We start from the raw sequence: 262,336 nt of genomic DNA on the forward strand, positions 1-262,336 counted from the left end.
GGATCCGCTTTGTCCCATATGTTTGAGACTCAATTCAGTGCAAATCTATGGGAGATAAATATTCCAGGTTAGACTGTTAAAACAGGGCGATTTGTAAGAGACAGAAGGAAACCCTCCTGTTTTCCCTCAGCCTGTCATGTTATGTTGTTGGTTAGGGCTCACGACCCTATATTTATGTGTATGTGCTGCAAATAATCACAACACAAGCAGACACACAAACGGGCATAAACACATAGTATATGTAACTTCTGCTGCAAGGGGTCTCTCAACCAAAATACTAGCAAAAAAAAACAGCGGTGGGTGACGTCAAGAAATAGTGTTGTCTTCAGCACCATTACTGTAAACTTCTCCCGGTTGGGATTCCTTCAGTGCCAGTCACTCAGGAAATCAAACAGCCACGGTGATTATACCGGTGGAACCGATGGAAACACCCATAAAGCAGTTTCACTTTAAACATCAGTAATTTGCCAAAGCTCTCTGGTGGACAGGGAGAAAATGGAAACTGAAACTGGTTACCTTTGTTTCTTTAATAACGTGTGTTGGTGTGAATAATTGAGTCTGAAAACTAGTTTGAAAGTTTGAACATGGAGAGAGAGAGGGAATAAAAACAAACGTGGAGTTAGAGAAAGGTGAACTTACCAGACCTCTGTGGCTCGCTCCTCATCTCTGCTTGAGGCTAGTAGCTTGATCCTTCATTGGCTGCCGCGGCTACTACCATAACACACCTGAACTGTTGGAACTGAGTGACTGTCGGCAGTCGCTTTGCATTGTGGGTAATGGCGTCAGGTTTTGATAAGGGAGAACCGTGTATGGAACAAAACAGAAAGGTTCTGCTGCGTTAATTTTGATCCTTTAAAACTGCCCACCTCGAGTCTGACTATGTTTTAGAAGAACGTCTTTCTCCCTATATATAATGTGTGTGTATACAGTGAATTACGTCTTTTTGGACCTTATTGTAGCCTGTTGGGCAAGAAAAATACATTAATATTCATTTTTTATTTCATTCTTTTATTGTACAGTAAGTGGCGTTGGCAGTTGGTCTGTGTTCATATAAGAATTAATATGAAAAATAAATAATTAGGAGGTTGGAATTCATCTTTAGGTTTGTGGTATGTTTTATGAAGACAAACAACATGTTATTCAGTTTTCTAATGATAGTGTTCATGTTTAGACACTAGACAATAGACAATAGAGAGGCCTCAAATGTAAGACACCAGCCACATTTAATTGTAATCATAGGGTGTTTTATTTCCTTTTTGCAGTAACTCACAATCAGTGAACCATGTGTAAGTGCTGTGAATGGACAAATGCTGCCATGTCAGGCAGACCACATTTGAATAACAAATCTGAACTTACAGTAAAAAGCAAGTTAACCTTCAAGCTACAGTGTACGTTGAGTCAGTATTAAATATGCATTCAGAAGATTTATTGTCCTGCATTGATGGGTCTGTGAAGCTGGACAAACACCACCAAATGATGGTTTATCCTGCTTCTTCACCCACTCTGTCTTGTCAGTGTTTGGATCTACAATCAGGACAATCCATCATTGTGGCACATAATGCAAAAAAGATATTAAACTCACTGTGAGAAATGAAATGAGTGTAAAATGCTGCTTAAGCATTTACAAGGAGTGAAGGTTAAAAAAGTAGAAGACTGGAGGTGACGCACCTTCAAACCTGACAATCAGAATAAATATTCATTCATATTCTGATGGACTAACTATATTAGAACCAGATAAGATGCACTTTATATTTACTGTATGTTGTCTGAAAAGATGGCATGTTGCAATGGAGAATGACATGCATATCATTATTAGTCATAAAGCAGGGCAATGTTAAACGTATAATGATACATGACACAGATCAATACAACATGCACACAGCAATCACTATATATCCCAATCTGCATCCTGGCATGAAAATCGACCCTGAGCACTCCTGAACTCCTGAATATAAATAATAATGAGATAATATGGTCTGCAAAGTTCAAAGCTGCTAAAACAAGTCATTATGAGCAACAGGAGCGCACTGAGGGAACAGATGGAAAAGTAGGAAAGGAAGAGTTCAAACAAGAAGGAATGACGAGGCAAGGTCGGACACAGAATGAGAATGTCTTCACAGCACATGTACGAAACGCTGGTGAGTGTGTTTGCAGTCTCAGGCAACATGTGTAGAGTATAGAGCTGGACTGAGATGTTTTTTTAGACTGGTACAAATCATTTTCAGACAGATGTTATGCCAACATTGGACAATTTTTACTATAATCTGATCATTTAAAAAAAAAAAATTGTCCTCAGAGTTTTTCCTCAGCAGGATGTAAGAGCCTCTGAAGCAGGATTTGAACCATCACATCACACTAAAACGTTTTATATAATTTGTATTAATTAAATCCTTTTATGTGAGTTAGCAGGGTGGCAAAGCCAGCAACAGGAGAATTATCTTACCTAAGAGTTTCTATAAAGATTTAATTTACATAAAACACACATTCAAATGGTTAGATAAATCAATGAAATGCGCAAAGAAAAAAAAATCTTGCATTTAATTAATTGTTTTTAGTAACAGTGGTTACAGGGGAACCATGATAGTGACTATGAACCACATGCATAGTTTGTTTAATTAAAGGCCAACATTAGACTGATGTACTGCATAGATAGATAGATAGATAGATAGATAGATGGATAGATAGATCAATAGATCGTGTGACAACTCTCCTCATTTATCAAATGTATGTGCAGATGCCAAGGCCTGCTCTGAAGCCTGTTGCTAAGGGCAACCCGTTCAGTCCCTCTGTCTGCTGAACAGATGCCCCTTTGCTCGTCCCAGAGGCTCAGATGTCGCCATGCCAACAAGCAGGTGTCCTATGTGCCAATGGGCAAGCAACTAGCATGACATCTTCTGCTGAGCATGGAGGGGCAAGGGAGTGACTGGACCATGGCTACACACAGACTAATACAAACAGACACACAAGCGGATACAAACAGAGCAGCAAAGTAACTAAGTATGTTTAACACCCTGTAGAGTCTGACCTCATTTTTGTTGTTTTTCTTTATATAGTTGCCAGAGTTGCAGACTGGCTGTTGATTGGTGTCAGCCGGTCTAGCTTTTGATTGAATCTTATTGTAATTTTTGTTAAATGTATTTTCGGGAACAAGAATTCCTTTTCCATCTCTGCACACAGGTATGCAGTGATGGTAGGACACAACACTCACACACACACACACACACACACACACACACACACACATACACATAAACCAGGGTGTCTTTGGGTCAGCCTTTGAGCACCACTTTGAGGTGGTGTACGGGTGAAGTCTTACAAACAGCCATCAATAGTGGCACAAAACAACATATAATTTACTTTCCACTCTTGCCTGAGAATGACTTAATGAGGATGCAGGGCTGCCTTCATTTGCTGACAGTTAGTACAAGAACTTGCAACAGGACTTGTCTGTTGTTGCTTCTGTACATTTTGGCAGGGATGAAGGCAGGACTGGGCTGGTACGTCACTCCAGAGGGAAAAATGTAATGTAGACTTTCTATAGACTTTTACTGCTGCTGTCAGAAACAGCAGCATTATTATTCATTTGAAGCCATGTTTGTGTCCAGTGTGTAAGTCCAATATTCACTCTCCTGTTTACTCTGTTTTGGGTCTCCACCAACTCCAGAGAGAAATACCTGGCTTTTTAGATGATAAGTGCTCCGCTATGTTCACCAGCTAGTTGCTAACTGTCTGTCTTCTGTCTGGCGCTGAGCAGGTAATGCTGAAAACAGCTGTCCTCTGCAACCCGAAAATGACGCTACGAGAGTGAACCAGAACAGTAGAGATGTGGGTGTAAAGTCAAAAACAGTGAATTTAAAAGATGCAAAATATTCCACTGAGATGAACTACAGAGTCAGATTTGTCACTACAGATAATCCCTTACACATACATGCATCATGTGATTCTAGCAGCTTCAGATACATACAGGCAATTAGAGAGCTTACTTTTTTGTGTCAATTGTGCCATAAAATATTTCTCTTTAAAATATTTCTATCAGTATAAATGTATTATTGATAAAAATTTAATTCTTTAGAGTGAATGGCAAGTCAATAGAATGAGCGCATGAGGTTGAGTATGCAAATCTACTTGAGGATACACATGTTCTCTTTAAAGTTAATTTCCTTTTGTTCTCTTTTGTATTGCACCTTTTACAATGTTGTGAAGCCTTTCTAGCTGTTGTGGATATTATGTTTATGACAGAAAAGTAGTAAAATCAGAAATTATAATGTCTATGCCTGAACAATAAGTGTTCTGATGCTTTCTACAGATTGTCATTCAGAAACAGCATGTAACATTTAAACTTCATATTGTATGTAAATCTTAAACATCAGCGCACGAGTCATTGTCAGTGTCTGTGCTTGTGGCTTCCAGAAAATGGTATCTGTGATTATTCATGTCATTCAGAGGAGTGATTAAATATTCCTTATACCCTCAGAGCAGTGAAACAAATGAACCACGGCTACGTTCTAACAAGAGCTGACAGATCTTTTAAATAATGTTTATTTATCAACGGTAACATTTACCAGCTCTCGTATGGTCCCTCTGGCGTGTGACTTGAACTGCCTGAAGCCCAGCAGTGACTCTTCAGCTGGCATTTCCTTTTTACTTTGTGAAACTTTGCAAAACTTTGTGGTCTGTTTATTGGGGCTTCTTTCCTCTTCTGTTCTTCTTCAGATATGCGCAAGAAAGAAAAAGATACAAAGGAAGAAGACTCAGCAAAGGAATTGTGCAGAAGGTTGTACACACACAAACAGGAAAAAAGTAAAGGTCTTGTCTTGTCTGAGGAAAGAGGAGATCTTATCTCAAAGGGAATTATCACAAGAATAAATAAGTGTATTGTATTGTATGTATTGCAGAGAGTGGCTTTAATGATAGACTAAAACAGATATGTCTTAAGTAATGAAAAAGAATAAATGCAAGCAAAATTGCAATTCAAATGTATAAATTAATAAATGAATATATGAACATATTCATTTAACATCTGCATGGAGATACATTATTCACTGCTTTCCGCTTTCCCCAGCATCCACGCTAGGGATATCATTATACTTCAATTAATACAAAGTCTACTTTTACCATTGCAAAACTAAACACCACACTCTCTTCAAACAGGATTTTACTTTCAAGGAATGTCAGCCCTACTCGGGGTCAAAGGTATAATTTTGCGAGTTGAAACCAGTATAAAAGCACAGAAGCAGCCACAGGATGAGGACACACGTGAAGCTTGTTGGTTGCATGGCTGAATGAAAAGGACTGTAACATTACTCTAGCTTACGTTAAAAAAAGGATTGTTTGTCATCTAAGCTACTGTAAAACTTCAAAGGAAGTCAGCAGGTAAGGCACTCAGTCTGTGTGAGAACAAACTGTTTTGTTTAGCCTTTTATTGTGTCTCTTAATTTGACATTCGCTGTCTGTTTCTGTTCAGATTTGCTGCATTCCTCTTAACTGTGCAACACACTTCAAATTTACAATTAAATTTCACGTCTTCAGTGATTGTTCTTAAACTTACTGCAGCTAGAACACTGTAAATTTAACCTCTTGTAGTTCAAGCTTCTTTTTTCACTTGATTCTCCACTTTCTCTCCTAATCAGAGCCATATCACAGCAGTGTACCTACATTACCTCGAGCAACTGAGAGATTTCCTGTTCTTGTGCTTCAGTGCTGTTGTGATTTTTTTTTTTCTTTTTTTTTTTTTTCTTTGTACAAATCCGAGCACAAGTCTGGTTGTGCTCTCGTAACTTTGGCAAGACGTCCCCTTTGTTAATATTGAGGCGATGTGACTCTAATGTCTGTACAGATGTAGTTCAAGTGTTAATAATAGGTTTGTATTTGCTTTGCTGTAATTTCAATACATAATACATAATTTTCATAAATGTTACTCTAATGAAGTGAGGTTGCATATTAAGCAACTCTTATGAATTCACATGAAGAGTGAAACAAAGACAGTAGAAATCATTTGAATAGCTACATTAGAATTGTATATTCGTTTCTATTAAATATGGTAAACAGTGCTTGTGCCTGTTTATCTTTTTTTTACATGTTGACATATTTAAGGCAAACAAATATGACAATGCCCTCTTGTAAAATGGCATTAATAAACATGTGAGGGATTGTGGTTCAGCAGAACGGAACAACAAATATTTCTATTGTTCTGTTCAGATATGCTGAATGAAGAAGGAGAGGTTTAAAGCAGCATTAAGTGAAACTGTATTAAGTTATTAGTTTCTGGTCACACTATGAAATTTCTGTACTATAAGTTAGTGAATATGGATGTATGAATTGTTAAAAAATTATGTTGAGGGGGGAAATGATGCATGAATACATTTAGTAAAAGATGTTAATCTTTTTTTTTTTGCGTCACTTTTGTGAAACAAAAAAAAGGGAATAAACCTCAGATGGTACCAGTAACCACCCTGTTTTGCAAAACGATTAAAGCTCCAAATTATGGTTTTAAATATGTTAAACAATTGTTGGTGCTTATGCAGATAAATACTGGCTATTTATTGAATTGACTGTTTGTCACTTTGCTTCCTTTTAATTGTGTATTTTATAGCTTGGTAATTATGAAAGACAGTTTAAGACGTTTGCACCACAGATGTGTTATCAATAATAATGATGTTTGTTTTTTTGTTTTTTTTAAAGATACAAAATAAATAATGTAAACAACAAAATTAATGAATTTAAAACTATAACATTTCAAAACAAGACAATGAAGTAAAGAAATTAGAACATGTCAAAATAATTTAGAAGTACATCATGTCACATTTCACCATGACACCTTGTTAAGTCTCACTCTATCAAACAAAGGTTGGGACAGACCTGCTGTTCAGGTCGGGACAGTCGATACAGAAAACCTCAAATGGCTTTGAACCCCTGACGCTCACCTTACCAACGTCCTGTGTTACAACACTGCATAAGAAATGATATGCAAGCTGTATATTTGAATATTCATGAAAATCAAATCCAACGGCTGTTTGTACTGTAGCATTAATTAGTTGCTCGAGGGGGAGCTAAACCCAAATAAGAAGCTGAAGTGCTGGGTGCTGAAACACGGCAATCCCAAAGAAAGAATTAAAAAGTGAGAAATATGTGATTAGTGGGTGCTACCACAGTGTGGGTCTTTAAAATAGCATGAGATATCAGCATTGAAAGTTTTTACTCATGTATTTAACAATTAACAACAAAGTTTTAAATTTAAAAAAAAAAAAAAAGGCAATAAAGCAAATGAAACCCTCTTAATTGAAATAATCTCTGATGGGTAACGCACTCTTGAACGAAACTTCTTTGTTTAGGATATGTATATATATATATATATATATATATATATATATATATATACGTGTGTGTGCCATTAGAAATGTGTGAATATTCAAGAGGCGAGATGGTTGAAGAGTCCCAATCATCTCCTACACAGTTGCCCTGGCAGTTAAAAGAGGGCCGCTGAGAGGAGTTTCACTGTGAAAGACATTAGCATGCCTTTGAAACAAGAGACCTTGAGTATGAACGAGGGCTATCCATACACACTTTGGTATGTCATTTATATGCACAAACTGAGGTGTGAGGCCAGAGGATGTTAGAGGGGCAGAAAGGATCCACTCAGTACAGGTGTAGTTTTCACTGGCCAACAATGTAATAACCATTTTTCTTTTTTTTTTTTTTACTGCCAGTGCCTCTTTACACATCAGCGAGTTCCTCTGAACTTACAGACTCCACTGAAACAATCTCCCTGCTCAAAAGAGAATATACGAGCTGTATAGATAATTGGATGCCCTGCTTGTACGTCTTTATATCTCCTCAATGATCTTGAAGGAATATGTTGCCTCATCAAAGACACGTTTCAAGCTGAGCCACAGTTAAAAAAAAAAAAAAAAAGTGTTGATTTTCAGCTGTTTGTTTGAAGACCTGAGTTACTTTTTGTGCCACTGCCACCGGTGACCTATGCGCTCAACTCTCTGAATTATGCATGGTGATTATACGACGTAGTCCTCTGAATTGTAAATTCTCACAATTATACAGCCCATTGTCTATTCATTATTTCAAAACGAATGGGAAATTATGTAAAACTATCTCTAAAGAGGAAAGCAGCGTGTAATATGACTTGCCATATTGTTCATGCAATTCAAATACTTTGCTTTTTCTGAGAGTTGAAAGTAATCAGATTTAAATGAAATCTGACTTGCATGTCATGTGGGATTATGATACATTTGGAAGATAAGCTATGATAACTACACTACGTGCCATGAGGTGAGAGCACTCAGGCAAAGAGTGTCTTCCAATTAACTTAAACCTCCCTCAAGGTTAAATATACAAGTGTTGACTGAGAGTCGAACTTATCTTCTTTTCTCGACCAGACGAGTGAAGGACCTCAACATGTCCCACAGAGTCTCTCTGCTTCTCTGTTGGACTTTTCTTTTCTGAATCTTTCACACAAGCAACACATACACAGACACTGTATACTGACCAAAGATGACAAAGTTATATACTTTTAATTTTCTATTTCGAAATAGCCAAAAATAGATTTGTTTCCACTTCGAGGCAAATGGCATACACGCCATTAGTTCCAACACACATCTGGGCCTCGATACGTCGATACGTAACCACGCTGAATAATCTAACTCTGCTAGCACTCACCCAGTCTTGCCTTAAAAGTACATTATGCATCCTATGCTGTTAGGGATATCAAGCTCTGGAACAACCCTCCTGCTGAACTTTTTGCTTCCTCTGTGACTTCCTTTGAATCGCTACTTTAACTCATTATATTTTACTTGTATTTTCTGCACCCTGTCACTTTTAAAGTCACCCTCAACTCAAAAATGTGTTTTGCTTCTTGTTTCTTCATTTGGATCTTTGACCTTCACTGCGCAGAACGATGTATGTGCAGAGTTTGACACTAGATGACACATTCATTTGCTGAGGGTGGAAACTTTCTCCGTACACACACATGATTTTGTGACATCATAAACCAGTTTAGAGGAGCCAGTTGTGGTTCAGTGTGTAGAGAATGGAGTTTTCTGTGTAGTAGGAAACATCTTGTGTCAAATAGTTAAACTTCCGGGGGAAAAAATAAATATCTGCATTTTTAGAGATTTGGGATTTTTCAATAAGGGATAGGGAGTAGATATATAATTATATAACTCAATTAAATGGAAAAATCATATCAAACACTAGTTGTTATTCAAAGCAGAACACCTACAGTCCTCAGACATTTCTGGAGGTAAATCTTCAACTTCATGATTTCTGTTATTTTATTGTTTTGATATTTTTCTTGTTGCTCCATAAACCATTGTGTAACTTTGTTTTGAAAAGCGAACTACAGATTAAGATTATTTATACTTTCTAGTATTAGAGCCAGTATTACAGTTCTCTTTTTTTAACATTTTCTTTCATGATTTTATTGTATTTCATTGTATTGCATTTCTTTTTTTGCTTTGGACAAGAGGAATGTGTTGTTGTTAATGACAGATCCCTGGCATCAGTATTATATATTGATTATTTGATTGATTGTTCTTTTCTATTCAATTCTATTGTGTTCTGCTCTGCTCTGCTCTGCTCTGCTCTACTTAATTGTGTTCTGTTCTGTTCTATTCTATTTTTTCTACTTGTTTTTCTGTTCTGTTCTGTGAGGACAGTCTTTTTAGTGCAGAGATTTTCCTTTTTATTTTTTTTAAGTGCAGTATCTTGCAGGGCCTTGCCTTGTTTGCATTATGTGCAGATTGTAAGGACCTGCAGTGAGACCGCTGCTTCCTGACCCTCCTCCTCCTCCTCCTCCTCCTCCTCCTCCTCCTGCTCTAGAAGTGTTACCCTCTCATCCTCTATCTCCCCTCATCCGCTATTCTCCTCCTCACCTCCTGCTGCACTCCATCCCTCTGCTGAGCACAGGTATTTGTTTAGGAATCTCTCGGTGGAAATTATACTCCATCTCCGGCGCTCCCTATCAACACACAATTATCATGGGCAATCATGCAGAACAGTGCTGAATTCAGCTGGGACTCCCACTCTGATGACATTACTGACTGCAAGGCCCGGGCTTCTTCTGGAGGTAGCTTGCTCCTTACTTGCATTAAACATCGCTCTCTCCCTCTTCCTCTCACTTTCTCACACACACTCTCACTTGGATACGGCAAGAGAAATGATTGAACATTTTTTTTATTTTATTAGGATTTCATTTAAACCAGGACGTCCACCAGATAAGAAGTATCTCATAGGGTAGACTTGGCTGAAAGGACTGCTCCAACCTGAAACAGGACAAATCCTGATCTTATCTTACAATTTATTAACATCTGACAACCTCTGTGGCCTCTTCTCGTGCCATGCAGTGGTTTACTCCAGTGTGGCTTCTCATATGGCTCAACTGAAGTCTGGTGTGGCCACTCTCACTTGGACAGCAATAAAAATTTGGAAGCATGAATCTCCATCATAAGAGTCTACTGTGAAGGCAAAGTCAATCTCACAAAGTAATCAATGCCTTACATTGTGTCACTCTCTCCTGCATTCGAAGGCAAACCGCAGATGCATTTCCTTATGTATGATAAGTATATTATAAAGCTCAAAAGGCACAGAGTTTATACAGACACATGAGAATTGACACAGGAGTCCATTCAGATCCTGATCAAATGCTCCATTCATGAGTGAAATTACCATCCGTCTGTCAGCCAAGGTGTGAATTCTTTCATCTACAGATCCTACCTCTGAAGTTGTGATTAAATGCATAACACCACATACACTCCACACAGACTCCAGATAAGCAAAATGGGATTTCTGCCTCTCAGGGTGAGAGCTGATGTGTAAATCAAGTGAGACAACAGTGCCATCTTGTGGTAGTTTGCTTCAATCTTTTGTATTTGTCCAGAACTCTGATCCCATTTCTTAGAAAAGTGCCCTCATACGTGCACACACACACACACACACACACAAAAAAGAGCATTTAAGGTGTAAAAGAATAAATTTACTCCATGTGTCTGTTAGTTGTAATGAAGATGGTACTTTGACCAAAAATGTTTTGTCTGTGAAATTTGCCTGCTGATTTTAGCTCCATACATCCACCACTATCTGTCAAAAACCCTGTATTCAAGGGAGCTTGAAAATGATTTATTTTAGACATCAAAAGCTCATCTTAACCTATTTGCTAACAGATCACAGAAAAAATGTTTAATTTATTTAGACAGATATTATGTTATGTCAGAATCTCACAACACACTTAACTCACAGAGAAAATGGACCAATAGTAAAACAACAAACCCGTAACAACATGAACATAAAACAGTTACATAAAAGCACCATTAAAAAAAAAATAAAAAAAAAAAAAGTGCCGAACCAATAAACTGGTCAAACTAGAACAATATGACCAAAAGACAGCACAGTTTCAGGATATGTACAGAATTAGTTAAACAATACTGCAGAAAAAGCAGAAAATATTAAGCATGATACACTCAGTGAAATGTGAATATTAGATGATATTGCAGGATAAGTCTGATGATATTCCATATTTTTCTTTGGGTTAAAAAATTCTCATGAAAAGACAAAACTAAACGATCAGAAGACAACTCTAAGTATTGTCTGTGCAGCCAGACCCTGATACAGTTTATTCCTCTGTGTGCCTTAGAGCTCCGCTATTAAAACTATCAAAAACATATGGGTAAGCCACGCTGTTGCCTTTGGTGTCATGTTCCTTTATCATGATGATCATGAGCCCCGTAGTCGTGCTGGATTTTTGCACATATGCTGTTCTGCTGTTATAAACACTCACCACAGCACCAAATGTGTTTTACTCCACAGCTAAAAATAGTCCCCAACAAATGTACTCTTCTACTCCTGTTTGAGTTCAGGGACTTAATCAGTAGATACATGTATTTGTGATCTGTTGTTAAAGATTTACATTTTCAGTCTAAATGGATGAACATGGAGGTGAATGCTGTAGACAAAGAAGGGAAGTTGGAAAATATTGAAAGACTAAGGCAAAGTTGGTTTTGGTCTTTTTATGGAATTTGTTAACAACAGCAAAAGTATAGGACATCATCAGCCTTATCCTTTAAACTGAATACAGACAAGGCTGCTGGGCCTGTGTTCTTTCCAAAAACACTGACTGTATATACAGAATATAAAAATGATCATGCTACCAGCTTTTCATTATGCACAAAAAAAATGCTTCAATGAACAAAAGTTTTCCTCATCAACATTCAATTTCTGGTAATTTTACAAAAAAAAAAATACACTCATAAGCCCCTTAACCATCAACACTGCACAAGGTTTAAACAACAATGTTATATACCACAGGTATTTATACTGTATGTGAGCAGGTTTGTTGACATCCTTATATAATCTTCTACCTACAGAGAGCACAGAGCTGTAATGAAGCTCAGCTGACCGTGGCTCAGGGCGGAGTGATCATGATGACATTTCTGAGCTCAACAATGGCTGCAATTTTTTTATCCTGGATCAAAGTGTCCAAGCCTGTCAGATCATTTAAACCACAATCTTGCACATAATATCTAGACTTCGCTTTTATAATGCAAAATATCAAAGACCTGATGGTTAAAAAAAAAAGAAGAAAAGAAAAGAAAAAAAACACCGGTGTTCCTCTAACCTGCTGCTGGTTAAAATCAGTGGTAGTGAATCTGGATGGTTCGGCCGATGAGGAGGAAAAGAAGGCCTGCCAGAAGGCAGAAGAAGATGCCAATGGGGGCAAACATGAAGGACAGACCGTAGCTGAGGGACAGCTGGAAGTCTGCACACACCGCTGAGCGCTGGTGGTTTACGTAAACATCCACCACATCCAACACCTGCACCCACAGTACGTACATCACCACCACACACAGCAGGAAAATACCTGGTGCAGAGAAGAGCGACACAAGCAGAGACAGAGTCATTGCAGTGAGACTGTAATGACTGAAACTCACTCACATACTTTTTATATAGTCCAGTAGATCCACAACAGGGGATCAACGGTGGGAGAGGAAATCTAGAACCTTTACTTGAGTAAGAGTACAAACACAACACTGTAACATTACACCATTACAAGCTTAATGTACTTAAAGTTACAAAATTAAAATGACTCATTCTGCATAAAATTGTGACTGATGTATTATAATATATGATATTATTAGATTGTTAATACTGATGCATCAATGTGTAAATAGAGTTTGACTGTTGCTGGTTTTTACGACTTGATATACAGTCAGAGTAGTTCAGTCCAGTAATGTTCCCAACCTAGGGCTCTCACCATCTCTGAAGGGTCACAAGATAAATCTGAGGGATCATGAGATGATTATAGGAAATTAAACAAAACAAGTCTTTTTTTTGGGCCATTCTCTAAGTTTTGCTCCTTGGTGAAATATTGAGCAGTTTCACCTCTTTGGGCCTCATGGACAGTCATTTGAGTGAAACCATCTGAGGAGTTTAGAGGGGAAATGTCTGTTTTGTGGTACTGCTAACAAGTCATTGACATCTGAAATGTGCCAAGGGGCCCCAGTGAGTTTTTTTGGTCAGGGGTCACAAGCCAAAAAGGTTTGGAACCACTGGCTTAATCTTTAACAATGCAATGCACTGTATTTCATAGACTTATAATATATTTTTAATGTAAAATCATAGAGCTGTCAAATAAATGTAGTGGAGAACATATTTCCCTCTGAAAATTTAGTTGTGTAGAGGTGTAAAGAAGCATAAACCAGATTGGATTTAACCATTTCAAAGTCTCACCAGATGCCAGTAGGAGGCCGCCCCCTGCTTTGTAGAGGCGGTGGCTGGCGAATGGAGCAGCACAGATGATGACGAACCCACCAAGCACCACAGCCGCCACACCAATCAGCATAAAGATGCTCCAGAAGCCTCTGTAGACTGGATGACAGGAATATTAGCCAGCTGTACAAAGAGCCGTTAAATTGCAGAGGAATGCAACTTCACTTTGTGCAAAGAGATACTCACTTATAGCAGAATCATACTCTGTGGCATTGTGGGTCTGATGAGATATAGGGAATGGGAAGAGGTAGGCGTGCATGCACACTTTTGAGTGTGGCTGATTTGCTGGAGAGAGAAAGAATAAATCAACACAGACAAGAAATGAAAAATGTAATTTTACAAGGAAACAAACACAAATTGGCAATTAGAGGAGATCACACACAAATACAACATCATTATGTGGCAAACAATTCAGAAACACCCCTGCACTTTTACGCTGAAGAAAGATATATGCATCAGCTGTTTTAAGAAAGAAACAGATTATTTTTGATTTATTTTGTAAATTTTCACATAATTTGTAACTCAATTGTTTTTTCAGATGTAGACTTTGACTGCAATCCCTTTTTATTTTGCATCATATAGCTAAATTTGACAAAGCAGAAACAAAAAGATATGATTATTGTGCACTTTTTCATCTATGCTTTTATATTCCTTCCCAACTCTCTTCACTCTTTTCTTCCACCATGTGAAATTCCACAGACCCTCACAAGGTCTTCTCAGTGCTGGAGGCTGTTTTCTGACAATGAACCACCATTCAAAGGCCCCATCAGAAAATAGACGACGCACAATCATCTGACAAACGACCAGAATAACATCACATGGCATTTCCTCTAAAAAGTCAAAGGAGAAGGTTTGTACTGTTATGTCATCAAGCAGTTTTCATGAACAGCAAATCAGAAAGTGATATTTATTCTGCAGCGGAGTCGTGGCGCTGTCATGTGACTCTGTGGAAGCATGACATTGGAGGAGAACGGTTTCCTGCACTCACCAATCATCAGCTTTAAAAAACTCTCTTCCCTTTTATTTGTGTCTCAGTGGATTGTTTCAATAATTGGGGCTATAGTTTAACCCTGATGTATCTCTGACAGCTCAAAAACCTACTGAACTTTGTTCTATCAGCCAGACACTGCATACACTTTCCTAATTTTATGAGAACTGCTTATAAACAGGATTTGAACTGATGACATATTTCAGAAGTCTGCTACAGAAAATGATTTACGTCTGTCTCAGAGATATCGCCTGTAAAATGTGCTGAAATACGATGGATTTTCATATGCTGTAATCATAGTTGACAGTAACGCTTCCATGTCCCAAATTCCTGTTACTGTATAACAGTTCAGAAGATGGTCTAACAATGGGATATTATATTTCTTTGTCTGTGAATGACCTTATGTCAAATAAGTTAATATATATTTGCCCATGCATAGCCCATATGATAGAGAATATTTATATATTCAGTATTCTTTTCATTCTCATGTCTCATGTTGGGTTTTGATAAGGTTTGAAGACAAGAAGCAAACTTTTCAAAGAAAAAAACAGCTGATTTGAAATTATTCTTGTCATTTTTAAATATAAATCTGTGGAAACAATGAGAAAATAAACTAATAAAGCTAATGTCAATACAGCACAAGCATCGACTACTGGAACATCCCGTGTCTCACTTACTGAACCAGAGCTTCCACAGCAAGTTGCTATCATCCATGTTGGCTCCAAAGGAACATCTCCAGAAAAACCCCTCGTGGTACAGAGTAATATCATGACTGTCCTCATGCACCACCACATCTCCACTCTGGAAAGGAGAGGAAAAGACGGAATAATGACTTGTTACCAAATATAAATGGGGTACACAAAGGCTGCACTACAGGGTTTACACAGCGTAAACATAGTCGGGGATGCATTCCATGTGTTGGTCTGTTGAGGCAATTAAAGTCTGCGTGAGCAGTCTCAAGAGGCAGGTGTACAGTGTATTGCCACAGTGGGACAGAGCAGCTGCTAAGCAAGGTCAAGGGTTGAGCTGAGCAAGCACCTCTGACCCCATTCAGGTTTGATTTAGGCGCGGGTCGAGGATGTTCCCATTCAGGAAACACTCATCATTGGTGGTCACTATTTTTGCACATCAGCAAAAAACACAACCTAAATTGCCTGTTACATCAACCATTAAAAACACCTCTCAGAGAAATTATAACAGGGGGTGTGTATAAGTTCTTTAAGTCATAAAGTTTGTAAAATCAAGGTTAATCCAATCAAGGTGGGTTTTATTTTGAAATCAGCATTTCAAGACCTTGTTGAACAATTGTAGTGTTAGTTTGTTTTAAAATTCATATAGAGAGGATTCCTATCTGGGTCAGTGTCTCCTGGGGGTCAAGAGTTACCCCAGAAATAACAACATAATATTCTCTAATATTTCATCTTTTTTCATGTGAAATATTAAGTGGTTTTAGCTTAGTGGAACTCAAAAAATGCATAAAAGAAAACAATTTGTGATGAAGGGTCATACACTGCAATTGGAGTGTAGTTTTCAAGGGACACAAGCAACAAGTTGAGAGCAAGTGCTTTAGGATGCAAACAATCCTACAGAACTGTCCAAAGAATGAAAACAACTGTATTCTTAATAGATCCTGCACATGCTCTAAAAAATAATACTTTATAATTGATTGGATTGAGATCACATTGCATGACTATGTAGTGTATACACCCAGTACCAGTTTGGTTTTATTGTGCTGATATCATTTCATGATACCAGTATCAGCGCGTACTATGTAAAGCTAAGTATGTTCTAGTCAGTGATATTTAATACAGTGCCATACCACTGGGACTACTGGTATTTGTATTTCTATCATAGGGGCACATGGTACAAGCGATGTCTCAATCACTGCATAGCTGCACACATGCTACATTAAACAGTGTCTGATTACACGACGAGGTCCTGCAGGGATGCCTCTCTGCCCTGCAATTTATCTACTGAGAGAATGACTGGAGCAACTGATCATAGTTTCCGAAATAGAAGAAGCATGATTCTAGTTTAAGCGTCAACCATTAGACCTGCAAAGTATTTAATCATGAGGGTGTGAGTGAAACTTGAAAACGGACCATTTAAAGCTCAAATACCAAAATAAAACAATGGAGTTACTTGGTGTATTTTGTCCCTGGCCTACAGCAACAACAGCTGACCTCACTTCAGTTCCAGCAGTTACAAATATTAACATTTTTCAACCTAACAGCACATGATAACTAATATTAAGTGTAGCAAATGATATGTAACTATATTCTGAGCCTCCTTGAGCTGCTGCTGTTTGAAGTCCAACACCCACCTCTATAGTCACACCACCAGGGCCAACAGATCCGTCAGGATTTGCGCGGCAGCTCTCTGAGGCCAGCAGCCAGTAATCAGTTCCAAAAGAGAGGAGGATGAACACAGCTGCCAAAGCCCCAAAGAGCCCGGCAAAAAACAACGCCACACTTAGCTTCATGGTCCAGGATTGACCAGCCGCTCAGCTACTGGATGCCCACACTCGATCTGACTTTCCCCTCCAACTACAGTAAGTGCATGTGACAAGCAGAGGCAGAAACAGTCACTCCTCTTGCACTGTAGTACATCCACTGAGTGAGATGGCTTTTTACTCTGTACAGCTGGTTTATGTTGGGTTAATGGATCTTGACTCCTCTCCTGTCCTGTCCTCTCTGTCTGTGTTATGGGAGGACAAGGTTGTGCACATGACTCCTTTGGACCCTCCACTGGGGTCTGCAGCCAGCCCCCACCGCCCAGCCCCACAACCCCCTGAGCTATTTTTGGGGTCTGACTGAAGGCGGCTGCTTCACTCCACTGTGGGCTGAGTGTGTGGAGCAGTTGGAGAGTGTGAAGGGAGGGGATCATCGCAGAAATAACCGGTGGCAACTGGACACCCAGTGTCTGCACGGGAATGTCAAGGCAGGGTGAGACCGAAAGGACAGAAGAGAGGTAAAGTACCCTACAACACCCTGCCTAAAGCTTCTGGCCCACCGAGACAACATACACAGAAACGGACACACACACCAGTATCATTTCCTGTAAATGGGGGTGATGTAAATTACCATAAATGCACCCTTTCACAGGAGTTCTGGTTGTATCAGACACAACAAAGACAACGTGACAGTGTCTCAAAAAGTTCACAAAACAAAACAATACTGAGAATTTAGTATTTAGTATGTTTTTGATACAGATCACAAAAAACGTACTTACTGTATCTGAATAACCATGTCAGTGCAAAAGGTCCCTATTGTTCTTAATGTTTCTGTGGTCCTGATCAAAAAAGCCATTGAGTCAAGTCAATTTTATTTGCACAGCACTTTTCATATACAATGACAATTCAAGGTGCTTAACATTAGCATAAGCACACTGATCAATATTATTAAATGATCCCAAAATAAAGAATGGACATTAAGTGAATATAACAAAAGGCTGAGAAACAGAAAAGGTTGAAGCTTTCTCTTAAATGTGGAAACAGTAGTGACCTGGATCTTATTTTGGGTTCAGGATTAAAAACTTGTTTTGTGGTTATTGCTAGTCAGTGAGAGTCAGGAGGAACCACTGGTTTATTAGCATCTAAGGGGAACATTTAGCAGTGAACCTTTATGTAGACACCAACTAATTTACACACTGATGTGACCCAGGCCCCCCTCAGCCAGAAGCTCTCCACCCACATCCACTCCTCTGTAGGGCATGTGTGTGTGTGTGTGTGTGTGTGTGTGTGTGTGTGTGTGTGTGGGTGAGTGTGTGTGTGTGATAAAAGATAAAAAATTCAGATCAGCACTTTATCAAATATCACTTTCAGTTACATTTTGATGGATTTTGGAGGCAAGTGAGCAACGTTAACAATCTCATACCATGAACTGGATGTAGTTGCAGCTGCTTATATGTTTAGAATCTTTACTGATGTTTCATTTAAATGGTTTTTTGTTTGTTTGTTTGTTTTTTGGTTTCAACAGCAAATAGGCCGTTTGATCACATAAAATTCAATAACCGAAAAATCTTTCTTTTTTAAAAAAAATTAATCAAATAAATAAATCTCCTTAAAGTCTTTGGTGTGCTGTTTGAAATGTTTTGGATTCCCCAGTTTGCCCAGCAGGTGGTGACAGAGAAACCTGTCTCAGCTGCTCCACACAACTAAAAGCCAATAGAAAATTAAAAAAAAAAAATACATCATGGGAACTTGTTATTAATAGTCTATCTAAACTCAATATGTAAAATGTTGCTATAAATAGTAATTACTTGGTTAATGGAAGCAAGTCAAAAAGAAGCATGGATGGTGTGATTAAACGTTTATTGTGCATTTATTTGTTTAGATCTTTGACCTTTGTCATGGCAGTGATTAGTCTGTCATACTCTCAAGTTTCAAAAATTAGCCTGATGTTTTTGCTTTCTTGTTTGTTTTAATTTGGATTTTTTTATTCAACCATTGTTATTAATAGTCAACAGTGTCAGGTAAAGGTGAATAAGTGCTGATAACATATTTTGTATATAAATACATTCATACAAAAATATAAAAACGAAATGAAGGAAAAAAAATCTGTGCTTGTTTATGAATAGGAATTTCCTCAATTCAGATCTGTGACGTCAGAGGACGAAACCATCTGTCTGAGCAGCCGCGGGGGAGTCAGGCCAGATAACACGAGAATACAACACAACAATATCTCGTACAGCGAGTATTATCGCCGCGCGTTGTATTAGCGTCTGCTTTTAATATCCGCCACTACCAACACCTGCCGTATCAGTGCAGACGGTCAGAACCTGGCAGTTCGTCTGCACGGCCGCCCCCTGCCTGTGAGACCCTCGCCGGGACGGAGACATTTTTCTGTTTGGATCATTCACGGTGAAAGCGGATGAGCTCTTCCGCTTTGGCTGCAGCCAGTGCCGTCACAGCGGGAGGATGAACAACCAGAAATGTAGCACTTTATTTCAGAAACCAAGAGGACGGACGAGGATTATTCAGTGTATCTATGTGGTGGGCTTCATGGTGAGTAGCTCGTTTAAGCGATGTGAATGACCTGTGAGGTGTCTTGAAGTCATGCTTTCAGAACTCAAAGGTATGTTGTAAAAAAAAAAAAAAAAAACATTTCACAACTGCTTGGGTGTGCGTCATGTTTACACCATAATTACAAGGTGTTTGCATTAAAATTGAAAAAATGTAGCTAAAGTAGGAGTCAAATTAATATACTAAATGAATAGAATTAAATAAACCTGAGAACAAGTTTTAAAATATGCAAGTAATAGGCACAATTCTTCCTCAGGGTCTTTAAAATGATTTTAAGGTAATCTTCTAAACATTTTCATAGTTTGTAAAAGGTCTAAATTTCCATTGTTTAATCCTAAAACATACACATTGAGCAGTAATACCTGTCATACTCACCTGCAAAGAGATGCTAAACCTTCAAGTATGTTTGTAAATTCTGTACATGTGTGACTTAAAAGGTGTCAGATTTATCTCCTGCAGAGCTGCTATATTCTAAAATTGTTTGGCGGTCATAAAATTTTCACTGGATATTAGTAAGATGTTGACAATAGGACATGTACATATCAAGTATAAGGGCAGTATGGACTCGAATAGAGGATTACTGACTCAGACTGTCAGACTATCTGCAGGTACATCAAAAATATTAATGCGTATTTTGGAATATGTCAATTGATCAGGTGTGTAGCTACTAGATAAGGAAGACGTTACAGATCATGGCAGGTTGTTTTGACACCTCTGAGTGTTGAGGGTCGCCTCTTCAAAGCATCACTGTCAGTAAAATGTGTTGCAAAGATGACTGGTGCTGACTTGAATTTAACGACTTGCTTGAACCTCATATAAAAGCTGTCACATTTAAACTAAAAGCAATTCTGCATATTTCTGAAGACAGTGAGAATCCCAATATTCGTGCTCTTTTCCAGAGATGATTTGCAGTCATTTTCCAGAGAATTAACTTTACATTTCAGCCTGCATAGCTGGCTTAATCAGCATCTAATTAAAGGTGACTCACAAGGTCAGATTTTTGGCACATGGAGAGGACAGACATTGCTGGGACAGTAATGCTACTGAAAGTTAAACAATTAGTATAATGGGTAGTGGTGGAACACTGTATGAATTGCTGTGTGACTTCAATCAAGAGTTTGGCAAGAGCTTCTCTGATCTCAGCAATGTAGATAAACAGGATGAGCAGTGACTCTTCTGTGGCTTCTGCAACTATCAGCCGACTCTCTGTGACTCTGTGTCTCAGTCCGGCTCCTCATTCTTCTCTCCTTCACCTCTTTGCTTTCTTTAGGATTTGTTTGGGGTGAGCATGATCATCCCGCTGCTGAGCCATCACGTGAAAGCTCTAGGAGCCAGTCCCACTGTGGCTGGTATAGTAGGTAAGGTGTGTCCATTACATAGAGTAATTAATTAACATAGCCTACATAATGGCAGATGCGGGGTCCTGAGAGCGATATCATAATTGATGTATAATTAGTCTTATAACTAAATAATTATGTACTGGCCAGAGTTAAGACAGATAGAGATGCAAATAACCATCATTTTTTAAGGGGATGTCATGAAAACACATAATTGCTAACAAAACTTTTGCAATAACAAAGCATCACACACGGTCTTAATTTTTCCATCAGTAAATATAAAAAGTCATGAATCAATTAACCAACCAAATACAAAAACCCCAAGCAAATATAGAAACACTGCAAGTTGTGCAGAACAAAACAGAACTGAGTTCTGTCTGTATGAAGATTGTTGTTGGGTTTTCTTAATTTGCTTGTGTTTTTGTCTGTTTGGACGTGTTTTTCTCGAGCTCTCCCCCATACGTATACCACCACGTATTGTATACTTTGTGTATGTGTGTAATAAGCAATGATTATGATTATTTTTTGGATCATGTTCAGATTTGACAGTTAAGTCTTAACGGTATATCAGCGTTTGTACTGTAAAAAGATTGAAGTAGCATAGTCACTTTAAGCACGTGATGTCTGCTCTGTGATTTACAGTATATTACACATATGAATTAAAACAAATGCACTTTGCAAACAAACTGTTGCAGGATCTACATATGGGATCTTACAGCTCTTCTCAAGCACAATAGTTGTAAGTATTGACTTGGCTTCTCTCTGAAAAATCCTCGAGCTCCGTCTCTGTCTCTAACCCTCTATTCAGCCTCTGCTGCTCGACAAGGCGTGCTCACAGTTAGTGGCCAAAATGGTTGCATTCCATGTCATCTCTGGTATTTCATGAGAACAATAAACACTGGCTGTTTTAAGTTGATTGTGGTCATACAATACATGCAGTCTTTGCATATTCACACACACAAGCTACTCCCAGTTAGCTGCAGATCCACAAATATCACTCTTCTCACACAGAAATAAATGATTCACTCTTTGACATCTCTGAGCATTGGGCAGACTTAACAGTAAGGATGGCGTGATGAAATATCAAAGCCTTAATGATTCAAACTGTATACAAACTGTTAAGAAATTACTCAAAAGTAGTCCGTGATGAGCATTGGCATCTGACATAAGATTCTCAGCTTTCCACGTCTCTCGTCTGCCGCGCACAGCTCCTGCAATTGGTTTAATTTTCAGGGGTCATGCGACAAATTAAACAGATAAGGAGTCATCTGTTGATTCCCGTGAGCAGACCGGTTGAATCCTGATAAACGTAGGGATACGTGAACAGCTGGGTCTCTATGATAATCCCACCCGGCTACATCCAGAACACAGCAAACTCAATTGGTCCTAATTTCATTATTTCATCAGGGTGTGTGTGTGTGTGTGTGTGTGTGTGTGTGTGTTGAAGAGAGAGAGAGGGCAAGAATCTAAAAAAGACTTGTGTAACAGCCTGAGCTGCTTGGTTAAAAGGAAATGCACGTTTTTTTTTTTTTTGGATTTCTGGTTTTAGTCACCTGATCTTTCACACGGATTTACCCAAAGTCAGACTCATAAAAACGATTTTGTATTTCTTGCATCAACGGCCAGGCTTCTACTTTTATTGATTTGTCTCGTTTGTAGGGATGTTTGATGATGTTTCACAGAGACTTCTAGAGAATGAAAACTTGGGTTAAATTTCTGTTTGTGGTTGTGTTTCATTTCCTGTGTGTTTAAATTGGCAGGGCAGCTGGAGTGACGTGGTGGGACGGAGGTACTCTCTGCTGACCTGTCTGCTGCTGAGTGCGCTAGGCTACGGCCTGCTGGGGATGTCCACTAGCATCGCTTTGTTTGTCCTCGCACGGATACCTGTGGGTGAGTTGGACCGCTGTCCAAAAGTATGTGGCAGCCTTAAAGCCAATAAAAAAAATTTAAAAATCAGGAAATGAGTTGGATACTTATTCCCCATGTGTTCTCTGTCTCAGGGCTGTTCAAGCACTCCCTGTCAATCTGCAGAGCCCTGCTGTCTGACCTGGTGTCTGAGTCAGAGCGCCCTCTGGTGATGGGACACTTTAATGCCGCCTCTAGTGTTGGCTTCATCTTGGGCCCTGTGGTGGGTGGCTACCTCACAGAGCATGAAGGAGGCTTTTATACCTCCTCCTTTACTTGTGCAGCCATCTTCCTCATTAATGCAGGTGGGTTGAAAATGGAGAGAAATATGACATATTTCAATATTAACATATTGAAATATTTATCTAACGTGTTGCGTTTATCATTCCAGGACTGGTGTGGATGCTACCGTGGAGCGAGACACTAGTTCACCGCAATGATACTAACTCCAGCAACAACACTAGTAAACGCTGTCATGACAACCACTGTAGTACGTCTGTACAGAATGGTTCTCATACAAATAAAAACCACGTATTGCTGGCAGCAGACGCTGAACCGGGCTCCAGAGCTCCAGGGAAGCTTCCAGGTGATCTCAGGTGGAGGGAGGTGCCTCTGCTCCAGCCTGCCTGGAGACAGCTGTCGTCAGTGGGCTCCAAGATCCACATGGTGGCTTCTTCCGACATGTGGGACCTCTTTCTGGTGCGTCTTTTGATGGCCATAGCAATCATGCTTTACTACAGTAACTTCTCTCTGGCCATGGAGGAGCGTTTCTCACTTAAACCAAAGGTGACAGGTTATCTGATCAGCTACAGCAGCACCTTAGGGGCCCTGGCTGGGTTCCTGGTGGGGCCAGTCACGCAGCTCTATAAGAATAACATGCCTGCTCTGCTGCTGCACTCCACAGTGCTCACCTGTTCACTTATTTTCCTCTACGCTGCTGCGCCCAGCGTCTGGCAGGTGCTTCTCACCTCCACCTTCTTTGCCATTTCCACCACCATTGGACGGACATGTATCACAGACCTAGAACTGCAGAGGGGAGGGGTCCAGGCCAGCGGGACTCTGATCGGTGCCGGACAGTCCGTTACAGCTGTAGGTCGCGTCCTGGCTCCTCTTCTTTCCGGTCTGGCTCAGGAGTTCAGCCCTTGCGGTCCCCCTAGTCTGGGAGTGGTCCTGGCTCTAGCAGCTGTGGGTTTACTACTCATCAGGATCCCCAAATGGGACGGGAGAGGAATGACAAAAACAGACAAAAAACTCTGAAACTCAGAGCAACTCAATTAATTTAAAATTATGATAAATAATGTACATCCACCACTCAGAGAAGTGCTCTTATTTTGTAGGTGGCCGCCGGTGAAGGACTCACAGTGGGAGCAATGTGTCTCACTCGAGCTTGTTTCTTGACAAGATGCCCTTTACCAATACATTTGTGGGTCAAAGTGGCTCTTCACCACCAGCACTCCGGCCCTTCTTTGGGAGAAAGGATTCAAAATTCAAGAGCAGCACTGAGAGTGAAGTCAGGGCTGAAACGTTTAATCAGCTTCCCCCCCTGTGCTGAAGCATGATCAGACAAACATGTGGGGCATGTACTGGCACATATTACTTGTGACAGCTTGATTGGAAACAAGGTACACTTTGATTTTTAATATAACCCTGTAACCACTACATTGTCCAAAATGCCCTCAAGTGCACCCACTGCGGAAGAGGAAGGTGCAGGCAGTGATACTTCAGACATTCATAAATAAGATGAACCTCTGGGGAAACTGGACTGCCTGAACACAACATTGTTCTACTTTGGGGTAGCCAAGTTGGTCTACACATTTTTACCTCAGTACCAGATGTTTTTTTTTTGTTTTTTTTTGTTTTTTTTTTAAACACACTGCATCAGAAATGGTTCCTATGGTGGTATATGAGCGAACTTTTGCTCTAGTTTTTGACACTTGAATTTTACAGTTTTGTCAGATTTGAGATGTGTTAATTTATCTTAGGGTATGCTTAAATGGACATTTAAAGAAGTGATTTGTTGTTTTGTTTTTTTTAAGTTAAGTTTCAAGTGAATTGTGGGCACTACTGTTTTTAAAAAACCCAAATAGATGGAAAGATGGAAATTGGTGGAAATGAATATTAAGAAGTCACTGAATATGTGAATAACAGGCCAGATTCATGCCAGAAAGTCACAAGGAATAAACCATGTTTTGTATGTTTGAGTCTATGGTGTTATCAATTGTATATGAAACATTAAAGTCAATGCTGCGGTGTGCATGTTAACATTCAACTACGTCGTACATACTGTACACATCTGCCGTCTTCTCCTCCTCTTAGAAAACTGTGACACTAAAGGCACTGTTCAAAGTTATCTTCGAGGTTTAACCAGAATACTTGAAACCTGTTTTATACAACTTAGAAAATTTATTACAGTAACAGAAAACAATAAAGTGGGTCCAGATTTGTGGGATCCATGAACGTAACAGACATACAAAATCCAGTCACTCCCAAGAGTACAGCAATAGTTCCTCACGTTCAACTAAAATGGCCGATTTACAAAACGTGTATTCAATCACACAGCTGTTACACACAACAGGCAATAAAAATACAAAAAAATATAATATTTACATGTAATGAGCAAAAAATAATAATAATTAGTCACAATAAAACAGTTTAACTTAAATCACATTTAAAAAAAAAAAAAAACCTACAGGAAGATAAAATCATTAAAATCACATTTATGTGACTTGTTGAAATAAAAACACAGACGAAGCCTGGACTCTCAGTTCATACACAGTTCCTCCATCATCGTGCGCTGTGATGTGCCTGCGACCTCTGACCTCTGTCCATTTGGGCTCATTTTGAAGGGGTGGTTAAGCTCTTCTATGAAAGGATCTCCACTGGTAATCTACTAGTCCTTTACGTGATATGAATACAGTTATATGTAGAGGCCCTGGAGCTGCTTTAGAACCTGAGACTCCGTGTGTGGCAGTCCAGCTGCTGCTGAAAGCCCAGGAACGCATTTTACATCTTGGGGTTCCACTGTGGCCGCCTGAGCAGAGGGTTTCGTGTCACATTGTCCCTGGGTTCAGCAGCCCAGGCTGGAGATGGAGACGAAGGCGGCTGCTGCTGCTGCTCCTCTCCTGCTTCATGATGCACGTTTCTGAAGTTATCAGCTGAGCCGCTCTCATTGTCAGCGGAGGAGCTGAAGTGACGGCGAGGGGCATGCACACGGGAATCGCTGTAGGAGGAGTTTGTTCTGGACATGCCACGCCCCGTCCTTCTACTCTCATCCCTGCCTTCATCCAGAACATCAACGGACGGTGCTTCTTTCAGGGTATCTAGCCTTCGTAGGGGCATCATGGCTCTGGAGGAGGAGCGTGTCGGCTGGCCAAACCGAGAGCGTCTGGAGGGGTAGGCCACCTCTGACATGGTTTCTTGACCATCTGTGACAGGTGAAGACGCCATCACATCATATCATATTTTATACAGCTGCATAAAACACACTTCGTATGTGGGCAGAGAGTTTAACCTTAAACCTGCCAGCGGCCCAGTCGATATGGGGGGGGGGGGGGGACCAGGGAAGAACTTGAACTACTTTGGGGCAGATCCGGGGCATTCACCATGAATTAGATTTTTTTTTTTTCCTGAAGTGTGGTTTATATTATTTGACATTGGCCTTGGCGGAGGTCTGCGTTCTCTGAGTGCCCTTCTGTTTAACACATCTATCATCATAGTTTAGCATGTTATGATGCTAACATTTGCTAATTAGCACTAATCACAGTACAGCTGAGGATTGTGGGAATGTGATTAGCTTTGCAGATACTTTAGTTATAAACCAAAGTATTGGACAAATTAAAATTTTGCACTGATGGTGCCATTACAGGAAATCAAGGGTTTGAATATTTTACTCCGTCTTAAAAAGATAAACTATAGCTTCAGTGAAGAACAATATGGCAAATAAATACCAGAGCAATATCCACTCACTGAAAAGGGCCATGAGGTACGGTTAAAGCTGGTTAAAGCTGGTTAAAGCTGGTTAAAGCTGGTTAAAGCTGGTTAAAGCTGGTTAAAAGTGGTTAAAAGTGGTTAAAAGTGGAAAAAGCTAACAAGTGAAGTGCTGTACAGTGTGGAATAAGGGGTTTAAAGTTAAGGGTTTAAAGTTGGGTTAAGAACCTTACCTGCATAGCTCAGCCTCTCAGGGGGGAAAAAGTTTGAGTCCAGACTCTTCCCAGCAGGAAGAGAGAAGTACTTATGAGATCTGGGCTCCACCTGGGAATAAGATGAGAGGGGAGAGGAGAATGGCAAGAGAGGAAAAAAAGAGAATAATGAACAAGACATGGGATGAAGACCGTGAGCCTCAGGCATGTTTTACAATACTTTCATCTCAGTGTAAAAAGAGCTGATTAACCTTCCCTTTTATGAGATTCACTTCTACTCTCACTGAGCTGCTTTTAACCTGAGAGGCTGAGAACATAATGTCGCAAGACCTCAGGTCAATATCAGTCATAGTTACACAACTTATTACTGACCGATGTCTGGAAGCTTCCAGGTCGGAGGCTGCGGCGGATGCTGGGGTGGCGTCTGATCAGTATCTCTTTGGTGTGGCTGTCATTGGGCAGGGCGTGCTTGCCTGTGAATGCCACCGTCTGAATAAAGAAAAAGCACAGAAGGTAGAAGATACAGCATTACATACACGACATCAAATGGCAGGTGCAGACTGCTGATGAACATATCAAGTGAGGCTGAATAATATACAAAAAAAATCATATTGCGATTATTTTGGCAGATATGGCGTTTGAGATAAGAGTCACGGTTTCAGTTGAAATGGTCATTTTTGCTTTTCATTTTCACTGGAAAAAAATATAAAAATGATGATGATGGGATTTTTGTTGGAGCTTGTATGAAACAAATGTGATTCCTTTACATCTGGAGAATATGGTTTGTAGGCCGGGGCGTCTCTGTAGCTCCACGATGCTTCACTTATGGTATGTTGTGACACGTCTGACCTTAATCAAAAAAAAAAATTGCAACTCCTACAATTTGGAATTTACACTTTCCCATACTGCAAATTATTTTTCAATTAACTCTTCAGCCCTAATATCAAGTATTCCACCATTTTTCATATGAGCCTACAAGTGGCCACAATGATTTAACTGTAAGTTCAGTAACACCCCCCCCCCCCCCATAAAGGCTGAGACAAATACACAGTTGAGATGCTTTGAGAGGAGACAGCATTCTTTACGGCTCGGATTACTCAACCAAAACTGGCCACACCCAGGGGTGAATGTCTCTGTTTGGACTTTGCGAGCTCCAACACTAACTTCTTCTACACAGCGTACCCATCACTGTCAACACGGCTCTTTCTGTCCCACAGCTATTAGTTCGACCTAAAACAAACATAACCGCCTTTCAAGCGCTCTGAGGTGGCCTTTGTTCTTTAAGGAAAGGTCTCATGCCAACAAAATGCTGCCGTCTATCTCAGGAGAGGTCAAAACGGTCAGAGAACAGGAAACAATTGAAAATACAGTTTGTTTTTTAACGTCACAATTTTGCATTTTCAACGAATAAAGCGGCTCACGTTAAAACACGTAACACCACAGACAGAAGTGAGGGAGAGTTCATGGGAGAGACGCGACTGTAAATATGTGAAGAGCAGAGGGGCGAGGGATTTGTAAAGAGGGGCTATTAAGACAATCAGACAATTTGTCTACCACCTAGAACAGAAGCACATGCTCTCTATTTGCCTGAACATCAAAGCGTCTCTCAGAGCCTTTTTAAAGGGTGATGTCATGTCACTAATGGAAAAGTACTGCCGGCCACAGTGTGGCTATGCAAAACAGCACCAAGTTTCAGTGTTTGGAGGACTCACACCGGAGTGAGGGAAGCGTCACCAAACAATCTATGATGAGGATGAAAATGATGCTTTGCTGGCGAACACAGACAACAGGATTTTATGTTAAAAAAAAATTAAAAAATTAAAAATCCTGTGCTGAAACTCCTAATTTCTTTTCGAGCTGCATGTGACATTATGTGGCTACTACTGTATGTACTGTCAGCAGCCGAACAGCTAAAATGAAAACGTATTAAGAGTGGTGGTAGCTTTCTGCCTTCACTCAATCTTACAGTCTTACTACTTACTGTAGTTTCTGTGTATTGTTGTTTGTGGTGTAGCGATCAGAGGAGGAAGAAATATTCAGATCCACCACTTACCAATATATTGATGTAAAAACACTCAATTACAAGCATTCAAAATCCTACCAGAGTAAAAGTACCATAGAACAATGACCCATGACTGATATATTACTATAAATAATTTTACTAGATAATTAAAGCTGATGCATTTTTTCATAGCTGGTCGAGGTGGAACTGATCTGATCTAGTGGCAGCACTTGAGTGAATGCGCTTAGTCACTTTCCACCACCGTGCTGCATGAAAATAAATTAAAAAGGGGAAATAAAGCAGACTGCACACTGCTGCTATCCTCCTGCCAGACTTTTTCATCTCACCCGTTGTCTGATCTTGTACATGTTCTTGGACAGGATGTCGTGCATGTTCCTCAGGTCTGCAGCCATGAACTTCCTCTTAGGTCTAGCAGAGCTCTTCTTTTCCTCACTAAAAAAAAAAAAAAAAATCAGACAAAAAACAGGATATTAAGAGAAAATGCTTGTTCTTCTGTTGATCTCAACAGACAATAAGGAGGAGGTGTGACAGTCAGAGTAGCACAGAGACATGATGAGGGTTTCGTACTAGAGAGAGACGATGGACGGAGCGGCACTGATGTCTCCCGACACCTTGTCCAGGATCTCCATGGCGTTCTGCAGCTCTAGCTTCTTGTACAACGCCACAATACTGGACTCGGCCCGGCTGTCGCGGATCAGGATCCTGCGCAGGATTCGATTGTTGAATTTCATGAACCTGAAATTGAGATTAAAAATGATTGCACTGATTAGGTTTGTGTGAAACAGAGGTAGGCGTGAAGGAAGTTGCTTTTCTTCCTCAAGTATCGGTTCTTGCAATTGTAATTCTGGGATCAGTTCATTTTATATTATATTTTTGTAGCACAGTACAGACCCAAAACAAACATTTCACTGTCATAATACTTTCTGACTCCTCTGTGTGTCGTACTCATGCTCACTGCATGTATTTACTATTTAACTCAAACTTAAAATCTAGAGTCTGAGGCTTGAGGAACGTGTCTCACAAGATGAAGAGTGAGTCAACAAAGCCAAGAGGAGGAGGAGGAGGAGGAGGAGGAGGAGGAGGACTGAAGAGAGAGAAGAGGCATGGGGATAAAAGGAGAAGGGAAAGCAGTATAATACAGAAGGAAGTCGTCTGCTGCTGTCTAATAATGTTTGTAAATTTCAGTAACATTTAGTAGATGGTTATCATATAATATAACCTACTATATCCACTGTATGTTCACAAGAAAAACTAAATGTATAATATCTCTGATATATTTTAGGGGTATTAAGGAAGCTACTTTGAAGTTACAATACTGCAAACTATTATTGCTTCTAATCAATTTCATTTGAAACAAATGTTGTGTTTATAAAACCCACAGAAACAAGATTCAATCCTAATAAGTCCCACAAATGCAAATTAATGGCTGAACAAGCACATAAAAGGGTTCATTGCATTCACTTTCAATTGTGTTTTGCTGCAGTTAACTATGCATCAAAACACAAAGGTTGTACATTAATGCAGCGTAAAATGTAATTAAATATACATTTCACGCAATTAACAACATCGGTATCATGTATCTGGAAACTTCAGGGCATGAAAACAGTCAGAGGAGGAAATGAGGAACTAAAAGATAATCATTCAGACACCAAAGTCTGATTGGCTGTCAACATTCCCACACAGTCCCGGCGTGAACAATGGCACTGTCAAACAAAATCGTAAAGAGGGAAACTGAACGAAGGTAAACTAAAACTGCCGTCTCTCTTCCAGTCTCACTGCAGGTTCTTTCTCTTTAGTTTTATCGGTGTGAAGCAGTTAAGCAGTGGCTAGTTTAAGATGAGGAGAGTAATATTCACATTTTGCAGGCTACCCATGACTGACTAGCAGTAGATTATGTTGTGAATGAGCAAACAGAGAAGACAAAGTTCTTACTTGTCCTTCCAGTAGAAGTGGCTCCACTGTCCACAGAGGTCCTCTATGCCTGCTACAGTGTGCTCCATGAGCTGAGAGAAAAAGTGAGAGCTGTAAACGTGGTGTTTTATTTGCGGATCTTATTCCAGCTTTTAATACAAGCCAACCACATATGCCTGTACAGAAGCTAAAGGACGTACATTTAAGTTCTTTTGTTATTCTATTGTTTTATTCTTTTTTAGCAAACAGGTTCCAACAGATAAAAGGCTATGAACTTCCTCTCCAACACCAAACACTGTAGTACGGGGCTGCCTCAAGGCTGTGTGAGCTCCCCCAGACAAATTTAGGAGCAGTGGGCCGAATAATTACATCATCAAATTCTCCGACCCCCTCAAATGATCACAATGAGACTGCCATCTTTAAGTAACTGGTGTGACGGGCACCGCCTTATTCTCGAGGACTAAAGAAATGATATTTGACCCCAGGGAGGTGAGAACCCATGACCCTGTAATCGTAGACAACAGTTTAATTGAGCAGGTGTGCTCCTACGAGTGCTTGTGCATACCGACGGACAATAATCTCAAATGGACATGCCTGTGTTGAGTATTCGTTTGCCAGGCTGGTTCAGAGACTTTACTTTCTCTGTTTGGGGTCAGCGCTGAGATCATGGTAAATCCTGACTCAGGACATGCCCAGATTTTATGCGCTGTAAATTTGATTATGGTTTTATGTTTTTTTTTTTATTGTCTATTTATTCATTACAAGCTATTTTTCAAGGCAAGAAATATAGTACTCACTGTTTTGTCCGTCTGTGTTATTTTATGAAGTTGCGTGTATTGCACTACTGCCCGAGGCAAATTTCCCCACAGGCACAAGAAAGTGTATCTAATCTCATTTTAACAGTGTCCGCTACATGTACAATCATCAAAGCTGTGTCGTACCCTGCAGTGGATCTCTACATTGATGGTGTCAAGATTGCGGTTGGTTCTGCGGACATTGATGAACTCAATCAGAGGGCGGATACTGATGCCCTGTAGAGAAGAGGAAAAAAAAACAACAACAGGAAGAAATGAGAGTTTTTAAAATCCCAACTGACTGTCAAAAGACTGCACATCATGCCTGTAATGATCCACCGTCACTGATTCTATTTGTAAAGATTGTTTCTCTACACTTTAATGGCCTGAGCTGGTAGAATTTGTTTTTAATGCAGCATGGGGGGAAAAAAAACACAGTGTGAGCAACATATTACACAATAAATGCTAATAACAATATATAAAGTGGACAATGAAGAGCTGAATGTGTCAAAATGCATGATGTAATTATTATAAATTAAGAGGCAGAGGCTTAGTGCAGCAGCAAAAAGCTGCTCTGCTGTAAACTCGGTCGGTTTGGTGGACAAGGATCTGTTTGACGTCACTGTGGCGACTCAGAGTGGTCTGACATTGAGCTGGAATGCAAGAACATTAAATCTAAAACCCTCACATCGTACTAGATAATGAAATCAGTCCTGATCTGGACTTTAAATCATGTGATGTCTGTTTCAAGACTATTGTTTCTCTCTCACTGAGAATCACAGGCTGCTTTATATACAGACAGCTTCTTCTACTTTACTCTACTGCTGAGAGAAAACACCAACATCAGACTAAAATAAGACAAATTATTCCCAGCAAGCAACAGTGCAAAATGTTTTGAATACAACCGCACAGATGCTCTCTTACCTGAAGAAACACAGTGAAGAGGATGATGGCAATGGTGGCTGTGATGAAGAGCTGCTTGCGGCCGATGGTATCAGGCAGAGTGAAGGCCAGGGCAAATGAAATCGCACCTCGCAGACCACCGTAGGCCAGACCAAACTGGTCTTTCAAGTTGAAAGGGATGGTGCGGAAAGGGTTAATGATCTGAGTCAGCACTAAGACACCTGAGAGGGAAGAGCAGAGAAAGATGTCAAGATGCTTTTTTCAGAAGTTGCACTGTTAACAAGTTTAAAGCTGCACTGGTCAATATTTTTATATTAACAATCGATCAAATCACATTGGTCCCTCGCTGTAATGATGGCACAAAGAACCTCAGCTCTACCAAGCTTCGTAGCATCTTTCACCTCCTTATTATTATTTTTTAGTTTTTATGGTCCACATCGACCTTGTGTCCAGCTGCAGCTCGAGCCCACAAAGAATCCCCAGCAAGTAGCTGTTTTTAGCAACCAAATAAAAAGCTCTGATAAACCCACTGTGCACTATCTGCTAGAGCTAAAGCTAGAGAGGAGCTGCTGAGCATAACAGCATTTAGCTGGTAAATTTAGCAGCGTTTTGCCAACCTAAACAGACCTAAACAGAGCTGGAAGGTGAGTGGATAGTCATCGGCTACTTTCACCATTAACAACAACAGTCAGTGAAACTATCTCAGTGCTGCGTTTACGGCTCGTTCTGCTGCCAGAAGTATCACTTGATGTGGTTTTAAAGAGTAATTTAACCAGGCTGAAGAACAGTTTTGCTTTTCTCTCCTGTTCAGAGTTTCAACTCAGTTTCATCTGTTGACCACACCCATTCTTTGGTAATCACGCCCAAAAGTGATGTCAGCAAGGTGAGCAGTTAAACCACTGGAAGTAAGCAACTCATGTCATCATGAGTGTGCACAACACAAACCAAACCAGGACTCACTCCGAAGAACATTGCCTCTACAAGTTAGGCAGATGCAGTCGAACAAAACCTGACCTCTGACATGACCCAGATAACCCCTGCCCTCTGCTTACCCAGTCCTCTCCATATAAAGGCAAACAGCAGCGTGAACAGTATGTAGCCCCAGTTCCACTCGTGCTCGGTCGTTATCGTGACGACCCCGAGGAAGAAGAAGATGAGGGTCTCAGAGATGGAGCCAAGCATCTTGACCACGTGGCGGATGGTTGTGCAGGAGCGCTGGGAAACATTTTCCTCCACGTAGTATTTCATGGTGAGGGCACAGGTAACAATGCTGCAACAAGACATAAGTTAGTTGTTACTCTTCTTTATTCTTGCAGCTTCGAGAATATTTGGACCTGTAAACATTTTAAAATCGACTCACGCCATGATGGACGAGATAGCGAAGAGCTCGGCCACCAGATAGGCCAGGTAGCTGTACATGAATATGAAGAGTGGCTCGATTTCTCGGACCTTGGAGGTGAATCTGGTGGTGAAGGCGGCCACAAAGCCGAACAGAATGCCAAAGCCCATCCCACCGAGCCCGACCACGAAGAACCTCGCCACCCCCAGGAAAACATCCACCGGCACCACCTCTGGCATGTTCGCCACGAAGCTGAACATGTTGTACAACACCTGAAAACATACGCGCACATGTTCACACACATTCAGGGACACTTGTGCAAACACACGCACTTTTGGGTCAGAGGTCATGGGTGGTGTCAGGAGCTGTGGCCTCTAATGACACCGTTTCAGATAAGAGTGATTTATTGAGATATTTGCTTTGCACTGTTTGCAATTTGATAGTGCCATTTCACCCAGCGCAGTGAATGACTCACGGAAAAGGAGCATTTGGTTACTGTTCATTTACAAGGAATGAAGTAGACAGACACAATTCACAGAGCACATATAACAGAGCAAGTTCTATATTTCTCTTATTAGCCACAAATTCCATGAAAAGATCAAAACCATCCACGAACTGATGCTACTAACAAGTGTTGTATGTGTAGCCGACGCCTGATTATTCTTCTGTGCCACCGAGCTTCTTTGTTGTGACATGGTCCTTCATTACCATAATTTTAATTTAAGTCAGTTCCACATGCACCATCCGGCTGCTGTGAATACTCACTAGTGCATCTAATCTGCAGCTTAAAGGAATCAGGAAAACTCCGCACTATTTACTCCTGTTTGAGTAACATTTACTAAAAACCACAGTGTCCAGCTGTTTAAGGAAAGTTTATATATTTGTGACATGTTTTTAAAGATTCACAATTCGAACGAATTGTTGGTTTTGGTCTGATTTGCTGGGATTTGCTGAATTTAACAAAAATGTAGAATACCACCAGCTCCGTCACAGTTTTATTGTGGTATTCAGTTTGGTTCAAGATCATGTTTACTTGTAAATAGTAACTATGCTGGCAGCACTAGGAACGGTCTTGATAAACAGCCCTAAATAAGTATAACTATTTTGAAAAAGGCTAACTTAAAAGGAAACTTTTCCACTCCAGGACAAGCTTGTCAAGCACTCAGGGAAAGAAGTGTTTACCAATAACAGAAAAATCGAGATAAGGCAAACAGGAAAAAGATTGGTCCCGTTTTCACCACCTATTTAAAACAGATCTGCGTGCGTAGTATGACGGCAACAGCTTCCCTGGCAGTCATACATTGGATTAACCTGCCGTTCTCAGTCAAGAGCGGAGCTGGGAACACTGGCCACCCGAAACAGTGTGACCCCGACCTTTAAATAATACAATTCTACTGGGCCCCGACAACCATCACCACCTTCCACCTCACTGGTGACAGCATTGCTCTTAGTATATGAGAAGTGTTTTATGTTTTTGCCAGATATTACATCTAGTTTAATCGGTGCAATTCTGTAACACACGGACCTCTGCACAGGCCATGTCTGGACTTTCCCATTCTCCTGTGTAAATGTTTGTCTTCTCTTTCTGCATCGGCTCTGCTACTGTGTACTAAACAACAGGGTCACCACGCCAAAGCTAACAGCAGGTTAATGCAGGTTGGTGGGTTTTTAGCACAATAAAAAAAAAAGAGGGTGGGGGGAGGAAATTTGAGCATGAGCTCACCTCAGTCAAATTTCAGACCACAATGTGTGTGTGTGTGTGTGTGTGTGTGTCTGTGTGTGTGTGTGTGTGTGTGTGTGTGTGTCTCAACTCCTCCCATATAAGCAAATGAAACACTTCAGAAACAGGTTTGGCGGCATCTGTGGAAAGACGCTCCTAAAGGCAACATGGTCCTGGACTGTGGATACATCCGTTAGGCATCTCTGACAACATTCCCTCACTTCCATTTCTGAATAATTTATCTGCTTGGCAATCTTTCCTGTGCACAGACTTCTTCTTCCTCCCACACATTATGTTCTCATACATGTATCCTAACCCAGAAACGAGTGAACAATCTGTACAGTATCTTGTGAAACCTGAGCTGAGCCTTTAGAGGGTGAAAGAAGAGAAAAGCCTAAGACAACACAATGGTGAATCTGCTGTTTCTTGTATTAGTGCGCTTGAAATGAAACGCCCCAAACAGGTTCTGAAATGGTAGGTAGGGTTACAATGGTCTCTGTGATTAACTGCATGTGTGTGGTTGTGACATTAAAGCAAAACCTGGGTAAAATAACCATATTAGAGCTACAGTGTGATCTTACTGGGATAGATACTGGGATATTTTTTTACATATGCCCCACACTGAACAATAATGGTGCCTTGTTAATTGCAGTGCATGTTTTCATAACAAGCAGTAGCCTAGAGGAACCAAAGCAGGCCACCGTGTTGCAGCAGGTCTCAGCTAGCGCCGACTCACCACAGTGACAGCATCATTGAAGAGACATTCCCCAAACACCACGATGTAGAGCTGCTCGTTCACAGACACGTCCTCGAACACACTCAGCACAGCCACCGGGTCCACGGCCGAGATGATGGTGGCAAACAGCAGGTTCTCCTGGAGGTTGATGTCCTGCACGCCGAAAGCCTCAATCTGGCATATGGCAAACAGAGACATGCCTATACCGATGCTGTTCCACAGAGTCCCCACCACTGCAAACCACATTACCTGCAAACACAGTGAGAAGAAAGTCGAATAGTCTGTGTGAGGAGGAGGAGGAGAAGAAGGAGAAGAAGGAGAAGAAGTTGAATCTGCGTTTAGAGACAGTGGCTGATGTGTAACGGACCGTGCCGATGTTCTCAAAGAAAGGCCTGGTTGGCATGAAGTAGCCAGAGTCGAGGACAATCGGGGGAAGCATGTAGAGGAAGAAGACATTGCTGGAGAGCACAGCGGGGGGCTCCTCGTGGACAGAGTGCATGATGCCACCCACAATCAGACCGATGCTGATCAGGAGGCACGTCTCTGGCACCCAGATGGTGATCTTGTGGTACACATTGAAACCTGAGAAAAGAGATGTGACCTCAATTCAAAAGCAGGAACAGGTCTAATGAGAAAGAAGCACTCTGCCTGCAGGAAGCCTTCCCGCATCCTCTCTCCAGGGGTCACAGCTGTTATTAACAAAGTAATCACCTAGATTTGGATCTTAACCCATGATCTCAGTGTCAATACAATCACCTGTTTGAGCATATGTTGCTGTTACTTACCAATCTTTGCGAATGAAGCCAGCAGCACCCAAAGAGTGATCTCAAAGGGTATCTGTATTCTTGGATAATCCATTGTAAACACTGGTAAATTTGCCGTTTCTGCGTTTGGATAGGCCTGTGGGCCCCCATCCGGCTTAACTGGGGGCACAATCGTGACACCACCGGTTGGTTTGGGCGGAATTTCTCCTCTGGAGCCATGAAGAAGAATTAAAACTGAGAAAAGAAGAAATAAAACGCCTCTTCGTGTGGTAATGTTTAAATCCATTTTGCACCGTCCCTACGCAGCAGTTCCAAACTAATGAGAATATCCACGTCGTTGAGATTCAGTCACTCCATCCAAATTCACCAGCGAAGAAAAAAATAAAAAGTTGAAGTGAGAACAAACTCAAGTTTCTCCTCAGTGACGTGATAAGTTTAATTTCCTCGCATACTCTCACTCCACCATCTTCACGTCATTCTTCCACTCTGGTGCCTTCATTGACTTCTTTGCTGAGTTCTTCAGAGTTGTGTGGTCGTGGTGACTCTCCTTCAAACTGCAGGGGAAAAAAAAAACACACCTGTGGTTTACCTGCAGCGCGTCCACGAGTTCCGATACGGACTGGGCGCGGCCCCGAGCGCCGCTCTGATTGGGCGTCACCTGGAGCGGCTGAAAACGGGAGGACATGGTGTTTCTGCTGGTCATGGAGGGGCCACTCTTTAGTTTCGGTCACACCAGCTTCCTGGGCGACACTAGTTTCAACTTTCAGGTGTAATACTGTTGCCCTGAATTATCTAAAGTGGTCCTGGATCAGGCTGCAGGCCGCAAAGGTTAATGGGTAATATAGATTTCTTCCTTTCAAATTTTGGTCATAAAAAAAAAAAAAAAATTATTTATATTTAGACATTTCTCGAGATACATTCTTTTTTACTGAAGACACAAAAAGCAGACACACAATTAGTCTAATCTATATTCACATAGACCACAATGACGTGACTTGAGAGGCAAGAGGGAGAGGGAATCTTAAAATGTTTTGAATATGGTGTTTGAATGTCTGATATGGGTTACTAAGTAAAAACTATACTTTGAGGTGAATGTTTGCAGCAGGATATTATGGGGTGGCAGGATATATTAAGATATTATACAAGATTTTAGATTTAGATTTCAAAATGTTGATTAGGTATTTCATCATTTTGACATGTAGTGACTATTCTTATACTGTATATAGATAGATAGATAGATAGATAGATAGATAGATAGATAGATAGATAGATAGATAGATAGATAGATTTCAATAACCTTCCCCCTAGTATCTCAAAGTGATATATTTATGATGAACAACAAACTGTTGTATACAGACACTATTTTTAATAAAAGGCTGCAAAAGACAAAATCCTAACTTTTTATCCTTATTCCAGGCGCTGACAGAGAAACTTATTAAAAGTTTCATTTAACCATGCTTCAACCGTCTCGTTACACTACTCCATCCATTTACAACAGCACGTGAGCTTGTGGTTATTTGTGGTGGTACAGTCGCGTGCCTGCAGACCAGGCGGGCAGGCAGCGCCCCCCGGCGGACACAGGCGGACCTGCGGGTGTTACGTTGGGCTGTGTCACAGGGAGTCAGGGCGAGTCTTAACTGCAGACATCGTCGAGCGAGAGATCAGGATGCGACCAGGATGCGCATCAATATGAAAAGAAACCATCGCTTCTCTCTTCACGGTATGAGATGTTCATTTTTATTCCCCGTGTTTCCCCGTTCCCTCGCTCCATCGTCATCATCGTCTCATGGTTTATCGAGGGCGTTTGTTCACTGTGATGGATGCTGTCGTTGAGAGAGAGAGAGCAGGCTCAGAATGAGACATGTTTACAGCCACAGACAGATCTCAATTGTCGATTTAGCTGTTTGGGTTTTTTTCATATAAATATATACATATATATATATATATGTACGTGGCCTGTTTTGAATAGTGTACACCCTGCAGCATCATGCAGCTGCCTCAGTGAATGAGCATCAGCAGATATCATGACGCAATATTTGTTATTGTCCGAGTGTCAGTGAATAAACATGTATCCACACTGAAGTATAATCACAATAGATAGATATAGATTTCCATTGGACAGCTCTGGCCTCTGCCTGTTTATTTCCACGCACCCAGCCAGGCAAGCAGACAGGATGACACCCAGTTTCATGCACAGAAAGCCAAGACAGTGACGAAACAATATGCTACACATTTGTCTTTTTTAATGCGTCTAATAGTAATGGATGTGTTGCTTTATAAAGCAACGTGACACGCCATCGCAGGCCTTCTTTGATGCTCCCTACAGAGCGTGAAGGATTAGCTTAGATCTGTTGAATCACTGTTTTCACTCTTCTCGCAACAGAGGAGGAACCAAAATACACCGAGCTCCTCTATGATTCACTTCTAGCTGTCTCTTGTTTGTCTTTCTCCCTCTTGCACCTGTGTGTGTGTGTGTGTGTGTGTGTGTGTGTGTGTGTGTGTGTGTGTGTGTGTGTGTGTGTGTGTGTGTGTGTGTTTAATGAAGATTTTTGAGGAACAAATTGAACATCTGCACAGTGTTTTCTTAAGTGAAGCCCTGAATGTTCCTCCTGATACCCAAGGATCCACTCACTGTAAAAGAGTTCGTCATCATCATAGTCATCATCATCCATGGTGTCTTTCTAATGTGTTCATGATGTTACTTCCAGTTGCTGTTGCGTGTGGGGATAATTGTTCTCCACTCGGGAGTAAACTCATCTGCATATTCTCCTCCTCTTTGATCAGTCGGATCAGGGAGCAATTTGTGGATCAGTCTCCTGCTAACAATGCAGCCATGTGCCCATGGTGACAGCAGCTGTTTCTTCCTCCAGTAGACGACTGTAGATCAGACTCAAGGGACAGCAGTTCGGCTCGGCTCAGCTCTGGACCGAAACAGGATCAATAGATGGAAATTGAGAAGAACAGCAGGGTTACGGGGGGACAAGAGGAAGGGAGATGGCTGGAGCAACAACAATAAAAAAGGAAGAGATAAAGGACAGGGTTGATGACAGAGCAGAACAAGGTGAACATGAGGCATTCGGGAGAGATTTAAAGGTGCGAGGAGGAGATGAGTTAAAGAAGAGGGTGTCTGAGAGAGAGCCACTGCAGTGCAGCCGGTGCTGACAGCGTCTGCAGGGGGCCAGCTGTGCGCCAGCAGCCTCACTAACTGGGTCATTTTTGTCTCCACGCCGCCTCATAGGACTGTCTGCCACGAGGAGCACCTGAATCTCCTGTTGGTCACCACTTCTCTTGTTTCCTTTCCACATTCACCGTCTTCCCCTTCCTTTAAAGCTGCAAAACCAAAACACCACCCCCCACCCCCCACCCCACCCCACCCCGACCTGTTTAGTGTTATTGAGGTCAGAGGTCGCATACAGAGCAGCAGCTGTGGAGCTGGTCAGAATTCAGCCTCTTGCTCAGCAGCACTTCATCAGTGCGGGTGTTGGCTGTCATGGGGCCTACATTGTCGCCAAGAGCCACATCCATTACTCTCCCAGGAAAGGCTGAAAGAATTTGTCGATTAATTGATTTGTCTATAGTGAGAAAATTAATCAGCAACTATTTGAACCATCAATTAGTCGCTTCTCAAGCAAGAATAGCAACTAGGCGATTCTCTGGTTCCAGATTCTCATTTGTGAGAATTTGCTTATTTTCATTGTATTATATCTTTATAAATTGAGTATTTTGGGGTTAGGGTTAGTTTTGGATTACTGGTTGGATAAAACAAGCACTTTGAAAACATCTCCTTGGCCTCTAGGGAGTTATGATCATACAGTTTTCTGAATCTTCTATAGACAAAACAATTAATCGGTTAATTGAGTTTATAGTCAGCAGATAAATCACCATTGGCAATACAATTAGTTGTAGAACTGAGACGATTGTCAATCAATCAGTCAATCAACAGAAAATTAATTTTCTATTTTGTGAAACGTCATTTTTCATGCAAGAGTATCAGCCAGTCTCTGGTTCCATCTTCATAGTTGTAAGGATTTTCTGCTTTTCTTTATTTTATATCAATGTAAAATTATTATTTTTTTATTTTGGACTGTTGGCTGAACAATACAACATACTGGGCTTTAGAAAATTGTGATGCGCACTTTTTTTCTATTTTCTGTGAATTTATAGGCCAACCAATTAAATTGATTAATGGAGAAACGAAGAAATGAAGAATAATTGTTATATGCAGCCCTACTCATCCAAAGATATTCAGTTTTTAACCAGGTAGAGGAGAGAAAAACAATAAATCCTCTCATCTGAGAAGCTGGAACCAGAGACCGTTTTAGATTTTTGCTTGATAGATGACTTAAACAATAAAACAATTAGCAAAATGGTCATTTATTAATTCTGTCAGATGATTAATTGGTTAATAGACAAATTATTTGAGCTCCACTCTTGGATGTTTTGTGTCTCTTCAGGCAGACCGCATGTACCTGATGAGTGAAATGATGATGATCTGTGGCTCCCTGTCGCCTGGCATTAGATCCACTGTGGGTTTCCTAGAGAGCTTCCCACAGTGCCACAGGCAGTGGAGATTACAGCATGTGAAAAGACAGCTCCCACTGACAATTACTGCCTCACAGCCTAATGACACGGAGCATCCATGTTGTAATTGTCATCCGTTTTGGTCTCACTTGAAGCTGCCAAAGCAGAGATTAAACTGGCAAAGATTATCACACTCACTCACACTCTGGATTTTTTACAGATGACTTTAAGTGTTATCTCTGTGTGTGTGTGTGTGTGTGTGTGTGTGTGTGTGTGTGTGTGTGTGTGTGCGTGCGCGTACGTGTTACTGGGAGACGTTTTCATTTGTGTGCAGCTTGTGACGTCAATACTGATTCACGTGTAAAAATAGACCTCCGTTGCAGAAGTCATTACACATGAATGCACAGTGACACACACACACAGCGTTGTTCTCCCTTTGTCATTGCAGTAGTCAATAAACAGTGTAACCACACACAAGTCGCTCACAGTACCAGATATTCCTCTCGGTTTGATGTTAAAAGACGTCAGGAGCCAGAATGGACGATGGAGCGGGGCAGGCGGAGAAATCTTGACCCAGGGGGCGGTAGGGTGAGGGAGATGGAGCAGGGCAGGCAGGAAAACTAGGGAATAACTAGACCGGCGAACAGACAAGGAGCTGGGCGAGGCGGACAGGCAGGGAGGGCTGGAGGCAGAGCTCAGGTTCCGGTTCAGACAAGGTTCAGGCAAATACAAGGAAACTAAAGTTAAAAGACTGAAACAACTTATTACGGCAGTGGTGAGAGGAACAATCTGGCAAAGAGTGAAGAGCCAGGGTCTCTATACTGCAGGTGTGGATTACTGGATAAGCTTCAGGTGCACGGGATGATTGAGAGCAAGAGGAGGACCGGCGGGATTGCCACACCCAGCAGACACACACACACGCACGCACACACACACACACACACACACACACACTAGAAAACATAGGGAATGGGGGGAAGGAACAGCCTCACCATGATACTCGGTCTACCAGGTCTGTGTTTATTAAGGCTGAACAAAAGGAAGAGACATTTATTCCAGTTGATCACTCTAAGCCAGGGCAAGTGGATATTTGTGACACACACACACACACACACACACACACACACACACACACACCCACACACTAGAAAACATAGGGAATGGGGGGAAGGAACAGCCTCACCATGATACTCGGTCTACCAGGTCTGTGTTTATTAAGGCTGAACAAAAGGAAGTGACATTTATTCCAGTTGATCACTCTAAGCCAGGGCAAGTGGATATTTGTGACACACACACACACACACACACACACACACACACACACACACACACTCACACACACACACACAAACGGAAATGTTAACTGAGTCTGACATGTCACAGGAAATGTAAACATTTACCTCTCTAGGCAATTTGAAGTAGTTTTCAGTTCAGGTTAGTCATCAGACCACTTGCTGCATCCCTTTCTCTTCCTCTTAACCTTTCACATTTTGTTTGTGCATCATTTTGTCCTTTTTCCCCCCTCTTCCATGTCTCTGTCCTCCACTCACTGTTCTGTGGCTCATATTTATACTCAGCTGTAAGCATGAGTGCTGCAGCTCACGTCTACATCTGTGTCTTCGTCTTTGCACCTCTCCCGTGCTTTGTTCAGAGAATGACACGGGCCGTCGGTGAATGAAACATATACCTCCCAGTACTGTCCTCCAATCCCTCGATTCATGTTATATTTAAGGTGTTTTGCATCCTTTTTCACATTTCTTCTTCTCTTTGTTTGCTGAAATATGCATGTTGTGGTCTCCACTGATACCAGACCAAGAAACTGCAGAGAGAAAAATGAGAACGAGGAGAATGTGGGGACAAAAATATAGACGGGAACATTATCTTTGACACGGAGAAAGATATTTGAGAGGCATCTATTGACAGTCAGAAGATGCTAATTAACAGTAGGGGACATGGAGAGGTGAAGGCCCAGCAGTGGTTACATCTTTTGTCTCTTCCTGTCAGAGCAATAAAGAGAAATTAGATGAGGCCAAAGAGACTCAAACACAGCAGGAACAGAGCGAGGAAATGAATTGAGAGAAGATAGAAATGTTTCAGCGGAGCCAAATCTCCTGTGCTGGCACACTTGGCACCGCCTTTGTTTCCCGTCTCTCACTGTTGCATGTAATTTTGGCAGGTGCAGTTTCAGCGAGGTGACAACATGACCTTGTGCTCGCAGAATGAATATCAAACATGACAGACCGCCGGTTTCATTATGAGTTACACCACAAGTACTTACTGTGCGTGGTGGAATAAATATAATGGTTACGTGAGGCTCGAGTGTTGGTGGTTAAAGTGAGAGTGACAGAGCATTATCAGATTGCAGTAAACGAGGCATTGTTTATACTTCTCATCTGGTATGTGTAGGATGTAAACGTCAGTGTAAAGGTCTGCGATTTTTACCGTGTGAATCTAGCAGTTTGTTTCAGAGCTGCACATCTTGCTAACAACAAGCCAGATTACCATCAAGTTTTGCATTTATATTCAAGACTCCCAGAAGATGATTCCTGGCGATTTTTTGTGCGCCCCTGACATTTGTGTCATACCACTGTCACTGCTCAAAATGTCCTGTTTATTATGGACGAATCCATAACGAGTTTTCCAACAAAAAAAATGGCTTCACATTTCCACGAAATTCCCTGTTGATATTCATGTTCCCGAGATGATGCATCCTTTCTATATGCTGTTGGTGACCCTCTTAAGAAGAATTTAAGTCAAGGCAATAAAATACTTAGTTTTAAGTTTGGTTCAGGCAGAAATCTGTGTGAGAAGCTAACTGTGAAATAACTGCCTTGCTATGACAAGTTTTTTCTGTTATGTCTGGAGTAGATGATCTCCCTGATCCAGCTGATCTTTATGTGTGTCTGTGCATGGGCGCTTGTCATTGGCCTGTCTAAAAGTAGAAATTTGTAATCAGCAAGCACAAATAGCATCACGAGATAGAAGGTGTAGAGATTCAGTGTTTCATATCTTACATGCTGTGTGAAAAGTCACACCCCCCCCCCTACAGAAATTTTACCAGAGGGAAAAGAACAAGTCGAGCACCAACAGCTACACAACCTTTCATACGATGTTCATATCAGAATGAAGCATCATGGCAAACATCCAACATACACTAGTTATTTCTCACTTTAACCTTATGAATAGGAAACAGTTATGTGAGCATCTTTTAAAGGACTAATTACATGAAGTTGTCTAATTTTGGCTAATTTTTCTGAGCTCAGCTGCCATCTTGATGACAGCAATATCAGTCTATCTCAGCTGTTTCTATGGGGACAGCAGATGATCTTTTCACTGTTTTTCTTGTATTTTTCTCTCAGGTATCTCTTTGACAAGCGTGTGACGGCTCAGATCAACACACAAGGGAAACCAACGTACACACATCTCAAAGAACTGACGTGACGGACGAAGTCTGGGTTTGCGTCTGCTCGACATCGTTCTGCCCTACAGCCTCTTTCCTCTGAAATCCAGCCTCACCCCCCCCACGTGAACCCACCATGTCCGGGAAGGAGCGCAGCCCCCGCCATCGGCCATGGTCAGTCTACCGGGCCAACACGTTTGATCTCTCAGCTGAGATGATGGGGCTGGCTCTCTCAGGTAACTAAGTAACTGCTACCATGGTAACCAGTTTACTTCACTCATGATGAAATACCAGGGCATTTAAAAAAAGAGCCTCCCCGCCTCTTTCTCTCTATCCTGCAGGCAACAGTCAGGATCCAGACGAGCCTGTGCTGGAGTTTAGTGTGGGTAAGTTGAGGAGGAAGCCGTAGATACGCTGCTGCACATGACAAGTAGATCAAACTGTGTCTGGCCTTCCTTTGAAGGTGGCATGATTGGTAATGGTCAAAATATTTAACTTACTTGTACACTTCACAAATCACATGAAAAGAACAAAACCAACAATAGATTGATTCCAGTAATTACAGTGTCTGAGTGTCCAAAGCCTCCGCTCCATCGTCGGGCTGTTGTTGTCGAAAAACAAATTCTAAACACAGCAATGAGCCACACCGTGCCACCAAATGTGTATTATTCCACAGCTAAAAATAGTTCCCACTAAATGCACTGAGTACTGTTAGAGTAATGTTTGGTAAAAAACTAAAGTGCCCAGGTGTTAAAGGAACTTTCTAAGCCTTTTTTTTTTACAGTGAGTGAAATTGTATCAACCAACTGGATTGGATCCACTGATCAATACATTAGCAATGGCACTAATATTAACCAATGACTATGTGTAATATAGTGTTGCTTGTGACAAACTTATCATCCAACAAATTTGATGCTGCTCTATTGGATGAAGGGTGATGTGTCTCGTCAGTGATTGGCTCAGTGGCAAAGTACGTGTCGTTCATTTGTGTTTAGTTTTTATTCAATGAAAGCATTTCTGTAAACAACTGATGCTCATCAAGTACTAACAACTCAGAAATACTGTATTACATTCCCCCCATGGCCGAGGATTAGTGACCATCCCACTTGTAAATCCCACAGTTTGTAATCTCTTCCTGTGTTTATGTGTTGCAGCCTGCAGTGAACTGGTTACTCCATCTCTGGATCGTAAGCCAACCAGCTTTGTGGCCGTCAGCTGCACCACCCCTCCCCAGGCCTTCTGGACCAAGCATGCTCAGACTGAAATCATCGAGGTGCACTATTGTTTGCTTGCTTGCCCTTCCTTCCTGCCTGCTGTTGGAGACTTCAAAACTGTTTCATCCCTCTCTCTCTCTCTCTCTCTCTCTCTCTCTCTCTGTCTTTTTTTCTACAGGGTACCAGTAACCCTATCTTCCTGAGCAGTATAGCGTTCTTTCAGGACTCTCTGATCACTCAGCAGACTCAGGTCAAGCTTTCTGTCTATGATGTGAAGGACCGCTCGCAGGGCACGGTACGCCCAAGCCCAGGACTAATTCCTTACAAAACCACTTGACTCCTCTGCCTTTAAATTCCCTGTTAGGAAATGATTATTATTTCAATCCTTTGTGTGTATGTGTTTTTATGTGATAGATGTACATGCTTGGTTCGTCCATGTTTTCCGTGAAGGAGCTGCTGCAGGACAAACACCACAGACTTCACCTGGCTCTCAGGTAACAGGCAGAATATACGGTGACACACGGAGCCAGTTTCCTCTGTAAATGACAAATTGATATTGATTGCATGCTGGATGTAGGTTTAATTCACTTGATGTCTCCGTGTGCCAGGTCAGCGGAGAATGAGCGTGTGGGCAACATCACCGTCATTGCCTGGCAGATAGAGGAGAAGCGCGAGCAGAGAGCTCCTGTTGCAAGATTACAGAGAGGAGACACTGTTAATGGAAGGGTGAGTGGCATAGGCACAGCCCAGAATCTCACATGAAGTTTATAATATAATTTCAACTTTCTGTCATTTCCTCTCAGTCTCCCTGACTGGACCAGCAAATCAGTGGAGCTCATTTACTAAATAACCAGTTATAGGTCGCCCGACAACTTGCGGAGCATTCGGGGTTGACACAAAACACTTCATGGTTTGTGTGTGTGTGTGTGTGTGTGTGTGTGTGTGTGTGTGTGTGTATGTGTGTGTGTTTCAGATGGTTCTCCCTGTTGATGAAAGCCTGACTGAATCCATGGGTATTAAATCCAAGTCTTCATCTCTGTGTAAAGATCCACTGCTGAAGGCGGGTGAGTGTCCACATGAGCCAAATCTTATCCTCCTGTTGTGACTGTGTCAGTGTTTAGTCACAGGTGACATCTGGATTGCCAGCTGTGTCACAGCGATTCACACCTGCGAAAACACGTTCTATCTGCTTCAGTGTTTGGAGGTGTCATGTCGCGGACGTACCGTTTCCCCACCACGGACGGCAACCACCTGCGTATCCTGGAGCAGATGGCAGAGAGCGCGCTCTCCCTACACATTCCTCGACAGTTCGTCAAACTGCTCCTGGAGGAAGATGCTGTCAGGTAACGTCTGAATATCGTTAAACTATATATACTACTGCTATACTTTTGTTGTGCAAGAATATTGTGTTATAATTATATATATTATGTAATTATATTTTTTTCTTGTACCCCCCACCCCCCTTGAATTTGACTTAACAAAACTGCTTGACTTGAACTCATGTCATACCCTCAACCATAGCCTGCCCTTCACAGCCTAGTCCTGTCACAGGCTGCAAATAAGATGCAAGCGGCTTAATCAAAGTGATGCTCGCGCCTCAGATTGTTTCGTGTGAACAGTAGTTAGCAGCCTGAAGAGGCAGGTGGCGGCTGTGGTTCACAAGGTAGAGCAGGTTGTTCAGTAATCACACAGTTGGTGGTTTGATCCCCAGCTTCTCTTCCCACATGTCAAAGTGTCCTCGGGCAAAACACTGAACTCAAAACTGCTAGCTGCTTGCGTGGTAGCAAGCTAAGCAACACACTACTGTACATACTGTACATTTGTTTTTAAGCCCTAATGTAATCAGAAAAGTATGACATGACTTTTAGGACCATTTTATATGAGTGCATGTATGTATCAAAAGGAAGGTGTGTTATTCTATAACATGAACAGTATCCCTTGTGTACTCTATTATAATATCTTCATCATATGGTCAAAGCAACATAATAATTACAACTCCCACCACGGTCATTTTCTTAATGGCTGCTTGTAATTGTAATGTAATATGAGGAGCTGGAAATGCTCAACTGTTGTGTTTATTGCAGAAACCTTAATTGAACAAGTTGCACAAACGAGATGTGAGATCATCAGTGCATCAGCGGGATGTCTTGATCATTAACGGCCTTTGTGCTGCACAGGGTGTGCGAGCTGGAGGAACTGGGTGAGCTGTCTCCATGTTGGGAAAACCTCAGGAGGCAGATCATCACTCAGTACCAGACCATCATCCTCACCTACCAGGAGACCATAAGTGACCTGCACGAATATAAAGGTTAGAACCACAAACTGTGAATCATGTCATTTAACGAGGCACATGCCAAAACTAAGGCAGGGTAATATGGAGAAACAAATAGAAAAATTATTTTTTTCATCATTATAATCAATTTATCGGAACATTATATTTTTTTTAGGTGTTCATTTGCAAGATAGTTAAGCAAGCTGTACAAACTCTGAGTTTAAAATATAACAGCATTTGCCAGAAAGGAAGGGTCCAATGAAAAAAATCTGTTATTGACCATTCATCTTTTTTTTCAGTCTGTCTTTCACAAACGAAATACTAATAACAAAAGTAACAAAAAAATAAGTTGAAATATTAAAAAAAAAAAGTTTGATGTATTTTAATGTAATGTAAAAAAAGAAATAAAAATCACATTAGGACTTGTCTGTTCGCTCATGATATAAAGACACAGATCACCTCTCTTCTCCTCTCTGTTCCCTCTCAGGTCCTTCATTTAAATCGAGCACCTTGAAAGCTGAGAGGAAGTTGGAGTTCATTCCCACCAACCTGCACATCCAGAGGATGAGAGTACAGGGAGAGTCTGGTTATGGTAGGTGCTCGTGCAGGCACGTTTATTCATGTCCAAATCTTTAATAACGCTGTTTATTCAGTATCTTATTCCATCCCCTTCATCATCATTATTGTCCTCTGTCCTCCAACCAGACCGGACATATGATGTTGTGACCATCGGTGCTCCCGCAGCACATCATCAAGGCTTTAAAGGCTGCGGCCTCCGAAATCTGCTGCACAAGCTCGAGGAGGCGAGGAAGCAGTGAGTACAGCGAAGCAGAAACTACAGGCTTTTTGTGCTTTGAGTGTCATGGTGGTGTTGGATTTGAAGTGAAGTGTTTCATTACTCTTTCTCTTTTCTTTTTTTTCCCCCACCTTTCATGATTCAGCACTTACGAGGAGGAGAGGTGAGATTACGTGAAGTGTCTTAAAAGTTGCTTGTTTGTGCGTCTTTGTTCTTCGCTGTGTATACCACACTTGTTCCACAGTTTGTTTTCTGTTTTCTATCTCAGTCACACCCAAAGCTCCGCTGGCTCTGGCCCTAAAGGTCTGGCGTACCAGCCTCAGGATGTCGTGAAAGCGAAGGAGATGATTGGTCAAATTAACACTCTGAAGACGCAAGTGTGCTACTACAACGAGCGTCTGTCTCGAGCTGCCAAAGATCGCTCAGCCAACGCTCTGGAGAGGACGCTGGCCATCCTGACAGAGAAGGTGAGACAGCACTCAGAGGAACTGGAGTGTTCAGTCAAGTGCTGCGTGATAGTTTCTGCTCTGTTTCATCTCACGACACTGTGTCCTCTTTCTTTCACTCTCTCCTCTCCTGCTGGCTCTCACTGATTCATCAACTGCTTCTCTTATTGTGTGGATACGAACAACTCGTTCTTACAGACTAAGCAGATTAAAGGTTACGATACAACAGAGAAAACTGTATATTTGCAACTCGGCATCACCAGCAAACCCCTGAGTCACAGAAACAATCACAGACCAAAATTAATTAATCGCTTTCATTTCAATTTTATGGTCCCACTGATTCGGTTTTTAATTATATTTGTTGTATTATGGTGTAAAGAAAAATACATTTCCCCCTACTACTACAAAAAAGGAAACTCTCCAAGAATTACCTGCAGCTAACAGAAAATGAAATTGTAATCACAAGCGTTTTCACCCTAATTTTTAATGTCATGGTTTATGAACTTTAAAGAGCATTCTTTGCTCGGAGCTACTTCACCTACCTGCAATAAAACAACATTTTTACAACTTTTGTCTTCTCCCTCTTCCTCCATCGTCCCCCTTCTCCTCCCGCAGACGCGTCAGCTGGTGACCGTGTGCGACTCCAAGCTGCTGTCCACGGCCATCGTCGCCCTGGCAGCCGCCCGCCCAGAGTTCGCTCGGCAAAGCACCCCGTCCCCATCCTCCTCCTCTCTGTCGCCCTCCTCTCGCTCCCCGTCCCGCTCACCGTCTCGTCACCCGACTTCTCCGTCTCGCGCTGCCACCTCTCCCTCTCGCCACCGAGCTCCTCCAGAGGGCAGCGAGGGGAGTAAAAACAAGCGGGCCTCCTTGCAGGCAGATTTGCACGAGGAGGAGTGGGTAAGAGAAAGTCCGCCCGCCTCTCTTTCATGTCTGTGTTCATGTGTGTTTGTTTTTTGTTTTTATCTGCACTAACTCCTTTTGGAAAATGTGTCTGTGTGCAGGAGAAGGTTTGGTTAAATGTTGACAAGAGCCTGGAGTGTGTGATCCAGAGGGTGGACAGGCTGCTGCAGCGAGACAAACTCCAGAGTGACAGCAGCTCTGAGGATGTCTTCCTGCTCACCAACGAGCAGCCAAGTAACACTAAGAAAGGTACACACACGCACACACACACGCACACACACACACACACACACACACACACACACACACACACACACACACACACACACACACACACACACACACGCACACACACACGCGCGCACACAGAAAGAAGCATCGTCTTTGAATGAGGCACAATCATGTATTCATGTACTGATCTCACATCCTGTGTACAAAGATCAAAGCATAAAAACAAGGATTTTCCATCAACATCATCATCACCGCAACCATCACGTCATCCTCTATTATCATCACTGTCGTCTCACGTCCACCGCAAAATCAGCAACCGTCGTCATCGTCATCCTCTCACCAGACGCCTGCATGCCTCTCCCATCCAGTCGATCATTTCCGTAGGTTCATTCTCGCAATCACTTCAAACTGCTTCAGTGTTGTTGGGTTTTAAATATAAGAAAGATAATGTCTAGTGGAAAGTACAACGTGAAGTTTGTTTTTATCTAATTTTTTTTTTTAAATTTATATAACTTTGTCTCACTTGTAGAAAGCAGTCCAGATGTGGAAAAGACGTCCCCAGGTGAGAGCAACGTTTCCTTTATAAATCAGTGTGTGGGTGTGAAGGAGGTTTAAACCCAAACAGCCACTACAATAAAAAATGTCTGAAATGTTAAAATACAGCATTATTATGTCATGTATTAGTCACATGTCCAAATAGAATTGTTGTTTTGTAGTTTTCAAGGATATAAGCATGATTTCATAACAATGAATATCAGGAATTTAAGATCGTGAGTTGAAGAATTAAATTTAGAAACCAGAATGCTTTGGTTGGGGTCACAGGTGTGGATGCTTGATATGTGATAAGGTCAAATGAAATATAGAATAGGACAAATATATGATATGATATTACATTTTTTTCTCATATTTTTTGAAAATAAATACATTGAAAGGGAAAAATAGAGCATAATTTCCACCTGGCAATTGCTCTAAAACAAGAGTATGAAAAACTGGAAACGTGACAGCTATTTAACTGGTCAATCAATCAATCAATCAATCAATCAATCAATCAATCAATCAATCAATGTTGTTAACACATTTGGATTTCAGTTCTTTTAGATACTTGAAAATCTTTAAATGTAGATGAACTTAACCTTTTATTTTCAGTACCTGTCTGTGTGTGTGTGTGTGTGTGTGTGTGTGTGTGTGTGTGTGTTTAACCCGTGTGCTGTGTCGGCAGGCGAGTGGAGCGACGCTCTCTATCCTCTCCTCACCACGTTGACAGACTGTGTGTCTCTGATGAGTGACAAAGCGAAGAAGGCCATGGTGTTTCTACTGATGCAGGACAGCGCCCCCACCATCGCCATGAGCCTCACCCTGCAGTACCGCCGCGATGTTGTCTTCTGCCAGACGGTCTGTCAGCCTCCACCCCTCACCCCCACCCCTTCTACCTCTTCTGTCTTTCATACGTGTGTAGTTTGGGAGAATTAACGTGTCATTACACAGCGTGCGTCATATGACACAAAAACATGACTATTCATCGCTGTGCTGATTCGACTTGTGCTGCTTACAGCTGACAGCTCTGATCTGCGGCTTCATTCTCAAGCTGAGGAACTGTCTGTGTGACTCAGGCTTCCTCAGGCAGCTACACACCATCGGCTTACTGGTGCAGTACGAGGGCCTGCTCAGCACCTACGGTAACTTGAGTGTTTTTCTCTGCATTTATACTTGTTTGGAAATTTATCAGCGCTGATTGCAGCTCAATCCTTACATCCTTACTCCTTTATAAAAAATTTCAAGTCATGACCGGTAACCTGTGAATGTTTAAACATATCGTGTTGCTGGTGCACCATCCACACATAAAATGCCACACATAATGAGTAGGACTGCTCGCAGTAAATATTAATATGTGGCGTCTAAATCTCCATTTAGAACTTAAGGCAGGATAGTTTAAATAAACCATACTTTCCAAAAGATTTGGTTAGATATTTCATTTATCAAATTTGGTAAAGATGAAAAGTTAAAGGTGAAATTTGTAGAAGGGCTGTAAAATAAAAAAGGCAGAAACTGGAATGGCTCAGCAGTTCAAGGAGTTATGAACCAAACTGTAAAGTGCTGTTTTTAATGGCGATAAATTGGTGCCATCTGCATTAAATGTGATAATCAGTTCTCCAGCAGAGCCAAACTGCATAAACTCAAGAGGCAGGTGGAAGTTTAAGGGTCATTCATTGTAGATATGGAAATGAGTTCGGATGAAGGGGTAGTAATGCGTTTGAGTGATGAGTTTGATGGAGTGGGGGGCCGGCAAATCTGGGAGATTGGCGGAGCTGAGCTGGGTGGTGGCAGTGGTGGTGGAGCAGGACAGGCAGACTGGAGCTGAAAACCAAACTGGTAGCAGATGAGGAGTCAGCTGGACATGGCTTTGACAGCAGGAGTCGCAGGTAGCGATGTCCGAGACACAGGAAAAACAGAGCGTGAGCGTGAGGCAAGAGAAACACGAGGAAAACTGACTTGAGATAAACTGGACAGTTGGCCGGGGTTTATATACTGACGTGGGTGGTGTTGATGTTGATGAGATGATGAGACTCAGCTGTGCAGATGGGTTGTTGGGAGATGAACCAGGCAAACACGTCCCGCTCCACACACACACACACACACACACACACACACACACACACATACAGGGACAAATAACCCACAGAGGAATGGGGGAAAGACAGAGGGAGAACACAAGAAAAGGGAAGGAAACAACCTTTGTGTTACTTTTCTAAATGATATAATTTTGGTTGCAAATGTTGATTTGTTACCACAGATATCTGTATGAGTTTAAATTATCATGAACCTCTGTGCTGACTTGTTTTTTAAAGGGGAGGAGCTGGCCATGCTGGAGGATATGAGTGTCGGAGTGATGGACCTGAGAAACGTCACCTTTAAAGTTACCCAGGCAACTTCAGGTTTCGCCCCGGACATGTTGCCGGTGATCACAGGAAACAGGAACGGCTTCAACGTCAGGGTTCCAATGCCCGGAGCGATGTTTGACACGCTGCCACGAGAGATTCAGAACGGGATGCTGCTGCGTGTGCAGCCCGTCCTGTTCAACGTGGGGATCAACGAACAGCAGACGCTGGCTGAGAAGTGAGTCACTGAGACGGGAGGAAAGGAAAGGTTGAGGACAGAAAAATTGGGGGAAAAAAACACCTCCCTCCTTCAACTCTAATATCGTATATGTTTCCAGGTTTGGAGATACGTCACTGCAAGAAGTGATCAACATGGAGAGCATGACTCGCCTCAGCTCATACTACGACCAGTTTAAGGAAGTCCTGCCAGAAGACTGTGAGTCTGCGTACATACAACTCACCATTATCGGAAAGAAAAATGTTTTTTTCTTTTGCATGTTTCACTCACCTCATCATTCCTCCTCTGTTTCCTCCTCAGGCCTCCCTCGCTCCCGCAGCACCACCAGTCTGCCTGAGCTGCTCAAACTGCTGAGCCAGAATGTGAACGCCAAGAAAAACAAGAATGTGGAGATTCTGTGGCAGGCGGCAGAGGTAGACTTGCTTTTCATTTGTCTTCACATTTAAAAAGCTCTGTTTTTTTCCTCTAATCTCCTTCTCTAAACCTTAAAGACATGTCGCCGCCTGAACGGCGTACGTTTCACCAGCTGTAAGAGTGCCAAGGACCGCACGGCCATGTCTTTGACCTTGGAGCAGTGTCAGATCCTGCAACAGGAGCATGGCCTGGCCCCACAAGTCTTCTACCAGGCTTTGGACTGTATGCGCAGGTCAGTCCCTGCTCCAAATCTCATTAGAAAAGTAATGTATTTGCCAGTAATGTAAGTAACCAATGCTTCACTTCTGTTTCTCCACAGTGAGGGCTGCAGGAGAGAGAACACCATGAAGAATGTGGGATGTCGTAAATACGCCTTTAACGCTCTTCAGCTCAAAGCCTTCCCCAGACAATATCGCCCTCCAGAGGGGACGTACGGGAAGGTTGAGACCTAAGCGGACACTTCTATCTGGAGGAAACCAAAAGACTGAAGGGGATAATGATGATGGCACCACACAAAGAAAAACACCAACACTATCTGGAACAACAGCCCTTTGTTTTGTGCTTAGTCACTGTTAAGATGATTAATGTCCAAGTGCCAGTGCTACTGTAGATAGTTTTATAGCAGTTTCCTCTCTCCTCTCAGTAGTACTAGAACGACACAGTTTTCACAGCCACTTCACAGCCAAAAACAGTAGAGACATGGCTTTCTGTGTTACATTGTAGCCAGTATGCAGACACCACCGTTGGCTGTTGCACCAGTAGTAGCAGCAGTAGCAGGAAGCGAGCGGCCACTCTGGATTTCAGTCATTTTAACTTCCCTAGATATAAGATATATCTATACATATCCAAGCTGCTTTTATTTGATGGTATCAGTTTGTCAGTTACAGGATAAGGCGGGTGAAAGTGTATATTTTTCTTGTTGTCAACAAATCCCACGCAAAGCGAGACCAAACCAACAGTGAATTTATCCAAAGGTTTATCCAAAGCCTGATACAGCTCATCTGTTCCAACAGACCTCCACTGTTGTCCACTGCCTAGTCAAAAACACACCAATGAGCCACATTCCTGCATTGGCACACTGAGTCAGTCCCACCATCCTTCTGCAATAAAAACTCACCAGCAGACCAAATGTGTAAGAATCCACCCATGAAAATAGCCCCCAAAGAATGCACAATTTACCCTTGTTTGAGCAACACTTGTTATAAACTACAGTGCCCAGCTGAAAATTGCAGGAAAAATGAGAATATATTTGGGGACTAGTTTTTAAGGTTTAATTCTTCAGTAGGAACCAATCAGCCTGAGAGGGTACAGAGGTCAGAGAGCATTGAGAAGCAGACTAATGCATATTATTTTTTATTCTTTCCATGGCATTTGTTTACAACAAAAAAGATCTAAAATAACGCCAGCCTCATTCTTTAAGGCTACATTAGGCAAAATGTTGATGCAGAATTCGCTCATTCTCAGCCTAAATAACAAAGTAGGGCTATGCTGAGATCACCGAATATCTTTCCTTGATCTTCTTTGTCGAGTTCTACAAACAGCCCTATAGAAAGAGCCAAATCAGAGACGATATAAAAACAATGTAACCTCCTTTCTGCCATTTGTAGTTTTGCCTACAGCTGCCTAATGTAGCTTTAAATCCAAAGAAGGCAACAGAGCAGACTCTTAGCTTTATCAAAACCTTTGTCTTTGCCTGTTAAGATATTTCTCTGGACCTAAACCGCACTGCACTGTTAAAGTCAAATCACTTATTCGATTTATTTCAGTGCTTTTAGCCTGCTGTCTGCTGTCTCCCTCCCACTGTCTCTCATCTTTCTTCTTTAATCACATAAACATTCAACACAGTATCTCTCTCTACAACAAGCACAGATCTTACATATAGTACATATATGACACTACTCACAGGCATTTGTAATACAATGACGTGATTTCTGAGGTTCTTCTGAAACTGGTTCACTAATCGCGGGCTTGAGAAGTGGTGCATCACATTATTCTGTAATTCTAACATGACATATCGACAAAAACAGATATTTAGGACATTTCTGCAGGTTGTGTGCAGCACAGTAATGGTTTGTTAGCCCTTCAAACTTGGGTTTTTATTTTCTTCTAATTGTGTGTTTTCAGTTTTAAAGCACTCACTTGAATTATGCAGATAAAAACTTTATTAATTTAACCTGCATGAAGATTAACAAGACCCTACTGCGTACTATCGCAGTTGCATTCTTTTGCAGTTAAGAGTACGAATGAGCACTTGATAAATGTTTTTAGACTGAAGTGAAGTAATGCATATTGCATTATTGTACTGACCATCAACAACACCCCTTCTGTTGTCAGTTTACCAGCTACAGGCTCCAATGTACCTTATTGTACAGAACTTATAGAGACAGTGGATTTTATTTTAAAGATGTTATTTTGCTTACAGGTATTTATGTTGATATGGCTGCTGTTCTCAAATGCTGTTCTAGTTTTATCCATTGTTATTGAGTAAGTTATGACCTTGTTCTGATCAGTTGTACGTGCACACAGGTTGGACAGGGGAGCTTGGGAGACACATGCACCCCCACAGAGGTATGAACTGAAACTGGAAAAATAAATAAAAGCTTGTCGATGCCAATGTACTGTGCCAGTGAATTAAATCAGACATTGTGGTTTGTGAATTGAACTCAAATGAAGATCCTGACCAAAGTTTCATTACCTAATTGGCAAAGTAAGCAACTGTCTCAGACTTTTCCAAGGGACCCAGGCATTAATATGGTTTATGGAGGTTTGGATGACTACACATAAGTTTAGGAATCACCACCAATATCAATGGAAATTGAAGTAGCACCAGAAATGACTAATTATCTAAATGACCCTGCTCACCCACACAGGTGTTACCACTTACTGTGGTTGATTAGACCTCTTATCACAGACAGTGGCGGATTACATGAGGTCAGCAGACTCTGTGTAGCATACTAATCAGGAGGCTCAAGTTTACCAGTATAACATGACTGTGAACCAGCAAGTCCCTGAAACTGAAGCAGCTATTATTTACACCTGTGCTTTTCCTCCTGTGACACTCTAAAATATCTTCTGTGAAAAAAAGGTCCATCAGGCAAAATAATTAAAATAGTTTTGCTCCACTAACCCTGAGTAAATTCATCTAGCCATGCGTTTTAATTTTTCTGAGAGAGTGACTGGTGACTGATCAGTAGTTTTTATTTGGCTGGTTGGTTTAGTGAGGTGGTTTTCTTAACTCTATTCCAAAATTTTGAAATATAAAAGTGCATAGAAAATTATGAGAGCGCACTGAAAAAACAAGAGTAAGATAAGTAGTCTTATTAAACGGGCTTGTTAATTTAGACAAACTGAGGAAAAGGACAGAAAAAAGAATCAGGAGTTTCCTTTTAAGGGCATTTCCGGAAATTGCGTCTTTGCCAGATTGTCTAGTGTTAAAGAAGTATCACTCCATCACTCTACAACAATGGCATAGTTCTCAAAACTCACCCAGAGCTACAATTAAACAGATAACGAATAATCCCCCCTTGCTTAAAAATTACTTAAATTGCGGCCTACACGCTGAGAGTTGTCCACATGACACAATACAGAGCGAACAGGTGCTACGCTGCTTATCTTGGTTCCCGATGCAGTTTGTAGTCAGCAAAAAAGTGGGAGTGGGAGCTCTTCACTCATCATCCTCCGCCCACGTCTGCGGTCGTGTACATGGCGGTGATTGTGCGACGAGTAGTAGCAACATCTTACAGTATCAGCAGCTCTGTGGGGAGGTGAGGCGAGCCTGCACGTTCACACACCAGAGATTCAAAACTGAAGAGCTGCTACATATTCACGTTTCTTTTTTAGCTCTCGTGTCCGTCGTTTGTATTTCTGTTGAGCACTCTGTGGCTCACAGGACGTGTGAAAGGCATTTCCGTGCTCTTCACTGTACAAGTGACAGAAACGTGTCACGACTGTGTGAACATGAAACCCACCCACACCACGAGAAATGGGCAGGAACAATATGTTCCCTAAAATATGGTGATTTTCGTTTCCTTTTCGTGTGTAAAAACACCAGTGGGGGAAGGTAATGTGGTCGTGGTCTGCCCCTTGTGTAACGCCCTGTCTGGACTCTGTGTTATTTCGTGTTTTATTTTGAAATTGTTTTGCTGCTTGATCCGTGCCGAGTATCTGATTTTGTCTACGCATGTGTGAAAATGCAGCTATTATTTAGGGTAATGATCAGGTTATGATCCATGGTTAGGGTTAGGTTTGTAGGTTTGCGCATGCGCCAATTTGCGTAACGCGCACTTAAAGTGCATTTTGCAGATAATACTTCTGTACTCAAATTCGGTGCTTTGACTTATGGATCTCTGATAGACACAAATACTCTTTAGTAAAAGGCACTAGGGAAGGTTGTGTGTCTAATCCACAAATCGTAAGCGAGGAGGAGAACACTAAATCAGATTTATTAACTTCCTATTATGTAACTCCTCCCATTCAGTCCACTCCACGATCAGTTTGTGATTCCCTTCTCCTCTGTTAAAGGTTGCTCGCAGATGACCATCGTTGGTTCCAGTCTGTTAGAGGAAGAGCATCAGCCCGCAACTACAGTTCATCCGTTTCACCCTCAGTTACTGGTAAGTGTTCTGTGAAATATGTGCTTCTGTGTGGAATATAAGGTCAATGAGTTAAACTGCCAACAAAATTCAGTCAGTATAGGGAAAATGTTATATTGTGTCTATTCATTTACTAACAGGGTTAAACATTAACCAAAGTGTTAGATGAAATGTTAGTGTTTTGTGCTCATTGGACTAAAGTCTGTTCCCCACAGGGTCCATGATGAGTAAAAAGCTGCTAGCAGATGTAGACTGCGGGGTGGACGATGCTCAGGCCATCATGTTGGCGCTGGCCGCCCCAAACGTGGAGCTCCTGGGTATCACTTGTGTGCATGGAAACACCACAGTGGAGAATGTGTGTAAGAACACACTGCGCGTTCTGCAAGCCTGTAATAAACTCGAGGTGAGTGTGTGTGATGATACTGACATGATTTACTGGTAAACACTGTGTCATTTTTAGACCAACATTAGTGTGTTCGCTCTATGTCTAGAGTGCTGTCTGAGTAGCTGACGTAAATTGAAATTTACTGGTACCTTGTGACATTGGCTCTGTTTATAACACTGCCCAGCAATGACTTGTTGTTCCTCAAGCCACATGACTTGAGGCAGGAACCAAACAAATGAGCCACTAATCAACAAGGCAGACTGATCTCATCATACTAGTGGCTAAAAATTATAAATATAATACTTGGTAAAATGAGTACTTCAGATGGTTTCGAGGTTTACGGCGCCAAACATAACTGCAGCATTCTCAGTTTAGCTGAAGACTCTTTATTTCATGTCGTTATGCATCTCTCTCCTCTCATTTTCTGTCATCGCTCGACTGTTACCTCTCTGTTTAAAGCATAACATGTCCCCAAAAAGGACTTTAGCAAAGGACTATATTATGTAGATTATTCCAATTGTGGGGGATACTGAATTTTTCCTCACGGTATGTTTGATTTTTCATCTTGTGTGTGGTTCTTCCACATGCCAGATTCCAGTGTTTAAAGGTGCTGCTAAGCCTATCCTTGGGAAAAGGATTGATGCGGGACACTTTCATGGGCAGGACGGGCTGGGAGACGCTCCTGACCCCAACGCTCCTGCTCTGGACCTGGTTCAGAAGGAGGACGCTGTGTCTGCTATGATCAGGATTGTCAATGAAAACCCAGGAGAGGTGAGAGTTGTGACAGCTCCATTTGTGTATATCTGCCTCTTGCATGTCTCAAGTCTGTGTTTATTTCCACAGGTATCTCTGGTTGCCACGGCACCCCTCACCAACCTGGCTCTAGCTGTGATGATTGATCCATCTCTACCAAGCAAACTGCGAGGGCTCTACATCATGGGAGGCAACACTGAATGTCAGTAAGATTCATAATCATAAATGCAATTAACTGGATGAAACAAAACAATATAAATATGTCAATATCACATTTTTAACTACTGTCTAGCATTATATAGACAATCAGGTAAAAATTAATCAACAATGGGGTTTGCAATTGTAATGAAATTTCTCCAGAGTTCTCATTACTCTGTGTTCCCCCTGGAACGCCGGAGTTCAATGTGTAATCAGTGGTTTGTTTTTTCAGCTCGAGGAAACACCACAGTGTGTGGTGAATTCAATTTTGCTGCTGATGCTGAAGCTGCTTACATTGTACTGAATGACTACCAGTGTCCCATCTACTTGATTTGCTGGGAGTTTACCTGCTACAGCAAGCTGTCCTGGGTAAGCTTTCTCTTTTACACATTCCAACATATACACAATAGATTTTTAATACCTCTAACCTCACTAATAATTTCATACATCAGCAAGGACAACAGAGTGATGTTGCAGCCTCTCTGTGTTGACGTTTCTTCTGGTATTGACAGGAGTTTTGTGACGCCTGGTTGGCACAGGACACAGATAAAGCTCGCTTCATGGCACGGATCTTTCGTCACAGCATCGAGGCGTCACAAAGCGAGCGCCTCCAGAAAGAGTTTGTTGCTGGCACAGGTTTTGTTTCCTGCGACTCGTACGCCATGGCAGCCGCCGTAGACGACTCATTCATCATAGAAAGCGACCAGTATCCAGTCAGCGTAGAGCTGACGGGCACACACACCAGAGGCATGATGGTAGTAGATACTGTAGACTTACTGAAGAAGACTCACAAGGCTTTCATCGTTAAGAAGGTGGATATGGAGATGTTCAAGCAGATGATGATGGCTGCTTTGAAATGACAGCAAGGACTGATTTTTCACTTACTGTATATGTAGAACTTAATTTTATAGAAATTGCTTTTTAATACATAAAATTAAGATTTTAATAGAAAGTCTCTGTTTTATTTATTTAACCATTTTCCATATCATAAAACACACACTCATTCATCCAAAATAATACATTACATTTTCCTTTGAAGGAATCAAGATGCTTGAAGCTCCAGTCTTTTTTTTTTTTCCCAGCACTGCATTTTACTGACGAGTTGGTAATCCTTTCCAATGTCATGGTGCACTGTTCTTTCATGTTTGGTTGTCATTTGCTACCCACTTTCTTTGAAATTATAATTATGTCTTTCAGATTAGTTTTTTGAGCTGCACACACCCAACCCATGAACAGTGCCTTTTGATTTAAATCACTCCAAGTATTTACAGTTCATCCAGTATTTACTCAGCCATACTGCAGCATCAGCATTCAGTTGGTTCCTCAATATCCTTTCCTTCCTCTAAATCTTGACCTTGTGTCCAGCTGTAAATAGAGGACAGACTGTTAGGTCTTTGCAGCACAGCTTAAAACATTAGTCGTATATTATCTCTATGGGACAGAATTTAAGTGAAACACACTAAACAGACATTTGTTTTCAATAACAACATTTGCTTCACTTTGGGAAAACAGCTTGCAGAAATATTAGGAAAGAGGAAATTAAAACAATTCCCGTTCTCTTTACCCCTCCACTTCCAAAATGTTTTGTCTCCATCCTAATTTCCCAGGTTTTAGTTTAGTTGCAGCAATTCTTTAGCAAGTGCAGTGTAATTATTGCAGACTTACCAATGACCTCTTGCACTCAAAGAATGATGTCTGCAGGGCTTTGCAGTGGCCTTCCTTCAAACACTGACTGGGCAGCTTCCCCTCCTGACAAATTAAGAGATCAGTTTAATAATTAATAAATCTGGGTCTGTCCAATGCTTTCCCCAACAGGAGCCTTCATCTATGGTTTCCAGTCCTAACTGAATCTGGAACTGTACAGGACCCACTCATCTCCACATTAAACACACAACACTTTTCTTCAGATGGAAGAAGACTGTGATTTTAATATGACACGTGATTGGCATTTATAATTCATCATTTCATCCTTTTTCTAGTAGAAAGAGTAAGTTTATTAATGTAAAAAAATATGAAACGTCAATTGAAAGTAAAATATACAGAGATGAATACAGTGTTTAGTGTTTGGTCGGTCACAAGATTTTTGTCCATAAACTGGACAAAAATGCAAATCCAATGTATCGTCCACCATATATCAAATGAGCATCTAGGGGGAAATTTAGCAATTCACTTACAATCGATCCACCATGGGACAGCACTTTTAAAGTCTTCACCGCCCTCCACCATGTACTCTACTAACAGAGCAGTAATGTAGTGTTAGCTGTAGATAAGCAGCAGTTTTAAGAATGGGGTTTGGCGGGACGGAGAAGGAGCAGGCAAGATGCAGGGCTAGCTTAAATTGTTATCTCACCACTAGCTCTTGTGTTTTACTTTCAGGGCTTTCACCATCCGTAGCTGAGGCCCTGGCTCAGACTGTGGTTAGTTGTTGCAGGGGTGACCGGTTGGTCGAGGTGTGTAATAGTAAACAGCCTTTCGACACAACAGCAGCAAATGTTCAATATTCAACTTGCGGTTTGACTGAGGTAACTTAGCTCTAAGCTCATGCAGGAAACCATTAAAACTGCAGAACAGCAGCCCAACGTCACTCCTGTATTTCAGTAGGACCAGAGGACATTTACTGTACTTACCTTTACAACGCATTCGTGCTGAAGGAGACATGCCTTAAAGTCCTCTCTGATACCGGCGCAGGCTCTGTTATCCGGCTCTTTATCCTCGTAATATTTCGGCATTGTGCAGACTCCACTCTAACACCACTGTGGCCTTAATTATATACTCACAAGTGCAAAGAACCGGCCAGTTACCCGCAATGACATAAGTCTTGTTGTGTAGACTCAGCCGCCATGTTTCGGGAAATTGCATGATGGGCAAACGGAAATACACTGCGCATAGAAGTGCATGCTGGGAGGGCTTGTAGTTTTTCATGTATTCTCTGTTAGGTCATCTGAAAATATAAAGAAAATCACCAACCATTCGTGGAAAAAGTAATTACACTATGTCAGGTGAATTTTGTGGTCATGTTTGCAGTGTTTACAGATGAATTCAGGACAAAGACAGAATGGATTTTGCGGGTTACTTCAAACCTGGTGATGCAATGGCATGAGTAATGCAAGAACTAAATCACAACACAAAAGAGAATGGCCATGACTTCTAACAACTTTTATCATTTATTTCAAAGATGTCCATGAAAAATGATGTCATAATCATCAGACATAGGCATTCACATGTATATGATGAAGGCACATGAACTGATGGGTGTTAAGGGTTGTCAAGCATGGGAAGAGCTCCTTTTTTTTGTCTCCTGTCCACTCTCCACAAATACAGTAGGGGGTCACATGACCGTTCATGCTGTTTTCATGCATTCAGTTTCAGTTTGTATGTGGTTGCCAGGTAAGGGGCAGAAGCCGGTCCTGTTAACAGTACTGAAAGTGTCTTTACTCTTTCAAAATAACATGTCCCACCCTTTAAATGGCTTGCTTCCATCTTCTACCTATTACCAGAATCTGATCAAGAGGCAGAGGTTGAACTGCTTCTGTTTTTAAAAGTACAGCTCTGGTGTAGATGGTTTGATCAGGGGGTGGAAGAGCCTACTCAGATTGAAAAAAAAGAAACCCCAAAAAACCAACAAACATTGTTTATAAATTACAAATAATAATCATGCATTTGAACAAGCACGATTAGTAAAAGTTGTTACACTTCCATATCAATTCCATCAAAAGGCACTTCACTACCCCCTTGAATAAACCATTGACATGTAAGATGAGTGAAGTTTCACTTAAAAATAGCTTCCACTCAGAACATTGGCCACACAAAAACAAAACATTTCAAACAAATTTCAATAAACAATTAAGTGAGGCAAAATATAGAGTTAGTGAGAGAGAAAGAGATACTTGATGCTGTTTTTATAGATTTACAATCAGTGAAAGTACTGCACAACCTCAGCCAATTCATACCACAAAAGGCGCACTCTGCAATGATCAGTAGTCATAGTATTCTGTCCAATCAAAAACTAAGATACACAATTGGACAAAATAAACTGTAAAGTGGATTCGGAGGAGTCAGTGAAATGAGCATCTACTGTGCAAAGATGGAAAATTTAAGTACAGTGGTGAGGGGTGTGATGATAACATAAAAGTGAAAAAGCAGTGCAAATCATGCAGATGGTAATCTAGTACAAAAAACCCTCCAGTACCATTTTCACTCAGCATAACACAGAGAGTGCTTTTGACATCCCAATCGCTAACTGGACTGTATGTGTTATTTTTAAAATATCAGTATCTCCAGCAGTCCAAGTGTAGGCAAACGTAAGAGGGAACAGATTGGAATAATGCTGCTGAGACAATTTCAAGGGACCTGGATATAAGGCACATTTTTCTAATTTTGACCCACAACTACTTCAAAAGTATCTATCACAACGCTCCTACCAGTTAGTTTCTAAACAGTGAAAATGAATCACTTTACTCTTAACATTTCACTTCAAGTGAAAAGAAACTGAACCGAGCTACTTGCAGACAAAGCAATTTCACAAGAAGCCGTTATGAAAATAAAATGTACAATAGCAATTTTGAGAAAAAACCCCCAAAAAAAACACAACAGTACACAAATAAAACAGGTTCTGAACTACCATAAACATCTCTTAATAGAATAAAAATATATTTTACCTCTTGTACAAATTAAAGATTTATTTCAAATAAATTAAGTCACCTTCATAGATCGTCAAAGCTGTAATAATATATCAATATAACAATATATTCCTTCGGGAAAATGACGCCAAGGCAATGTCTGATTGGTATACTATAAATGGACACTGAGGTCATACACAGCCTGTCAGACAGGAAGTGAGATAGATATGGTGTGATGGTACTTATTTTCTTGATGGACTGAAGTAATTACCACAGAATCTGGCCTATGGTCAAAGTTGTCACCGACTGGCTGCAGGCAGGATCAAGGAACAGTTTGGAAAAGCTCATCCTGAGTTTGTGTCTCAGGACAAGTGGAGTATTTGAGTGTGACTTAGAATACTCTAGGAGTGAGGAAACATTTTTGTTTGGGCTGGTGTTGATCTAGAGCTCCGTCATCTCTGCCGAGAACAGAGAGCAACTGGCCATTAGTGATGACAACATTCTTGATCATCATGGGCTTTGCTGAGGCGCTAGTGACAGTGCAATGCCCCAGCTTGCCCAAAGGTGGCAGCATTAAGTAACAGGAGGATTTGGCAGCATCTACACCAGTGGCCAGGTGACTGGTTCTCCCCAGATGTGGTGATTTCTCCTCATTCGTCCAGACGTTTTCTGATTGTGTTCAAAGCTGCTGAGCAACAGTCACTTTCAGAGCCAGAGCTGGGGACAGATGTCTTCACACACTCCACTGTTGTTCTTTAGACAGTAGTATTCACATTCTCACATATGAATTAAGAGCACAAGAGTGAGGGAGAGATGCAGAAAGAAAGGGAGAAATCGATCGATGAGAAGCAAAATAACAAAGTACATTAGGACGAGTGGGGGACAGAGAGGTGGCTTTCCTCAGACAAGCTCAGACGAGCAACTCTAGTGGGCTCTAATGATTTCACTGCTGGTTGCTAGGTGCCAGAGGCCCTGCGTAAGCAGTCTAGGAGATTTTGGTCCCCCAGGGGCCATGATTCATATGCCCCCTTCAGAAGAGTCAGCCAGCTATCCTCTTTATATGTATCTGCAGGAGGAGAGCAGAGCGCCACACGTGTTAGTGGATTAAAACAAGAAGACAGTATGCATCTGGAGCAAGTGGTATTCTCTTATGTATTTGGACAAGAGATTAACGGGTGCAGTGTGTGATTGGCTTACTTCACTGAGGATGGCCCACACAGCGGAGTCTTTGAGAACCGAAAGCCGAAGTGCCACGATTGGATTGAAGGAAGGATCTACAGCCCCTTCTGCCACACCCTTCTGAAACTGACCTGTGTGTTTAAAAAAAACACACACACACACACACACACACACGAAGTACTAAAATCATATATAGAGAAACTACATGGCCAATACTTCACCAGTGAACTAGGTGCTCAAGTGAGAAAAAAATAAATATGATAACTGATTTACTGGAATTTATTTACCCAATATATTTCAGCTCAAAACTTATTTACAAAGGACATTGAATTAAAAAAAAAAACTAAGACACAAAAAATATAAATATTATATATAATATAATATCATATATAAAATATGTCAGAAAAAACAAAAGAATATGAAAGAAGATAACAGAAGATAAAAACTGGAAGGACAAGGCTGTGACTGACAACACTTCACACAATTTTTGTCCACTGACTAACTCTCGGCACCATGAGAGTGTAATCTGATCACGATGTCTCAGAGTGTTTGTATGCACAAACACACACAGCGTTAGGAGACTGTCAAATCCACTTACCGATTCTGTAAAAGCGGTCCTCTGTTCGTTTGTACTTCTCTTTGGTCTGCAGTCCAGGTTCCTAACACATTAACACAGTGAAAAATGGACAGTAGAATAAAATGTAAGACACAAATTAAAACCTTTAATGATTTTTCATTTGAGCAGCACTTGAACTGATACTAGCTTCTGTGCCTACACTGGAGGTGTGGATCACAATGTCAGAATGTATCGCCTCTGGCAGAGCAAACGATTCTGTCACGCTCACATTCCTGTCAATAATCAATGCGCTACGTCCCTGAGAGCAACCACTCAATGTAATCTAATCAGAACCGCTTGTACATCACACCACAGAAGGGTGACATGCGCGTGTGCATGTGTGTCTCCCTACCGAAACAGGCAGTATTTCCACTGTGGTGTTCTCGATTTTGTCCCCTGGGTGCTCCTGGTTACCACTGCGAAACAGGAACCTGCCAAACAAATCAAGCATTCATTTTAATATTCACACTAATGGGTAAAGAATTCTTGCACCCAAATGGTGGCTGCTGCCACACAGAAACACGCAGTCCATCGAATCACTTGTGGACATCAGGTAAGTTATGTCCATGAAATGAAAATATTGGGTATGGAAAAGTATATACACACGCTGCATCTTCAGAACTTAACTGTAAGTAGGATATAGTTGATCAAAATTTCAAAGCTTGTGCTTCTTAGATCTCATATTCAGGTCATAGCTACAGGTTTTGAACATTAAAAATTCTAGTATTTCTGCCTTTCTAGCCAGAAAAAGCTGAGAAATCTCAGTAGATTTCAGAGCAGCTACAACAGGATGCTTTGAATTCACAAAGCATGAGCACAGAGTGAAATATGAGCTTCACTTGTAGATATGGATGTGGGGTTGACAGTTGGGAAGATTCAAAGAGGAAATGAATGGTTATTCTTCCCTTACAATATCTGTTTTCACTGCAGTTTGTGGGTGCACTGTATTTACTTGTATTAAATGTTTAACAGTCAGAGAGTAGGAGACAGAGCGAGAATGCATGCCAGACACGGAGGCAGTGACAGCTCATAAAAAAAAAATAAATAAATAAAAAAATGCTGTATCTCTCGACCAACTGCTGATGAGATGTTGTCTAATCAGCATAGCAATACAGTCTGAGCCAGTGTAAATGGTGTCACTCAAAAGCAGACACAAAACACTTCAGAATCAGACAGTGGAACACTAGATGGCCTCTTTCCCATTCGCTGCCACTTACTTGCTGAGAGACTTGACAGTCTCTCACACTTGTCTTGCTGCACTAACATAATCTTTACAAGAGAAGTGGATACAATCACCACGCGTCGACACATGACCAAATATTAACATCCTTTTCAGGTCTTCTGCGAGCCATCAGTCTCGCTATCAGGTCCCTTTATATTCACAGTCTCGCTCCCTTTCTACCGTGGCTCCACAGAGAGTAGGACGCTGGCCTGAGAATGCTTATTTTAGAGCACTCTCATTAGCTCACCCGGATCCCCCGAGACATGCACGCACACACACGCACGCACGCACACGCACACGCGCACACACACACACACACACACACACACACACACACATTCACTCAAGTTAAACCTCAATCAGTGAAGGGCAGCATGATTTTGCCTTTGCCTGTATGTGAAAATGTTACCATCATAATAATGATAATTACTATAATAATAAATATATGTTGGGCTGTGTTTTGCATGCTCACCACAGTATTTCAATGCAAAAGATATCAAGCTGTCCACACAAAAATATCAGAAATAGACAAAGCCCTCCTTCACATTTACCTCTCTATGCTAACAGGTCTGTCAAATTTGAAGAGGACGTAGTCTGCTGCAGTAGGAGTAATGGCCCAGAAGAAGTCCTCTCCTAGGTACGTCTTCTCCAGCGTGTGACCCTGATAAACCTGTGTGACAAAATACAATGTTTTGTTCTATATTTATCACAGATTTTGCTCATCTATTCTTTTTATTATTTAGGGCATAATGCGTTCAATTTATTCTTGTATTCCTTTGAACTAGACAGTAGGTGAGTGATACCTTCATTGAAGTGGAAACCTCTGCTGGGGGGTTGACATGCATCTTATGAAGCAGTGGCTTCAGGAAATCTTTGTCCTACAGACACAGACAGAGAGGCGAGGCTAGTGTTTCTACAAAAGGAACCAGCGTCAGCTGCTGCTGCAAATAAACAACAGTGTGAGACTCACTGTGAGTTTTTGGATCTTTCCAGCAAGAGAAGAATGGAGTCCCACATGTTGAAATAGGGAGGGTCTGAACCGTACACGTAGGCTGGATTTCTGACGCTCGCAATGTTTCTGGAAAAGCAGAAATGTAGGAATGAGACCCCAGTTTCCCACACACTGATGCTCATATCCATACAGTAACCACGGTGCATACCGCATCTTTTTCAGGATTGCAGACTTTGACCCACAGAATATGGTCCAACAGCCAGTCAATGGGCTTCTCCTTGTAGAACATGAAGATGAACTCAACAATGAGGTTTAGGTCTGGAGCCTGGAACATTTTTCCTGAAGGAAAGAGTATAAGGAGGGTTTATAGATGTTCATTGATCCTACACAGAAGCACTCAGCATCATTAACAGCCAATTATTTGCAACAACCATGAACAGGGCTTTGGGGACTTGTTGCTACACTGTAAATAAAAACAAGAGGAGAATCAACTGAAACTAATATGACAAATTATTGTCTTCTTGTGGAAACCTTGTCTCTGTAGAAATCATAAACGCCCTGCAAAAGATATCTACTTTAGAATATCAGCTTATTAAGAAAACTGCCATTGGAACAAAATGATCTCAGTTGTTTGTTTTAAGAGTTGTTGGAGGCCCTTGAACATAAAATGTCCATGCAAATATAAAATCTTACAGAAACAAAGTAGGGTGAATCATAGAGTAGTTAAACTCTGCTTTCAATGATAAAACTACATTCTACTTCTTTAAATTTAAATGATCTGTACACAATTACAATTATACCATTATTTAGTAAGACACAGATGAATCATTTAAAACAAAATTGCACATCCGTAAAATAATCATGGGTTTAGTTAATCACTGAAAAATGGGCTCTAAAAATAAAAATCATTAATTGAGCCATTACGGTGCATGCTTAATCAGAACAAAAAGAACAAGAAACAAAAGTTTCACTTGGGACTAAAAATATACACATTCCTCATTTATACACTGCAGTGACACGCTTTGGATTTGCCTTTCCCGCACTATTAATTACTTTACAATGACCTAATTCCCAAAGTTATCAATATAATTTCCATGTTGTCTTTACTGGCTGCTCTGCTGTGCATCGGCCAATGCTGTATTTGACGCTACAACTCTTACAATATGTGAATGCCTAGTCTAATGGATTGGAAAATACTGATTTAAGAGAAAGAGGTGTCATTCAAGAATGCCATTGTTTGCCTTGGACATCAGCTGATTACACAGATCTGGCTTCATCTGACAGACGCCTGGTGGATGCTGAGTATTGATCGGGTGTTTAATAGATCATACCAATGAAGCCCAGTTGAGAGAACTCCAGGATCATCCAGTCCTCTGACGAGAGCTGCAGAGCAAAGTTCTTCATAGTGGCAAAGTAGTTGGGCTTGGCCACGATGTCATCCTCCAGCTGAAGGAGCAGGTGTACAGAAAGAACAAAATGTAAGACAGAAGGAGCCACTTGAACAGTTGGGGTTTATCGTTAGTGGAAAGGGGAGAGAAGCGGGAGGGAGACTCCTCTATGCTCAAACAGGGACATCACTCTGAACTAAACTAAAGAACACTGCTGAGTCGCTACACTAAACTAGAGTAGCAGTAGATGTCAGAGAGGCAATACCTCTTCCCTCCAGTTGAGAGCAGAGAATGGAAATGATACACCCCATGCATAAGATAGAAAGATGGGAGATGAACAACACAGTTAAACAAAATTGTGAATGGCTGGTGTTAGCATTTCAAATCTGCTGAGATTAAACGTTAATATAAACAATTCTAAATTGGATGCCTTGTTTAGCCAAGAAGACATATAAGAGCTGGAGAAGTCTAAGCGGATTAAGCTAAGAATAAGTGAATAATAATAAGTGGCTCCAGTCAGAAAAAATAAATAAACACTAACTCTGATGAATGATACATGATGAAGTACATACCTGGACGTAATAAACCCCTTTGCTCACAGCGTACATCATGAGGAAGGAATAGTCCAAATTCTGCTTGGTTCGCCATCTAAACAAAGCAGAAATCATCAACACTTAATAAAATTCTACACATATGAAAACTGATCCATCGTAAGGTTTCCTCCGAAATATTATAACACTGGAAAGAATGTCAAACTCACTGCTTCACATTCAAAAAGCAAAACTGTACAAATCAGGCACTCCCAGGTATACTGAATGTTACAACAGCAGACTCCATTTGAATAATTTATAAACCAGTGCTGTCAAACTAATTGTTTGATCTGAATGATCTGCCCTCGTTGCAGTCTGACTCACTGCTGTTTGCCAAGAGCTGCAGGTGTTTGTGATGCCTCCAGAAGACAGGTGTGGGAGATGGTACACAGATTTTCCTATGTGCACATGCTCCAACACACACACACACACACACACACACACACACACACACACACACACACACACACGCACACTTTTAACACTCCAGTCAGGTGAACAGACGACACTAATATAGGGGCTTGGATGTGCATGCACTTAAACTCAGCCAGTTGCTGCAGCTTCAGCAGTGGGGGAATGTAATAAGCCTAAAGCCTCTAGACCACTGACTTGCATCCATGCGCACACATGCTTAAGAGTCTAAAAAACACTTGCAGTCCAGAAATATTTGGACAGTTACACATTTTTTCTTCTTCAGGCTCTGAGCTTTGGTAAATTCAATTTGAAATAAAATAATGGATACGACATTAAAGTGGCAAGTCTCAGCATTTATTTGAGGTTTACACCAATATAGAAAGAACTCTGTGAGCAATATAGCCCTTTTAACACCTAGTGCCCAAAGTTTAGAGGTTCAACAGTAATTAGACAGATACACATTCAGTCCAAAAAAAAAAAAAGAAGAAAATGTGTAACTATCCAAATACTTACAGTCTGGCCTGTATACCATGAACCCATGTTGAACAAGATGTTAACTGCTCACAAACACCCACATACCAACATAACACATAGCCCATTGAGCCTAAAGGCTATTAACCAAGTACAAACTGCAAGTAGTCAGCACAAACTGCACCATAAACAGGTTTTGTAATGAAGCCAATTGTTAGCTGACTATAAAGAGAAGATAAGTACAGAAGATAAGATAGAGATAGAGGGTACTGCTGATGATGACCTTGATCTGACTTTGAGAAATGCCTGTGGAATACTAAGTACCTAGGCAGCCTCCCTTAAAAGCTCTCACTTGCTCGTTCCCTCCCGCTTTCCCCCTGACTCATCTCTCTACTTTTTCTGCAATCCTCATCACGGCTCTCCTGTATTTCATTTCTCCCAAGGCTGGTTTCTCTAGATTTCCATAATGATTTCAATCACATTTTGGCTAATTAAGTGTCAGCACTGAACACACAGGTAACACAGACGTCATGCCTGAGTGAACTGCTTACCTGACTCTCTCTCTGGAGTCTCCAAAAGTCTCCTTGAGGTTGTTGAGGTCAGGGTAATAGGCGGCTGGTGGGGAGATCACCTCCAGCAAGCCTGAACTCAGCTCTGTAGAAAACCTGCAGAAAGAGGGCCACTTATGATGCCAACAATGTAACACAGACATGCACACTTTTCTCAGGTTCACAGTGTCTTTTCACTCCGTCACAATATTTCCACCTTCTTTGTGCTTGTATCAGAAAGCAGAGAAGTGTACTCACTCTTTCTCCAAGCCAGCAGCTACGCTGTGAACATAGTCCAGGTCTGTCTGCAGAGATTAAACCAGGAAGACACAGACCTTTTAATATCATTTTTGAATTCACTGCGTAGGAGTGTCACACCATGACTCATATTGAATGACTGTGAGATCTCACCTCTCCAACGAAAACAATAATCACACAGTCAAGTTTCTCCTCTGGTGACAGCTTGTCTATCAGCGAGCGCAGCGTCTCTGACAGATAGGACTTCACCTTCCGCTTCACTGTGGGAATCCCCATCACCATTGTAACTGGGAAGTAGAGAGTGTGAGGTAATAACAGGAAAAAGGGGGCTTTTTAATCAAGTGGATCCAAAACCAGGTAACCTTTGCTGAGTTCCATATACCTCAGAAGTCGGAGGTGTGAACAAAGTCACTTCCGAGTTGACCTCATTCCAGTACAAGTCAGAAGCTTGTTCTTGTTGTTGCTTGCTTGTTGTTTTTATTGTTAGCAATACCAGTTTACCACAACGCATTATACGGTATTATATGTATACAAACTTCATAGCAACATGTCCACAGATATAAGTTGGACAGTACTGTGTTTACAACTGATTTAATGAGACACAAAGAAGACAGAAGTGCTACTAAACACCATATTACTACAGCTTTCACTGCTGTTGATGCACAGAGCAGCCATCTTGGATTTTGAGGTCAGGATTGGTGAGGGTCTTCTGACTTTCTGAGTCAGACACCCGACTTCAGGGGCCATTCCAGTTGAAATTTCAGAAAACAAAATTATATAATGCCTGGCATTTACTGAACAACAACAACAGCTAAATTAATTTGAGCTTTTCTTACTAAATAAAGTTGGATGCCCAAAGACAACAACAGAGAGCAAGGATCAGAGAAGATCTGACCCCTGTAATTTAATAACAAGATAATATTTCTTTACTGATTTACCTGTCATTTTTTATTTTAACCGATTAATCACAAATTGGAAATGTCACTCATGAAAATGTCAATATTTCCAGACCCCATACTCAAATCAGAAAACTGCTTATTTTGTTTGACCAAATCTCAAAGCTACAGTATGTACAACAATATTAAAAACTGAAAAATGGAGTTCATGTCTTTTTTTTTTTTTTTACTGGATTAATAACGATTGATACATTAAATTGTCTTCAATTACTTTTCTGTTGAATAACTAAGCAATAAATTGTGTCAGCACAACCCACTAATCGCAAATATCATGGTGATCATCATCTCAGAGCTAAAGGATATTCGGTTCAGCTGGAATAGCCTGGTCCAATGACACAACAGTTAGACATGGAAAGAGATAAAGAGAGCGTCTATTGTCTTCTCCTTATTGCTTCTAGTTTATGAGGCTTGGAGCAGCTAAACAGGGAGCCTCTTCTTAAGTATGGAGAGATACAACGAGAGACTGAAGCAAGTACAACGGGCTGTTACCGACATAAAGCCAGTTCATTGTATGAAGTAGAACACAAGGACCACTTTCACTAGGGAAATAGAAAGTGAAAGAATGAGAAAGCAGCGAGTATACAGCAAGCCCACACCAATGTGAGCACAAATGTTAAGATGAGCAAGTTATCAGGCTGGTTATCCGACAATGAATCAGTGTTTCGTCATGCTGAGGAAAGGAAGTCAAGACTGTAGCATGGAATTGCATATTAACTTGTGTGCTCTCTTTTTCATGTCTAGCTCTCTCTTCTTCTATACATGGTGTATTTGCTCTTTACTGAGATCAAATCCTTGGGTACAATGTACAGAGGGATACTGCTTTGGATACTGTTGTTCATAAAATGCTTCATGCTTTCCCAGAGAAAGGAAAACAAGGTTATGTTTTGTCCTAATGGAAGTTACAAACAACTTGCCCTATAGGGATAGTATTGTGAAATACATGGACCGGGGCTAATGTGCATATGTGTATGTGTGGATGTGTGTGCACAGTTTAAAAAGGGAAAACATGCTGACTGAGGGGATGTGGGGGCACAAGGGGCCTCAACAAAGGCACAAAGCAAACTTGAGGTGCAGAATGAGTGAGCAGCACAGTGGACCTGAGAGAGGGTGCAATCCTCCAGAGTGATCTGTGCAGCGTGGAGAATCTGTCCCAGTTTTGCTTTGTGTTTCTCACACAGAGCTCCATGTCGTATAGCGACACCCACCACCACCACCACCACCACCACCAAGAAAGTAGGTCGAGGATGAAAGGAGAATGTAGGAGGAAGGAAAAGAGACAGAGAGTGACAGAATAAGGGAGGGTGGCAGACAGTGAATGAGTGATAATGCATCTAAGTGCAGCTTGAGCAGGACCGACTCCAGGACTGCCCCTCCCCATGTCCCTTGATCAGTCTGCTCACTTCTCTCTGCCATCCTTTCATCTCCTTTAGAAAAAAGAGAAACGATCCACACGTCTGTCCACTTTTCTGTCACATCAGTGAAAAGAACTGATTTGGCGTACCACACATATAAAAGAAGCCAGTGTTCGGCTGTGTGTGCATGCTTTCAATGTCCAGCAAAATATGTCCAGCTTAGTGCTTGCTTAAACTAAATATGTAAATGTGTTCATTTTCCTGATGAGACCATGAACACACAATATTTAGGGTTACGGTTAGTGTCAAGAAAGGAAATAACTAGAGCCTGACTGACTTATCGGCCTATTACAGATACAACAGTATGTGATATGTGCCGATATGAATACTTTTAGTAAGAAGCAATAATGCAGTGGAAATGCTGGGGTCAAGTCAAGTTATATAGGCATTTTATGTATATTTGATCCTTTGTTTTCATTCAAGCTAAATATATATACATTTATTTTATTTATAGTTATTTATTTTTATAGTTATTTTATTTAATTCCTGCATTGATGCCATTTCAGACAGTAACGTAAATTGTTGAACTGTAAAATATCCTGCTTTCATTACATATCTTTTTCACAAGTGTTTACATACAAACACACACCCATACACATATACATACAGTATATACAGTATATACAGTATATATATATGCTGATATATCGATAACTGATTTTTTTTTTTACTCCCTAATAACCAATATCGGTCGGGCTCTAGAAATAGCATCATTAGATCATTACTTGTAGTCGGAATAGTATCTGGGCATATAACACTCACCATGATTTGAGGAATCATCAGTTTATAAATTAATTATGTGACTTTTCAGATGTAACCAATAAAGAAGGGGTTAATATTTCATGTATAGGTCTTTAGGCAACTACAAAGTCAGTAGGGTTTAGAAACTATGTATGAGTACATGTTAATAAAAGGATAAAGGAGGAATAAAATATATTTATTTGTTACACTTACAGAGAACACTATTTATTATATTAGTTCATCATAGTTAATCATCAATGAAATATGGATAAAGTATAATGAACACTATGATGAAATTAATTGGGGAAAAGAGGAAATGTCTGGTCACAGTGGCATATTATAAGGATGGATCTATTATACGGCTTATTGTTGTGAGAGACAAATAGAAACAATGTTAATCTGCTCTATTTGCTTGCAGGTTTCTTTGCCTCAATACACAAATGCATGTTTGCCTTTGATATTGCATTCCCTGATTAAGAAGACCAAATGATGATTTTTTTTTTTGGTGCAATTTAAGAAAATCACAACTGTCAAGTTTTGGGGTAATTTAGGCATCGATGAGTCTCATGTTAGAACCATTGCTTTTCACAACTGCTTCTGTGTCAAAGTAAATACCAACAATGTTTTCCAATGTAAAATGTTGCTGAGAGGCATCCAAAGTAATCTGGTTGCTATATTCTAATGACAAAAACGGAAGCTTTTTAAAGCATTCAAACTTTCAAGGTCTTGCAAAGCCTGAGGAACACCGTGCCTTTGTGTGTGCTTGTGTGTTTGTGTGCATGTGTGCCCAAGTGAGTGGATGAGCAAATGAGTGATATCCCTTTTAAACCAAGCTTGACAGTGGAAAACCTACAATCATGGGTGAATATAACTTTTCGTAAAATAGTCACATCTTTCAAACCATAAATTTATAGTATCTTGATTGGTTTGTTCAATAAACTTAATCACACACTGTCTGACATGCATCCAAAACCGCCCACTTCTTGGGCATGGGTAAACAACAAACATGATAATTATATTCCAGTGTCAACAGCATGTGGGCATTAGGTCTGATCATTACTCTGCATGCAGACATTTGCACCCGTAATGCACCACGCAGAGATTTGCCCTGCACAGTTCAGCTGCTCTGACATGCATTGCTGCTCACAGATGGAAAATAGAACTATGTCCTATTTGTTCCTTTAGTGTTGCATTGCAGCAATGCAGCTAGCCAATCAGGGCATGCCGTTTTTGAAATTTGTTGAAAGCTTTCACTTTTGTTTGGTGGTGCAGCTAAAAATGAAAAATGGCTGCATGTAGGGTGAGGTTTGATATAAAATGTTCTAGCACAGGTCAGCCCTGTGTTAGCATTGTGTGTGTGTGTGTGTGTGTGTGTGTGTGTGTGTGTGTGTGTGTGTGTGTGTGTGTGTGTGTGTATGTCTTAAAAGACTACAGCATTTGAAAGTAATTAGTTTGAGATTAGATCTTGTTTATCAGAATGTGTTGAAAGTGCACAGGCAAAGACATCAGATGCAAGAGTTGTAATATGGGTTCACCAGAGAAGAAAAAAAGCGACACATTATGCAAATATTAGGTTCATAGTACTGTCAATTGACTTGGCTGTCTCACACAGAAGCATGTCTCATAATGAATACAACTGATAGTGTGATTATCAGCACTGAGTGAGAAGCTGTTGAGGGGGTCATATTCTTGCTCAATGTACAGGCAACTTCTACAGAAAGTCTGTGCTCCTGTATTCTGAAATTAGTTTTCTAAAAAAAAAAATTTTTTTAATCTATACATACGTATGTTATATACGTACATATATGTATGTTAGCACGAATTAGCAAGTATCAGCGTCTATGCTCACCATACCTGGGTTGTTATCTTATCTCATAAATAGGCTAATTAGCCAGCAAATGAATTAGCCTGGGTTAGCCTATGAGCAAGACTCCCAGCGATGCTAACAATGCTTACAGTTATTAAACCGGCATACACCTAAATCTCAGCTCCACACATCCCACTTCTTTGCCCAATTTTGGATTAGCTGGGAGTTAGGCCGACTCAGGCACGACCAAGATGGCGACAGGCAGCAGAGTAGCCCACTCTGTGCTTTAAAACCACTCTTCAGAAACCTATGGGTGGCGTAACAGAGGTTTACACTAGGTCCACACTCTGCTCAGGTCAACAGAAGAATCAAACAACAAAGACAGCAGGTAAAGGAAATTCAAATAAGAGACAAAAGGGGTTGAAAAGAGATCTCCTAGAATAAGGTTAGAATAAACAAATTCTAGTGTATAACTGATGTTGCTTGGCAACAAACAAAGTAGAGATTGTGCAAAAGGGCACAAGTTAGATGATGGATGACTTGCTTGAGGCCATGTAGTTTGAGTTTGGAACTAGCGAGGCTGCGTACAATAATACTCTTGTAGACTTTGGTATGAAAGGGGCCCTTTTCAGACCTGGCATTAACATGCGTTTCCACATGCATCTAAAGTGACGATTTTTGGTCAGATCTTACTTCCCTGCTCTATATGCAAATAAACACATATATCATTTTTATTTGCATCAATCAAATATGTTGTTATTTTTAGCCAGACCAGTCAGGCCTGTTTGTCAATGTCTCTGTGTGAGTGAGAATGGGAGTAGGAGCTCTGCAATGAAATAAGGTTTTAGCCATTTGAAATAGTCTAAAATAAATAGAAAATCAATATGTGGCGGTCAAGGTCGATATTGTGGCGAGCCACCACAAATACATCAATGTGTGGGAAACACTGTGAGAAGTCTAAAAATATTTTTGGTTCATAATGACACCCAGCAAGAAACATTATTCTGTGACAGAGGACATCAGTTGAGTAGGTGGTCATCCAGAGTGTCCCAGGACACATTCGTGTTCACACTCCTATAAGAATGTGGATATATGCGATCCAGACCACCTCCAAAAGTGTACTGAGTGATCGAATCTCAAATACATCCTCAATGCATCTCGGGTGAATTCACACCTGTACTTGGAGCTGTGTACTTGTGATTGGATCACCCAAGACGCATGTTAATGCCAGTTCTGAACAGGGCCAGAGATTGTCTGAACTCCTTCTCACATAATACTTGTTCAATTTAAAGTGGGATGGTGTCCTAATTTGCACAGATATAAATATCCCAATGTCAGATATGCTTAGACCAGCAGAGAAACAAGAGGGAAAATAAAAAATGAGCAACACAGAGGTAGACTAAGAAAAACTATTAGCAGCAGAAATAGGGAACATTAAAAGTCACTGTTGGCACCTTGAGGCAAAAGTTGCCGGTGGCCACTCAAGTATGTCATGTGGCAACGCACAAGTGGTGGAGGAGCAAAAGGCATCTGCAGCAGTTGTGCTACCACTTCCTGATAGCTGTAACCTCCTGCTTTGTTGTGCATACACTGAACACAATTGACAGTGCTTAACAGTGGGAAGTGGGTGAGAACAAAGCAGTAGGCAGCAACAAACTTTTCATTATCAGTTACGAGACATTTCCTTTAAGATTTCTAAAAGAAAGCTAAAAAGTCCTAAAAGCTTGACTGGCAATGACTTGGAAAGGTGGCAACAACAGGCCTCACATTTTTCTCGTTTCTCGTGGGAATACCTTGCACTCATTGATCAAACAGCCTGCAGGCCAGGGACAAGAAACTCTTGCTTGTTCCCAATTTGTCCCTCCTTTTTTTCCTCTAATTTGTCTAGGGCCTCTGTTCCTCCTCTCAGTCACTGTCATTAGGAATGTGGAAACACCATTTGAGATGTTCATTCCCTAAACTCACTTCCCTTGCGCCCCAAATTCAATTCACCTATCACACTCACAATGCCAGATAAATAATCCTCTTAGGTTAAACTTGATATAGCAGAGGTCACATGCTTTATGCTGCTGCCTGGGTGGTGAAAGGAAAAATTTAAAAATAAAAACAGGGTTGCTGAAAATAAGGTTTACTACAAAAGAACAAAACAGGAGTGAAATAATCTATGAGAGGGGAGGCTAGTGACAGACAAGACCTTTGAAAGGAGAAATTTCACTTTAAAAATGTGGTTGCTGTTCTTGTGAAGTTACACATAATGGAAATTTATACTGCTGGGTTTTTTTTTTTTTTTGCCCTCAAACTCTAGATTTTGTAATCATATGTTCAGTTTGTGGCTAGCACTTACTAAACCTGCCTTACAGGTTCATCAAAAGAGAGAAAAGCATGAAGAAATGAAAGCAAGATTGAAATCCTTGTTAAACCAAACTAAGAGAAAAGGATACACAACTTGTAAATTAAATAGGGAATTATACTCTACATACACTATAATTATCTTCAGTTCTGCAAATGTTCTTCACAAAAGTGTTATTCCAAAGCTCAGTCCAGAGAGGATACTTGTTGTGAACTAGTCACCAACTGAAAACTTGTTGAGACTTGATTCTGTCCCGGGTGTAATGAGGATCTCAGGAGCTTTTACTGTGTTTGTGTAGGATGAGCATACATATTCTGAGGAAAATGTCTTCCCAATCAGGGGCATTACTGTCACTGTCGTACTAAATTTTCAGTGTCTGTATAAGCTTCTCACCTCCAGTGCGGCCAAGACCAACCTGCACGGCAGGATGCAGGCTGCCCTCATTGTTGAGAAGGTGAGGCAGGTGGTGATAGATATTTGGCACCTGGAGCTGTTTCCTATTTGCAAGATCCTTCAGTAGTTTCTGTGTCTCATCTGAAAACAGGCACAGAGAAACAGGTTAAGTGGAGTCCTCTTCTTAGTTTCATCAAATGATGACAGGAGTGAAACGATGCAGACTTTTTAAAGCACCACCTGTTGACACTAAAGTGCACTGGTAGAACAGTGATGCCATAACTACAGAATCAGTGAATAAAATATTTCACGATGCACTGACTTACTCACAGTAGAAAATTAGAGTTCTTTCTGAGAATTTTCAGTGGCTGCAGCCCCTGACTATGCTTGTAACTTATACCAAACTCATACTGTGTTTCCCTTATGCAGAGAGGACAGAACAGGAAATCAACATCAGCTAATAACATAAGATAAAATCATTTAATCAAACTGAGTTTTCATTTTCTATTTGTGTGCATGATTCAAGACAAAATTAAAATGAATCTGAAAAAACTGTTTTAAAATTCACAATAACTACCATAATGAAAATTAAAGTAAAACTCCAATGACAGATCATTTTCAGTGTACACAAAAGCCAATATGATAATGAACCTGAATATGAATTGGAAAGTTCACTTTAAAATTGGAAGACAATACCCAGTATAAGCTTTAGAGCTGCATTAATTAGTCAATTTTGATTATCGATTTATCTTTTTAGTCATTTTCCACTACTTCCTGCCATTTTATAGATAAAACGATGAATGAATTAATCAAGAAAATGATCAGCAGATTAATCGATAATGGAAAAGAATCTTTAGTCGATTGGTGTCTTTTCAGCCTTCTGGATTTAATAATCCACTCAGCGGTTTTAAGGGTTGACTGAGCCTAGTTTTACAAAGGAGGCCCGGGGGAATCCTGCCACATTGAAAATGAAAGTCTGTTTTAGGGGTGGGCGATATGGCAAAAATATCATATCACGATTTTTTTAAAATAAAATCACGATTTTGATTTTATCACGATCTTAAATTGGAAAAAGAAAAACAGACAATTTAGACCAAAGAACCTTTCTTAACAGATTTTATTTCAAATAGTCGTAGTTTTGCCTGCAAGTGCAAACAACGTAAAGTTTAAGGTAAACAACAACATTCTGGTTCGTCGTGTTACCACCCGACGTGCGAACGGTTTCTGTGCAAACTTTGCAAATGACATTTGCTTGCGCTTGATCAGTCGCGGAAAATCCAAACCAATTCCATATGATGGAGGTGGAATTTTTTTTAGCGACCAACTCCGTTTGGTTTTCAGCCATCGCTCTCCATGTGCTACCGCTACACACACAAATAAGGAGGCGGGTAGGAAAGCGCGTCATTGCCCGTAATTCGCTATGATTGGTCGGTCAGGTTGACGACGTCAAACGTCTGGTGCGTCGGTGCATCAGCATAGAACTGCAATTTATAGAATGTGCCCTAGACAATCCCATGATCTCTGCAGTTTGAAAGATCGTCTTCACGTTGTAATCCTTCACGATCGAATATCGTCATATCGCCCACCCCTAGTCTGTTTCAATTCATTTTTATTACAAATGAGATAGCTCTTTATCCTGAATACAATTAATAAGTGTTTGTATCCGTTTGTATGTGTCAGTTACCTGAGAAGTTTGTGAGAGCATCTTTGCTGTTGTTAGTCTCTGCAATGGCGCGTCTGAACTGCTCAAGAATGGTGTTGAGCTCAGACGATCGCTGCAGCGTCCTGTGCTCTGCCACACGAAGGCGCTCTTTCAAGGCATGAAACTCCCGCTGGTAGGCTATCAGCTTCTCTATAAGAGAAATAAAAGCAGAGAAGGGTGCATTAGCAGGTGACAAAGTGGATTCTATGAACTTCTAGTAATTAAAAAAAACAATGGTATAATACAAGGTACACCTTTAGCTCAAAGGAGAGCAGAGTTCAGTCACAAAGGAAAAATATTTTTAAAGACTTGGGCTACCCACTAGGCAGATCCAACACTAATAAAAGTCTATTACATGGAAGAGTGCAAAGATGAAAGTCCATTATGGTGATTGGGGTTTTGGAAATTGTGCTGTAACAAAATGCACCTGACATGACGTTTTTATAATCCACTGCCTCATTTAAGCAACCCATTGCAGTTTATATTTCACTTTAGTGCCACTTCCGTATGTGAAGCCATAATATCTTCAGTTACAGGAGAAGACTGTCAATTACATCAAAGAAAATGCCAATGAAACATTCACTAGAAATAATTCATAAAGTGCTTACTTCAACATTTTGCACAGAGAATGAAATGTTTTATTCAAGTATGAGATTTTGATCTAGATGAAAACACCAGTAACCAGATTGTGTCATTCAAGTAGGCATAGTATTTCATAAGGAGATGTGTTTCAATACACCCAATTTCACAACAGTAATATATATATTTTTTTTTAACTCCTGGATTCAGATTCACTCCAAAAGCTAGTCATTTTATACTTGGACCATGGCCTAAATATCCTTAATAATTGCTTTATTATGCATTTTAACTGGTAACACTTGAGGATACATTTTTTTTAAATTATTATTATTAATGAGTTTAACTTTTGTAGGTCAGTGTATTAAGTGTTGACTAAGCAGTGAGTGCTCTTTTTCAGCTCTCCCATTCGTGTGGTTACAGTCACCCCTGGGGGCTGCCCAGTAAACACAGCCCTAATCTGATGGGTTCTGAACAGGTTTACTGGAGCAGTTTAGAATGAAGTACATTGGATCTGTTGAGCACTTCGAATCAAGCTGCAGAGGGAATGGAGAGAGATACTTTTTCAATTTCCCTAACCAGGATTTCTCAGATTGTACAAGGATTTAAAGCAAACCTCTGAACTATAGCAGCATCATGTGATGATGAAGTCATAAATGATAAGGCAGTCAGGAGCAGCAATTTATTGGAAATACCAACTGCCTGTTTTTAACGGGAAATTACTTTTGAGGTTTAGAAGCGGTTTACTGCAAAGACTCGAGGAAGCCAGTCTTTGGTTATCTCTTACCAGGAAGAAGGAAGTTGAGTGGTTGGAGTGGAATTTTGAATGTCAAGGTTGAGAAATTCTCAAAAGAAAGTAGTAGCTGTGATATGTTAAAGGGCTGAGGTCAAAGAAGTTATCAAACAAGCTATATATAAACACAGTGAGTCAGTATTGCTACTTATCCTACTTGAGTATTGTGTTGGGCTTCTTTTCTATTTTAGTATTTTTACTTAGGTCCTTTGCCTGGTAGTTTTATTGCTTTGCGTTTTGTGGCATTTTTTGAAAAGTGCCTCATAAATAAAGTTTATTAAACTTACTATTTTTTGGGGAAATGGGGATGATAGTGAAATAAAACCAAGAAATGTCTGGCATTGGTTGACTAGCCTAAAAAAAAAAAAACAACTCTTAGTGTCAGTATTAGCAGTACAGACTTGATTTTGTTCCAAAAATGTATGAGGTTAGAGTACAAAAGAAAGACCATTTCAGGTGTACATATATGAGTGTGTGGGTGAAGAGAGAGAGAGAGAGAGAGAGAGAGAGAGAGAGGAGAGAGAGAGAGAGAGAGAGAGAGAGAGAGAGAGAGAGAGAGAGAGAGAGAGAGAGAGAGAGAGGCGGGGTTGTGGTTTGGCCGTCTCTGATCTTCCTCTGCTGGTGGATTTATTGTGCCCTTTCCGAGAGCCCTCAACTCCAACAAAACCCAGACTCCCTTTATCTTCTCCTCTCCATCACTCTCTCTGACTGAGCTATTGTCCATCCACTCTGCCCTGGCTCCTCTTTTTCACAGAACCATGTTGTTCTTCATGAATGCTGATCTCTAAGACACACAGACAGATGCTGTCATTTGGCCCAAACCTCAAGAAAAGGGCAGCTTCAACCCTAAAAACAAGACTTTCATCTTCACATCAGTCCTTTTGATTGTTGGACTCCAGGCCTGTTGAAATGAAACCACGCCGGTAATCCTACCGTGCAAAGAAACAAGAGACACAGAGCACCCCAGAACAGAAACAGGAAGTCAAAAAGGTTTCTAGTTGGTTTAATGTTTCCGATTCAAATATGTTTTCATACATTGGGAAATGTATCTGCTCAGGTATGTTGGGTATGGTAAATGACACTTTTGATATACTTTGTTTGTTTTTTTTAACAAATCCTTTTAACAAATCACGATCAAACGCAAGTAACAGGCTGTATGGTTAAGTTACTCTGTTGGTATTCAGCCACTCCATGACAGCATGGGTACACAAATGCATTAAACAATTAGACCTACCTGAGGCCTGGAGTGCATCTATTCAATCTCATTATTCTTCTCTGCTCTCTAGAACCATGAGTTGTGGGGGAAGGGCTAAGTGGCTATGCTCAGTCTTTGAGCTTGAAATCCTCTCCTTCCTTTTGTTTGTTGCTCTTTTCTTAAGACTGTCACATTCTTCCCTCCTCATTTCATACCATTTTCAATATCTTTAGTATCCTATATATGTAGAACTTTCTACACTATCTGCACTTCCATCCATACACTATTGTCTGCTTGTCCTCTCTCCTGGTTTCCATATACCCACAGCCCCCCATCCTCCTGTGGTGTTTTGCCTTGACATGCCATCCTTGATTCCTTTGCTATATAAATAAATATCTCACTGCATTCACATACATGTCCAATAATACCATAGTTCCCACTAAAATCGTGACCCATATCGCAATCGCAATATCTGTCAAAATAATCACAATATTTTTTTTGTTTTCATATCGTTGAGCTGTACCAGATATAAGTATTGCCTAAACAGGGATGAAGGCACATTAACATTACATGTAGCAGGGTACCTATCCCTAAGTGCCTCTGGTATAAATTCAGAGCAGGCAGGGATCTCGCGAATCCAGCTGCCTCGCAAGGTAACGTGATTTGGACAGCAGGACTGCTTATCATGTTCTCGCGTGACTTGAGGGCAACAGTTGCTGGCTGTAATGCACCTTTAAGCTGGTTTGCCAACTGCCGGAGAAGAAATGACTGACAAGAAAAATGGAGGAGGAGAATGCATTTGTAAAAACAGAGTAGGAGGCATCCCAACCAACCAAAAATAAGGGTTGCGAGGAGAGTTCTGTTGTGTGGACTGTATGGTATGGTTTTTTTTAAACCATTTCTTAACTGAATTTACAGAACAATTACTGCAGTGTTCCGTATACATTGATTTATCTGTTGTGGCCCCTCAGCATATGGATTTTCCATTTTTTTTTTACGACAATTTCAAAGTAGGTAAAATCTTATTTCATGGTAGAGCTAACACAGCACATTGATTTGTCCAGACCCCCCCATTCTCTCTCTCTCTCTCTCTCTCTCAAACACATTGACAATGGACCTGTCTGTCATAGTTGAACTGGCCATCAGGAGCACCGGGAGAAATCCCGTCCCATCAGTGGGTCAGTGGACAATGAAAAAAAATCCATTAAGTTTTTACTGTCCCCGTCTGTCTCTTTACCAGCCCTATCTGTGTGTCTGCCATTCAGGGTGCGGATGAGAGCGTGCTACCTGCATGTGCCAGGACAGAGCTCACTGGTCAATCACAATATATAATCACATTGTTATTTGTTTGACACAATGTGAAGCAGTGAAGTTGTATTGTTCAGTAATGCATTTGTCACAAAGTCCTTAGCAATTAAAATATTTGCAGTGTAGCACTTTATATGGTAGCCTATTATGTAATAATTAATTCAGTGGAAAACACTGATTACTGTAATTTGATATTATAGAGCTACTGTGATATAAAATTGCATATACCGTGACAGATGATTTTGGCCATATCGCCCTACCATGGATGTCAGAGAAAAAGCTGACAGACAGACACAGTACCTGTCTTGGCCTCTTCTCACCTTCACAGTTAAAGAGGAGAAGGATGATCAAGGATGATGGAATACTTAAGAGAAATCCAACCTTGAACTCACCAGAGTGTTAAGAGTTTTATCAGTGAATCCATCAGCTCATCAAAAGCCCTCACAGTGATCTTGTCCTTGACCTCATTCTCCCTTGCTGATACATGCTGCTGACTGCAGGATCATGAATGCTGAGGAGGGACTTGTGTGGTTTGTGTTTGCATGAGTGAGAAAATTGCACAACATAATATGCAGATGTGTTTTTTGGAGCAAAGTCTCCCTTTCCCAGCATGCTTTCATTTGCTGCAGCCTGGTCTACAGCATGCATTTCAAAAAATTGAGTTTCCAAACGGAAGACAGAATCAAACCTCATCAAGGTGTTTGTCCTGAATTATGATAAAATTCCGTAGATAGCAGGGATACCATTTCTCATTCCAGTGCTACAACAAAAACAAGGAAATCACTCAGTTAAATGCCCATTTTGAGAAAAAGTGGTGACTAATTTTTCTTGAAATACAAGCTTAGCTAAGTACTACTAGAACTGCAGATGATTCAACACCAGGTGTTCAGAGGAAATTACGGCTGACTTGCAGTGTTTTCACTAAAACCACTTTCTCTAGAAGTAATAGTTCCCTTGAAAATGGTCTCACTGTATTATGAACTGAGTTCAACTATCCTGAGTAACTGATACATTGTTTCTGAAAAGGATATGTTGCTGAGTTTTTCCAAATCAGATTTTTCAAGCACAAACAAAATTCTGTTCATCCTGGAGTCTCAGCTTGTTGCCGAGCAACTGGTCCAAACTAAGAAATAGTCTGGAACATAACTCCCATGTCGATTTGTCGATTTCATACAGATTAAACACACAAGATAGAAGGTGTCAATTAGTGAGCTTTAGAGATGCTGGTTGGTGGATTTTGTTACGCTTGGACAGAGCTGAGGTAACGGTTTCAACTCTTTGCACTACGCTTAGTAAGCCAGCTGCTGGCGTTAGCTTCATATTTACTGTACAGACATGAGAGTGGTATCATCTAACTCTGGGCAAGAAAGCAAAGTTTTCCTTTAAATTATGAATTCTGCCTGCCAAGTGTCCGGACCTCAGTACCACAAAACATGGCACATTGCCAGAAGTCCAATTTATCTAAATATTTTTAAATTGATTTGAATCTGACCAGACTGTCTCCATGTACTGACAGAAAGTCAATTTATCTCAAAAGCATTTCAGCTATTACTCACATTATACTGTAACATCAGCAATTTTAACAAATTTAACAGTCCTTAAACTTGTTTGAGTTGCTGAAAAGATGCCACACCACTGAGCCTTTTCTTATGGACTTGTAGCTACAGATTCCACCTGCCAGACATGGAGATGTTTTGCATGCATGTGCATCTTAGTCCTATATGTATTATACATGTATAAAGCCCTCAAGGGGTGCACCTGCTAGCCACATGATTCCACACTGCAGCTGCTGTGTGCAACACAAACCATTTAACCAAGCTGTTATCTCTTAAGTAGGGCAGATGGTGCAAAGCATGAACTTGAAAATAATAGGACAAAAACATGAATGGTTATAGCATGTTGGTATTTAGGGGGCAAAAGACAGATGCAAAAGACAGGTTGTATGAAGAAGAATACACAAGAATACACTGTGACACTCACTATTCATTGGGCAGAAAAGATCAATTAAATTAATGCAAGTTCAACTTTTTGGTTAAACAGCCTCAGTGGGTGTAAATCATGTAACACTTGTCTTCACACAGGAAAAAAGTAAGCACACTAATACACATAAATAATATTGCACACACTCAGAGTAGTAGTATTGATTTTTGGTGGTATTTTCCTGAAATGCAAGTCGATCCAAGAGCGGGCTAGTGATACTCCCTGGACAGTTTTTTGTAGTTTGCAGAAAGAGAAAAGCTACACCTTTATCCCAGTCTGTCAGACATTTTCTTTGCAATACTTTCTTTTCACTTTGCTTCTTAAGTACAGTGAAAAAGTTGTGGAGTTAAAAAGAGGAACAGTATAAAAAACAACCCAGTCTTAATTTTGCTACATCACTATGGGTTCATTGTTTCTACTGCCTTCCACCCACTCTTCTTCCTCTACTGTGCTGTAAGTCATAAGCTCCTGCAGCTGTGTATTCCTGTGCATGCTGTCTGACAGCAATGAACTGAAGCCATTGCCCTACTCTGCTTACTTCCATTCCTCTGGCTTCACTTGGCTCCAGAGAGGCTGCCATCAGCCAGGGCCATTACTCTTTTTTGGAAACTCCACTTTCAGGGTTGTCACCAATCAGTTGTTTAATGATATCCAGAGGGGTTCAGAGCTCTCAGCCCATTACAAAAACTATTTTTAGAGCTGAAAGGATAAGTTGATTTCATGATAGCTGACTGACAGAACACAATCTGAAACCATTTTTGATAACCGTCTAATCACTTGTCAGTCATTTTTTATTTTACAGCTTGTACCTGTGAAGACTTGATGCTTTTCCCTTCAATATTATATTGAACTCAATATCTTCAAGCTTGGTCAGGAAAAAACAAGCATTCTGAAAACATCACCTTGGTATCTGGGGAAATTATAATGGGTATTTTACACCCAGTCATTTTATAAGCAAAATAAATAAAACATTAATCAAGAAAATAGACAACATATTAAATACTACTAAAATAATTAGTATTTAGAGTCCTTACTATTTCCTGTCATAATTTTCCAAAAAAAATTATATATGATAGTTTGGTTGTTAGTGCTGGTTTCAATGTATAAATTTATAAACAATTACGTATACTATAACTGATGTGATTATCTGAAACTTTACAATGTTTTAAGCAATGTTTTGTGATCTATCTGCTCTTAAACTAAATTCTAAAGCCCAAATTAGAATTTTTAGATCTGTTTGTCCACAAGGTGATGAAAACGTTGTCATGTCCTCATATCTGTGAAGGTGTGTGTGGAATTTCCCAGAAATGTGTGAATCTGTGAAGGCCCTTCATTTGTAATAATTTTCTATAAATGAAAAGATCATCACCTCAGCTTGAAGGATCGCTTGTAGGTATGCACAACCAATGCCACATAGTGTACAGACAAGTCCCAGTTTGTTCAGCAATCTTACGCCACAGATTAAATGAGGAGCAGGGAACAGGGTTAGAGCCCAACAATCACCACCTCTCCTCCCTGACACTGAGGAGAATTTGAGAGCTGTCTGGGAATTCTGTCCAGAATGAATGAATGAATGAATGAATGAATGAATGAATGAATAGTAGCGTGGGGTTAAGGAAGTGAGCAGAAGCACGAGGAGGGAAACAATGATGATTGTTAACTTACTAACAGATGAAGACGCCTGTTCCTGTTTAAACAGAGTACAGCTGTTTAAGATAACTGGAGTTGGGTGTGTGTGTCTGACTAAGCAGGGTACAAAACATAATGCAGAAAAAAGAACTTAAACCACTGTCTCATCGCCATGTCAGCACTCCCGTCCTTTCTCTCCATCATACAGCCTACCTCAGGCTCTTCTCATCCTCCGTCTTTTAAGATTTGGCCTTTCTACTCACTTCTTCCTTCCAGGCCACTTAGGATTTGTCTGGCAGACTGCCCTACCTCGCATTGCACACAAACTAAATGTAAACACACACACACACACACACACACTACAAATGAAAAAAAATCATGTGCAAGCCATATTCTCTCCCATTTTAACTAATAAACCGTGTATCTGACCTAACACCCTCCTTATCTGCCTGCTTATTTACCCTCTTCACTGCAATCACTTTTGCTATTTTTAGCCCATTGTGTTTGGAATGAAGTGATGACGGAAGAAAACCATGCCTTTAAACACAGGAAGGGGAAGGCATACATTTCAGGAAGGCAAGAAAGAGACCAGATTTGCAATAAGGGAAGAGTGTTTTGTGCTTGGTAACCGTTGACTTTCAGAAACCATAAGCACCTTAGAGGTGTCTCAATCTTAGGCTGGAAATCAAAGACAGTTTTAATATAGTGCTCATAAGAAAAGCGCGATCATAATACAAACTGAGTATGTCACACGTAAAACATCTGCAACACATGATGTCTATAACTGAACAAAGACTGACTGTTCCTGTTGCTGCCATTATCCTTAAAACATTGGATGCCATCTACCGCAAATGCCATATGATCATTACCCAAGACATTTATCCCACTCACCGCTGTGAGTTATATGAAAAGGTTGGATGGTTATCACTTCTGGGAGACGTCAATATACCTGGGTTTTAAAAAAGTTGCCATGACACTTAAGATCCTTTGTCAAGTTCAAAGTGAACAACCAAAGTTAAAGTTTCTTTTAAATGTTCCCCAGTGGTAAGGTGCAGTCCAGTAGCACTACTGGAATGAACTCCAAAGTGAAGTTAGAGACACTAAGACCTCTGTTGGATTCTTCTTACTGATACATTAAGAATATTTGTGACTGTTCTCATTGGTGTCCGATAACTGTTTTGTGAGAGTGGCTCATCTGGTGATCCGTAAGAGATCTTGATCATTGTGAGATTTTTCTGAATTAATAAAAGGCTTAACTAACTATGCCTGAAGAGGAAAGGCACTAGCATTAAACATGGGAAGGTTTTGAAAGCAACTTGTAGCAGCTTAATGTGGTGATGGTGGTATAGAGCTTTTCTCCTTATATAAGGTTGACAATAAACAAGGAGGCTAATGCATGTTTGTCATCGGGAGGGTGTCTGTGTAGATTGTGCAGTCTTTATCAAGTTTGTCTATTCACTGTGAAACGTGACATTGAAACTATGCCTCTCTGATCTGCTTCTCCCTGCTACCCACTAATAATTTTTTTACTGTGCACAACACGTACATTTTCGTTCCTCTTCTACCATTTATATGGTGAACACAAACATGAGGCATCATCAAGAGACAATGCTCTGCTAAGCTTAAACTGCAACAATGTAGTGATAACAAATCGCAAAAGAAAGCATCTCTCTACATTGCTACATCAAATTTATGTCTCATCCCAATCTAAAGCCCCAACATTGTTATTCATATTTATCCTGTTGGTCAATATTGTTAAGGTCTACTTGAGACATAACCACGGAGATATCAGAGTGCAGTCTCTCACTAGGGAATAGGGCAGGCTCTGACAGAGAAGTACACACTCTGGAGAGTCATTCAACATGGAGTGTTTGGACAGCTGACTGGCACAGCTCTCATTCACAGCAGTCAAGCAACTAGGAACAAGACAGGCTGTCGGAAGCAAAGAGTTGGGCAAGAAAACAAAAATAAAAACTTTGCCCAGGATTACCTCTCTACCCCAATACGCCATGACACAAACACCAATGGTGTCTTTATAGGCTACAATAATTGAATCATACAACACAGTCATGAGCATAAATACAAATATGTTTTCCATGTACAACTACGAGAAAAGGTTCTGATATTTTTCTCTTTTAGAATGACTCAATGCCGGAGGCCAAGTCAATTTTAAACACCCACGCTAGGCAGCATCAAGAGGAGAAGCCATCTGTAACTGCAGGGAGAAATGATAGGGGACATGAAAGAGGCTCATATGTTTACGAAAAAGAAAGAAAAAATGGTATTAAAACATCTCATGTTAAGACAAGAAACAGCACAAACACATAGAGGCAGGGAGACAGCGCAACACATGGTACATGAATAAAGCTTGTGATGTTGAGGTAGGTAAAGCCCACACTTGAAAGCAATACCGTGTCCTGGGATTATTATATGGAAATACGCGCTGACAATATAACTGATACGCTAATAAATATTCAGTTTCGGGTATCTTTAAGTAACACAGCCATTTCCTGCAAGCATGTAAATGTACATGTGAGTATATAATATTTGAATTGGGGGCTTTGGAAGACGTGATCAGTGTCTACTGTATCTCTTTTGTTTGCCCCCTTCCCCCAGCTAGGATTACTTAAGTGTTAAATTTGATTTCGGTCACAAAAAGAAACAAAACAGCCAAGCAATGTGCACAAAGAATGAGAGCTATTTGTGTTGCTTGCCCTCACATAAATTAAAGTTGCCCAGAGTTTATGGTATAAATCAATACTCAAGCTTTCATTATAAGGCCAAAAAGAGCTCTTTATTACTGCTCACACCTGGCTTGCCCCCAGAACATAAACATTTGTCACATTTTGTAGTCTAAACTAAAATCAACCCTCGATTAAACAAACAGGCTTGCTATTTTCAATATGTTATAAAAATAAAAATTTATAAAAAGAGCATCTTTAACAACACAAAAGGCAGCATTTGCAGTTTTATTTTTGGAGATACTGGCTACAATTGTTGGCCATTTAATAATGGCCAGCATTTTACTCTGGAAGCTTCTGTTCTGTGTTCTGTTGTAGTGACTGACTTGCAGTCTTACTGTATTTGCAGCATGTTTGACAACACATTTGACAGCATGCGACCAAAGGAAATAATGTTCCTCCTTTTATGGTGTTTTGTCTATTTGTTTCAGTTTGCACTGAAACAAACTGCGTTGACCTCTCTCTGCCACTGTACAGGCCAGCCCATTTGCTTTTAGATCATAGGCCTTTTAGACATTCAGCCATTCAGAAATTTCAACATGTCAAAATAGGAGCAGCACATGTGTAAATAAGAAAATGAATGACGGCTGAATGTCATTTTTGCTTCAGCTCCTGGTATTGTGCACTGTCACATTATTATGGCTTACTGAGACTTCAGTACAACGAAGCCATCATTAATGTTGATAGTAACATGACAAGTCAACATCTCTGCTGTGAACATGGCCTACTGAGTGTCCTTGAATAGGATGTTTAGGATATTAGGACAAAAAGTCCTCTAAATCCTTAAATATATCACAATTCGGGGTCAAAATGCATGTCAAATGGGCACACACTATCACATTTGTGTATTTTCCTACACAACTGTGAAGTGCAGAAAAAAGGGTACTTGTTTCTAACTTATAGAAAACTACTAACCAGTAAAATTGAACAGAAGGGTTTGCTATCAAGATCCCTATTCTGACTACAGACCTACTGAACTATCAACAGGTGCACAAGACAGAACAGAGGGCATTTTGACTTGACCTTTGCTTATCACACACTCACTTTTATCAAGCCATGGGCCAATCTCTGCTTGCACTCAGTGGACATGTAGAGGGAAAATACTTAATCAACCTCAACAATAATCACAACATGAAGGCCTTGGCCTGGAATTTATCTAAAGGCTGCAATTGTTTACACCCAGTTGATAAGTCACTAAGGCCCATAACCCTCCCCACGCAGGTTAGGTCACGCCTAGCATGTAAACACTCAACACTTACATACAATAGAAACTCAAACACACTTGTGTAATGAGCCTGAGTCCACATGTTTGACAGGACATGTAAAAAATATGGGTAATGGTAAAAGACTTTGGCATTGAATGACATTATTATGAAGAGATGTTGCAAACTGTGCTGCCAGAGCTTTAAACTGATGAGGGCATACTAAATTATCCCTAACTGACTGAGGTTGATGAGGTAAATATTACAACAGGTAACCCTTGCATAATGTACTTTACACCACGATTGTGTGAGGTATGACACGTTGCCCCTAAATACCATTCTGCTGAACAGAATCCTGGATTCCAGGTGAACGGGTAACACCTGCTGTACATTCTTCTGGACCCACGTCAGCTTGATGTCTGCCAATCTGTTAACCAGGCCTTACTAAAATCGCTTCTTGTAAATGCCAATTACAGCATGTATTTGTGTGGTAGCCATTATGACAGGGGTGCTTAACCTACCTTTGCCATTCTGCCACGCTGTGTACCAGGACAGGCTGAGGAAAGACGTGAAGAAAATAATCGCAGTGGCCACAGTTCCATTTCTGAGCCTCATCTCATTTCAGCGATGCCTCTCCTCGGCTGACTGTCGGGGACCCCGGAGCTGCCGTCGCCTCCCTCCCTCCGTCTCTCTCCGCCTTCAGGATGTTGACACGGGCGTAGGCGCAGGCATATGGGGGCGTCAAATGGTTAAAAAAAAAACGCTCCAATTAACAGGACTGTGAGCACGGACCTCTGCACTGGGAGGAGGGGTGGGGGGTGCTCGGATGTATCCTCAGAGTCGGTGCGTCTGCTCTTGTCGTTGTTCGGAGGGCTCCTCCTGTACCGTCCTGGAGCGATCAGTCACGAGTCAACTGCTTTTCGTGACAAAACGACTTACATGGTCGGTTAAGAGGCTAGCTGCCGATATAACCCATTGTAATTTTCGCAGCCAGTCGTTGGCTACAAGTTAACAAGTAGAAAGCATTTCGCGTGTGACGGCTGATCCTCTGGGATAGGCTGATCTTCCTCTGACGGGGTCCGAAAGGCTACGCCTCAAATTCCGCTTCGACTGGCAACAGATGAATAAAAAATACAAGCAGCGTGTTGCTAACTACCCGAGCTTCGTCTTATATCTTCAACCTAGTCACTAAGTTTTACCTGCCATGCTAGCCAGTCGACCTGTCGACTGCGACCACTGCGACACAGTCTGTGTTAGCTACTTAGCTGCCGAGCTAACATTAAGTTGAAACTCCGCTGGTAACCACCGCCGGGGTCCGTCAACCTGCTTATTACCAAAACAAAAGCAGAGGAGACCACGACTTTTGTTGCTGTTGGTCCGGGAAAATTTCACGCCTAAAGGCCGTCCATTTCAGTTAATGCCCATCCGAAAACGAACTAACGGCTACAAACTGATTTAAAAAATCTGCATTTAACGCTTTCTGTAAACTAAGTAGCATTCACATGGCAGCATGTACGAGCAAGTCTTCCGGTAACAACTTTCAAAATAAGGCAATTATAGTCTGGAAAGTCGATTCAGTCAGGGCTGAATAACGGACCGGGCCCGACAAGCCCTAGATTTACTCCATATAATTAATGTCTACTTAATTTGATTAATCAGTAATTTATCAGACGGATTCCCCACCCTCAATGACCAAAATCTGGATTTAGAACTTTATTTTCATATCTAAATATATTGTTATTGTTATATATTAATATTGAACTCATATGATGTAAAGTTGTTATTAAATTGCTTTAGTTTTTTCTGTTTCAAATAGCCTAACAGAAAATGTGGCGCAAGACTGTATAATTCCATCAAAACGGTTTTACATTAAATTTAATGCCTAATTCGTAAAACGTTTAAAACGAATCAACAAAAATACTGAAAACAAACACCACAACTGCAAAAGGCTGACCAATGCTGAAAAAACTGTCCCATGGTTGAGATCTGTCTTGTGACCTCTGCCATAAAGTGACCAACTTGTGATCCACTAAGCTGAAGTGGCTTTTCACGCTACAAGCAGAAAGCACGCCATCTAGTGGCCTTGTTTTCAGCTGCTTTAATGTAGATGTAATCTGTATGCATTATCTGTTCCATCAAATGTCTCCATACAGCACTCGATAATTAGATACGCCCTTTAACATCAAAAAACGTCTTCACATTTGATGATAAAATTTCATGTTTAAATGTCAATTGTGGGGGCCATTTCTGATATAAAAAAATGTGGAGTGAGTGGAGACTATTTAGTCAAAATAAAAAAATCATTTCTTATTCCATTCACACTGTCTTGTTTTTATCTTGCACTATGCATGACTGTAGAACCAGTCTCCAATAAGCATTACATTTTGCAATTATGCATCAGACAAGCTGTGTGTGCACAGTATCAGAGCATAACGCTAATTTAATTAAAGTTCATTCTTGACCTTGAAAACAGCAGCTGACAAAACAATCTCACCTCAAAGTCCATTTAGTTAACAGCTCTAAGGCCTTTGATCATTATCACATGATTCTTACCTGCAGATGAATTTGCCAGTTGAACAAGGTGCTACAAAACCTTTGCACATCTAAAATTCCATCCGCTAATGAAGGTAATGTGATATGATTGAAAGCCAGCAACGGCTGCTAAATGGACCTTGAGAAGAAATTTTTTTTTTGTTATTTTTTGGGCATTTTTGCCTTTATTCTGATAGGACAGTGAGAGATAGACAGGAAGGTCAGGGGGGGAGAGAGAGAGAAGGCATGACATGGGGTCGGACTCAAACCCAGGTGCTAACATTCATTTATTTTTCAAAACAACGCACATAGTTTGATGCAAACCCATAAAATAGTAATCAATGTTTAAAAAGAATACATTAAATGGCAGAATGTTCTATACCAGCTGTGATGACTGTGAACACTGAATTTAATAAGCTTACTGACTTAAAATACATTCACTCACCAAACACAGGAAACCGAGTTGAGTGGCAAAAGAGAAAAAGTGGGTGTGAAGAATATTCACTTTCAAAGTGTTAAAATAGCAAAAATAAGTGAAAACAATGTTAAAAATATTCTTTGAACATTGCTGCTTTGCGAACTGTCACGCCTTATTAGAGTGATGTGCGTCCTGTAGACAGCTGAACCAATCTGTTTCTGTAGGCTGACGTGATGCCGAGGGAGGGGTATTCTCAGAAGGGTGTAGCTTTAAAGTAGTCCTCCAATGGAATGAGGGATGTGCCGCCAATCCAGTCCTGCAGCCAGACCTGGATCAATTCCAGCTTCATAAAGAACCACTTGTGCCCCACTGGCCACTTTGCCATCACAGGATGTCTACAAAAACAACAGCAACACATGATCATACTGCACATGTGCCAAATCTCTTTGTTTTTCCTCAGTTTTACCTTGAGAACATGGCCTCCTTTGCAAATGCAAGCTCCTCTGGGGCCACCTCCACCATCTTCCCTGTTAGTGTGAGTCGAGCACATCTTGGATCCTCTGGATCATACACCATTTGCCTTGAGACAAAGAAGACCATGTTACCATTGTAACACGCACACACACACGCATACTTTTTCCCAGCCTTCCAGAAACTCAGCCATAATTCAATAAATTCTTGAACTAGCCACACAAAGTGGGAAACTGTCCAGGACACCACAGGCTCCAGACTGTATGTAAATGGATCTGTACTGATTATATTGGGAATTTGTTTGAAAATAAGAACTACTAGAATCCTGCAGCCAGTGGGTCCTTCATTACCTAATGTTGAGGCTGTGCGTTAAGACAGGCCAATCTTAAGTTAGTTCATTTTAAGACCTTCATTATTTAAATTTTATGCTTTGTTATTCAAATAATTTGTGTATAATCAAATTACCATACAGCAAACCTTGAGCCAAGGTAGTATTTCCTGCCTCCAGTGTGGGAAGAACTGGGACTTAATGGGGGCCAGCAGTTCATTTTTAGTAAATTAATGTGGCCATGACTTCAGTGGAGCTTACCTGCAGAACTCCCCCTCTGCTTCTGAGAAGGTGAGAGAAGCATAGGGGTTACTTTTCAGGTCTGACACAGTGTTGTCCATTGGAGTCACATAGAAGTAGATAACTCCAGTGCTGTTGTCCAGTGGTCCATCACTGACTGAGAAGATGTTCCCAAAGGGGAGACCTTTGATCTGTGCAACAAGCATGATGTTACCAAAACACCTGGTTTCACAGCAAATTCAGCAATGAAGATGTAGAGATGGATACTGTGTGTTTCTGTGTTAATAATAAAATAAAAGCAGCGCATTGCATTATATTATCATACACAGGGTAGTGGGGGAAAAATGTGGTTACCTGAAGTGCCAATGATGAAATATAAACAGAATTTAATGACGGAGGAGTAAATAACACTTTAGGCCATTGTAGAGACCCTGTTTTTAAATAAAAAATATCATTGAAGTGACTTGAATAAATTAAAATGGAGAAGTATCCAAATAATGGAAAAGTTTCAGGTGTTTTCAAAATCTGTGGGTGGAGGGTACTTCTAAAATGACTGCTACAACTATGACTAAAAGGAAAATCTTTCACACATACAAATATCTGGTAGGGTAAGACCAGTAGTGTTGTACAGAACATGAACGCTAATATCAGTTATAATAAGGGAGAGGAATCAACATGAGCATTTGTATCATTCCTGTTGTTCTGTATGAAAATAAAATAAAATAATAAATAACCATTAACATTCTTTTTGGTTTCTGGTTAAAATTTTGAGAGTGCTGGGATGTGCCTTTGGGGGGTTCGTGACCTCAGTATTTCTAAAATCCTACCAACAATTTTTCACCATAATAGATTCACTGATAAAATAATCAACATATTAATCTGTAATGAAAATAATAATTGCAGCCCTAGACCTCGGGATGATTTCATAAGTGCATTTAATGATTGTAAATACACATTTTTGTTGTTTGGTAGCTAAATTTTGAAAAACAACATAGTTAGACACAAGTCTTTATCCTCATATTTCTGGCATAGGGTGGGATTTACAGTGTTTGCATATATTGATTAAACTTTATTTCCCAACATAAAGTGTCCTATTTCGGAGGCTTCACCACTCTGCCAAGTCCAAAAATATCAATCTCAGCTTATAAATTACTCATGTGTAAATTTTCAAATGTAAGTTTCTCAAAAAAGAATCACAAAAAATACCTAGGATGTGGCGTCAGTGTAAAATTAAGAAATAAAATGTTAAATGTTGTGATTTTTTCAATTACTTGCTGTACAATTGGTAATCACTGAACCAAAGCTACCAGTGAGGACACTGATGTCATGACCTCAGTATTCATTATAGGAATTTTAAAGGTTTACATTCTACAATTTAAGAAAACTACTATGAGTATTTTATACACTTTATCCATTACTTTTTAACTTAAAGCATTTGACTATATATATATATACATAAATATTAGAATATAAATGTGTGGGGTCTTCAGGGGCTTTCTTAATTTTGTTGTGGTACAAGTCACAACTTTCTCATTCTCACTGACACATGTTGGTCTTCCATAAAGCCCAGTATAACTCCACACAACTCCAATCATAAGTGTAACCAGCCACATAAATGAAAACACTGAGTCAGTGTGCAGGGCCTTAACTCAATAATAATGCATCATATTTTGTGCATACATGTAAAAGTAACTATAGACACATGTAGTGTACAATATTCCCTTCAGTGTAAGTGTGAAGATGCATGCATTGGGAATAATCAAGTAGCTTAAAAAATTTTCTTACTTGAGTAAATGTACTTTGCTTTCCACCACTCGACCTCAGTATTTCTAAAACCTATGCTGCTGTCCTGGCTCTGCTGAGGTTCCCTCAGTGTTTGGTTCACTGACAGAAGATTTTGAGGATTGTTCCTTACCTACACTTGTTTAAAATACTGAAATGCAATGACTTCACTTACACATACATTAGGATGTCCCAGCCCAGAGGAAACCTATATATTAGTGTGTGTTACCTTGTCTTGGGTTGAAATGGTGGACAGATGTCCCCAGTCACTGTAATGAGCTATGTATCTAGCAGTCCTGGCGGTCTCCTGGTGCGGGGGAGGAGAGCTGCTGGCGGACTTCTTCACCTTCTCCAGCCGATATGAAAACAAACGTGAGGACAGCTGCGCCACATTGTCGTTTTCGGGCTTGACCAGCTCTCCGGGGCTCTCCACGCTGTCTCCGAGGACGTTGGAGGACGGATAAGCCTGCTTCCACAGCCCCGCGCTGTCCACCAGCAACGCCGGGGCGACCTCCTCCGATAGGTCCGCGTCCTCCACTACATCGTTGGAGGACACGACCCAGGACACCGAGCTCCTCAACGTGTAGCTTTGACACAGACACAGCACATTGGCAAATACTGCCAGGGGAAAGTAGCAGGCCTTCATATCATGGAGCTCGGGGAATGGCCGCGTTCATCCACTCACTCTCTTGTTTACAAACTCACGTGTATGTGCTTTCGTAACACGAGGAGATTTTTGTAAGATAGAGGGCATGTCTACACCGACCCCTACTGACAAACCAGGGAAATTGATCTTGTAATTAACCCACTGAGGCATTTATGACGTAAAACATACAGATTTTTATATCTGCAAAAAAAAGTAGTTGGTAGAACTTTTTTAAACACGTCGTGCATATTGTTTTGACTTATACGCCATTAGATTTTAGAGATAAATATTGCACTTTCTCTACCCCACTACATTTCACATCTATGGCTACTTACCTTATAAAAAATAAAAAATAAAAAAGTCCAACAGCAATGTTTTGCATTGAAGATGTTATTTAAATCATGGGCCCCATAATACTTTGAAAAAACACACACACACAGGTATTTATTAATTACTCTATAAAATGTAATGAACACCAGTGTTGTATTCTTCAAAGGGCATTTTAAATAAAAAGGGATAAATCATAGAAAGAAAATAATTGTCAGTTTGCAGATGATGTTACCAAACCTATGATATGCTTAGAAAGTATCAGGACCCTCCAGTGGATACATTTTCACACTTTTTCGTGAAATACTGGATACTATAACCTATTGTCTGATTAGCCCTCTGAAAAAACAAACTGTTCACCACTCATTTCCCTGTTATGGCCAAACCATCTCCAGCCCAAACAGGTGCAGAAGTGGCTGACTGAAGGAGACTGCTAGCGACAGCAATCAGGTGCACTCTGTCCACACTCGCACACTGCTGAGGGGAGGCTTAATCTAATCAGGGAAAATAAGTGGGAACACCTGTGGGTGAACCAGGGCTGTGTAGGGTCGTTACATGGCCTTTTTCACAGCACACATTTTGAATTGTCATAGTAGGAAAAGCACAGGTGTTGCTATCAACATTAATGATGGCTCTGTTCTACTCAAGTGTCCCATGACAGTGTGACAGTGAGCCATGAACCAAAGCAGGTAACTGGATGTCAGCTATCATTCGTTTTAGCATTTACACCTGTGCTTTTCCTACTGTGTCGTGTCAAATTGACTGCTGTGAAAAAGTACACCAAATTAGTTTGCAAATTGATTTCCTATTATATATTTGTACATCACTGCAGAGTGGAACCGTTATCAGACATTCTTGCAATGAAGGTTTGAAAAAGGCTCCAATTAGTTAAAATTTTTCTTTTTCCACATTCACTCGTTATTGCTTCATTTCAACTAGTTAAGCGTTGTTTTAGGTCATTTCTGGTGTTATTAAGGCAGTATAATGTGTATATTGTACTGGGCTCCTGGGGCTTAGCCATGTTACATAAAGGGACTTAACAAGTGACAAAAAAAGTTTAAAATTATTTTTTTTATTCTTTAACATAAAGTATTAACAGCAGTGAAATGCTGAATCAGATACAACATTATTCAGAAATACCCTTTATCTTAAAGTGGTTGTAGTGGAGAGGGATTATAGTGAACCTTTCAACATATACTCTCTCTCCATCTTCCAGTATAACATTAACACTTTACAATTAAATACAATTCAACACATCAGCTTTACTACATAAATTACCAAAGAGTTGTATCAACATCAGTCTCACCAAACATCCAACTCATTAACCTTGATAAAGGTCTGCAGTGCTGTTCATATTCTTGTTTGCATACCCTGTATATCTGTCTGTTTTCCTTCTTAGTCCATGGTCTTGTCGCTCCAGGCCATTGATTTCCTCTTCGCCAGTTCCATCCAGGATGGCTGGCCACTCTCAGACATGGACTGCAGCACTGATGGCTGTGTGGGTGACGATGAGGGCGATGAAGATGCCATGTTTTTCCGGAGCCATTTGTCCTCTCGTGGCCTGTCTGGAACTTTGGTGGGGCTTGACTCTGAAGAAAAAAAAAATGTGTCAAATTGCTGCAGATGGAGATGCTGAATACCTATAAATATTTTTACAGGTGTCATTATGAGTAATATACTGTATGTCAACACACCTGCAAGTTTTACCCCTTGCCTTCCTTCTGGTTTCGTGTCTTTGCTTAGAGGTGTGGTTTTGGCCAAGGCAGGGGATTCAGCTGATGTCTGCACTTCTGTTTGAGCTTTCTTCAATTCCCCCTAAGAAAAACTGAGAGTTAGATCATCTACTCAGGATAGATCGTCAGTCCAAAAACCTTGAAGTTAAATGATAAATCTTGCAATATTCTATATTTATATTTAATTAAATGTCAAAAATCCAATAAAAAGACATAAACCAAGCATTCTATGTGTAGACAAAGCCTGATACAGCTTATAACTCTGTGACATAGACCACCATTGTTGTCCAAAAACCTTAAAAACACATCAGTGAGCCACAACTTAGGCTGACGTATTCCTTCAGTAGGATAAACATGATTATGCATTATGGTGCCCAATAGTTAAAGGAAATTAGTTTTTAAAGAAAGATTTAAAGAGCACAGTTTCAGAGCGCTCTTGACAGGGCAGAAAGTATCGAGAGGATTTGTTGACAAGAAGAAAAATACAGTATATCACCAGACTTATCCTTAAATTAGTTTACAGTCACTCGTGGTATGAAACACGGTTACAAAGAAGCACCACAAACCCCCTTGGTTCCAGGTGGAGTGGTCCACTCTGCCCGTTTTTCCAGAACAGCGGCCTTCTCGCCCACTGACCCGGCCCAAACTGCTCGTCTTCCTGAGAGGGATGGACCCTCTGTTTCCTGCACGTTGGCTTCTCTTTCCCCTCTCCCCAAGGCAGACACTGGAGGAGGGGCTGTGGCTGATGAGGTAGTGGAAACTGGCGTCGTGGGTTTGAGCTGGTTGGTGAGGTGGAGACCTCGATTGTTCCAAGCAGGTTGTTGGGGTGCGGCATGCTGACCCGAGGAAAGGTGAGGTTGTGCAAGACACTGAGTGGCACTCCCTTGTGCAAACTGACATGAGGCCTCTGTTTGTGTAGAAGAGAGCGAGGGAGACTGTGTTGTCCGTGGGTGGGTCTGTACAGGTGGATGAGTGGGACACTGTGAGGCGGACTGAGCTGTATCTGGGTGTGACTGGGATTCACTGGTTTGTTTTGACGTTTGCGCTTCTCTTGAGGTGTTTGACAGAGCTATAGATGTCGTTGACGTCTTCTGTTGCACTGGTTTGACAGTCTGTGCTTGACTTCTACTTTGCACTGTTGATTTTACTGTATCAGCAGCCTGTACTGGTGTTGTACTCTGTTGCATTTTTACACTCTGTGTTTGCATTTGTGTACCAGTCAGTGTCTCTGCTTGATTCGTTGGCTGCACTTGTGCTTGTGGTCGAGCCACAGTCTGCACGCCTGTAAAATCTCTGGGGAATCTGCTAGTAAAGAGCTGCTGCAGGCTTCTGGTCTTTTCCATTGCTAGGCTCATCCAGGACACCTCAGATGAGGCTGTTTGAGGGACAGGTTGGGGCTCCTGAAGCACCGTGAGGGAAGTTTCTACTTCTCTCGCCTCTGACGAGGTTGCTTGGACTTCTGCAGGCGTGATGTGAGCTTCGCCAGTAGATGGGAGGTTATTCTTGACTGGAAGGGAGAAGCCAGACGGGGTTGGATCTAAGGAGGCAAACAAATCTGTTAGACACGCTTGGCAGCATGGTTAAAGTTAGCCTGGGTGGTATTTTAATGAGTACAAAGGTCCCATGTGATCAGTAAAAACCTTATCACTGTGGAGATTATTTTCTATGTATAACTTATCTCCTTTCACATATAAAGTTGGTATTGGTGCAATGTTTAACCTTACATGGGATTGAAAAATATGGCTGCTAAACCTTGGCTTGTAGCACAGTATGGACTAAACAAATATTATTTGTGTCATTAAGTGAACCTAAGATTAAACATGGTGAAGTTAAAAAGATTTCTCAGAAACTCACCTGTCACTTGGACATCTCCAGAGGTGGATGGCGTACAAGAGAAGTTTGATGGCAGCTTTTTAGACATGTAGCCAACATTATCACTTATTTCCTGTCTTTTCTGTTTGTCACATTGGTCTTCACACACTGCTGGCTTAGAAAGATGGTTCGAAGCAGCATCAGCCCGAAATCTCATCGACTGAGATGTTGAGCGTAATTTAACACCGAACGCCGTCTTTCCCTCTTCCTCCTGGACCTCCTGTGCTTCCACTGCCTCTTCCACCTCCTCCTGGCTGCTGTCCACCTCCTCCCTCTCTACGGTGCCTGTATCTGTAGCCGTGTTTTTAGATGCTGTCGCCAATTCTGTCCTTTTGAGGCTGTCTCTCCTGTCCCATGGAAGTACTGAGCTTTTGGGTGGAGCTCCCTCTTGTTTCGGTCTTCCCACAGAAAATGGGCTCCCTCTGGGTTGTAAGTCTCTAAATTCCTCCTTTTCCCTCGAGCTTGAAAAGGGTTTGTCCTCTGTTCCCCCTGTAGTCTTGTGCCTGGCATCAGCTTGTTCCAGCATTCCCGCAAAACTGCCCGATCGGGGTCTCTCTCCATCTCGGTTTTTGGCAGTGTTGATGGAGAAATGGAAGGACCCAGATCCTGGGGCAGGTCTCTTTATTCCTCTTGTGCTCTCTATCTCACCTTGAACCTGCTGGTGAACAGAGGAAGGCCTGAATGCCACCACTGAGCCGAAGATAGTGGAGAGCGGATCTGAGGAGTCTTCAGTCATTCCAGCCTTTTTTAGAGTATTCCTCTTGTCGTGGGACATTACTTGTATCTCGAAATCCCTCTCCCTTTTGTTTTTAAGTTCTGACTCTATAAAGGATGAATGCGGTCGTTCACTAGATATTACATCCACTGGTCTTTGAGGCTTAACCCGAAGAATGTGTGAGGATACAGAGGACCCTCTCCCGGGAGGAGCGTGGTCCTGTTGGGAAAAAGTTAGACTGGATGATTTGGGTGCTGCTTCTGATGTGATATGTGTCAACTCTGGGGATTTTGAAGGAAGGCGCTGAGCTGTGATAGAAATGTCAACCTCTTCTTGTTCTGTCTCCAGTGTCACCTCGTCTTGAGCACCAAGTCGCTGCTCTTCTTCTTTCACATAATCAGGGTGGTCGATGTTGTTCAGGGTGTTGGAATGAGACCTGGAATCAGTCTGCCAAGAAAAAAAAAAGAAGATTGGTTAGAAAAGTGAAGGAGTTGTGCTTTGCTTGTTTGACAGATGGTAGGTACGGTCACTCACTGCAGCGGGTCTCTTCTTGGTGCTGGCCCTCTGGTTTCTGGGCTTCACAGACATCCGGTGGCGAGCAGCAGAGGTATCTAAGCAGGGGGTGAACTGAGCTGGAGAACTGAAGTCCAACGGGGGCTCGATAACAGAGGAAATGGAGGGGACAGTAAGAGGTAATGGATGGGATGGAGTCGGGGGCACATACTTGGCTAGTGCAGGTTTGGGGATGGGTGAGAGTGGACGAGAGAATGGCTGGTATAAAAAAAAAAAGAAAAAGAAATCAAGAAAATCATCAGCAATATTATTAAGACAGTATTAAGATGGTCTTTCATTCCTGAAGACCAAAGCCTAACCTGACTCTGTCCTACCTGACCTCAAAAGGGTTATCTTTAAGTTTGATCAGTGATTGATGCTTGACCAGAGCTTCGGCCATCATTGCACTTATGAGACAAAAGGTTATAATACACCCTCGGAGCAGCGCTACGTCTTCAGGGCAGTTGGGAGGCTACAGTGAGTCACTATCAGAAAGTGACAAGACGGGAAGGAGCTAGCTGGTTAGCATGCTAACTTCAGTAGAAGAAAAGATGTGATAGAGACAAGAGTTAACGTTGGCGTTGCTTCCACCAATGGAGACGGCTCTTGGTGAGTAAAGGAATGAAGTTTGATGCTGAATTCACAACGTTTCTTCTAGACTGGCAAGTAAACAGCTGTTGATGCTAACACTGGTTATGTAGCAATAGCAAAACTTACAAATAACTCCTTTAAAGGATAAGGCTGACTATTATTTATATTTTTCAAACTGTCAACAAATCCCATGAAAAAACAGACAATGAACTCATCCTACAACAAGCCCAAAATGTCTTATTCCTTGGTGTATTTTTTATTTTATGTAACTATATATTTTGACCTGTTTTTAAATATTTACAGCTCCAGTAGGAAAGACTGGGATTGGAGCTGAAGTGTGACCCTTTTTTTAAAGGGTTTATCAGCAATAAAAGAAAATATAATTCCCTCCTTGCAAGATTCTGGATCTTCATAACTTAAGACATATTGTATAAGAACAGAAATGCAAAGACACACATAGATACACATACAGATGTGATCACTGCCGAGCAGACACAGGCATGTTGTTGCTAGACTATGTCTGTGGCTCCGAGCAGCAGTGTGACATTTTGATAGAGTAATGTTAATGTCAATAATGATTGGTGAAAAGTAGAGCTAATTTATTGAGGCTATGCATCTACGAAGAGCGTGATTGATTAATCCATTCAGACGCTACACTCAAAATCATAAAAGCATCCCCTCAAGTTCTCCTAAAAGAACTTGGACCGATTAACCATGCAGATAACTGAACATGTATCACTAAGGTGAGATGATTAATCACCTTGGTGAAGGCTCCCTGGGATGTAACATCACCTCCTGAGACCTCAGGGGGGCTGTGCAGAAGACTGTCATCCTCTGAGCGACTTCCCAGGTCCTCTGGACGTCTGATTGGCACAACAAGAGGTGGCGGTCCCAAATGCATCTTCTGCTGCTGAAGCTTCATCTGTGATACCAGAGCACAGGTGTTTAAAAAAAAAAAAAGATATATTTAAATGCCCACTTCTCAACAAAATACCTCAAATAAGAGACTGTACCTGCAGAGCTTTGATCTTGCTGTGAACATTCTCCTGGGATAAGACCCTGGCTGGTTCAGTGTCTGTCAGGACCTGATCAGCCAGAAAGATGCTGTCATGGGACAATGCTCGTGATCCCATCGTCCCCTGGGAGCATCTGAGGCAGCAGGAGGGGAAAAACACAGACACAGGGTGAAGGATGAGACTAGAAGTATGGACAGAAAATGGAGCGGTAAAGCAAACATTTACAAGATTTGCTATCATATAGACACTCACACCAAATCTTCATCTGATCCGAGTCCCTTTCCTGCAGTAATGTCGCTGGCAGACTGACTGATTTTGGCGTCTCCCTCTCCACCTGTTCTCTTATTCCTCCCGAAGAGACGAGTTTTCAGAGATTTGAGTTTGGATTTTTTGCGTCCTAACAGAGATGGTGATGGAGAAGATCCAGGTCACAGCAGCTCACACACACACACACACACACACACACACACACACACACACACACACACACACACACAAACACACAGACAGAACTCACATAATCTTGTCTCTACATCCTATAAATGATCTATCTAATTGTTACATCCAACATGCATATGTATGCTGACAAAGTCTTTTACTTTGATGGCTCATTTTTGTCAATGTGTTGCTTGCTCTTCACCATAATTCTCTTATGTAAAACTTCATGATGGATAACCTCACCTGGAATATCTTCAGTGCTTTCCTCTATATCTCCAGAGAAAGACTCCATTGGTCTGATCCCTAGAGGAAGTAGCACAGCAGACGACAGGATATGTATGTGTGAAGAACAGCACTGATAATGAGAAGCAACTGTGATAATATAAACCCCAGGCCTACAGTTTTTAGAGGCCGTCGTCACATGGTGAAGGGCGTCTAATGAGGTGTGACTACTCCAGTTGCATGTTCTCTGTACACTTACTACACTGGTGTGATAGCTTGAAGATCTGGCAAACGACTTGAGGTTCAAAGGTTTATTGACATTATCAGGAACAGTACAAACCTTGACTGCAGCTTGGTGGGGTGTGGTTAGAAAACTTATGTCTTTGTGATCCAACAAAATAAAATCAAAGAAGTTTTTACAAGCGCACAAATTTCAGCAGAAAAGACATTCAGTGCAGTGTCATCAAGTAAAAACACACTATGTAGGTTACAGAGGAGGTATCAGGATTTCTAACATGACATTGCACAGTGCAGCCTGGATAACTTTAAAATGATATTTTGTGAGCAAAGCAAAAACTAAAGTCTTGCTCTCAGGCAGCTTTACTTATGCAACAGTTGCCTGACAAACATCCGGATTGGGTTGATGTGTTACTGGATGCAAGATTCAGTGCAGGGAGCTGGTTTCCTTTATTTTATTGACTCTATTTTGCACCCTGCCCTGGAGATATTGCTCTATTCGAGATATGCATACAACATTTTCTATGTTTCATCCAGTTTTCTCTGTGTACCTAAGGAACTGGTGTCAACAGAGCTTGATTCTGTACGGCATGGTTGCCTGATAAAAGACAAGATGTGTCAGGTTATGGACACGGAATGAAAGACCACACTGCACCTCTCATATCACTCAACAGGCTCTCAGGCTCTTGAAAAAGATATAAGCACAGAAATGCAGCAAGGCACTCCAAAAAAGTTGCACGTGATGTCACATTTGACTTACGTAACATTTAAACCGCTTGTCCTACAAATAAATTTCAACTTGTTAGTAGAATTACCACCACAGAGCATGAAACTAAAGTGTTCATGAATCAGGCCGTTCCCCAGACCTTTGCCATCCAGTGAGCCAAGCTATAGCCCCGGCAGAAACAGAGGATAATCTCTTGGATTATTGGCATTGCAGAGAGATCCTTGTAAGATTTCACAGCACCATAATCTGCAACAACAGCTTAATCACGGTACTGCAGCACAAAATTCACCTGACATCCACGAGAAAAGTACTTCTCCTTCTCAATGTGAGAAGCCGTCAAACACACACACACACACACACACACACACACACACACACACACACACACACGCAGACACATTCACACACTATGGAGAAGAAAATAAATGAGTAAATTTACCCAACGTCTAACAGCAGCAGCTCTGCTTCTCTTCCTCCTGTTTTCCGTCCTCTCTTCGCTGAGTTGTCTTGTCTCGGTTGTGTCACTGTCCTAATGTTTAAACCTCAGGCTTGTGTCGTGCACATCTGCAGATAGAGGGAGATGCAGAGGGGAAGGAAGCGAGGGAAGTGGAAGGAGAAAGAAAAACAGGGGAGAGAGAGAGAGAGAGAGAGAGAGAGAGAGAGAGAGAGAGAGAGAGAGAGAAGGTCACTTTATGACAGGGTAAGCAAATGCACAAAGAGAAAAGAGGACAGAAGAGAATGAGAGAGAGAGAGAGAGAGAGAGAGAGAGAGAGAGAGAGAGGGAGAGAGAGAGAGAGATACTCTATTACATTAGTGGCACACTGTGGCCCTTTGCGCTAAGCTCCTTATAAAACGCTAACCTGATTTTAGGCCCAGAAATGAGAGTAGAGGGAAAAAAATAAAGCTCCAGTTGGAAAGAGGACAAGCATACAGGAATTACAGCTCATAGAACTGTTTACATATTACACTGAGTTGCCTACGGCACTGTATGTATGTATGATCACAGAGGGGAGACTATGCATGTGTGTGCGCAAATATGTGTCTTGGAAAGTTAAATCTATATGTATATAAATTAACACCAACAAGGGATTAGCCATCTCCCAGCCTTGGTGAACCAGACACTGGAGATAAAATAATATTTAATAATATTCGACAGTAGTTTTAGAGAAATGTGAGTAAATACATGAATTTTGCATTTGTGTGTCCACACATCACTATGTACTTTTGTATGAATAAAATGGACACAATAGATCATTTTCAAAGATTCTTCCAGTTTGCTGTCCTGGTGGCCTTTTGGTTCAGGTCTATACCAAAAAACTACAGTTCCCCTGGTTTGATTCTAGCTGGGGGACCTATGTGACATCTTCCCTCTCTATTTCTCTATATCTCTACTGTCACAGTCAACAAATATCAAAATACAATCCTAAAATAGGAAAAAAAAAAAAAAAAAAAGAGACAAAGATATCTCCCGCACATATCATCAGGGAAATGATTTCAGTGCTGCAGCAGTGAATCCAACTTTCTGCACATTCTCGCAGTATTCAGAGATGGAAACACTATCTAGGCCACTGGGCTACAATCAGAGAGAGGGAGGGCAGCGGGAAATGGAAAGCAAACCTTTGCATCCACACTTTTGTGTCTGGATGTGTGGCCAAGCAGCTTCTCTCACGAGGCTCCTCGTCACACAAATCCTCATCTGTTAGAATATACACCGGTGACATCTGGATTACATGCAACAAACCACACGCAGCATGTCACCAGACCACAGTGACATAAGAGTCTAGGCTGCGGTTTTACCTAATTCCTTCCATTCATGGATTTATTGTCTATCATCTACACATAAAGGACAATATGCATGGAAGCATATCTAGCGTATAAGGAGAATGCAGCTGATAGAAGAGCCGTCTGTGCATGCTGAAATACACAGCTCTGACTGTCCCCTGTAATACAGTCTTTGTCTTCTCAGCTCAAGGAAAACAGAGGAACTTGTTACAGTTATGATGGTCTCTGGTTCGTGTGATTTCCTGATGGATTATAATTTATTCCTCTCAGAGCCCGGATGAGGACTGTGCATATCGAGATTAAGGCCGATAGATAATCCGATCGCAGCAATGTTTGAACTCACCAGGGTTACCATTCATTCAAACAAACAATTCCCATGAATATTTAATGAGGGGATATTTTGCCATGAATGTTTCTTTTGGGAAATATATTTTTGTTTTTAAATTTTTATTGGATTCATTTTGGACTCATGCTTTTTGACTTTTCCCATACATGTCAAATCTACAGAGCTATAGGTTCTCATTACATTATATGTAGTATATTTTACCCATTAACCAGATGTCAGTTTGTGGGCTTTTCATGAACACTAGGAATCCAAAAGTCATGTTATCTGTTAATATATAATCTACACTTTTCAAACGAGTTGACTGCCAACTACCACAGAGGAGTTTAACCCTTTTGAAGCAGTGTGCTTAAAGCCAGCAGCAGCAGAAACTGTTGTGTAAAGGCAGGACAGAATAAAAATAATAGTTGTATATTAGGTATAACTAATAAAGCTGCAGCTGCACTGAGGTTTTGTGGAGTTTGGGTAAAATTCAGTGAAAGACTGGGAACATGCACACTTCAAGCAATGTGAAGGTGAAGTCCATTACTGCTCACAATAAAGGAAAGTTAAGTAGAAAGTGGAAAACATCTACGGTTGCATCCATTACAAATCAATGTACGGATGAAGACCATGTGATGTGGTCAAAAGCTTCGGAGCAGGCAAGTAAATCGACCTGGAGTTGAGATTCTTTTGTAAATTAGGAATAGAAGTTTGACAAAAAAATAAATAAAACAATGTAAATCTAAATTCAAGGTCCACTTACTAAGAACATACAACTGTATACCATAGCTATGTGTACCAAGACACCCAAATCTGACTATACCGAGTTAAATACAGTTTTTAATCAGGCTGCAAGACTTTTTTATTGTTACATTTTTGTATGAATGTATTTATTTTGAGCTGTATATTTTGAATGTGACACACTGAATATGAAGTAAACGGATAAGCTTTAAAGATGGTGAAAATTCAGAGAGTCACACAAAGACATTTTATATTATAAAAGCAGTTTTAATATAAACAAATGAATAATCTTTCCACCAGATGGCAGTATCACACCCTAAAAGGCACCTTCACATAATTACAGAAGAGATGTATAGAAAGACAAACAGGTCATAGAAAAGAGTCTTTAAAAGTGTGGAGAAAAACCCCCATTAGAAATACTGAATATCTCATTATACAGTTTGTTGTTATTTAGACATAGTATTGTGACAACAAGCGTGTTTTAACAGCTTTGTCAAAGAATGCTCGATTACACAATTGTTATGAGGCCGATCATATGCATAAGTGAAGGCGAATCCATCAGCCCAGCAGATATATATATATATACTGTATACCCTTGAAGGCAGGTAAGTGAATGAAGTCCTTTGGAGAAGAGTTAGAAGTGGAGTTAGAAAAAAGGTAAATCAAGCTTCAGGAGTCTCATAGTGTTTTTGTGTGTTTGGTGTGAAAAATGTCTACAGTGGTCTCCTGGCACTGCCTGAGGTCATAGTCACAATATCCAATGGAGAATCGGCCCTGTGGGACGTAATGGACACTTTTCACCAGCAGAACTGAACATGTTGATTCTCAGACATCCAAAACCACAAATTTGAACTATGGCGTCCATTACAGGACTGATTATTATGAGGTATGAAAACTCACCTTTGGTCTCTTAAAATAATCCAGCCCCCTTCCTATCTTTATGATCCAACCATTGTCAAACCTAAAAAACAAAATTAAGCCACATTTATGGAAAAGGAGTGCTAATGTGAAACTAACACGATATAGTATATCATAATAAGGATTTTTCTTTCAAAAAATATCCCACCGTTTGAAAAAATAATTAGGATATAAGGTATGCTGTTTCATTGTGAAAGTCTGCATACTATATGTCTATGTAGCTGCTGTAAATGAAGAAAATATGCTGCCGTACCTAATCTCCCTGTCATGGATGGTGGAGGAGAACTGCAGATCCAGAGTCACTCCCTGGTTACTGAGACTTTCTTTCAGCTCGGCCAAAGCGCTGCTCTGTTGGCTGCTGTCTGCCTGCAGGACAAGACGAAGGCAGTGAAACAAAAGAATAACCTGACCTGGAGAGACTGATGTGGTTGCTATGCATTCATTACATGGTGTGACCTCCTTAGTTAAATAACCTACTTCATCCTGCGAAGTGAGGAGATGAATCCTTTTCACCTTGCAGGAGGCTTTCAGCAACATCTCACAGAACCGCACTAAGTTGTATAACTGTGGTGGAGAGAGGGGGTGAGGGGCATGTTTGATAATGAATTGAATTTGGTAATGTTTTATGCTGAGGATAAAACTCTAACTGTAAAGCTATTTATCATCAAAACAAGGTGCAAAGAGAGATCATGCAAAAAGAATATAAGTTCATGTTCTTACTATGTGAAGGTTAAAAGCATAGGTAATGAAATCACACAGTGCTGATCAATTAATCAGTTAGTAGTTAGTCAATTAACTGAAAATGAATATATAAAAATAAACAGTAGTCACAGTCCTTGAAGTCAAACAAAAGGCAAATCAATCTTGCAACGAAGAGGAATAAAACTCTCAAAGTAAAACTGTGATGAAAATAAAGATCTTACCTGGTGGGTGTGTCGTATGTATGGGTCCTCCACCCAGACCTCTGTGAGTGCACTGCTGATGTATGGCTTGAACAGAGCCTCATAGCTATGACCAGTAGCATCCTCTGATATTCTAATCTGCTCGTGATACTTCCCATCTGACAGGCAGGAGAAACAAAATAAAAATCAGAGGTGGAACAGGCAACAGTCTCACCCCTGACGCATACATCCACACATTCTCTCATCCATCACCAATCATTTTTAAACTGACCCGGGGTTTTTTTGTAAATCAGCAAGTTTGTGATTAAACACAAAATTGTTGAACAACATGCACCATTGCATAATATCAACTGACATAATAAAGGAATTAAAACCAGATTTTGCCTCAGGGCCTCAATACTTTGGAAATATGTACTACTAAAGTACATTATCAACTTAAACATCAGGGGACCTAAGGCGGGTCCCGCAGTATGACCTTGTTGTGTGTTCCTTCTGGCGGGGCTCCGTGTCAATATTTACATGGTTTGCAATCATTTTGGGGAAAAATATGCTCTGATCTACGGGTAGTGTGTGGCATGAAAGTCAAATTCCACAGGCACTCAAGTAGATGGTTATAAATAAGAAGCATATAATAAATATGGACTACTAAATTATAACCATCCTCAGGGACACACCCTGAGGAAGGCAGATTTAACATATTTAAAGTGTTTTATTTTTACCTTTTTACCTATTTTTATCTATATATTTCCTCTTTTTTAAAATGAATTCCCTCCTCCAAGAGCATCAGTACGGGACACCAGAAGCTGTCCTATCATATTTCTTTTTTTTTTTTACCTGAATAAATTTGTGTTAAACCAAGGAACCCAAGGCTGGTTGTCCTGTTTAAGGCAGCTGCCCACTTTTCCTAATTGATAATCGAGCTTTCAGTGGTGGTGGTGGTGATAGCTACCTTCTTTCATCTGGCTGACATGAGCTTTTATTTGCTCCGCTCTGTCCATGTAGCCCTTTATCTTCTCTCTGTAATGCCCTCTCTTTGAGTCATCCTTCACAGCTGCTGGCAGGAGAAAGAAAACAAGAAACAGTGATGGTCCATGTCTTCATTTATTTTCACACTGCTGTATCTATGTATGCCAGAGGAAGACAGAGACCTTTCAGCACGTCCATGAGCAGCTGGATGCCCTCCTGGTAGCAGACTAGAGACTCCTGGAAGCGGCTGCTGTGATCCAGCTCCACCGCCCGCTTCAGGACGGATATAGCGGACGTCTCCATCCCTGACACATGATTTTGTGCCATTGTTCTGTCAACTACTGGTTTTTATTAGATTCTAAAAAACCAACAATGTAGTCATGCTTAAATAGTACCAGGAAGAAATGACTTGTCTTGTCAGCTACACAAGTGCGCCACAAAAATAACTCCCGGAGAAACGTAATGCTGCATAAATGGTATGGGAGTTACACGGGTACATTTTCAACAATAACACACAGCGGAAGTACCTTTATTTTACTTAATTTTTTATAAAATCTAAATAGCATATTTTATCTTTCTAAACTCTCAAATAAAGTTTCTAGGAACGTTGTTCAAGTAATATTTGTAATATCGGTGCATTTTCACAGTAACTCTACGACACTTCCGGTCAGCTACACAAGTGTGCCACAAAAATAACTCCCAGGGAAACATAACATTGCATAAATGATGTATAGGAGATAAATGGGTACATTTTCAACAAAAACATACAGCGGGAGTCGATAAATCTTACTTTTATCTAATCAAAATAGTACACTCTTGTTTTTAAAAAAATTAGAATAGTTTGTAGGAACGTTGTTTCTAAACTCTCAAATAAAGTTTCTAGGAACGTTGTTCCAGTAATATTTGTCATATCGGTGCATTTTCACAGTAACTCCGCCACATTTCCGGTGACCTAACGTGAACAAACTGTTTCACCGTTGTCTTCAGCTCCTGAATTAACATTGTACGTGTGAACTCAGTGCATTTGATATGGATGTAGTTACATCTTTATGTTTGTTTCATAACGTTTAGTTAAGTTTGATCCATACGCTTTAGTTTGAGGTTGGGGGGGCCGTAACCTTGGCGTGCATGCCTGTAACATCAGCGCTATTGTAGAAGAAGTGGTGGACCCAAAAGAAAACATGACTGGTGCCTTTCAGGGTTTGACCTCCTTATCAACCAAGGTAAGAACATCACTCTTTATTTTTCATGTTTCATGTTTCAAACTTGAATCAGCCAATACTACTACCGATACTTTTCACAGTATTTATAAATCAGTACTTCACTGTTGTTACTGTGCAGGCATTTGGAGTGTAATCTATTATTATACTGGTGCTTACTTGTTTTTGAGACTGTCCACTACCTCATGAACCCAGAGATATTAAAGTGATAGCCACCACAATATCTTATGGTTGACAAATTCATATTGTCTTGCAGTTTGTCCTATCATATGGCCCAAACCTACAGGATATTGCATTTATGTTCCTCATTATTAGAGAGCAAAGCTGCTTTTAACTCATCACTGTTTGTGTATGTTTACAGATCCTGACAGAAGCTACACTTTTACCATGCCCATGGTTTGTGTCTGCACGCAGCAAGTTTTCCAAAGCAAGAATCCCCAAAGAGGTAAGAGTTCAGGGAACATCTCCAGGTTTACTGTATGTCAGTTAATGGCACATAGGTAGGGTAGAATTCCAGCAAGGTTCAGGCCCTATAAACAGTGCACAGAGGACAGGAGGCGTGGGGGCACTATTATATGATTATTTCCCTAGGACCTGGACAGATTAATGAGCTGGACAGATTAATCTGGCCAGCCATGGCAATAATGATGTTCCCTTGTTCTGCACATCTGAACAATTTAATCATTACTTGCGCTCATTTGCTCCGTTGTCAGTATTCAAAGTCTGTGTTTTTATTTGCAGATTTTTGTTGAGAGATCAAAAGAACATGAGAAGTATGGAGGGGATCCGGACCAACCTCATAAACTGCATATAGTGACTCGAGTCAAAAGTGTAATGCGAAGACCATACTGGGAGAAAGACATGGTGAAACACCTGGGGCTTGAAAAGGTAAGGCATTTGTTCTGTCAAAGCCAACAACAAATTAACTTGCCTCTTGTGAAGTGCTTTAAAGTTTAAACAAAATAATTGGACATTGGGTAAGTGTGCTATAATGAAATGCATTTTCAGGCATGTTTTAGCTTTAAAGATTATAGACTAAGATTAAGACTATAACGCAAAAGCACTTACTAGTCCACCGTGAACTTTTGGTCATGAAATTTTCCCCCAAAAATCTTTTTGCTAGTGGCAGAAGTGCATTTAGCAGCCTGATTATGCACAGTGCCTTAAACTTGCATGTAGAGTGAAGAAACGGCTTTCATCAAGATAGAGGAGCAGTATAGAAGGATTCTCCCTGAAATTGTTAACATTGATTGTATCACCTCAAACTGATCTGCCCACTATAGAGGCAGCAAGAACATTTATTATAGTATTTATTTTCTAGAGGCAACATTTTATTGAACTTGTAACACTCACAGTCTTGGATTTTTTTTTTTTACACTTTGCTCTCTTTGTGTTGTGTTTAGGCACATGTCCCTGTAATTCACAAAAATACACCAGCGGTCAACAGCCAGCTGAAATTTGTCAAGCACCTGGTGAGGTAAGACTATTGCACCAAAGGGTGTAACACACCTTCTTTTGAATCATCAAAACGTGCAGTGACAGAAAATCGAATTATTTGAGTTACACATGAGGATTTATCTTTTTTAGAACATTCAGCAAATTCTTATTAAAAGTATTTGTCTGGTTTTTGAAGGGACACATAAGATTGTCTGGATAATTTCCTGCCCTTCTGTCGTGTCTTTCCTCGTTCCTTCAGGATACAGCCGCTGAAGACTCCCTATGGACTCCCTGCTGAGCAGGACATGGCCGACACCTACATTAACAGCAACGGAGAGCTGATTGTCCGTCGTCTACTCCAACCTGTAGACCCCAAGGCTATCGAATCTTAGCCTCACTCTCAATAAATTAACAATTCAGTTGTAAATAAATATCATGGAAATGACCCTGTGCTCCATATCTAGCAGTTCTGATTCCACTACTTGAAGGTAGCTGTATGCAATGTGTTTTGAGTTCTTGGACTAATGATTAAAATGAGAAATGTTGTCATCACACTCTATAACAAGTCCCTCAGCGAACTAGTGGTCTGTCTCATGAAGCAGGAATGAAGATTACTAGTTTTTCTGAATAATTTTGCTGAGTAAAAAAAATGTGTTTCAGGTTTGAATGTGCTCTGGATTTACTCACTAGTTATCCAGGCAAGTTTGTTTATTTTGTCTATCAGTAAATGCATTTAAATACCAACCTATCAACCATACATACAGCTGTTACAACTGTAAACTGTAATCTGTTTTCCATCACAATTCAGATTCACACTGCCTTAGATTCTTCATTAAACACGACATATACGTACCCATCATAAAGACCTTTTGAAATGAAATACAGCCTGTATCCTTTTTACTTGTTTTTTTGTGAAGAACAGTTTAAAGGCCACTCACACTAAGGGTCCGATGGAAGTGAAGTGTTTCTGGAGATCTTTCACCCCCATCCATAAATACATTAAAACTTTTCCAGCTATGAGAAGCTCCTCCATTTCCCTTTGTGTATTGTAGGAGAATAGTCTCCCATCAACAGTACACTCAACATCAAGGGTTTCTTTGTCTGCATTCTGTCTTTGTCACTTTTTCCAGTGTAAACACACATCATACTCAAAACCTGCTCAGAATGAACATGTATGGATTCAGGACACAGCTTGAGAGGTGTGTGTACAGACTGTCTTTGACTGACAAAACCCTCACTGTCCTGTTGCACCTTGTGAGGCAGGACAACTTATATCTTTCTGATTCTTCACGTTGAGTTTGTTGTCCTCACACAGCCCACTCAACTTTAATCTAAGAGCAATACTTAAATCTATAGAAGAGCAAAACAAAATCAAAGGAGCATCAAAGGACCTTTTATACTTTTTATTAAGTCTGCATTAGGTTAAGTCACACTCTTGCTACAAGGAAACGTCGTGTGAAAATGTAATCTGATGCTAAAAGATGATCTTGGCACTCACATGCATCATGGTTTCTGTTCAAACATCAGACTCACACAGTCACAAGGAAACATGAAATAAACAGAAATACCTAAATGAGCACGCCTGTAATTCAAGACAAATTTTAGGATTTTAGCCAATAAAGAGACAAAATCAAGAATACAAAAAAAAAGCTAAGAGCTAGTTGATGACCTGAGCAGTGGCTCAGTGAAACATATCTTCCACAATTTGATGTATAATGTCTCTTTTGAAGTGCATGTACAGACAGGTAACAAATGAAAAGGAAAAAGCTGACTAAGTACAGACACATAACAAATGCAGATGCTTCCACACAGGTTCACTGCATGGTACATCCAGTCATGTGGCAGGTATATAAAAGCCAGGCCTGAATAGTTGACCCCTACAGTGAGTGGATGCGGAGGCTCCGTTATGCCCTGGGGGGGGGGCATTTTGCTGGCATGGTTTGGTTCTACTTGTCTCCTTAGAGAAGAGGTCAGCAAACTTTAGTGAGAGCGGTAAATCTTTAATTTTCTTTACTATCTCATACCATATCTCAACCATCCAGAGGGCAAGAGGGGTCACTGATTTGATCAGTATGAATGATATGCATGATATGCAAAATGATATGCATCATATACTGTGGCCTTCGCAGTCACTAGATCTCAACCCAATGAACAACTATGGGAGATTTTGGACCGACATGTTAAGACAGCGCTCACCATATGTAGGAAGAATAGTGTTCATCCCTCCAGTAGAGCACCATAGATGTGTAGAATCAATGCCGAGGAGCACTGACGCTGTTGTGGCAGCACTTGGTGGCCCAACACCTTACTAAGACACTTCATGTTGGGTTTTCCTTTCATTTTTCACCTGTCTATATGCCGTTATGTAGTTATTCAAATATAAAACATGGCATACCATCCATTAAATAAGGCTGAAACTAAAACTTTATACTTTCATAAAATAATTTGATTTAAAATATGGAAATTTGTAATGAATCAGTTAGTCTGTGAGAGAAAGGGAGGAGGAAAATTAAAGCGGGCTGTCTGCTTGACTTTTTTTTTTTTTTAATGAGGTAGCCCTGAGAGAGAAAACCAGGCGACTGTCAGCACTTTTCAGTCATCTCCAGAATCTGAATCTGAGTCGTAGCCTCCCCCTCTGATGGTTTTCTTCTCCACTTTTGTAAACTTTGTGCCCGATCTCTGCGTCACTGTGGGTGGCTCCATCGGGTTACCACTGGGACAGGAGAAAAAGGGTAGTGTCGAAATTAGTGTAGAGTAACAGTATTGTTTTAAACAGCACCTGCTGTATAGGCCTTAAAAGATGAAGGAGGGAGTCTGTGTCTCACCTGTAGTTAATAACATCTGCACAGCCGAGTCTCCATTCAAGCATCTCTGTTGGAAACTCGTCTGTGTTTCCCAAGTCAGTGAATCCAACCACATAGTCCTTTGTTTTTCCATCTGTCAGCAAAGCCAGCGTGGGCATCACCTTGATCCGCAGCCTCTCTGTCAGAAATGGGGCCTTTTCCACGTTCAGTTTGATGAATTTGGTCTCGATATGCTTCTTTGCCAAGATAGCCAGGTGTTTGTCGAGGATCTTACATCTATACGTAAAAGAAAGAAGACGTGACAAGTTCAGAAGCCCGATGAGAACATACTGTAGCTACTAACATTCAAAAACAAAGAAATTAACTTGTAGAAAATATCTAACATCAAAGAAATGTGATCATGTTAATAACAGTCAAGTAGCACAATGAAGAAAAAGTTAGTAATGTACTGACTCCTTGAAATTACATGGTTATGCATTCTTAAAAGTGATTAAGTTAAGGCTGCAAATAATTATTTTCATTACTGATTACTACTGTGAATTGACTTATCAATTGATTGACTAATCGCTAAGTTTTAATTTCTGATTGTACACCTGTCGCTTCGTCACAAAGGGTGTTCATTGTTATAAATAAATACTTGCTATGGACTCACCGGAAGGTGGAATTTCTGTAGAAGTGGCAGACAACATTCTTGCTGTCCTTGACCTCGCCGAAAAAATCTTTCTCACTTGGGATTTCTCTGTACTCCCCGTGGCCTTTAGACAGCCACTCCTTAAAAAGAGAAAACTAAGATGAGTAACAGAACAAGAGATCTCAAATAGCAGAAAAACATGCTGTACAATGGGAACATGAAGCCTCCTTTTTGGCTGATGTGAGATGTGAACAACAGCAAACCCTTTTCCCCAAGAAAATTCCACTTCGATTCCTGATGTATAGATAAGTTCCAGAGCAGGAGCTAGTCTATAAATCAGTCCAGGGTTCCCACCATGGTCCCTGTGTAAAATTTGATTACTTTTCCGAAACTTTCTGTTACAAAATTGGTTTCCATTACGTTTTTAATTGCTGTTATTCGAGACAAAAACTATTTCTAAACTCTAATAAGGATAAAAACTGATCTCCAGAAGGGCTCTGTAAAAAAGAACAGGTATAAATTTCTGTTTTCTGATGGCTGTCGCAATAACAAAAGACTTCTAAGAAATGCAATAGATTATTATCACTCCCCACAGCAGGCTTAGATATATGTGATGTCAGTGTTGCTCGTGCTGCCAGAAGTATATTAACTAAATGTCCCACATAATTTCATCTGATTTAGGTGTGTTATGCAGTAAAACAGCAACATTCACTACATCAGAGAGTGAGTATAAAACAGTTAAAAGACAACAGCCCACATACTTGCTTCTGTTTCTGGGCTTTTTTAAGTGCCTCTAATCGCCTCTCCTTCAGCCTCTCCAGATCTTCTTCATCCATTTCATTCAGTTTGGTCAACTGTGCATCCACCTGCTCCTCCACCAGCTTGGCCGACTGCTCCAAAACCTTTGCTATGATATCCATCGATTGGTTTGCCATGGTTGCCTGCTCAGTGTGAAACTCTCTCAGAACCTGAGGGGATGAAGAACAGATAAGTAAACTGACAAATAACTCCAGTTTACACTAGACCCATCTGTGACTTTGCTACTCTGTATATTAAGCTGTGATGCACTCACTACTTTGATAATTGATTTATCGTTTAGGCAACTTTTAAATTAAAAATCTCAAACATTTGCTTGTTTAAGTTTCTCATATGAGCTTTTCTTTGTCATACATGAAATATCTTTGTGTTCTGGACTGGTGGACAGACAAATTGAGCAATTTTAAGGTGTCACTTTGGGCTGTGGAAAGTCTGAATGGGTGGAAAACTCAGCCCCGGCACATAGCTCTGCTCTTCTTCATTGCGCATTTATTACACATCCACTGCACAGGACAAGAGGCAGCAGGCAAACATTTGATCATTGATTGTTTTTTTAAAAAAAGGGCAGTTATGCAGTAACAGTAACGTTCCAAGTTAATTAGGTAAACCATGCTGAAAATAAATGACAACTATAATGTTTAGTTATTGCTGAACCGGTTTTTGAGTTGTTGAGGACTGTAGTTTGTGGTGCTGTTGTACTACAAATGTGTTATCAGTGTTTATAATATTAATTCTATCCACATTCATAAAATAGTAGAAACGCAACTCTAAAATGATTAAACAAAAACACAGTAACCTTCAAGAAGGTAGAATTATTGCAGGGCTGGTGTATTAGACTGCTTTAGCTTTTGGCTAACTACGTTGAGAATTGCCTCGACATGAGCAACGCAGCATCTTATTTAGATCAGCAATTGTGTGAATGACCAGGCTTTCAACGTAAGATCCTCGGGTAATGCTACCGTCAAGTCACTGAGAAAAACGCGACGCTACAAGCTGTTAGACTGAGCAGCGACTTTCAGGCGAAGACAAAGCCATGGGGGAGACTGGGCACACCTTGTTTCTGCCGGTTGTTAGCTTCTGTATATTATGTGGTTATGGCTGTTTTTTGCGCAACTCTTCTCCTTTTGCTTTATTATGCACTACATTACACATTATGCATTACATTATTCTAACCAGTAAACCAAGAAATGTAGTTAGGTACTAACTTTCGCTGGTAACCAAGGAAAAAAATTCTAACGCCAGACGATGCTAGTTCTTATGTTAGCCTGCTCAGCTAACTAGCTCACATTAGCCCCGCGAGTGTCATAGATGTTAACGCTCCCACCGACATGGCAGGAAAATCCTTGATCATAAGAAATATCGATCTGTGGTGTTAAAATAAAAATTTGGCAACTCATAACCACGCTACCGTTAGATGATTACCTGGAGGAATTACAGGTGTCCGTTTCGTGCGCGAAATGCAAACGATTGCTCCGGATGTGACGCCACAGCAGGCCCAGCGCAACCTCAAACAAACTACATCCGGTTTTGTTACTATGACGATCAAAAATGATGGCGCGCTTAACTTCATTATTCTAAATGCAAAATTCTGTTTCCACAAACAGAAATTTGCCATATCAATTTCTAAATGTTCACCTTTTCTCTTAGTCTAGAACTAGAACTAAATTATCTACTCAAGTCACTCATTTTATTAAACAACAAAAAGAACAATAAACGTTTGGAAAATTATGAATTTTTTTTCCTTTATTACCTCTGAATGAATGTTAATATTTATGTATGTACTTATGTATCCCTGTACATTTTTTCTCCCTTTACTTTTATTTAATTTTAATTTTTACTTCCTAACATTTTAACTGTTTTTATATTTTCCTTTAAGTTAAGGTTTCTGTACAGTTGCCTTACCTGAATTACTGTATATTTCCTTTGGTCAATAAAAAAACAAAACAAAAAAAAACAACAACATCCATAACTACATAACATGACATAACTACACTTATGGCTTCAAAGAGATCTATCAATATTAGGAAGGGTTTCTTTAACTAAGGCTGAAGTGGTTTCAAGCTTTGCATACCCTGCTATTTCCCTCAATGTTCATGACTCAATGTGTAAAGACATTAATAACATATTTACAAACTCTGTGTAGAAGCACCATCATCTAAAGAAAGCAGTGCTCTCTGTATTCAGTTATGGAGGTAGCTTTGAATTACTTGACAGTGTGGACTTGAATAATACCTTTACGGTAAAATGAATAAAAAAATATTTAAAAGCACCAAACTCATTATGGCATTTCATTCAACACAACATTTTTAAAGAAGTAGGAGTCTTTCATTTTTTATTGAGATATAATTACAATATTGCAAAGTTACCAGTAAAACTATCCAAATTCTATCAACAAGCTCTCATTGTGTGTAAACTGTTATTCACATAATTTTTCTTCACACAATTCTATTATTTGGAACAATGAATGTAGCATGAAATGCATGAAACATGCAACTGGAGTCATAAAGAACTTTGTCACAGACAAGTCCCACAACAGATGGTCTAGCCACCACCGAGCCCTGATCTCAACATCATGGACACATCACTGAGACACCCTAAATCCACAGAAACACTGTGGCAAGTTCTCTGAGATGCCACGACAAGTACCTTGAAAAATTGTGCAAATGTACCCAGGAGACAAGCAAAGGGTGGTCACACCAAATACTGATTTAAGTCTTTTCATTTAACTCAAGTTAACTGATGAATAAAAACCATAAATTGCATTGTTTATGAAAGCATCCTCATTTTACTTGAAGTGCCTACAAATTTTGCACAGTATTATAGGTCCCTCACTGTCAGATCAGAAACACTTTTGATAAAGATGGACAACTATCTTTTAATATTAGACATCCTTCACTATTTGCAGTTTTTCCACCCTTTCCAGACAGGTTGCAACTTCAATAACAGACTAAGACAAATTAATTAATACAGAGTTTACAGTTTATTACCAAGATTTAGAAAACTTACAAACAAGTTCACAGCTTAAGGTCGTCAGGCACAAGCCAGTTTAGAGAAGACAAGACTGGCCAATTTTAGCTCCTGGCCATTCCCTTCTGGAAAGATATGACAGGTGAAGAGAAGCAACATCTTGAAAGTGAATGGAGACTTGCACATTATGAATTACATTCATTTCAACAAGTTAAAAAAACACAACAGCTTGATTTGGTTTGCATATAGGGATACTGTTTTAAACAAACTTTTCAAGCACACACATCATGTGTTGCGTGGTGAGATCACAAGCCAGCCAGCCAACCGCATCTGCTGAGTACTTCTGATCACCATCATCGCCGTCATAACAGTTAACGTCACAGAAATACAATGATGTAGCCACAAGCCATACATATGTCTCCAGTATGTGAAGTACACAAGATGGGTTACAGAGTTAAAAATCACACCTTCTGTTCCTATGCAAATCCAGCATTATTTTAATATTCGGATTTATGAAACCAGTGACAAACAACTGGAATACCAAGATTTTACTCCAAGTACAAAGGTTGTATGAAATATTATATTATCTTGAGGGGACATCTCACTTGTTAGTGAAAAAAAGAGATGCATAGGCTACTTATTGATTGCCATAACCCCAGGTAACATCCTCTGAAATCAGAGTGCTACTGAGAATCAACAGTGAACCTCATATGAAGTGCTTTGGCCAACTTCTGATTTCCATGTTGGAACACATACAATTAGAGTGAGAAGATTTACAATTTAAAGACGGTTACTAAGAGTTCACTACATGTAAACAATACAAGAGGTAAGCCCTCTACATACATCTTTTCTTTTAAAACTTTTAACAAGGATCTTTAAAAACATTATTTACATGTTATAATAACAGGGTTTGGCACTTTTTTGCAAGAGACAGAAAAAAATATACTACTGTATGCACCAGACTAGATTTTGTCTGTTTTTTTGTGACAGAGCAGTAGTAGATATTTCACAGGTCAGTATAAGTGGCATGGGACACCAAAGAAACAAATGAAAAATAAGATAATTTATTCCGTTTCTGAGATTATCATAGGTTTGATGTCTGAGGAGTGCAACAAGACTTAACAATTCCAAAATCACTAAAATATGCTTTTTGTTTTAACATGATGATTATGGTTACCCCTGTCATTATTTTAAACCAAGGCTGACTGAAGTGCAAAAGAATAACCTTAAAATGTGCCCATATAATGCTGTTTAATCCTTGGACAAATAGGGGAAGTCAGTTGTGATGTGAGATGGAAAATACTCACCAGGAAAATAGAAATTGAAACTCTTACAAGACCTGGTTTGGACTTGGCGTGTAAGAAATAGTGAGGAACTGCCTGCAAAATTTTTAACACAAAATTTCACATATGTGTGGAACTGAGTCTTGGCATTATCTCAAGAAGAAGTCCATATGAAAACTGATGAATTTTCAAAAAGTTGCTACAATTATCACTGGTCTGGGTTTTGATGAGTAGATTCTACGCCAAGTACTTTTCCTGCCCTTCAGTTTGTGTTACCTGTCCCTTAAAGAGCAAGTACAGAAAACAATGTACTGTACATACTCTCATCAAATACTGCCATGGGTTTTGTAACACTTTCTCATATTATGTTTCTGTAAAGTAAATAACTGGCAGATGCAGCACTGGTGTCACAATCTGGAAGGATAGAAATCATCATTTAGATGTCCTAATTTGTACTGCAGATAACCTTGTAAACATAGCAAAACAAAAAGTGGTTAAAAGGTAACACAGTGAAAACAGAATCCCTCATTCTTCATGTTACCTTCAGGGTGCTACCATAAGTCTGTTGTACAACCACCTGAACGTTGTCTAGGATGAAGTCAAAAGCCATACTCCAAACAGACTCCACCGACTGCTGCATGAGCCTGTGAAGAAAAGATCAACATGCAACGGAAGGAATAGATGAAAACAACAAAGAGGTGCACCCAGACGAGTGGAGGAGGCTAAACTGTACAGTACTTACCTTTTCATATATTTTATAATCAAATCCAACTTCTCCAGATCTTTGTCCTCAATCAGATCAGTGCAGTATTTCACCACTTGCAAGATGTCCTCCTCCATGGGTTCTAAGAAAAATGAAGCAGTGATTTAAAAAAAAAAAAAGAAAAGAAAGAAGAAGATTTCTGCAATTCCACAAACAACACAAGCCACTACACGTGCTGGCACTGTTATTGAGCCATAATTGGCTGTATACCTGTTATGGTGGTGACCCATTCCCGTAGGAGTGTTTTAATGTCCGTCAAGTCGCAGGCTCCAGCTAATGCTGGAGCAGGACGAGGAATGAATTTAGACAGAGACTCTGGGATGTCTGGTTTAGAGGAGGATGTGGAGGGACCATTTTCAATCTGGGAAGGGAAAACAAATTTAAACTGGGGAGATACTGTAGGTCAAGTTCCAAACAACCGTATATTTGTCCATCTTCATATACAGCCACCACAAAAAAGATCTTCATGTATGTATGAGACATGTATGTGTTTATTGGCTCACCTTTACCATGTTTATTGGTTCCCTTGATGTTATAAGAGGTGGTAGGGTTTTGGCAGGGCTGTTTGCTGTGTGACGCCTCTTTGTAGGGGACGGTCCTTTTTTAATTGGACTCACTGCATTTTTTCTCTTGTAGTGCCGCTTCACGCGACCAATGCCAATTCCTGCTCCTGACTGTTTTAGCTGCAGCAGTGGATTCTTCTGTTCCACTGCAGAGAAAAAAGGAGGGCAAAGATTAGGTGTAGAGAATATGCATGCTGCTGAGAGTGGAGAAAACAAAAGGCATTCCTTTGAAACTAATTCACCTGGGGACTTACACATTTTTGACTGAGGCTGTACAGTTGTTATGCGGTTATAGGCGGACTTCAGTTCTTCCTGGAGCTCTTTGGGAAGGGCAGCAAATACATCTGGATCAACCTGCAGTCAGAGAGTCAAGAGACTATGTGAAGCTGACTGTCAAGTCACAAACTATGAAGTCAGCGTTGTATATTTTGTTGAGACTATCCAATACAGCCAGCACGTGGAGGCTTTAGAGTGGGAGGACATGGTTGGGAAAATATGGACATCTGGACTGATCATTATGGTCTGCTGCCAATGTGGCCCAGACGCATACACAGAAGATGAGAATAGTTACACAGATGAATGAACCAAAGGGCTATATCATCTATTATGCTCCTTTTTTCTCCAATTGTTGCTGTCCAAATGTAACTTGTCTCTTCCCTTTTCCGCAAAAAGTTGTCTCTTGTCGCTATATTAAAATCTAAATTTCAGGGGGCGTCGTGTAGCGTAGTGGTTTAAGCAGGCGCCCCATGTGTAGAGGCTACAGTCCTCGCTGCAGTCGGCCCCGGTTCGAATCCCGCATCGGACGGCCTTTCACTGCATGTCATTCCCCCTCTCTCTGCCTCCCCGTTTCCTGTCACTCTCCACTGTGCTGTCCATTAAAAGGCATAAAAGCCCAAAAAAATATACTTTAAAAAAATCTAAAAATCAGATCTATTTGTTACAGTCTGCATTCATTTTTTTTGTTTGAAAAACATCTTTTCAAAACATGATTTATCGACCTAAACGACTTTAACACAAGGAAAAGTTTCTGTGAGAAGTTAAAGTAATGAAAAATATAAAAACTTTAATAATGAGATATTTGATTTTCCTTGCTCCTTGTACTGTAAAATTTCATTACCAGTAATATTAAATATTAAAATATCTCAAATCTCAACCCGATGCATCTCTACCTGTGAGAAGTTTGGTAGTTCCAGTACAATTCCCGGACTGTCTGGCTGGTTTGGAATCTGCAGAACCAATGTTCCTACAGGAGGACTGTACAGTGCAGGTCGAGGAGGTGAGGCTGGACAAGACTTCAGATAGGGAGGCTGTGGAAGAGGAGCAGAGGGCTGTGGGCTGGGTGAACGGTGGTTGTTTTGTCTCCCGTCCCGATGCGTCCAAGACTGCTCCACTTGTTCTCTCAGCTCTGCAGGCAGGGCCTCCAACACAGAACGATCCACCTTGGAAATGATCATTTAACACAAATTTAATCAAACTGCATCACTGATCAGCTCTCAGTCCCTTTATCAGAACTATCCTTCAAGCCACTACCTGTGAAGGGGAGGGGACTTCAATGCTGAGGTTGAGACGTGCTCGTGAGTGTTTCGGAGTTCGCCTGCATGCCTGCTGGTCTTTGCTTGTGCCAGGGACTGGCTCAGGAGAGGACAGAGGATGTGGGGATGAGCCAGATGATTGGACTGTAGCCAAGAAAGTCTTTTCCTGATGTGTGCTGTTGTCTGCCTCACCTGTAACATTGATCTTGAACTCAATTAATTTCATAGACGACATGAAAGATACAAGCTGCAACACAAAGACCTTTGACAAACCTCTGTTGTGGGATCGGGCACTCAGTCCCTGACCTAGCAACATCTCTTTGATGGAGCGTGTCCGGTGGCCTGTGGAGTCCTGGGGGACAGAGTGATTTCCCTCAAGAAGCTGAACCTGGATGCCAACTCCTCTCAGGTCCTGAACCTGCAGCTTCATGGCATGGAACAGCTTGATGACTGCAGTGGCAATCAGCTGACCACTGTCAGTGGATTGCACGAGCATCACGGTCCTGGCAGCAGGAGACAGATATAAATGAGTCTACAGAGAAACAGTGACATGGATAAGCAATAGAAATAGGACATTATCGATCCCTCGTAACGTACAGGGATGACAGTCTCTTTCCTACCTGGCTAAGTTGTCGCATATGCCATGACCACCGTATTTAGCCGGTTCCAGTGGAGCGCCCACCTTGCGTATCATGACCTTAAGGGTAACTCTGCGACCCCGCAGCCCTGCTTCTTGTAAACGTTTTTGCACCTCCATAGACAAGTTAGTCAGGAAACACTCTGCCTCATCAATCTGGTGAGTGGTAGAACAAGAGGGTTAGAGAGAGGTGGGTGGAAATGCAGCAAAGATAAAAAAAAAGAAGATATGGCACTGGAGAAAGTTCTGTCTAACCCTAGTGAAGCGAATGTTGTAGTTCATCTCAGCTGAGACAGACTTTCTTTCCTTCTCATAGCGGACAGGCCGATCGTCCAGCCCTCTGCAGAAACGGAACAGGGTTTGTCCAGTCCGGGGTCCAAACTTCTTCTGTAGCTGAGACAGAGACACCTGTTGGAGGTCCCCACATGACCTCACTCCCATCGCAGCCAACTTTCTGCCCATAACAGGCCCAACACCTAGAATAAAGGAATTACATTAATCACTTTGACAAACGTCTACCTCACAAAAGCTGTTATTGATGGACATGATCAGCAGGTGGTGCTGTATATCCACCTGGTAGGCTGGTCACTGGCAGGTCCCTGATAAAATCATCCACTTCTTCAGACTTTAAGAAGTAGTGCCCATCTGGTTTGGCCCTTCGGGTCGCCAGCCGAGCCAACAGGATGTTGGACCCTAAACAGATGAACAGTCAGTTTGAATTTGTAAACTCCAAACATTGTCTTGATCTATTTTACAGAATAGGATAAACATAAACTCACCCATGCCGACTGAAGCACAGCATCCTGTTTTCTCCTTGATGTCCGCTCTGATAGCTTTGGCAAGATCTCCTGGGTCGGTGCCCAACTCAGCGAGCAGAGCAGAACCGTCTATCAACACTTCATCACAGCTCAGAGCCTCAATGTCGTGGGTAAAACTGCAAAGAGTAAATAAGTGAGAGGGTGTGCTTCAAGTCATTTTGCATTCAAACGACAAGAGAAGTGAGTAGAGTTGTTCTTACCCAGCTAGTATCTCATACATGGTGAGAGCCACCTCTTTATAGGCCTCAAAATCATATGGGACAGACTGCAGTGAGGGACACAACTGTTTCGCTTTGCCAAAAAACATCCCGTTCCTCACGCCTGCCTGTCTGTGAGAGACAACCAATTTATTAACATTTGGCTTCGCGCAAAATACAGATATCTGTGCCGTTTAAAATCCTCAAGATGTACACGAGTGTGTGTTTATGTCTTACCTAGCCTCATAACTGCAGGACGCAATCTCTGCCATTGATAGCGCAGTAGCATCCTGGTCCACTCCGTTGGTGTGGGAGTCAGGACTCTCTTGTGAAGGAGTTCTGTGTAAATCCTCATCACTCCTCTCTGAGAGGCCGAACAAGGGTACACTTAGTCAAGCAGGTTACAATTAAGTAAAACATGCACAAGAAAATGTAGGAAATACAGTGAGCCAGGTCTGTGATAGTCAAGGACGGGATTGTTTGGGACAAACAGGTGGGGTATGACAGTCTCACCTGGTTGAGGATGAGATTGTTTCCTCTGGTAGTACTGCTGCTCCACCTGAGGGTTGGCCCCGGGTCTCAGGGGCACTCTGCCCTGTCCACGGTTACTGGTCACAGCCACAGGCTTTCCTGCAAGAAAAACCACAAACTCAACCATATGTAACAGGTGCCTGTGTTGCATATGAATACAATATGAACCGCGGCCTCACTGACAGCACACAATATAAATAGAAAAAGGCTGCTTCACCTTTGAGGTCCGGCCGATGTCGGATCCCCACAGACACAAAGAAACAGTCCATGTCCACATGAAGAATACAAGATTTAACAGCTGCAGATGCCGATGTACCTGACACACAAAGAGATCCATCATTGGCGATTTCCCACAAACAAAAGAAAACAATGCAGGGTGTGCAAGGTGGCACACTCATCCCAAGAAGCCCAGTTGGACAGAAAGGGGCAACACAAGTGTCATGAATACACTCATAAATAAGCTGGGACACTGACATTGTAAATATTTGAGATGATGGAGAGAAAACTTATGAGCACTGGTTTCCTTAAACATGATGATACAGCACATAACATTTTGCCTTTATTGGACAGCTCACAGTAAAGTGACAGGACACATTTTGAGAAGAGAGAACCAAGGTCTAAAGCTGAATTTCATCTGGGAAGTTGTAATACACTGTTCACATCTTAGACCACCGAGACACCAAGACGGCCAAATACATAGTTCCTGAACCAAAAAGGAAGAACATGAAAAGAGGCAACAACCTTCCTCTCCTACCTTGACTGTCTGAAGAGCGCGGGACTACAGATTTCCTCAGTCGGTCTTTCCCAGGAAAGGAGGCACCCCCTACTGCTTTTCGTTTGCTATGCAGTTCATTGACATACTCAGAAAAGCCGCTCCTCCATGTCGAGATCTGGTGCAAACGTGAGTGAGAGTAGTACTCGGAGATCAAATCACCCGTCTGTGCCAGCAGCTGTGTTGAAGACTTTGACGATGACGATGACTTGTCTGAGGGAGGATCGGGTTTGGTTGATAAGTTGGTTGTGTTGATTGAGGCAGGATTAGATGAAAAGGCATTGTGGTGACTTCCATTCAGTCGAATTGGAGAATATGAAAGAGAACGAGATGCAGGGGAAGGAGGAGTCTTTTCGGGATTTGAATCAACCTGAAGGGATAACTGGAGCTGTTTTGGGTGTAGGTGGGTTTCTGTGGCTTTTATGGCCTCCTGGTAGGTGGGTAGTAGAGGTTTAGGTCTCTCATTGGCTCCTGGTGAGCTGAATTGCTCCAGTAAGACAGAGGACTGGTCAGTTTGCTTCGGAGGACTGTGGGGAAATTCATACGGGTCATGTTTGGTCTGAAAACGTACTGGAGGACTCCGAGGTTTATCCTCTGGACTCTTAACTCTGCATTCTGGCAGTTCCTTGTCAACAGAGGGTTCATCTGTAACAGGAGACAGGTCCCCTGGCTTTAAGGCACCATTAACAAGATGAGTGTGTCCATTTGTCAGGGGTGCTTCCTTCACCACCTGTGGGAAAACATCTCCTTTGCCACACTCTTGCATTTTGCTCATTTTTGAATGGCTCATCAAATCCAGTGAGGTCTGCAATAATCCTTTTCTGTGAGTTAAAGAGATGATAGCTTAGTGTGTCAATGTAACAATATGTTCAAGTTACATGGGAAAACAATATTTAATTCTAAAGGAACAAAAAACAACAGACAAATAATCTCTCCCTTCTAATAACTTCACATACTTACACTTTTAATTCTACATCCTTGCAGCCACTCGGTCGTGTGTTGCAAGAAGAGTTGGTCTGAGGTTGTGGTTGGCCAGCTCTCTGGTGCTGGAGAATGCGATGAGGTGTTTGAAGAGTAGACGGTGGGGGCTTTGTGAGGCTTGGTTTAGACAGTGGGTGGGTGTGTGAAGGGCTTCTGTGTCTGGGATCTATATTAAGGTGACCTGATGCTAAGTGACTTGGTTGGGGGTTAATGAAGCAAGCTGCAGAGCTGTGTTTGATGGACTGAGGTTGGACGTTGCCTTGGTAGAGTTGATTGTGGCTGGGGTTAGGGTTGAAGTTATTCCGGTAGCTAGATGAGGACTGCTCATGGTTGGGAACAGAGTGCTGAACGCTGCGCTGTGGCAGGTGAAGCTTTTGATGGACGCTCAGCGGCAGCGGCGCATGGCTCGGCCCTGCGATCTCTGAGGTCTGGCGCAGAGTCATGCCAGGGAAGAGCGGGCCTTTCTGTTTTGCATACAGCTGGTACTGTAGGTAAGGCAGGAGACGCCCAGCCTCGACACTGTTTTAAAATTGACACAATTTTTTAGCTAGTCTTGTAAAATAGAAATTATATGAACAATCGCAAGAGAACGCATGAAATGTACGACTCCCACTGAACACACCTGTCTGTGATCCACTCTGGCCTGATGACCTTTTCCCCTTTGAGCTCCTGAATTTTGTTGTTGGGCAAGTTATTGGCGATGATGTGGGTGGTCTTGGAGCGAGAGTAGTAGACGTGGAACTGGCCACCATGCAGCATCATCAGTCTGCGTAGCTCATCTGCACTTGGTTCTGCTCACAAAAAAAAACAAAAAAAAAAAACAAGACAATGATAATGTCAGCTTACTAAGAGACAACACATACCGGCAGCAAAAATCATGGTTCAGTACATCTGCACCCATTACTTGCTATTTAAATCCACATACCCGCAGCATCTTGACACACATCGTAACAAGTTGAAGCACATGAACTTGTCGTAATACGTCACTGTCTTACAAGAAAAGCAGCAATTTCATCACATTCACTCCTTGGATCAGCACGTCCAGGCTACCGTACCTTGACGTCTTTTATCTATATGATTTAGTCCAGTGTGTGCTATGCATGTCAATTTACACACATCAAATGACGAGGCTGGTGTATATTACAACCCCCCCCCCCCATGTGATTTCTTTCATGCTTCATTTTAATGTGACATTTTAAGCTGTGCTACTTTGACACTGGCAAAACACAATACTATTCCCATCAGACACTGGGCAGTACCCAGTGACCTAATCACAATGCTATGAGTGCATCAAGGTAGTCTGACATAGTGCATACATACGGCAGGCTCTTTGCTCGTTAGACTGCATTTGAATTACTTTTTCCACTAATATGCAACTTATGCGGCAATTTCCGTATCCATGACAATGACTATCATCAGAATCACACCATTAAGAGCATTCACAACTTCAGACAACTATACAGGTTCTTTAATAGATAATGGTTCTGTACAATATACCTGTTCAATATATTGAAAATCAAATAATGTTTTTTCATACCACTGAATGAGGAGAGAAATGCAATTTAAATCACTGAGAAAAAAAAAACAGCATGCAGAATGCTTATTTCTCTTCTGATACTCCTCTGGGACATTCTGCTAACTTTTACATTACAACTCTGTCTTTCATACTGGGAAGAAATTGTGAGAGGAAGAAGAAAGATAAACTAGAGATATGTAAAACTATGGACGTAGCACAGCATTACCTGTGTACCCATTAACATAAATGGCCACTCCACTGAAGATGTTGGAGCATAAGCCTTCCTTCTGTCTTTCCCTGGGGGCATCAAGTTTAAACTGCTCATCCAGCTTGGAGACTTTGGCAGCCATGTAGCCGCCCTGCACACGAAAAGGAGAGCAGTGAGAGAACAGGGTAAATCACTTTTAGACCAAGAGCTGAAATTGTCACATTTGAGCAGATCAAACCATATTAATGAAACACATATGCAAATATTTCTGTGGTTTACACAATATCCAAAAAAAAACACTGAAATTTACTAAATTTTTTTGTTTGTTTTTTTGTTTTCTGACACACTTAATCTACACATATTACAAACCTGAGTTCCAGTGTGCATTTTCCTTTGCAGACTATACAGATCCTATCAGTGTGTATGACATTCAAGGAATGGCTCATGTATACATGTTGCTGTGTGCTGTGTCTGTGTGGCTTAAAAATACTTTGCCATTTTAGGGCACAGATGTTATTGTCTACTTACAGTCTAATTACTGTCTAGCCTGTATGGTTTATATTACTGTTATTACAGAATGATATGGGTTACATGCAGCTCCTGTCACAGCAGCTGTACAACTTTGGCAGGCTAACCTTTATCTACATAAACAACTACCAGTGATCAGTTTGCAGCTCTTTTACAATGAGAAGACAGGAGAGAAATAGAACAGGGTGATGCACTTACAGTTTGCTGTAAAGTGCACTATGAATAGCTTTTCAACCCACTGCATCCCTTTAACTCTTGACAGTGGGGTAAATTTCTACACAGCATTGATGGTTATAATGAGCTGAGCGATACTCACCCTTTCAGCCCAACCATTGTCACCACTAGCACTGGCTCTCTTCTTTGCCCACCCATCTCGACTCATACTGAGCTACCTGAAAGCACAAAAGGAGCTATTCAGCAACGATGAATAATACAAGTCGAAGCTGAGCTCAGCTAAGAGCAAATTGGACTAATGTGTTTCTGATGCACACATATAACTTACCATACATCCTAAAATTATGCTGATGACAATATTATTTTAATTACCAATTTACGGATAAAGTAGATTGAGATTACGCTGTAACATTTTGGACTGGTCAACAATTCCTGAGTGGTGCTTTTTGTTTGTTTACAGAGCTTTCTCAGGTGCAAGCCAAAAGACACAGACTAGCAGTTACTCTGTTCACAACTGATACTTATAGTTGTTATGTTATGAATTCATTTTCCTGGAGAAGTGTCAATTCAACATAAATGTTGTGATATTGGTTGTATGCTTTAGGGGGTTAATATTAGTGTCCAAGGGCATGCCCGGACAGGTCCCCTGCCACTGACAGGTAGCTAACGTGGGCTTACAACAGAGCCCCATGTGGCACTTTGTCACATCTTTCATGCTAACATTAGCCTGGCTACTCTGAACGATGCTTAGCTAGTTAATCATGCATGTCGCTGCGCCACGGCACGACGGTAAAATCATGTCAGTTCAAGCAAGCAAAAATACGAGTAGAAGTGTGTTGCCTGCACTCCGTAACAATGCTGGCAAAATTAGCTACCAAACAATGGATACGGTATGTGACTACTATGAAACTTCCGTGCGGTGTTAATCAAGGTTGTAAACAAACAACGGTCCTGAGAGATTGTTCGCAAACAGAAGTCACTTGGTTTTACCTTTTATCCTGTCAGACTGGGTTGTTAGCCACAGACTTCACTCTGCAGATACTGGCCAGCACAAACGTTGTGTGCGCACTGATTAGACGAGCTAAGACCAAAGCAAAGCGAAATGAAAATCCTACAGACTGTTAGCTCGACTCCTCTGCCTTGACCTGCCCCAGAGAACTCCTTTAGGTGAACTGAGATCCCCTTATTTTGTCCTGCAGCCACGCCATGTCTCTTCAACGTTTTCGCTCACCCCCCCAATCCTTCTGCTCTCCATTTCTACCGCCTGATCTGGTCCCTTTGCTTTCTCCTCTCGCAGTGAGCGTAAAGCGAGTGAGGCGAAACATACCAGTTCCGGCGAAAAATTTCAAAATAAAATATTTCATGCTTAAGCGGACATTTTAATTTTAATTAAATCCAGTTGCTGTTACAATTATACAGGACTCATATAGTAGCTGGATATTTACCAAGCGGTAACACCGAGCGCTGACAAATTAACCCAACACGGAAATGCCAAAAAATGCAGTTCCTTAAATGGCCACTTGAGGTTGGCTCTAAAAGCGAGTCAATCCCAGGAGACTCCAATTCCCAACTTTACACCATAAATAAATATGTTTACAGCCTGGTACAAAAGTCGCTGTAAGTCTCTATAGCTAATTCCCCCTTCATGACAACTGTGCGGGGGTTGAATTTTTATGTAACTCATCCGTTTAAAATTTATTAAGGCTTAAAGGTATACAGAATTGAGGGAGTTGTGACTTTGAGTGACAGGCGGATGCCGTCAGAGTTGGTTAGCCACTGGTGTCTAGTTGCTAGCTGACTTCTTGGCCGTGTTTGTGGTTTTGTGCTGGACAAATACCGGACAGATAATATGGCTTGTTGTGTTAATTGACTAACACGAGGAAGTCTGCGCTCCTGCTTATTAAGGTGAGTAAAATTTTTGTATTCTTTTATTTATATGTTAGCACTAATGGTAAATATCAGTGTCACTCACCATACCTGTCTTGTTAGCTTCGCTCGTTAACTAGCTAATTGGCCAGCTAATGAATTAGCCTTAGGTAAGCCTTCTTGCAAGACCCCATATAGCTGTGCTAACGTTCGTGAAGGCAGAGCTGCCCACTTTGAGCTTCAAAATCACTTTTCAAAAGACTATGGGTGACATCAGGGATTTACAGTCTGTCCAACCGGACAAACGGTAACTTGTAATAATAATAATAATAATAATAATAATAATAACGTAATGTAACGTAACGTGATAAGCCTGTACATAAGATGGTTTTCCTTTAGCTAGTCAGCACTATGCCCACTGAAGTCAATTGGCACACAGCTTGGATAACCAATAAAGTAAAAAAACTCTTACCCCTGTAATGAACTAAATACTGCTAATGCCAGAACACAATAAAGTTCTTGTGATGAAGAAACTGAGTCTAGATGGCACTTGTTCATAAACTGTTCACATACTGAGATATTCTGGACAGATTTGTAATGTTTGTTAGAGAAACACAGTGTCATATTGAGATACCTGAATATGAACAGTCAGTAAGAGCCCTACATTGGATTTTTGTTAATTTCTTCCATTTCTTTTGCTTTTAAAAGTCCATACAATTTATTTAGAGGAAGACATTAGAAATAACTTTATTTGGACAAATATAGACATTATATGGTAATATATTTTGATGATGTTGATAATTATTATGAACCCATCAAATATTATTTCAGTTGTGTGTATGGGTGATAGATCTTTGATTAATGGGAGACACAATACTTTCAATAATGAAAAAGGTGTGTATAATTACGCTCAACTTCCGTTTCTCGTGTCGCCCTTTCTTATCTAGCTTGACCCAGCTGATCCCCGGCTTCTTGTTTTTAGCTTCAAGTTGTGCGGTAATGCCGCCACTGTGCGGGCAACCGAGTCCATGGCATCTGAATTGACAGTTTAAAAGCTCCTGGAAGCTCTGTACAGTTTTTAAACCACCCACTCTGATACTTTCACACCGGTTTACTCATCGTGTTCGACAAAAACCGGTGAGACGCTGGTGTGAAGCTGTTTGATGCTGAAGTAACCGTTGGCAATCGCACACTGATTGATTGTTCACCTTTGAAAACCTGTGCTTTATATCAGGAGTGCAGAGGGCTAATGCGCCCACACTGCCTACTGAGGCAGTCGATCCAGAGCAGTCTAGGATTTTATTTATTTATTTATTAATTTTTGTCTGCTGTGTGTACTGTCTGGCTCCGAGCACGGTTGTCCTCAGACGGCCCGGCACACATAGGCAGCCAACGGCCGTGACGCAGAGACACGTGCCGGATGAACGAACCAGCAGCGCAGGCTGTGGACATGGTGGTCCGCTTCGATAACCTCCCACTGTGACGATTATACTCCTGTAGCCTATAGTCAGAAGAAAATAATAAAAAAAAAAATAGCACATTTGAATTTATTTTCACGTTACGTGCATTTCCAACGTCATTCAGCTGCTCTACGAATGGATTCATTTATCATGCAGTGAAATAAGGTCACTGAGCCAGCACCAGGGAAGCACAGAAAAATGATACAATCTTTGTTCAGAGCCTCATTTGTTTCTGATGGCTTGACTGATCTGATTTGGACCAATTTGACCCTTGATTTATCTTTTTAGATGAATAAAGACAGCAAAGGATAAATTAATTAATTCAATTAACTAATTAATTCTAGTAAAGGACATTAGAGTAAAGTAGATCATAGTCCAGGGAAACACAAAAAAACTCTAATCGTGTGCTGGATTAGTTTGAAAAGAATCCCATTTCATAAAATCAAAGAAACTAGGATGTTATTGACCCAAGCCTTGTTGTGTCCTGAAGAGCCCCCTTATTGGTTGTTCTCTGTTGCTATGGTACCAGACATCGGATGCTGAAGTTTCATGTGTGACTTCTGTGTTTGTGCAGCAGGAAGTGTAGTTGCAGTGATGGAGAGTCAGAGAGAGAGAGAGAGAGAGAGAGAGAGAGAGAGAGAGAGAGAGAGAGAGAGAGAACAACTGGACTGACTAATGAGTCTGAATCACAGACAGTCACTCACGCCTAGTGGGTGTGTGTTTGTCAGTGGTAGCAAGAAATCCAGAGTAGGAGAGAAGCAATCTATAGGATCCGCTTCGTTTCCAAGACAAATGCATCACAACATGAATGCCTGAATGACTGATTCAAAAAGCATCCTGCCAACAGAGTTATGATCACCATCATGAAATTTAAAAATAGACACAATGAGAGAATAAGAGCATTAATTCAGTGAGATGCTCATGGAGCTTCTCAAAAATATTGATGGATTACTACTGTCAACCATTTTCAACCTCAGGGAGAAAGATGTGCATTGTGTATGTGGTAAACACCACATTTGCTATAGGCACTGGAGGATCACTGTTTATATGGGGCATCCTTATTCATGAGTAATTATCAGAAATTAGCCTATATGCAAAAGTCACAGTATAAAAAATGTGCGTACTGTATGTGTACGCCTACTCTCAGTTGCCAGTTTATTAGTTACACCTAATGCAGTTCAGTACAAGCACCACCCATGTCTTTTATTTGTTAAATGATCCAAGTAATTTAAGAAATTAATATGAATGAAAGTAATGATTGTCAAGCCAACCGTTTAGTTGATAGTAGTCCAGTTGATTTGGAAAGGCTTTCGAAGGCTTATGATTTGAAGAATGTTTTGACCCACAGATGAGATTGTAATCCTCACCTAGATAGCGATGCTATGTTTCCTGTTTCACTCATGCTGCAAGTACACTTTCTTCTTTTCTCTCAAGCCCATAAGTCTGTGAGGAATGGAATGAAATGCACCATCATAGAAGCTGGGAATGTAAAATTAATACTCCTAAACTAGACCCAACAAAATAAACTTACCAAGAGGAAATCTGGATGACCTCTTCAACTTCATTTTTTCAGTCAATTACATAACCACACACTCAAAAAGGGCCAAAAAGAAAATTTGCAACCTTTGATTTTGGCATCTAGACTCAACAACATTTTATTATTCTCTTGTATTTTCTTTTTTCTAAAAATTGATAATCCATCAAATATTGCACAGTAAAAACACATAAAAATGAAAGTATCAGAGATTTTAAAAGTAAGAGTCATTTAAACCTTCATAAGGAAAGATGCAAACAAGTGTACTTTGGAGAAAGTGGTTTATGATTGGTTGGTCTATGTAGCATCTTCTCCTTTTTTAGTCCCAGAGAAATAGTCCGCTGGATGGCGATGAATTCCAAATTATGAAAAAAGGCTTTGTATATGGGTTCTTCAAGATCCAAGGGACATTTGGCAAATGATTAGAGACTTCAAATCCAAACCACACACAACTCTTCAGATTAATCCATTGATGAGGAAGAAGGTGCATGTAATAAATCTGTGAGATGTTCAAAGTTTGCACCTTCAGAAGGCTTTGCACAGAGTAAGGCCCTGATGGTGAGCACCCCGACATCCTATGAGGATGACAGATGTCAGGCTCCATAGGATTTTATCCAACTCCATTACACACAGCACAGTATAGCATCCGTGCTGCCCTGTTAGCTGCATAGAGTTTTTCTCTCCTCTACATTAAATGAGACCTGGAGATCCAGTGAACAGGTAACGGCAAATCCCTCCTTAGTTAAGTTTGGCACTAATGCGTATCCACTGAAGAGCCTGTCTGGTGTATTGGACTGTGTGAGCGATGCTGCTGTGAAGAGTCAGTGGCCCAGACAAAGTATTCAAGTAATTGAAGAACTCTGTGATGGGAGAGGGGAAAAAATGCTGTTAAAAACTCACTGTCATGGGTGGTCAAAGAGATACATTTGACATTTGTCACTTATTCTCTTGTAAATCTGTTAACAAAGACTTTTTCCCACCATATACAACTGATGCATATGTGTGACTATGAGGAGAGTGCATACCTTTATTCTCCTTTGCAAGGTTGTCAGCCACCTCCCAGTACTCATAGCTGTACAAGACACTGTTAGTTATGTTAAGGTGATTTGCTGCCATCTGGTGGATACGTTGGGGAATGCTTATGAGAGAGGGGGAGGTGCTGCCCCCATGTGAACCCCGTCCAAGGTGTTTGGCATTGGGTGAGAGTGATGACGGGGGTCCTCCTGCACCCCTGGGAGTGAAAACACATACAACAGAGTGATGGATGGATGGATGGAATGGAAACAAAATGATGAAACAGAGAGGCTAAAATATAAAGTTATTATCCACCTACTTCCCAGAGTCATTCCAACAGGGTGGTGTAGTAGGCACTTTGGGAGAACTCTGTAATGACATGACAATGATGTAAATAAGACTAAAAGTTATTCTGATGTTTACAGCAAATGACGTCCAGAAATCTATGTAATTGTCTCTGTGTAAATTGCAAATCGGACTTGTCGTTTTTAGATATACCTTAAAATAGTCCAGCAGCACTTTGGAGTATTTCAGTGCATGGTCCTTCTTTAAGCGAAACATCTGCCAGTAAAGTAGGGCAAGGCATCGGAAACTGTGGGCACACAAACGCAAGTCAAAGAGACTGAGATGGACCACAAATCATACTCAAAATGCAGGTCCTTCAGCATGGTGATAGATGTGGCATAAACAGAGGAGATGACGTACGCACCACAGAACCGCCAGCTGTTTGTCTTCCTGTCTTGCCCCAGGGCCAGAGTGGCTCTTCAGCCTCATTGCGTACCTAAAGACACAGGACTATTAACAATGGAGCTGCGGTTTATGTATATGTATGTGTCTGTTTTCTTTATGTCCAAATCCAAATAACTTGTATCTGGTTTTGCACTGATGTCTAATTTACCTTATAAGCTCCACTGTCTCTGAGTACATGGTATATGGAGATTTTGCCTCGAGTGGGCCTTCCTCCATTGCTTTCCCACATTCCATGAAGGAGAGAGCAGCGTCAACGTAGTTCACAGCCTTCCCCAGCTTGTCCACCTGAAAAAAAAAACAAAGATGGGAGTAAATATTAAATGAGTACTTTCATATTTTAGTCTTAAGCATCTAAACCAAGTGGGAATTACCTGGGAAGGTCTTCAACAGGACAGGTTTAGCCTAGCTTAGCACAAAAACTGGACATAGGGAGAAATGGCTAATGTAGCTCCATCAAAGTACTAAGTTTAGAAATGGGGCTAGTACCCATCAAGAATCTATTTTGTTTGTTTTCCTTCTGATTGACCAAAGCACAATGTTACAAAGTATACAGCATATACATACAGTATATTGCATGTTCCTTTCTCTGTATCCTCCCTGGAAACAGAAGCGCTGTGTAAATTCAGTTTTGGTTTCTAATTCTAATTCACTAATTGTACAACATCCCAATTTCACTTCCCTCTTGACAATTTATATTCAATCAAAAATCAAGGACTAACCATTGCATCAGCACGGTGCTTCATCCGTTTAGCCTCATGTAAGTAGTACTCAGCATGGTGTGGACTAGGAAGATGAACAAAAATACAGAAAAATAAAGTGCAGTACAGTCAAAGTGTTTTATGTTATCAGTAAGTCACAATTGGCTTTATGAGGCTTTATGTGACAAACAACAAGTGTGGGCTGTGCAGTGATGCACTGTGTGAAGTAGGTATGATTGCTCACGTGTCATGGTTCGGCACGGTCCCCCTGTGTCCTGTAAGACCCCAGGACTCGCACAAGGGCTGGGGCTGTCGTGATACTTTTACACATTCCACCTCCATCTTGGGCTGAGTGTACAGGTTTAAAATGAGGTGTATTAAACTAAAATGTTGCAACCAATGGAGTTTGGATCTCAATAAGCAGTCATTTGTAGTACCTTTACAGCAGAATCTCTATTCTTGTCTCTGTTCTTATTGGTGTGGATTTGATGCTGCTCTGAGGTGTTTGTTTTGGAGGGAGGTTTGGTGGACTCGGGGCTGTTGGACAGTGGAGACAGGGGAGACAGTGGCCTCTTGCTGTCTAAATACTCCTCCAAGTACCTGCAAGTACACACATACCCACATGTGCATTTATGCAAACACACTTAACATGGGATTTAAATATATATATATATATATATATATATATATATATATGATATATAAACACATATTTGTGCATACAGTATTATTGCACAAATATATATATGACACAAAATGGTGTGTATTGTGTTTTCTTACCCATTGTGTGTGGTCTCAGTCACAATGTTGCATTCAGCTGTGTTAGCTGATGACTCTGTGCGACCTGAGAGATCACTTGCATGAGGAAGACTCCTCTTGCTTTCTCTGTGTGACTCGCCATTCTCAAGCTGGTAACATACACACAGACATAGGCACGCTTTGAAGAACAGGCCTACATCAACGCTTTCATCCTCATATTCATGCATTTAAGTATGTGCAGAGACACTTCAAGATTCAACTGAGAAGAAACACAAATATACAGTATGTGTTGTCTACCTTGCGTTTCCTTTTGCTGTCTTTTGTCCCGGTGTCCGGTGTATACAGGTGTTTCATAGCCTCTCTTTGTTTGTCCTTGGTTGATGAAGAGGACGAGGGAGAGGAAAAAGGTTTTTTAACAGTGGAAGTAGTAGTGCTGTCAGGGACCCTTTTGAGAAGGCAGAGGTCTATCTTCACCACCAGATTTCTAAGCCCTCGCTGAGAAGACACTGTAGCCTGGTCACTTCGCCCAAAAGGGACTAGGGTGTAGAGTTTTTGCTTCCCCTCACTCTGCTGCCCCTCACTTGGATTAGCCGAAATAGGTCCTCTGGAGTGCACCACCTTCGGCCTGCTGGCGTCAGGTCTGCCTGGGCCTTGTTGCCCTCTCCTGGCGAGTCTCTTGTGGGAGGTAGAATCTGCTGGAACTTTGGTGATCGGAGCCTGATGTTCAGATTCAGAATCTGAATTTGTGGAGGAAGAAGAAGAGGATGAGCATGAGGAGGATGGCCTATGAGGAGTTGGGGAATGTGACGGCGAAGGTGAAGGGTCTGGCTGTAACTCTCTCTCCTCCTCACTTTTCCCTCCCTTTTTTGTCCTCCCTTGGTGGTGTGAGTCCTCGTGAAGGCGGTGTCGCTTGGTGTTGGTTGACACTCTCTGTTTGGTCTGGACTGTTTGCCATTCGCGTCTGTGTTGCTGCTCCCTCCTTCTCCTGTTTTCCCCTTTTGCTGTCTCCTCTCTCCTCCTCTGCCTTTCTAGTACTCCCTCCTCCTCTTCCTCCTCCTCTTCTTCCGCTGAACTCTGGATCCAGGGACGTCTCAGTAGCTGCTCCTCCGCCAGCCTCTTGTCTTCCTTTCTTTCCTGTTTCCCTTGCTGTTTTTCCCTATGTCTGTCCTCTTTTCTCTCGTGCTTTCTCCCCTCTGCTTGGATCAGATGATCTCCTCTGTCGTCCACCTGCTGTTCCTTATTTTGGGTTTTCTTCTGTGATTTTGTGTGATTAACATTCACAGGAGTTGACGCTGTAGCCTCCCACAACCTGGCCCTAGGTTTTAGGCTAGGACTAGCCCTAGAGTTCAACCCACTACCAGAATTAGTAGCAGCTTTAGAGGTAGATTGGGAATGAGTACTGTGGGCATTGGTTTCACGACTAGCAGGAACTAAGTGCTTTGCTCTTGTGGGGCTATGTTGTGAGCTGGGTTGAAACGGAGGCCTGGGCTTGTGGTTGGACCTGTGGTGGGATCTGCTCCCTTGGATTTGCTCAAAATTTAATGCGTGTTTGGCTTTGGGAGCCTCTGAGAGCTGTTTAGAATTCAGATGAAAGTTAGACTTGGGTCTAGATTTGTGGTTGTGACTCTGGTTAGAGTTTAAAACAGCAGTGGCCTTGGATTTGCTTTGGCTTTGGTCTCGGTCCTGTGAGGGTTGAGTCCTGGGCTTGTGCTGATGAGTTGGCGGAGGATGACTACTATTTGTGGGCTTGTTCTTGGTGTCGATGCTAGGCAACCGGGGAATCCTTGACCTAATTTTTTTCCTGTGTGAATTAGTCGTTAGGCTAGGTTGCGTTTGGTTCTGACTCTGAACCCCAGGGTCGTGACAAACCCTTGAAGGAGGAGATAAGCTGGGACTTGGACTTCTTGGAGGGTCTCTAGGGACAGGGCTTGGGCTGCAGCTGCCTCCTGGGCTCCCAAATGGACTGGGGCAAACACTTAGAACTGGGCTTGGGATTGGGCTGTACCTCGGGCTAGGGCTGGGACTTGGACAGGTGCTGGGGAATGGGCTGGGGCTAGGGCAGTAGCTGTAACCAGGGCTAGGTAGGGGGCTATTGTTGTGGCTGTAATTGAACTGTGGGCTGGGAATAGGGCTTTGACTAGGGCTGTATTCCTGATTGCTGTCCCAGGATCTGGCTGGAGATGGGGCTCGCTGGGTGTGAGGAGAGGACAGGTGTCCTGTAGCACTGTGGGAAGGATCTTGTTCACTGCTGGCAGATTTTTTGCGGGACTTCTTCAGCCATTTATCTAACTGCCACTGGGCAGCAGAGGGATGATCATTCTAAAGAAAGCACAGAAAAAGAGAGAGACACAAATTACAAATAGTAATCATAAATAAACTAAATACATTTTAAATGAAATCTTTGCTAATATAGAGGCTTAATACACACATATAGTGGTGGAAGAAGTCTACATGGATCCTTTTCTAAAGTAATAATACAACAATGTAGAAGTATTCTGTTACCAAGTCCCACATTAAAACTTACTTATCAAATATCAAAAGTAAAGATACAGTTGTTTCATTTCATAGTTTATAGATATATTACTGGATTACTATTACTGATGTATAAATATGTTAATGCATTTTACTGCTACAACTGGTTGAAAATCTGATCATTTCAACTACTTCATATAGTATTGGGCAGTACAGTCTCTAACAGTTCAAAAGCCCCAGTCTTATTAAGACAATTCTGGCTATTATGGCTCCTAAAACAATCTGTTAGTATGGTAAAAGTAAGTCAACACATTTTAATCCAAATGAACCTGTCTTAAGATCTGACTGCATCTTAAGAACAAGAAAGTCTCTGTCGTAGAAATATGAATACTGAGAGTTGATTTCAGGAATTCTGCATGGGAAAATGCTAAAATATTCATACTATGGTAGAATTTTTCACATGAAAATAACATGTTGGGACTCAATTATATTTATATAAACATGACTTGATAAGAGGGATTTTTTGCAGGAAATGTGCACAATATTTAAAAAATTGATAGTGAAATTGAAAGTTAAAAGATTTTAGTAGAGTAACTAGTTTAGCTCTTAAATATAAATATAGTGAAGTTTGTCTGTCTAGCAGAAAAAGGAAACACTCAAGTAAAGTACAAGTACCTCAAATTGCACTTACAATACATGAGTAAAAGTACGTTGTTACATTTCACCACTTGTACACGCACTAATTAAGAGATGAAGTGCAAGCAGAGAATGAAGGGTCACTTAACATTACATTTAACCAACATAGTACAACATCTGCACATTCCAATAGAGCCATCTAAAATGCAGCACATTTACGGCACTTCACTGACTCAGCTGCTGTTGAAACTAGGGAAAATCAAAATGAAAAATCTGGAACATGACTCACGTCTAAAAACTTAGTTCAATAAAAACTTAAACCGACGTGATAAACTCCTTCAAATACCTTACTTACTACACAGTCTAACAATCCACATCTGTGCTTACAGTAGCTCAACCCCCCATCCAATTATGTCAAATGACTCACTTAATGTTTGTTTAACAACTGGCTTGGTAACTGTAAGAATGTGAAGAACACAAGAGGAAACAGAAGTTTTTACTAAAATAAAAAAAACAAAAAAAAACAAAAAAAAAAAAACAGAGAGGATACTCACAGCTGGAGGGCAAACTTCTTTCTCTCTCGCGTTCTCTTTTGCTCCCTTAGTTGACCAGGAGCTAAATTAAACTTCTACTCCTCAAGTCAAACAGTGACCCCCCTTCCCTCCTTCCCCACATCCCTCGCCCTCTTTCCAGAGAAGACACTGCATCTCTTGTACCGTCTCGGTTACCCTCCCTCCTTTTTTTCTGTCCCTCCCTCTTTCTCTCACTACCTGGAACTCTGGATTTGCTGCGTCCAGAACTCCAACCCCCATCTCTTCCCTGGGAGACACTCAAACACTCCACATAAATGAAAAACACATGGTGTACACCCCTTCCCCCTCCCCCTCCAAAAAACACACACTCCACTGCCTACCTCTCGATAGGGGCCCAATGTAGTGCATGTTTAGTGATACAGTCTGCTATGTCTTACAGGGCCTTCCATTCATAAAAGAGAAGCAGGTTTCCCTTTCATTCCCCACCGAGCACACGTCTCAAACAAACCCCCACAATACCCTTCACCACCAAAAGCCCATCATTCACTGCAGCACTAAATCCCCCGTTCAATATTTATCTGAGACACTGAAATGCAAGCTGGCCTCATTCTCATGTGAGATGTTTTGACAAAGAGGGTAACTCTAGTTGTAGATGTCAACATGAACCGGAGTCCTGATGACTTCCACCTCCTGAGGGCTTTCCTCTTTAAGACTCAGCCTGTTGACATGACACCCAGGCACTAATTCCCAAAGCTACGCCTGCCTTCAACCCCCTCCTCCTCCTCTCCAACTCATACACATTCCTCATTCCTCTGTCCCTCCCCACACCTGCCGTCAAGTGCCTCGTGGCCACCACTCCCTGCAGAGAATTCACCCGAAGGCACACAAACGGAGGAGACAGACAAGCGAGACATGGACAGAGAAGACAGAGAGCAGAAGAGGGGGCTGTGTGGCTCAGCTTCGGTACCTCCTTGTTGCTGCACAGTGGCTGTGTGTTGGCTGGCGATGCGGGATCCGGGTGAACGTCTGGGCTCGGGCTCCGGGAACGAAGGCTACTGCTGCCTGACTCGGCAGAGGAGTCTGAGCCTGAAGAGTCCGAGCTGGAATGTCTCACCCGCCTGCCATGTGTGTGCACTCGCTGTGCTGACAGGCTGTCAGTCAACACACACACAAACATCAGAGCGGGGTCAGCATAGGTACACGGCCGAGGAGAGCACACATCCACAGGCAGATAGATACTGTTGCTATTCATGGCACACACGGTTTCACTTATGTTTACAGACAAACACTCGAAAAAAATATGCACACAATATTTTACAATCAAATACCTGTGTCTATCCCAGGAAGCTGACTCATGAATGGCCTTCAAGGACGCAAAACAAGAAACAGAAAGTTATCATTCACAGCAGTAGCGTAGTGAACAACTTACTTCACTCGACCTGCTACCTCTGCTGCTTGGTGTCTTTATATAATTAGCAGCAAAAAAGGAATTCTATCTGAATACCTTTTGAGCTGCATATGGGTGTGTGAGCACACCATTAAACACTACCAGAAAACAGGTATCCTCCAATAGGACCTGCCAAATACTCTAGTAATCGTCTTTGTTATACTTTCCCTTACACTTTTCCCGCCCTCTCACACTGTCTGCCTCCTCGAGCATGCAAAATAGTATGGGGATCAGCTTAGGACACAGCTGCTACTAAAGGCATATTATCTTGAAAGCACTTTGAAACATGGTGATTTGTTTTTTTGGTTTCAGGGGAAAGGGGCAGAGTGTTACATACCCTTTGAGTGTCATCATCATCACTGCTCAGCTTCAGGTCATCAGCAAGCATGCTGTAAACAAACAAACACAGTCAGAAAAAGGGCACACTGTTCTTAGGGTTTTCAATAGAGATGCACTAATCCATTTTTTTCCTCCACCACTACTGATTCAGATACTTAAACTCAGGGTATCAGCTGGTAGAGAGCACTGATCTCTGACCAGGTCTCTCTCCTTGCTGAATTCAAAATCATTGCAATCATTTTTATGTAAGGTAATAGGATGCCAGGGAATGGTATGACTGAATGATCGTAAATTTTAGCAGAAACACAAAAATCTTTATGATATTGATGGAGAGACTGTATTTAATGTGGATAGGTCACGTCATGCTTTATACCTTATCTGTTTAATAAACACAGCACCAGCATGATACCAATCCAGTGTATCTGGATGCGTGCATCCTTAGTGCATCCCCCAGTTTTCATCAAAATATGACTTTCATTTCAAAAACAAGTTTTTGAGTTTGATCAGCCGCTATTACAGCAGCTTATTTATACACCTACTCCACTGTTACATTTATATATGGTAGAACATGGTTTATTTGTACCTTAGATAAAGCTTCATAACCAGTTATATTTCAAAAACATAGATTTCCACAGATTTAATTTACAAACCATAACCAATTTTGCATTTAAGGTGTTAAGATGACCAATAATTTAATAGTAAACCGCAAAGTTCATACTGCTGATCATTCTTAAATAAATAATGTAATTTTACTCACGTGTCCATTGAGTGGAATAAGATTGCTAATGTACTTTACTGAGCTGATATTTTTGGTTTGCTGATGTATGTAACTGGACACATTTTAGTTTAAATGCTAACAGTTCTCAAAAATTGTGGAAAAAATACTTTTTCCAAATATTTTGGAAATGTGAACTGTCATAAAACTGCAGTATTGCATAACAAAGGCTGTGTGATATGGTGAGACATGCAGTTGGCTCATGCTACTGAACATGTGTTTCCCATTAAAAAGAGGATGTATAGAGTTAACCAACAGAAGCACATCAGTCTCCACTGACAGCTTTCAGGATTGTTAACTGACCTTTGACCTGACTTAGGTTACATAGCCTGAAACACTGTTAGCTCACTGACCCCTATATATCTACATTGCTTCACTCTCCCTGTCATTAATGCTTTTCCTTGTGGCTGTTTAGATGATGTTCAGAAATTAGTTTCACCAAAGTTGCTAAGGGGAACACATCAGTTATGTGCGTGATGTATTTTATCATCTGTGTGTGTTCCACAGTTGCAGTTCATGATTGATGACCTCTTGGTGGATCATGTTTCCTCATGCCTCACTTACGATTTGTGCGGTGCCACGTGAGGGTGACGGGTCATTCGCTGCTGAACATCCCCCCGACCTAACAAAGAGAGAGAACATATGTAATACCAGAAAACAAATCATATCAAACATCTAATAGAGAAGCAGTTGTAAAATGTTGCTCGTATCAGATATGCAAACTCATTAATCAGTGAACACTTACTTTGCCTTTGTTGTGTGGTTGGTTGTTTTGCATCCTTAGGACAGAGGGAGAACATAAAACAGTGTGTAAAAATCTTTACTTACACAGTTACAATCATTGCACTGTTACAGTGCCATCTTTTTTTTATTCCATACCTTCATCCTTATCAAAAACCTGGCACCTCCATTACCCACAATGCAACTCTGCCATTGACAGCTTGGTTGGAGATTTTGGTGTGTTATTCTATTGACAGTTAATGTAGAGTCGCGTAGAGGTCTGGTAAGCTCACCTCTGAGTAACTCCACACCCCCAGATTTTCTTTTTCATTTTCAAACTTTAATGTGTAAAATTGGTGGTTTCTCTTTAATTATCAGAGATAAACAAACACACCCACATACCTTAGGGCTGTAGAGGATTCGTTGGGCCTGGTCACCCCCTAAGGCTTGCTGGGACGGCCAGGACTGAGTCATGTCCTGTGAAACAGCAGTGGGGGGGTCAAAGGTGAATTGTGAGGTGTCACTGTGAGTGATTACCTTCACATTCAGGAGCTTCAAGCATCCTAAATCCGTCATCAGAACTTCCTTTATTTTTCTTTGATTTAACTTCTCTCCCATTTACACGCATACAGTGCAGAGAGCCTCTTTTGCCAGCTGACTCTTGTTATGAGCACAGTTCCTCCCCACCAGGGGGAGTGTGATTGGGTGGAAATATGAAGTCAGCCTCAGTGTCTAGTGTAACTTCACAGTGTGTACTTTGCAGTGGTGTCAAGATTTCTGTGCAATCATTTTGTTTTGATTGATCGCAGTTTGCAATGATCTTTTTGATCTTTTTATGTTTCACAGCCGGTTGAAAAAAAAAAAAGAAATTCACATGGCTGTGATCACTCAGTGTGCAATGCATGATTTTCCATTTCAGGAGGATACACCTGAGTATCATTATATATGATGATGATATATATATATATATATAAATATCACAAATTCTAATTTGCTCAAGTCTCAAAATATTACTATATCATAGGTACACATAGAAAAGAAAAAACAAAGGGAAAAATGATGTACAACTAGTGCGTGATCTTTTATTTGCAACATAATCATTCATTTGTAAAAATAAAATCAGATGTACGTAGTTAACCCATTTTTCCCAGTGTGAAGCAAATTGTTCCAATTTATGATTGACACATGCTGTTACTGTCTCCATTTTGTAAATGTCCATTGTAATTTGTAATTCATTTAAAGTAAGGCTCTCCTGTAATTGCCATTTTCTGGTATGAGTCTCTTTAGCAGCCTCCAGCAGTACATTATTAAATATTTATCTCTTTTCTCTTTAAATTTTCAAAGGTGTGCAATCAGTGAACTAGAATATAAGATACCCCCCATCAAAACATTTGTTGCTTGAAGGGCGGCCCAGGGGAGAGGAATGTGAAAGACGTCAGGTGGCTCGGGTCACAACAAGTAATCATCAGTGCCCAGTGCAACAGTTAAAATCATAGTGCAGTTGTATGTAACAATTATAGCCAGCTAAAGAGTGTACAATAGAGGCGGAAATATGAATCACTTTGCAGAATTGAATTGTTTGAACATTTTCGGGAAGAGCTCGGAAGGAAGGAACTAAAAGAAACATCCACCCATCAACCCTGAGCTGCTGCAGGAAACACTGATATTGCCCTTAGTTGAGTCACTGCTGTGACCTGTCAGCTGTTATCAGAGCCAAAGAGCGGTCCAATGTGGAACTGAATGGGGACCAATATAATTAAGGTCACTAAAAATAGTGAAACATTAGCCGACTAAAGAAGTAATTTCACAGAAAATGAATTAATCAGTTACCAAACAAGCTTTGTAATTGATTATTTATTTTACTAATTTATAAAAGAAAAACACTAAACATTTGCTGGTTGCAGCAACTTGAATGTGAACATGTCAAATTTCTTATTAGTGTTAACTGAACCCACTTAAGCAATTTTAAGACATCAGTTTAGGCAGCTAATGTCGACATTTAGGATTATTTTTGGACATCATACAGACTAAAAATTAGTAAATGAGATAATCAATACATACATACATATAAAATGACAATTACTGTTAGCTGTAACTGTAGTTGTTATTCAACTCTTGCATGCAGTTGAATAGTTTATCACCACCCTGCAAAAGTTGATGGTATTTCGCTACACCAGCATGATATATTTTTACTACATCTTTAGTAGTCGCACCAAAAATCATGTCCGCCATCTCCCAATCAGTGTGATTGTCTGTTACCCTGTGCTTTTGATGCAGATTAAATCGTGATGGAGGATAATGTAGGCTTAGCAGAGGTGTGTGTGTGTGCTCAAAGAGCTTTTTAGTTTAGTATTTACTAAAACATGATAAATGAAACACTGCAAATTACCCAGAGGTAATTATTTCAAATACATGGGGTGGAGACTCACAGCTGGGTGTCTGTCTCTCTCTCTGTGCATATGTGTGCACATGCCACACATGTCTCTGCTCACCCTGAGCAAAGATGAAAGAGTCTGTGTTGATTACACATGATTATACACCTGGACTATCAAGAAAGATTAACCCTATTTCTTATTTGTTCTCCCTGCACGGCGCAGGAGAGGAAACCAGCCACATGGAGAGAGCTCTGCATCTACAGCACGCTGTCTTTGCTCCGGCTCTGATTATCATCTCTGCTGATTAGATTGCCCGCAGTCACACTCAGACAAACCAGGCCTTGTGGTTGCTGACAAAATGGCCTGATTTTGTGCTATTCATCTACCATTTTAGCATGATCTGGTTCCTCAGCTGTGTCATAATGTGGAGGCATGGGGGCTCACTGTGTAAAGTATATGTGTGTAACAGTCATTCATTGAGAGAGAGCACGAGGTTGCTTGACTGCTGAAACAGTGAGCAGACTCTGGAAAAGGTCATGTTTTATCATCTCTGATGTTTGAGGGTTTGTTGTGTGTGTGCGTGTGTGAGAGTTAATATCGATACCTCTCTCATATCTGTCTGTTCAATATAAGGCCACAGCCACTATCCAGTTAGCTTAGCTTAGCATAAAGGCTGGAAATCTCCCTAAAAACAACATTTTTTTCTGTGGTGATGGTTGTCGTGCAAATGAAATAAACCATCACTTTTTAGCCAGCAGGTGCAGTCTAGTTTGTTTTCCCCTGTCTCAAGTCTTCATGCTAAGCTAAGCTAACCAACTGCTGCTTGTACCTTCACATTTACCATAGAGACCAATCTTCTTGTCTGAATCAAAGCTAATAACAATATTTGCCAAAATGTCAACCTATTTCTTTATCTGAAATGGGAGTCACTTATTCGCTGTGAGATGTTCATAATAGGACTCTTTTTAATGAACCTGGCAGGTGACTCTAAATCTTTTCTCTTCCTCTTCTCCACCTCTTTCTTCCCACTCTCTACATTAAGCCCTAGAGGGCAAGTGTTTCCTCTCTCTGCTCATCCTTTCACTTCATTATCTCCTCCCTCAGTCACCAAGGACACAGCACCAGCCCTCACCCCTTTCCTCCTCCAGCAACAACAAGGCTCCCAGGTGGAGCATTATGTGTTGCTATCTGCCTCCCACCCTTCCCCACTTCATGTTCTGTGTCCCCACTCTTCTCCTCTGCTCCTTCTCTCCGTCCCACACTCGTTACAGGACGCCCTCTGCTTTTTAAAACCTCCAACTTATAATGAATGCTAAAAGACCACTGGGACTAAGAGATCTGTGAGGTTGGAGCTGAAATGATTCGTCAATTAACTGATTAGTCGATTAACAGAAAATAAATCTGTGATTATTATAATCATTTAATCATTCAAGTAATTTTTTCATGCAAAAATACTTAACATTCTCTGCTTCCATCTTTCCCAGTGTGAAGATTTGCTGCCTTACTCTGTTTTATAGTATTGTAAACATGATAATGTCTCTGATTCCAGCCTCTCACATGTTAAGATATTAAGATGTTTTTGCACTGTTGGTCAGACATATTTCACATTTCATAGAGTAAATGATTAATTGATTATTCAGAAAAATAAACAACAGATTAACTGATAATGAAAATAATTAGTCAGAACCCTTTGTGAGATTATTATTGCTGGTGTTTCCCCTCTAAGCAATGACACTAATCAAACTACTGAATCTGAAGACTCCAGTGACTCAAACCCTACATAATCAAATGCAAAACATTCACAATATGACTTGATACACTTAACGAGGGATGGAGCTCATCGTTGCAAAGGGTTAAGGTCAATTATTCCTATTGGGATACTTAAAAAAACATAATTTAAGTCAAGAAATAGAAAGATTTAAAGTCATTCCTTACCTCCAGAATATCTTTGGCACAACTGTTATGTTGGCTTCTTGTTACCTGTGCAAACAGACGTGTAGAGTAAATGAGGACAAAGTCACAGGAAGTTAAGACTGACAGCTAATCAGAGGGAGTTTGTAACCCTTCAGAGCAACAGATTGCTTCATTTATCAACTAGGCAAGCAGCTGGAAAAGAGTTATTGCTGAGTGAGCACACAAACCATATTTGAGCATCAAAATTACAGCAAAGTTGGTACAGTTCGTAGCTCATTTGAAATTCAGATTTAGTACACGATTAAACGCGTTCAGCAGCAAACATAGCTGTGCACGTACAAAGTACATAAACTCATTCATTTCTTTCATTAGCCTTTGCTCAAGATATGAACTTTCATGTTTCAGTCTACATCACAAAGACAGATACACATAAGTACACACACACACAAAAATATCACCTTCTGCACTCTGCTTCCCGCCATTTTTTGTCCTAACATTCACACTGCAGTGTAGCCCTGTACTGTCAACCTCACCGTCTCACACACACAAACAGTAATTGTGAGAGTTGAGGGGACGTTGATGACTCATATCTCAGAAATCACAGCTGCAGATGATCAGACGGATGCTGATACTGTTGCAAGCAACTTTCTGTTTCCATCCACATTAAGCAACCCTGTTCTCTCTCTCTCACTATCTTTTGCCCTCCCCCATGTTTCTCTCCTTTTCACAATTCAGCTCACAATTCAAATTCATTGCAATGGCATGGTTTCCATGCCATTGCAATGAATTTGAACCATTGCAATAACCGGCAATAACTGTGCTCCTCAATCATTCATTCAGGGGTTTGATTCTTGGTGATTCGCTTCTTAACCTCTATGCACCACTCTTGCCATTGATGCCATCTGTGCAGCATGAGTATGCACAGTCGAAAATGTTTGTAGTGCAGCGTGCATTCATGTGTGTGTGTGTGAAACTGCCTCTTCTTGCATGCATGACTCACTAAGGTCAGTGTCTGAGTGGCTGGACTTTAAGCCTGCAGATGGAAACTCTATGTGTGAAAATTATCACAGCCACAAGGCGGTTATGAGGCCCTTGGCACTAAATGAAAAACATAAACACAGACAGTATTTTAGCACCCTGTGGTGGTGCACAGGCAAAAGTCAGGCCGGCTTACCCAGTTTACACTTACAGGCCCATTAGTAAGAATATTACCATGTACAATGTGTTTCACACGTCCATACCCACTAGCAGCCCTGGTGCAATACCCAGATGAATGAAATCCCGCAGGGCCAAACAAACCACAACCCATCATAACACCTGCAACAAGCAGCATGCAAGCCAACTGCACGACCAACCACCTGCTGCATTCTTAAAGTATCTGCAATTACTGAAGTTATGCTCATTTTCAGTTTATATTTAGCATTTCCGTCTGTGCTGGGTGCTTTTAAAGAAAATCTTTTAATCTGCAAACTGAAACTTTATGAAGATCAGAGCACAAGTATTGAGTTAAAAGAAGGGTAATTATTTACAAATAACCTGAAGCTACTCTATGTATAAATTGATGCCTTTACATATGCACTAGTACGGTGCAAGAAAAGCACCGAAAGACGAACTGGTGGCACTGACCCATCTAACTGTGCCGTACACAAAAATAATCACAACTTTCCATTCTTTTTACTCCATACACCCTCTCACCTGAGAATATGCGCATCGGAGCAGAAAACAGACAATGGAAAGTTTTCCTTTGCCACCGAGGACAGTAGGCATGGTTCCTGGATGGTCAATGCTTTCCTCCGGTGTCCATACCAGTGAGGACTCGAGTTACGCGCGGCGGATGCGGTGTCTGGCGCTGACGGACCGAGCGGCTCCTCACTCGTGGCTCCGCCGCGAAGCTGCTGGGGAGTCTCCGTGTCACTGAGGGAGACAGAGGGCGATGTAGGCGGTTTCTCGATAACGTCAGAGATGACACACACGCAGCTCACGTAGGGAGATCACGACTCAGAGTGGTACTGTGACTGTACAATATACTCAGTGGGCTACTGCTTATTTTTGAAATGCGCAATTTGGATGTCACACAGCCGTGGCTGCTAAACACACCGGAGGCATGACTGTGATGTATTAAGTTTATGACATCCAGTCCAACCCACAGGGGCGTACCTATGAATTATGGGGCCCTAAACCAGTAGTAATTGATTTTATTGGCCACTTGGGGGCAGTGCAACAATCTGTAAATCAAAAAGTTGCCTATTTATACATGTAGGAGACAGTGAGCAACATTAACATTCATTAAGGGTCATGGTTTTGGTCATGCAATGTATCTAAGCTCGGTTTTTTTCTCTCCCTCTTGTTTTCTTTATTTTGGTCTAAATAACTCCTGAGGGAAACATCTGGTTCTTTAGCTGTGTAATTGTCCACAGTGTTCAGCAGCTACCAGCAGCTAACTTTGTCCATCTGCTGTTTGCTCATGGAGAGTTTTTAGAGCTTTAACTGAAAACTGTTACTTTCTGTTTCTGCAAATGAAGTTGATTGGAGCTGTGAGTGTAAGAAAACAAACAGTAAGTAAAACCAAAATAATCAGATGAAAGATGCTAAACTGCTCCGTAGAGTTAGAGCTGCGGAGATAATTTTGTGTGACGTTTCACATGTAACGCAGCCATTGTTAATTAAACACTGAACTGCATCTTCAGAAAATGATTACCTTTTCATTTGGGTTTATTACCTATACTATGAATCAGCTATCATTATTTCTATGCAAAAAAGCCATACCTTATTCTAGCATAAGGCAATATTTACAACTTCAACTTTTTATGGAAAAATGTTTTACATCGAGGTTTACTATTGAGTCGTTGTTTTTGAAAATGTTAAACACCCACTTGGGCTTATAAGACACTACGTTACACATCACATATACTGCATACTCTATGGTTTTGTGTCAATATGTAAACATATCAAATATAAACTTAAAAAAGCAAACATGCAGGGCTTTCATATGTTCATGGGAAGCCAAGTCAAACATCTCGTACACTTTATTACAAATATATCCCAGAGTCATAACAGGACTTTTGTACACAGCTAGGTGAAGTTTGATTGCCCAGCCTAGCTAGATCTGCTCTGTTACACTAACTGGGTTTTTGTGTGCTCATATATGTTTAGTTTTGTGTTTCCAAGGTCAAGGATTAGTTTTTGAGTTGACAAAGATGAGAAGTCCCAAAGGTACTCAGGGTCGTGCAAAGTTTGGTCATCTGTGTACAGTTTCACGGTAACTGAGAAAACTCAGTCTGCTCATGAGGACAATATGATGCTCTACAACAGTTGGGTAAGTGGACCCTGAGTTGAGTTTTAACGAGAATAGGTTTGTTAAATTTATTTGTCTTGCTCTTGTACTTTCCCCCCTCTGCTAGATGAATGTCTCAGGCGAATATATTGTTTATAGCCTTCTAACATTAAACAGCTTTGTGACTGGATGTATACTATGAATCAGTAACGAGGTTAACATTGTTGGCTCTGGCTGGAGGCTACATCCCACTTAAGTTACAGAAAATGTATGTCTGGTCATGTCTACTTCCTCCATCTTGGCATTGTGTGCTTGTCTCGTCCATCCATCATTCTGCTTAATGCATTCTGGCCTGTGAAGTGGCTCTGGGTTGCATGGGGTTTGCCTTGTCATAATAAAATATGAGCTGGCTCAGAAGGCTCATGGGGAAGGCTGAGAGAAGAGAGAGAGAAGGACACAAGAAGCTTGATATATTAGAGCACCGACTGCATTAATATTTGGAGCCATGTGGGTGACGCCATGTTCCTTACAAACACTTAGTTCCCTTTAAACCAGCAGCATATTCTTTACAGAGAAAATTGATTGAATCTGGAATTTGGTTTTGGCTGCACACCCCTGACCCTACGGTGCCCCTTGTTTGTATATGGCACCTGTCAAAGACTGAACACAGGGGCAGCCCCAAGCATCTGTGTGACACTGAGGTTTGCCTGTGTGCGTAGCGCGTAGTCCAGATGTAGAAACTCATTTAGTCTGCGAGGTGTTGAACACATGAAAAACATTAGCTACGGAGAAAAAAGAAGGACTTGGTGTTGGTTTTCATGATGAGAAATAATGTCGGTAACACTTGCCCCTGCACTCACTAGAAAGATAGAAACTCTGTCATATTTTTTCCTTTAGATTTTTGACATTGTGTCAATACATGGCCCTAAAAAAGAGAAGTTCTTGCTGGGTACGGCTTTGTCATTGGACGGTGACAAACATGAAATTCTTATAGACACTGGAATGAGTTAGTTGATAAGGTGGTTGGTTAGTCAGTTAGAAATGTATTATTTTCAGTTGCACCACACGTCACTAAACAGCATACAAAAACAATACATGGCATTGGAAATAGCAGGAACACAGCATCAACAAACAACATGATAGAAAAAACAAATAACTTGTTGCCAATCACAGTTTTGTGCATTATGATGAATCTTTAGAGCAGTTCATGAAATAGTGATTTAAAAAAATCAATAACTGTTGTTTCAGTGAACAAGCTCTTGGTGAGGAGACGTGGAGAGAGACAAAGGTTATTGTTTTGAGATGTGTCAGTACAATTTGAATATTATGCATGACTGATAGTGTGAGAAGGAGCACTTCCTTATTTGTACTGGCCTATATGCTTGTGTATTCAGTCCTTCAGGTCCTGGTCTGTAAGATCAGTGTAAGCACCGATTCCAGTGGCAAAAAATGTAGAGTTTTAATGATTAGTCAATTACTCGATCAATGGAAAATGAATTGGCAACTATTTAGATAAATAAATAAAAGTTTCCAAGACATTTGAAAACCTTGGGCTCTTGGAAATTACAATGGGCATTATCACAATTTTTTGACATTTCATAGACAAACCAATTCATTTAATAATTTAGAAAATGATTGATTAATCGCAAACTGCAAAAAAAAAAAAAAATCATTAGTTGCTACTCTAAAAAAAAAAAAAAAGCCCTTCTCTGAACCACGCGCGCTGGTGTGTTCTATTTCAAAACAGAACATAATAGACATCATACAGACTTTGTAGCAGAACAGTTGTATTGAATTGCATTAGATTGTACAGATGTACCTTAGACAGAGGCCGCTGAATATATTTGGTTGGATATCTGCTCTTACATCTGGACCAGCTTTACTCACAGCATTTGGTCTTGATATTACAGAAACTCTCAATCTCCCTCTGAAGCTTTGTTTCCCTATGCACGCTACACAAACCTAAGAAGCAAAGCACACAGAGAAACAACTGTGTTTTCCTGTGGAACAGAGTGGAAATGTAGGGATGAACTGGGAATGGAGGGATATGAAATGCCTGGGGCCAGTCCCCACAGCCACACAGAATAGCACCCATGGTTACAGACTCATGGCGACAAGACCTCCAAGGCACCACGGCGTCCCTCGATGCAGTCTGTTTAGAACACGGCTGGCCTCAAGAGTCAGCCTTCCTGACAACACACACACACACACACACACACACACACACACACACCCTCTGTCACTTTCACACACAGAGGCAAAATTAAGGAGATGGAGATGGAAAGGTGATGGGAGAGAGCGAGTGGGCTTGAGCTACGTTGTCTGCCCCTGCAGCTTGCTTTGGTTGCCATGGAGATCATGTGGGTATTCCAGATTCCTGCAGGTAGTGACAGATGGGTGAACAATTGGTAAGACTGTCCAATAAGGCACCCTTTCTAAAGGCTTTATAAGCTGTAATGATGGCTTTATTAATAGTTAATGGCTCTGCTGCTGCTTCATATATACAGTTATAAGCTTTTAATTGATAAGAACAATTTCAGGTTGCCCGGTTGTGAAAGCTCCCTCCAGCTGGTGCAAAAAAATGATTGGTAAACCATTTATAAATACTCACGCATCTAATAAGCCAACACATCTGTGGTTATAAATGTTAATGAAGTCATTAATGATAAAGCTTTTTCACTTTCTAATAAACCCACAGTAAACGTTAGTGAGTTATCTGGAATTTTAAATGTTAAGAAGTCATTGCTGAAGAATTTTCACGCCAATCGAAGTGTTAATAAGTTGTTGTAAATGTATTTTGGTCCTGGTGTTTCTCAGGCCTTTTCCCAGAATATAAGTAGATATCTACAGGAGAGGTCATTCTGATAAACCTACAAAGACCTGCTTAAGGAATATATAGGTGAGGTGAGGTGTAGAGGTTATTAACAGGAGATAACGGACTTGTTGCTAATTTTGCAGTCTGTGTACAGCCATAGGCCACCTAGAGGTGCTTAATGACAGCATCCATGTAACACTGGATGTTTACGTTATGAGATCATTATATACAGTGTGCAGAGAGCTCCACCCTGTGGACAAAGGGAGAAGTGAAGATGTATTCCTCTAAACTGCTACTTCCTCCATGACTGTGATATGTATCTTAAATTTTCTGTTTTCCCTTTTGCCTCAGGACAAACGCAATGAGAGGGCTGGATAATGTATTCTTGTTTGACAACACGTTCTTAACACTTTCTCGCGCACACAAACACACACACATTCACACACTGTGACTATTTCATAACAGAAGACAGGCTATGTGGATGTGATGTGATTAATCTGCTATTTTTTTGATAAAATATCTTGACAAAAAGTCAGAAAACAGTAAAATAATAATGCACAGTGTTCCTAAGGTCAAGATGACATACAACCAACAGTCCAAAAGCCAAATATATTCAATTTACTGTCATATAAATCAAAGAAAAGCAGTTAAGATTCAGATTTCAGAATGGGACCAACAAATGTTTGGCTCTTTTGCTTCAAAAAAGTAGCTGTTATTTATTTATTTATTTATTTATTTATTTTTTACCAGTCGATTAATCAACTAATAATCATCTTTTTAATGTCTTGATGACTGTGGTCCAGCCCTGTCTCTGTGCTGGAGTGTTTTCCTGTTAGAGAGAATAGAGATTCCTGACTGCTCAGTGAGAATCTGTTTGTCCCTGCGTCTAACTCTCCAGGGTGTTTTCTCTCAACAGGTCGCCTACAGGCCGAAATATTGCTGCAGGTTTACAGACAATACTTTGAAGGACAGTGTTCTCGGGCAGTGGTTCCCAACCTTTCTCACTTTCTCCCTCATCAGAACGTGGCTGTGGACAAACATTTCCTTCTCAGATTGTTTTATTTGATGGATTTAGATGCCTGATGATGTGAAAGTATCAAATATTTCAAAATTAGAAGTAAAGAAATTTGAGAAAAATTAAAAATAAACATAAATCATTTTCCCTCTTTTTTTCTTATTTATATTTTTTAATGTTTTGTGGCCACTCATCAGCTTGGGCACTCTGCTGTAACTACTCATTACAGTGATGTTTAAGCATTTTCTGGATAAAGCAGATAATCGTTGCTCAGTGCTCAAATCCAACTGTCTTGACTAAATTTCCTGCCTGTTACAATTTGTTAAATGTGTCCTTTAAAACGTAACCACTATTAAATATAGTGTCATTATTGATGCTGGTGCTCCATCTGCTCAGCTATTTCCCCTTATGAATTGAGACATGTCCAAAACACTGCAGTTTACAGCAGATAACAACAGACAGCCTGTGGCGTGGTTATAATAAACGGATAAAAAGGAGCAGGATATGCAAAGCCACGCAGAAAAAGCCTATTCATGTCATGCTGAAAGTCCTAACAACTGGTTGGACTGGCTTGTCCCTCTGGTGTGATGTCATCCAATGGATGAGTGGCTGGCGGCTGCGATGCGCATGTATGCAGTCCACTGCCTGAACGCATCACAGCGAACCGCACTTGACAGCTTGCCAGGTTAGAGGAAGAAAAAAAAACACACACACACACCATCCAAGGGAGGGAACCAGACCTGCTGAATTTTCACCAGCCAACCGTCATCCGCATCCACCCGAGGTTAGAGGTTTTCCCGCAGCCTCTCTCTCTCTCTCTATCTCTCTCTCACTCTCTAATCGACATCTCATGCATCATTTTTTTGGATTAATTGTGTTTCTGTTCTGACGCGCAGATGATGACAGCGTAACCGGGGCAGCAACGCTGTTAAGATACCCAAAACACCGCCGCTTTGTTGAATAGGATCTGTTGTGACTGGACATGAATTCGGCGGAACAGACGGTTACATGGTTGATAACGCTCGGGGTGCTGGAATCGCCGAAGAAGACCATCTCGGATCCTGAAGCATTTCTGCAGACCTCCCTGAAAGATGGAGTGGTCTTGTGTAGGCTGCTGGAGCGGCTCAGCCCGGGGTCCACGGAAAAAGTAAGGGCAATACCGCCCCCCCACCCCCCCACTACCCCCCACCCCGCTCTCCACTGCAACCGCCCGCCCCGTCGGCGTGTCTGTGTGCTGCCCAGATCCGTGAAACCGACGCGGTTTGTTGTCTGGCTTCTCTTTCTGCCCACTGGTCCATGAGGCGATTTCTTTTGTAGGTCACGGCAGCCCGGGTTATTGTCTGCGAAAACAACGCTATATGGTTGCACATACGTGTATCAGTGTGTGGAAAAGAAAAGACAGAAAGGCCGCTGTGTCCGCTGCGTATTGATCTGCTCTAAACAAGGCCATATGAGAATTGATTGATCAAATTTATCAGGGGCGATTAGATCCACTATAGATCTTCATACTGAAGGCCTTGTTTAATATGTGTCAATGCAGATCTAAACACTCAGCAGATCAGCCTTCTTGTTTGAAGCCTCTGTTTTAAATTCCTCTTTAATCCAGGCGGATGTAGCTTGTATGTCAATGTATTTTGATACACACAGTATGATCAGCAAGGGATGACCGGCTATCTGTACACAGACCATAGCTATAAGAGTGGGCCGCCATTGACTGCAAAGGCGCACAGGCAGAGATGGACCCTCTCCCCATTTAAAGAAACAGCGCAGTGTTTGTGTCTGTCAACGTATGGCTGCCTATAGCTTCAGCCAGTTCAGACAGCTCGGCCTGTGTTTACCCGGCAATGTTTTCCTTAAAAGTGGATGTGCTGCTCCGGGCTGACTGCAGATCCATATAAGCGTGAGAAATTTGCCTATTAAATGACAAACAGGTTCCTCCATTTATCCACCCCCCACCCCCACCCCACCCCCTCTCACACTGACAACGGGGTGTTGTTTAATTTCGGTGGCATAGTTAAATTCTGTTTTGCACCATTTTGTAGACATGAGCGTTTCAGGAAGGCTGTATGTGCAATGATGTGTTGTAGCCCAGTGCTAATGGATGAAATCCAAATCAGCGTGTGGCATAATCAGCCAATATATAGCTGATTTAAATTCAGTTAAATCTGCCGCCATCTCATTTCAGGGAGGATTTAATGTTTTATTTGCAAATAACTGCTAAGAAGATTTACAAAACCTGACGAGCTGAAGTCCTCTGCATATAGCTGCATGCAAACGTATTGCTTATGTGCGCCATATAACAACTAAATCTTAATGGTGTGACAGAATGTGAAATAGTATAATAGAAATTGATTTAAAATATGTGTTTTTGTCCTCCCTGGACAGGTTTCTGTAACCACATCTGAGGAGTGCCAGAGGCAACAAATGTCACTTATAGATCTAATAAGCCAAATTGTAAATTAATACAAAGTCATTTGATAATGATAATGATAATATCAATTAAAACAATAAGAATAAGAACACTAACAACATTAACTGTCCAATACTAGATTTTTTAATATAAACCAATATTTGAAAATCTGTTAACAATATATCGACCAGAAGCCAATCTGTATGTTAGTCTGTATGTTATTTAAATGAACATAACAAACAATATTTTGTTTTGCAGAAGGAAATTTAGTCATTAGCATATATGAACTGTGACCAACATATGTGCTGAACAGAATATTTAGTGTTGAAAATCAAACTTGTCAGTGCTCTCTGGTGGACAAACTATGTAATGTTGACACTGTTTCTTAATGACCTCAAACAGCACTGACAGCTCTTCTTACTTATCAGCCAGTATATTCACGGATACAGATATATCTGCAATATGTTAACACTGACCAGGCTTGGCCTGGCAGATGTATCGGTCTAAACAGCGATACTCCTACTATTTCTACTAATATTTTACTGTTTCCCCATGCCAGGCTTTCCATTTTCTCCAATATTTCCACTTTTACTTGTTGCTTATATAATAATGAGTAGGCTGTAAATCCTCGGCAATATCATTGGCCACCCATATCCAGTCACTATCTGACCCAGATGTGGCCTATGGCATCCCTGAGATGTGGCCCTCGTGCAGTTATGTCTTGGCTGAGTTCCCGTAGCCACATTCAGTTTAAGTAATTGCTGTCAGTGCGGGCAATCCTGGGTGTGTATGTGGGCCAAAGGAAAGTAGGAGATGTGGGCCACAACTGGGCCAGATGTCAGTTGCCATCAAGGTCGGTGTCAGTGCCATTACCTTATAGACCAAAGATACAAATAGGAGGCGGTATCATGGTTCATTCCAATTAGCTATAAAAATCTTCTGTGCTTCCCTCACTTGCATCTCTTCTGATGCTCAGTTCCCTCCACATGCAGAGCAGTGGTAATGATGACTATGATGTGAGGATGATGGAGGCAACTTGCATAGCCTCAATTCTACCTGTATTACTCCCTTAATCTAAACAGTGTCTTCTTTTATCGATGAGTGTTACAAGCCCACTTCCACTTCCTGGACTTACTGTACCTCTGCCCTGGACACACTTAGACATTACAATGATCATAATACAGACAATAGGAAATATGAGGAAAAACTGAAACTGAGGAAAATGACACTGAAAGTTAGAGAATGAATAATGTGAGTAAAATTATGTAAAATTATTTGAGGAAAACGAAAAGATTAGAAAATGTGAGAAAAATGGAAAATACGAAGAAAACAGTAGATTTTTTCAAAACACAAGGCCTAGGAGCGAGAGAACAGGAGAGGATGGAAATATGTGTACCAACCTATATACTAACTCATTGCAGATATATCAGTACTGGAGTATATGTCAAACTGATAAGAAATATCAGCAATGTAATGCCAAAGAGACAGTAGCTATAGATACAGTGGCTGCCTTACAGGGTTTGTCCACTGATAAGTTTGTTTTTAAACCCATAATCAATTCATATCATGATCAGAATTCTTCAATAGATCCTTATCAAAAATGTTTGTTATGTTTTAGTGTTAGAAATAAATATCAGCCAATTAATGGTTATCAGATTTCTCTAAACTCTCCCCTGTCTGTGTCAGTGTTGCCCTCAAAAATCCTTCATCAGTCAGGTTCTAACATACTGTAGGCTATATATCTTTACACACTCCCTGGCCACTTTTATTAGGTACACCTGTAAAATCTAATGCAATCCAATACAACTGCTCTGTCATAAAGTCTTCTTTTATGATGCCAATAATGTTCAGTTTTTGTTGACACTGTCAGAGAGGTGTTAGTCATCTAGCACTGGGGTTATAGTCAGTGTTGCGCATTAGTTGCAGATACTTTGCCCTCCCCATTTATATCAGTGATGGTATATGGAATGTTTTCTTTCTATTTCTCTACGTATCCATCTTGTTAAAGGAGGTTATGCTAAAAACCAGTGCACCCATAGGCTACAACAACATCAGTGGGGATCCCTATTTGTCAACGTCATTTCCCTCGACCCAATACTACAGCCTCCTCCACTTCCCCGCTGCGGGACTTGTGTTCAGCCTCCCGGAGCGTCAGGCCCAGTGCAAACGCTGCCTGTAGAATGCGCGTCGATAGAGAAGATTCATTTTCAGGGCAAAGAAACTCACAGATAAGCGCAGTGTGAAAAGCAACACACACCCGCAGCGTGGCCAGGAGCTGTTTCTCTAACAAGCGTCTTCGTCTTTCCAGATTTACCAAGAGCCGAAAAACGACGGCGAGTGCCTGAACAACATAAAGGAGTTTCTCAAGGGCTGCACATCGTTCCGCGTCGAGGTGAGTGGCTTTTCATATTTGTGCTCATATCTGTCGTTCATGTGACCCTCTTTTGCACATAATACCATAGGGGGGTGCTGTGTGAAATGTGAAGTTTATGTGTTTAAGAGGAGACTCTGGTACAATAAACAATGGGCTCATGGAGTGGACGGACGGAGCCCCCTGACAGTGGGGAGGAGGAGTGGACTAGCAGCCGAGAACAATCACCCGTCGCCCGGTGTGAGAGAGCTCTGCTTGTCCGTCCGGTGGCGATACATTTGCAACATTATGGCAACTTAAAGTGACACGAATTGATTTAAAACTTATTACACTGTAGCCTGTTCACATTTCCCACTTGAATCTAGAGGCGCCATGACAATGTTTACGCTCTCTAATTAATGCAAAGCTTTGTCCTCGGGTTCACGCGTGGCTTTATTGTCACCACCAGTTCACACCAGCCGATGCATGTAACAGTTTTTGCTTAAAAACAAATAGCCATTGCAGCTATGGACAATATAGGGCCATGGTTATGTAAGTAGGTCTTGCTCTGACATGGTAATTACAGTCTTATTGTTATAAGGTGTGCAGTCTGAACATGTCCACAAATTAAGACCTCACCCATGTAGGTCTGTTTAGAAATATTTAAGTACATTATGGTTTTGGCTAATGAGAATACCTCCATAATCTTAAGCAAATTGAGGACAGCGTGCTGTTTAAGGCTGTGTGTTGGCCAGTGCATAGAGGGGTCATTGAACCACCCTGGTCTGACAATGAAACTCAGTGTTCCTCAGCATTGCCTCTCTCCTCTGAGCTTCCAGCCACTAAACAAGAGGTGGAGATGGGGTGAGACAGAACTCTGTCATACTCAGTATGTGAAACATGCCATTTAGTACTTACAGTCAGCTGAAATGCCAGCGAAGCAAAAGACATCTATCATGTTTTATTTTTGCAAAAGACTTCTGTTTGTTTTGGCTCACTACAGGAACAGGTTGTGGCAACGGTGCTGAGCAATAATATTCACTTTCTTTTACTGATAAATATTCAAAATCCCCATCATGTCCACCCCTTTATGTCATGCTGATTTGTGTCTTCGCTGGCGGATGTGCTGTACTCAATACTGCCTCCTGTTTCTTATATAGACTGTTTGGTCCTTGCGTGAGAGATTGTGTTCAAATGTATGTGACTTGTTTTTGAGTGAACTCGACAGCACAGGATTATTGTAGTTTGGGACATGGCAGTCCTCCCGCTCACCATCTGTAGAGCAAAGATGGATCTTCTCCAGAGCCCAGAGCACTGCTGGCTCTGAACCCAGGTAGCTGCGGCCACAGATTAGAGCAGCGGCCGCTTACATGTGAAAGACAGACCAATAGACGCTGTGCTTTTGCAGCGCTGACCTACCTCGTTTTAATGGAGTTAAGCAGGACATTTGGCTGACTATCAACATGCTGGTCTTGCTGTGTTTGCGTGTCTTGTTGGTGTATTTCAGCTGGATTGATCCTGTTTTTAGATCTGATCTTACCTCTGCCTCAAGACCTTGTCTGACACTTAGGCAGCTGCTGGTACTGACCCTTAACCTCTAATGCCTTTGACCACAGGAAGTGATCTTTAGAGTTCCCATGACCTCACTGGTCCCACTGGAACAGTAACCCTACCCTCCATCTACCCTGGCAGTAATTACCAGATCCATCTGTCTCGACTAATGGGAGAGTTTGGATCCATTACCATCAAAAACAAAAACAAAAACAAGAAGAGTTTGTTGTACTGTATAGCTACCACAGTAGACATATGAGGCTGTTTAATGTAGTTGGACTGAGACATATTTTTGTGATGTTGGCTCAAGGCTGCGACTAAGAGTAGTTTTTTTTTTTAGCATCAATTACCATCAGTTCTTTTTCTATTAATCACTTGATTTGCACACAGCAATTCTTCTGAGCTCAGCGTGAAAACTTCAAATGTGTTGTTTTGTCCAACCAACAGTCTGAACCTCTTAAGATATTTAAGTAGAAGTAATGTAAATGACAGAAAAGGAGCCAATTGTAGCATCTTAGAAGCTGGAACCAAAGAATATTGCCTCTTTAAGTTTAATATTGATTAAACTTAAAATGAAACAATTAATTGGTTATCAAAATTGTTGCACTCATTGTTTCAGCCATAGTTGGCTCCGGCTCCACAATTTGAACTGCTTACTATTAGTCGATTATTCGATTAGTCAATCGAGAGATATATCCCAAATCCTAAAAGATTTGATTAATTTAAAGTTCTCAAAATGAGGATTACTTTATTTCCCTTGTATAACATGTCATGTTTTAACTGTTAGTCACATTTGATGACACCATTTTGGGCTCTAGGAAACTGTGATGGACGCCTTTCAGTTTTTTGATCCTTTAAACACCAAACGATCAGTAGATTAATTGAAAGAATAATTGAGAAATTGGTCAATAATTAAAATAATCATTAGGGGCAGTTCTGCTCAAATCTGCATTAATGCACTATTATCAAGGACTTCTTAAAAATACATTATCCACATACTTTAAGGCACTAAAAGTAAGTATGATAAACTAAATGAAAGGCATAGCTCATATTTCATTGCGGTCAATGATCGGCTAAAGCCTGTGACCCACAGACATCAGCAGCAGGTCTGTACTGCAGCCATTTAAATAGGCCAGGCCAATTCATCAAATCAAATCTAAAAACCATCTAGTCAGGCTATAATCTTCACTTCTCGCTCGCCTCAGGTGCTTTTTGTCTTCAGTCTTGTCTTCAAGAACTGAGACACATGATCAGTTGGTTTGAGGTCAGGCAACTGACTTGGCATGTATGTTTACACCCTTCAAACTGAAAGTCTCCAGTGCCACTGTTTTAAATACATACTAAATGTATTCTTAACTGCCTCACTATAGACAGTTCCACTATACTGGACTATAAGAGGACTCACAGAAGCATTAATATTTAAATATAACTATTTAAGTAATTTCTATATGTGGCCATATCCCATTAACTGTAGTGTACATGGAGTCGTTGGTTGTAACACCCTGTGAAGGTAAACAGTCTTTCCTCAATCATGAGAAAAAGTGTGGGAGCAATTTGCCATGCTGTTGTAGCTTGCTGAGTCACAGAGGGGTGTTGCACTATTGTCTCAGCCTGCTCTGAGGGATCATTACCTGACTGTGATGCTGAGGCCTTGCAGTCATGTCTGAGCTTGTCATGTTAGTCATGTTCATTATCTCCCTGCATGAATGTTTAATGTGCACCATCCGCTCTGTTTCACTGTAAAGAGATGTGTAAGTTTTTTTTTCTAATGGGGACCCTATTAAATACTTTGAAGCTGTAGGGAGAGCTCACATTTTGCAGTTATGGTGGGAATGAAAAGTTAAATACAAATACTGAATGTGGTTTGTAGTTTCAGTCCCAGTGAAAGTATAGATGGGTGAGGAAGAGGGTGCATTCACATGGATGCCCACCAAGGACAGTGAGTCTTTCAGCTTGCACACACACAAACACGTACACACATGCACTCTCTTTCGCAAGCACACACTCTCACATTCACAGCCATTCACATATTCCCTGAGGACATATCTGCAATCAGAGCGGAAGATGAAAGAGACTCATATCTGACAGTCACTCACCCTGAATATGAGTGAAGCAGGAGTAGCTAATCATTTGAAGCCGTAACACAGGAAGAGAGAGGACAACTACAGTCATCAACACAGATACAATCACTGCCATTCATACTAACCAAGAGGCTAGTGACAGTCACGCTGTAAGTGATACAAACAGTGCTTACGCTTCTACTGCAGCTAAAAGACAAGGCTGGCTTTATTCTACCTTTTTCTTATTTTCAGCAACCCGTATGAAAAAAACAAAATCATCAACACATTAATCGTTCAGACTCCCCTGCCCCGTCTGTGACACTGCCCTGTTCATGTAATCATAGCTACAAGTTTCCAGTTGGTAAATACTATAATAGTGTGACTTTTCTGAAAGCATCAGTATATCTCACTTAATAATACAGAAGTGCCTGAAACCAAGCAAGCAGGGTTATCTTACTTCAGCCAAACTCTGTGGTTCAATGTGACTGATACCTAAATGTAACTAACCCTAACTCTACAATCATTCAACTTTCTTGTCTGATGATGTGAATTCGTTCGCATCTTGATACATGATGCATCCCTTATGATGTGAATGCAGCATCAAAAAACCAGCAAAGGCAGGGCTGGATGCTTCTTGCTAGCACACATGGATGTAAACAATGCGGGATTTAAAATGCTGTAAGAATTGTATTTGCAAATGTGTTGGAAGGGAGGAAATATATTCAGTACTTCTCTTTCTTAGACCTCAGGAATGCACACAGTGAGTTTCGGTGAGTAATACAGAGCGTGAACATAACTTTTGTTGATTTACAAGAAAATTTCATTGGACACCTTTAAATCTGGCACTACCTGACCAAAGAATATGTAAGCAAGTTCATTCTCAGTAATTGTTGGGGGCTCACTTCAGTCTTGGAGTAATGCAGACTTGGTGCAGTATTGAGTATTTATAGCAGCGGGGTGGAGTACGTGGGATTGACTGAAACTACAGTGCCCGTATTCATCATAATGAGTTACCATGTCACACTGTGAAACAGTGTGGCCCACTGATGTGTTTTTAATCATTGTTTTTGCACTAAAATGGAAATACTGTATATGGCATCTATAGTGACAAACCCACCCATCATGTCATTTAATTGATTGCATCAGAGAATTAATCAACAATGAATTTGCTAATCTGTTAATCATTCATATAGTTTTATATTAATGTATGTGTTTGTTATTTTTTTGGATGTTTGACTGTTGGTTGAACAAAGCAACTATTTGCAGATGTCCCTCTGAGAACTTGTGATGGACATTTTCCACCATTTCTGGCATTGTTATAGACTGATCAATTAATTGACTAATCAGACAGATTAATCAGTAATGGAAGTAATTGTTAGTTTCAACCCTAAGTTGAGCATTTTAGCTCTAAAAACAAGGCTTTGGCTTTGCAGGCAATAATTATTAGTAGGATAAATTGTTGGTTTTCGATGACAATAACAAAAGCTTAGAATATTGCCAGTCTCATCCTTTGATGCTCTCGCTCTTCATGAAGTAGGCAGATGAGCTCAGTTCCTTTAGTGATGCCCATACTTCAGTCAGCTTTATAGAAGGCTGTGTCTGTGTGTAGCTGCCGCAGATATGTGTGTGTCTGCTGAACTTGTGTGTTTCACCAGCTACTTCCGTCTAAGATAACAAGAGTTATCGATTGACTGTTCAGCGCTTGAAGTGTGGCCAAGTGATGACACAGCCCTGCAGCACTGGAATTAGTGATTACCTTTAAAAAGGGAAACGCACTTGTCGATGACTCTCTGGCACTCACACTCTCCCCCTTTCTCCCTATCCCCCGATTCCCCTCCCTCTCTTTCTTCTCTCACCCACAGCCATTTGAGGCCAGTGACCTGCTGCTGGGACTTAACTTTGCAAAGGTGCTGAGCAGTCTAGTCGCTCTGAATAAAGTCACTGCAGGTTAGTCAAAATATGTGCAATATGAGTGATGTGTGTGGGGGTGTTTTTATGAAAGACATACGGGTAGTCATTGGTGTGTGGGCGCTGACTGCAAATATCAGGTCTGGTGTATTTATGTTTTGCCCTTTCTGTGCAGATATCGGCGTGGGCAGTGATTCGGTGTGTGCCCGGCACTCTTCAGCCCACCGCATCAAGTCGTTTGAGTCGCTGTCTTCTCAGGCTTCACTGGGCCGATCCTCCAAGCTGCTGCAGAACCAGTTTCGCAGTCTGGTGAGGTCAACACTCCCTGCCAGTCACTAAGAGCGCACTTTACAGTAGATCTGAGTCACTGAAAACTTTTAATGTGTTTTTGTTATTTTGTCACAGCAATCTAGTATTAATGAATCATTGATGATAATACAAAATAGTTAATTAAGTGCAGATGTGCGGTGAGTGTTGGAATATGTTTAATTACGGTTTCCAAGTTGTTACCGAAAATAATTGTATAAAGACACCCACTCATGTTGTTTTCAGTCATATGTTTCTCTGTGCTCGGGTTAAAGGTAGCCAGAACTACACTGTGAGATATTTATGTCACTAGACTTTGTGTAAAAGCTGCAATCGTACCTGGGTTTGCTCTCGATTAACATCTATAAGCAACAGGATGAGACATACTGTCTTACTGTTTATGCAATTGACAGATTAGTCTCCTAAGGGTTCCCTAAATGCAAGTAATCAGGAACAATGCAAATTTCAAGGTGGCACTGCAGCATGTGTCTAAATTCTCCATGTTCCTCTAAAATAAAATCTATTGTTAGTATAGGAAGTTAGTCCCACCTGCTGTCTGTCGCAACTTAGTCAAGCTAACAATCAATCCCAGTTCAGTCAAATCAAAGAGTGCCTCTGCCTCTTACACATGGGCCATGGAAAAGTTATGGAAAGGTTTGCAGGAAAACTGCAGTCACAGTGGAATTACGCCTTTAAAAATTTTGCTTGCAACATAGTAAAGTCTCAGATGGAAATAATGAATATATACTATATATTGCACAATATTTGTTTTCACGGATGAAGCCTCACATATTTCATAACAAATCTCTGTAGTCACCAGTGTTTCGTCTCCTGATCTGCTCAGTGCTTACGTTTCCTTTCGTTTCTTTCTCTCCTTGGTGACTTTGTCAGGACATGTCAGAAAACAGTGGACAGCAGCTGCTGGTGAAGGCACGTTTCAACTTCCAGCAGACCAACGAGGATGAGCTCACCTTTTCTAAGGGTGACATCATCGGTGTGACTCGTCAGGAGGAGGGAGGCTGGTGGGAGGGGACGCTCAATGGCAGGACTGGGTGGTTTCCGAGCAACTATGTCCGCGAGATCAAAGGCTCTGGTAGGTACCTCAGCTACTTCTGGGCAGCAGGTAACTTAAATACTGGTAACCCTGGTAACAGAACTTTCTGTTATGATACTGATAACTAACATAAGAGCTTTTAACAAAAGACACCACCATGCTATTTTAAAACTTGGGCTCTCTACACCAAGATATTAAAACAGTAGTGTAGTGATTCATTACATTATTCTATATCTGTTACTACTTCCAAAAATATCTCCTGCTCCTGTTTCCTCTGTGATGGAGCACAGAGCAGCTTGACGGATTAAATAATATTCTAAACAGATGTTTTCACATCTCTGACAAAAAGCGCCAAATTATAGACAAGTTGCCTTTGTCATTGCTATTCCATCTGGCCTTGTGACAATAGCACAGCCCCACATCTGTTGCCTCTTGAGGCCTGCTGTGGTTTGTTGTTTTTTTGCTTGTAAAACGGGTTGAGATGCCGTGTGGCAAGAGGCAGCAGCTCAAAATCTTATCCTCTCCCTGAAAGACATTTATTTCTTTACTTTACCAGTTTATCACTAATTTTGACCCATGATCAAGATATTTGTAATAAATTTTAGACAAGTCTGATCATCACCCAGCTGATATATTTTGAGTGACATTAATTCAGTTCAGATCGTTCTCATCTGACAAAAGAAAATACAAACATTTAAAGATGTGTTGTTGATCTATTGTTATTCTATCTGAAGAATTAGTATTCTGAGTGCAGATCCTAATACAATAATCCTAGTACACAGAAAACATAAACATGCCTTTCGGTGGGTTGAGAACAGCATAAAGCCATTTTGTCCTTCAGATGTGCAATAAAACAACAGCCACTGAAAACAACATTTGTTAGAAGGACGTTGTTGTTGTTTAAAGTCAGTAGGAATTCTTTATGTAGCCAACTGTATTTTTGATTTCTGACTTGGGAAGTATGAGCATCAGTTTGAAAACACTGCAGTGTTTCAGTTGTGGGAATGACTTATAAAATTCATGTCACTAATTATTGTGTGCCTTTTTCTTTTCTCTGTGGTCAGACAAACAAGTATCGCCCAAGTCTGGCACCCTTAAGAGTCCACCAAAAGGCTTTGACACTTCTGCAATCAGCAAGACATACTATAACTTGGTGAGGACACAACTCAACAGTTATTTGAAATCGGTCTTATTTTCACATTTTTTGCTTTCTTACTTCTTCACTAACATCATAGTGAATAGGCTGTGTTTGTGTGGGGGGTTTTTATTAGTGCCAGTTCTTTTTAATCTCTGTCTTTGTCGGTGCTTTTTTCCATTCAGCATTTGTAAATTCTCCTGCCAGCGAGTAATTATATGGAGTACTATTATAAAATCTATTCGGCCTCTTCAACCACAGCTCTCTCTAAACAACTCATTGACATACTTTCTCTGAGCTCTTGTCTAAAACGCTCAGTGAGTGTCCCAGGAAATGTTCCTGCAGCTGAGGGCAGGTGTCATTCACAAAGCTGTGATCACAGTTGCATGATGAGCACAATGCAATTATGTTTTTTTCATACATTCTCATGGTGTACGATGCATCTTGAGATGTTTTTCCTTTTTCTGTTGTAGGTGTTGCAAAATATTTTAGAAACAGAGACAGAATATTCCAAGGACCTGCAGAGCCTCCTGACGAACTACCTGCGACCTCTTCAGAGCATTGACAAGTACGACTTGTTTATTTTAGCATGGTTGTTGTATAACAGGAAGCTGGAAAAGATTTTGTGCCGTTCCCAAACAACATATCTGGATTGAGTGCCTGACACATGTCACTGAATATGCAGTCACCATTTCGCTTTTTGCCATTATCAATTTTTCCTCCAGACTGAGCGGCTCGGATGTGGCTCTGATTCTGGGAAACCTGGAGGAGATCAGCACCTTCCAGCAGATGCTTGTCCAATCACTGGAGGAGTGCACCAAGTAAGTCCCTCCTTGCACACACAAAGCCCCACTGCAGCAGCATCTTCACTGTTTCATAATAAGCAGAGGGACATCTAGTGTTGGGCTGGCTGTACTACAGGGGCTGTGCAATACATAGATTACATACTGTTACATACTATTACATGTTGTAATGCATTTGTCCCATACCACACATTTCACAAACCTCCACATTCCACTGCTCCAGTCTTTGTTATCGGTGTAGGAGAGTTTGCACAGTTGTATTTTTATCAGTGTGTGTGTATGATCTTTTTATTTTTTCCTTTAGGCTTCCAGAAAGCCAGCAAAGGGTGGGCGGATTCTTCCTCAACCTCATGCCCCAGATGAAAGCTCTTTATATCGGTTACTGCTCCAACCATCCCTGTGCAGTTAATGTGCTGACCCAGTACAGGTATGCTTACACATCGGCAACATTTAGTATGATATTTTTCCAGCGTTTTTAAAGCTGTCTTCATGCTGCACAACTGGTCACATGGAAGAAGACGAAGAAGGTTTTGATGTTACACAGTAGGTTTAGTATTAAAAAAGGAAAAGGGACTGGTCGTATTGTGGAGTTGGTCTTTGTGTTACAGTTGTAGTTACCTGCTGTTTGCTGACTGTGGCAGCTATTGTGGACACAAAGTGCCTAGTTTGCAGTCTAATTTCCATCATCAGCACAACTGCAGTTGAGGGAGTGTTTTCATTTGTATTGGCTACAACCAGAGGAGAGAGAATGAAAAAAAAAAAAAAAACCTCAGTTTGGGCGGTTACAGTGTAAGACGGTAAAAGGCCAAAAGTTTAAGCTAGATCCTAAACAGGTTTGTGAAAAAAAAAAAAAAAAAACCTTCCTGAACCTGCATGAACTAACGTTGTCAGCACTTACAAACCCAACATGCTCCCCCACCAGTTCCTGAGCAGCAGCGGTTGAACACAGCTGAAATACATATTACTTTAGAGTTCACACTCTCCATCTCAATTCAAAAGGCTGAATTTAATTGTGACCCGGCAGTCTTGGTTACTTAGGACTGAGAGGACCCGTGAAGGTGTCTATTTTAGGAATACTCCATAATTGAGTGGGTAGAGGCTGACCTGAGGCGCGTCTGAATTATGTGACTTGTCTGTGTTGGCTGTGTTCTTTAATTCATTCATTCATTTCAATCAATCATTTTATTCATATTTAGGATCCTTTAAATATTGTCCATCATGATAGACAGCAACGAATGTTGTGCGAAGTTGTGTAAAAGGTGCTGTTTTCAGCATGTTGGCATTTTTCAAAACTGTAGTTTGTAGTGTCATGAAGAAAATATATTTTATGTGTCTTTCATTCACCATTTGTTTTGTCTTTTTTGATATAGACTGGCAAAGTGTTTAAGGAATACTTGACATAACTTTTATTATGATAAACTCTAAGCTGCCTCTGCAGCTGAAACAATTAATTGATTAACTGAATCGTCACTCAACAGAAATTTGACTGGCAATTACTTTGACAATCAAATAATCATTCAGGTTATTTTTTTCTTGCAAAAATGCCAGACATTCCCTAGTTCCAGCATCTCTCTCTGAAGATTTGCTGCTTTTCTCTGTTTTATATCATCACAGATTGAATATCTTTAGATTTTGGACTGTTGGTTGGACGAGACAAGACATTTGAAGGCATCACGTTGGGCTTTAGGGAATAGTGACTGGCAATTTTCACTTTATAAGCCAACAATTAGCCAGTTGTTCAAAACAGATAATCTGCAGATTAGTTGAAAAGGAAAAATGCACCTGTGACTGTGTTTACTTAGTGGAAGTTAATCTTCTTTTGCGTATCATTGATTTTTTGTCAATCCTCAGTAAATCTTAATCATAAAGGCAGCAACATGTCTGACCGTCACTGTTTTTGAAACCAGTGTAAGATAACTAACGGAGGCAAAAGAGTTGGTTTCAAACCCTGTGATGATGCTGTTTGTGATGAAGAGAAAATATTCAAAATCATTGCAGGTCATCAAGGTTGCCTCATGAGCTAAGCAAATAATTTATGTTGTCTTTCTGTCTCTCTCTTTCCCTCCTCTTGCAGTGACGTATTGGGGGAGTTCATGGAGGGGAGGGGTGCAGTCAGCCCTGGGATCCTCACCCTGACCACAGGCCTCAGTAAACCCTTTATGAGAATTGACAAATACCCGACCTTACTCAAAGAGCTGGAGAGGCACATGGAGGTGTGTGTACTGTGCATAAACGTTTTGTCTCGATGTGATGTGATGTTATGATGACCAACATATTTCTTTTCTTTCAGGAGAGTTATCCTGACAGGCCAGACATTCAGAAGTGCATGGCGTCTTTCAAAAATCTATCCGTAAGCTGAAAATCCTCCCTGTCTGGTCCAATGTAGCATGTGAACAGACTTCATGTGACATGAATTCATAGCGGGCCTTTGAGCAGTTGTCTTTTCCCATCATGCCAGGCTCAGTGCCAGGAGGTGCGGAAGCGTAAGGAGCTGGAGCTGCAGATTCTCACTGAGTCCATCCGGCTGTGGGAGGGGGATGACATCAAGACCCTGGGCTCTGTGCTCTACATGAGCCAGGTGTTAGTCCAGAGTCCTGGCTCAGAGGTATGAGCACCATCTACCTCCTTCACCTGCACTTCAGATAGTCATTACCTGTGAATGTAATATCTCAGTGCATAAATTGCAGTGCTTTCATTTCCATTTAACTAATTAATGTTATTCACAGGTATTTTTCAAGTACTCACTCAAGTGTGAGGAGAGTTCATGTTTGTTTACCAGTCAATTGTGTTGTGGTGAAGAGGTGCACATCAGTCATTTTTAATTGAAGAAAAGTAGCCAGTTTCCTTAGATGTGGTCAAACTCACTGTGAATCTTTGATCTGAACTGTGCCTCATGTCATGTTTCCATCTCTTCTACATTTACCTCTCTTTCTTGAACCTGTTCCTGTTTGTCAGGAGAAGAGTGAGCGGTACCTCATGCTCTTCCCCCACGTCCTCCTCATGTTGTCTGCCAGCCCCAGGATGAGTGGCTTCATATTCCAGGTATTCCCTCTCCATTCTCCTCTACAGTGTTTTATACTCAGAGTGTTCTGTACATAATATAGTGGATGAAGGGTTGTTTCTCTCATGTCTTGTGTCTGATCTGATGATTTCCCTCCACAGGGAAAATTGCCCCTGGCCAGTATGACAGTGACCAAATTAGAAGACTGCGAAGCCCACAAAAATGCTTTTGAGATCAATGGTAAGACGACATGAAATGAGCAAGATGCAGAGTTCAATCCAGTTACACATTGCGCCTTCAGCAACATTGTCTCTGTCCCTGCAGGCACGATGTTTGACCGTCTCCATGTGATGTGTACCAACCAGCAGGACCTGCAGGACTGGGTGGAGCACCTGACCAGACAGATCAAACACACAACAGCCACAGCACCCAGCCACAAACCTCTCACTGTTCCCTGCCACACGGTCAGGAGCTAATGATTGCAAACCCACACACAGATGATTTTTTTTTTTCGCTAATCATTACATTCCCAATGTAGTGTAAATAACTATGAATATATATGTTGATTTCTCACCGATTTTGCAGTTTGAACCCCTAAAATCAATATGACCTCAGAGGCTGGTTCACATTATGTGTAGCAATCATCTCAAATGAGTGCACAGCCTCGTGTGAAGTGGTTTATTTCTCTTACTTAAATGGTTGTTGTACACAATTGCATTTAGTGAACATTCCGCCTTGGCCCTTGAATAATCAATTAACAATAACGATCATTTGATGTACAGTAGGCCACTTGCATGTTGGTGGCTGCATCTTGGCAAAATGTAACCGTCTGAAAAATTATTTTTAAATCAAGAAATAAATCTGCAGGACGCCAGTTAAAGGGAATTGTTGTTCCAAATCATGAGGTATTTTTGGGAATGTCCACCTGGGAATAGACCCTGGGATGGACGCAAGACAGACTGCACACTGGAGGGGGTTATATATCCCGTTTGGCCTGTGAATGCTTTGGGATCCCCAAGAGGTAGTAGAGGATGTGCCTGGGGTATAGGAGTAGGACATCTGTTCTACTCAGGGCTGTGTTTTCCTACAATGTCTGATTCCATCAGAAAGAACCACAGTTAACTTTAGTATTACTGAAAACTGCAGTTCAAATGTGTGAAATGTTTCAATGGCGGTATTGAGGAGCAGGTGCGACTGTGTTGGAAGTTAGTCTAAAAAGTTATGGTGGGATCAAATTTGAATGATTTAAATGTTCTTTCGCGTGCCACCACTGACTCACTCAAGTGACAAACTAACATTTCTTTAATCCAGCTGCATTTTAGAAAATCAGCCAACAGCTTTACCTATACCACATTTGTTTTCTGTGTATGGCGCTGAAATTAAAACACTGCCACATTTACTTCTCAGATTATTCGGCCGTGATGATCTGTTAGATTTCTCCATTTTGGTCCGTGATGAGAACAATTGCCCAGTTTATTTATATTTATGGGTCAGGAGGACAAAGCATGGTCTGTTGCTCTTATATACTGAAAAATGAACAAAAAAATTGAACTTAAACAGATGATTATACATTGACTATATTTAATTTTGTAACCCAAAACCAGAGAAATATTTGATAACCGGTATATTTTACAAAATCTTTCCGATGCACTCTAATCAATCTTTACCCAATTGGTGTAGTTCTTAAACAGTTGAAAGTAAAGCAAGGTAAGTTTATTCAAAGTGCTCTACAGAGGCATGAAAATACATTCAAAGCAGAACATTAAGATGACATAAAAAATGCTTCTTAAAACAATAAAACTCATTTGATTGTGAAGCGTGCACTTATTTATTAAATGGCGCCTCAGCTCATCAGCCGTGTTGTTTTCGTCCCTCAGCTACCATCTCACCCCCTCACGCCATCCCGGCATGCTGAGGGGAGGTCCATGACAGTGGCCCCCACCTACCACACCCTGCCTCACCCCTCCTCCCATGGGACATCTCACAGCACGATGATGTGGGGTCCACTGGAACCACCCAACACCCCCAAACCCTGGAGCCTGAGCTGCTTGCGGCCCGCACCCCCGCTACGGCCCTCTGCTGCCCTCTGCTACAAGGAGGTGAGGGACTGTGTTTTTTGGACATCTTTGTGTGTGTGTCTGTGTGTAGATTTTCATTTTCTTTTTCTTTTTTCAAATTTTCTAATTAAAGGATCTTAGTAAAAGTCCTAAGAGTGTGAAGAAACTCCTCCCCAAGCGCAAACCTGAGAGGAAACAGTCTGAGGAGGAATTTGCCTTGAGGAAGAGTAAGTTCAAAGTCTTTCCTTTTCATGTCCAGAGTGTGTGTTGAACTCAATTTCACCAAATGTGATATCCTTTTCATGTTACAGGAATAGTTTGACATGACCTTTCATTTCTGTTTGTGTACAGTCTAAACAAATAAGTAATGTGTGTATTAGTGAATCTGGGGCAGAGGCAGACTGGCTGTTTCCCCTGCTTTCAATATTTGTACGTAGCTAGACTGAGCTAATCATCTGCTGGCTCTAGCTTCAAACCTAATCTATCCCCCCCCCCCTGCACCCTGCACCCTGCACCCTCAGGTACAGCTGCTTTGGAAGAAGATGCCCAGATCCTGAAAGTTATTGAGGCATACTGCACCAGCGCCAAAACCAGGCAGACTCTGAACTCCAGTAAGAAAACACATCATTTGACTCATACATGTGCATGCACAAAAGAAGTGAGGTTCGTACCGGAGCTTGCTGTCTTGGTAATGACTATATCTGTATTCTATGACTCAGTGCCTTTCTTTAACACTGGTATTCTGAGCTGATCCTTCTAACAGTATCTTTTCTTCTTTCTGTCTCTCCTCCACTCCTCACTCTTTGGCATTGCTCTGGTTTACCTGGTTTTCCTTCTTTCTCTTTTTTTCATCAATTATTGTTCTCTCCATACCGTGCTACAATTTTCTCCATGTACTCTGATTTGCTCCATCATCTCGCCCTCCATCTCTCATTGGTTTTATGATTTACCATTTGTTGCGTGTTGCGTATGCCACGTCCTCCCCCTCCTTCCTCCCGCACCGTCACCCCTCTTCCTTCGCCCAACATTTTTCTCCCTCTGCGTCACCCTCACCTTGGCCCGCCTCCACCAGCCTGGCAGGGCACTGACCTGATGCACAACCACGTGCTGGCTGACGTGGACCGGTCCTGTGTGGACTCGCCGGGCCGTCGTAGCAGCGTGTCACGGCCAGAATTGACCTCTGACCTTTCGGAGGACTCTGACTATGACTCCATCTGGACCACCCACAGTTACAGGATGGGTTCAGTGCCGCGCAAGAGCTGCATCTCTCACCAGAACTAAAGAACGTACAGTACTGCCACGCTGTACTGTGATGTAACGTACAGCACGTTTACCTCTTTTACCTTCAATGTATTAAAGGAAACTAGATTTTTTTTAATTTATCTATTTATTTTATATTATATATTTGTTCATTTTTTTGTTAACTTATTTGGTTTATTTATTTTTCGACAGTTTGTTTGAAGATGTTTAAAGCATCTCCCTGTTGCCTTTGCCACTTTCCCTTTTATGTGCCTCCTCTCTTTCTGTAGTTGTCATGCAGTAAGTGTTAGGTAATTCTTGTTAATTTATCTTGAATGTGACCACTCCCCTTGTTTGACCATAAGTGTGGCGGACTCTCTTAGCAGAGAGCAGACGGAGGTTGGAGTGGAATATGGGGGAGGGAGACCCAGGGGAGGGAGAGATGGGGACTGAGCTTTTCCTGTCTGATATTCAGATGTAATTCAGGAACGAGTATATTCTATTTACCATGTACTACTTCTCTCCAGTATGTGTTTTTAGAGTATGTATGCTCAAACATAGCACAGATGCGACACACACGCGCACACACACAGATTCAGGCTGCCTGATAATATAGCAGCATGCAAATGTTATATCCAAATTCCTAGCATTTTATATGATTGCTGTTTTCATAATTTGAAGTTTAATCCATGTTGCCAGCCCAAGGCAGAATCCTATTCAACATAACCAGACCACTGCTGAATATTCAAAGTCCTTGCTAATGGTAATAGTTTGTGAAACTCAGTCCGTAGTTGCTGCTACAGAAAGAGGAGATCATCACATACAACTCACCCTCTGGTCAAGCTTTTACAAACTGGATAAAAGCTAGTGGACTAAGAATGGTGAATTTGAGGGTCTGTTCACCCACATTACAAAAGATACATTTTCACACTTACCTCGTGCAGTATCTAGCTGTGCAGATAGATTTGGTTTTTAATGTCTTGGTTTTTAGATTTCATCTTAGAGATTTCTTCTTCTGCTGTAATGCAGTTTAGGTGGATGGGATTCAAATGTGGCAATCACACCTTGAAAATGACAATTTGAAAATAGGTCTTTTCAACATCCTTTACTCTGGATACTCACCTCGGTGTCTGCAGTTTTAGTTGAAATTATATCCTTCTGAACAAATCACTGTCATTGTGGGATTTTTTAAAAATGTATCTGAACAAACTAAATGAAATTCCTCTCACGTCCATTGTATTAGGTTGGAGGTAGAAAGCCTGGGAAACTATCTGCATGACTAGAAATCTTCACAAGAGTGAAGTTTGTTTTTGTATTTTTGGGTGAACTGGCCCTTTAAGTTAACATTTTAATCATTTACTGTATTGTGTAGTCTCCTAAGCATCATCCTTTAAAGCCCGATCTTAGCTCCAGTAATGTTGCTGTCTGTCAGTGGTTCCACAGGGTTACATTTACAGTATGTTTTCAATCTCAAGTTACTCCATTAATGAAATTAAAATGATCATATAAAACCAAGCATAGCATGCCAGTCAGACACTAATGAACTGTAAACTACAACCTCATACAGCTACCGTCGTGTAATACAAATTGAATATCTTTGTTCGATAGGAATATGTCTCCTGCTTGTTAAAGGAATAGTTTGACATTTTAGGAAATATACTAAATAGCTTTCCTGCTGTGAGTATTATCAATGCCATTCTCATATCTGTTCACTAGATATGAATCTGTAGCCAGGAGGTTAGGAAAGCAAATAAATCTATTTAATTTAATGCTTTAATCTTCAAGTGGTGTGCCAGGCGAACAGAAAATAACTCATCAGTTTAAACTTGCTACGCTAGCAGTTTACTCTTTATGCTAAGCTATTCTAACCAGCTCCCAGCTGAAGCTTCATGTTAACTGTACAGACCTGAGAGTGATATCGATCTTTTTATCTGACCCTCAGCAAGAAAACGAATGAGTCCATTTTACAAAATTTTGAACTATTCCTTTAAGGTGTAGCCATTGACGTGGTTAATGTAATGTCAAAAACAAACATCGCTTGTGTCACAACAAACTGGTACATATGATACAGCCTCATAAGCCAGACATGCCTGTGTGTTGTCTGGCTTGCGAGGTTTCCCATACTATCTCGCATTAATGACTATTTTTATGAAGAAGTATTTTTCCAGTGTTGGTATTAAAAGTTTGGCATCCACTTAGAGTCTATCTCCTCTTACAGTAAGCAATGTGAGTGACATATGGAATATATCGGTCCATGTTACGGTACTATTTAATGTTTCTGAAATAATTTCTTTATTGTATTCATTATTTTGTATACAGGCATTTTTTTAATTTATATGTTATTCTGTATGTCAATGTTTACAAAATGATCCCTGGAAGAATCATTTGTTTTCTTTTTTACATTTTATTGGTCTGTATCAAAGTTTACACTGAAATTATAACATGAAGTGTTTGGATTATTTTGCACAATCATGTAACGGGCCAGTGGGTGGGGGGGTTAGAATCTGTTAAATTCTGTACTTTTTGTCGTCTACCTAGAGTGTGTATGATATAGTCCTAAAGGTAGACTTAAGTATTCAGTGTTACTGTAAAGTAAATGCTCATTCGTAGTGTAAATGATCACCTTTGGTGTTTTGAAAGCATTGAGGGTAAAAAAAAAAAAAGACAAAAGAGAGAGACCGTGATTATACGGGAACATTTCTATGTGAACTATTCATTCAACCTCAGAATACTGTCAGAGTGGACTTGAAATATGAAGAGCACATAGTTTCCCTTTCTGTAAATACTAGTTGTCATGGAACAAGAAAAAAAAATTCCATTCTACCTTCTATGAGTATTTGAGCTAAGAATATCACTGTCCTTACATCATGTGCTATAGTTTGTGACAGTTGTATTCTGTGATTTAAGAAACTACGTCAAACTGTGGGACAGGCAGGGTGAAGAGACTAACTGTCTTTGACCATCATTCTCTCTGTGTGCTCTAATGCTGTATTCAGTTCACACATGTGACCATGTCTTGTCTGCAAACAGCGCCTTCAGTGTATTTGTTCTATACTGCTGAAGTGTTCCAAGTCCCAAACGCTGTATTATGAGTTTTGAATAAATCTGTCATTTGGTAGATGCTGGCATTCTGGTGATTTGTAAGGACTGCAGATTCGATTGTCTGGTGTGTGTTTTCATTTGGGGAAGATGGTGGAGTTCTCATTAATTTCAGGTCAACAGAGAATTGTATTGTGACTGAATGAAGGGATTTGTGTGGGTGTTTTTTTTTTTTTTTTTTTGCCAGATATCTCCACAGCCTCTCATTTCCTTTCACCTTCCTTCGGCTCTTGTCTGATATCTTCTCTGTGCATGACTAACACACTACTTCCAATTGCGGTGTATATTTGCTTCTCTTTGATGCTGTCGGTCTTTCCAATAAAGAAGTTTAGACTGTGGTCAGAAAAAGTAATGTACTGAAGATGACTCGGTACTGACTAATGTCACTACAAGGTGAGACAAAGGCAAGTACCAAGTGTTGAGTGCTCTTGTGTTTTGAAACAGGGCCACGAAGGGAAACAGGGCTGCATGTGATCATCCCTGGTGAGGAGAAAGTCATTGTGGAGGATCCCAGTCGCAACGGACAAAGTGCAGCGGAAGAAAAGTAAGATGATATGCTTCTCCTCTGTCCTGAATCATTGTCTTTACATATTGTAAATCCCATGAAAACACCGGAACCAAAAATTCCTTAGTCCACTTCCATACCCCGTCTGTGGCGCACAACCCCAAGTCCATCCGCTCCTACTGAAGATCAGCTGTGCTGTGTTACTGTATATTATTGCAATCATTCCTCAAACAGGATAGCTTATTTGTTCGGGACTATTTTCAGCTGAGCCGAGCTCGGAGTCCGTGGTCATGGTAATGAAGGAACATTCAACACAGTAACTCGGTGATGTGTTTTTAATAGTTTCTGGGCAGTAGTGGAGCTCCATGGCACAGAGGAATAAGCTGTATCAGGCTATGAGAACTTGTTAGCTGGATATAGTAAATAAGTATAGATGTATTTTTACAGCACATTTTCAAAAACAAATATCACAAACATGAGATTAAAACAAAAGTAAACAAGCATTACAACATTTAGTTTTCAAAAATGCCAAGTGAGATGGATGATCTAATAATGAAAAGTAAAATATCCCAAAGTTTATGGATATAAACTGCAGTCTCCCTTCATTTTAACTTATTGTTGGTTTAGTATTTTCATGGGATTTGTTGACATTAAGAAAATGTGAAATATTACCAGACTTCATGTCCACTGTAACTCCCTTTGTAACTGCTTTTGGTCTATGCTACCGCTCTGAGCTCATAGGATAGGCTCACATCTTATCAAGTGCGTCTTAAAACAACACTCACGTACCCATATGTACAATGAAACACAAACATATTCTGATTGGTGTAATTGTTACAATGTGAAGCTATCCTTTAATAAGCGGTCCTGTGGGTGTTATCTTATTGTCTTAAAGGAGCCTGGTGGACGTGGTGTACGCCCTGAGGGATGAGGTTCAGGAGCTAAAACAGGTGAGTGTTTGGGATGTTTTTGGTTGTGATTGTGTGATTTATTTAATATATGACTAAATAATTAAAAAAAAATGTTTGCTGAGTCGTGGGTAGGCATAATTTTAGCTAAATGGAATTAAACTGATTTGTAATGACCTCTTTTTTTTAATGGATTAGGGTTTTATGTTAGTTTTAGCCTTAGGTTGAGACAGGGACACAAAATTCTTCTCTAAATCTGTTTTACAACAGCATGAGTTACATGATTTTTTTTCCACACCAGGATAATAAGAAGATGAAGAGATCACTGGAGGAGGAGCAGAGAGCACGGAAGGATCTAGAAAAGGTTGTGAGGAGGGTTTTAAAGAGCATGAATGACCCAACATGGGATGAGACCAACCTGTGAGGCTCTTGTGCACCATCTTCTCCATCTGAAGCGTTGAAAGGAGAAAGAGCATGTATATGTGTGGACTTGCTTGCACCGTGTGTGAAATGCACACACTCGCATACATAATTTACAGCTGGTTGTGTGAGTGAGGGCAAGAGTGCATCTGTAAGCAAGTAATTGTGTGCTTGTGTGGGACGGATGCCTGTTTGTGTGTGTGTGCACTCTAAGAGAGTTGTCATTACCGCCCCTTTTTGTAAGACAGGAATCACTGGGACGTAACCCTCAACAGCCTCGACCATCTATTCCATAGTAACATTCCTTGAACACCAAGCAAGAAGGTGAGGAAGTCACACACTTCCCACACTTCTACATCCATCATCACTGTCTTTGGCTGGAAGACAACTGAGGAGAGATCCTCTCCCTCTGTTTACAATCATTTATCAGGACGCTGTCCAGTGGTACATAAATGGTACGTTAATGGTGTTAATGGTCGCAAAGGTCTTGGACAAGTCTGAACTTGAACCATGCCATTTCATAACCTCTCTTGTGTTATTTAATTTTTTTATTATTTCATTTTTTGTTGGGTCTCTTTCCCTTGTACCAGGAAGCTCATCTTTTCTGTCCTCTTTATTGTTTCACCACTTTAAGGTTTGACTTTATTTCTGGGCATCCTAAGGGAATTGTACAGATATTAAATTGGAACTGTGTGATGTAAATACTGCTAAAAGATGAGCCTTTGTCCTTTGGGAGAAATAAATGTTTTTTTTTGGAAGAATGGGTTTGAGTTGCTGCTAAAATCTGTTCCAAGACCACAAAGGAGCAAGGAAACTCTGCTCTCTGTCTGTTACACACATGCACAGAAAGGCTGGGTTACCAACTAGGTAAAGCAGGCAAGTGCTGGTAACTGGGGCTCCGAACTCAGAGTGCAAAGTTGTTTAGGAATTTGTACTCCTAATATACACTGTCAAGTAAGGTAGATCAGATTTTAGTTTTAAGAGTTTTGGTTTATATTGTACTCACAGGGAATTTATGCCTAAATTAGGTTGTGTTGAATCAAATTGTCTCAAACTGAACAATAAGGTCTAGTCAGTACACCTGTTCCTATGGTGGCAAGTTTACATACATAATTCAACAATAATGGACCACACGATCAAATGCTAGACTGACTTTATGAATAGTTCATCAAACCATCATGTTGCAATGTTGCTGTTATGTAAATGTAAATAACGTAAATGTTATTATACGTCCATATTGTCTCAATGTCTACCAAATGACTATTATATGGCAGGCTGTGAGACAATAATTAAGCCAATTTTGTAAATACTGTAAATTAATTGCAAAAAGGTTTTGTTAGACATCAACACTGAGGGACTCTAGCATTAAAAGTGATGAATGAGATATACTAGATAAAGGCTTCAAATAATTTTGAAGCAATTTTATTAGTATTACTTCTTATTTATTCTAAATAGACTACTTGCTATTATTAATAGTTGCTGATACTTTAGATAATGAATGAAGAATAATGCTCATAAAATATATTGGAAAAATAACTAAATACTGCAAACAACTGGCTTATTAAAAATAGTAAAACACTCCCACTCAAAAAAAGAAAGAAAAAGTAGGAAATTATAGTTTTTCTATACTGTCTTGAATGTCTGTGAGTGACTGACTGACTAAGTGATAGAGTTGAGTGATGAAGTTACGTCATTTGGACCTCCGACCTCCAGGGGGCCTCCAACCCCGCACCAACTGTGGCCTCATCCTGGATTTTTTTTTTTTTTTTTAATAATCTAAATAAATAAACTAATTGAGTTAGTGTGTGTTGAAGCAATGAATGCAGAGTTACTTTATTTGCAAATACGAAAAATATTATGATTGGTTTGCTGGATGTGTCTATATCACGATGATGTCAGTCAGGTCAAAGGTCAGGTCAGGTGGCGACACCGGGAATTTGGCGGCAAAGCCGAGCGCTACATGTAAGAGACCCTTATTAAAACATCAAAGAAAACAAACGTAGGAGCAATGTAGCCGTAAAGACAGAGTCGGAAAAAGACAAGGATTTCGTAGAAAGGGAAATTCGGCAAAAACATATCAGCTATCCCAACTTTTTCAAAAGTCGGCTTGCTAGCATTAGCAAAGAGTCTGGAGAGGACGATGCTAACTTCAGAGAGAGGCCATTCACGTTCATCTGAGCGCCAGAGAGCCACAGCCCTGCGACACCCACCTGTTCAACTGCCCCACCCTCATCTCCACTTGAGCCCGACTGAAATGCGGATGTGGCAGGTAAGTTACCGGTTTTGCAGCCCCACAATTCATCTACTACAACTTTTTACCTATTTTAATTTAGGTTTAGCTGTTTCAGCCATTCAGGATGTAGTGACTGAGGGGGGCTGTTAAAAATTGATAGGGGCATTTTTTCTTAATATTAAGAACAATGATTCAAGCCTATGGCTAAATAACAACAGCATTACAGTAATGTTCATATAGCGTTTTTATTGGGCAGAAAAGAATTGATTGTTTTTGTTGGCATCTCTATGTCAGGATGTGTGACATTGTGGAAATCCTGTATGATTCAGGCAGTACGAATCAATCACTGTGTTTGTGTAGAATTGTATTGGTGGAGGTGAGGCAGTATGTGCTTATGTACACACTGTAGGCTAATGCGTTGATATTGTTGCTGCTAGCCCAGCAAAGTATTGTTGCAATTATGTGGTGGGAATCCTGTATGATAGAATATGTCTACAGGTGTTGATGTTGTCCTTCAGGTTGTGATCATAGGCTGTAGCCTGTCAGTCATATATATGTTTCCAACAGATAGTAGCCTCTGCTGAAAGCCTAAAATTCAAAACCAGGATTGCAAGTGTGGAGAGTGGAGGTGGGAAAAGACATAGACAAATTTTTTGTCACATGTTCAGTCAACATAGTGTGTACGTGGACATATTTTTGGCACAAATGGAACCCAACAGTCCTGCAATGAAGCCAATTTTCATGATGGTTATAAAGTTAAGTTGAGGTGTGTCTATTATTTTGTCCACCCCAATTGTATCAGTTAGGGTTAAATGAACAAGTTTAACAAAACGACGTGACGTGATGTAATTTTAAACTTTAAAATATAAATGACTCTTATGTGTTTATTATATATGCATCTTAAGTATATCATTTATTTATTTACTTTTTTATTCTGTGTTGTGATATCAGGAAAAGCACAGGTGTAAATGACAATGCTAAAATCGACTTGTGTTCCCTTTACGTGAGCTCGTTTCCAGGGTCCCGATATTGTCCATTCTGGTTTATTGTAATAGCTTAATGGGACACTTGAAGGGCCTGAGCCATTGTTAACAAAATTGGTTTCACCTGTGCATTTCCTACCATGACAAGTGAAATGTCTGCTATGAAAAGGGTCTATCATATATGCTTAAGTTGAAGCTCCTACCCACTTATCACTAAACTGACTACACCTCTTCTCAGGACAGAGTTGGCCTCATTCACGTCTCCTTCACACCCCTGTTAGCTTTACTGCACCAGTGAGAGTGGGACATCTTATACCTTTGTCATTCTTATTGATACATGGATTCTAGTGACCTTATGTCTAGCACAGTCAAGAGCAGCTGAAAACACCTGTGCGGGTATTGATGGCCTTTCATCTGCTGCGTAGTTTGAGTGTCTTGGCTGCTGCACATAAGTGCCCATGATTGCTGGATCTGGATATATATATCATATTCCCCTGATGGTCTGAGGTGCCCAAACAGGGGCTGTGGCTGACAGCTGTGTCCGTTACCTGGCCAATGTTCTGTACTTAAAGTGGTTCTGTTGTGGAAGTTATTATTATTGCTCCCCAGTTTGTACTTAGCTGTGCTCAGTGTGTGTTTTTGGTACATATAAGTTTTGGACTCGGATGAAAATTGATCATCTCTGCACCTACTTTGAATGCATATTATAAAATTCTTCCCTTGAGTTGGCTTACTGACTGTCATCTACCATCTGGCTTGATCTCCTATGCTGCCCCTGCTGAACTGCCTGCCTACAAACTCTTCTGTAACATTTGTATAAACATACTGTTACTGCTGCTATTTCTCATATTGCATTTCATAAATCCTTCTTGCACTTTCCACCCATGGGCTTGAGTTTCTCACTTAGTTCATCATCATTACTCCCCAATCTCTGCTGTGCTGACATTTACGTACTCGTGACGGGAGTGACGAAGTCAAAATTATGTCCTAAAAATGTCCTAACATCAGACCACCTCCTCCTTTTCTCTCCTGGCTCCTCCATGGTCATCAACCTGCTTGTGTGCGCATGGTGCAGGTCACTAAAACCCAAAACCCTTAACGTCCTATTGACAAAGGGCACAGAACTCTGTGTGTGTGTGTGTGTGTGTGTGTGTGTGTGTGTGTGTGTGTGTGTGTGTGTGGGGTGGAGATAATTATGTTTGCCACAAAAGATTTAAAAGATTCATGAGCTCATAATTCATATTCATATTTTGGGAATGAAAAAAAAATGACCCACCCCTGTTGGAGGTTATAGTGGGTTTTATTGGGCTGGACAAATGCAGATGTTCTAAATAGGTGCAAAATGTATGCGTATGCCGACTCTTTTTGAAACCACTAGCCTATTGAAATCTATTGTATACCCTGATAATTGTGACAAGCTTTGTGGAAGAGATGATCCCATTTTGCTGCTGTTGGATGAATAAGCCCAGATGTCAACCTTTTCACTGTGACTCTCACCTTGTCCACTCATTAGTAATGAAAACAGTTGCCTTTTGTTTCGCGTTGAATATTCCTTCATAGGAACAAAGGCACAATTCACATTCATCTTGTGAAGCAGATCGTGGCAGATAAAGCCAGGCCAGTGCTGTCGTGCTCTGACCTTACTGGCCTGACTCTCACAGTGTCTGGCTGGCCGACTGCCACTCAGTCCCCAATAATGAACCAGGGCATGAAAAGAGCCATTGCCTTGATACTGAGAAGTTTACCTGGACCTCTTTGCGGATATTACCTGTTTTCCAGGTGGAGGTACATAAGCACACATTCCTGCAACACATGGGCACCAACTTTTCTTTATTTTTACTCCCACTCCCCACTGGGACAAACTTAAGGGTCTTCTTCTTCGTGTCAAGTGTCTGGTGGGTGAGAAACTTGTGAATTCAGGAGGCAGACATGTATTATCAAGGTTCTGACCTGCCCCAGCCCCTCTTCACTCTCTCTGCCTCTTTCTTCCTACCAGGATGGAGTGACAGCTTGTCACTGTGGGCGCTCCACAATACGGCTCAGACCCCCCGACTATTGTGGAGCTCAGAAAAAGCATCAAGGTCTTTCTCTCTCTTTCGTTCACTCTTTTCTCGCTCTTTTCAAAGCAGAGAATCAATCAGATGTACACACACACACACACACACACGCATGCGCGCGCGCGCGCGCACACACACACACACACACATACACACACACACACACACACATACACACATACATACATACACATGACTCACTTCTTCTCCCTTCCCTCTGTCTATTCAGCAGCCAGTGATCATTTAGACTTGACATGTATTGTGAAAAACTGAGCTGCTCTGCCTCTTTCTTCTTCTCTTTCTTTCACTCCCTTTCTCTTTCAACTGTCTGTCATTAATGTCCAGGTCTTACAATATATGAACAGAGGAGAAGAAGAAAGCGAAGAGTGAGGGATGAATTGATGGATGGGAGGATAAGCACTCAGTGTCCTTTCTTTAAAGATTTGTTATTGTACAGTACTGTCTCACAGTCATTTTTGGTTGGTGTTTCAGTCTGAAAGCCCGTCCACGTGCTCTTTTGTATGGGAAAGCAATAAGGCCCCATTGAATGAAGCTGAATGGACCTGCCATCCTTAGGGGCTGAGGCCTGAGGACTCCTATTCTTTAGCCCCCAATCTAATTGGAGCTGAAATGAAATGGAGGTTTCTTATGAAAATAGGCTTTGTTTGGCCGCAAGGCTGGTAATTCATAAACAATAAGCAGGGCCCCATTGTGTAGATAATAATATATTCATGCTGCTGGAGATGGGGAGAAGGCAAAGCGAAGGCTGAGGATATATAAGGAGGATAGGCAGAGACAGGGATGGAGAGTGGAGGGATAAGAGGAAGGGGAGGAGGAAGACAAGGGGCTAATAACAAATAGTGGGTCAGAGAAAATTGGTAATGGTTGGGTACAGGCAGAGGACTTGAGGAAGTGAAAGGACTAAAAGTGGGTAGGGGTGAAAAGTGAGTGGGTGTGAGGGAGGTGAAAATGACGGGAATAGGAGAGATAGACAAGATAAGAATGAGGCGAGGAGGGGCGGGAGATTGGGAAATGGTTTTGAGTACCTTTAAGCCTACAGGTGACTGGTTTGGCAGCAGTGGGGGAGAAGGCAAGTGAGTGAGAGTATCACAAAAATGAATAGGTTGCACAGTGCAAATCTGTGTGGAGTTGAGTGTGGTGGAGCTGATAGAGTGGATTGGTCAAGTGCAGAGATAGAGCAGAGCAAAAGCAGTCAATGTCTAACAGGCGAGGGGAGAAGAGGGGAGAGGAGATGAGACCAGTGTGTCTGCGGTGGTATAAAACTGACAGAAGGGCTTTCACCGTCTGGAGACATGATGGGTGGCTAAGAAAAACAGGTAAGGCTTTTTTGCCACTTAGATGCATCAGTCTGTCTAGATTATCGCTCATTGTTATCATCTTTAATCGTGCAGGTCAAAGCTGCTACTCTGTGATGATCTTCAGCTGAGTCTACACATTCTTACAGAAGTAAGTTTCTCTGTTTGACCCTCTCAAACAGCAGGACCAATAAAAAAAAGTGCTGGACTAAAGTGCTCTGTGGAGTGACGGACTGAGGGGACCCTGCTTCCTGTATCTGCTCTGTGCAGCTGTTTCAGTTCATATTACAGGCTTTTTACCATTTAATTGGGGAGTGATTCACACAAACCGTTGGATTGGAGACACCCTTTCCGCTGGATGCTTTGGGGGAAACACTTCCTCTGTGCTGCAATCTTGACTTCCATTTTTGTTTTTGTTTTTTAAATTTTTTTCTTGTGACAGTGGAGGCAGAGGGTGTTGTGGACATGAATGCAAAACTGAAACTGTAAACACCTCTGGTTTGATTTTACTGTGTAAGAAATAGAGCTCTTAACTTATGGTGAGTAAACCTGAAATGGCACTCTTTGGTTGGACTTGAAGTGTGCGTGTGTGTGTGTATGTGTGTGTGTGTGTGTCAGAAGGACTTGCATTGTGCACACAGTATGCAGGAAAATACAAAATTCAAGTGCAATGTCAAGTGTGAGAAGTGACCCACAAAGCTGTGGTTCACAGTCTCCACCAATTTCCTTCTTATGAAACAAAACATCAGAGTTATTCTGTTAACACTGCAACTTCTCAGCAGTCGAGGAGTCACTAAGGTATGAAGAATATCAAAAATAGTGAGAACTGAAAATGGCAGGCTTTATATGATAATGACAAAATTATTTGCAGATGTGCCTTTGCATTTACCTACCTGTGTTAACATATTTAAGTTGCATACAGCTCTCTGTATGTGTATGTGTAGCCCTCTGCCTTACTGTGAATGCACTGCCAAATGTGGGACATTAAGTTCAATGGAGAATGACTTGTTATATAATTGGCAGTGGAGTTAGAGGAGAGTTAACATTATCACTTCATATCCTCTTAAATATGCAAAACACATCAGTTCTTTTCAAGCTTTTGATTAACATAGGAAGATTCAGAAGAACTTTACGTTATGTAGTAGTGTAAGAAAGATCAGGACATGATTATCAACCAAAAACTGTGTTTAAAAAAATATTTAGCCTCCTCCTTGTTGGTTGTCGTTACATGGGTGTATTGGCCAAGAGGTGGTGGTATTTACTAAGATCCAAACCTGTGATCCTTGCGCATCTGGCAGAGTGAGTTTATGGTTTGAGCCACTAGATGCCAGTGTTTATCAACATATGAACTAGATTTGCAGCAGCTCTTGTATTTTCGACAGCAGTCCAAATTCAGCTTAAAGCTCAACCTATGTCCTGACATTCTCTGTTTACTTGCATGTGTATGACTGGTGTTTATGCAGATTATAATAGATCTGAATGTGAAAATATAAACTTAACTCAAGATATCATGCAACAGTAAATTAGAGCTTATGCTCTGTAGTTAATGCTTTTTTATTGTTTTAAATATTTTTGAATAACATTACTTTATCCTAATGTCAGCAGGCAGATTGATGAAAGTACTTAAAAGAGGAATGGGAAAATTGCCTTTATGTTGTGGCGTAGACTAAGAATAGATTAGACTGTAAAATAGAATATTTGATTACATGTCACAGTAAAGGTCATGTATTTATGCTTAATTACATGGTTACTCCTACCACGAGATGGCAATCACACATAATAAAAATCCTCACAGGTGTGTGTGTGTGTGTGTGTGTGTGTGTGTCGGGGGGGGGGCGGGCATAGAAGAGGCTGGCTGTGTAAGCTCATGCATGCTTTTGCATATCACAGAATATCTTTTGGATTTTGGATTAGTTTGTCTCCTTTGTCTTTTAGCCTTTAACCTGATGTATGTAGTGAATATCTGTGTAAGCAGAGCTGGATGTTTCCCTGCTGGAGGTCCTTGTTCGTTTTGTTTATTTGCATGTAGCAAAGTGGTTGCTGGCGGTGTTGGTCACTACAAGTGGCTGGCATTCGGAGCCTGGTAATCAGGCTGCGGGCAAACTGGGTGGCAGAGCTCCGAATGGTTTGCTGGAGATTATCCCAAAATTATCCATGAATTATCCCCCAGAATTACGCCATTCCAGTCAGGCCTTGTCCATTGATGGGAATGGGAAGAAGGAGAGTGTTGGACGAAGAAGTGTGTGTGTGTGTGTGTGTGTGTGTGTGTGTGTGTGTGCGCGCGCGCGCACGCACGCGCGCATGTTGTTGGGGAGATTTGGATGGAGCAGTGTTGATGTCTGTGTCATGGAGCGTGTGTTTCTGTCTGTGTGTGTGCTCTGTAATGATTCTGGCAGTGTTGGTACATTGGGGTAATGGAGCATGTTAATCCACATCAAACAGCTATTAGCAGCAGATTTTACTCATAAAACTCACTAGTTACAGGAAGAGGAAGGACACAAAATTAACATACGTCTAGCAACCTGTGTGGTTTTTTTTTTTTTCTCTCACACAGTCGGCCAGTGTTTTGTTTTCCAAGAGGTATTTTTTGTTGTGCCAAAAAGAAACAATTGTGCTCAAATCTAATGCAACAGAAGTTTGGCGTTTAGCCCTCTAACTAAACTATCATCAAATCCCTAAAATCTGCAACAAACTGCTGTTGAAATGTTGTGTATGTCAACATTGTCATAAAAGGTGTTTATTCCCAGAGCTACAGGTTTTCAAGCCATTTGGAGCATTGTATTGAATTCATTACTGTGTGGCTGCTGTCACTGCACACTGTGCTGTCATTAAAGTCTGGGTAGATAGGAGGGACTAGTTGCCTGCTTGTGTGTGGCTGCTGGAGCCCTGGGAGGATGAATAGTGCCGTTGAACCTCTCTGCGATAAGTGTTCGGTAAACGGGTCAGTGGATTGTCCTCCGAGGCTCAATCTGAGCTATTTTCCCTGACTGAGAACACAAATTATCCTCCGTATTCATCCATAAACAGGCCACCACTGGTGCAGACTCCATATAGTTTGTTGTGTGTGTTTGCATGCTCAGTCACCCTGTTTTCTCGTTCTTTGGCTGAACACAGGACAGGTTGTACATGTGAACTGCAATACAGGATAACACATGCACACTTCTCACCCACTCAACAACAAAGTCCAAATGCAGTGCTGGCGAACAGATGAAAGCACAACTATTAGCGATGAGGAAACAATTAGATGTAGAGCAGGTGCAAGTGAGCGATCACAGTGAAACACACACTGGCAAGGAAGAGGAAAACGGTGAGAGGCAGAGGGGTAAAGAGAGGGAGAGGCCGAGGTGGTGAAAGGTTAAGTACTCTTTTTTTGGATGCTGTACTTCCTGCAGGGCCTTGTGCCTTGACCCACTGGTTAGAGGAGGGAGGTAAAAAAAAAAAAAAATCGGGAGAGAGGAGAGGAGGGAGAGAAGACTAAAGCTGCATGTGAGGTTGCAAGGTGAGAGGTGGAAGAGCTAAAATGGGAGGAGTATTTGCCTCTGGCTGATGGGGAACAATTGAACACACAAGGACACACACACACACACACACACACACTCCAACTAGAAACAAAAATGGACATTCTCACACACACACACACACACACACACAAACATGCACACACTTAGAACTACAGTCCCAGCAGGCATATGAACTTCAGTGCAGTTGTTGCCATGGCGATACACTGAGTTGCTGACCCCCCGACTCCATTTTTCCTGCCGCTTGGCTATTGAAAGAGATGATTGACAAGTGTCCAAATGTCAGCCGACCCAGCCGGCCACACAGATAGGGGGGGCAGCCATTTTATGCTACTTTCACTCACTGGGAGGAAGGTGTGTGTGTGTGTGTGTGTGTGTGTGTGTGTGTGTGTGTGTGTGTGTGTGTGTGTGTGTGTGTGTGTGTGTGTGTGTGTGTGTGTGTGTGTGTGGGATACATATATGCATGTATTGAGTGTCTGTTAAGGCTGAACAACTACTTAAATAATAATCACAGTAAATTGTATCTACTCCTGCTAAGAATACATTGAACAAACAAATCACCAGAGAGGCACATACACACACAAACACTGTGCATGTGGTATTCTCATGTAAACACATATCCTGACCTGCACAAAGAAAGCCTCCAAAGAAAGCCTTTTGTATGCGAGACAGGGCCGTATATTTGGTTTGTCTTTTGAGCTGCACTGATAACCCATTCAGTGAAAGGCTGGATTTGTTGGTGGTGGCTATTAAGTTTTTAGTGTTTAGTACTCTGCTGTGCTGTGTGCATATTTATGTGCACAGCACTGATGGACTGAATCTGCATGAATCCACTTATTCATACATCAAATAGTGATAAACAGGAGTTTACATGCGGCAGTTAGTCTTACACAAAGACTTCCATCTTGTCTCACGTCAGGAATGCTTTTGCTCATTTCTGTATATATTTTTTTTGTAACTCCTGTAGCTCTGGTTTTTGTATCCTCTCTCCCTTTCTCACTGTCTCATTGTCTGCAGGCTTGAAGGGATCGGTCTTATCTTGATCACCCACAGCAACACATTAACCTCTCTTCTCTTATCTCTACACTGGTCATTAGTGCCAAAACCCTTAACGTCCTATTGACAAGGGGCACAGAACTCTGCGTGTGTGTGTGTGTGTGTGTGTGTGTGTGTGTGTGTGTGTGTGTGTGTGTGTGTGTGTGTGTGTGTGTATACGTTGAGTTATCGTAGGTGACACGTGGTTGAGATCTGCTGAGTTGGTGATCTGAGCCGATAACATTATTAGCCTGTGGTGTGTGTTTGTGTGTGTGTGTGCAAAATATGGCAAGAGAAAGTGGGAGAGAGAAAAATGCTGTAATATTTCCTTTGAGAGTATTTGTTGTTATGAGGCAAAACGTATTTATGTGCTTTTATTTTGAGCTTTTAGTGATATGTAGCTACATTTTAAAAGATCTGCTTAATAACTATCACTTTTAATTTATTTTATATTTATTTACTAAATACAATGCAATTTGTGCTAAATGTAATAAGTATATTCAAAAAAAGATCTGAATTACACTCTCCTCCCACTTGAAGTCTTTGCAGGAAAATGCAGTAATTCAAGAGCTAGTCGTCACTTTTGCTATGAGGCCATTTAGAAAGTATTGAGGGAAAATAAAATGTACTTCCTGTCTCTAATGCAGCAGTATTGGTGTTGAATGGGTTACTCCATTTGCTGCTGATGGAGCATTACACTCCAGCTCTGTCAAACAGCTGTAAACAGCAAGTGTATCACAAATTAAATCAAGTCAATGTTATCATGTCTTGACACACAGCAATCAAATCACTTATAGCAGTAATTTTAGCACCTGCTTTAAACACTCCTTGTTTATCTGAGGGGTTTTGAAATACAGAGTGAAAGTAACAACAAAATATAGGTTCACATAAATCCATTCATTCATTGCTTTTCACTTGAATCTTTTCAGGGTCACAGGCGCTGCAATCATTGTAATTTAAAATGAAGTAAAAAAAAAAAACAACAAAAAATATTGAATTGCATATATTAGTGTCTCTTTTGCTGGCATATAACCATTAAAACGGACTGACTGAAAAGTAAAATCACATTTCTGGATAATACATGTCATAGAAAATTTAGGCATTTAGTTTTGAGTTAAATGTGTGCCACTGTTTGTCGCTAAATGTAGTACTTATCTGTCTGTCTCTGTCTGTTTTTTGTCCCCTCCTGGCCCTGTGTGTTAGTGGGGCTGACAATCTAACAGGTTAAAAGAATAATTGGAACTCTATTTACCCCAAACAGCCTCTCCTCTGCACATAATTACATCCACACACACACACACACACACGTGTGCACAGACAGACACATGTGCACAGATACACTATCACATACTGAGGCACACTCAGTGAGAGAGAGGGAGAGAGAGGGAGGGAGAGTCCCTGCACTAATATTTAGGTAGTAACAGTCATGTGTTTGAGTGAACCCTCCTCTTGTCCTCCTCTTCAATGCAAAGCACTGTTAACCACCGGCACTCAGTGAGAGAGGAATACACCCCGCATTGACCGTACCCATCATGCTTTGGGTGTGGATGTGCTGTATGTGTGCGTACTGTATGAGAGAGACTGAGAGATGTGTAAGTGAAAATATTATGACAACATCATCCTATATGGTGAGGGGTTCTATAGCGAGTGAATATCTGCAATTTATGAAAATGCTGTAGGCTGTATGATACGGCTACAACTTACAATTAGTTTCATTTGTATTTAATAACCTGACTATTTGGTTTATAAAATGACTACATTTCTCAAAGCCCAAGGTGACATCTTTATATTGCTTGTGTTGTCTGCTGAACAGTTCAAAACCCAAAGATATTCATATTGCAATGACAGAAAACAGAACAGCATTGGAGAAGAACCACAGAATTTTTGGCATTTTTACAAATAAATGATTTGTCAACACCCCTGTTGATCATTTCTCTGGCTAATTGATACAGTAATGAAGATATTGCATATGTATGTTTCTGAGGAGCAAAAATTTGATTCAGTTTCTTGGCAGGCTTTATTAGTAACACACTGCACACATAATTGTGTCAATCAGAAAATCTGTGACTAACTCAAGTCTTATGAAGCTTCTCTTTTCTCTGTAATCAGAATCACCTTTATTATGTTTACACACACAAGGAATTTGACTCTGGATTTTTACTGACACACAGTAACAAGAACAGTGTCCAGGAAGATGCACATACACTAGACATGCAGCCAAAACAATGGCAGCAAAGATAAATATAAAACCATGTTTACCACGCAATCTAAATACAGGCTGAACAGTTACTGTAAACTGTAAAACAGGGATACAAATAGTGTAGGGCGCAAAGAGGGTGAAATCAATATTTTAGGGGTAATGTAGACCCAATAGTTAGTATATATACATAGAGTAGTGGTTAATGTACAGTATGTACATATACATAGAGCTAATCCTTTAAGCCATTACCAATACCATTCAGGCACTCCCTGTAGTTCAAGGATTTTGTTTTTCATTTTCTTTTGTGATAGTATGTGCATATCTTTGGAGTATTGGTTGGACAGAAGTAATTTGGTCACATAATTTTAACCCTTGGGAAATTGTGTTGGGCATTTTTCACTATTTTCTGACATTTTACGAACCAAACAATTAACCAGTTAATCCAGAACATAATCATGAGTTGCAGCCCTACATGTAACCATACACATCTATGTACAATTTATACAATGGGTAATGGTGATTAATCATAATTGACTGATTGATGATTAATATGTGTATGATATACTGTTGTTACACAATTGTAGGTTCAATAAATGTTATCATCATTTTAGGCAATTTTACCAGAAAAACATGAACCCTAATATTTAGACACTTCCATGTGCAGTACAGCTGCAGGTGTAGTCCCTGTGTTAAGTCTTCAGGTGTGTGGTTTCATCCTGCAGCTCAGTGATGCAGTGCCAGTGCTTGGACATTGGTGGCGCTGCTGCTGCATTGTGATTAATGACTGCTGCAGCTATACTGTGGATCCACTCACGGCTGGCATTACATTAGGAAACATTATCTAAATACTCAACAAAGTGAAATTGAATTTCGGGCTCCTTCTCCAGCCCCCCGCCCCGCCTTTCTGCTGGTTCAACTGGCCTGCTCTAGGATCGCATTCTCTCCTTATTGTCAGAGTGAGTCAAGCAGGATCCTCTGCTCCTCATCCATTCTCAAATTGAATCAGTCTCAATTTGACCTTTTTATGTACCAGAATCTTCTACAGGCGTACAGTATGTGCATGCAAGTAACATTTGTCACGTGTGTGTGTTTGTATGTGCCCATATGTGCCCCTGTGTCAGCTTGCATTGCTTACAGTGAAGTGGGAAGCAGCATCTCCCTATTTGCTGCAGAATAGACCAATTAGTGTTTAGCAACAGAGCAGGAACCCATGTGAATGTGTCATTGATTAGCAGGATTTGGCTAATCATCACATCTCATAAACTCACCCGCTAATGTCAGCTGGATCTCCTACAGTACGCCTCCTTCTCCTCACTCAATCTATCCCTCTAACTCCTCTTCTTCTCCTTTCAGTTCCCTCTTCCCGTCTCTTTCCGCACTCGTCTTTTTGCCCATCTGTCTCCGTCTGACTTCTCTCCCTTCCTTCCTCTGTTTTTCTTCCCTCTCCTCAATTTCTTCCTTCCTCTCTTCTTCTTTCTTCTCCCTTTTTTCAGCTCTGGAGGATTTACAGTAGAAGGAGCTGAGCGGATGCTGACTTTCCTGCTCGCACATCAGGAAAGAAGAATATGCTGATCTGTAATATGTACTTTTTAAATTTCAATTGTCCACTCCTTTTCCCCCTAGTGAGCTTTTACTGTACTCTTCACTACAGCTGAAAAAGCAGCTATTTATATCTCAGTTTCTGGCATCTGTTAGAGGTCATGTGCAACAAGGAAAAGACGAGCATAGAAACTGTCACTCATAGTATCATTTTCACATGCAGCCATCTAAAACTGTGATTTATTTATCATTTCTTAAACTCTTTCCATTTCATCAATTAAAGTCAAAACAATGAGAACAAATATGAAGTGGGGTAGTTACAAAAAAACAAAAGCTGATGTCTGTGAAGTGCCTTGACTCAAATCTAAGTACATACTAAGACCTTGACTTAATGAAGCTGGGCAACATCTTATTTGTTTTAGTAACTGCTTTTAGGTGACATTTTTTATGTGTCTGAACAGCAGTAAGATGAGTGACAAAAGTATTTTTTCTTTTTTGCATTTAATTTGCAAAATGAAATTTTCTTTCAGAAAATATTAATTATTAATATAATATAGCTCTGCAAATAACGATAATTTACATTATTGATTATTATCATTGATGATCTGTTGATAATTTTTCTCAAAATGTTTTGTCTATAAAATGTCAGAAACTAAGGAAAAATACCTTTTACACTTTCCTAGAGCCCAAGGTGATGTCATTAAATTGCTTGCTTTGTTCAAACAACATTCACATAGAACCTAAAGATATTCATTTTACTATCACAAAAGACAAAATACAGCAAATCCTCACAATCTAAAATCTTACTTTTCTGTTTATCAACTAATTAAGTAAGCAACTAATCATTTCAGTTCTGATGCATTATATTTTTTTAATTTAATAGGATTAGTTTTGCAGTTAGAGAAGAAGAACTTTTAATATGAGAGGAAATTAAAATTTGGCAATAGTGATCACAGTTGGTTTTGATTTTGAAACCACCTACTCAGATATTTACTGGATGAGCTAAACATGACAAACAGGAAGAAGAGTTCTTAATTCATTTGATCTCTTTGCTTTTGAATAAAAAGAAATTAAATTAGCGGTTTTGGGGGTTTGTATGTTGTGTAATAGGTATTAGTTATCATATTAATTAGCATCTGTTTGACACAGTATGGTGTCCAGCTGGGAGCATGAAGGACAGCATGCAGTGTGCATGTAAGTGTGTGTGTGTGTCTGTGTGGTTGTGTGTGTGCGCATGTGCATGTATGTGAGAGGTTGCAGGGGGGGGAGCTCACAGCGTTTGATTTGTTGTGTTGCTAATGTGACACTGATTATACAGGTCAGAGTAAAACAAAGCGGTGAGACGCTGCAATGCTAATACAGATGCTGTGATAACAGGGTTGTCATCACACACACACACACACACACACTCACTCTCTCTCTCTCAAACACAGATAGACAGATAAACCTTCATATGAACATATACACATGTAAGTGTACACATTCTTGTGTCCTTGTGAAACGCATGCAAAGAGACACCAACACACTCATGACACACACATTCACAGTTCATGGAACAACATCTCACAATGACTTCAACAAACCATACTGAGCCCTTTTTTTGTAAGAGGTAGACTGTTGCCATGGAGAAAGGAGGTTAGTGAATTTGACCTATGCTATCATGCTAGCTTTGGTCCCGCAGCTGTAATTTCAAATGAGAGAAAAAAATGTGTTTCTCACTGAATTGATTTATCTCTATGTTTATGAGTAGATAAGTGCAGTGATGCTTAGATGGAGGGTTATTTTCATGGGGTGACTCTTTTGTGTGAATTGTGTTTATCTAGGCCACTGTTGATGTAGGGAGTACTGTAGCTCTTTTTCTCACAGCGGGGACTCTCTTTTTGTGTTTGTGTGTATGTGTTTTCTGTATGTGCGCCTGCGATTTGTTTGCGTTTCTGTGTGTGCCAATCTCCGCCGCAGGTATGGCAAAGGCATGGGAGACATTGTGGTTTATGAAGAGCGGTGCGTGATCAGACTACCCTGCAGCAGAAGCGAAATCAATCACAATAGGATAGAAAAAGTAAAAGTGACTAAATAACATACAGTGTATTTTTTCTGATTTAGTCACCACATAACCTGTTCTCCCATTTGAACTGAGCCTGTCTTGTGGTCTTCATTCAGCTTGCACTACCTTTGATGCACTCAAATAAAACTCCTTATTACCTGCAGTTCCAGCTAGGTTTACATTATTTGACACAATTATCCATACCAGAACGGAGTTCATGTGTGTGTGTGACATATGGAAGATGACAAGAGAGCAAATAGGGAGCCAAGATATGCTTGTCTGTCTGGTTTTTGGGGTAATTTGCCAGGGCGGGTGTGAATGTTGGTCAAAATGGGCGGGGGACATGTCAATCATGTGTTTGACAGGGCCTTGTATAGGTTGTCATGTTGCCCGGCAGCCAAGGCAGAGGAGCCACGGACCCGGGGGCCAAGCAGGGGTCACCGTTTGCCCTAAATGGTCCCCTCGACAGCATGGGGTGCAGATAGGCGTAGGCGTTGCTCCAAGGAGGTCAGCCCAGGGGTGATCCAATTCTCTGTGTTTGGGCGTCAGGAGATTGTGTGCTCACCTCTGTCAACCCCACCACATACAGGTCAGCAAAAATAAGATGGAGAATCACAACAGCAGTGTGAAGGGTTGATGTGTGTGTGTGTGAGAGAGAGAGACAAAGAATAACCTGTGTGTGTGTGTGTGTGTGTGTGTGTGTGTGTGTGTGTGTGTGTGTGTGTGAGAGAGAGAGAGAGAATGTATGTATAATTCGACAAACAAGGTTGTCTGTCCCATCCTTTTTCCAGCCTGTGCAGGCAATGTACTGGACACCAATGTGCCTCTTAGTTCTCAGTTGACCCTTAAAGGCCCCATTGGGTATACGGAGGGGGTGACTTTGCTCCTGCTTCGCAGGAGAATTCCATATTCATTGTTTCCTTTTTCCTCTCACCATATACCTGTTATCTCTCTTTTATTGTCTCTCTGTACTTCACTCTTTTGCTATGTACTCTCAGTCTCTCTTTCAACTTCCCTCCTCTGGGAAACTTCTCACCTTGCTCCTATTGCTCCTATATGCTAAGGATGTTTATGCAGGTCAGTGTTGGATATTCCTGTGTGACCCATCTTTATTTAGGAATAATACAAATCAATCAAGTGATAATTCTTTCAGGTTTTGCTTTACCTTTAGTAATGTCAACAAAATGTGGACTGTGGAGGTCAAGATGTGAGCAGATTTGATCACTTTGTGTTGAATAGCTTGTTAAACGTATTGCTAGATCTGCTGCAGGACACAGAAGAAGTCCTTCAACCCAGGACAGTGTGGACTAGAGTCCAACTGATACTGGATTTTTAAGGAAGATGCTGATATTTGAGGGTTTAAAAAAATGAAATATTGGCTGCTATATATTCATTTTCAACAGAATTGCATAACATACACATTTTTTTCGTATGGATCACTTACATTTAGTCACAGAGGGGGGCATAAGGAGTGTCTCAATCAGCTTTCACTGTCATTGTCTCAATGTGCAATGTGTATTTCTAGTGTCTGACAATGGTTTGGATCAGTAGTTTGAAATGTGAAGGGCAAACATTAGCTAAAGGGATTAGCGTCATTCTGAAAAGGCAGCTTTAAACCTTTGATACAAACTATCAGTATAATATCTTTGGTGAAAATCGGACAGTATTTCCAATGGCCCGACTGTAACTGTACTGACATGCAAGATATATCACAGATATATTTACCATTATGTCATTTAGACTAGCCAGAATGAGGCATTAGCCAGTGCATTAGCTAGCTTTGTTGTTAACTGCTACAGAAAAACTCCATGCTTGTATTTTATAGGTGAAGTCAGTGCTGTACTGATGAGGGAGGAAATGATGGAGCCGGTTGTCATTTACTCACTGGAAATCTTTACTGACAATTTAAAAACTTCCTTAAAATCAAGTTTGTCAAGAGCCTGTAGACTAACATGGCTGATAGAACTGCCGTCAGGTTTATTTAGGTAATACAAAAGGAGAAATCAGGGGACGTGGTCTATTATTATTCAAGTACTGTATTACAAGTGAAACTGAGCACCTTACCCTGAAGACACACATCCACAAACAGCACATCTGTTCTGCCTGCTGAGAAGCACCTATCTTTGGCATTCCATTACTTTAATTTGTTAGTTATTGGCTTCTATAAATATCAGTACGGATTTTCCCGCAATTAGCTTAAATCGTCTGAAACACACATCAGTTGTATGTATCATATGTCTTTAAATAGAAATGTGGGCTTTAAATGTGTTGGTGGTGTGTGTGTGTGTGTGTGTGTGTGTGTGTGTGTGTGTGTGTGTGTGTGTGTGTGTGTGTGTGTGTGTGTGTGTGTGTGTGTGTAAGAAGAATCAGTGGGAACTACCATCTGGTAGTGAAGGCCAGTAGACCGTTGGAGCTGTGCTGTCCTACCCTTGTCAGTGGCAGCTGTGTGTGTGTGTGTGTGTGTGTGTGTGCACACGTACGCATGTGTGTGTGCGCTCGCTCGCATGCACCCACTAATTGCGACTGTCGTGGGTGTCACAATACGATCAGACCAGTAACGGTCATCATGTGTTGACACATCTAGTTTCTATAGTTTCTAACCAACTGATCTGTTCCTGCCTCATGTGGCTCCGCAGCAGTGAACCTCTGATTGACTTGTATAGTAAATGCTGTAACGCGATGTTCCGTGTGTGTATTACTTCTTTATGAAGTTATGAGCAACACTCAGCTCAGTTGTGCTTTGTTTTTTGTTTGTTTGTTTTTATCTTGAATAAAATGTTAATTAAGTAAATAAAGTGTTAGGAATTTATGATGAGATTTTCAAGGCCAAACGATCAATCCGTCAAGAAAAGAATCAATGTGTTGCAGTTCTAGTGAGGACTGCTATTTTCTGTGAGGTACTACATTATGTGATTGATTTACTGTATGCAAATGTGTCACTGCCACCTTTTTATAACTTGTACTTGTTGTAACAAAACAATGAGTGGACAGCCCCACATCTACAGTCTATGGTTTCCTTTCATTTCAATAAAAATTGTCTTGCAGAGATTTGAAAATTAGTGGTGATTAATCCATCACAGAGAGCATTCAGCCCAGTTTATTTCTAATGTCCTCGAAAGCAGTGACACTCAAATTATTCCCATTCGTTGCATTTAATGATGCCTGAATGCATCTGAGATATAAAGGCTGTTTTTATTTTTTGCCTTATGGTAATAACTGCAGTGCCACTCGGCAACCAAGTCTCAAATTCCGAGCTTCCATGAGCGCACCACCAAGGAAGATTCAAGGATGTTCCCACTTGAAACAAAATTACCACAATAATGTAGCCTAATATAAATGAAGGAGACAGAATGTTAGGGTTATAGCTAGTTAGGGATACTTAAATGGGTTACTTCAAACAAAGTTACAACATTCAATAAGCTTAAGCACACCAGTGAAAAGGTCTTTTAAGTTGAGGTTTAGTCATAACTTTGATAAAGTTTAGGCAACATAACCCTTTTTATTTAGGCTGATGTCATGGTTGAATAAGACAAAATTTACCTCAATGTGAAAATTTAACTCATAAGAGAAATACTCTTGGCATTAGTTGGAAAATGAACGGATGGATGGATGACTTGATTCGACTTAAATACTGTATATAAACCCATTCACCAACCCAATCACCCCGTACTGTTAACTGCACAATTTTTATATCAGTCGACTCACAGCTTCAAGTCAGCCGTCCTTCACATGAGGAAGAAAACATGTTTTGATTGTAAAGCAAAAAAGGAACTCTCAATCACTGTGTTTACCTGCACAAAATATTCAGTTTTATTCCCTTATTCCGAAAAAGACAATATTCCTACTAAGCTGTTTACATGGCTAATGACAATGAATATTCCACCCATATTCCCATTTTCATGCTCCGATTAACCTACAAGACCCCCATGACCTACGCCCTACGGCTATTTATTTTTACTGGTGTTGTCATAAGTTGGTTTGTGTACAACACTCGGGGTTGACCATATGCACGCAAGAGGCCATGTGTTGCAAACTGCTGTAAAAACCCCAACTGAGACACATATTCCTAATGCGCTGGATACATGCTCCTAAAACCAGAATAATATTGGCATGTCCCACGTGTCCTAATCAGAAAATGCTAAATTCGGAATATGTATGCTGTTTACATGACCCTTATCAAATTTTGAATATCATCATATTCTGAATAATAGTGGAATAATGGTGTGCATGTAAATGTGCTGAATGCGATCCCTGTCTGACAATGGGCCCAAAATGTGTTTTTACGCTGCTAAAAAAAGATTTGGAAATGTAGGCTATATATTATATATTCATGCAGTAATAATATCAGTTAGTAATAATTCTAGTATTTGTCAACTTTTCAAATCTAGCTCAACCTGGTAAGTGTCGCTTCTGCTCTTCTTCCCCTTCATATCTACTTGTTCATTCTACCCCCTCCTCTGCAACCCCCATCACTCCAATCCCAAGGGCAAGCCAAAGGCTGACAGCTTTGTTTGTGTTCTCCACTAAGTGATTTTTAATCAACTGGTCTGCATGAGTCCTCCCAAGGGCCGAAGCAGCAGAGGCTGTGAGAGATTGAGCTGAGGGCTGGTGGTGAGCCGGCTGGTGATAGTGGAAGCGAGAAGAGCTACAGACCATGTCCACAGTAAGCCAGCTAATTTTGAAAATGCTGTTTATGTGTGAAAACAACGTGTGTCCACAAAGGAATTTTCAGGTCAATTTTGTGAAGCTCTCCAGCCATGCTAAAATGTGTCTTTTTATCTGTGATAACATATGTTGTATTTTAATACAGACAAAATCAATATTTTTTGTTCTCATCTAAATGTTTTTCAGTTTCTCTTCTGCCCACACTGCATGTAGGTGCACAGCTATGTAACGTGCTCGACACATTTTCAATGAAAGTGTGTCAATTCAATGATAAATAACAAATAGGAAATTCCAGGAAAAAATTCCAATGCAATTCGTCATGTTTTGTAAAAAAGGAAAACACCTGTCAGTAATGATACAAAATGATGATTTATTGGTGTCCAAAATATTGATATACAGCTCACTATAAACTATTGATTGTCTTTTATTAAGAGCCAAAGTGGAACTTCCGGGTATCTCATTCAAATCCCGCTGACATTTTTAACAACATGAATAACTAAAAATCCAGGCCCTCTCAACAGTAGGTCCTGTGGTTCACATCACATATCTAGATAAGGGCCGTAGCTTTTTGAAAAAACAATGTCATCTGTTAATTCAGTATTTGTGCTTGTAGTGGCCTCTAATGAACACCATTTCCCATTAGCCCTTTGTGAGCTAAACATCACAACAGCAGCAGTTTTTTCAAACCTTGACTTTACAAGAGAGTTGGTGATACCAAGTTACAATGAATACAAGTACCATGCTGCTAAACTTTGTAGTTTTCTCATGGACCTGTGGTTTTTTTTGTGCCCACAAAGAAATTGTTGTTAACAATGTTTTGTTGTTGACAATGGTTTCAATTACAAATAGCAACTGCTACAATGGATGCCAGTTTGTCTTAGAATATGGAATGTAAACTCTTGGGACAGGCTTAATTTTTTCTCAGACCAATGAAAGAAATGCTGAATGAGAGATTGTATTGTGTACAGAAGCTGGTGGAACAGAGGCTGGTCTGGACGTGACGTCATGACTTCAGCCGTCTATGTAGAGTGTAGTGACTTGAGTGAGTGTGGGAGTGATTTCAGTCCACAGATTAAATAAGATACACAGCCCAAACGTAACTGAACAGTTAATTGGACGATTGCATTAGAAAAACATTAGCCTCAGACAGATCGTATTAAGGCTAGTTTGATTAGCAGTGATCACAGAAAAACTAAATTCTATTAAATCACAAGTCAACAATCACAAAGCAGCAATGGTTAATACCACCTACAAATTAGGGACGGGCATTTTTCAGTAATTTCAATTTTCGATTACTCTCATTACCTTATGAACGAGTATTCGATTACTCGCAAATTATATATATAAATATTATATACTGTAAATATATTTTTACCATTAAAAATAAAACACGGGAGGTCTTCCCAACTAAGCCTCCTGTTTGGCTGTCGGAGAACATGATATGCAAGTTTAACGCCACATATCTTGAACTGCACGTTATTGTCGTCTTTTTTATCAAAGTATTTCCAGACATCACTTTTCCTGGTCACGGCTTCCATGGTGCACGTAACGCCAACTGAGTTGAACTATTGTAGCCAAAAACAACACATGCGGAGGTGCGCAAGAAGTGAAACTCTACTGGAATAATGACGTCAACAACGAGTACTCAAGTATGAGTCCCCATCCCTACTACAAATAATGCTCCAACAAGTGCATTTGACAAGTAAATAAAAAGATGCATATTAACATACAGTGGGGTCCGAAAGTCTGAGACTACTTTAAACTTCTATAAATGCGTACAAGTAGTTTGTTCTACTTGCAGCTGAATGTTCAACTTAAACCAGTTACTGCTGACAAAGTTTCTGTTCGGTTGTTCTCACAGAAAGTGAAGCATCTTGGAATTTGAGTGATTGCGATCCTTGTTTATTCACCCCAAACAGGCAATGTACCAACTGTACAGATGTTGGCTCTAAGATAGTGTGTGTGTGTGTGTGTGTGTGTTTGTGTTTGTGTTTGTGTTTGTGTTTGTTTATGTTTAGTTCAGCTTCAGACTGATCTCTAGTTCTTTCCTTCATTTCTCTGCAGTTGCTATCGTCTCAGTATGTTTATGGAGTAGATGCATAAAGCCTTGTTTTTACTCAAGTTAAACCTTTTCAACTTGCACAGGCACATTTTTGCTTCTCCAGGAAAATTCGCCCCATAGGAGCATCCTTTTGCATCTTTCCGTTTACTTTATGCATGTCATGTTGCCACTAAAATTCACCCTGCCTTCTGTCTGTACACACCTTTTTATAAAACCGAATAAGCACAAAATAGCAATTTGTTCAAGGTTTCTACAGCAAACTGCTGCACTGAATTATTGGTATTGGTATTGGCATCATACAAAATCAACATAAATACAACTTAATGCCAACACCTGTATTGTGTGATCAGCTATGCTAACATGTAAAAAGAGTCACAGTTAGAGGCCACAGGAAGTTCTTGACAAAAAGTTTGTGAAGCTATACAGCCCCCAATCAAGTCTTTGCAGTCTTAAGGCGCGTTTATGGTCTGTCAGAACTAGTTCGTAAGATGCACTGTCAGACCACGTGGAATGTCAGAAGTGTTTATACCTGATCTGAGCAGCCACCCTCAAAGGCAGAGCAAAAAACCTCCTTACATCACTTAAAAATAGAGGGAACGACATTTTCAGTCTCTCCAGGATATCATTTTTAGTGTTGCACTTAGTTGTTCACATGAAAAGTGCCACAAATAGTTGTGCAACAAATGGAAAAAAGAGAAAGGAGAGAGAAGTTGAATTCTTGGTTTCTTTCTCACCTCTGCATAGCCGGCCTGTTACAGCATGAAGTAGGTGTGAACGTCGGATCTGTCGGTCTTGGAAAGTCACAGAAATATTTGGACACAGACTCTCGTTATTTGATGAGGTATGGGGAGAGGGGGTATCTGACCATTCAACAAGCACCTTGGATGGAGTATGAAGCCTGCTTTACTGTATGTGATCCTTCCCAAAAAGCTAAAATTTCATTGTTTATAAGCAGCTGGCATTTAGTTGCCTTGGTGTAGATTTAAATAAAGCAGGTGAAAGTGTAGGCCGGTACCAGCCTGGGACAAACAGGTGGTATTTCAGTGGTCAGGGGTGAAATTAGTATGTATAGTGTCCCCTTGGTGTTACTTCATTCAGCCAGAAAATCAGTGAGAATGAATTGGATTCATTTGTTTCCTGTTTTTTTTTTTTTTTTTTTTTTTTTTTTTTTTTTCTCATTATTTCAATCTGTTCTATGGAGGACAATGAGGAGTGAAAGTGCACGGTTAGAGAGAACAACAGATCAGGTAGCTGCTACTGTCACTGAGAAATCAATTGTCTAACTTCCTGTTAGTCATTGTTAAGACTGGGCTATGACATTATATAGACTTGTCGACTGGTTCTTATTATACTTATATTTACAACATTTCTCTCCTTGTCACCTTGATTTGTCAGGTATTAGCTGAAAACATACATTTACATCCCTTTGAATTTTCAGAAAATTGACAACAACCTGATATATGTGACTATCAGTGGTATAAGATTACATCTACCACGATAGATGATTTCTCTGCCACTCAGCTGACATTTTAAACCATGGGGAACAGTATAATGTTCAGGGGAATGTGAATAGGTGGACTGATGGATTGTCGTCTGGCGGCTGTCAAACTGGAGGCGTTGAATCTATGATGCCACTTATTAGGAGATGGGATTAGTCTACAGATTATTTATGTTATTATTTATGTGGTAATCCACAGACAGAGCGGAGATTCTCATCAAAACAAACAAGCATCGAATGTGTCCTCTCTCCCTATACAACAGTTGATACATGCGACATAATGCGTACGGCCCGCTCTCACACAGCTCTGTCTCCTGAATGTCTTAAGGAGCCTGATGTGAACAAAGTGGCGAAAACAAGTTAAAGGCACTGAAGACTGGATCTGTTTATCTTTATTTAATTTGCTCTTAAACTACCACAGTGTCATATAGAGCACTTACAGCTCAGGTGTATAAATATCAGGTAACAAGCCCTGGAGCAGGACATAGAGTACTTTAAACAGGGAAGGAACGACAACACTTATCTCTCAGTAGATGAATCAGTTAGCCCACACACAGAGCCGTGTGCTGAGGTCTCTATTCACTGTTTTAACTCTTCTTATTTCATTCAGTCTGCCCTGAGCAAGTCAAGGTCTTGTGCCTACAGAGAAATGGAGAGAGAGTGGGTCGAATGATACAGTATTAGAGCACAGCGAACATGGGGCGGAGTGTACTCTTAAGGGCTGTACTTGTATTTTCCTATTGTTAAACAACCTTTAGGGAGAAAGGCAGCTATTACCAATATTACCAATTAGGTCTTAAGATTGAATGTAGGGATGAGAAATGTTGTGGAGGCTACATCTGGGGGGGGGGTCACTGCTTCCATCCTCTTTCCCCATCATCCTCCTCTCCTTTGAAATAAGCCAAGCACGACAAACTTCTGTCTCCTTTTTCATGAATGGATTTGCTCAGTGATTGCACCAGAGAGTACCAGTTGCTCACATTTGGACAGGGCTCAGGTAGAAATGAGATTAGTCTACCTCTGTGGCTCAACTTTAGCACCAGCAGACCATGGCATACAGTAGGATGTAGTGAATGCATTCAGCATCCTATACACACACTCACTCAGCTGTTTGCTATCGTGAGTGTCTGGTCTCTTTCCCTCTTTCTGCTCTGCAGAAGCAGCTGCGGAGGAGCAGAGATAACTCTTAACTTTGTTTTGACACTTTTGATTAAGGACCATTGAAGGAACACCTGTATGGCGGTAGGGAACAATGCACCGAGCCCGTAGAGAGATTGATTTTGTGCATTAGAGAAGCAGCCTTTGTCTAAAGCCACGAGGCCCTTTGTTATGCTAACCAGCCGTGGAAGATTTCCAATTCAATTTCACCTGAACGCTGGTCAGCCGCACGCTCCATTGTATGGCGTCCCTCGGGCCCGGCAGCCCCCACCACCCCACCACTGCCACCGCTGCCTCTCCCCTGTCGTCTCTCAAACTGCAATTTAGCCGCTGAGGAGGGTGCATTTGTGTGTTAGTTGGGAAGAGTGTGTGTGTACGTGTGTGTGTGTGTGTGTCTGTGGTGGTGGTGGTGATGGTGGTGGGGGGGGGGTCTGCAGCCTAGATTGACAGCCGACTGGATACTCTCGCCACAGTATTCGCTGCATCGTGTCCTCGTGTGTGCAGTGGGCTGCGGAGAGGATCACAGTGAAATGAGATGATATTAATTATCCTAATCCTGATAGCTCTCTCTGGAACTCTGCTTCCACTCATCTGTCTCAGGAGAGGACTTGGATGGTCAGACAGAGAGAATGTCAGAGAAATGAAATGAAAGCCGACAAATTCAGTAGAGAATACTCCCAACAAAAACACTGCTTACTGAATAAGGTAGACTTGCTGCTCTGTCTGTCCTTTGCTTTTCTTCTCATGATTTCATGGCTGCTTAATTGTCCTTCTATTTTCAATATTCCACTCTCATCTTGTAGTTGAGAGTTCCTTTTTACTAGTTCCTTTTTCACTCATTTATATATCTTTATGAAGAAAAACTGTAGGAATAAATGTGGTATGAAAATACAAAATATCCCATTTCTCTTTTAACTGGTCATTTTATTTGTTTTGTTTTTAACAAAAATGGATAACTTCTCAACTTTCCCCTACTTTGACTAAGTAAAACACCCACCCTCTCATGGCTGTATGCACACAGCATTTTGAAATTATTATTTATCTGTTGCCAAATTTATTTTCTGATAAAACTAAAGGAGGATCCCTTTTTAATTGAATATCTCTCCGAAAGAGCACATGATAATTGAACCAGAGGGGAAAGGCAGGCTGTGTGAATAGGCCTGTATTACATAGAGATTTGTATTAAGATCAAGTCTCTACAGTGATGAAATAACACAATGCTCAGCTGCAACCATTTACTCGGATACATGCATTAAGTGAACTTCTTAACTCACTCATTATGCTTGATGATTGTATTATTTTAGTGGTGTCACACTCCAGTAGGCTGGATTTGATAACATGACTCTCAGAGCACACAGTTATTAATTAGATTTTTTTTTTTTCTTCTTTTTCTATCATGAAAGAAGTTGCTTGGTTTTGCTGAGTGAAATGCAACTTAAAATTTCTTTCAAGTCCTTTGAAGTTGCAGTCAAAGCATGTGTGTATGCACTCATAGCACCTCCTGGTTTTTTGTGTCTGTGTGTTATTTAAGTGTACTGTACACAGTGAGGAATCCTACTCTCCAGTGTAGAATTATTTTAGTATAACCATTCATATATTAGCAATCAAATACAGTGTTGTTTGTACAGTTTATTTCACCACGTTTCAAATTAATTGATTTGTCGTTCATCTGTGTTTGCACGGTTGTTTTCGATTCTGATAGTTCTTTGTTCCGTAATGCAGCACATCAACACAAATGTGTGCACAGAAAGGCCTAATCCTGGCCTGAAGTGGAGGTACAGTATATTTAGAGCGCTTTTGATTGTGAAGGTTGTTATTATTGAATTTGAGTGACGATCACGGTCGTTTGATCATGAATCAATGCCTCGCTGTTTCGTGGTGATGTGCTTGAGGGGACGCAGAAGTGTAGAAATTGTTTCATGGGGCATTTTGTGTTTCGTGGTCTCTGAGGGGGCTCTTGTCTTCTCTCTTGAGTTTGCCCTGTAGCCTGATGAGACCCCTGCAGGCCCCCCACCCCTCCTCTACACACACACTTACTCACTCACGCCCTGAAACCACTGCACCAGACAAAGTGAAGTGAGGAGAATAGCTGTTTACCCCTTGTGCCTGAGGTATCAGTGCCAGCATAGAGTGCCACATCTTCCCCCTCCCACCCCACCCCCCCTACCCTTCAATAAGCTTGTGAAGTGTGAAGTATATTTTTGTTCTTGTGTTTTTATACCAATTTTAATTCCACAGCTGCATATCTGAGAAGCAGGATTTCCTTGGTTAGCTTCCCAGATTTTCTTTCTCTCCATCTTGCTATTTCCCTCCCTTATATCCTTCCTCACCCACCCCGTCTCCTTCTCCTACCCCTACAATCCCTAACCTCTCTGTGTGTCTCTTCCCTGCAACCCCTCCACAACACCCCCCACCCCCACCCCCTTCCGTTGCCTGGGGGCCTGATTATTTTAGTGGAAATACCGCCATCGTGTATCGCTGCCAGATTCTGCCAGCCCAAGCCTCTGCCACCCCGCCCCTCCCTCCCCGCCCCCATACCCACATCCCTCCACTTAGAATAACCAATCTGATGATGTGACAGTTTCTTTCTCCCTGTAGAAAATCTGCCTCTAACCCTTTTTCTCTTCCTCTTGCGTTTTGGATTCCAGCGTTGTTTGACATGTTATAGAAGGGTTTGAGCTTCCCACCTCCGCAATCCTTATTCTATCCCAGGGAAGCGGTTGGCATGGGAATCTAATACTTGGCAAAGAGGGCAAGGAAGGAGGAGGTGGTGGTGGTGATGGTGGTGGTGGTGGTGATGGTGGTGGTGGGGGGGTATATTAAAAAAAATATCTTTTTAAACACACTCCATCTCCACTCTATTTCTTACTGAAACATCCTCTTCATTTCCAGCTATGCGTTTGCTTTAAACATTGATTTCAGTGTAGCTTTGTCCCTTTCTTGTGCTTGGATTTGTAGCTGTGTGACTTTACACAAAGTTTAAAAAGTAAAGAGTGTGTGTGTGTGTGTGTGTGTGTGTGTGTGTGTGTGTGTGTTTGTTTGTTTGTTTGTTTGTTTGTTTGTTTGTTTGTTTGTGTGTGTGTTTCTATGTCTCAGAGTGCATGCATGTATCCGATTTCTTGTGTGTCATGTAACTATGCCAATGGTCTTTGGTCCTTAAGTCGATGGTCATCGGTTGCCATGGCGCTGGCTGGAGTAGAAATCAGGTCAAGCTTTGATGAGAGACACATAAAAGCCTCTTTCTTCACAACACCTAGACAAACCGTAAAGAGTTGCAACTCTGTTGCTCCCGTCAGAGCCCGCGGTGAAGCCGGCCTCAGTTTGCAGACACGTAGCTCGGGCTGAAGCGCTCACTCAGATGCCAATCACACACTTAACCCCAAGAAAATTCACCTTTAAAATTTCACTTGGGCACCCGGTGTGATGGTGATCATTAACTAATTTTTTTGTCATCAGCTTCATTGTCTAGCAATCATATAGTTAGAATTTGCCAATTATGAATCACTTATGTTGGTTTAGGGTATTTTAGGCTCAGGCTAAGCCTAGCAGAGGTTAATCAAGCTGCTCTTGTTACATTGTCTCAGTTAATGTATTGCCCAAAAGTATGCTCTCTCTCTGTCTATGTCTGTCCCTGTCTCTCTCTCTCTCTCTCTCTCTCTCTGTCTCTCTCTCTCTCTCTCTCTCTCTCTCTTTCTGTGTCTCTCTCTCCCTCTCTCTGTCTGTTTTTCCACAATGGCTCAGCCTTGGTGGGATCTGGCCGCCTACAGATAACTGCAGTCTTTGTGCAACCCATTCTAAGCAGATACATATGGTAACATTCAGACAGGGTTTGGTTATTTGTTTGTCCATTCTGATCATTTACATGCATTTCCATCATATGTCCATGAATCGATGTGTTTATTCAGACACAGATCCCTGTGGTTTTACTTTAGACATAACGCTTAGAAAAGTGATCAGTGGCTACAAATGTGAATTAGTGGTAATTTAATCTCGTAATGCAAATGCAAGTGGGCCACATATGTGTTGCATCGCAGTCCACATTAACATGTATGGCAGAGGAGATGGGTGTAGATAACCCCATCTTCACTGACTTGTTTATCAATGTGCAGTTCCTCTCGGCATGCAGAGCAGCCTGGCGGCCCCCAGTGTGAGGCTGAGCAGGCAGAGCTGTCATTGTTTAACGCCTCCCCTGATTAGTTTACTCTCGCCTGATTAGAAATTAATTAAAATGATGACACAGATCCCAGCAGAGGAGAGGGAGAGGGAGGAGGGGGGAGGAGGAAAGTGGGGGGGCTATGTGTGTGAAAAGAGGGTGAAAAGAGGGTTAGTGGTTTGTTGGTGACATCCATTGGGAAGGGGTGATGTTAAGTCAGGGAGCTTTTAGCAGGAGAGTGTGCAGTAGGGAGGGATTTGGTGTGGAGTGTATGGCAGGCATGAGGGGTAAGTGTTTTGGGCCAGAGGGGGGTAGTGTGCAGGGAGTGGTGCTCTGGCGGGGGACAAACATGGCTTAATGAGTGACTCTTGTCGCAATCAGAACATCGTTTCCTCATGCATTCTAATGAGCTGGATGTTGCAGAGGAGATCGGTTCACGCTCTAATTTATTCAATATATTTTGTGTATTCACCCTGTTTATTTAATAACAGGGACCGTGCACATTAATCAACATCTCAGCCATCATCACATCAGCGCAAATATTCCAGAGTGAGTTTTCTCTCTGTTCTGCTTGGGTCATGTCACAGCTTCTCAGGACAACATTGCTGGCAAACATTGTGCTGCCGCTATCTGCTTCTTGGTTATTGCATCTGTAGGCATGGTGAGTGTTGCCGTGCAAGTCAGAACAAAAGCTTTGAGTATTACACCGAAGCCTGATAACATCGCAGTTGAGCAAATATCAGTGTTGTAAACATTTGAGTGTGTAGCTGGGGCTTACATGTCACCCATGGATGAGCCTGTAATTCTCTCCGCTAATAATTCTCCCTGGAGTCCCGCCCCTGTTATCCCACCACAGCCTGTTTGTTGCTTTTCCCTTTCACTCTCTCCCTCTCTTGTTTTCTCTTCCTTCATTATTGTCTCAATGAAGGTTTGACCGACCACACTTACACTCCACAGGAAGATTGTGAAAGTTTATCCCTCTCAGCAACCAACTTTTGATCTCTAATGTAAACTGCTGCTCTTCCTTTTGCCATCTTTGCTCACCACAATCATTTTGTCCATTGCACTGTGGTGTCATCTCCTCTTTTCTACCATCTTGCTTTTTTTTTTTTTTTCTTGGCCTCCCCTTATTCATGTCATAATGTAATCAAAGGGTTGAAAAAGCTAGTGGAGGAGGCCATGGGTGCGTGTATGTGTGCGAGGGGGCCGTGTGGTGCGGAAACTAGTGGGTTTCCCATAGCAATGAGGGCCCGTGGTTCTCCTGGTAACGTAATTGGCATGTGTTTCCTGGCAGGTCTTATTGTGGCCTCTCCTAATCACTGTCCCCAGCCCTAACAAGAGCGACCTACAGTATTGCTGCTGCACTGAAGGAGCATGTCTTTTGTCGTTTTATTTCTTTCTCTTTCTTCCTCTTGTCTGTCCTCATCCCCCTCGTCCTGAGAGAGGGACTCGTTGAGACGGCCTGATTACCACAGTCAGATCCAGAAATCTGTGTGTGTGTGTGTGTGTGTGTGTGTGTGTGTGTGTGTGTGTGTGGTGTGTGTGTGTGTGTGTGTGTGTGTGTGTGTGTGTGTGTGTTTGTGTGTGTGTTTGTGTGTATATGAATGAGCTTGCCGTTTTTTCCCCCACTATAAAACCAGTTGGTTTATCGAGGCAGACTCCTGCCCAACTGAGCATGTAAACCCTAATTGGGAAATGCTTTAAATAATTTCTAATTAGTACAAGTGTAGTAATAATTGGCTGGGTAATCTGCGGATTAATTAGTGGTGTTGTGTATGTGTGTGAGTGAGTGACTGTGAATGAGTGCATGCATGTGTGCTTGGTGAGCACGTGTGTGGGTCATTGTGTATGTGTGCATGTGCATGTGTGTCTGTGTGCTCGCGAACACACTCAGTCAGGCCTGGACGGGCGGATGAATAGACCCCAGGTTCTGCAGCTTGCTAATGGAATCCTGCCCACTCAAGGAGGTCTGTGGAGGAGGGAGGCCAAGACAGAAGCACCTTTGTTGGCCAAGTTGTACTGTGGGTGGCCCCCCTGCCTGCAGACCCTCATTTGTATCACGGTGGGCATCCACCCCCCTCTTTTATGACCCCCACCTTATTTAACAGCTAACCTCGCCTCCACCTCCCCTTCACCTCGCCCAGCCGTCCCAGCCCTAGCCCCCGCACCTCCCCATCATGCAGACTGCTCTCATCTTCTTTCTTTGGCTAAATGACACGTTTTATTTTCTTTGACCCAATATGCTCCCAAGCCCGGCTGCTGCTCCCCCTCTCCCCGTTCTTTACCTAGATGTATTCTTCTGCCACTTTCTCCTCTCCAGTCATGGCCACCCTCTTCCACCCTCCTCCACATTTCCCTCTTCCCATCTTCCTGTGGAGAAGAGGGTGAGCTAGCGCTGGGCTCTTGAGTTGTGTGCTTCCACCTGGTCTACCCTCTAATTACTGCATCCTTTCTTCTGAAAAAAAGAAATGGAGAAAAAAGGAGGAAATGAAGAGCAAGAAGAGTACAACCACTTGTTACTCCAAGCATTGGTTTTATAACACTCCCCACTGAATTGGCATCATTGAGCAACAAGAAAATAAGCTTTTATGGATTCATTGGATTAGGAATTTATATTTCCAAAAAAGCTTTACTTTGAATAACATTTCAAGCTCTGTATAACGCAGGATCTCTTTGCCATCCTTATATCCCTCTATATTATATTAAGTCTCCTCTCACAACCTATTGAAAGTTTTTGTATTCACCTTTATCTCAACACTCAGATTGTAAACACTTCCCCTCCCACTCCGTCACCTCCTGCCTCCCTTTTCTCACTGTCCCTCTGTGTGACAGATGGCTGTCAAGGCCGTACAAATGGGAAGCAGTAAGCAAGTAAACAAACAAGCCGGGATCAATATCCCAGGAGACTAATTGAACAATGACACAAACAATTTTGCTGAAACCTTCTCTTAGTCATTTGTTGTTCTTTACAGCTCTCACCAAGCTTGGCAAAATTGCGGCTGGCAGGCAAGACCATTTTTGACAAATATGTGTTAGTAGCTATAAACGTTACCCACAAATAATGTTGTTCCAATTCATAATGCTAATTCATACATAATTAATAGTCCACATACAACCACAAAATGACACATATGAAGCAGGTTTCTTTTAGTTTTTTCTTAGCTTTCTGTCAATATTTTAGCTTTTTTTCAGAGGTCTGATTTGATTTGTTTTTATTGATTATCAAGTGCAAGATTTGGGGGAGAGGGGGTAAAAAAAGTCTACTGAATTATCTACTGCTGGAATAAAAAGTCAGACAAAAAGGTGAAAATATGTGCATTGCTGATTGTTCTGTGAAACATTTTTTGAGAAGTTCTGGTTACTTTACCTGTTTCCTCCCTAAACTTATCTGACTAACATGGTTATAAACTGCACCTCACTGTGCTTTATGGTGTTTCTGTGACTGATGACACACACAGATTTAGCTAATGGTGCTTAAAGGTGCTTATCGCTTCCTTGCTAATCTGGTCAGTGAGATACATTTACAAAGGTTGTAGATTTATTACGGCCGAACCTCCTTCCATTCCATACATGGCTAACACACATACAGTGGGGATGTTGGTTTTACAGTGGGGTTAAAACTGCCCCCATTTTCTCAATGACATATACTCATTCCATGAGGCTAGTTCGGGTCCCTGGCCCCTTTTCTGACATTTACTGGGCTGGTACAAGGACGTACCCTTTCCCTTCCCCTCCTCTTCCTCCCATTCCTCCCAGTTAATCAGACTGGTGTGAAAAGGAGGCTGATAAGCCCATTGTCTGGTTGACAATGTCTTGGTGATAGGCCCGCAGTGGCCAACTGGATGGTGCTCTGTCCCCTCTCCTCCTGCATCAACCCATCACATATTTCCTTGCCCTGAAGCCCTCAGTCCTCGCCCCTCCCTTCTCCTCACCCCTTTTTCAATCCTTTTTCACCCTTTTCTCAAACTCTTAGCCCATCTTCGCCTTTGCCATGTCTGCACCTCTTCACCCCCCTGCAGCCCTGTGCTATCCCTCCCTGACCCCTCTCTGCTTTTCCCTTTTGGCTCACCCTGCTCTTCCCTCTTCCTCATTGAGTAGTGCAGAGCCACCAGAGGGAACTCATTAGTGCACTGCACCCAGGTTAATTGGCTAGCTCAAAGAAAAGGACTAAGAAAGAAGAAATGAATTAGAAGAACACCCACTCTGTCCAGGGAGAAAAGGGAATCGACCTGTGTGTTTCTCACACTGGCAGCTCCTCTAAACAGTGATGCAGCTGCTGTCAGGCCAGATGTGATCCTCTCCCACTGATTAGTGCTGCAGTCGTTCTAACTCTGCATGCAGAGGCGGCAAGGCCTTGGCCCTTTTGTTGGATTTATCTAACATGGAACTATGTAACAAATCAGTAAGATCGCCCCATGTGACAGGTTCATATTTCTCTAAGAAAAGGAAAGCGATAACATCTAGCTGAATTGAAAGTGTTATCCGCTGGCTATCTGGATGAGTCTATGCAGAGATGGTTGCTGCGGACTTGTACGCGTCCATGCTTCCACATGTCCATAAGAGAATTACCAGAGTGTGCCTCAGTGCCCTGGAGGGCACAGCCCTCCATGTCCTAAGAAACAGAGGGAAATGACTCTTGAGGGAGTGTGTTGTAGGAGTGGTGCTTATGACAATACCAGGAGTGTGTGAGTGGAGTTTGGAGTGCTGTCCACTCTTTAATTAACCACACTGCTTCTTGTCGCCTTGGGCAACCAGCACATGGCGGCCAGAAAACGACTGGCCTCACCATGTCAAAACAACAACAAATAAATCAAGATTTCAGTACTTTAGTTCTGGCACATGCTAGCGGTGGGCGAAATGACTGATATCATTATCATCACATTAATAAGGATATTTTCCAATATTGACATGTATTATTATATGACAGATGCAATATCGTGTTTAATTTTGCTCTGCTGTAATGCTTTACAAATTCCTCAGTAACAAATTTTGTTCGTTTTTAATTACACTTTTGTAGGCATAAATTATTTGGAAAGCAGAAATGTGTTCATGGCATCATTCTGCTGAGAGTCAATAAACTATAACATTGATATTTAGCATACACTTTTTCTGCCCACACACTCGAGAGCAATTTGGAGTATGGTTTAGTTCAGATCAGATCTCTACTATCCCACAAGAGGAAAACCCTTTTCAACAAGGCAGCATAAAATATAAACACAATATGATAACAGGACAGTTGAAGACATTAAAAGTGCTGGCACTATATATGCAACACAGAATACAATAAAAAGGTTTATGTGACAAAGTAAACTCTAACAGTATACAAAAAAAGTGCTGAGAATGTCAAATTCCTTCAAGAGAAGATGGTTTGGGTTTGCTATTATGGATTTAGCTTTCTATGTCGTCTTCCAAGCTAAAAACATCTGACAAAAGAAAACTGGTTTGCTGTTTTTCAGATTCGAACGAATCAGTGAGAAGGTCAGATTATGGATCTGTAAACTAGTGCCATCAACCTTCTGTCATCATTAAAAACATTAAAGAAAAGTACTTTGCAGTCATTTCTTGTGTATTTGTTGAGTGTCTTCTTCAAAGACCCTGTAACGTGTAGAAGCGAGGGGATTGAACTACAAACCTTACAGTTAACGGGCAACTACTCTCTCTCACCTCAGCTTAGACACTGATATGAATGACATACTCAGTACAGGTCCCTTGAGGTTCAAAATTATAGAGGAATTAAGTGCAGAGAGCGGGGTTATGGGTCGTCAAAGCGCTGGCAGATGACACAAGAGGTGTGTGAAAACAATAAATAGCACACCTCCCTTATTCCCTTTCTTTTTCTCTGTCTCTCCTTCTCATTTTCCTTTCTTTCTCTCGGGTGAGATGATAACAGGATCAGTGGTTCACTGGGCTTCAGCCAGCACAGGGATCATATTCATGTGAGAGGGGTTGAGACTCTCTCCAGATTGGCTGCTGCACCTAACAGAGTGGGGGGGATTAGGAGTAGGGATAGCAACAGCGTTAGTCACAAGCTCATCTTTTGCCGTCTTCACTTCTCCTCTGGCTCCGCCTCGGTTTGTTGGACATCACTCCTTGTAACCTCACCACCACCACACACACATGCACGCACTCACAAACCTCCCCCCTTGTCTTTTCAGCTGGGAGAGAGAAAGCAAAAAGCAAGGCGGGGGGGGCACTGCATAGATTCACTGCCATTGTGTGTCAATCATTGTGTGTGAGTGAGTGTGAATGTGTGTGTGTGTGTGTGTGAGAGAGAGAGAGAGAGAGAGAGGCCTTGCCTCTCCAGTGATTAGCTCTGTCAATGCTGGGCTCTTGCTGCTTACAGAATAATACAGTAAGGCCTTGAGGAGCAGGAGGGAGAGAAGAGGAAGGTGGTCTGCCTGTGGGCCTGCCAGCTCAGCGGTCAATGGTTTGTGTTATTGTGTGTGTGTGTGTGTGTGTGCGCGCGTGTGTGAGAGAGAGGGAGAGAGATAGAGAGACAGAGGGCGACAATGTTTACTCATCTGTCTTGTGGACTATCTGTTTGTGTGGGAGTGTGTATTTTTGGAAGTGAATTCAAGCTGAGTTGCTTGGTTTTGTTAGACGGTGCATGAAATAAGAGGTGGATGTCTGAGACTCAAACCATAAGGTCTGAACACATAAAAAGAAAATGTAACAATTAGTACTGTCAGATCACACGCAGACAAACACACACACATATACACTGGGTATTCCTTCATCTGCTGGTCAGCATGCTGCATGAACCTCTCTCTCTCTCTCTCTCTCTCTCTCTCTCTCTCTCTCTCTCTTTTTGTTCTGTAGTCTCTTGGTCTCACTCTCTCTCACTTACACACACACACACACACACACAGCTTTTTGCTCATGTCATAAGTGGGTGTGCAGAGTATCGCCTTGAGCTGCAGATGAACATGAAATAAACACAAACTAGGGTAGTGACAGTTTTAAATCGGCTTTAGATCACTATGAAAGGTAAAGGATTAGGATGCTTTTTTCAGTCCTGAGGAGATAGGACACAGTCTTGGAGGAGAGCCCACTCCTCTCAGCCCACTGTGGGCCGGGTGTCTATCTTCTAATCTTCTAAAGCACTCTTACACCATTTGCATGTAGTATGGCCTACATAGTTTGCATATGCCTGTCTATGTAGGCTATGATAAAAGCGGATATTTTACACAGTGATGGAAGAATAATTTTCTTGTGTAATATAATCATCAATTTCACCCTGTTTTTGTTTTATTTCTACCTCACTATATAGATTACAAATTGCCCACTGGAGGCTGTTTTAAAAAATTTTAATGCAATCTGTAATTTGTAATTTTTTCCTTTTTAAAGTGGATTTAAACCTTTAAATTGAATATGTCAGCCAGTTTAATGTGACTCTGTGTGGCCTTATGATCATTGAAATCCTTTACATTTCTATTTGTGTATGATTTATTTATTATTTCACAAATAACTTCACTTCCAGTTATTTTTTGACTTTTCTGAACTGGCTTTTAATTCTCAGTATTTTTACTCCCTTTATTGAAACACTAATTATTTTTGATTAGATTTTTTTTTTATGTAACATTTGTATTTTTAATTCAAACCAATTTCTCTCTACAATTAAGGGAAATGATAATAAAACTTGGAGGTACTGCTGTCATAATAAGCCAGGCTATTTGATTTAATCCATGTTTAGTCAATATGTTGTGCTATCTAATCGCTCTCTAATTGTGAATATATAAGCTACCGTGCAGGCCGTGCACTCCTCTTTTGATTACTGTGGGTTTTGTCAGCTTTTTTCCAACCAAATCAGGCATGAAACCGTCCCGGGAAGACGTTTTTTCTTTCTGTCTTTTTTTTTTTTTTTTTTTTTTTTTTTTGTTTTGTCCTTATAACGCTTTCTCTCACTTTCCCTTTCGAGTGCACGGAGGGAGCTCGCAACAAAATCAAATTAAATTTTCTATTGAAAATGTTGCTCTTGTTATTCAGATGCTGGTTTAGGGTCTTTTGTGTAAATCTAATTATTCTCCACTATCAGGACGGTCCACAGGGTAATTAGTCACTTCTCACCAAAGTCCTCCCTGCATCCTCAGATTCTTATCACCATAACTCTGACATTTTAAAAGAGACATTTTTGTCTCTTTTAAGATAGCCTGGAGGTTTTTTTTTTTTTTTTTGTATAATTCCTTCGCGTTCGCTTAATTTTTTTAAAGCAATTTGGTGATACAGTATGCGCGTAAATAGCCAAAGCTTTCCGAAAATGCACCTGCCTTTCAATTGTGTCGTGTTGAAGAGGAGAAAAAAAAACTGAGGACGTAGCTGCTGCCTGTGTGTTGATCCGGTTTTGCAGACAAGCAGAAATGTTGCGCCGTGCCAATCAGAGCAATAATACCGCGCAGAGTTGGGAGGTGAGGAACAGTAGCCCGGAATCAAAAGGAGCAGATGAATAGGTGCTTTAAGGTCCGGCCGCGGCGAGAGGTCCGGAGCAGGAGGACAATTCAGCGCCTGCATGACTCCCAATGAACTGCAACACTTCCACTTGGGGTAAATTGGTCAGTTTGAGTGGCTGTGTCCACAGCCTCTGTTACAGCAGAAACAAACGAAATGGACGCAATTTTTTTTTTTTTTTTTTTTAATCACACCGAAAATAATCAACTATACCCTCGAATATCATAATACTAAAATACATCAATAAAGATCAAGACGGTGTCTATAAAGTACAAAAAAACCGAGAGAAGACACTAAACATACTATAGGAGTATCAAAGGAATTTTGTGGTGATTTGATCTGATCAGGCCTAATACATTTTCACCACTTTAAAAATAGCCAGTAAAACATTTATTTTTGCTTCAGCCCCAAATCTCTACTTTAGTTTACTGATATTTAATTGCTTAAAATCAGCCCTGCTGCTGATTGTTGCACAGCATGACATGTTTCTTTTTTTTTTCCTTTTTTTATTTTTCTTTTTTTCTTTTTGTCTGCAAGCATTTATTTTATTTTTGGTCCATGGCTTTCCCTCTGTTGTTTTCAAGAGCATTTTTTTTTTAAAATCTTAAATAGTAAAGGCTGTGGAGTGTGGACTAATGATGGCTCTGTGTAGTCTGATTAGGCATGGTCACCCCCTGGTTATGATTTAAAACTTTTTTTTACATCACAAATTGTTTAATACCGGCATCAATCACTTACACTGTCGTTTTGGCTTCCATAGATTTATTTATTCAGGGCCAAGGATAAATTTTAAGTTTTCACTTAATGCAGTTGCTTTAGTGCTGACTACCCAGGCTGCTGCAAACCTTTGCCTCTCAAATCCATAATGCTCTTTCTGCCACCTGTAGGCTGTGACCTTTAGGCAACAGGGGAGAGTATGCTTCATAAAAATGCCTGAAATATTGGTGTGCATCAAATCTAACATCCAACTGAATAACAAGACCCTTGCAGTCTGTGGTGGCTTTAAGGAAGTAGCTCAAATATGACTCAGGTCCATTAAATAATTAAAAAATAAAAATAAAATAAACAGACAATGAGGCAGGGGAAACAGGGAGACAGGCCGGGCAGACAGCAGCAGTCGGATCAGCAGATCATGGCTCAGACTGACAGCTGGAGCAGTGATGACTTACCAGTAATTAAGATGGGCCGATAACAAAAGCAACATGAGTGTGTGTCTGTGATGCAGCGACTTTGGCGTGTCTAAATGTGTGCCTCCAAATATCAATTTATTTGTGTCTCACACACTACCTGGCAAGTGTTGATAATATGTGATTTTTGGTGGTTTTAGAAAGAGAGAAAGAAAGAGAGAGTGGTGGTGGTGGGGGAGAGAAGGAGGGTGTTTTCTAATCAGAGTCACTGTCGTTTTGTTGTCACCTGCTCCCAGACAGACAAAGTGGCATTTCCTGACTGTTCCCATCCCCGTCTGAGTTATCTGACACCCAAAAATACGGCTACGGGGAAGCAGGGAGGCGAGGCACCACAGCCTTATCCCGGTAAGGAGATGGCTTCTTATCAGATCAGGCTAGGAAGTTTATTTTATGGAGTAAATCTGGATAGAGGGGATAAAGAAATGACACATCCCTTGCGGACACAAAGGGAGAAGGAGATTAGTCCTCCAGCAGCATATATGGCTTTAGTTCAACCTGACAGGCAGCGGATTGAAAGGTCATGAAATAATAATCCCCCTATTCTTCTGCTCTAATCCTACGAGGGTGTGTTTCACTATGGGAACGTATAGGCTGAGGCTATGTGCTGCAGGGATGTTCATTTTGTGTTGTCACTGTATTTAGATAGGCATCCAACACTGATTTAAATTAATTAGACTAATTATGATTGAAGAGGGGTTTTTTATGATGAATGTCAGTGCCAGCACGCCTGCCTCTGATGTTAGGGTTTTAGGCTTTTTTCTATTTTTGTTATTCATGTTTGTACATATGCTGGAGGTTATTTTCTGTGCGCCTGCGTTTTTTTTTTTTTTTATCAGGCAGGTTGGAGGTTAAAGGGACATTACAAAAATCTTCCAATCAGGAAGGAGCCTTTTCCTCCAGCACCTCACACACACATTAGGTGTGATGCAAACACACGCACTTCAGCCCATTTTGTGTGTGTGTGTGTGTGTGTGTGTGTGTGTGTGTGTGTGTGTGTGTGTGTGTGTCCATGCATGCACATTAGAAAGAGGGAGAGATTATGCCATTTAGGGAAGTGTGATCTAGCCCCGTGTGTGTGTGTGTGTGTGTGTGTGTGTGTGTGTGTGTGTGTGTGTGTGTGTGTGTGTGGGCATGTGTTATGTGTTTGGAGTGGGGGAGAGGTGAAGGGAGGGGGTAGAGTCTGCCCAATAGCCTGATAATCAAGCATCGAAAATGAGAGAGAGAAATTCAATGCAAACTAATGTGTTCCACACAATTACTCGATTAATAATTCTTATTCCATTACAGTGCCATGGAGACTCGGAGAAAGAAAGAGACAGTGGGAGAGAGAGATTTTCAGAAACGGGGAAAGAAGAGAGGGAGGCGGGAGGGGAGAGAAAGAGAGGGAGAGGGAGAGCACATCAGGCTAAGAGATCTGCAGTGGCTGTATATTTCCCAATGCCTAGTTAAGGCTGCAAGGCAGGGGTCAGGAAACTTAATTATAGCGTAAGTGGATAGAAACTGCAGAATGATAAAGAGGAACATGCAGACCGATTGGAATGGCAAGGACAGGTTTAATACTATCTTCTCCTGTCTGCTTCCCTCCCACAATACAAGCCAGACCTGCAATCACACAAGGAAACAGCCCATACACCCCGCCTGACAATAACACTAATGCATATCAAAATTACATACTCCACAACTGCAAGGCATTTTGCATAGCCACTATTACTTTCCAATTTTGTGAGTTCAAGAAAATACATATCCCATATAATGGTGATATCAGAGGAACTTATTTCCATGCTGTTTGCGCCGGAGCTTCAGATAAGCGTTCACCTGTGGTCGAACAAGAGTTATTAAATCATATCTGCCCTGATGGACCAGCTGAATAAATAATCTGTTTTTTAATTTTTAGATCCACCATTAATTCTTCATTCTCTCCTCTTTATTTATTTTTACTTAATATCTAAAAGTCTGGATTTTTTTTTTTTTTTTTTTTTTAGGAAGCCACGTGTGTCTTGTAATTCCACGTCTTGATTTGGATTTCAAATCAATGGGGCTCAATGGGCGGCCCAATACACCCCGTCCACTGTGTGAGCTCCGCAATCTATTTGCACTGTATAAGATTTGCATATCTGCTGCTCATGAAGCAAGGCTTTAATTTCCTCCTGCTGGAGATAAACATCACCTTGTTGGAGCAGATGGGTGGAGGAAGGATGGGGTCAATGAAGAAGAAGGAGGACAATGGCATTGGTTCAGACACTGAATGGCCAGAAGTAATAAAATTGCACAATTTCCATACGTCGCCAATTTTTTTTTTTTTTTTTTTGGGGATAAATTAGAATCAAATGTGATATAAGGAGGTGCTGCAAATTCTGTGAGGGACAGACAGATTGGATGGAGAGGTGGATGGTATATTCAGTTTGTTAAATGTCTGTAGAGGACAGAGGACCTTATTTGTGACTGACAGCACCTTCCTCATTTGTAAACCATGCTTGATTGTTAAGTAATAGGTGAAAAATAACTTTGTTTGGTAGATTTTTGACTAAGACTCCTAACTTGACTTTGATCTTTAATATTAAGTGAATATATTTCAAGCTAGTTCTCTTTATACCATCATCTTCATACATATATATATTTATTCTTTTGGTCAGTGTCTGTATTGAATATCATTAATACTCTTCTTGGATCTGGATTGTATTTCTCGCTACTGTGTGCATATTGTACTGATCACACTAGATGAGAGGTGCCGTATTCTATGAATCAGAGTGTCAACTAATTACCTTTCTTATGGCATTATTAGACAGAGTGGAAATGATTAATTAGCTTCAGATGGATGGAATTTATTCAGTGTCTGAGCTGGAATTCAGTTCACAAGTACGGAGGTAAATTGGACGTCGGGTTACACAAAGTGAACTTTTCTTAATTTTCACTTTAACTTATAGGAAGTGCATTGTGGGAGCTCACACATTGTTGAACACCATTTGTATTAGAGGGGGGAGACAGGGATAGCAAGAATAGTTTCTGAATAATGAGCAGCTCATGCGGGAGTTATGTAAACCTCTTGTTATTTGGATGTAGGAACCTTGTAATTAAAGTACTTCTACAGGGGATGGTTCCGCTCTCTGCCTCGAGGAGAGCCGGGCGAGGCTGGAGGTTACAGAGGGTTAGAGGGGGTGGATGAGGTGGAGAGAGGAACACTCCAGTCTTTTATTAACTCGCATTATCTTATATTTATTTATTTATCAAAGACACCTATGCAAATCAGGATCCCAAGTCATGGATCCTGCTAATGACACACACAAGAGTAATTAATTAAAAGCAGATGCACATATACACACACAAGTGCACACATTATACGTGCGCAGACCCTCATGTAACAAGTTCATCTAATTTTCAAAGACGCCACACAGTCGGATAAGGCGAGAAGAGAGAGGAAAAGGCAAGAAATCTGCATCACAGTGTTAATTTAATCAGACTTCAGTAATACCTCTTCTTCTCCTCCCTCCCCAGGCAGCTTGTGGTTTCTCTGCTAGCTTGAGGAGAAGATGAAGGGAGCTTTCAGCCTCTTAGAAGATGAGGGTTAAAGAACGAAGAGATTAAGGAAGTGAGAGAGCGACTGAAAAGAGGGCTGGGGATTATGTCATCTACAATTGATGTGCTCTCTTAATGTACCTTTAAACATGTGCCACTGGGGCCTGCTTTTATAGTGTCTATTCATTTATGGGAGGGTGGGTTAAAGTATTAACCCAGAAATACTTTGCAACATATGTGTGGCTCATGTATTGAGAGTAGTTATCAGGGTTTATGTCACTTTGATATGTATACAGCATGTGGAGAGATCGTCTTTGTCAAAGAAAGTCCATTTCTGCTCAGCTTCCCATACACTGCCATGCATTGTACTGATCTCCATATCAAAAAAGAGATCCTTTATCAAATGATCATAGGGACAAAATGTGTCTTTATTCCACGTCTTCATCTCCAATGAAAATGTTCCCACAATCTGGTCCAACTTGGACTATGAGCAAAGGATTTATTAAATTGACTGATTCTCCTCTAACTGCTGAATGAATTGTCTCTCAAATTGCTGCTTGTTTCAACAAAATGACAGCGGAGTGAGTGTGAGGAAGATCTGCAGATCTTATCCATAAGAATGTTATGGGGTTAAGTGTACTTGGAGGTGTGTGTGTGTGTGTGTGTGTGTGTGTGTGTGTGTGTGTGTGTGTGTGTGTGTGTACACATACACTTGTCTCAGTGTCTGAGCGTCTGTAGTGTGTGCAACCATTCGATTAAATCCACAGCTATCACTAACAGGATTAGCTGAGTGGACAGCAGAAGTCTATCATTGCTTATTGATTTCCTCTGATTCCCATCAGCCCATCAGGGCAGGACATTTTCTGAGTGGCCCCAGTGGGAATCGCTGCCGTGGGCCAGGGTTAACGCATTGTGGCTAATGTTTCTGAGACGCATCAAAGCAGACACCCATCTTTCTGTGTCAGGAAAAGTCAAATAAGTCAAAGCTATCAGGGGCAACAGATGTTCCCGTCTGTCCTTCCTGTGTGAAAAATACAGTTTGATTCCATCTCAAGTGAAACGCTCGGAGATCAATCTAATCAATTAATCGCTAAGACACTTGTGTTGAGCAACAGCGAGCAAGCCTCTCCTGACACTGCGGAGGTCGGGGCAGTCCCTTCTCTCCTGTGGTCAATTTTTTTGTCAAATGAAACGACGAACTCATCAGCATTTTGTCTTTTCCTTTCTTAATTTCTCCTGGTTACATGTCACAGTTTGTTTGATCAGCTGGATATTGTGCTTTAATTATATTCCCCACAGTAACTGTGTTTCTATTCTTGCATTTACCTTTTGATACAAGAATCAGTGGGAAGATCTACCAACCATTCTGTGTGATTGCCATTTACATTATTTCATATGGAGTTAACAGTAGCCTTACAGTGGAAATGGCTTTATTCCATGAGAAATGGGCCCTTTTCTCAACATGTTTCATGTTGTGTTCACTCTGAACAATCTCTACAGTGTTGGTCCATGCTGACCAATCAGTTTTTGCAATTTTTTGACATGTGTATCGTTGGAAAAGTCACCTGTATTAATATAATATGCCAAGTATCTATGTGATTATGTGTAAAAACAAAAAAAAGTTAATTTTTAATCTTATCTAAAGTAGATGAACGAGTTGCACGGCACAGGCAAATTGAGTCAAACTTAAAAGGTGAAATGACAGTGGCGACAAGGTTGTATTGACCGTCGGGTTTCTGTACACAACATTAAAGCTCATTTGTTCATTGCAACCACTTTCCTCTGTCACAAATGACTGCATCATTGTTTCCTCCTCTAAGAATAAGAGATGAAGAAGTGATGGAGTGCAGAGTACAGAGTTCACCCTCGCTGGTTCAGGTGTCAAAGGCTAAAAGAGGTCCACAGAAATCTGTGAAATTAATAATAGCGTTTGGTGAGAAAGACATGTACAAGGAGGTTTAAAAGTACACCTCTGGATGCAGCTGTGACAGGATGAGGAGAATTATTCCAATTAAAAGTGGTAATTGCTTTGCTAATTTCTCCTATTAATTTCTCAGTGTACGAAAGAGTGGGAGCACAATAGGCGAAATGTTTTAACCCTTCATTGCCTTAATTCCTTTCCTCACCTCCTCCTTACTCATGTCTATATGCTCTGCTTGTCTTCTGTTAGTTTTCATGATATTTATGTCAAGTCTTCACCCTATATGCACTCACCTCTGATTTCTCTTGAGCTTAAAAAATGTCTTTGTCTTTTGCTTTTCTCTCTAACCCGAGGATTCCCAAATGATTTTCTTAATACAGTTTGTGAGAAAATGGTAATTGCAGAATGGATGATATTTTATTTAGATTGTAGTTTAACAGGTTTATTGTTTATCATCATGACAAAATAGTAACATAATACTCACAATTTGTGGAAGCAAATAAGAACTCCAGTGGTGCTGCAGCTGCTGTGAATAATTTTCCAATTAGTAAAAAAGGATGAAATCAGTTTTGACATGTTTGTGGAAATGGCCTCAAAGTTTCAGGCCTTTGGGTGGATACTTCCCATGGCAGCAGCTGGCTGACATTTGGGGGTCAGTGTTGCCATAGGGACATGCTGACAGTTACCATGGTGTGCTACTGACTGTAGCACGTCGTAGCCCTGTAGCCTGAATGCTAAATACAAGATGCTTGTCGCTTTTTTCAACAAGCTCACATAGTATTGGTAATGTATCATTAGTGATATCTGATGTCTGTCCCGTTACAACATTTAACATTTGGGTGGACCCATGGTGATTATAGTCCTCTCTGAAAGTGGAGGCTGGAAAGCTATAGGCTAACAAGAAACTCTTACATTTCGCTCATATTCTTTCACCACCTGCTGTGTCGGCAGCTCCTGCACACTCAGAGCTGTGTTTTGTCCGAATTATACAAACATGGCGTCCTAGCTAGCGTTAGCTGGCTCTTTTTCATGGGTCTCATTGGTAAATCATGGCATGTGTTAAGATAGGTCCTCAAATCTAAAGTTGTAAGGGGCCGTTTTGCATTGTCCAAGCTGTGGGATCACTTCAGGAACCCCCTCACCCCATACCTTTCCAACATTGGATTAGGGGGTGGTCTGTGTCTGTTACCGTCTGAAACTGATGATAAGACCTTCACACCCACTTTTCACACTTTGATTGGCCAGTTGTACTGAGGTGAGAAAGGAGCCAAGGATTCAACTGTGTCTCAAAATATTTAGTGTTATTGGGCTAATGTTGGGCTTCCCATCTCTCTATGACGTTTGGTATGAACACTTTTGACATCCGACGTGTTCGGACAGTATGTCTTACGCACTAGGTCTGACAGAGCATAAACATGCGCCAACAGTAGATCTACACAAGAGGTGTTTCAGTTGTGTTTTTAGATCATCAATCTCATGTGTGTCTGAGTGAACACTTACCGTATATTTTAATTAATCCAGCTATCTATATAGGCTGGGTAACAGCTCACGTTTCATTTGTGCTATACACATCAACATAACCTGAAGTGTATTTTCCTCTAGTTTACACGTGACCTATTGTCAGTTCTGTACCTGAACGCATCTTGTGTAAATTCTCACGTAGGACTGAAGCTGCTGCTGCTGCTGCTGCTGCTGCTGCTCAGATAATGTGCTGCTTTTGCTACACCGACTGTGTAGATACTGTGTTAAGTAACCGCTGAGCTGGTTAACAGCCTATATGACCAAGTGATTAAGTGATATAGCAAACTTTTTCTGCCAATGAAATTAGGAGATCAACCAAAGAGTACTAATGCATGCTGCACTATAGGAGAATAAAAATGAACAAAACTTGAATTTCTTCTTTTGGTAATTACAATTTTCACCAAATAAGTACACAAGTCAAAACAAACATCAATGATATAGACTATTTTTATTTAGAAAAAATACATTTTAATTTCAGTTTGACTTAAACATTTACTAAAACACACACAAGTTGTAGTTAAACATTCAGTTCACTAGAGGATTGAATGTTGATCTCTTTTCTCTGCAACCTGACATCATTGTCACATATTTTGAATGTGGGAGGAACACTAAAGCATTTTTTTCTCATTAATCATATCCTTCTGTTGTGACTGGACATTACTGTCGCAGGGTCAGAGAGGAGGATTTTCCCTCACAATACTGTCTTGTCTGACTTGATTATAGTCCATACATGTGTCAAAAAATGTTCTGGGAGCAAATGAATCTTCTCCTCTGCTCTAGCCGACAAGGTGGTTAGCCACGTAATTTGTTCCCGTCTAGCTCAAAGTGTGTAGAGTAGGCAGTCCATTGAATTCCCATCCGTCATGGTTAGTTACACGCTTGTCAGCTGCTCTCCCACTGCCCAGCAGTCTAGCCATCACCCCTGACCTGGAAGTATTATATCTAAATCACATTACATGGCCCTGTGTCCTTTATTTCCCTTTTGAAGTCACCAGAGTGAGACATCTGTCCAGCCCTGTTTGAGTTTACTTCCCACTCAGCCGCCACATCTTAATTAGCTCATCTGATTTTCTGTCTTGGTGCGTGTGTGTGTGCCTTTTGTGCGTGTTTGGGTGAATCTGTGTTTGTGTGTGTTTGACAGTGTGCATCTGTGTTTGTGTCGACAGATAGGGGTTTGTTTGTGGGCTGAGGTGATTGACAGGCTGATGGGAAGATGATATGCTGAGAACGACAACCAAAAGGACCTGGAATTCATTCATTGTGACGATAATTAATCTGAAAGAAAATCCTTGTGTTTGTTCATTAGCTATTGAGGCTGGATGAGACGGCCTTCCTGGCACTGTCAGCCACAGATGGCCCTCACTGAAGGATTCTGCAGCACCTGAGTCCTTCCTGGCTAATAAGGTTGTAATTAGCACAGCACTAAGAGAGAGGTGCATGGCCCTGAGACAAGCTTCTCTATTTAGAAAAAAAAAAAAAAAAAAGTAAAAACCTTTTTCCTTGTTTTTAAATCAATGCAATTTTAGCTCCACTCAGATACAATGTAGTTTTTTCCATCCAACATGTAGTTTCTGAGTGTGTGCATAAGTGTGCACTTGCATGCATTGTACAAGCTCTCGACATGAGACCAAATGTATTTAGGTGCCACCGCCATCTATTTGTGCCCTTTGCAACCTCAATGTAGAATTTAATGCAACTGAATGCTTGCCCAACGTTTGTGGCTATTCTAAAGGGAAATTGGTTTCAGTTCTTCTGTGTCCTTGTCCGTACTGTTATGTGATTGTGGCTTAGTGTATGTACTGCAGTGTCCCTTTTCACGGCTGAGATAGGAAAAGTCGATATAAATTTTTTAACAATGTGAAAGATGGAGAAGTGAGAGGTGGAGGTGAAAGAAAAGACTTGTGTCTCTCCACATTAAGGTAATCGCCTTGAACCCAAGAACGAGGCTAGAAACATTGTGCTGTGAAATAATCTCATTTATACTGTGCTGGAAAACTAATTAGCCTCGCAGTACTTGACCCCTCCCATCTCTCCGCATGCAGTCGGTGGACTTGTAGTGCTCAGGGTGTTCGGTTACTGCACTACACTGATTCTACATGGCAAAACTAAGAGATTTGTGTGAGCTGTGGCCATTAGCCTCAAAATCCAGACTTCTATGTTGCCCATTAGATTTTGCTCAGAAAGTCAAAAACTGATACTAAAAGATCACAAGTCAGTTTTAAACAGAGCTGACTGGTAAACAGAATGAGATGCATCATTTTGAACAGTAACCAGGATATCGTGCATGACAGACAGATGGACATGTAAATGAAGAAATGCTCAGCCACTTTTTCAATTTCATGGCTGAGAAAAATATCTTTGACAGCTGATACATATATAGCATTTGTGCAAACCAAGTTAAAATCAGCTTTAAGTGGTATCTCATGTTGCTGGAATATTATCACATTTTATTCCACAAACCCTAATGAATGGTATAATCTGAGCCCCTGTAGACCTTTCACTTAACTGGTATTCAGTGGTCTACATATCATCCATTTTTATAAACACAGCTGTTAAGACCCCATTTTATCTTGTGCTGGCATTCACTGCCCCTGAGATCCCATGGAAATATGCAGGCTAGAAAGTGAAAAGTATCAGTCTTTTAGTCCAGGCAAGAAGAAGGAGCAACGATTCTAAAGATAGGATCAGGATCTTGTAAAGGGCAGGTGAAAGTTAAGTAAATCCAAGTGTAAATCTTTAGAATAAGAATCTGCTATTGAGGGAGTAATGTTTAGGCTGTAACAGGGGTTGAAATTTTCATTTTGGTATTTTCAGTGGTTCTCAAATGGCATGTAGCATTTGGTTGGAGAAACACTTTGTATATTGAAGGTCTATAAGTAATGTAACACTTTCAGTGCTCAGTGAAAAGGACACAGTTGGATAGCTGTGCTACATGCTGTATTAAAGCATTCTGGTATTAAATGTGTCTCCATGTTCACATTGAAATCAAATAATTTTTTACATTACAAAATCCATATGAATGAACATTACTTTTCAAGAGAACAAAAGAATTAGAAGCAGCGGACATACAAGCGAATATAAAACGAGGTAAATTTGACCTTGGAGGCTGCCAATTGCATCACAGCTAAATTGAGAGCACTGCTTACTGTTCACTTGGGCTGAACATGGCATGGTGAAGTAATGTTACAAAAACAATAATAATTGGATTGTGAGCAAGCTATTAAAAAAAAAAAAAAAAACATCCTGATGTGAGTACTGAAAATTGCATTAAGCCTTAAAAGTCTGCACTATATGAAATTTCGTGTGAATCAAGGTATTGTACGGTTATTATGTGATTCTGTTACCATGAGGATTTCTTGCACAAATGATCCATGGCGTCGTTTTTTAGGGGAGGACAGTCTCTGGAAAATAATCTTTGCCATTTCCCTCAGTTTTCCCTCTCCTTCAACTGTTCTCTCCTCATCCTTTTTCTCAGAGCAACCTTCCCTTTCCTGACTTTCTTCATCATCATCTTCTTCCATTTCCCTGCTCACTCTGCAGATCAGATGCCTCTACAAGCATCAAGCACACAGGATTGAAATTAGTCACTTAGTATTATATATTACAAGCCTCAAAATTGTATACTTATGCAACAAAAACACTACTTTTTTGTGTTGCAAATCTCTTTACTGAGTAAACTGCTGTGAATGATTGCTTGTTATAACCTCTAGCAGCCACTTACTTTACATGAGCTGTAACACAGTCCCAGCAAGTTGTTCACTTACCAACTTCCAACCTGTAGTTCCACCCCTGCACTTTAAATAAATCAGCAACTATTTGTAAGAGTAGCGTACTACCATTGCAGTTAAAATACACTCACCCAGCATTTTATTAGGATCATGATAGTAATACTGGGTAGGGCCTCCCCTTGCTCTCAAAACAGCCTCAGTTCTTAGTGGCATGGATTCCACAAGATGTTGAAAACATCCAAGTCCTTTTCTGCTTGAGGTTCCAGCGCCTGCAAGTTTCCTCAAAGACAGATGAAACAAATTGGGAACCTTGATCTAAGAGGTTGAAAGTTTGCACACCCCAGCAAGTCAGAATCTCCCTTGTTAGAATCTGGGAAACTGACTCTGCGGTTGCTTTGACCTTCTCCCTGAACTCTGTTGCGCACACTTTCTGTCAGTTCATCTTCGTAGTCCTCCGACAGGAAGGCAGCACCAAACTGTTCATGGAATTCCTTCCAAGTATTGATTTGATTGTGCCCAACATCCCACCAATCTCTTGCAGTCCCATGGAACACATTACACAGGGTGGCAATGAGGAAATCCTAACACCTCTCCAGGTATTGGATTGGGTCAGATGAACAATTGGCAAGGGATTTAATGACCTCACTGAGTGTTTTACCACAAATGAGCATGTCGCTCTGTGTTTCTCCCGCTGACCTGCTCTCCTCCTCTCCTCAAAACTGAATGAGGAGATAAACAGAAGGGTTGAACTGTGGCGCATAACGGGGGACGAATCAGTGAGAGCCTTGTAGAAAAAACGTTTCCATGGGAGTGCACACTGCGGTGTCACAACCTTGGCTAACACGTTCTCACCGTAGAACATTCACGATGGTGTGGATGGTGCCATATGTAGTACGTAATGTGTACGGGTTCAGCATCAAACTGTTCCTTTTTCTCACCACGAGCTGACTCCAGCAGTGGAAAACAACGTTCTTATTTTGCTTTTATTTCTCTGACTTCTTTTCCTCTGCTCCAGTTAGCATGCTAACCAGCTAGCAACGGTCCGTGCCGTCTCATAATACTACGTTGCAATAGTGAGTCACTGCAGCGTCCAGTCTGCCCTCGGTTCAACATAGGAGGATGAAAAAGTGGCGCCATTCAAAAGGTACGCTAACCTCATAAATGCAATAATGGCTGAATCTCTTTGTAAGCAACCATTATCACCACCAGCGCCACCACCCATTCACGAGAGAAACCATGTTTGGCAGCAGAGAACTTATGACAACTGTGTTTTCTTCTCACTTGCATGCTAGTAGTCGCTCAGTTAACGCATCCCATTGTACGTACTTATATAAACAAAGATGTTCGCACCCTCACCTTTACCTGAGGAAGACCATTTGCGGTAAAAACTTTTTGTTATGTCTATGTATAAATTGAAGACTAAACAACTGGGAATGAAGCAGCAGTATTCAAGCATTCTATGTTTTAAACATATTTTTTCTTACCCTGCACCAGCAAAAATGTATGGATGTACATGTGTCTCCTGAAGACTGAGTTTAATGTAACCAAGAATTGTAAATTGTAAGACCTAAATTAAACTCACCAATTATTAATTATGAGCTGCAGCTGTGTTTATTCAGCCATGAAAAAATCAGCCCAAGGTGAAATAAGACTCTTTTTTTATTTTTTTAAAGGCCTTGCATACCAGCACAGGTGTTTTCATTTAATCTGGCTGATTGGAGCTGCTCAGGTTGAAGGTGGGCAGAGGTATGATGTACTGTTGTCATGGTTACTACAATAACGACATGGTTATGGTTATGGAACCATCGTGGTCGTGGCTTAAAGAAACCAACACTGACTGTCAGTAGAAAACAGAACAGTTATGAACAGTGGTCTCCCGTGTTTAAGTCTGGTGTTTTGTTGACCTTTGTCGTACTATAATATTATCACCTGACTTCCTCCTTTGTTCACATTATAATTACTCCTGCTGCTAGAGGGCGTGAGGGCTCTGTCACTTGAGCGTAAACATGCGTTGTTTCGGGGCACTTGCTGTAATGACTGATTCAGATGTTTTTCTTAAGAGGACGGTCTCCTTTAGTGACTGCCGCTGGAGACGGTTTGGCTGATTTTGTGTATAGTCCAACTTTTCTTGGAACTGCACCCCACATTTTGGTTAAAGGTTAAAACAAAAAGACAACTAACAGGATTTTTAATTATTAGAGTTGTTGCCAAAACCTCCCCACTTACTCCTGATGTGATTATTTCCAAGTACTTGAAACTTTTTTAGAAAATTTTAGATGATCTCACATTCCCTTACCTTCACTTATTTGTATGGGTCAGTGGCAAACAAGAACAATAATACAACATGTAAAATGAAAGTATCTTAGTCTTTTAGATGTCTTACAAGGATCGCAAATGTTGGTCTATAAGACTAAAGTAAATAACAAGTATCTGCATAAGAATAATATATAGAATGAGTGCTCCACTATAGAAAAAAGTTATACAGTTTAGGCTGTATAAATAATAAACCAAATAAATAATAATAAAAAATAAATTATTTATTTATTTGCTTGAATTTATAATATTATTATCAGACCACTGATTGTTTAAGTGATATTGGTAGTGTCTGTGTGTGTGCATGTGTGTATGTACATAAATGGAATCCATCTCTTATTCTCTGTCAACAACAACAACAACAACAAAAAAGAGTGTCCGCATACCCACTAGTAGCATGAGTATGCGCACCGCTTTTAGCTCCTTCTATTGTGGTGTTCTCAGTCCAAGGCTGTGTGCCATTCAGGCTGGGCTCTCAGAGCTCACATCCAAACCTCTGCTGCCTTCAATTAGCATTTAACTCATGAGTGTCAGTCAGTGTCTCCTTGTTCACCAAAGTAGCTGGGAATTCAATTTTTTCCCTGCCTCCGTCTCACAATAGACAGAGGACTGGGTTAGAGACAACCTCAAAATGATACAGAATCCTTACAATCATCCGCCCCCCCCCCCCCCCCCCCCCCGCCCCCCCCCCCCCTCCCCCCCCCCCCCCGTCTCCCTCCGTCCTCCACCTCTCTCGCTCTGTCTCTCTGTTTTGTTCATTGGGGCTGTTGAAGGAAACATAAGTATTTGAATTTGATAATTAATATGTGGTTATGAGACATAAGCAAGGCTGTTCATTTTGTGTTACTTTGAACAGGAGCGAGCATGTAAATGAGCAGCAGTCAGAACAGACATATGTACTAAATGATTTGGTGAAAAACCTGCCTATAGAGTTTGTAATGGATACAATATCAAATATTCACACATTCCAGCAATATAATTATTGATATTGATAGGTCAAGGGGTTCAATTGTACAAACATCATGTATAGTTGTGAGACTATTGAAAAAGTAGCACAAATGAAAAAAGTAATTCCTGCACACTGACTCAAAGCCACAACATGTATTCAACAAGACAAAGTCAGATATGCAATCAATAAGCTGACAGCCTCTGGTTGGCCATCCAACCCACCCGGGGTGAGAAACATCTTAAAGCAATTCACAATTCAAGAAGTACAAAGACAATACATCAAAATATCATCAATAGATCCAAAAAAAAAACAGTTATGAGCTAGAAAAAGGGGAACTTCATCTTGAAATGGTTGAGGGCATGAGGAGATAACCACAAGAAGCTATATATTAAACAAATATAAATTTAGATTTCCAAAACATGTTTTATTTCATATTCTTGATTCAGCCTTCTTGGTGTTAAAGTTTGAAGAGTAAAGATATAAAAGCTCTGCCTTTGGAGAAGGAGGGTATTCATGGTTTCTCCTCTTCTTGGAGATCTAACGTGTTTGATGTCTCAGAGAGAACGCAGGGCCATTGTGACCTGGTGGCGGTAAATATCAGAAATCATCCACCGTCTTCAAACTTTCATTCACCCCTTTGTTTTATATGTACAAGTAAACATTGTTCATTTCAAAACAATTCAACAAACAACTTTTAATTTAATTTTTTTCACATTTTATTATGTTGCTGCCTTATACTAATAAAAAATATATTTTTTTCCCTCATCAATCTAACCTCAGAACCCCATAATGACAAAGTAAAAACTGAATTTTAGAAATTCAAATTCATTAAAAAGGAAAAACTGAAATCACATTAACATAAGTATTCAGACCTTTTGCTATGACGCATTTAGCACAGATGCCTCTCTTTTCTCTTGATCTGGGGATCACTGTATCTTTTCGCACTCACTGTTGTTTTGCTCTCCGTCCATAGCCATGTACCACTCAGATATCCCAGCTCTAATCATCATATATGCTATTATAACAACCATAGGCTCAATGATTGAAATCATCTGTCTCTGACAATAAAAGCACCGTGAACCATCTAAACTTCTTTAAACATAATAACAACATATATATAGTACATGAAACAGGCACACACACATTGGTCCATCAAGCTGCTCTCCATCTGTATATCCAAGGGTCTCCTGCGACCTTCCTCCTAACAAGGCCAGGGGACATTCATACTGATTTATTCAAAGGGACGGTTCTCATTCAATTTTCTCCATATTCATAAGCGTGTTTCGCACCCCCGCTCTCGTTTTCCTTTTCAGCTTTAAATTAAAGGTACAGGAACGAGCCAGGCCTTTCATCTAGGGCTAGGGGTGGAGGGGTGTGGGAGGAAAGCAAAGGCGTGTGTGTGTGTCTGTGTGTGTGTGTGTGTGTCTCTGTGTGTGTGTGTGTGTGTGTGTGTGTGTGTGTGCGTTGGGTGGGGAGAGGTGGAGGTGTGTCAGGCAAGGGAGAGGAGAGACTGGTAATGGTGAGACTCACTCCACTGTGTATTTATTAGCCCCCACTCCCTCTCCTTTGCCCCCCCTCCCCTGCCGCTTCCCCCCTCCCCCTACCTCCCACCCCAACGACACCTGGCGAAAAATGATTCATTAATTCAAAAAGCAGCATTTTTGAAAGCCGTATTTCAAAGGCATCGACAGGAAAGAGAGAGGAGCTGAGTGGGGTAGGGTGAGTGGGGAGAGGTGGAGGTGTGTCAGGCAAGGGAGAGGAGGAGGAGGAGGAGGAGGAGGAGGAGGAAAGGGCAGGGGAAGGCAGAGCCAAGGTGTTTGAAGGGGCAGAGTACACTTCAAGTTTCTGTCACGGTAAAGATCAAGCTGGGTATGGAGGGGGGGGGGGTGGGTGGGAATGAGGGGAAGGTAGAGAGGATTCATGAGGTTTTACTGCAAATTTTGTTGACTCTACTTAGTGGATCTCTGTGCAAGTGGCATTCATTTAGCAATAACATTGCAACAACAACAACATGATAACATAGTCTCTAAACTTGTCTCAAGTGAAACATACATTTGATGACATCAATTTCAGTTTAAGGGTTAAATGCGTGCACACATTTACATAAAATGTCTAGAGAACAACAGCACGTTTTGGCATTAATTATTATTTCATCTGTTCGGTAAATCAGAAGATTCTTCGGAGTCACTGTGTCTACGATGCGTTCACTGACGCACACACATTTATACACACAAACCGTAAACACCAACAGTGGGATCATGTGTCGGCCACTCCCAGTCCAGCTGAATCTTTCATACGGCTGCAGATGATGTGGTTAATTATAGATGGCAGGACAAGCCGGGATCCTTAGCCTCAATTAGACAGGGCCACAGGGTTACTGACCTGCCCAACGACTGTCAGTGCCTATTACACACTACACATGGCCAGTGACAGCGAGAGGGGCTGGGGGGTGGAGGGCAGGGCTGGGTTACAAGGGCTACTGCTGTATTCTTTTCTTTCCCCGCAAAAAGCAGCGGAGACACACACACACACATGCACGCGCGCGCACACACACATGCATGCAAGCACAAACACACACAATCGGAAAACCACAATTGAAATTGAAGTTGTCTCAAGAAAGCTGATTTTGTAATCAGTGGAATTAATCACATTATTATCTTATTAATCTTGCCTGATTTTTTTTTTTGTGTGTGTGTGTGTGTGTGTATGTATGTGTGTGTGTTTGCACCTGTTAACTTTTTGTTCACAGCTTTAATAAGCTTAAACATAGTGAAGTTGTTTGATTAGAGGTTTCTGTCTTATCATCCTGGTCCGACAAATTTCAAGAAATTCTTTTTAACCCTGATCTAATTTTTGTAATTTGTGCCATTGTTTTTTGATTACGGTAACATTATACTTAATGAGTTAATCGGTGAGATCTGGGAAGGACAGCTTTGGTTGTTTCAATAGGTGTTCCCAAAACGACATATGTTTACGTCGTTTAGTCTAGTGACTGTAGTAATCAAGATCAAGAGCCAAGGAGAAGTCAGGTGATGTCATTAGAGAGCAACGAAATCTGTGTAGGGTAGAGGGTCCGGGGTGGATGGATGGATGTGTCGTAACCAAGTCCTGTTTGTGCCTAAACCTAACCGAACCTTAACCATAACTTTGTCACATCATTGTCACTTGATGCTATATACGTAGCAAGTGTGTCATCCTGTCGATAGGGGTTTCAGATCAGAAAACACTTCTCCATGTGTTGTTCTAGAGGGCAAGGAAATCATTTAGTAGTTTAATTTGAAAGGATCATCCATAGTAGACATCTATCACAGCAGACAGACCAACTGCTGAAATAGTTGTTCACGCACAGTTTTCCTATACAATGAAATTAGATATTTTGTGTACCCGCTTTTACTTTTACCTCTAGATAAAGAGGTTACATACTTACATACTGTACAAACTTACTGAGTCTTCTTGCGTCTTGCAAGATTGGATGTTATTGCAGCGATGTCCCTTTGTCTCCAGATCTAAGCAATGAATATAAAATTAAAGGTGTACCCACGTAACCTGGAAGATTTTAGATAAATTTTCCAGTCCTTGAAAACACACACACAAAGTGTGAAAAATAGTACAATGTACAGAAAAACATTGTGTCATCCTGGAAAATAATTTTGACATTCTCATTATTTTCCTGTTGCTGAGAGCAAACTGTTTGATCTCTCTGCTACAGCTGGCATCTGGAATTAGAGCAACGTTCAGTGACCAGATGAAGTCGGAGCGGCAAGGGTGGAAGTATATGGGCTGCTCTTGGTCCTGTTTTGAAACACCCTTAATGTGTGTATTCAAAAGCCAGGTTTGCCCTCTTTTCAAGAAATAATTTTCCAGGGCATTTTCAGGACTTTTTCTGTGACATAAGCCTGGTATGTCAGATGGGAATAACAGTGACTATTCTATTACTGCAACAGCTGCAGTCGCCTGAAGTCTAAAAATCCAAATAGTGCAGACAATTGGCAGACTTCTGAATTAGCATTGAACAGCATATACAATATTATGACTGATTCTCTGTGTTTTGCAGCACTTATTGTTGTGAAAGTTTCAAAGGTTCAAGTTGTGGGCTTTTGAATGCTCCCTGAATCATGTCAGGGTGGTGAAGACAGCACGTACTTAGTGAATTTAAACAAAAGCTTGGATAAAATCACTTTTGAAATGTTCGCCGACAACCAAGAAATGTAAGTGAAATGAGCCTTTGAGATGCCATTTTTATATTATAAGATATATATATTTTTACACTTTGACACTTGCGGGTTTATTGCTTTTACAACGTTAGTCATCCAAACAGCATATCAACAACGTTGAGTTGGCTAGTTAATAAATAGACTGTTTTAGATTTGTGAGACTTTTATTCTATTTCTGGCCACAACAGTAAGTGGTACAAAACACAGAGATTCAGTCATAATATTGTATTGCTGTTAATATGCCAATTATCTGTTCATTATCTATTCAGGCTACTGCAGTTGTTGAGTAATAGAATAGTCAGTGTTATTCCCATCCAACATACTAGGCTCATGTCACAGAAAAAGTCTTGAAATGTCCTTCAAAATTGTTTCTTGAAAAGAGAGCAAACCTAAATATAAGACCCAAGTAGTAAATAACTGTAATAAGTGCATGGAACGAAGGTAGAAAGACCAGGGTAATTCCACAGTTTACGAACAAAAGATTAAACCTTTAAACATTTTGTATAACCCTACTGATTCTGCACAATCCTGTGTTGTGACCTCAGCCATCTGTTATGGAAGCACGCAGGTAAATGCATCAGCGTCATCCACACATCAGCACGGAGCATTGATATTTGCCGTGTTTTTCTCACGGAGGTAGCAATTGGTGTAGTATGTCCCATTCCCAGGGTGTCTCTTGGAATACTGTCTCTGGGAACAAAACCAGGCAAATAGCCCTGAAATGTATCATATAATGATCCAGCCCTAATGACTATGGCTTCAGGAATAGGACAGTCCTTGAGTTAATCACTGCTGTCTACCTTAAACTCTGTATCTTGTAATTACTGTTTCCTATTGCCCCCCTGTCTCTTCTATATTCCACCACTACTTTATCCCTCTATCTACTACACAAGTAGTAGAAAGTTTCTATTCAAAAATATACTTGAGGTTGTGTGTGTACATCTTTTCAGTTGATGCCAATTATTTTGCTAGAAATTGAGAGGATGGACCACGAGTGAGCAAAGTTTGTATTTGTTGATCAAAACTTCAGTTCAAGCCACCGCCTCGTGCTGCCTCTCTGCTCCCCATCCACCTCTTCCTCTCTCCCTGCTGCCTTACCTGTACTCACCTGTGCCTGTCTGTGTGGGTGAGTTAGAGCCAAGCCACCTTTGGGACCTGCTGATTAGGGTATTAAAAATAAATGGGCTCAGTTTAGGGGGGGGGTTGGTGGCCCCGGTGGTATATATTTCTGTTAATTTTTCTCCCCCCCCTCCCTCCTATGTAGTGACTGATCTGGCAGAATATGATAGCATGGGCTGTCACGGCAATAATTAGGCCTATTTTCCGTGAGGTCATCTTACAGGGACGCTGGGCGGCTGTGGTTCACACACAGGGTGCTCTGTGCTGCTCCTGCCCCAGAGCCCCCAGGATATGATCGTCCACACAGGGCAACAAAGAATCACTCCGCAGCAAATGAGCGAAACATAAAACACCTACAATCTGATATGGACAGTGGTTCCCAATGCTTTATACGATGGGAGACTTTACCTCGCTGGGCTTTCACAGCTGAAAATCAAACAGCCTTTTTTATATAATTGTGTCCAGTCTAAAATACTGAACAAGATCTGAAGGAGGATTAAGTTGTCAAGGGAATTACCTGCGGTGAATTTCAAAGGGAGAGTCTGATCATGTTTGTTTGTGCACCAAAATCAAGTAATTAACTGTGAAAACTTTACATCTGAGTCAAAATAAAAACCTTAAAGTGCGAGGTAGACATGAGAGTGTTTGGTTATGGTTCCGCTACCAGAAAGCCAACAGTGCCAAGTCAGAGCGCAACATATTTCAGCTCCATTCAAAACACTCCCCGGTTGGGTCAACAGCTGCAGGCTAGAATTAGAAATCAATTATTCAGCTTCGACAAGCTCATTAAGTCTCTGAATAGGATTTTCTGTTCTGAGTCTGCCTGCTCATTTCTCCTAGCTTGCAGTTTCTAATTAGTATTTCTTTTCTCTTTAAAGTTTGATGGGAGTTTGGGTAAAAATGTGGGCACTGACTTAACACTCACAGGCCCGCTGGCTTCTCTGAACAGTATCATTATCTGTAGAAGAGGCTGTATCGGTACATTGGAAGACCACTAAGGTTGTTTGCTTTCAGTTTGGGCACTGTCTAATGACTGGAGTCATCAGGCTAAATTAGGCATTAATAATCAAAGGAGTGTAATCTGGGTAAATTAAGCATTAATAATCAAAGGATGACTGGAAATTATCACACATAGTAAATGAAGCAGCACTAATCAGCAGGAAGAAAGAGGGCATGAGGGCGACAAAGAATTTTGAGACAGAAAATGGGAGGATGCGTACGGGAAAGCGCATTTATAATCAGCTCGCACTGAAGGACTGCTCTCTGCAAAAATGATTGATGTTGTCATAGAAAAGTCCATCCACCCCATTGACGGCATCTTTTGCGTAAAGCCAGACATAAGATTTCATTTTCAAATGTCGCCTACTGTTGCCTACATCACCTACAGTGCAAGAAGGCTTATTAGCAAACCTCATTCCCTGTCCATCCCTCGTTCTCCTTCTCCCCGCTCTGCCTCCTCCCATCCCTCCCTCGCTCCCTCTCTCTTCTCTCTCCCTCTCTTCCTCTCCTCCCTTCCTCTCCTCTCCACATTGTGTGTGTCTATCTGATCCCGTGGCCTTTTGTTGCGCTATGAAAGGCCTGATGCCACACTCATTATTTTCTCCTTTATCTCTCTCCCCACTGCTCTGATTAGAACAGTCGCCCCTGACAGACGCCCTCAGCCAGCTCCTATCCATTACACTGTGTGTGTGTGTGTGTGTGTGTGTGTGTGTGTGTGTGTGTGTGTGTGTGTGTGTGTGTGTGTGTGTGTGTGTGTGTGTGTGTGTGTGTGTGAGTGAGTGAGAGAGAGAGAGGGTGAGAGAGATGGAGTGAGAGACATGTAAAGCTACCTACCTATATAAATCACAAGTGTTTTTAAGATGGTAAATGTCTGTGTTATAAAGGACAAAAACAGCCGTTGCATAAAGGGTAAAAATATAAGATGATTTGGATCCTTTTGATCATTATGAATTTTTATGAAATAAAATTACACTTATTCCCACACATGCACATTGCACACTCTTTCTCTTGCACTCACACACATACTCACATTCACACACTATTGAGAAAGTGAACTGACTTGAGACAAGTGCCACAAAGTTGTTTGGATGAAATCTAAATGCTGCAGAGCTATTCTTGAGGAAAGAACTGCCCAGGCGTCCATTGCTCAGCTCTGTGTGTACATGCATGTGCCTGTGTTTGCATGTATGTGAATCAAGCGACCTTTACATTCACATTCCCTCCCTCCCCCCCTTTTAGTGCAAACATAAGTACGTCACTCAGCAGATAGAAGCTAAAGGTGGTTGTCTGTTATTTCACTGCTGATTTGGGGTGGGGGGGTGGGGGTGGGGGGTTCCCTGTAGATATAAGCCCCTTCAAATGAGGAAGATTCACAGTGTCAACCTTACAACATCAGGGTGACATTGTAATATAAGGTGTCATATATACAAAGTGTGCAGAAAACTAGCAGGGGGCATTTAATACATCAGTCGCTAATCACCAATAAGCTGTTTACAGTTAGAAATGTAATTTATGCATAAATCAGTCACGCTGAATTATGGGAAACACTTTTAAATATTTACAGATACATGAAAAAATAGAACAGACAGGCTTTTTACACGTATATTATTTTCTCATAGGTGCTCTCCCTCCCCACGTAGTCTGAATATGTCATTTGCTTTTAAATTGCATTATCATGCAAAATGAAGCAGAAATTTGATGAAACTCAGATGGATTCACCTGAGTTAATGGAATATGGGTTTAAGAGGGAACTAATTATCCTAGTTTAGCAGGGAGTGAATGTATTTCTTTGGAAGGCCTGATTTTGAATGTAAACATTAATGGCCTCCTTGATTAGCATAAGAATGGTGTGTTATTGTCCTGCTCACTCTGCGTCCTATTGGATATGCATCTGTGCTGCTCCAGACACAGACACACACGCACACACACAAACCACAAGCTTTCATACACTTATTACCTGCCTTATCTACTAACGATGCCATTGTTTTGCTAATCCATAAAATTCATTTTTCCAATCACATTATAGTTTTAACGCCCAATGACATTACTAGAAGCTTCTTTTTTTTTTTTTTTGCAGAGGCCAGGACAAAAACAAACAAACAAACAAAATCGAGCTTCAACTGTTGAGGTGAAGGACAATATTTGATACAACTGAAGAGAGTGAGTCATTGTGATGTTCTTCTTCTTTGGTCTTCGCGCTCTCTTTGGGAAGTGTTTATATCTGTGAAACATACCACAGGAATAGGCCATTACCGTATAAACAAAGGAGAAACAGAAAGAGTGATAAGGAAGTGAAGAGAAGACGGAAGCATGGGACCCAGGTGAAGAGTTAAATTAAGAAAAGGAGGCGATGAGGAGAGTTAAAGGGCAGGTGAAGAAGGGAGGCTTTGACTTGGGGCCTCCCGGGGACGATGACCTTATTTCAAATTCTGGGTGAGGGACTATAGTTAGGCAATTGAGGAGCCCTCCCACCCCCGAAGTCTCAGATACACACACACCGACACACTCAAACACACTTTCAAGGCTGAGTTCAGGAATAGACCCCCCTGAAGTCCTGCAGCTCCCTCAAAGGCCAAGCCGCTGCCACTGTTGTTGGTGAGGCTACACAATAGGTTACACTTACAATATTCCTCCAAGGATCAATGTTATATCCTCAGTGGACTAGCAGCAAACTAGTGACTCAAACTGGTCATTTACATGGTTTACAGTGAACCAAATTCCCCAGTAACTTGAGTTTATCAATAAATACTAAAATAATAATTTATTTATCTTAGTAGCAGAACAAATGTCTCAGTTTTTTAATGTATTAATGAGTACTTTCAATTTTCTTCCATGGTACCTACCTTAAAAATAAGCAATAAAACTGCTGAAGCTAATCAAACTGACGGTGACACTGAGTCAGTCAGTCACTCACTCATGGAGAGACATCATTTACATTGCTGGTACCTGTGGTTGTTAGATAGTAATTACAAAGTAAAATCCAAAGTGTGACATCATTTGGAGAGGGTAAACGACAACCCCAAGAAGATGGCTTACAAACTTTGCAGGAAAACATTTGCCTATCATTGGTTGACCTCAAACAAGGTGTATCATTTGAAACATGCAAGTAGCCTAATATTAGCCACTTAGCATGGCTGCTCCCTCTAACATTAGATAGATAAATCTGTGCCATTAGGTTTATCCAAGTGCTCGTGGGGACTGGGGAAGATAAATTACCTCGTTTGTGCATTTCTCTCTATATTGTGATAGAACAAACAACAAAATGTTCAGTTTCCTTGCTGGTTGTTCCGACACATTCAGAATCATTACCGCTGTTTCCGGTGTCGTTAACAGGCGGCTCGCTTCGTGCTTTTATATAATTTATATTTTAAAAGTTTATTATTACAGTTTTGTATTTCTCTGTATTGTGTGTTAGCCATGCTACTTCTCACATCCTTTCTCAGTTCCAGAACCCCAAAATTGATTATAATTATAATAATTAAATTGATATCATGAATATGTGACTAATGACTTGAACTAACAGTTTCTTTTTTCTTATAGCCAACTGTAGGAATACTTTTGGTCTGGTCATCCCTAGTAAGTTGTTTTGATGACAGTTGTGAAGAATGATTATAATGTCTTGTTGGCGTGAAAACCGATACACCGGTGTACACCGCCATTTAAAATCATGCTGTTTACATCATTGGTTCTTACCACACAGGAAATCAATCATTAATGCCCCTTTTTCATACGCACCATATCCACATTGAAAACCTCTCCATGAAAAGTAACTATATTATAACACAGTCTACTCTTGGCATTAACTGTTAGTGAGATAGATTAAAGTAAACTCACAAGGACAGTGTATTCAGGGTAACTTGGTCCACTTAAATATCCGCTAAGAAAGTCGGACAACAGAACTCTGACAACGAATGCATTATATCCCTTCACAATGAAACTACAGGCATTGTGTTATGTACAGTAGTTCCCCATCTACACAAAAATAAGGCCATTCTAAACTATTAATAACTATTAACTATTACTTAATAATAATAAATAATAAATAAATAATATAACTATTATTACTAACAAAGTAATGTAATTCATCCCGATAATCAAACTTTGGTTCTTTCCCAGCGACGGTGAGGAGAATGCATAGCTTTCTTTCCATATCTTCCAGTGTTGGTCTCCTCTCATCCACCTTCCTTATCTTTACCTCTGTCACTCTGTTTTGCTACAGCCGCAGCAATTTAGTGCTGAAAAGTGTAAAAACATGCATCACTAGCTGAATGGGCCACAGAGTGCATCAGTGCTAACAAGGTCTAAGTGCCAAAGTGGTTAACTAGGACTCTGTCTCACTGCCTTCCTCCCTCACAGTCATTCTGGCTCTCTTTCTGTCTTCTGCCTCCCCTCAACCAGCCAGCCGCTCATCATACCCCCTTAATTTTTATCCACTTTTTGTCCTGTCAGTCTCTTTATTTGACCAGGGTCTAACTAACAGATTTCCCCATCAAGAAAGATGTTCCATTAATAGGGCCTGACCTTGTCTGACTACTGTACTTAAAAACCTTATCTACCACAAGGCACACGTTCCTCTAATCACTCGCCTCACTCTTTGACTCCCCCACCGCCACCACCATTCCACACCACAACTTTCCATTTATACCGGGTCTCCTCACCATAATCTCCCGATTTTCTTTTTTCTTTTTTTTTCCTCCTCCATAAATTTTCTGCTCCTCTCACCTTACAAGAGCCCCCCTCTGTTGTTTGTGGGGGCTTGCCTGATAGCCATTAGTGTTACACCCTATTACATCAGTAATGACTGACTGTGAGCTCTAATTAGAGATGTGTTAGGGAGAGCTGACTTACCCCCCACACCCCCCGCCCCCCACTCTCCTCCTCCTCCTCCGTCCTGCTTTTCCGCAGAGCTGTTACTGTGACTCCATCGCCGTGGCGACACCATTAGCACAGCACCTCTAAGAGTTGCAACTCCTGACTGTTAAAACCATTATGTTCATTACAGACCAATCAGAGGGGAAGGTGTTATGGCTAATTGATAAGCTGAACAATGCATAAAATCTTGTCTCTAATTGCCCTGCGGGAAAAGGAGAAAGCGCCCTGGGAGAAAGAGACAGTGAGAGAGTGAGGAAGCGACTGGCGTGCTAATTTCAGAATCTGATATTTTTTCACTCGAATAATTTAGGCTTACAATATGTCTTCATCCAAACATGCTGTAGATCCCCCCCTCCCCCCCCCCTCTTGAATAATGGGATGTTTCTTCTGAGTTTGTCATCTGTGATAAGATGATTATCTGAAAGGTCTGTGGCACATTGTGAAGAGAGTCTCGCCTTCTCTGCTGGAGTAGGTAATCCTGGGTAATAGCATTATGGACACAGTGTTTTCCTAAAGCCCATGATTATCCACTGCTGTTTGCTGTGGGATTGACATTGGCCTCCCTGGTCTTACTCTCTCCCTCCCTCTCTCACTGCTCTCTCCTTTTTTCTTCCTCTCCTTCTCACTTGTTCATGTCATCCTGTCTCTGACTCACCACTCCATCAAGCCCTTATATGCTCGTCTCGTGCGATTCTAACAAGAGAAGAAGATGAAAATAGAGCACATGGAGCAACAAAAGAACAAATTGCTTGTAGACAAGAGTGCCCCAGATTTGAATGGCATGTTATGCTCTCTTTGTGAAAAATCGCACTTTTAGTTTGGCAGTTTGGGGTTACCGTCCCGCTCTTAAATCAATAAGGATTTCATGTTATTTTTTTAAAAGGCATTAGTAAGTCCAGCATATTTAGCCGTTGCTAACTTGAAATATTCTCGACACTTGATCTTCAGCCACGTAGCTGACCGTTCATTTATACAAAATATGAGCTCATATTCCACAGCATCTAATTTTACATTTTGACATCTGACACTGTTTTTATCATTTGATCGAAACTTTTAATTTACTAAATCTCGTTTCACATTCTGATACTGTCCTGTCACCTTAATTGTCTTACACATCATATGCTGCTTTCATGTCCTGGTGAACTAAAGACAATTTTCCACTTTGGTAGAAAATAGAGTTGTCTTATATTCTCTTCTTTTGGAAATGTGGAAGTACAACTGAAAACATAACAGATCACATGCCTCTTATACAAGTGTTTGCCTCATAGTTTTCAGTGCTTTCTTGTCTCCCCATAAATTCAAAATCATCATTCATCATCATCAGTCATTTAGGAGAAGGTCTAAAAGCAAATGATACTTCATTTTTTGGGGAGTATCAATCCCTCGGCTTTTTGTAATGTTTGTCTGTTGTTGCCTCTTGCTGTTTTTGAGGTCTTTGTGTATTTGAGTGTTGTTATGGAGATAGTGTGTTGGAGAGAGAGCCCAAATGAACTGAGCTAAGACCTCTGCTTTTAGCCAATTGGCTCACTCTTCCCTCAACGCTTTCAGGCCTGAACCTGACCTGATCTCTCTCTCTCGCTCTCTCACTTCATATATTCTTTGGGCCCCCCCCCCCCCCCCCCCCCCCCCCCCCCCCCCCCCCCCCCCCCCCCCCCCCCCCCCCCCCGAATAGTTTCAACATTGCCCTTTTTACTCAGGTTTACCACTTTGTGTCAATCTCCTGCTTGTATGGTTTACGTGCAGTACTTATTTGATGCAGTACATCTCACAAAGTGACAGAGTAATCTCTGGTGAATCATTGAAAATGACAGGACGTAGAAGTTGTTTTAATCTGCAGCGAGGCTGTCTTTGTGCCAGACAGAAAGTAAATGAAAAGGTTGGTTATCCACCACTGGCTTATTGAGTCTAAGCCAAGAACTACAACAAGTGTTATCATGACATTGTATGTCAGGGAATAACAGTCGATCTTAAAAGGTGACACCCCTCTGTTTAAGGCATATTTTTAGTCTCACTTTAAAATGAGAGATTTTTGTAGGCGACATTAGGAAATGGACAACCAAATGCTTGCAAACTGTTTGTCCACTTAATCTCACAAAGTCATTATACAGCAATGAATGCTCACTTCTAAGCATCTGTATCGTTGCCACTTCTTGTTCCTAAACAATAGAAAGCCAAGAAAATACTTTTATAACACCCACAAATTTTTCACCTTGGCTCCCCAAGTAAGCAGATGGACGTGTGAAGCAGCAAAGACACCTGCCAGCTACAGCAGCTTTAAGTCAGGGAGTCTGTCAGCTCTGGCAGCCCCGAAGCCAGGACTCTGCAACAGGCAAAAGAAGGAGTCAGCAGCAGCAGCAGCAGCAGTGTGTCTGATTCTTTTACATTGAAGGAGCTGCGCAACCAGGCTCTGCTCACAGAGCGTAGGGGACGAGAGTTCCAAACTGAGAAGAAAGTCGTCTGTGAGGCGATCAACAGGGTTTAGTTTGTGTTTGTGTTTCTGAAACAGACACTGACAGTGTTGAATCTCAAAACTGTTGACCTGTGTTTAAATACGAAATGTTTAATGAGCCCAGCGGTGTTTTATAGTATTGAATGTGTGCTGTACAAAGTGTGTGTGTGTGTGTGTGTGTGTGTGTGTGTGTGTGTGTGTGTGTGTGTGTGTGTGTGTGTGTGTGTGTGTGTGTGTGTGTGTGTGTGTGTGTGTGTAGATGTGTCCCCACCTAGAAGCTGTCAGAACCACATGCTTGCAAGCTGTGCAGGTTCATATAAAGTGAATCTAATTGGACACTGTGGACTTCACAGTATGAACCAATATTTGATGATTCCAGGATCACATTGTTGAAAACGGTGTATGTCTTGAGTAAAAACAGCCTCCAAAGTCACCCCCCTCCCCTCCCTCCCTCCCTCCCTCCCCTGCTGACCCCCCCCCCCCCCCTTTTGCATCCTTTTCTGTTCCAGGATCAGTAATGGGAGTCAGTATCCAGGAGGAGGGAAGGGGGTGCGGGGCTCCTCGCCAAGTCCTCGCCCCTCCTCCGCCAATGCGGCACAGCTGCCTTTCAGAACCCCGCCGCTCCAGCCCATTCATCCTGGAGAGCCAAAAAAAAAAAAAAAGTGGCTATTTATTAGAATACTTGTTTTGTATTGTTCTGTGCCACACAAAAGACGCTTCATTATGATAGAAGCAAGCCCCTTTCGCAGAGAGAAACAATAACTTGGAATTGTCTTTTTTTAGAGTGTATAATAAATGTCATTTCTTCTTGTCTCTGCCCCTCAGTATGTGTTGAGTAGTGGGTTTGGGCACCGGGTATGGATGGCCTTGGCACTCGAGCGGCCAGACTGTAGTGGGAGTAGCGGTCTTACATGAAGCTTTGGAGGGTTTAGGACGGCTTTAGGAGTATGAAGGGAGAAATCTGCCCACTTGGTCTGGAGTAGAGGGAACGAGGGGAACATGCGTAAGTTTGCATATGACAATTCCGTACGCCAAAAAAAAAAAAAAAAAAAAAAAGGAAATGTTTATAAATATTTTAACCTGTACATGCACTATCACTTCACCCGTCTGTTGAATGTGTTTTTGGTTTAAAACGCGAAGTATAATTAATGCCGGGAGAAAAAAAATAATATTAGTGGGGTGAAGCGAACTTGAGGGTTTTTCTGATCTCACTCACGGCGCATACTGAAATAAACGTCTTTATTGGCAACGTTCATTTCAGTACAGATAAACATGTGCTCCGAGCTGCGGGCTGTCGTTTTGTGTTGGGACAAGTGAGCTCCACATGGGCTCGGCTGCTCAGAGCGCGCGGCTCTGTGGCTCCTGGTGCTACCAGTTGCTCTCGAACCGACTCAGTTTGATTTTCCGAGGCGATATTATCGGTTACTGATCTATTGCGGACTGAGTGGTTGGTTTCTGTTGCGTCTCTCTTTGGCTGAATTAAAGAGGAAAATCTGATGCATGATGTCAAACGTAGAAGTATTTATTGACGGATGAATTGTTACACTGGCGGTTAGTGGCTGTCAGTTTTTACGTTACATGACTCTGTCGGTGTTTTAGTGTTTTTACTTTTCAGTAGCCGGGCCAGGGGGGGGGGATCATTGCATCTCTAGATTTTGCTGTGTATAGATTGAAGCTCTCAAACAGGTGCTCTCTCTCTCTCTCTGTGTCTCTCTCTCTCTGTCTTTCTCTCACACTCTCTCTCTATCTCTTATGATCGGTTAAATGACCCATGTGAACCCCGTTGTATGTGTCCAGGTGATCAGCAGGTGACCTCAGCCCCCCCCCATCCCACCCCCAAGATTCAATACCACCCACATCCACGCGTGCTCGCTTGTGCACAAACGCACAGCCACGCATAAACTCAAAGATTAAAGGGCGGCAACCGAGATACTGGGGTCAAGGGTTTTGGGACTTTGGTGTGCATGAGTTACTACTTTTGGGGGGGGGGGGGGCAGAATTTAAAAAACACAATGACACCCACTGGCCGCTGCACGTGAGTCTGGTAGCTTATAGTTGTCTACATTTACAATCATCCTCTTATTTCTATATTTATTTGTTCTGTGGGTGGGGAGTGTATGTGTGTGTGTGTTGGATAATTGCTTTGACCCTTGGCCCCAGTCGTGTACCATCTTCGCGGTGCACACATCCTGTTGCAGAGGCCGCGCACAAAGGAGCGAGGAGGTTTCAAAAGAGGTTTGTTAAAAGAGGAGTAACTGATGGGGATGGAGGGGGGGCGTCAGAGAGAGTAAACAGGGACCACCGGGGTCCCAGTGTCACTGTAGAGGCTAATCCTCTATGTACAGCCCTAAATCCACTCCACAATGAGGACAACTCCTACTACTAATAATGACAATAGCCTGATAATAAATGATTATTGTCGTTCAGTTCTTAAATCACTCGATCAGATTGTTTAAAGAATTTAGACCTACATGAAGTCAGTGCTTTAAAATCAACTTCTCAGTCTAAAGTTTGAGGGTGAATATATTTAGTCAATTTTGAAATAACTAATATGCCAAAATCACTGTTGGCTTGTATTGTTCCTGGCTGCTTTAGTTAAAATATTCATCTTTACTAGGCTATTGAATTTAAAATTACAGCCTACGTATTTTAAATGAATTTGTGTTAATATTGTGCAATTTTATTTTTTACTTATCTTCATTACAAGTGTGCAGTCAGTAGTTATTATTTCTGTCTGTTCTCTGGTGCCATGCTCACTGGCACGGGTTGTCATCATTATGTTGTCATCTTTCTCGGGGCCTTCAGCCACATGGCCCGGACCACTGGAAGCGTCTATTGACCATTGTGATCTCCCGTTAACCCCATTACCAAAGACGCATGGATCCGTCCGAGTGATCCCGCTCCCTCAGGCCCGGAGCAGAGAGCTATATCAAGCTAAGCTCTAATTAAAATAAAAAACAGCAAAGGACGATAGAATGATTAAATCGTTAGTCTCGCCGCGGGAAGTGGTATTTCGTTTTGCCTTTCAATTAGAGGTTGATTGGGCTTTTCAGAGGAGGTCAGCTGTGAAATCTGGATTATATATGCGCGGACTCGAAGACACGTAGACCGCTTCCCTCTGCGTGGTGGTTTACAGACGGGCTGTTTGACTGCACCTTAAATAAGAGACATAAAATGGAACAGCCACATTTAACAAAAAAAAAAAAAAAAGAGAGAGAGAGAGAGACAGTCCAGGCAGAGGAGGTTACATGTGGCATTTCTTTCCACGTTGAGCTGCTCTCAGAGGCATGACCAGGACTCATTCACCATCACCAGCAGACGGCGATAACGGCGCTTTGCCCCGGCAATTTCACGTCATTATATGGCTATCCACCCTTATGGGCTTCTCCTCTTTAGACCAACAGTTTTTTACCAAATCTCTTTCACATCATCTTCTGCCTTGAGTGCGTGTAATTTCACTCCCTGACATCTACTATTATTACATACCTTAATTACACACCTGGAGGGAGAGAGAGAGAGAGGGAGAGAGAGAGAGATGGTCTGAGAAATAGATTTTGAGCCGCTGGATGAGCATCAAGTCGTCTGAAATTGAATTGGTTTGGATAGACTGTAGTGTAATTCCAGGGCATACAAATACAGTCGGGCCCGGGCTCCACGGACGCAAAGTGGATGTGAGAATAAGCTTTTAAAGATGAGAGAAAATGTTTTCGACTTTCAGGCGCGAATATGAAGAGAAAGTGGAGAGTGAATATGAAATAATTTCACTCAATCTGCTGCTTGATACGGAAGCTTTACTTTAAAATTCGGCTCCCATTTATATGTCGGCTATATATTTTAAAATGTGTTGAGATGTTTGAGTCATCGTAATCGCAGACTGCACCCACCGCTTGGCCGCTACATCACTGCTAACAAATCTTAGTTATTTTTGTTTAGGTGAAGTCTCTAAAAGCGTGTTTGGAAATTTCAAATGCCTTGTGCTATTTGTGGGATTGACCCTCCTCTCTGCCTCCTCCTTCTCCTCCTCCTCCTCCGGTGTGTTCTTCCTCTATGGTCCTCTAGTCACCTGACCAAACGCCATGCAAATCATTCTGCTGCTAGAGCCTCATTGGCCGCTTGTGGCTCATTTAACCGCTGTCAGTGCGCATCATATGGCCGCCGCTTTAACCAACTTCTCAACTCCGACAGGGAAAGTGGCTCAAATGCGCATTCTATCACAGTGGATGTGAAGCAACCCAGGCGAAGACAGGGTGAAATACTGGTTGGAAAACATTTTATATCCCTTTTCGGATTAATTTTCATCTCGTATTTGATTCATTTGGGGTTAGAATATCAATTTTGTAACTCGACCTGTGCGCACCCGATCTTTGTGCGCGCCTGACCTATCTTAAAATAGACTTTTTTCTCTGTTGCTGGCGAAGTTTAAAACCAGGTGAATGTATAGCATGATGATGGAAACTGACCTTCATTCCCCCGGCCCCCAAACGAACACGAGCACGGGGCAAACGGGGCCGAACGGCGGGTCCAAAGCGAATCAGGAACGGGTGAAGAGACCGATGAACGCGTTCATGGTGTGGTCCCGTGGGCAGCGGAGAAAGATGGCACAGGAGAACCCCAAAATGCACAACTCTGAGATCAGCAAGCGGCTGGGCGCCGAGTGGAAGGTGATGTCCGAGGCTGAGAAGCGACCTTTCATTGACGAGGCGAAACGTTTGCGAGCCATGCACATGAAGGAGCATCCGGATTACAAGTACCGGCCAAGACGGAAGACCAAGACGCTCCTGAAAAAGGACAAATATTCCCTTGCCAGTGGACTGCTTTCTGGGCCCAGTGGGGGCGGTGGAGTTGGTTTAGGGGTCGGCATGAGTTCATCGGGGGTCGGGCAAAGGTTAGAGAGCCCCGGGGGTCACGGAGGCTCAGCCAGCTCCGGCTACGCGCACATGAACGGCTGGGCGAACGGTGCGTATTCGGGGCAGGTGGCTGCAGCCGCGGCGGCCGCAGCAATGATGCAGGAGGCTCAGCTAGCCTACAGCCAGCACCCGGGGAGCGGAGCGCACCACCACCACCACTCACACCACCATCACTCACACAACCCGCAGCCCATGCACCGCTACGACATGACAGCCCTGCAGTACAGCCCCATCTCGAACTCTCAGAGCTACATGAACGCTTCTCCCTCCGGCTACGGCGGGATCACCTACACACAGCACCAGGGCTCCGGCGTCTCCTCCTCAGCTGCCATGGGGACGTTAGGGTCGCTGGTGAAATCGGAGCCGAGTGTAAGCCCTCCCGTCAGCAGCACACACTCACGGGGTCCTTGCCCCGGAGACTTGAGAGAGATGATAAGCATGTATTTACCGACCGGAGAGCCGGGGGACCCGTCAATGCAAAGTAGACTCCATGCCTTGCCGCAGCATTACCAGAGCGCCACGGCTGGAGTGAACGGGACGGTCCCTCTAACACACATTTAGAACTCACAGAATAATTGAAAACTGCAAACGAACACATAACCAAATATTTACCTCTTTTCTAAATAACCCCGGTCCCGAGAACTACCTGCATTTTGTACAGAATGTTTATGATATTGTAAATGAAGGGTAAATAGCATATTCATCTCGGCTTTTTTGAATAGCCACCAGTGGAATTATATAACGAATATGATGCTGAGATATTGGTTATTGTGCTATCATCTTTTTGTCCATTACTTCACAGTCTTAGTTGAGAGTTATGCCAGGTTCACGTGGGGGTATTTGGTTCAATTGTCTCATAATTTTTGGGGTTCTTGTAAGTTATTTGAAAATGAGATAAAGTGTCATAATCATAAGAAAGTGCTTTAAAAGATATGGGAAAATCACATTCTTTAAATATTTGTGTTCATTTGCAGAAGCCTGTGTCTTAATTCTTGGAAATCATCTCTTTTTATTGTAACACTCTAATTATTGTAAATTGTGAATAATTTTAATATTTCAAAGGATGACGGGCAACTGCTGTTGTAATTTAAGTGCTTTTCTGCGAGTGAAAAGCCTGATATTGCAATGAAGAAGAATTGAATAAATTTCACAAGATGTTGCTTTGATTCTTAAGAGAACGGTCTTAGATTGATTATTTTTCACAGTGTTCTTGAAGGAGTGTTTTCACGTTTTAGGACACAACAATATCATCAAGCTTCCTCTCTCGACAAAAAAAAATAGCCTCTAAATTTTAACACCGCTGCTGGACACAGATCCCATGAGCTTTTAAAGAGCCTAATTGTCTGTGCGTAATTGCGCGTAAAAGCTACAGTTTGTAGGCCTGTAACGAACCATTTCGGTAGGCTGGTGTTGTTTCATGAGCTAAACTTTTATGTGGGTTATTAGAAATTTATTTACACTTTGTAAAAACCTTTTTTTTTCTATTCCAGTGGCATGCAGGCCAAACTATTTTCACGTCATTTTGAATATTTAATGCAGGCCAATATGATGGCCCACATCCTCCTTTCATACAAATATAATTCCTTACACGTTAATTTATTCAACATTTCCTTTAAAAGAAATCAGATTCATATAGAATATGAGAAGGCCTCCTACGACAAACCACCTGTTAGTGTTTATTATAACGAAACGTCTTCATTTATTCACGAGAACAAAAGGTTTCACTCAAATCATGATATTAATTTTCATTTTCACCCTTGTGATTGCCATGAAAGGAGGCTGCCTTTATAGCAAATGTAAGCAGCAAAATTTGAATTCTTCTTATAATCAGTTTATAGTTTATTATAACATTATTATGATCAGTAATTACATTTTTATTAAGCTAATTTTGTTGTGTCAGACATCCTCTCTTGATCAGATCACATCAGAGTTTTAATCACGAAAACATGCAACAACCTATCAAAAGCCTGTAGAGGTTTGATAGTTTCGGATATGCTGTTGCTTTTTTTTTTTTTAATATGGGTTTATATTTAGAAATATGTAGACTACAAATATCAATTTATACAGTAAATCACTGAAAAAGATTCATATCATTTTGATGCACTGAGAGAAATTTGGTGAATTTCAACGTGAAGTTTTGCTGCTTCTGTTTTGAACACTTGGCACAACTCATGACTCAGACGGAAATAACAGTAAAAGATCCATATAATGAACAGTTTATTGATAAAAGGATTATTTTAAAAAAAAAGACAAGATTTTCATTTTTATTTCATCTGAACTGGTTTATTTTCCATCCACTGCCCTCGCGACATGGGTTTTTTTTTTTTGTCATCCTCGTTATCTTGTCTTTTGCCATTTAATTGTTTATACTTTGGAGATAAAATAGATAGTATAGCTTCGTTTATATATTAATTGCTACGTGGTGATCAGCAGTAGAACAGAGCCCAGAGGATATGGCCCACGTACATTCTCACAGTCAAGTTTCTTTAGCAGCAGTGTGGTCATCTTGCTGAACAAATAAACAGTGTTCAGAGGTGATAAATCAGGAGATTCACAATAAGAACTGTTATTTTACCCGAGCTTTGTATCCTCACTGCAAGTTCCTAACCAGGTGAGCAGCAGTAAGGCGGTGGGCGAGTTGTTTCTGTATTTTACTCTTGACACTTGATAGATTCAGGAAAGAGAACTGGCAAAACTGCACGGGGCACAAACAGGGAATTAAACCATCATTTCAAGTTTGATAGTTGGGAGGAGGGGGAGGGGTGGAGAGGGGGGTGGGGGTGATGAACCGTCTGCAATTGTAAAGGAAAAGGGGGGGGGGGGGAAAAAAATGCCACTTTTGTCAAAATTGATTCAGTGCACAAAACAGAGCATCAAATATTTCGAGCCGATATCAAGGAGCTCAACCATTAAACCATCCAGACAAACTGTTGCACGGGCTGCACTGAAACTTCCCAGCAGCCATCACACTCGTGACAAGACTATTAAGGGGTCACTGATGACTCATCAGGATGTCAAAGCTGTAGCTGGTTGGTTTTAGGTGACTGAGACTTTTGACAAAAACACCTTCACAGTGGAGCAGATGGGTGTTTAAGAGAAAAAGACAGATACCCATGTCATTGAGATTATTAATCCTTTTAGAATAAGGAAAATGAGTCTGAAAATGACTTGGTTTTCTGATAGGCCACATCTGGATTTGACATGTACATTTTTGTTGCCTGTATGCCTCATATGTAGATACAGGCTAATAGCCATACACATGCAAATGAGGGAAATTTATGCCTACTTAGGCATTTAAAAAAATCAATTAATCTCAAATACATAGTTAAAGGGCCTATTTCACACTGATGAAGACTTGCATGGTATGTCAATTAAACCTGTTAGGCCTCATAGTAGAGCGTGTAACGTCTGGCTGCGCGTTAATCTATTGAAAGAAATCAGAGGAACAATGTCTGGAAATGAGTTTAAATTCAAAAAAAAAAAAAAAAACACCTAAAAGAACCTGCATCTATGGAGACATCTCTCTGCACTCCACCGCGCAGCGTGCGGCAGGGGGATGGCCTCCTCACGTATTTTGCATCTGTTTCCATCTTATCTGTTGATGTGAAGAGATGCGGATTAAACACTGAAAGCCCGGAGAGGCGGAGCGCGTCACGGCGCATCGCCAAGCTAAAAGAGGAGCGTTCTGGCAAATTTAACCCGAATAAATTACACCTTGAGGTTGGAAGAGCGGTAAGTGTAGGGTGCAACGTATACACGCAGGCTATGTGGCAGCGGATGGTTGCTGGTGTAAATGTGTGCGTGCGCGCATGTGTGTGTGTGTGTGTGTGCGCGCGCGTGTGTTTAGCTGACCGGCCAATAAATCTCTCCACCGTGCTATACTCTTATCTTGTAGCCACCGATATATTCCGTGCTAGGAGGCCATCAGCTCCAGCGCACACTCGGTTGCTCGCAAAGCCCCGATCCCTTGCACTCCCTGTCCTAAATGGGGATAATTAGCGTCACTTTATCACGCCTCTGCATATTTTCTCCGCGTCCCCCCCC

General features: G+C 41.1%; 16 protein-coding genes and 1 long non-coding RNA gene across 23 annotated transcripts in view; 7 read left to right on the plus strand and 10 right to left on the minus strand.

Annotated features, from left to right (window-relative positions):
- Positions 1 to 11,314: 11,314 nt before the first annotated feature.
- Positions 11,315 to 17,463, minus strand: tmem182 (transmembrane protein 182). Its single transcript, XM_022740841.1, has 5 exons — positions 17,085 to 17,463; positions 15,439 to 15,562; positions 13,960 to 14,058; positions 13,735 to 13,872; positions 11,315 to 12,865 (listed from the first exon to the last, which is right to left on the minus strand). The coding sequence occupies exons 1-5, from the start codon at positions 17,241 to 17,243 to the stop codon at positions 12,639 to 12,641; spliced, it is 747 nt and encodes a 248-aa protein (XP_022596562.1). The 5' UTR covers positions 17,244 to 17,463; the 3' UTR covers positions 11,315 to 12,638.
- Positions 17,464 to 17,700: 237 nt separating this feature from the next.
- mfsd9 (major facilitator superfamily domain containing 9) lies at positions 17,701 to 24,871 on the plus strand. Of its 2 annotated transcripts, none has more exons than XM_022740848.1 (6): positions 17,701 to 17,731; positions 21,055 to 21,142; positions 21,817 to 21,860; positions 22,882 to 23,011; positions 23,122 to 23,331; positions 23,418 to 24,871. In XM_022740848.1, the coding sequence occupies exons 2-6, from the start codon at positions 21,073 to 21,075 to the stop codon at positions 24,281 to 24,283; spliced, it is 1,320 nt and encodes a 439-aa protein (XP_022596569.1). In that variant the 5' UTR covers positions 17,701 to 17,731; positions 21,055 to 21,072; the 3' UTR covers positions 24,284 to 24,871. The 2 variants fall into 2 exon arrangements, with proteins under 2 accessions (XP_022596569.1, XP_022596568.1); XM_022740847.1 differs by lacking the exon at positions 17,701 to 17,731 and adding an exon at positions 19,653 to 19,766.
- Positions 24,872 to 25,716: 845 nt separating this feature from the next.
- On the minus strand, positions 25,717 to 37,852 carry LOC111218370 (sodium/hydrogen exchanger 2-like). Its single transcript, XM_022740644.1, has 13 exons — positions 37,377 to 37,852; positions 36,959 to 37,173; positions 36,592 to 36,840; positions 34,157 to 34,407; positions 33,849 to 34,066; positions 32,818 to 33,017; positions 32,041 to 32,130; positions 31,121 to 31,191; positions 29,756 to 29,923; positions 29,515 to 29,620; positions 27,538 to 27,654; positions 27,187 to 27,277; positions 25,717 to 26,451 (listed from the first exon to the last, which is right to left on the minus strand). Exons 1-13 carry the CDS (start codon positions 37,639 to 37,641, stop codon positions 26,030 to 26,032), a joined length of 2,463 nt encoding a protein of 820 aa, XP_022596365.1. The 5' UTR covers positions 37,642 to 37,852; the 3' UTR covers positions 25,717 to 26,029.
- Positions 37,853 to 39,037: 1,185 nt separating this feature from the next.
- On the plus strand, positions 39,038 to 57,284 carry inpp4a (inositol polyphosphate-4-phosphatase type I A). The gene is made up of 24 exons (XM_022741078.1): positions 39,038 to 39,075; positions 45,236 to 45,512; positions 45,618 to 45,662; positions 46,431 to 46,549; positions 46,669 to 46,785; positions 46,905 to 46,984; positions 47,099 to 47,216; positions 47,464 to 47,554; positions 47,686 to 47,833; positions 48,668 to 48,798; positions 49,250 to 49,354; positions 49,468 to 49,576; positions 49,704 to 49,721; positions 49,827 to 50,025; positions 50,620 to 50,901; positions 51,006 to 51,153; positions 51,665 to 51,697; positions 52,355 to 52,527; positions 52,688 to 52,811; positions 53,982 to 54,249; positions 54,350 to 54,447; positions 54,550 to 54,662; positions 54,741 to 54,895; positions 54,983 to 57,284. Exons 2-24 carry the CDS (start codon positions 45,413 to 45,415, stop codon positions 55,113 to 55,115), a joined length of 2,907 nt encoding a protein of 968 aa, XP_022596799.1. The 5' UTR covers positions 39,038 to 39,075; positions 45,236 to 45,412; the 3' UTR covers positions 55,116 to 57,284.
- A 1,040-nt stretch (positions 57,285 to 58,324) lies between these two features.
- Positions 58,325 to 61,519, plus strand: LOC111218145 (inosine-uridine preferring nucleoside hydrolase-like). Of its 2 annotated transcripts, none has more exons than XM_022740277.1 (7): positions 58,325 to 58,427; positions 59,185 to 59,276; positions 59,471 to 59,658; positions 60,232 to 60,411; positions 60,484 to 60,595; positions 60,824 to 60,960; positions 61,104 to 61,519. In XM_022740277.1, exons 1-7 carry the CDS (start codon positions 58,366 to 58,368, stop codon positions 61,449 to 61,451), a joined length of 1,119 nt encoding a protein of 372 aa, XP_022595998.1. In that variant the 5' UTR covers positions 58,325 to 58,365; the 3' UTR covers positions 61,452 to 61,519. The 2 variants fall into 2 exon arrangements, with proteins under 2 accessions (XP_022595998.1, XP_022595999.1); XM_022740278.1 differs by lacking the exon at positions 58,325 to 58,427 and adding an exon at positions 58,446 to 58,677.
- A 29-nt stretch (positions 61,520 to 61,548) lies between these two features.
- LOC111218148 (cytochrome c oxidase assembly factor 5) lies at positions 61,549 to 63,442 on the minus strand. Its single transcript, XM_022740279.1, has 3 exons — positions 63,219 to 63,442; positions 62,257 to 62,340; positions 61,549 to 61,956 (listed from the first exon to the last, which is right to left on the minus strand). The coding sequence occupies exons 1-3, from the start codon at positions 63,318 to 63,320 to the stop codon at positions 61,915 to 61,917; spliced, it is 228 nt and encodes a 75-aa protein (XP_022596000.1). The 5' UTR covers positions 63,321 to 63,442; the 3' UTR covers positions 61,549 to 61,914.
- Positions 63,443 to 63,732: 290 nt separating this feature from the next.
- mgat4a (mannosyl (alpha-1,3-)-glycoprotein beta-1,4-N-acetylglucosaminyltransferase, isozyme A) lies at positions 63,733 to 95,104 on the minus strand. The gene is made up of 16 exons (XM_022740280.1): positions 94,155 to 95,104; positions 82,192 to 82,359; positions 80,508 to 80,648; positions 73,002 to 73,135; positions 72,849 to 72,895; positions 72,594 to 72,707; positions 71,140 to 71,215; positions 70,511 to 70,625; positions 69,388 to 69,518; positions 69,198 to 69,305; positions 69,031 to 69,105; positions 68,779 to 68,897; positions 67,358 to 67,436; positions 66,988 to 67,048; positions 66,408 to 66,520; positions 63,733 to 66,276 (listed from the first exon to the last, which is right to left on the minus strand). The coding sequence occupies exons 1-16, from the start codon at positions 94,246 to 94,248 to the stop codon at positions 66,250 to 66,252; spliced, it is 1,602 nt and encodes a 533-aa protein (XP_022596001.1). The 5' UTR covers positions 94,249 to 95,104; the 3' UTR covers positions 63,733 to 66,249.
- Positions 95,105 to 96,440: 1,336 nt separating this feature from the next.
- creg2 (cellular repressor of E1A stimulated genes 2) lies at positions 96,441 to 100,114 on the minus strand. The gene is made up of 4 exons (XM_022740950.1): positions 99,634 to 100,114; positions 97,644 to 97,813; positions 97,050 to 97,163; positions 96,441 to 96,978 (listed from the first exon to the last, which is right to left on the minus strand). Exons 1-4 carry the CDS (start codon positions 100,048 to 100,050, stop codon positions 96,837 to 96,839), a joined length of 843 nt encoding a protein of 280 aa, XP_022596671.1. The 5' UTR covers positions 100,051 to 100,114; the 3' UTR covers positions 96,441 to 96,836.
- A 1,410-nt stretch (positions 100,115 to 101,524) lies between these two features.
- On the minus strand, positions 101,525 to 108,960 carry kiaa1211l (KIAA1211 like). 2 transcript variants are annotated; one of them, XM_022740927.1, is made up of 7 exons: positions 108,920 to 108,960; positions 107,538 to 107,597; positions 107,109 to 107,253; positions 106,854 to 106,989; positions 106,601 to 106,762; positions 102,072 to 102,192; positions 101,525 to 101,966 (listed from the first exon to the last, which is right to left on the minus strand). In XM_022740927.1, exons 2-7 carry the CDS (start codon positions 107,584 to 107,586, stop codon positions 101,773 to 101,775), a joined length of 807 nt encoding a protein of 268 aa, XP_022596648.1. In that variant the 5' UTR covers positions 107,587 to 107,597; positions 108,920 to 108,960; the 3' UTR covers positions 101,525 to 101,772. The 2 variants fall into 2 exon arrangements, with proteins under 2 accessions (XP_022596648.1, XP_022596647.1); XM_022740926.1 differs by lacking the exons at positions 106,601 to 106,762; positions 106,854 to 106,989; positions 107,109 to 107,253; positions 107,538 to 107,597; positions 108,920 to 108,960 and adding exons at positions 102,677 to 103,647; positions 103,965 to 104,845.
- Positions 108,961 to 111,594: 2,634 nt separating this feature from the next.
- Positions 111,595 to 114,538, minus strand: mitd1 (microtubule interacting and trafficking domain containing 1). 2 transcript variants are annotated; one of them, XM_022740960.1, is made up of 7 exons: positions 114,297 to 114,538; positions 114,098 to 114,199; positions 113,170 to 113,306; positions 112,724 to 112,810; positions 112,500 to 112,612; positions 112,229 to 112,289; positions 111,595 to 112,102 (listed from the first exon to the last, which is right to left on the minus strand). In XM_022740960.1, the coding sequence occupies exons 1-7, from the start codon at positions 114,439 to 114,441 to the stop codon at positions 112,007 to 112,009; spliced, it is 741 nt and encodes a 246-aa protein (XP_022596681.1). In that variant the 5' UTR covers positions 114,442 to 114,538; the 3' UTR covers positions 111,595 to 112,006. The 2 variants fall into 2 exon arrangements, with proteins under 2 accessions (XP_022596681.1, XP_022596680.1); XM_022740959.1 differs by having other exon boundaries at positions 114,098 to 114,202.
- Positions 114,539 to 115,040: 502 nt separating this feature from the next.
- On the plus strand, positions 115,041 to 117,795 carry mrpl30 (mitochondrial ribosomal protein L30). Its single transcript, XM_022740967.1, has 5 exons — positions 115,041 to 115,337; positions 115,696 to 115,779; positions 116,076 to 116,222; positions 116,738 to 116,811; positions 117,031 to 117,795. Exons 1-5 carry the CDS (start codon positions 115,296 to 115,298, stop codon positions 117,161 to 117,163), a joined length of 480 nt encoding a protein of 159 aa, XP_022596688.1. The 5' UTR covers positions 115,041 to 115,295; the 3' UTR covers positions 117,164 to 117,795.
- A 364-nt stretch (positions 117,796 to 118,159) lies between these two features.
- txndc9 (thioredoxin domain containing 9) lies at positions 118,160 to 122,523 on the minus strand. The gene is made up of 5 exons (XM_022740966.1): positions 122,445 to 122,523; positions 120,968 to 121,174; positions 120,228 to 120,346; positions 119,597 to 119,851; positions 118,160 to 119,484 (listed from the first exon to the last, which is right to left on the minus strand). Exons 2-5 carry the CDS (start codon positions 121,139 to 121,141, stop codon positions 119,364 to 119,366), a joined length of 669 nt encoding a protein of 222 aa, XP_022596687.1. The 5' UTR covers positions 121,142 to 121,174; positions 122,445 to 122,523; the 3' UTR covers positions 118,160 to 119,363.
- A 1,466-nt stretch (positions 122,524 to 123,989) lies between these two features.
- Positions 123,990 to 135,747, minus strand: rev1 (REV1, DNA directed polymerase). The gene is made up of 22 exons (XM_022741240.1): positions 135,483 to 135,747; positions 134,635 to 134,710; positions 133,809 to 133,941; positions 132,689 to 132,857; positions 132,046 to 132,585; positions 131,068 to 131,906; positions 130,531 to 130,629; positions 130,296 to 130,412; positions 130,020 to 130,146; positions 129,786 to 129,914; positions 129,547 to 129,701; positions 129,341 to 129,460; positions 129,023 to 129,243; positions 128,751 to 128,923; positions 128,404 to 128,633; positions 128,129 to 128,322; positions 127,768 to 128,037; positions 126,853 to 126,952; positions 126,539 to 126,744; positions 126,246 to 126,396; positions 126,015 to 126,117; positions 123,990 to 125,916 (listed from the first exon to the last, which is right to left on the minus strand). The coding sequence occupies exons 2-22, from the start codon at positions 134,698 to 134,700 to the stop codon at positions 125,805 to 125,807; spliced, it is 4,254 nt and encodes a 1,417-aa protein (XP_022596961.1). The 5' UTR covers positions 134,701 to 134,710; positions 135,483 to 135,747; the 3' UTR covers positions 123,990 to 125,804.
- Positions 135,748 to 139,457: 3,710 nt separating this feature from the next.
- aff3 (AF4/FMR2 family member 3) lies at positions 139,458 to 155,551 on the minus strand. The gene is made up of 19 exons (XM_022740953.1): positions 155,480 to 155,551; positions 153,806 to 153,850; positions 149,898 to 149,972; positions 149,521 to 149,554; positions 149,340 to 149,397; positions 147,999 to 148,050; positions 147,543 to 147,577; positions 147,161 to 147,365; positions 142,871 to 144,892; positions 142,595 to 142,722; positions 142,252 to 142,414; positions 142,059 to 142,162; positions 141,836 to 141,899; positions 141,265 to 141,401; positions 141,076 to 141,147; positions 140,865 to 140,958; positions 140,686 to 140,735; positions 140,378 to 140,583; positions 139,458 to 140,212 (listed from the first exon to the last, which is right to left on the minus strand). Exons 1-19 carry the CDS (start codon positions 155,549 to 155,551, stop codon positions 140,091 to 140,093), a joined length of 3,738 nt encoding a protein of 1,245 aa, XP_022596674.1. The 3' UTR covers positions 139,458 to 140,090.
- A 6,054-nt stretch (positions 155,552 to 161,605) lies between these two features.
- Positions 161,606 to 186,424, plus strand: arhgef7 (Rho guanine nucleotide exchange factor 7). 3 transcript variants are annotated; one of them, XM_022740490.1, is made up of 23 exons: positions 161,606 to 161,672; positions 161,785 to 162,035; positions 165,607 to 165,690; positions 171,122 to 171,206; positions 171,343 to 171,476; positions 172,365 to 172,566; positions 173,592 to 173,680; positions 174,136 to 174,230; positions 174,388 to 174,483; positions 174,770 to 174,892; positions 176,540 to 176,678; positions 176,756 to 176,815; positions 176,924 to 177,070; positions 177,421 to 177,507; positions 177,628 to 177,706; positions 177,791 to 177,930; positions 179,344 to 179,565; positions 179,657 to 179,750; positions 180,045 to 180,134; positions 180,596 to 180,775; positions 184,306 to 184,405; positions 185,262 to 185,316; positions 185,576 to 186,424. In XM_022740490.1, the coding sequence occupies exons 2-23, from the start codon at positions 161,871 to 161,873 to the stop codon at positions 185,696 to 185,698; spliced, it is 2,589 nt and encodes an 862-aa protein (XP_022596211.1). In that variant the 5' UTR covers positions 161,606 to 161,672; positions 161,785 to 161,870; the 3' UTR covers positions 185,699 to 186,424. The 3 variants fall into 3 exon arrangements, with proteins under 3 accessions (XP_022596211.1, XP_022596209.1, XP_022596210.1); XM_022740488.1 differs by lacking the exon at positions 180,596 to 180,775; XM_022740489.1 differs by lacking the exons at positions 184,306 to 184,405; positions 185,262 to 185,316; positions 185,576 to 186,424 and having other exon boundaries at positions 180,596 to 180,841.
- A 67,854-nt stretch (positions 186,425 to 254,278) lies between these two features.
- LOC111218167 overlaps positions 254,279 to 262,336 on the plus strand; it is a 15,732-nt gene continuing 7,674 nt past the window's right edge. Inside the window, exon 1 of the long non-coding RNA XR_002664973.1 lies at positions 254,279 to 254,388. This is a non-coding gene — a long non-coding RNA (uncharacterized LOC111218167). The remainder of the gene's footprint in view (positions 254,389 to 262,336) is intronic.
- On the plus strand, positions 257,691 to 259,233 carry LOC111218166 (transcription factor Sox-1a). Its single transcript, XM_022740317.1, has one exon. The coding sequence runs from the start codon at positions 257,819 to 257,821 to the stop codon at positions 258,851 to 258,853; it is 1,035 nt and encodes a 344-aa protein (XP_022596038.1). The 5' UTR covers positions 257,691 to 257,818; the 3' UTR covers positions 258,854 to 259,233.

This window comes from Seriola dumerili, unplaced genomic scaffold (assembly GCF_002260705.1).
Source record: "Seriola dumerili isolate Sdu_G_001 unplaced genomic scaffold, Sdu_1.0 BDQW01000052.1, whole genome shotgun sequence".
Classification (NCBI taxonomy): Eukaryota; Metazoa; Chordata; class Actinopteri; order Carangiformes; family Carangidae; genus Seriola; species Seriola dumerili.

Bases quoted from the DNA above. Each gene is read 5' to 3' on its own strand.
- kiaa1211l (XM_022740926.1), bottom strand. From the start codon at position 104,757: ATGTCCCACGACAAGAGGAATACTCTAAAAAAGGCTGGAATGACTGAA. The intron at 103,648-103,964 runs GTGAGTTTCTGA...TTGCCTCCTTAG, and splicing joins TGGAGATGTCCAAGTGACAG to ATCCAACCCCGTCTGGCTTC. The intron at 102,193-102,676 runs GTTTGTGGTGCT...AGTTTTTCTTAG, and splicing joins CTCCACCTGGAACCAAGGGG to GGGGAATTGAAGAAAGCTCA.
- rev1 (XM_022741240.1), bottom strand. From the start codon at position 134,700: ATGAGTCGAGATGGGTGGGCAAAGAAGAGAGCCAGTGCTAGTGGTGAC. The intron at 129,702-129,785 runs GTAAGAACAACT...TACTCTTTGCAG, and splicing joins ATGTATGAGATACTAGCTGG to TTTTACCCACGACATTGAGG. The intron at 128,038-128,128 runs GTAGTGGCTTGA...ATCATTTCCAAG, and splicing joins AAGTCCCCTCCCCTTCACAG to GTGGATCGTTCTGTGTTGGA.
- tmem182 (XM_022740841.1), bottom strand. From the start codon at position 17,243: ATGAAGCTAAGTGTGGCGTTGTTTTTTGCCGGGCTCTTTGGGGCTTTG. The intron at 15,563-17,084 runs GTGGGTGTTGGA...TCTCCTTTCCAG, and splicing joins CTGGTGGTGTGACTATAGAG to AGTGGAGATGTGGTGGTGCA. The intron at 12,866-13,734 runs GTGAGACTTTGA...TCTCTGCACCAG, and splicing joins CGGCCTCCTACTGGCATCTG to GTATTTTCCTGCTGTGTGTG.
- creg2 (XM_022740950.1), bottom strand. From the start codon at position 100,050: ATGAAGGCCTGCTACTTTCCCCTGGCAGTATTTGCCAATGTGCTGTGT. The intron at 97,814-99,633 runs GTAACACACACT...CTTGTTGCACAG, and splicing joins CCATTTCAACCCAAGACAAG to ATCAAAGGTCTCCCCTTTGG. The intron at 97,164-97,643 runs GTAAGCTCCACT...CTTTGTCTCAAG, and splicing joins GCAGAGGGGGAGTTCTGCAG to GCAAATGGTGTATGATCCAG.
- mitd1 (XM_022740959.1), bottom strand. From the start codon at position 114,441: ATGGCACAAAATCATGTGTCAGGGATGGAGACGTCCGCTATATCCGTC. The intron at 112,290-112,499 runs GTACGGCAGCAT...TTTGTTTTTTAG, and splicing joins ATCCATGACAGGGAGATTAG to GTTTGACAATGGTTGGATCA. The intron at 112,103-112,228 runs GTGAGTTTTCAT...TACGTCCCACAG, and splicing joins ATTATTTTAAGAGACCAAAG to GGCCGATTCTCCATTGGATA.
- mgat4a (XM_022740280.1), bottom strand. From the start codon at position 94,248: ATGAGGCTCAGAAATGGAACTGTGGCCACTGCGATTATTTTCTTCACG. The intron at 71,216-72,593 runs GTAAGCAGTTCA...TGCTTTGTTTAG, and splicing joins GACTCCAGAGAGAGAGTCAG to ATGGCGAACCAAGCAGAATT. The intron at 69,306-69,387 runs GTATGCACCGTG...CTGCTTTTCCAG, and splicing joins GCAATCCTGAAAAAGATGCG to AAACATTGCGAGCGTCAGAA.
- arhgef7 (XM_022740490.1), top strand. From the start codon at position 161,871: ATGAATTCGGCGGAACAGACGGTTACATGGTTGATAACGCTCGGGGTG. The intron at 174,231-174,387 runs GTACGACTTGTT...TTTTTCCTCCAG, and splicing joins CCTCTTCAGAGCATTGACAA to ACTGAGCGGCTCGGATGTGG. The intron at 185,317-185,575 runs GTGAGTGTTTGG...TTTCCACACCAG, and splicing joins AGGTTCAGGAGCTAAAACAG to GATAATAAGAAGATGAAGAG.
- mfsd9 (XM_022740847.1), top strand. From the start codon at position 19,680: ATGAACAACCAGAAATGTAGCACTTTATTTCAGAAACCAAGAGGACGG. The intron at 19,767-21,054 runs GTGAGTAGCTCG...TGCTTTCTTTAG, and splicing joins TCTATGTGGTGGGCTTCATG to GATTTGTTTGGGGTGAGCAT. The intron at 21,861-22,881 runs GTAAGTATTGAC...TTAAATTGGCAG, and splicing joins TCTTCTCAAGCACAATAGTT to GGCAGCTGGAGTGACGTGGT.
- aff3 (XM_022740953.1), bottom strand. From the start codon at position 155,551: ATGCCTACTGTCCTCGGTGGCAAAGGAAAACTTTCCATTGTCTGTTTT. The intron at 147,366-147,542 runs GTATTTGATTGT...GTTGACTGACAG, and splicing joins GCTTCCTGGGATAGACACAG to CCTGTCAGCACAGCGAGTGC. The intron at 141,900-142,058 runs GTGAGCAATCAT...TCATCTTCCTAG, and splicing joins ACCGTGCCGAACCATGACAC to TCCACACCATGCTGAGTACT.
- LOC111218166 (XM_022740317.1), top strand. From the start codon at position 257,819: ATGTATAGCATGATGATGGAAACTGACCTTCATTCCCCCGGCCCCCAA.
- inpp4a (XM_022741078.1), top strand. From the start codon at position 45,413: ATGTCCGGGAAGGAGCGCAGCCCCCGCCATCGGCCATGGTCAGTCTAC. The intron at 50,902-51,005 runs GTAAGAGAAAGT...GTCTGTGTGCAG, and splicing joins ATTTGCACGAGGAGGAGTGG to GAGAAGGTTTGGTTAAATGT. The intron at 54,663-54,740 runs GTAGACTTGCTT...TAAACCTTAAAG, and splicing joins TTCTGTGGCAGGCGGCAGAG to ACATGTCGCCGCCTGAACGG.
- LOC111218145 (XM_022740277.1), top strand. From the start codon at position 58,366: ATGGCGGTGATTGTGCGACGAGTAGTAGCAACATCTTACAGTATCAGC. The intron at 60,412-60,483 runs GTGAGAGTTGTG...TTATTTCCACAG, and splicing joins TCAATGAAAACCCAGGAGAG to GTATCTCTGGTTGCCACGGC. The intron at 60,961-61,103 runs GTAAGCTTTCTC...TGGTATTGACAG, and splicing joins GCTACAGCAAGCTGTCCTGG to GAGTTTTGTGACGCCTGGTT.
- LOC111218370 (XM_022740644.1), bottom strand. From the start codon at position 37,641: ATGGATTTAAACATTACCACACGAAGAGGCGTTTTATTTCTTCTTTTC. The intron at 36,841-36,958 runs GTCCGTTACACA...CTGTGTTTGCAG, and splicing joins TCTTTGAGAACATCGGCACG to GTAATGTGGTTTGCAGTGGT. The intron at 26,452-27,186 runs GTAAGGTTCTTA...CACCTGTCACAG, and splicing joins TGAGAGGCTGAGCTATGCAG to ATGGTCAAGAAACCATGTCA.
- LOC111218148 (XM_022740279.1), bottom strand. From the start codon at position 63,320: ATGCCGAAATATTACGAGGATAAAGAGCCGGATAACAGAGCCTGCGCC. The intron at 62,341-63,218 runs GTAAGTACAGTA...TTAATTTGTCAG, and splicing joins AGCACGAATGCGTTGTAAAG to GAGGGGAAGCTGCCCAGTCA. The intron at 61,957-62,256 runs GTAAGTCTGCAA...CTCTATTTACAG, and splicing joins TTGAGTGCAAGAGGTCATTG to CTGGACACAAGGTCAAGATT.
- txndc9 (XM_022740966.1), bottom strand. From the start codon at position 121,141: ATGGCAAACCAATCGATGGATATCATAGCAAAGGTTTTGGAGCAGTCG. The intron at 120,347-120,967 runs GTATGTGGGCTG...TCTCTTTTTAAG, and splicing joins AAGCCCAGAAACAGAAGCAA to GAGTGGCTGTCTAAAGGCCA. The intron at 119,485-119,596 runs GTGAGACACAGA...CTCCTGTCCCAG, and splicing joins GCAGATGTTATTAACTACAG to TGGTAACCCGATGGAGCCAC.
- mrpl30 (XM_022740967.1), top strand. From the start codon at position 115,296: ATGACTGGTGCCTTTCAGGGTTTGACCTCCTTATCAACCAAG. The intron at 116,223-116,737 runs GTAAGGCATTTG...TGTTGTGTTTAG, and splicing joins AACACCTGGGGCTTGAAAAG to GCACATGTCCCTGTAATTCA. The intron at 116,812-117,030 runs GTAAGACTATTG...TCGTTCCTTCAG, and splicing joins TTTGTCAAGCACCTGGTGAG to GATACAGCCGCTGAAGACTC.